The following is a 288,358-nucleotide window of genomic DNA, read 5'->3' as shown; positions in this document are numbered from 1 at the left end:
GGATAGGACAAGACACAGATGTAAACGGCTTGTCCAGTACCACACAGCAGGACAGGGACTGAGAGACAGCTCAGTTCAGAGAGAACCCCAAGACACGGCTACGTACTAAATCACTGAATCATCTTCTTTCTTGGCTTGCTCTGGCTCACATCCTTGCCTGGTCAGAGTTAACCATTTCCATGCTCGACTGCCAACATCTTGCTGACAGCGCAGACTTGTGCATCTGCACTTGCCACTGATTTCTGCCCAATAAATACCTGTTCTGACTTTTTTTTAAAGTCATTTAAAGTCCATTTTATGTCCGGCATCTTTTTCATAATACCTGGACTTTTCTTCAAGACCCTGCTTCGCTCAGCTTCTTTCCTGGATATGTGCCTTCCTTCTCATCTCCTCTACTTTGGTTATCCTGGCTACACCATCAGCCTCACATACAGACTTCCATTTCCCCACCGGTAATTTTAGGCGTTCTTTCAAGATGTCTAAGATATTTGAAAATCCTTTCAATATTCATACCTCTCTAATGATACCTGTGAGCATATACCAGATCTTCAGTCTGGATCAATTTTGATTTCCAAAACCTCTGAGTAACAGACCTGTAGTGAGAACTTAACATCTCTTGCACAGCAGCCAATGCCTTTTCTCTAAATTCGCAGCTATTGAGCAATGTGGCCTTCTCAATGGGCTGCTAATTTCTTACTGGAGTCTTGGAATGGACTTTGCACAACGGTGGTTTCTTTCAGAAATATTTGCAGATCCATGAGACCCAACAGACAGGCTTCAGGATCCATAGGACATTTCCAACCAGGCCTAGTACTTCTTATCTAATACAAAATTGCTGCTTGAACACCAGTACATCTGCCTGCTTCAGCGCTCCTGTCCCATCTTCCTGAAAGCCTTCAGGCCCTAAAACACTGAGAGGAAGAATTCCAGCAATTCTCAGAGCTATTGCTTTTTCTGGGAAGGAAAGGAGGGCATGGTAGTGCACTCCCAACATGGCATCTTTCGCTGTTTGTTGGGAAGAGAGGAGGAAGTGGTTTCTCCACAAAGCTACCAGAGGTGTTGAACTATGGAGACAGGACGAGATGGCCTGGCCAGCACAGCCCTGAATGTACAGGAAGGTGCAGAAGGGAAGACACTAACTTCATGGACAAGAGTGAGACACAGCCCTGAGCTGCCAGGGCAACCCAAGAACAGCAACATCACAAAACTGAGGCTGCAGAACGCGTTCGTGTACAAACAGCTGCCGACTTACATTCGGTACCTCTTGGGATCAGACTATTTATGTCATGAAATGTTTAGATTAATGGAAAATGATCAGACCTAACCATTCTAATACCATTTTGGATCTTAAGTTTCATCACATGCATCTTTTTTAAAGTTGTTTCTCCTAGATTTTTAATAATGTCTGCAGTTTGACTTACAGACCTGATACCATGAAATACTCATAATTTCTAAAGAGATAACACGCAGTCAAACAAATTGTGTTTTTTTCTTGTAGGCTGGCTAAAAATTTAGAGAGATATGCGCAATTTGTATCACTCATTGACTTTGTAGCAGAAAACCTGAAACTATAATTCACACTGAATCTACTTGTTCCTCAGTTTCACATATCCGCTGCTGCTGCTAGCATGGCAGCCACCTTCGCCTTTCGGCTGTTTTCAGTGGAGGGAGAAGGAAGGAAGGGACATGCATCCACTGTCACCGGTGGCATTTTTCAACATCCTGACAGGTTCTCACTCGCACGGTGGCAGCCGCACTGACAAGAGGTTGTTTTACACCTGGTGTTTTCTTGAGGGAGAATAACCCAGTGACACTGGGCAGCGCGCAGGTCGCCGCAGGGGAGGTGGCTGCCCAGCCCTCTCCACAGTTGCACCTGGTGAACTGGAAGAACCTGCCTGCAGAGCCCATAAGGCTCTGACCCTTGAGAGCTGCAGCGGCCAATTAATTCTTGTGATTTTTATTGTTTTTTTTTTTTTCCAACATTTTTTCAAAGCTAAGCTTCAATGCAAGCGAACTGCTTAGGGGAATGACAAAACAAGATTTGTCTTACCTGATCTATCATATAAATATATAGGCCAACTGTAGGCCAACCCTTATTGGTTCTGCACGTCAGTGTGTAGGCAATAAAGCAAAGACACCTCCCAGTCTCTGGGGAATTCATACCTTGAACTCTGTTGCTGGGGTTCATCTCCAACTTGTGAAAGTAATGTGAAAGGACAACACTTCCCAAATAAGCAGAGACGTTTCTTTTTCATCTACAAACAATGTAACAGGCTAAATGATGAATCTTACTGTTCTATTGAAAACCAAATAACTTGTCATGCTCGGCCAACCAATGCGTTGAAACACGCATGTGGTAACAGGTCCACTGTTACCATCACGTGGTCAGATGCACATGCTGTTTGAACCCCAGCACACTGTGTTCCAGGGATTTCAGCTTTCTCTGAAGGCTTCTGCAGTTTATTTCTTTGGCTCTCCATCACATTTTGTAGTTTAAGCACAGCTTAATTCCTTAGGTTTACAGTTATCCTATCCAAGGATATATAGTCTAAATGTAGAACTCTCAGACTTTATCAAGGTTTCTAACATGACTTTTTTTGCACAAGGAATATACAGAGGTAGAGAAATCCAGTACAACATCAATATATTCTCTCTCCGAATAGCACACTCGGGCATTTTGTTCAGTATCCTCTCAGGACCCTCCAGGACTGCCTCCCTGAACACCCCTCTTACGGTTCATGCTGCTTTCTTCTAGTTCTTGTGTTCCGTGCAGCCTTATGTCTGCCCATCTCCCCCTCCACATCATACGAGATTTCTCCTCATATACTTTCCATTTCTTTTGCCAAGATTTGATAAGAAACAGTTGGCATTCCTTAGCAGATAACTTATTTTTTTAGGAACCACCTCGCCAATTCTTTGCTATTTACATTTACAGGTTGTTGCCATGTAAACAGTCACGGTTTGTCTTTGATTTTTGGCCCAAGGCAAAAAGACAAAAGAAAGTAAATAGATGTGCAATCAAAATAGAGATTGACGCTTAACACCAAGCATAGTTCATAAGTTGTTCATATAAACACTGACAATTGTCACTGCATGCAGTGCAGCTCTACACTTTGGGTACCTTAAAGGTTGCAACTAGGTAATACATTTATATGTCACATTATGCTGTGTTTGCAGGTGAGGATCAGACAGCAAGAGAAGAATACTTCCAAGCAGCGTGCAACAGGAAAAACACAGCATTGCGCCTTTGCACAATGGAGAGCTTAGCTGGAGACAGCAAAGGGATTTTTTTCTGTGGTATTTGCTGCTAATATTATCCTGTTTCTACTTCCCTCCTCCTCGCTTTTCCAGCTCCACTCTGTTATGAACTCCTCAAGCTCAGCTTTGGGTTCAGGGATATGGCAGGGGTCCTCTCGGACCGTCGCACTTCTCCCGCTGGTGACGCGAGCTACCACGAAGGCTCGGTACTCTGTGGCACTCTCCTCTTTCTCAGGAAAGAGAAGCTACTAGTGGACACTGGCACGCGTATTCCTGCTTTCACAAACCTAGGGCCCTTTGTAAAGAACCTGGGACGCTCACAGACACATTTGGAAACAAGGTAATTATGCCAAGATAAGCAGCCACAATTCCATAGGATACCAGGTCTCCCTCTAATGCTCCCTGTGCTCCGAACTTCTCTGGCACCTTTTGCTGCTCTTGCTTCCTTCTAATTAATTCTTTGAGCGAGCATTGGGGTTTGATCAATACAAAATCTGTGATTTTTCTAATTGTAATTCGTTACAGCTTCTCTAAATTGGTTACTCTAAGAATAAAGACTAACCTTTTCAAACCCCCTCAGCCAGAAATGTTATGATAATGAGCAATGCTGGGGCTTCACAAAGGCTGCCTGCAGTAGCGCGGTGCTACCAAACAGATAGATCACTTACTTATTAGAGGAAAATGGCTGCTCCCAGAAAGGCGTCTTTATGGAAATGTTTAGCCCTGTCTAAATCTACAATTTGGGCTTATTTCTTCTTTTATGAATTTACCAGAAGACCACCTAGATAGTAACATTTGTGTTAGAAAAGACACCTTGTTATTTAACAGAGATCCTTATCTCTACTCCAACAAATGCAACATTTTTATAGGAATATTCTTTATAAAAAAGTAAGCTTCCCATAATGAAATATTCTTGTCTATGTGTGAGGAGACAGAACACTGCAAACTAAAGCCTATTTAATCCAGTGTAATTTATATGGATGATCTCATAGCCGCAAAATAAGTTCATGCTGAAACATTTCAGTGTTAGGTATCCAACAAATAATCAGATGGCATTTGCGCAATGCACATGGATGTTGATGTTACAGAACAACAGACATTATGCTTGAATTTTTTTGGAAAAGAGAATTTACAAACATTTATTCTAGGAGGTCAACACTGCATTCTCTCTTTTGGCCAAGCTGCTTGTGGTGCTATTAGGAAGGGTTACTTGCATACAGCTATGCTTATTAAGAATTTTAAAAAGCAAACAATAGTTTAAATTTTAACCCAACGCAAAACAGAATTTTTGTTCTTTGCAAAATGTAGTCTTCCAGTCAGCTATGCCATAATGTCTGTGCAGTGTCATTTTATGGCACTAATGTTCCCATACACTAAAGCTCTTAAATGGCGTTGTTGACTCCAGTGCAACAATTTGCATAGTTAAAGTTAAGTACATACTTTTTGGGATCTGGGCCTAATACTTCCTTTCGTTGTTTGTATGTATTGCAAGTGGTTTCTGTTTCCTTCTAGATATGGGATAGCTAATTATGTTTTAGTCCCTGGGCATACAGCACATGTAATATAAAACCACAAGCTTATGGCTGCTTCTTACTGCAGTTTTGTCCCAGTGCAGATGAACTAAAGGTGCAGTTACAGCCTCCCATTCCTGAGCAGCTTCATCCCAATACCCCAGAAAAGTAATCTCCTGGCTATGCTAACAGCCATCCAAAAACCTACCATATAATCTAATTGAACTATCGATTCCCAAGCTCGGGCTTCTATTTAACATTCTAGAGAGAAAGAAAAGCAAGAGAGAAACCTTTCCCAGTAACACACAGTGCTGCACAGAGCTACGTCAACTTCTGTTGCTTTACTTCCATTTATCATAAAGATTATGCAAAATAATATAGTTGCAGGGATCACGACAGTATCCACCCTCTTGGAAATTCATCCTCCTTTTTATTTCAGACTACAAATTCTTAAAAAGGGAATATAATTTTTCCTTAATAAGAAGGAGTCTCACTGCAAGGAGGACAAGAAGAATGGAAGAGTGTTCTGGCTCAGCATCACCTCACATTACTTACGTGTCTAGACAGCTGGTAGCACTATCGGCATGACAGTCTTTCTCAGCTTTTTTTTTGTTTGTTTGGTTGGTTTGTTTTTTAATTTATGAGAAAAAAAGAAGTATGCAGCTTGCATTTAAAAATTCTAGCCGAAACCTACTTTCTGTTTCATTCCAATTGCAAGATCAACGAAGTCCCTTGACAATTATTTCCTATGAATATTAATTATACTGCTGCTACCACTGTGCGTTTATTAATCTTTCAGAAATAATGTGAGTGTTATGGGGACAAGATGTGAGCAGGATGGAATGAGGAAAATATTTTGAACATTTGACCCAAAGTAGAGGTTGCATTTGGTAATTCTGGAAGTGCAAATCGAATAGTTATTTTATGGAAAGCTATACATGATGATAGCAACGTGTGTCACTCCCCAGTGTTTTTTTAAAGCAAGTCAGGATTACTCATACCAATATCAAAGGTACTTACAAAAGTATATTGTACTATTATCTGATCTCAGAAAATCTAGTTCATATAACTGGAATACCTTAAATGAGAAAGTATTCTTCATGTATCTAAATTTGTTCTTCCTGGTCAAAATATTCCCTTATATCATTATGCATTTGAAGTAGGGGGTAAAGAAAACAAAAAGTCCTTCTGAGTTGTATTTCCAGTAGGTTTTTATATTTGGAGATCTTTTAAATATTGAAATAAGCAATTCTAGGAAGGTAAGGACTTCACGAAATAATTTAAAACCATCTCCAAGGGATTTTTTTTTACCCTAATTTTTAAAATGTAGCTGTTGGAAAATAATTCCATTTCCTGGATTTAATTTGGCCTGCCTATGAGTTATAACCAACCACTTCCTATCAGAAAACCCTTCATATTTCAAATAAAGTCTAAAAATCAAGCTGTGGATAGGAGAGTGCCATGGTTGGTACTTGAGAACTACAGTTTAAACTAGCCTTGTACTCTTGATTTTGGGCAATGATGCTGAAAATCATAGATCCCACAGCTACGTAAACCTATATGGTTCCTACCTCTTTTCCACCAGGATTGTAAGAGTAGAAATTTTTATTTTATCTAGTTCACCAACACAGCTACAAGGGAAGAATTTCTTTCTCTCCATAGAAAGGAGGACCATTTGCGCATAAAGAGAAGAGAGTGACATAAAATTCCGAGAGGAGATTTTCCTGCAGAAGGAATTACTTCCTTAGGATAACCTGCAAGCTGTGCTGAGGCAGGTGAGCGCAGAGAGCCCAGCAGGGCTGACTGGAGAAGCATCACACCAGGCCGTGCGCCGCTGGTTAGGCAGCCCAGGGAGGCTGCTGTGTCCAGAAGAGCCTTGGTGACCCCAGATTTTGCAGGAATCACTTCCAGAGCAACGTAGTGAGGGGGAATGAAGGAAGAAAAATAAACCCCCTGGCTCCACGTCCTGCTGGGGGTGTGGTGAGAGCTCCGGGCACCTCATTGGCGAGGAGGGGCAGCAGCCCCTGCGCGGTGAAGCCCTGGTTCGCCCAGCAGAGCAGCGCCGGGGCAGCAGGAAGGAGCCCAAGGGCTCCTTCTAGACCGTCACTTCTGGACTGGTGCAATATCTAAGTAACTTACTCGGGTCTGGCTATCCTTCCATCATAATTTCTAGCTATTCACATGTAAACTCTATTGCAGTTATTCATTTTATGACAGCAACAATGTGGCCTAATGTGACTAATATGTCTTTTCCATGAAAATTGTCCACAACATGCGAAGTGAAGAGCACTGCATGCAGCCCTATTACCATGTGCTCATTACTAAAAGTCAAAACTCAAGATTACTGAAGCCCAGGCACATACCTAATTTTCCCCTTACTTACCCTTGTTGCCCAACATCTATGGGTATTAGAGGAGAATTCAGAAAAAGATGCAAGAGAGCCCAGCAAAAGTCTACCTTAGCTTTCCTTTTCTGCACTAGTTAGCAAAAAAAGATCATTCTCACTATTTTTCCCCTTATTAAGGAATAGCTAAGAGTGACTAACTCCAGATAAACTATGCCATGAAGCTACTAAAAGACATAAAATTCTGTAATGCCCTCCTGACCTCAGATTTTGAGGACATAAGTAACCATCAGTGTTACTCTGACTGATAGTCAAAAAATACTATAATACGTAAATACTGAATAGTTCAACACTGCTTTGCCCTACCAGCACCAAGACCAGGAGCTTTCCCTTGGGAGTTCAGTTGACGTGATCCTGCATCCTGCCCAGTGAGGTACTGTGCAATTGTCTCTAACATGTTTCCCATGTTTCAGTAATACAGAAATTTCCTGGCCTAGACCTTCTTCTGCAGCCCGTTTTACAATGGCCTGACATGAATATGAATCTACTGATTGGGAAAGGCATTTGTGGCATCCATCCACAATGGATGTGGATGTGGATCCTTGCAGTGTCTCCTCTCCTGGGAGGCTGCCAGGCTCTGTTCTGGTGTTCAACTGTGCAAAACAGCTCGCCCTCCCAAGAAGGAGTCCTGCTACCTGCCTTGTACCTGCACTGACATGTAACTCAGTGCTCAGCTGAACTCTCCTCCCTCAAACAGCCCACACTTACGCTTCTGTTTTATCTTTTTTCCAAGGTTTCATAAAATTGAAGAGAGAAACCATGTGCCTGCAGGGTGTTTTGAAAGGAACAGTGCACAAAAAGGGTTAATATGACAATATGCTATTAAATGCTCATTTCCAAAATTGACAAAGGCCACAGACTGTGTGCTAACAACACCTCTAATCAGACAGGCGAATTCTTTTAAAGCAGTCCTTGGAATGGGAAGTAGAGAAATTCTGGGTTTTCAGAAAGTCTTGCATTATCACATTTGTTTCTTTCATTTTTTTTTTCCGAAAAGCTGGAGAGTCCAGCTGAGCTGCCTAACGTAATAAAATCAATCAACAAGAACAAAAAATAAGATTTTGACTGTATTTCCTATTACAATGGCTAGAATTCAGTCCTTTACTGTTTATTTTTCTTTCCCATTCCAAAACTGCTTTGTGATACCCTGAGCACTTAAACACCTGAATAAAACATGCCTGTTCTTTGAGTCCTCTGAAACTACCTGAATCATAGTGAAAGGGGATGGTAAAACTTCACGGGTTCATTACATTACGCTCACTCTCTACAAGTGCTGTTTTACTTGTTTCTATTAATTTTGCTTTACAGTATGTAGAGGCTGCCTTGCAGTGATAACCTGGCCTCTGCAAAATCACTAAAATCACTTAATCGCTAAAATGATCCTTTGGTCACCCATCCAGTAAGTAGATGAATCATTAGATACTTAGTTAGATAAGTTACCCTTAGATTTGAAGAGCTGGCAAAGAAGGGACCAGCTTCTTTGCTGGTAGCAACAGGACTTTGTTGTCTACATTTCAACCTCAAATTTTGTTTGCAAACAGAGCAAAATGCATTTTGTCCTCCAGATTTCTGAGTAGTAAATGTTATTTCCCTTTCTAACACCTAGTTTTTCTGAAGTGATGTGCTTCCACACGCAGAGAGAATTCACTGCCCCTGAATGCTGCCTGCAGAGCTACAGAGTCACTTCATGTGATTTCTCTGGGAATTCATCTCGGAGGGAAACAGGCAGCACTTGCCATGTAAATACAGAAGAACTAATGAGAGTGAGGAAGCCACAAGGCCTTTTCATCTATCAATCAAGATGTCACTACCAGTTCAAAACAGATGAAGAAATATCAAATGATATTTACAGGAGGTTAAGCATCCCTGTAAGTGTCAGTAGGAGCTTATGGGCTCTGGATACCTGTTCTGGCATTTTTTTCCTGAGTGATAATAATTTTAGCAGAAACTGCAGTCACAGAGCTTGGGTGCCTCTTTTCCCTTGAGGTTAGTAGTTTCCAGCAGGAAGAGCGGAGGAGTATTAAGTATTATGGGACCCTGGATAGGCAACAGGGCCTAACACAAATAAGCGCAGGGTTGTCAGTGAAGACAGTAATGCTGGTCCATGAAATAATAGCAGTAAATGATTGAGGCAAAGGGAAGGAGAGTCTCCCACGAGACTGTGAGAGACACTGGTTTACAGAAACAAACGTTATCCAACCATCACTTCCCAGGTGTCATTCTCAACATCTAAAACCAAAATGAATCAGGCAACACCTTGCCCAGCATCACTTTACCTTGGTGATCTGCACACGCGTGTTCCCACTAACTCAAAGCGAAGCTGCTGGGCATGTGGGGGCGACTGCAAGGATTTTTAACCCGAATGCCCAACCTGAGCTAAAGCCCAGACTCAAGAAGGGCAAGTTACTGTTTGCTTCTGGTGTTTATACTCCTTAGCTTACAGGTTTAAAATTAAACCACTTTTTTAAAATCGCACCCATGTGCTACACCCGTCCGAGCTCTTCTCCATGGCAGGGGGTCCAGGTGCAGGGCAGTGCTCAGCATTTTCCTCAAGCGTTTCATTCTCAGCAACGTGTCACTGCACTGTACACAGGGTGTCACCTTTCTGGCACCTCAAACCCAGCTCTATCTAGGAGAGGAGAGTTGCACAGGTGCTGGGGCAGAGACCCTTCCTAAGAGGAGGAAAAGACAGGAGCTTCCTAACAGGAGCAAAATTCTGCTCGCCAGGGAAAACCTCCAAGGGAAGCGACCAGGGAGACTTCAGTGGGGATGCACTTAATAGGCAGTTTTGAAATAGAAAAATAAATGGACCAGCTAGCACAGAAACATGGCTGAGGAAAAATAAATATTCGGACAGGTTTTGGCTGCTTCATTATTTCCCTCGATGCTTTTCAGACATCTTCTCTCCAGCCCTTAAACACATACCAAAAATATTTGCTACTCCTTTAAGCCATTTTTAGCCTACCTGCCTATGCACACATACAGTTCCCTTGTAATTACCTGTTGCCATATTGTGTTAATAATTTTCCCCCAGTTCCACTGAGATACCACGAGAAACTTGAAAGGAAAATCAAAAACTGAAAGGGCAAAAGGATCTTTTAATATCTACTGTCAAGCAGCTGGAGACCTTAATCCAAGATGCCTTTTTTCTTCCTTCCCTAACGCCTACTCAAGATTTTTCTGTTCAGCAAGGAAAACGAGACGCTTAACCAGAAAACGCAGTTTTACAACATGTTTTTCTTAAAACAATGATTTGCATGAAAGTTCTTTCACTGACTTCTCGGCTGTGCCCAGAGATCCTGCATCACTTTGCTTTGATGAGGACGGGGCTTTGGGCCTGTTATCACCTCATTCCCTGCCCTCATTTCCTTGCTGTTGGACATTTGTGCACAAAGCGCCACTTGGAAGCGGCTGCCAACAGATGGTTCAGGGTGGCTGCATTTTCACTTAATCACCGTGGGCCAAGCTGGAGGGCCTTTGGAGCCAGAAACTCACCGTTTAGGTCAGTAAAAGCTGTATGTGCTCATGTATGTGCTCTGTGCAGGCTGCACGCCGAGGATCCCACGTCATTCCACGCTAAAAGCTGAGGCTGCGGACAGAAAACGCGCTCCGTTTCGCCGCACGTGGCTGGCGAGCGAGGGCGGCCGGTGGCCGTTCCTCACGCGAGCCGCGAGCAGAGCGCGGGCCCCGCGGCTCCCCCGGGCCGCCCGGAGCGGGCGCTGGGGGCATCTTCCTGCCTACAGCAGGGACCCAGCAGGACAGCTTCCCGCCTCGCATTTCCGCTTGCTCTCCAGGTTAGTTTGGCTTTAGCTCCCTGCCTATCGGTACTGGGACACCTACAGAAATTAAGCCAAATTAATATCTAATAGGATTAATTAAGCTACATTTAAGCTGTTTATGTGAAAATCATATTTTAGAATGAAATAATGTTTTCATTTAAAAAATAAGCCTATTTAATATTAAATTTGAAATTATGGTAATCGATGTGAAAGGCCCAAGGGCAGGGTTAAAGTGTCTCATTAAAACTTTAATATTACATTTCGGTTTTCAATCAGACTTTTACTACATCAGGCTCTGCAGACCAGCAGAGAGGGGCTATTTTCTTCACTTCTACTTATTCAACTACAGGCTCAGTGACTAGATGATGAAAAACAGAGCAACCACCTGTAACCTGAGAAAATATAAATTTTGTTTCCCCCTTCCACTCTAAAGGCTAGCATGAGGCAGGAATGAATCAGATCTGCTAATTCTAAAGCCCTGGCAGACTCAGCCACAGCAACTCCTTAGATGCAGAAGACAGTTATTTTATAACATAATTGTATTTTATGAGTGAAACACATTTGGATAAACTTACTTTTCTTTTATGTTCAGCATGTTAAATTAACTGATTTTCACATTTACAATACAGTTTGATATCTATTAACTGAATTCTAATTTCCCCCCCAAAGGTGCCTAAAATACAGATCACTAGAATAATAGGACATTCAGTGCTTGAAATTACTTCAGTCAATAATGAGAAAATATGCTTTTTATTTATGAATAAAATAAACAATGTCTATAGGGCTATCAGGCTAGTGTCTCTTTTACTGGAAAGGCAACATTTTGTGGCAAAGCAACATGGAATTGCAACTTCAACTCTCAAAATACAAATGACTCGACCATGAACAGACTGACTGTTCTGTGGGAAAGAAGCTGAGAAGTGGCAGAGGAAAAGAAAGATCCTTAAAAATCTATTACTTAAATTTTCCTGCTTGAGGTTTTAAATCTGTAATAAAAATGGCTATTTAAATTACCTTCATGTCAATCCATCCACCACGATATGGAGAGAGTCACTTAAGAAGACAAAGAGACAGGGTAAAGAATATCTTCACTTGGGTTACTGTCAAAGCTGGTAAGGCTCATATTTATCAAGCTATACTAATATTTCTTTAAAACTCATATTTTTGCTATGGTGAGTACTTCAATGAAAAAAAATATATGGACTATTATAAACACAAATGACTGTTTATTTTCCAGAATAAAGGCAAAAAATATGCATTTGAAAAGCACCTTGAGGAGCTCACCTAGGACTAAAGCTTCCATCGTTACAACGAAATGTAGCAGTGGCAATTGCCCACTGTGCAGGTGGCAAATATGCAGCTGCCACTGATTTCTCCAAAACAGACAGCGAGAGAAAAGAAAATAAAAGTAACAGTGTGTTGAGTAGATCCATTTCTAAAAAGGCTGTATCACATGGCTAATATTGTGTAAGAGTCAAGGAAACAGAACTGCAGAAGAGTGTCTGTGGGAAAGGCTTCAAGGGAGCTGGGAAGCTTCCAGCAAACACCTCAGGTGCCTCCCTGCCTGCCCAAGCACAAGATGGGCCGGGTGCTGCCTCCTGCCTGTCTCCTCCGGCCTGGAACAGCCTCTAGGCCCGCGGGGCCGGCCAGGGCCTCCGGGACACCTCGAAGGTAACCACGAGCCGGCGTAACCAGGACCGAACCCCGGCACCCGCTGCGGGCGCCTGCGTGGGCCGCACCGGGCCGCAGCAACCAGGGAACCCGACAGACTCCGAGCCCCTCTGGCACCAGGCCGCGCCGACGGGCACGGAGCACGGCGGCACGAACTGGCATCCCCAGTGCACGGAGAGGACAGACCACATTCGGGTAGCTGTGCTGGGTTGTTCCTAGTGGAAAACACCAACACAGAAACACACCGTAGCTAGGATGGTAGAGGTAGTTTGCTCCACAGCGCTTCCTGGTTGTATATCTGTTTATATGAGTTGGTCCCATGTCATAACCAAGGATTTTCTCTATTTTAAGCAATGGTAACAACAGCACGTGCGTGGAGGATGCCTGCAGTTTTGCACTGCATCACACAACGAGCTTCCCAACCCCTTCCGTGCACTGCCTGTTCTTTAATTTGGTCTAATAATCATGTCTTTCCACATGCACTAGCCCACCTGGATGGCCCATGTCCACCTCCAGGTTTTTGTTTTTAAATCAAATTATATAATCCCGAACATATGTTTCAGAGAATAAAGGAAGAGTATAATTTATCACATCAGAGTACCTAAATAGGTGGTTTGACCATGAATCTGTACATCTGGCTAAGCTTGTCATTTCACATATCACATGTCACATTCAGAAACAAAGGAATGTCAAGAGAATTCTTAAAATTGACATGTCTGAAAACAAAACAATGAATTCTGTGTGAAGCTTTGATACTAAATTCCAGAGGAATGGGTGAAAATTAGGGGCTGAAGGGGGGAGTCCTTTGTGACCAGGGCAATAATGACCTCCCTTGTTGAGGCCCTGAGGTCTGAGTTACTCTCCCAGGAAGCAAGGCAGAAAATTCCAAACAAATCTCCATGCCTAAAAATCCCTGCAAGGCCGCCCAGCACCTCCACCCCACACTAGGACACGGGCATGAAGGCAAGGGGTTGGCAAGAGCAGGTGTGTTGAACCCTCTGCTTTTTGACTCAAAATAAAACCCAGTTCCACTTCAGAGAAGCAAGCTCTTCTAAACCAATACATAAAATCTGCTGCTAAGATAGGGAATCTCGATAATCAAATTAGATATGAATAGGGGGAGGGATACTTCCTTCTGCTATACTCACATTTGCCAAATTTAGGTACATTTGTGACATTTTAGACAGTTAGAGCCATCCATCAGCATCTCTGTCACTAGCTTTGGGTTTACAAAAATGGAAACAAGATGTTGCCTTCATCTTTGTGAAATTCTGCAGATTAAAAAATATCTCACTGCAAGTCCAAGTTTCCATAAGCAACTGTAAGCTACCAGCGTAATACAACAAGCAAGATATGTGCTACATTAAATGACCATATGAGTGGTCATTTAATAAAATGTAAATATTAGGACAGCAAACTTACTCAGATTAACTTTCCTGTTATTTACCTAGAACATCATTAGATTATCAAAACATACCCCAGTGTAGCCCAGAAAACAGGCAGTGTGTGTGGGGGGAAGCGAATCAGCATTCTGCAACAGTAATAAAGGTTTCTCTCTCCAATGATAATCAACTCTGCATAATTAAAATAGCTCAGACTGCTGAACTAATTTTCAGACTGGAGGTTCTTCCTGTAGCAACACTTACACACAAAGTTTCTACTGCGACTGAATTTAATCGTGAGTCTAATTACAATTTTAATGAATATCTTCAGCACTGCATGTAAACTTGCACTTCACAGTCTTTCTATCAGAGCATTTTAGAAGCTCTCTGCATTTAAAATAAATGATTGTTCTGAGAGGCGCTCACAGTAAAGCAGTATTTTTTAAAGGAAAGCTTAAACTGTATTTGGCACAATTGAAATAATGTTTCAGCTAGGTTTAATGTAAGTTCTAAAATGCATATTGCTGAATATTTGTACCAAATTTTTAATTTAGAATGAGTATTTGGCTATTTCTAATGAAGCTCTAATTTCAATGTGGCCAAAATTGAATCTGTTCAGTTCCCCTTCCTCCTTTTCACTTTTTTTCTGTAAATACATTCTTGCAATTCCCTCACTGGAGGGCAAAAAGCAACCCAGGCAATTCTCTGCTTGCTCGCAGGAGACAAGTCAGATTTAATAGCCAGGGCCTAAAACACATACCAATCAAATAGAAATTCTATGGAAAGTGCCTGAATTTTTATGCAATTCTGGTAGAGTCAACTAATAATTCTGTAGCCTTCCATAAATCATATTTTTTAAACATGAAAATTAATGATTTCCCATACATTTTTTTTAATCAGCAGTAGATGTTATTTTACAGTTCCCTCAAATTTGCAGTGCCCAGTCTGCTCTACCATTTTACATTACAGCAATGCAGGGAACTGGTAAACTAAAACTGGCCACATAATCAGGTGGCTAGCAGATAAAACAGGTGTAGTAGAAGGTTTCAGATAACAGGATGCAATATCCTGTAGCAGTTATTGACGTATCTATCAGTAACAAAGTTGTCAATGCAGAGCAAGCATTAATTATGTTCCAGAGTTAACCTTTGGCTGAGCCTGTAAGGAAGCCTGCTCAGGGCTGGAGAAAGCTTCTGCTTCTGAGTTTCTTCACCCTATTCCATCTGCAGATTCCAATTGGAAAAAGTTATTTTTTATTTGCTTTAGCATTAAAGGAACATGTTTGATCACTAAATCCCATCCCCTGCTACTATGTAATAATGGTGTATAATCACTTTCATACATTTATAAAAATGGATGTTGAAACAAATGAGGTTTCTTGTCCCACTAGTCCTGCTAGGAGATTGCTCTAAAGTCCCACTTAATGACTGGAAATACACTTTGAATGTCCCCTGCTTAGTTTTAGTCTGTCCCATCTAAGCCCCGTCTCCTTTTCCCCCGTGGTGATGCTGGCAGCTTCTGCACTCACAGCTCCACACGGAGACATCTCTAAAGCTCCAGAACCCCCTAGGCCACAGAGTTCTTCTCAGGCCTCCAGCCAGCCGTGTCCCACGTGTGGCTCCAGAAATAGGAGCTGGGATCTCCAGAATAGGAGAAATAGACGGGCTGCTGTGTTCAAAGCAGCTTCATGAGAGCTGCTGCTTTCCCCAGCTGCAACCACAAATCCTGCTGTCCTGCTCCAACGTCACCGAAGTTGAGATCTGCTACTTACGAGTAACAAGGAAAGGGCTTTAGAGCACCAGGAAGGGGTACATTTCACACAAGATTTTAAAAGTGTTCTGAACAAAAATACTTTTCATGTTTCATTCTGTTTTTCCTAGCTCCAGTGTGAATAATATCTACACACCAGGTTCATTTTTATTTTTTCTACATCTTGCACTTCGTTTCATGAGAAGAATAGTAAGAACTTGATTTAAAATTTTAGAATTGTATTCAGCTGTGAAGTAATTCTTTAACATGTGCTTTTCATGGATAAATTAGGCAAGGTTTCAGAAAAAAAAATGTGAATGCTAGAAGGAACGTTCTTTCATTTAATTTTCTTTACCCTGGAGAATAAACATCACCTCAGCATTGGTTCATGCACCTCTTCAGCTCTGCCATGAGGTTAAGGAGCAACAACAAAAAATCTTGTTTTTCCAAGTGTGTGGGTTTTTTTGTTTGTTTTGATTTTTTTTTCTTACAAATATGCCCTATCAGAAAAGTATTTCCAATAGAAGAGGTAATAAGAGATAATACAGGTAATAATGGTTCAGCCCTATTCTCTATATGGAGGCTACTTTCCTACTTGGTCAAGTCCAGAAACACTGTCAAGGGTTTAGAAAAAGGAAAAAACAACAGGAAAAAAAAAGTTCCTCAGCAAGAAAGCCAAAGCTGCTCAAACATGTGCCGACATTAACTGTATAAAGCCCTTTTTGAAGCCCTTTAAGCTTGCAGCAGTCCGGAGCTCCTCAACGAAGAGGCGATACTGCATGGGAGGCACCAGTTTGTGAGGAAGCATTTTGTGCCCCGCGATCTCGTGGTGTGCGACACGGAGCAGCTGGAACGGAGGCTCTGAGTAACCCGGGTCTGCGGGTGCGATTCCAGCCAACCCCACTGCAAGCGGCAGCCGAAAGGCGCTGCAAAGCCCCTCGCTCCAGCGCTGGGGCAGGTTCCTGCCTCTGCTGCCCAGCTGACAGCCTCACTGACCTCACAGAAAAGGCTTCTGTCATTTCTGCACTGGGACCAGAGCGCCTGATTTCTGGATGGCAACAAAATAAAAGATTTTTTTTTTAATTACATCACAATGGAAGAATGAAGTGATTAAAGCATCATGAGACCTGTAATTATCTACAAAAATGAAAAAAAAAAAAACGAAATTCACTCTGCACTCTGTTAGGAACTTGTACACAAAGAAGTAGAAGGAATATAGTGTATTCCCAATACTGTATACACAAAATAAAAAGATAAACAAAACACGGCTTGATTTTTCACATGGCATCGGCAATGTCTGAGCAATTTAATGAGTGTTTAATAGTTTTCAGCTATCAGAGACCCAGAAGTCTAACTATGAAACCGTAACAGAAATTTGAGCAGCGCTGCATTCCTTGCAAAAATGAAACACATGAAGTATGTGCTTTTAATCAGGGCACAGAAGAATGTGAAATTACAGAGGGGGTTCTGATCAATCTAAGCCAGTTTAGTAAGTCTAACTAAGACCAGATATGAGATAAGACTGTAATTGAGACCTGGAAGAAAAAAAGTGTTCACTGGAAAACCCAGAATGACCCATGAACAAGGCAATTAGAATTTGCAGTGCACCCATAGGTGTCTAATATATAGTGACGTTTTTGAGACTGTGAAAGATAAGCAGCTCTCTGACACTGCAGATACAGAAGAAAGACTTTGCCCAAGAAGCTACGGGACTTCGCCATCAGGTCAATATCAAACAGACTATAGCCCGAGTTTAATCAAGTGGGACATCCCTTACTTGTACATCATACCAGCCCATGCACCAGCGAGTAGGTAGGAATAGGTAAGAAAAGTAAATGGGAAAAAAAATGCAACTTGCAGGAACGAGTATGTTCCCTCTGGGGGTTTATGTGCACTAAGCACATGGGTGGGAGAGAAACTGCAATAACACCAGTGAAAAAAAGTTATCGTTATTGTGTTAGAAAATCACAACTGCACTCAGTTTCATCAAGCATATACACAGACTGGACTAGCAGAAGACCAAAATGATTAAGGAATTTAACCTTCTGAAGACAAAGTTCTCCCCAGAAAAGACAGCTACTTGCATTACCTGTAGAAATGCTGCTCTCACCATAAGACAGAGGCCAGAAGAGGAGCCAAAGCGTTCAGGTCATCCAGCAGTGAATAAAGCAGTAGAAGAGGAGGAACACAGTGTATTCCAGATAATTTTCATGCATGACGCGACAGGTTGTCCTAACAAGTATTCTTGGAAAACAAAGTTCATATCCACGTACAATCACAGTCCTCCCTGCATGCTCATATGTGGATTCCAGTCAACATCCGAACAGTCATATCTGAACACACAAAAGTTTGGACAATACAGAAAATACTTAAGTTTATTTAGATTATGTTTTAAACTGGACAAAACCAGTAGAAGAGAATGACTGGAAACCCTATGCAATTCCAGGCAGAAAAAGAGCTCCTAAGACAAAGCAAAATGGCAAAAATACAAACCCTTACGAACAGAAGCAACAAGTAGGAAAGAAAGGCACTAACCTAGCAGAGCATGTGAGCAAATTGTATATTACTGTTGAACGTAGAGGTAGAAGTCTGATACTTCTCTTGCTTCTTGCAAGAGCCCTTGATCGAGTTTGCTGGAAGCGTTGCAGAATTCGGCTTGTTCTGGCTCAGGTTGGTGGGACAGATCACCAAAGTCTTTCTAAACTTGTCTTCAGTAGATTTTGCCAACACTTCCCTAGCTTTCTCCATGGTGCAGTGCAAGCTGGATCACATTTCATGTTTAAATTAACATGGAATTGCTTCTTCCAAAAGTGACTAGAGTTTGCAAGTTTCCCTGCTTTCCTTTGCTGGAAATGAAATCCTGTGCTTTGACACTGTTATTTTCAGTATAAGAAATCTCCAGCATCTAAGCTTGCCTACGTGACTGGATTCTTCTTGCCTTCTCTTTCAGCAGGAAATCCCACATTTGTGTCTCTTTCTAAATTTCTCTTAACCAAATACAGCTCCATTCCTGTCAGATTCAGCCAGTACTGAGATCCCACATGCTTTGCTATATATCTTTAACAGATTCTGTTTGCTATATGCTTACCTAGATCAAAGTTTCTTCTGCTCCCTGACTATTCTGTCCTCCACTGTTTCCTATGTTTATATCATTAGAAAACTGTACAGCTTTGCAGCTAAGTTCTCCACCTAGGGCACTTATAGATTAGAAACAGCACAAATTCAAGTATTGATCCCTGGGACCCCATTTAATATTTTACGTAAATTGAAACAGCTCCACTCACAATCACTTTTTATTCCATATATGCAACCACTGAGCTTTTCATCCAATTTCACATGACGACATCTCTTGAATCCTTGAAGATTCTTACTGTGAGCAAGCTTGTGACTATTCTTGCTGCTTATATACACCACACTATACCCGGGCAAAATACTTCTGAAGCATACTGGGTGTGCAGGTCTCACATATACAATGGGACCCCTAGTCACTTCTCTCTTGCAAATATTCATTTTGTTGAGCAGTAAAGGAAATGATTCTGCTTTTGCAACCATTTTGCAAAGATTCCGTGATCGAAAGTGACTGCCCTTTAAGGGCTCTTCCCCCTAACATGCAGGGTTCGTTGTGCCAGCTAGTACTTAAATCAAGTATCATCATCACAAAGTGTCTCACAGACACACCTTATCTCCACCCCAGCTGCAGCTCCACTTAGATGGCTCTTCCATTCCTGTGCAACAGAGATGTTTTATTGGGCTGTTAATATGTTAACTAAGATCACAGTGAGCAGGCAGACCTTAAAAGGCTCCAAAATTATATAACTCCCATGTTCCTGTGCAAGTTAGGTAACCTCAGGTAGAGATCAGCTAACTGGGCAATGAGAAGAAAAGCTCCAAACCGCTACAAAACCTGACTGGAGCGGGGGGAATCTCGTTATGACACCTTTTCTTTATACCTGCCCACTTGCTGGAGCCAAGCAGAGCAGCAGATGCAGAAGGTCGCCATAGGTTCCCCCTCTCCACGGAGCTCTGGGAGGCTGCCACTGTTCTCATGGGAGGGGAGACTGTACCAGACAGCAGAAAATGACCATAGATTTAAGGCTTGCTTTATCTGATTTTTGTTGAGAGAAAAAAAAAAAAGGTTTGTTCTCCAGACTAGGATTTAAGAAGAAAGGGATCATAATCACTTCTTTAAGGCCTTTCAAGGAATTGGGGGAGCCCACAACCTGAAGGAAGAACAATGATGTGACTCAGAGAGGCAGTGCTAGGAGAGATAAATTAATATGCTGGGAAAAGGAATAAAACTAACATAAGATCTTGTGGTTGCAGACACAGGAGAGAGAACTATATGGGAGCTACACAGTCTGTTAATAGTGGGAGAACTGCAGTCCTCTCAGAACGGGCATGGGGTTGAGGACAGGCAGATGTCAATTCTGCTGCAGCGATTTGTACATTGGGAGAGACACAGAATTCATTACAAACTTGGAAGCTTCAGAACATGAGGCAGATGACAACAGCTGGTAACCTTGATATACTGGAGGTAGGAGGGGGATTCAGACCCAAAAGGCACACCAAAATAGACTGATACATCTAAACATCTGAAACACACACTAATTCATATATTCATATATAAAAAAATGTATGCATGTATGCAGCTCCCCATTTAGAAGCACAGTTAGAGCCCATTTCACAGCTCTTTGGAGGTCTGCCTCAAGATTTAATTCCTGGATTTGACTATCCTGCACTTCTGATGAGTTTTTTTTCTTGCATTTCCCTACAGCAAAGTGTGGCAGGGACTCACATGACTGGCAGTGGCTATTCATGGTAATCTAGAAGGAATGTTTCAAGATTTAAGCAATGCCTTTTTATGCCCCGCCACACCTGGACTCTTTTAGTTTGTCCTCACTTTTTATTCTATCCTCCCCATTTATCCTCTCTTTGCAAGCAGAATTGGAACCTCTGAAACTATCATCATCATCATCATCATCACTATCCAGACAGCTGCTCAAATGCAACAGCAACATCAACCCATGCTGGAAAGACAGAGCAATGGAACAGGAAGAGACCAACAGGTCAAAGGGCAAAACAGGGCAAAATAAAACATGTTTAAAATATAAATGACTATTTATCGACTACCAGTTACAAATCCTTCTGTTCACTGCTGAGAAGGCGACTGGGCTTTATCCATTATAACAGCCTACACTGGCCATTTGTTAAGTTTTCAAATAAACACCTTTGCATTATATTCAATGCTCACACTTGGAGGAGTTCCCCAAGGCATCTGCAAAATTACCTCGCTATCCTCCCTTGAACTTGCTTTGCAGCAAATTCTGCAGCGGGGTGGAGTGTGGACAGAGGACGAGCGAAGGCAAGAGCAGGTCCAACCCATGTCACCTCCTGCAGAGCTGCATGCAGGAACTCGAGGTTTCAAGTACAGAATTCTGCTGTTGTTCAGCAAGTGGCAGAAGGATTATTTTTCTTTTTCTTTTTTTTTTCCTCAGTATCCATGAAATAATTCTGCATTAAGTTTCGCTATAAAGCCATGACCCTGGAGAAAGGACTTGGCTCTAAGCCAAGTGTTTTTCATACTCAGTTTCGCTTTTCTGGTATATAAAATATTTAAGAAAACATAATCCTGCTTAAAAAAAAAAACACAAAAAAGTCACCACATTTTGGGGTTTTTTTATATGTATCAGAGTGAGACATTTCAAAATGATTTCATCCAACATAAGACCTCAACCTCCCTCATATGCTGTAAGTTCTTGTGAAAGCCTAGAGAATTTAGACTGCAAGGCAAGCTAATAATAATTTAAAAAATCATAATACATTAAAAACCTTCTTCCTCTGATCTGAGTGTTTGTACTGTCACCAGCCATTGGAAAATGTACTTGTTTCTACATAAAACAGATTAGTGCTAATGAAGTCTCTGGTAAACCATGTGGAATTTCTGGCCCTTCTGTCTGTTGAGGCTGTGGAAGAGCTCTGCTCATGTTCAGATTTTCGAAAATTATGATTATTTAAGAGCTGTGAGTGGTTGGTGTTGAGAGTGACACTCGAGCTTTGATGGGAAAACCTTATCAGATGGAGAGGTTTTAGAGCCTTCCCTGAAGATGGTCGGTTTCTGTTCATCCCTTCCCCTGTGGAGGCTCATTCCACACCCAAGACCTTCATCCCTGGTCCTTACTTGTGCTTCTGCATGAGGTTTTGGATATATTTAAAATATAAAGACACGATTTGAAAGTCTGTAAAGTCAAAAATGGTTTAAAAATGCAATTTTTGTAGTTCAGGCAACTGTCTTTGCTATGTGCAATTTACTTCATTTATTGAACTATTTCATCTGACTTTTTAAAAAATGTTTTTATATAATCTTCCTGCAGGCAAGTTTTGACAGAAATAGGTTTCATAATGAATGCACCCTAAATAGCTAGGCTATCCTTCTTTTCATTACCGTATTTTTTCAGATGTATAAGATACATATGGGAAGCAACACACCATGTTCACATTTAAAAAGATCTTTAATGCTGCTGGCTGGAGTGTGCAGCTGTGGAGGATGCCCCCAAAGAGGAAGTTTTTCCTTCAGTAGCAGCCACAATGCTTGGCTCTTTCCCAAAAGTGGTACTACATATTCTGCCATATGGCTGCCCAGCTGGGCAAAGCCTGTGAAACTCCAAGTAAGTCAAAGGGTGTTTTTTGTTTTTTGGATTTTTTTCTTTTTGTGTGTGTGTTTTTCCTTTTTTTCTTTTTCTTTTTCTGCTGCATCACCAAGGAGGCTCATTGATTTTCCACAGGCTGGCAGCAGCAGAGGCTGTTTTCTTTTGCTCAATCTATTTCAGGGCGGTCAGTGAAACCACCTGATGTCTGATTTAAACAGGGAACGAGAAAGAAATTTTAAAAGGCTGCAAGGCCCAATAATTCGCTCTTTAATAGTGTGCACAGGAGCCCAAAGAATCCAGAGGCCACTTGTCTCCTGAAGTCACCGAGCTCCAGTAATGCCTCCTTTTATGAAGTGAATGAAGGAGTCAGTACAGTTAGGGGCTAAACTTATCCATATTAGAACTAGAGTCTCCTATTGGTTCCAATGGGAAAAAAAAATTGCCTAAACCTTTCCCTCTTTTGTATGAACCCCCAAAATTTCATAGAGAAATTACATTGGTCCCATGGTGGGTCCTGAAAAATCAAGTACATGGGACAAAGGCAGGGAAGCAGATCAGTGTGGGCAAGCGAGTAATTTCCTGACACGAGGGCTCTGCTGGAGACCCTCCTCCTCCTCGTCTTCCTCCTCCACCTCTCTAAACCAGCCAGGCTTTAAGTGCTGCCGCTGCAGAGCTTCCCGCACAGCCACCCCGCACAGCGCGTGGCTCCCACAGCGCTGCACATGGCTCCATCTCACTGCACCCTTCTGCATCACACTTCTCATTTTTAGAACTATTAGAAAACAAATAAACCAACAAAAAACCCTCCATTCTTTAAAAGTAATTAACCTTTTAGAGAACAGTCATGCTGTGTTTCAGTTAAAGCATGAGTGCTTTGGCTTCAGCTCACAGGATGACATATATTCCCTTTGAGACCACATTACTTTGAGGCAGGTCTTGGTAAGTTTTAGTGTTTCCCAAACACTGTTCACTGTAGCATGTCATTTTCCTAGAGTACTGTATGTCCAGGTTACATTGCTGGGACTAGCACAAGAATGTATTTGTATCTGCCGAGGGACTCTGGGACACCAGCATTTGCTAGGATCCTCATTCTCATTTCTTATTTGGTCTAAAAGACAAACCACCAAGAATCCTATTTATCCCAAGTATGTATATGGATGCCTAAGCTACAGTTGGGAATATGTAGCTCATATCATCACATTATGAGCTGGCTTTGACTTTAAGATAAAAACTAAAAATGTGTGTCTGTGCTGGAATTTTATACAGAGTTATTACTCATAAATATTTTCCTGTTTTAGGAGTTTTTAGCTCCAGTTCTTTTAAGACAAATGCACCAGCATTACCAAATGCTACGAGATTCCAGGTCCACTGATACCTTTGCCTTTTTATTTTATGTTCTCTAGCTTTTCTTTTTAGACAAACCGAATGACTAACTTTCCTACTTTGATCTTTTTAGGATGCCTTTCTCTGCTGTCCTTTAAAGATACCACAACCACAACAACCACTCACTGAATCTGCTCCTCACATTTCATAGCCACCAGCTGTGTCTCCTGCCCTGCTGAGTTTCTTTAACGGGTACACTGGGCTTCCCTTAGTAAACGAAGCTTCACCCCTCCAGATCAATCATGTGGCGGATTTTTTTCCAACCTGGTTGACTATCACTTCCAGCCAAGGTCTACTTGCTCATTTCCTGAAAGGAGACAGCCCCTTTTCTCACCATAACCACTGTAACGTCAAGACCTAGATTTATTCATTTGAATTCTGGGTAAAAGCCTCTTGTTCTTGACCAGGTTCCCTTATCTTTCCTGAATCTCACTGGTTTCAATGACAAGAGTACAAGGTAGCTACAAGGGATTTGCAAGCTGGTGACTTAGCAGTAATGTTATTAGCATCCCTAGCACCCACAGTTCTTTTTTGGGCAGTACTTTGGATTGCCATGATTTTCCTTCCTCATTTTAGGCCTTTAATCATTTTCTTCTTTTGAGGTTTCCTCAATAGAGTACCTTTGGAAGAAGACTATTTATTAGACTTTCACAGCAATTTTGTTTTATCTTTAGGTTATGGTTCAGTATAAATTAATCCTTGGTTAAAGCACAGTGCAGCTCCTTGGGCATTTTGACGTGGCCAACATATTAATGGTTCAAAGTTACAAACCAGTTCCCTTTTCTCTCCTTTAGTTTGTCTCTCTGCATCCTGCTTAATAAGATTGCAGGCTCTTTCAGGACAAACCTCTTCTCTCTGAGCATCTGTGCTGTGCCTAGAAGAGCTGGGTCCTAGGCACCCAAAGCATTTAAAAGTGTTATATTCCAGGCAGTTCTTGGCTGGAGCTTTTTGAAATTATCACGTTACATTTTATTACTCTTTGATGAATACTCTTGGTTTTTTGCAGCAAATTATTTAGCAGAAATATGTTTATGTGCATCATTTGTTATTTAGCAGGACTCAGCAGCAAAATATGATTCATACCTTTAAAATTTCAAACTGCATAATAAGGATTCAAAATAAAAGTTCTTCAAAAGTAACTAGTGACTCTGACTTACTTACATTAACTGTATAAGCAACCACCTCAGTCAGAGTACCACATGCAAGCTTCTCTTCATCTTGAGGGTTATTTTAATGACAGAAGAAAAGAATACAGCCTGAGAGTCAGATTTTCAAATTTCCCAAGTTTTCTTATAGTTTCTGGAGGTACATAAAATTAGAGTTGTACTTTATCTGATTTTCTTTCCTAGTTTGAACAAGACAAGATATTTTTCTTTCTTTTCATTCACAAGAAAAAAGTAGCTGTACATTGCAACTTTATTGGTTTTTACTTGACCATTTTCCACTCTCTGGGGGAATGAGTTTATTTTTATATTTCTACAATAATAGTCAAATGAGGTCACAGCAGAGCTCCATCTAGTCCTGTCGGCATCCTGACAGTAGCCAACAGTGTGAAAACCCGGAGCGCTGCTTCCCCAGGATACACTCCTGACCTCCAAGGACTTGCTACTGAGGGACAGGGGTATTGATAGGGCAGAACGGATGGTGGATTTGGGATTTTTTTGCCATTAATTTCTCCAGTCATTTTTTGGACCCATTAAGTATAAATATTTTCTGCACACACACACGTATTCAGTGTAGATAAATGACCTTGGGGCAAGATACTCCACAGATGTGTCACTTTGTCTTTTTTAGTTTTAATGCGCTCCATGAGAGGACCTAATGAAAGCCTGTTGGCTAGTTTAGGGTTGATCTGGATTTCTCAAAAGTCAAGTGTCAGTTTGAATTGTTTGTAAGCTCCCTTTATAAAAATATTTTTCAAGTAAATTGTTATTGCTCTAATAAAATGGCAATCAACAAGAAGGCTGAGAAGTCATACAGGGTGACTACTCAGTCATTTTGTAATAAATTTGTTTAGCTAAGTTACCCTTATGGAGAAAATAAGCACCTCAGCTCTACACAATATCATCCCTATTGGCAAGATCTTCGCATCTCAAATGGTATCAACAACGCCTGTAGACATTTTCATGTCACATTGAAGATTTCCTCTTGTGAAAGGCCTAGTTACAATCATGAAACGATAGCATAGCAGTAAAACTTGATAAATGAATGCATGGGATGTTTCACCAATAAGTAGGTTTCATCCCAAAGTGTGAAAGCAACATCTGAGAGCCCCTTCCTATAAATGATTGGGCAGAAGAAGGAAAAATCATTTAAAATGATCTTGCCTTTGAACTATGTTGACACCTCGATCAATAACTATCATTAGGAGAGGTCTCTCAAAGGAAGCTGCTGTCACCGTGCTGACATTTACCCCGTGTCAGGTGGCACCATGGGCACTTGCACAGAACTGCAAGTTCAAAATAGAAAGAACAGAAATCTGAAAGGAGATTTCTAGGCTAAGTAGTAACTGGTAACCACAACTGTGTCTAGTTGACCAGTTTCAGACCAAAATAACTACTTATTGCAACAAATCAGCAAAGTTGGAGCAAATCTTAACACTGTATTTTAGGAGTTGCAGCTAGTTAATGCACACTTGGTGCCACTGGAACAGAGAAGACACTGCAATTCTGCATGAACTCTGTTATCAGTTGCGGGCAGGTCATACTCATTTGATTCACTCCAAATTGCCATTGAATCTCTTTTGATTCCAAACAGGTTGTCTTCTCAGCAAGTTTAACTTGAAAACTTCTTCCCTTCTGAATGATGCACTTAGCAATATGAGTCTTGGCAAAGCACTCACAGCTTGGGTGGTTTGTGTAGCCTGCCTGAATCAACACCTCTCTGTGCAACAGTCCCTATTTTAATACTGCAGCATGATCACAAAGCACTGAACAGACAGGGAGCATAGGCAATCCACTGAATCTATAATGAGGCTCAGAAAAATACTTCAAGACTATTATCTGCATATAGATGTGCACTGCTTTTGTCTCTAAAGGTGCTGAGGAAGTAAAACCAGACTGTATCTGAATGCGGGAAGACTTCATGTGTAACAATACTGCCAATGAACCCTCTGAAGAACTGGTTTTCTGATGGCTTCAGCACTGTGCAATCATCATAGTAATGGATTATCCTTAGTCCCCAAAATTTATAGGCCAAACAGGCAAGACAAAAGAGGAAGAATAAAAACAGTCACAAAATCAAAGTGAGCAGAGTCTTTCAAATTCTTTTCTAATACTTCAGTCATCAGATACTCAGACACTCAGATAACACTGTATATAAATACGTTAACACATTTTGTTTCTGATTCTTTTTTAAGCACTATACAGGAAACACAAGACAGATCAGTTGTAAGCAGCTTTCCGCTCTGTGATACCTACCAACAGGAAGGAGGGGACAAATAAATTTTATTATATATTTTGTAGTTTTCTGATTAAAAGTTAGCCAAGAATTCTTTGTCATAAGAAATGAAGACAAATTTCTTTATATATGAGCAAAGTCTGTTATCTTCTAAAATCGTCTTTGCATCATGCTGTGTGTGTGTGTGTGTCTGTTCTTCATTTGTACCACTCACTGACAACCCCAATCCCTTTTCCATCAGTGTCTCAGAGTGTTGCAGAAATAGGCCCAAAGATGTTTAGTAATGATGGTAAATAAGTTAGCAAGGCCCAAAACCAATACAAGGACAGTTTTACTTTGTCCTGACCTGGGGCACAGTAAGGTTTTTGTGAGAGTGACAGCGACAGAGATGACTGTGATGTCTTCTTGTCCATAGAGCTCCTGAAATACTCCTTTTTAGAAGTATATCATAAAAGAAACCTGTCATTTATTACTGCATTTTTCATGCTCTCATCCACATCAGAATTTGTTCACGGTGTAAGTTTTCACTTTTGGTGACTGCTAAACAGTTAGGATAAAGAAAAGCTTACCATGCGAGAAATAATTGCACCCAAGGAGTGATCTCTTTGACACAGTCTCCTCCCCCATAATTCCCATTTTCTTCCCTATGACCGTGTCCTTCTCCCAAGGGGTGACTGCTGACTAACAAACCACATTCCTGAGTTCCCACCTGTGCTCAGACCTAGGAGGATACCCACTGGGAAAGCAGGAACTCATCACACTTTGAGGGCTCTTTCATGGAGCATCTCTGCCATTTCATCATCACAAAATCTTCTTTGTTTGCCAGGCCCCCTTCTTACTCCCCAGGTCACTGCCATGAATCTGCCTCCCGAGAGCCCGCGGGAGCTGCCACAGTCCCTGGGTGCCTGGAGAGAAAGGGCCAAGAGCTGACCTAGAGCTACAACCAGCCAAAGATGGAGTTGGTACAGAGGGTACCAGGCCTGAGGAAGCAACACTGCTGTTTAGGGAGAAAAAACATAATTTAGATGAACTAGCTATATATTCATTTAGATCAGAAGTTATGCCCCAGTCCCTAAATGGTTTTAAACTTTTTGATTTTGATTCTTTTGATTCTGGTTACTGAAACCTTAGAGTACATTTGAGCCAACAGTTCAACGCCAATAACAAGAAAGCAGCTAAATGTGCTAAATGCCATCATCCAGAACCTGAAATAAACACAGCAGGTCGAGGGAGGGGATCCTGCCCCTCTACTCAGCCCTGGTGAGGCCACATCTGGAGTATTGTGTCCAGTTCTGGGCTCCACAGTACAAGAGGGATGTGGAGCTGCTGGAGAGAGTCCAGCGCAGGGCTACGAGGATGATCAGGGGCCTGGAACATCTGCCCTATGAGGAGAGGCTGAGGGAGCTGGGCCTGTTCAGCCTGGAGAAGAGAAGGCTGAGAGGAGACCTGATCAGTGTCTGCAAGTACCTCAAGGGAGGCAGTGAGAAGGATGGTGCTGGCCTCTTTTCACTGGTGGCCACCGACAGAACTAGAGGAAACAGCCAGAAACTGAAGCACCAAAAGTTCCACAGGAACTTAAGGAAAAAATTCTTAACAGTGAGGGTGACAGAGCCCTGGAACAGGCTGCCCAGAGAGGTTGTGGAGTCTCCTTCTCTGGAGATCTTCCACACCCACTTGGACGCAGTCCTGTGCCACGTGCTCTAGGTGACCCTGCGTGTGCAGGGGGGTTGGACTAGATGATCTCTAGAGGTCCCTTCCAACCCTAAGCATTCTATGATTCTACGAACTGCTGTGGCTTTAATGTTCTAAGAATGCAAGAAATAAATATTTTTGCTTTTCTAAATAAACCCAAGTAAGATAGTAAAGATTAATTTTCTACTTCACCATTTTTATTTATAAATGCTAATAACCTTCTGGTTGCAGGCTACAAATGGAATGTATTTGATTAGCAAGCTTACGGGAGGTACAAATGAGCATCATCTTTCTAACACAGTCCTCCCCCCATCACTTTTTTTTTTTTTTTTTTAATACTTTGTTTGGAAACATAGAAGAAATTTATATTAAAAAGAAAGAAAGAAACCATCAAAATGGAAAAATTAAATTTTACTAGAAAGCTAATGACTGTGCCATAACCCAGATTTTCTAGGGCTGTTGCATTAGGGAGAAAGAATTCTGAAACTTCATGCTTTTCTACGTTTTGTCGAGCTTGCAATCCTGCTGAAGGAGAGCAAATTCTCAGGTGCTGAACATGAACCTGCTTATTGGAAGAGCGGCCGCAGAGCTGAGTAAGCAGGAGCTGCAGGAGGGGCTCTCCAGGCTGCTCACTGACCAGCTTCAGTGCCAGCACAGAGTCGAAAGGAGCACCTTACGATTAGAATATTGTTATTGCTATTTCCCTTCCACTAAATATACATACATAGGAGCTCCTTCTGCCTCTCTGGCCCTTGGTTTCATGCTTTGTCTCACACTGGTCAGCCTCTGCAGCATGTAATTTATACAATGTCATATTCTCTGAACTGTAAACCATCACCACCACCACCCCTTTTTTTCCCTCTCCTTTAATTGGGATTATTTAACAAATATTACTTAAAATTGGGGGGCTGGAAAGCACAGCCCTTTTTCCTTTTGAGGGCCACTCATTCCAGATGCATTTGCCCCTCACGTGAAACGCACTGTGCATTGCAGAGTACAGCTAATGTCAGGAGACTGAATAGCTTTTGTTCTTCCTTCCAAAAGGAAAAGAAAAAAAATAAAAATAATCTTACATTGGCATTAGCTCAGAATACCCTCCAACGTACAGATTTTCTTCCCTGAATACATTACAAAGAAAAATATTCAACCATACTTGGGGGTAAAATATCGCAAAATAATCCTGGTTGGAATATAGATTACTCAAGATTCACTCCCCACCCTAATCTCCCAGGTGCAGGTTTGGATTTCTTCTGCTGATTTAGAGGGTATATTGAAGGAGCTGCTTAGGAGCCCAATGACCTCTCAGGTACTCCGTGCTGAAAACCAGACGAGTCCGTTGTGGCTGGCAGCGCAGGAGCAAGGACCCCTGCAGCACCTTCCCTGCGGCTACCCCGCCACCAGGCCCTGCGAGCGGATCGGAGAGTCTGAGGCACAGAAATGGGATGCTGCAGAACAGGCTCCATCAGACCCGGAACTAACATCTCTCCTCACCCCCCTTCTCACTTTCCAGCTTTATCTCCTTAACCTTTTATTTTATTTTTAGTGTTTCTGCATTTGCCTTTTGCTCTAGTGAAGCCGGGGCTCAGCTCCTGCTGAGGAATAAAAGGTGCCACTCCTGAAATCTCCTGCTCACTTTGAACTGCAACTTACCCAGAAATTCTGCTTCTGTTTCCAGCAGGTTCTAATTCATGTTAGAAGCCTGCAGGAAATGGGCACATTGCAGCATCTGATTAAAGTCTTTCATTGCTCAGATTAATGCAGGGTCAGCTGGTGAAAAATCTTTCTTTAATACAAAGCAAACCTGAAACAAAACTAAAAAGTCTCTCTACCTAAAACTCAGGCATGAAAACAAATATTCAAACCTTGGCAGAAAGAAAAGAAAGAAAGAAAGAAAGAAAGAGAAAGGACCACATGTCTATGAATCATTTTAAAACTCTCCCAAAATATACTTTCCCCCAAAGCAAAAGACTGTCTAACCACAAACCTTCATAATTCAATAATTAGCAGGAGATAATTATCTGGAGATCAAAGAGCAGCTTCAAAACTTTTTCAGCCCAATTAACAATGAGCAAGTAGAACAACATTAGTAGCTTGATTCTGGAAAGACCAGAAATGTTCTAGTACTTCCAGGACACAGGCAGGCCTCCCTTCTTCCTCAGCAGAGCTAGAATTTTCACCTTCTCTAAATCACCACCTACCACTAATTTCCATCTCATGCCTCTGTTCAAGGAAGAAATTCTCCATTCAGTAGCTTGATTCATAATTCTGATGATTCATATAGTCTCCATATATCAACAGTCTCCTACCATCAAACTTCTCAAGTTCTCAAATTTCTTGCCCTTTTAACAACCCTCTCTGAGATTTAATCTTCCAGGTGCTTCCTGTTTGCAGCCTGTGGAGCAATAAACAGCCACATCAGTGCAGTAGGAGAGCCAGCTCCATCCTGCCAGCTGGGAGCTTAGGGTTAGAGACCAGCTCTGATAAAAGGAGAATGATATTTATGCACGTTGTTCTGAAAATTTAAAAAAGAGCTATCATTATATTTAGTTCTAGGGGGAAAAATGTCAGAATTCAGAGCTTAATAAATTCTCCTGAGTTCACCAAAAACATTCAATAATCCCATTGACCACTACAAAAGTTACCCTTGGGCCATTTAACTACTAAATGAACTTGAGAAGGAAATACAGGAAAGGCTGATTAATGTTTTCTGAGCACACTGTTTTAAGGCAGCCCCATGCCAAACTTATACATACCCTTTAAATATGTCTCTTGTCAAAATATGTGCACAGTTATTTTCTGTACAGTTAGTTTAGTAAATCAGTTTTGCCTTGGTGTCTATTTTGCATCTGAAAAATACTAAAGCATCTCTGCCTGTTGCTTTAGCAATTGCTAACTGCAATGGTCAGAACCTCTGAGGTGAAAAGAAACCAAGGGTTTTTTTGTGTATTTGTTTTTTAAGCTCATACCAGCAACCTGCTTGCTTATAATCTTTAAAAGGCCTAACTGAAGTGTCTCCAAATGAGTATGTTCTCTCAACTGGACTCTCTGCTGCTTGCTGTGTTTTTTAATGAAATAATCTTGCAAGCCTTGACTGGACATGCTGGAGGTCCTCAGAGCCTCTCACTGCTGCTCTGTTTTGGTGCCACATCCATTAGAGGTAACATCCCAAAGCTGGGCTGGAGGAGCAGGTGGCCACCCTGGCTTCTTTCCCAGGATCCTACGTTAGTCCCCTGTGCTTAGCTCTTTTTTTTTCTAGTTTTTTACTTTCCAAGGTTAGATTACCCATCTTTGTCTCTACTGCTAATTTTTACTTTAAAAAGTACATGAAACTGAAGTACACAGTGTTAAAATCCACATGGGTCAAAATGAGGCCACAGTGCAATTCCCTACACTATGCATCTATCTTTTCAAAAATGCCACCCACCAGTGACCGTTAGGTATACAGAGACTTAAAGCATTCCACTTCCCTGGATGTCCTCTTGCAAGAGCAAACCAAACAAACAAAACACACCATATTGAAATATATGAAAAGAAAGTGTCTTCCTACATCTTCCTGCAAGCTGCCGTGACCACGACATGCTGCTGTTTCTCAGCATATTCCTCATGCAATGGAGGTCTGAATTTCAAAACTCATTAAAGTCTTTGGTATCAAAAGGCCAAAGAGGACAGCTAAGAAGCCAGCCAGGAGTCTTCCCATCCTAACTAACCTCAGAGCTACCTGCTGTACTATAGACGTGCCCTCGGCTTAAACGGAAGAGGGAGGAATTAGTTGCAAAGATCCAACTCTATCATATAAAAAAGCATCAAGTTTAGAATTGTTCAAGCATTATCAGTCACTTAGGATACTTCATTGCTACACGTCATTTCATTTTTCATTATCAATGCCCAGGGCATAAATTTAAAAGGTCTGCAAGATCACTCCTCTCAATTTGTTTGCTGATGTAGTTCAGCAATATTCAACACCAATGTGTGTTGGCCCTTTAGCACTTTTCTTCACCTTTAACATAATTTATCAAAGAAGTTAGCAAAAGACAAGTTGATCAGTCTCTCTGGTTTAATTTAACAAGGCAGGTCAGGAAGGCTTTGTTCCTTGACCAGCCATGGCAAAGAGCTGCTTTCACATATTAATGTGACATGACTTGAACAGTCATAATTACTATGACAAGATAAAAGGAATTAGTTAAAACTTAATTAAAACCACATGCCTTGCCACTGAGGCACTGTACATATTTAGTAACTTTACTTTGCTGTTTCTGGTTTATCAAAAAGGGGAAGGGGTCCACAGGAATTTTCGTGGTACTGCAAGTGCATCAATTAAGGAAGAAAATTAAACACTGATCATAAATAATCAGATAAGAAGCAAAACTGAAAGAAGACAACTCCTCTGATTCCTGGCCAGTAATGAGTTTCCTCGCTGATGCCTGTGAACTAAAGCAGCAGTAAAGGAGAGACGGCAGCTCCTCGTCCAAGAGCCTGGGAAGAATCGATCTGCGCAGGCGCAGGGCAAAGCAACGGAAACCGGCAGCGACTCCGTGTTCCTTGGGGCCCTCTCAAAACAGGCATTCCTGAACCGGCGCCACCAAGAACAGGAATAAGGCTCGTCCTTTCCCGTCACAAACAGGAGCAACCAAAAGGAAACATCAGCTTTCTCTAGAATATCATTACAATGGACATCTCCACGGAAAATAGAGAGGAAAAGCAGGTAGTCTTGTGTAGTATTATTTAGTAGTTTAACCCTGCATGGTGTACTCTAATAATTCAGCAAAATCTAGTTATTTGTTCTGCTTAGTTTTAGTAAGCTACAATGTTTTCCTCTGAAGAATTCATCCAGAATTCAGTTCAGATGTTTTGTTGTCATCCCAGTGTCTCTTTTCTCAGTTGTACTCTCAGCACTGGGCAAGGCCATATTATTTATCGTGCCTATGACCACTCAACAGCATCAGAGCAGAACATTGTTCTTCCATATGTTGACCCTTTGATGGATTATTTAATCCATCTATTCTATAGTAGAAGTCACCTACTGTTTGTTATGCAGATGTTCTCAGCATGGTCTGGGGATCCCTGGTTTCAGGCTCTCATTACTTGGATTTGACTATTTTGATCAGTTTTGGGGAATTCTCATTTTTTGACATCTCAGTAAACTTTGTGTGTCCCAAGATGCTTCTTAGCCTTCATTAAGAAGAAGAAATAATGGGGACTAACATGAAAGAGAAGAAAATGTGACTTACTGCCACAGTGGGATCCTGGGCTCCTTCTTGATTAAGGTAAAGAGGTGAAGTATCTCCCACCCTACCCTCAGTAGCAGTATCAGCTGAGCTGCAGCTCTCAATAAGTTTTGCAGCTGTTTACAGTCCTGCTTTAACCTCTTGTGGTGAGCAGGGAAACAGGTAACAACGCTGACATTTACAGTATAACTAGGCATCAGCATTAATAGTGTTGAAATGAATGGGCCCGTCATGTCTGCCAGAGCTGTTGCTTCAGGCCCTGCATGCAGTGCCTGTTTCAAGGCCAACAGCTCGGGCTGCACTTTTCTATTAACACTGAAAACCCGGAGCGTGCAGAAGAGGGTGGCCGCACCGCAGAAGCAGCTCCGTGCCGATGCAGCACACGGCAGCACGATCAGGGCATCGCTACTGCATCCTGAGACCTGAAGGATGCGTGCCTAGGAGCAGTGCCAGACCTTCCAAAAATCTTGGAATTTAGGAACATTCATGGGCAAAATTTATGCAAATGCCTTTCTGGTTTCCTTCATAAAGGAATGCTATGGAGGCAGTTCAGACAACTTCAGACCTGTCTCTTAGCCTGATTCAAGGTCTGCCTACCCTGTAGTGATTGTAGCTCTTAGAAGCAGCCATAAGGTAGATTAAAACTAGCTAGTTCAGATGTCACTCATAATGCAGCTGCTGCAACACAGAATGTGGCACTGACTACCTATTTATTTAGCCAGGATCTCAAGGCTGAGCCTTTTAGCTTGCTCTGAGCTGCCATGACGATACACAATCTGGGAAAAAACATCCAATCTTTACTACAGAAAGCTAACATAGGCATGTAACCCTTTGAAGGAGGAGACATCACATCAAAATAGCAGTTTGATTCTCCTGTTCATGTTACATGCTACTAAAAGGCCTCACTGTAGTTAGGAAAAAAAGACGCAGCAAGGTACTGCTTCTACCCAATATTGTGGTGTTTTCTCCAAGACTTTTTGTTGTATAAATCTACTTCGTTAACCTCTATGTAAGGATGTTCCAGCTTTTCTGGCTGCTGTGGGAAGGGAAACCATGTGAAATCCTATTCTGAGATTTGCATGTAGAATTAGCAGCTTGGAACTCATAACAGTAAGAATAATGAAAAGTGAGAAATAATCAAATCAACAGCATAATCCCTGCTCTCCCATCCCACAGCTATTTCAATCAGACCATATCTATACATTTTAATTAGACCATATCCCTATTAGTATCACTTTACTGTCATATGAACACCAGTGTTTTATACCTGCATGCTCCACAGTGTACTCCCAGGTGCTAGATTGACAAACCAAAGCTTTATGCTTATCTAGAGCATCCTCCACCAGGCTCACAGGGGTTAAACAAGTCCAAGTAGCATGCAGTAGTCAAATACGGTGCCCAGAGGTAACAGCCTGACCGTCAGGCAAAGAAAACTGCTGTGGGGTCACTGAGACCTTCCTGCCTGCAGCTGCCCACCTAACCAGCCTGCCTCATGGTTGCTCAGGCCTCTCTTCACCGCGTGTTCAAGCACAAATACAAGATTGTGAACCAGAACGCTCGGCCCTGGGTGCCTGCTCCCCTTGTGCTGTCCCTGCCCCTCTGCAATAGGGGCAGTGCAAACAGTTGAGGGCAGTAACTTCTTGGCTTATTTCAGATAAATCCTTCCCCATGCTGCCGAATGGGAGTAGCCAGCAGGGCAGAGCCGCGCTGGGTTGGTGAGAGCCGGCGCTCAGAGCACCAGCTCACAGAGCTATCCCTAGCCAAAGTTGGTCTGATAAGTCTGTCTCAAGCGCATGGCAAATTTAGAATATTTCTTAGGCAGTTACGATGCAAATAATGCTGCAGTTGATATGCTGAAAGTTGCACATAAACAGACTCAAAAAAACCTGAAGCATATTCTACTTCAGCTTTCATGGTAGACACCTCTTAGTGACTAACAAAATCATCAATGTCTCAAGGTAAATGTGAATGTTTATAAACTAAAGTACACGCTTTTAGGCAACCTACGGCAACCCCTGGGATCTGTACATTTGTAAAATAGTGGAATGCTTTTGGCACCACGTCATCTGCAACCTTGAAAGATCCCAAATTATCTTTTTTTATTTTTTTTCTTTAGCAGTAATACGTCAAGTGTAGCATTAAAGAGAACATTTCAGACAGCAAAAGCAGCTATTTGAAAGGCATAAATGCCAAGAAGAGAAAGGAATGTTTAGGACTTTATCAGGGCATGACAACTTGGAAGAGTGGGATGAATTAAGAATAAAATCCAAATTAAATTTTATACTTTAAATTTATAAAACTTCCTTATTTGGATTACTAATTATTTATTTTGATTACATTATCTAATGATAATGGTATTTATTTACTGAGAGCTACAATAACAATAGACACAACAACAAAATCCAGACCTGAAAAAAAAAATCCATGCGAACAAGTATGTTTAAGCAGCAAAACCACAAGCAACACTAAACACTTAATGAGCATACACAAAAATGGTGTTTCAGTGGGTATGTCAGAAACAGAAATATATATGTGAAGAGTGGTTTTGGTTCAAAGGCTTGAAGGAGCCTCTCAGGTTCAAAGGACTCACTGGAAAGACGTCCTTGTCAATTGGTAACTAAAATCACCCTGTCCCTGGAATTCCTTAAGGTTCCTTTTGCCTCTGTTGCTCAGTGCCCATGCAAGTGTTACCTGCATTGTAACTGGAGCAAAACCACACAGACCGGCCCTCTTTATGCACAAGGAGCCAGGGAAGGGCCACCAAGGCCCATGGAGCCACCGGCACCACGGCTGAGGCTCCAAGCGAGGGAGGGCGCCGCGGCACAGCCATCGCGGGGCCATTTTGGAAGGCCCTTTTGGAATTCCTTCCCCTCAACACCGCACTTGACCAGCTGAAAGAGCACAGAGTTGTCCATAAACTTGGAGGTGTCACTGCACATTCATGCCTCCTGGTCACTGATGAAGATGCAGAATAAAGATGGTTCTAGCACCATTCTCTGGGAACCTCCACAATCTACTCTTTTTCTTTCCCAAGCGAACTTACAGCCCAAGCCTTTGCTTCCTAACCTTTAACAGACTCCAATCCGCAAAAAGACCTTTCCTCCAATCCTGTTTCTTCAATAACCCAAATTATTTTTCCCTCCAGGCTTTTAACACCTGTACTAACAAAATGGCACGTAGAAATAGTCTCCACCGAGCAATAACACCAAGGGTCCTTTCCTCAACTCCTTTGTGGTCTAGAAAAGGCTTTTTTGGATTTCCTTTAGCTTTAAGGGTCTCCTATCACAGTTCCGATCATCTCCCCAGGCCTTCCTTTCAACGCTACATATTAATTTTAAATATTCCCCTTTTAAACATCTCCACATTTACCATGCATTCCTTGTACCAATTTTCATATTTCCACAACAAATACTAATTTTATTTATTGCACTGTATCAGTTGCTTTACTGAGTTCCAGTCAATTAGAGAAAGTGCATTTCCCTTGTTTAAAAGGTGAATCATTTTCTCAAGGAAAAAATATTAGGTTAGCTTGATGCAGTCTTCCATTAGTTTGCCTTTTTAAAAAATGTTTGTATCAACATTTTAAAGAGTATTTAGCAAAAGGGAAAGCTGGGTAGTAATTTCATAAGAAATGTAAGTGTCTTCTTAGAAATTTTCTGCCAATTTGTGACTTAGTTACATTTTCTTTACATAAATGATTTACAGATGAAGTACTAAACAGACCCCATTAAAGGCTTTTTTTCATCTAGCTAGCAACTTGCTGCTAACTAATCTGGTACAGCAGGAACCATGTCAGAGGCGAATGATCAAAGTATTGAACTGAAAAATAAAGTATAAAGGATTGGGTGACAACAGCTTGATGTCTCATTGAGGACAGAGTAAGGCTTGGAAACAACTTTTTCACATTTGGTCATACATTCAAAAGTCAGCTCCTGTTCCTGTGCAGCACATACCAATTAAGAGAGGAAGGGATATCTGCTAATACTATTTAAACTATTGGTGTTTTTCTGGTACTTATTAACACCTACTTGTCTACAAGGAGAAATGAACATTTTGGATAAATGGAGTCTTTGTTAAATAGTCAGCACTTCATTTCTGGCTCCATGCCTCATGAGAAAGAGAGGCCAAGCAGTTGAGACATGTAAGACATCTAGCTCTCCCCAGACTCAGTCTACCCAACTGTGAAAACGTATTTCATAGTTTGGACTAGGCTTCAGAAGTTGCCATCCGATGGCTGGAGATGCTCTAAGATTGTTCCCTTGTGTGTTGCTGGCTCCAGGAATTGGTACCTTGACCAAGCTGCCCTCAGGATATTTCAAGGGTCACATTAGCCAGCCTCCCTATAGATATGATCTGTAAACCCAGGGAAGGGCAAGCACTTTTAACGTGAAAAACACATCTCTCTCCCGTAAGTGATCAAAGGCTGAAATGGGTGAAAAGTCTATTTTAAGCCAAAAGGAAGAAAAAAAGCACGAGAGATTTCAGAATCTGCTTTGCAAACATATGTGGTCAGGGGACAAATGGACATAAAAGAGATTAGACTGGCACAAAGTCATCAAATAACTAATTCCCACTAAGATAGTATCCTTTTCTACAGTGAAATATCTATTACGTTCTTTTTAGTGTCTTTGTGTTCCCAGTAATTTAATTCTGTAGACTGCCATATAGAGGCAGGATTGAGTCTGTGGTTATACTTTCTTTTAACAAAATAAAATACTGATAGCAAGGCAACTTTTTCCTTCATTGCAATTCTGATATATTTAGGCTGAGGTAAGGTGAAAACAACAAGCACTAACTACTCGACTTCTTTCATTTGGGTGGCTTCTGTATTCCAATTTCTGTGTCAACATGACAAGAATCACAACGGGGCTAACTAGCAATGATGAACTAAAGCAGGTTAGCTGTGGATACACAAGTATTGAATCGGGTCACTTTCCTGCTTCACATTGATTTCAAGTTAAATGATTTTTTTTTTTTCATCTGTGACAATTTGGGGATATTTTTAATACCCAGAACAAACATGGAAGTGAGGAGATCCTGCTTATGTCCTGTGGTGTTTAGGCAATGATTTGGGGGTTAATTTTAAAATTATTTTTAAATAGACCTGAGCAACGTAAAATCCTGTCACTGCCTAAAACTCAGCAGCCAAAGTAGATTCTGATCTTGGACTTCTTAGTCCCCTGGCAACAGGAACTATCAAGAATCATTTCAACTTTTTCTTAAATATAAAAACAAAAAACAGTGAAAGCACTAAAATTGTAAAGAATTAACTTATGTTTTCATTTTAACTGTCCCTTATTCCTTTGCCCTTTGTGTGCAGAAAGATTTTAAAAGGAAACAGCCCTGATAATCTTTCACATGCTATAAAAGCTGGCAAGGGCTGCAGCAGTTAGTATGGGTGGGAAGTGCCATTAAATTCAGTGTTGCTTCCTTGAAAACAAAACAATAGAAGCAGCACAAGAACCTGAGGGAAAAGAACTGCAAACAGCAAAGGTTGGAAAAGCAGTTTCTGCTGAGAATGTCACTGGTGAGGAAGTCGGACACTGCACAAGGTTTTATCTGCTACTGTGAGACTTGGGGACCATGTACCAAGACAGAAGGTTTTCAGTTGCCTTCCAGATTATGACTTCATGCAAGTGTAACAAAAGTGGGCACTTGGGGCCAGGTTAATAGGATTCTCCATAAAGAGAAGGCAAAGAAGAAAAAAACAGAAGGTGGAAAAGGTCACAACATGGAGAGGTGACAGGAGAACCAAACACCACAACAATGTGGTTCCTCTGGTCAGGATCTGTATAACCAGGTGTAAGGTGTCTTGGTGATAAGCAGTCTTAGAAGTGAAATGCAGGTATGTTGCCTGAGCTCCCTCTGGCCATTCCGGCTGTCCCAGGAGCCCTGGCTGGTGCTGAGAGGTCACAGGGAGGTTTTCACCTGCTTCTCTACACCCACTTCTGTGGACAAAAGCACACACTGGGCAGAGGAATACTGAGGAAGTAGTTCTGCCTACCAGAAATTCATGCATTATATTTTGTAGGTTATGGCAGTAGAACTTTCGAGTTGAAAAAGCTCATGCTGTGGTTCAATGAGACAATAAATGTAACTTAAGTGTTCCTAAGTAAGCAGATCAAAAATGCTGTGTCTACAGGACTGATAAACGTGCTTAAACTCACTTTGACAGTTCATTCTTGATCAGAAACATTTATATTGCCTAGCTTTATTATAGATCAGATACCACCTGTCCTTCTACAAGCAGCATAAAATCAGTATAAAAGTAAAAAAGGCAGCACAAACTTCCTATCATGTTCTGACTAACCTGACAGAAATGCATTTGTTTGCCTGTGCCTGAGCTGAATCCAGTTAGTCCCACTAGGTGATTTTCCAGAGGTCAGATCTGTTATTAATGATCACAGAACTGTGGCCCCAGTCCCTTTTTGTCATCTTGGCCTTTGCAAGCAATTCTGTGTAAGCGCTAGACTGGACTTCCATTACCTTGGACAACTTCAAGTCTAACCTTCTGCTCAGAGAAGAAACAGGTTCAAATTCTGCCTGCTTTGGCACAGGGGTTTCCATGAAAATCTCTGAGCAGGCTGTGCAATATGGTACTTCACTGCTCTTAGACTAGCATCCTTGCAAAGTCCTGTTTTGCAGTATGTTGCAAAAAGGCAGTCACTTCTCCATGTCATGTTTTACTTCATTATTCTTGCTTCTCTTTTAGTCCTGGGCAAAGCTTATTTACCTGGCAATTAGTGGGAGAAACTTGATCTTGTTTCTGTTGCCTGCCCTAGGTACTACAAAACAATCCATGGCACCCTCAGGCCTAGGATTTAGGACTCCATGGGAAGATCTTCCAAGTAATCTGCTCAGTGGGAGTAAAATACTCCTGACCTTTTATCACTGCGTGGGCTCCAAAGGCTGCTGCAGACCATCCTTGCTTGTCTTCCATACTCCCTGTCCTCCAAATTGCAAACCTTCTGGAGCAGCCTTTGGCAGAAGGGCTGTTGCAAGAGCTCTTTGCGGCTGCTGTAACCTTTCCTCCTGGCAGAAATTCTAGTGCCAGGCATTTTTGCCAGGATTTATGCCAAAGGAAGCTGGCACCCCTCCAAGTAGAACTTCAACCCCTGCTTTAAGTAAGAGTGTCGGAGCCAATCAAGAGAGTTTGTTTTTCACAGGCCATCGCTTGTTAGGGCAGCACAATGTTTCTGACCCCAGACAGGCCCAAAAGTCACCTTCCCTGAGGTAAGATACATTATACCAAGTTCTTCACATCTGGAAATATATCTGTGTAACTGGTTGAGACTGAATTACCTTAACATTCCCTTGTTCCAGCCTCTTCTCTGAATCCCTGACCTTGCCCAGATGTATGTTAAGATTTAAACCTAGCACCATGCCTGCCCATGTCACTTCATGATGCTGCTGCACCCACACAGCTGCAGTGTAGAAGAATGTTGGTTCTTCTAAGGACTCAAGACAGCACAGACCAAGAGACATTGATGATCCGTGTGATTTTAGTACCAATCACAATACTGAGATGCCTGTTTATTTTTAATACTTCAGTTCCCTAAGGCCTAAGAAAATTTGGACTTTCCTTAAAAACAAAAAAGGGGAGGATTGACTTTTAGGCAGGGAAAAGCTTGCACCGTGCTCTGAGGATATACTGAAGGCTCCAAACCAAGGATAACTACAAGGCTCTCACCACTGTTAACCTGACCAGCTTGCGGTAGAAGGGTCTTCTTTAGCCAGGAAAGGCAGGAGGGGCCCTTCTGCAGACTCACCGTATGACCATGTTTCTTAGCTGAGCTCTAGCTAATCTGCAGCTTATTTCTTCCAGCAGGAATGCCTAGCTAGGAGACAGAGGCATACAGAAGTTTATTTCCTCCAAAAAAATCTCTCTGGAGACATTCCCTTCTGCTCTTGGAAGCAGAAGAGGACTCAGCCTAAATAACCCTGGAACTCAGAGCAAACAGGATGCTGTGGATGCCAGAAATATGGATGGAATCTAATAGTGACCAGACAAATTAGCAAAATAAATCTTATAACAGATGCTAAATATAAATAATTAGATATAGCTTAAGATTCAGAAAGTTCCTAAGCTGCAAGTTAACAAAAATGGAGAAGGCATGGAAAAAAAAACAGTGTAGTATAGTATTCTTGTTCTCTTTTCTTAGGCATCCATTACTGACTATTTTGAGGATGTTGGATAACCAAATGGATCTGTGGTCTCATGCACTATAATTTTTTGATAATCCTACATTGCGTTGTTGAAGTAGGGGATAGAGAGAAAGGCTCTATAGCTCATGAGCAATGTCTTGTGATATAAGCACTAACTTTAAGCTGAAAAAGATCTTACATTCTGAAAAGGCATTTAAATATTAAAAATAAAACATTTTTGGCCTGTACAAAACCCAAACAATGCAAGATAGTCTATGCTGTGATTGCACTGACAAGACTTTATCTCCAGCAACCAAAGCAGAATAGAACCCACTAAGTCTGCAGCATCCAGACTGTGGGTATTTAAAACCGATCACTCCTGGTTTCAGGAGCAAATTGTGGTACAGCGTTTACAGATGCCAGAAATTAGAAGTTCTTGTGTTTGGAACATAGCAGAAGACAGAACTTGGGACGTCTGGCTCTCGAAAGCATCCTGTAACCCAGGCAGAGCTGCTCCTGCCATCCCAGCAGCTGAATCTGAAAGCCCAGGGCATTGGCTGCTGTGGAGAGACAGGGGCGCAGAAGGCAACAGTGGGTTACACAAGTGCTGCGCTCAGGCCATTCTTTCTGTTCAAGTCTTTATTATGGCAAACTAGATAAAACATAATTAAGCTTAGTGGAAAGTTGTGCTCTGCCTCTGGCCTGGCCAGCCTTTCTCAATTTTCAGTTGCTGCTTCTAATAAACTATTAAACAATGTTACAAGCTTCCAGGTATAGAACACACAAGGATGATAAGCTTCAGACTTTCCTAACTCTGCTTAATGGGAGACCTGGCACTAGGCACTCTCACTCTAATTTAACATATGCTCCATGTTACAAGGCACTGTAGGTAAAGATGTAGGATGAAACTGACTTCTCTCCTGTCACATCAAGGCTGCTGGCTTTCACATCGTATTAGAGAGCCTGCAAGAGGGACAAAACAACATATGGGAGAGTAAAACACATCTTGAAGAGGTGACCTGCTGGATATACCAACTTTGCCGCATGCAAGTATCCTGAGGCACACATATGGAAACTGAGCTGCAGCCATGCACTTCCACGGCATCTCGAGTGCATTACACCTCTCTTCATACAAATAGCAATTATTTTGCCTACAGGAATCTTGATCTTGAGCCTAACTGAAGAATGGAAGTGCAGCATGGAGGGAAAATCTAAGCAAAGGAAACTACATAGCCATTTAAACAACAGCCCCTTAAAAAGAGCTTTACATTGCTTTCATACCACTGCTTTTTCCCCTCTCTTAAAAAACACGTTTAATTATTTTCCCAATAGTGGGATTATTTTATGGAAACATTTGCAATAATTAAGTTTAAAATGCTGCAACGAGTACTTCAATTACTATTATCTGCGTCCTCCTCTTCGGTGCTCAGGGACTGATGGCAATCAGGGCGCCCAGATGCCAGCCTGTGTGTTACAGCCTCAGCCAGGGTGTTTGGCTCCTTGGCACATCCACAGGCAGCTATTCTGGCCGCTCTCGAGCTGTCCCTGCCTAGCAAATGATTAAGGCTGTTGACTGACTGCTCAGGCTACCCCGTTCTGGACATCTGGGTTTTCCTGCCCTCCCCTTACTTGCAGCAGAGCAGCTGTTCTGTGTCTGTGCTGCATTTGGGCAAGTGTGCATCCCTTCATTTATTAACAAGCAACCAAGAAAATTACGTTTATACAGGTCCCTTTTAAGTCACAAAACACATGGCCATCCCTTTTGTTAGTATGATTTTGCCTAAGCAGAAGAGAAAGTCTCCAAACCAGCAGGTACAGAAACACACATTAAAGGCCATACGTCTGTGGGAGGAGGACTCTCGTGCATGCAGGGGCGACGCACATTGCCGGGAATCTGAAGAACATGCGTTTTTAACATGTGCCTAAGAAAGTTGCCAGAGACACTGCAAGCCCCAACTCTGAGCTTAGCCACCCCTCTGACTTCCTGCACACTATTTCCTCTGCTTCAAATGTCCCAGAAACACTCCATATATGCTAAATCCCTCAATACTATTAGCCTAAAATTATTTATTATGTCTTGAGTGCCACCAAGGTGCGTGAGCCTGCGAGATACAGCAGGAAATATGTGGTCCCTATCTCCTGAGACTTGATCTCAATGAGACAGAATAGGTAGTGCAGACATTCAAATACTCACAGTGTGAACAGATGAAGGGCCAGCCTCAAAATTTCCTCGCTCAGTGTTATCATCTCACACTGTTACAGAACATGTCTGCTTTCAGGAAGACCAGGTGTGTACCTAAAGCTTCTCTTAGGTTACCTACATCAAGACGGAAAGTGTTAAAAATCAGACCTATTTGACATAAACATTCTGGCCAAAACCTTAGTGAAGACCAAAGTCTTTATTTTAAATGATTTAGCTTATTTTTTGATGAACAAGGGTAGGCTGTAGCCAAAGAACTGTTTTGTTGGTATAACTTGTGTCTCCACTAGAAGGTTTTGCTGCCACAGCAACATTGCAAATCCTTCTTAATGTACATAGAGCCCAAAACTGCACTTAACACCAGATACAGAACTGAACATGGATAAATGTTTTGAAGAAAGCCTTCCACTGAGTATACATGGAAGTTAGGATAAGGTTACTTAGAATGTGATAACTATGCCACAATAACTACTTATATGCCCAGTCACACTCAATAGTGCATGAACGCAAAATGGTAAGAGATTGGGAGAAAATGACTTATATTTACAGCCAGGTAGCTGGATGCAGTGTGGCAGTTCTGTTGACACACTGTAGGTTTCCAGCATAAGTTACTGATCACAATTTGGTTGTGATAGCCCCACGCACTAACAAGCAACATTAGCCCAGCAGAGGCAAGATGATGATACGAGAACTGAGATGAATTCCAGGCCGAGCTGGAATAGCTCAAAATTACAACCACAAGGAGGTTGGAGTTGAACACAGCAGCTATGGAAAAGACATTTAAAAGGATTCAAAAGTAAAAATAATGTTGCCTAAAGAGTCACGGGGCAAATGGATTGGATTGGTTGGACAGAATGAATTGAAAAAGATGGATATAGTGATGAGTGAAGTGTTTGTGGTTAAGGTTAGGGCTAGGGATAGGTTTGCCCAAAAACAAAAAGTTGCCCTGGAATCAGCCACCATATCCTGCTACATTTCCCTTGGCATGCCTTTTCCAACGGCAGCCTCGCTAGGTCTCTATGCTGTCTCTCTTTCTTAACCCTAACCCTAGTCCTAACCCTGACCACAACCACTAAGTTTCAGCTCATCAGGCCTAGTGCTGCCTAAAAAACAAAAGTTACCCTAGAAACAGTCAGCATATCCTGCTACATTTCCTTTGGCATGACCATTCCGACTGTAGTCTCCTTAGGTCTCTATGCTGTCTCTCTTTCTTAACCCTAACCCTAGCCCTAACCCTAACCAGAAACACTAAGGATGGGCTCATCAGGCCTAGTGCTGCCCAAAAACCAAATGTTGCCCTGGAATGAGCCACCATATCCTCCTACATTTCCCTTGGCATGCCCATTCCATCCACAGTCTCTCTAGGTCTCTATGCTGTCTCCCTTTCTTAACCCTAACCCTAGCCGTAATAGTAACAACAGCCACTAAGCATGGGCCCAGCATGTCTACTGTTGCCCAAAAACCAAACGCTGCCCTAGAACCAGCCAGCATATCCTGCTACATTTCCTTTGGCAAGCCCATTCCATCCGTAGTCTCCTTAGGTATCTATGCTGTCTCTATTTCTTAACCCTAAACCTAGCCCTAATCCTAACCACAGCCATTAAGAATAGAGTCATCAGGTCTAGTGCTGCCAAAAAACAAAAAGTTGCCCTGGAACAAGCCAGCATATCCTGATACATTTCCTTTGCCAAGCCCATTCCAACCGTATTGTCCTTAGGTCTCTATGCTATCTCTCTTTCTTAACCGTAACCCTAGCCCTAACCCTAACCAGAAACACTAAGGATGGGCTCATCAGGCCTAGTGCTGCCCAAAAACCAAATGTTGCCCTGGAATGAGCCACCATATCCTGCTACATTTCCCTTGGCATGCCCATTTCAACCGCAGCCTCCCTAGGTCTCTCTGCTGTCTCTCTTTCTTAACCCTAACCCTAGCCCTACCCCTAACAAAAACCACTAAGCATGGGTCCATCAGGCCTAGTGCTGCCTAAAAACCAAAAGTTGCCCTAGAACCATTAAGTATATCCTGCTACATTTCCCTTGGCAAGACCATTCCAACCATAATCTCCTTGGGCCTCTATGCTGTCCCTCTTTCTTAACCCTAACCCTACTCCTAACCCTAACCAGAAACACTAAGCATGGGCTCATCATGTCTACTGCTGCCCAAAAAGACTGCACTAAAACCAGCCAGCATATCCTGCTACATTTCCTTTGAAAAGCCCATTCCAACTGTAGTCTCCTTAGGTCTCTATGGTGTCTCTCTTTCTTAATCCTAACCGTAGCACTAACCCTAACCAGAAACACTAAGCATGGGCTCATCAGGCCTAGTGCTGCCCAAAAACCAAATGTTGCCCTGGAATGAGCCACCATATCCTGCTACATTTCCCTTGGCATGCCCATTCCAACCACAGTCTCTCTAGGTCTCTATGCTGTCCCTCTTTCTTAAGCCTAACCCTAGCCCTAACCCTAACAACAACCACTAAGCATGGGCGCAGCATGTCTAGTGCTGCCCAAAATCCAAAGGCTCTACTAGAGCCAGCCAGCATATCCTGCTACATTTACTTTGGCAAGCCCATTCCAACCGTATTGTACTTAGGTCTCTATGCTGTCTCTCTTTCTTAGCCCTAACCCTAGCCCTAACCCTTAGCAGAAACACTAAGCATGGGCTCACTAGGCCTAGTGCTGCCCAAAAACCAAATGCTGCCCTGGAATGAGCCACCATATCCTGCTACATTTCCCTTAGCATGTCCATTCCAACTGCACTCTCCCTAGCTCTATATGCTGTCTCTCTTTCTTAAACATAACCCTAGCCCTACCCCTAACAACAACCACTAAGCGTAGGCCCATCAGACCTAGTGCTGCCCAAAAACCAAAAGTTGCCCTAGAAACAGTCTGCATATCCGGCTACATTTCCCTCGGCAAGACCATTCCAGCCATAGTCTCCTTTAGGTCTCTATGCTGTCTCTCATCCTTAACTCTAAGCCTAGACCTACCCCTAACACCAACCACTAAGCATAGGCCCATCATGTCTAGTGCTGCTCCAAAAACAAATGTTGCCCTGGAATGAGCCACCATATCCTGCTACACTTCCCTTGGCATGCCCATTCCAAATGCAGTCTCCCTAGGTCTCTCTGCTGTCTCTCTTTCTTAACCCTAACCCTAGTCCTAACTCTAACCAGAGTCACTAAGTGTGGGCTCATCAGGCCTAGGGCTGCCCAAAAACTAAAGGTTGTCCCAGAATAAATCACTATATCCTGCTGCATTTCCCTTACCATGCCCATTGCAAATGCAGTCTCCCTAGGTCTCTCTGCTGTCTCTCTTTCTTAAACCTAACCCTAGCCCTACTCCTAACAACAGCCAATAAGCAAGGGCCCATCACGTCTAGCGCTGCCCAAAAACCAAAGACTGCACTAGAACCAGCCAGAATATCCTGCTACATTTCCTTTGGCAAGCCCATTCCAACCATAGTCTCCTTAGGTCTCTATGCTGTCTCTCTTTCTTAACCCTAACCCTAGCCCTAACCCTAACCAGAAACACTAAACATGGGCTCACCAGGTCTAGTGCTGCCCAAAAACCAAATGTTGCCCTGGAATGAGCCACCATATCCTGCTACATTACCCTTGGCATGCCCATTTCAACCTCAGTCTCCCTAGGTCTCTCTGCAGTCTCTATTTCTAAACCGTAACCCTAGCCCAAACCCTTAGCAGAAACACTAAGCAGGGCTCATCAGGCCTAGTGCTGCCAAAAACCAAATGCTGCCCTGGAATGAGCCACCATATCCTGCTACATTACCCTTGGCATGCCCATTCCAACCACAGTCTCCCTAGGTCTCTATGCTGTCTCTCTTTCTTAACCCTAACCCTAGCCCTAACCCTAACCAGAAACACTAAGCATGGGCTCATCAGGCCTAGTGCTGCCCAAAAACCAAATGTTGTCCTGCAATGATCCACCATATCCTGATACATTTCCCTTGGCATGCCCATTCCAACCGCAGTCTCCCTAGCTCTCTATGCTGTCTCTCTTTCTTAACCCTAACCCTAGCCCTACCCCTAACAACAACCACTAAGCATGGGCCAATCAGGCCAAGTGCTGCCCAAAAACCAAATGTTGCCCTGGAATGAGCCACCATATCCTGCTGCATTTCCCTTAGCATGTCCATTCCAACCGCAGTCTCCCTAGGTCTCTATGCTGTCTCTCTTTCTTAACCCTAACCCTAGCCCTACCCCTAACAACAGCCACTAAGCATGGGCCCATCATGTCTAGTGCTGCCCAAAAACCAAAGGATGCCCTAGAACCAGCCAGAATATCCTGCTACATTTCCTTTGGCAAGCCCATTCCAACCTTAGTCTCCTTAGGTCTCTATGCTGTCTCTCTTTCTTAACCCTAAACCTAGCCCTAACCCTTAGCAGAAACACTAAGCATGGGCTCATCAGGCCTACTGATGCCCAAAAAACAAATGCTGCCCTGGAATGAGCTACCATATCCTGCTACATTTCCTTTGGCAAGCCCATTCCAACCATAGTCTCCTTAGGTCTCTATGCTATCTCTCCTTCTTAACCCTAACCCTAGCCCTAACCCTAACCAGAAACACTAAGCATGGGCTCACCAGGTCTAGTGATGCCCAAAAACCAAATGTTGCCCTGGAATGAGCCACCATATCCTGCTACATTTCCCTTAGCATGCCCATTCCAACCGCAGTCTCCCTAGGTCTCTCTGCTGTCTCTCTTTCTTAACCCTAACCCTAGCCCTAACCTTAACAAGAGCCACTAAGCATGGGCCCATTATGGCTTGTGCTGCCCAAAAACCAAAGGCTGCCCTAGACCCAGCCAGCATATCCTGCTACATTTTCTTTGAAAAGAACATTCCAAATGTAGTCTCCTTAGGTCTCTATGCTGTCTCTCTTTCTTAACCCTAACCCTAGCCCTACCCCTAACAACAACCACTAAGCATGGGCCCATCAGGCCAAGTGCTGCCCAAAAACCAAATGTTGCCCTGGAATGAGCCACCATATCCTGCTACATTTCCCTTGGCATGCCCATTCCAACCACAGTCTCCCTAGGTCTCTCTGCTGTCTCTCTTTCTTAACCCTAACCCTAGCCCTACCCCTAACAACAGCCACTAAGCATGGGCCCATCATGTCTAGTGCTGCCCAAAAACCAAAGGATGCCCTAGAACCAGCCAGAATATCCTGCTACATTTCCTTTGGCAAGCCCATTCCAACCATAGTCTCCTTAGGTCTCTATGCTGTCTCTCCTTCTTAACCCTAACCCTAGCCCTAACCCTAACCAGAAACACTAAGCATGGGCTCACCAGGTCTAGTGCTGCCCAAAAACCAAATGTTGCCCTGGAATGAGCAACCATATCCTGCTACATTTCCCTTGGCATGCCCATTCCAACCGCAGTCTCCCTAGGTCTCTCTGCTGTCTCTCTTTCTTAACCCTAACCCTAGCCCTACCCCTAACAACAGCCACTAAGCATGGGCCCATCATGTCTAGTGCTGCCCAATAACCAAAGGATGCCCTAGAACCAGCCAGAATATCCTGCTACATTTCCTTTGGCAAGCCCATTCCAACCATAGTCTCCTTAGGTCTCTATGCTGTCTCTATTTCTTAACCCTAGTCCTAACCCTAACCCTAACCAGAAACACTAAGGATGGGCTCACCAGGTCTAGTGCTGCCCAAAAACCAAATGTTGCCCTGGAATGAGCCACCATATCCTGCTACATTACCCTTGGCATGCCCATTTCAACCTCAGTCTCCCTAGGTCTCTCTGCAGTCTCTATTTCTAAACCGTAACCCTAGCCCAAACCTTTAGCAGAAACACTAAGCATGGGCTCATCAGGCCTAGTGCTGCCAAAAACCAAATGTTGCCCGGGAATGAGCAACCATATCCTGCTACATTACCCTTGGCATGCCCATTCCAACCACAGTCTCTTTAGGTATCTATGCTGTCTCTCTTTCTTAACCCTAACCCTAGCCCTAACCCTAACCAGAAACACTAAGCATGGGCTCATCAGGCCTAGTGCTGCCCAAAAACCAAATGTTGTCCTGCAATGATCCACCATATCCTGATACATTTCCCTTGGCATGCCCATTCCAACCGCAGTCTCCCTAGCTCTCTCTGCTGTCTGTCTTTCTTAACCCTAACCCTAGCCCAAACCCTAACAACAGCCACTAAGCATGGGCCCAGCATGTCTAGCGTTGCCCAAAAACCAAAGGCTGCCCTAGACCCAGCCAGCATATCCTGCTACATTTCCTTTGGCAAGCCCATTACAATCGTAGTCTCCTTAGGTCTCTACGCTGACTATCTTTCTTAACCCTAACCCTAGTCCTAACCCTAACCGGAAACACTAAGCATGGGCTCATCAGGCCTAGTGATGCCCAAAAGACAAATGCTGCCCTGGAATGATCCACCATATCCTGCTACATTTCCTTTGGCAAGCCCATTCCAACCATAGTCTCCTTAGGTCTCTATGCTGTCTCTCCTTCTTAACCCTAACCCTAGCCCTAACCCTAACCAGAAACACTAAGCATGGGCTCATCAGGGCTAGTGCTGCCCAAAAACAAAAAGTTGCCCCAGAAACAGTCAGCATATCTTGCTGCATTTTCCTTGGCAAACCCATTCCATTTGCAGTCTCCTTAGGTCTCTATGCTGTCTCTCTTTCTTAAACCTAACACTGGGAAGTTTTCTGTCCCAGACTAGCTAACTGACAGCCCCCTCCTCCACAGCAGGGCAACTGGTCAAGCTGCCTAGCATGCAAACCTGAGGATGCCTTACTCAAGGCTTTTCCTTTCTCTGCTTCATGGTATTTTAAATCCTGGTCTAAGTTCCCATAAATGAAGAACAAACATGACTACTGACTGCCTACACATGCCCATCTGTTCAGATGGCAGCGCGCCCACTAACAATTTAGTTGGGCAGTTTTGCTGGAATCTAGGTGCCAGCCCAGCACACGTTTCACAAGGAGAGCCTGAATGACACCACAGGCACCATTTCCTTCTCAAGGTTCCCCTGTCTGGGACAGGTTTGAAGAGTAGCCATCTAATGCCTCTCTTAGCACTGTTTCATAGGAAACAGGATTATGCAGTCGCAATGTGACTCCTTATCTGTCAGTTTGCCCTCTTTTTTGTTACAAAAGTTTGGCAAATCTCAACCAGATCTGACAGAAGGGCAATGGTTTATAAGTTACCATTTCTCCTATGCATTTAAATAAAATAAACAGCTGGTTAGAGAAGAGATCTTATCAGTGGACTTACTGATGGAAGGCCAACAATGCGAACAACAAATCTTTACTGGACAACAGAAAAGCTACATGGGGAAATGCTCCCTTACTCATGGGAAGAGTTATTGTCAGAACTGCACTGACGCTGGAGAGCAGGGAATCCAACCATCATACACAAACCCATAATAACGAGGGCAGCTGCTCACAGAACAACTTGGTTTTGATCACACTTCTTGTCAAAGTACATCACCAACCAGGTACCTGGAGACAAATGCTGAAGAACCTCAACGGAGTTTATGGACATTTCTGGCCGCAGCTCAAACACTCCACGTGTGCAGCAGAGTAAAGCGGTGCCACACGTTGCGCTCCAGCACGGTGCAGGGGCAGTGCCAGCTGCCTACACGCAGCAGGAGAGCACGGGAATATCCGCTGGGTTTGGAGATTTCACAAGTCCCTAGTCATTTCCTGGTGAATGTTACGGTACCTGAAGACTCCTGTTAGCTCTGTCACACATGCCTGAATGTTCAGTGATGTCCATCAAACAGAAACCAGGACCCAAATTGCACTTCCCCTTAGGAGGGATGCAATTCAGTGAGCAAGTCATCCATGGACCTGTACGGTGCAAAAGAAAAGCCTGCACCAAATAGCTTCTCCTTGCTGGCACAGTCCAGTCCGATTACCTCAAGTCACTGCACTGATAAGGCTACTTACAAAGTTACACACTGAAAAACTCTAGGCCAGAGACACACCATACAGCAAACTGAGTGTTTTTTCTCCTTCAACAAATGGCAGTGCAGAATGGGAAAAGGAAAAACAGGCTGGTTTCCAAACAGAATGAGAACAAGTTAGAGGTGAGTGGTCTTGAGAGAGGTCTTTTTATCTTTCTAACTTCAAAATGAAAACCAAAACCAAACAAACGTACAAAACTAGGGGCATATACACATTAGCTCTGCAAATGCTGCTAGGAGTGGAGAGGACTACTACACTTGTGTTCAAGGTGTGGATGTAACCGCATAAAACCATTCCCACGTGTCCTGGATAAGACCAAGACAGTAAAGGAAATGAAGAGAAGCTATCAACAGTATTGAGACGGGCAGCATCTGCAGCTTGCAATTAATGCCCTCCTGCAGGAAGCAGGAACATCATCCCATTTTCCTTCAGACGCGCTGTGCTCCCTGGTGCTCCACCCCTACCAACAAACTGAATCTAGACATTGAACCATATCAGTACAAACAGTACCAGGGGGACCCCAATCAGACCTGGCCCAGCTTTAATGCTGGAACCCTCCCAAACCAGGATGTTACTTCCAGAAAAGGCAGAGCATCCTTGAAATTCAGAATTCATTTACAGAAGTCATTCTTACTGAAACCCTTATTCTAATTTGTTGTCTTGTTAAGTGTTACAATTTACAGTAACACTTTGATTTCATTCTTTCTTTTTTTTTTAAGTTAAGAAGAACTGTTTTCTTTGGCAAAGCTTTTTTTAAGATTAGCTTTTCTCTTACTGATATTCTATCTGGGAAGTGCACTCCCACTAGCAACTGTGATTTTAGAGGTGTGTTAATTGGCCATGTTACTACCTTTTTGTATTAAATATGGCCCAATTTATATTTACAGATGCTTGATATCCTATGGAATAGCTTTGCTGGATTTCTGAGTGCATAACAGTACCATTGACAATAGGAAAGACACAAATAAATCAGAAAAACGATTTTTCATTTTGATTTTTTTCTGATTATAATTTAGGACCAAACAAAAACATTCCATGCATGGTTTTCAGAATCTTTTAATCTACTGAATCAAAAGTGGAAGACTTTTCAAGGACTCAGTTGTGCTGGCAGTTATTCTACAAACTAAATCAATAACTCTAACCATTTTTAATAGCCAAGCACTTTCCATCCAGGTAGCTGCAATATATGTGCATAAGCTGCACTGATGTTTATTGTGTATCAGAATGGAAAAGCTAGACTTTAAATGGTGTAACTTTCCACATCAGTTTTCCTGAGGCTGTTCAGCTCAGAGGGCAGCCAAGGGAAAGGGAGGGTGAATGCGGCAGATCTGCTCCTTTCCTGCCTGAGATGCAGATGAAGCCCCACCCAGCAAACCAAACCCTTGGCATCCGTCCATACGATCCTCCAGGCTAAGGAATGAGGAACCATGGAAAAACAGAGCAATACAAGCCCTCCTCACCCTGCTCATGCTGACACTTTCTCACAGAAATAAACTGCCCTGAACAGCAAACAAGTCTGTCTTCTGCAACTGTAAAACAGCCATATAAAACTTGCTACATTTGCTAGCATTTGTCCAGTTGCAGTATGTTAGAAGCTGTAGATTTTTTTTCCCATTCCTTACAGTCCGAGGCACATACAAGATAGTATCTTCATCATAGACACAGACACAGTCTTTTTCCAAGCATAATTACCAGTGAAGCAACAGGAAGACTCTCTCATCTCAATTTTAAGAAGTATTCAGAAATCCCTCAAAATACAAGATTTTTACTGCAAGATCAGTGTGCAAATAATTTGGTAGAACATCACCATCTGGTGGATACACCCATTGACAATTTGGTTTTAAATTTCTCCTTTTTCCTAGATTAGTTCTTCAGCTCACTGAAGAAAATGAGATCATAAGGTCACAAAAAAACACTCCATCCATTCAGAAGTAATCTACAGCTTCTCTCGGAAAGATGTACAAACCTGCCAAAACAAAGAAAAACCTCTCATCTGCATACACCATCAGAGGGGGCAGACCTGCTAAATGGGGAATTTATTCACCTGGCTGGAATCCATCGACAGCCACAGACGTGATGCTTGGTAGAGCTCTCATCCTCTGTGGAAAAACACAGAGCGGCCGCATGGGAACAAAATCAGGGAGCAAACGCTGCCCTGGACAAGTCCTCGCTGGAGCTGGGGGTCTTTTCTTCGTGTCACTCCTAGACCTGAGCAATTGGTCTCACTACTGAAGGAAATCCTTGCATCTCCTGCCCTTGAAACAAGTTACTAAGGTAATTTTGGCTGCTTTCCTGATTTTTTTTTTTAAGCCAAGAAGTTTCTGTCCACAGAAGTCAGATATATGGCAGGCCTGATTGTGTTCTTGCAGATACTAAAACCATTTTTTTTCAGTTTCTTTCCCATTCCTAGGAACCTAAGGTTTCCATAAGGCCCGAGGCCATGGACCTCATCTGATCTTACTCAGTATGCACATCTACACCTGCCTGAGCATCCAGCTGCTCATTTCAGCTCAAACCTGAGGCCAGTGTGGTGGGCTCGGCGTCCAATGGGTTGCTGCCAGCTCCATGTAACTTGGCTCATACGTCAGGAACGGGAGGGAACCTGCAGAGCTGAGAAGATCTCATATCCCACCACAGCACAGGGATGGCAGTGTGCGGAACCCAGGTGTGCCTTGGCAAATGCCACATCACTGACAAAATCTGCCACAAGATCGTGAGAAACAATTTAGGCTTCTTTGAAGCCAGTGCTCCCAAACTACCTGCTTCTAAAAACATACCTGACCACTACAGCCTATCCCAGCTCCTTTGCACTTTTTGTGACTTGCTGCCTTACTTCACAACCCCCCGAGCCCTGTGCACTTCAGCACCCTATTGCACTGACAGCACTAGATGTTTGGCAGCAAAAATCACGACATCAAATTGATTGCAATGCAGCTGTGTCTCATGAGATTTATATCGTAATATTTCACCAACATGAAAACAAGGGTAAAAGGAGAGATAAGCCAAGTCTTTTTGATGTGATTTTGCATAATAAAACAAAATCAAACACACCCGCTCTAGCTACTGCCTATTTTGCTTCGTAGGAGTTTGTACCACAAAGTTGCTGGGAAAGCCTGTGAGGAGCTGTGAACTGTGAGCAAGGCTCTGCAGCCACTCTGGTCTATCCTATTCAGTACAGCTTGACAACGACAAAAACAGTGTTTAAAACAGTAATTTTTAGATGCTACAATAAAAAAAAAAGGATTTTAACACATTAGCAAAAGAGATAAATCAGTAAAAAGAAATGCATACAAACTACCGCTAGCATGGAAATTCAGGAGTTAAAAGCAAAACATTATCCTTGAGGCGTGAGCGTGGGACAGGTCCCAGGGCAGTAAATGATCTGCCAGAGAACACAGTGTTTCAGAAGACCATGCAGCCTCCGGTAGAATCAAACCACCTGAATGCTGCTTCAGTTATCTCCAGCTTTTGTAATTTATTTAAAACAAAAGATCTGTTAAAGGCAGCTAAAATATATACTCAGAGACAACGGAAAAACAGAATAAATAGCAAATCAGAGACAAACCTATGCTTGAGACACTGTCAATAAAAAGAAGTAGAATTTGCATTCACTGTTGTGTCAAAAGCTACTTTGGAAAAAAAAATGTTTAAAAGCAATTAAGCAATTTCATAGAAATAGCCTGGGATTTTGTGGAAAGGGAGGGAGACTCTCGGCTTGCCTCATCTCCTCGAAGCATCCCATATTCTTAGATGTGACGTTGCCATGACAACCACAACTTGGTGACCTCGTTATTTCAACCTAATCCTGCTTTGAAATTATAGTTGCTCCACCCTTTTGCCTGGCTAGCCTGATAACATAATCATTGTAAATGAGGATGGAAAAACACAGCAGGATACCATTCCCCCAGTGACATGGGACCAGTCTCACCTTATCATGGAAATAGACCAACAATTAAACTGCACAAATCTAAAAGCCTGAAAGTAGATTTTTTGTTTGTCATTCTGTTTAGTGAAAAATCTAATAGCTTGTCAGTGTAGGGATTGGGTTTGGAATGGGGGCTTTTGGGGGAAATTCCTTTTAATTTAATTTAATGTCTTTATCAGGAAATGAAATAGTAATAAGGGGTAGTTCTCGTTAATTATGCATTTGTTTTGCCTAACAGCTGGAGAAAGATTTAGGATATACACAAAGAGCCAGGATAGAACTTGTTTAGCAAATCAGATTGGGGTATTTAGGTTCAGGCTTGTCTTGCTTTATTTAAACTGGTTAAAGCAGTGCGCATTACAAAACCCCAGCTGTAGCCATTGTGGAAATACTTACTATATTTGCTCTCATGTTAAAGGAACATTACTGTAATTTTGCTGTTATTAAGCATACAGAGAGCAGTACTGTGGCTGTCGCAGATTTAAAGGAAACAGGTTCTTGGCTCTGGGGGGAGGGCGTTCAGAGTGCTCTGCTTACACAGGAGGACATAGGGAGGCTCCGGGAGGAAACAGTGGAGCACACACCTTTAAAAGAACATAAATGTGGAGCTATTGGCATGCTATCCAACTGAAGTTCCACCAACTCTAATTTGCAAACTCGTTTGCGACTGTTGCTACACGTTTCCGTGCCCCTCCGCTTGCTGGCAACGCAGCCGGATTTCACTCTGCCTCAGTATTCACACGTTTTAGGGCATGGGGGCAGACTTCACCCTGCGCAAGACTCCTTGTGTGGCAAACAAGCGCGGGGAGGCAGCCAAACCTGGAAATGACGGAGAAGATGAAGCAGAAGGCAGAGAAGAGGATGAAAGGAGAGAGGTGTGAGGAAGAAGGCCAGAGGATGTTTAGCTTTCTCAGTATGGTCCCAGCACCTCTGTCCTTATGGTTATTCCAGAGGACTAACACTAAGAACTTCTTAATTCTTGGCTTTTGTGCCTTTGCCAGCTAAGGGGCTGAGCCAGCCTGCTGGGACACAGACCTGTGATCCTAGAAGGAAGCTCTGCACTGTAACGTTTAGCAAGGCACAGTGCTATGTCACCCTTTCCAGCTTCCACGTCCCAGCAGGGAAGTTGGGCCATGCCCTCAGGAATAAATCAGGACGGATTCCACATGGATGCAAAGGCACAACCCAGCACCCACGGGCTTTCACAGTGACAAGCCAGGCCCCTTTACCCAGAAACTGTTTTCTAATGTAATATAATCACGAGTGTGTTAGCAGTCCTCAGCTCTGAGAGAATTCATACAGCAATATGGAATAAAGTGTTTCTCTTCTGGTACATCTGTACGCCAAAAAAATCCACTGCTGCTCCAGCTGAACGCTGCTCCGGCAGTGGTGGGGGTACTTTCCTGAATACCCCCCAAAATACATATACACACACAACTGCCCAGGAAAGGAGCAGTGGTAGACAGAAACTTAGCTCTTTCCTGAGTCCCATAGAAACCTCTTTATATTCAAAAACATCTGCAACAGGCAGGAGTAACCCACCACTATATTGTCTGTTTAAAAACTTGCCACTCCTTGGAAGGAAAAACGAAGCTGCTGACTGTCAGAAGTCACCCTGGATGAAGAGCACCAGAGGCATCTCAGGCACATAAAATTTAGCTTTTGCCTCAAAAAAAAATAGGAAAAGAATGACAAAACATATAACTGGTCATTCCCTCCTTGTTGGGATCACTTTTAACCCTCCTCCATCTCCCCTCTGAGTGGGGCACTTCACTGTCAATGGCAGATCTTTAAATGATTAGAAAAGTGAACTGTAATCATTGGTCATTTGTTTTTAAGGTGTTCAGCAGGGGTTAGAAATCAACCTCCATTAAAATATTTTGCTTAAGCTCTGCCGAATCCCAAGAGCGGAGCATAGACACGAGTAGGAGATGTTTACACAGCACTGCAGCAAAGGAAGCAGGTTTTCCTTCGCTGAAAGGGGAAAGTTCAGCTTCTCAGAATAGCAGCACACATTCCAAAATGGTGCCTCACATTTACCAAGAGTTATCAGTCAACGAGACGTTAAGATTTACATCCAGATTCAAATTTAGTTCTACTACATGCAACAGTAAAATGCCAGAACATTCAATACATGCTCCGGTTTTGAGTCTTATTTTTCCAGCCTCGCTTGAGATCGCCATATATTGTGTGTAGGCTGATTAATCCCTCTAGCTACAGCTCTTAGCACACAAAGAGGAATCCAGAAACCCCAAATTAAATTCCAAGCAGGAGGCTTACTTTCACAATTGATTTTTTTGCATTTATAACCTGGCTTCTTGTTCTGTAACAACCTAGTTTTTTACACACACAACAGCAAAAGGAGACCACTGTGCCTTTTACAGCAATGGTGCTTGCTCTGAGCAGCAGCAGGAATCGGTGTGTGCTAAGAGCAGCTGCAGGGACCGCAAAGGAAAAGAACCCAACCCGTGTGGGTGGCTCACGGCGGATCAGAGCACAGGCTCTGGGGTGCAGCTGGGGCACACGACGCCTCCGCGCACGCCGTACTAACCACGCTGCAGAGTTTGGCGTATGAGTTTTTACAGCAAATAGGAAAGTTTTTGCATGCAAGTGTTTTTCTGCTTTGTACGATTTTACAGCAGAAGGGGGAAACAAAGCTCTGCTTTTCCCCTAGATCAGCAGCGACACCCAGCGACCACGTGCTAAAGAAGCAGTGGTGGCAGCGGACACGGCTCTGTAACACAGGGCTGGGTTACTCGGCTAAAACTAGCACTGGCCCTTGGCAAAACCAGCACCGAAACTCCGGGCCGTGGCAGGAGGGAAAGCAAGCACCGAGACTGGCCTTGGGGTGATTTAGCTGTTCACAGAAATGACATCTGTGCTTTGAATAACGTTGTGCTGCAGTTCAGAAAGGGAGAGATGCTTTTCATGAAGGGAGATTAAGTGGCCTGAACAGGCAAAGTGCCATTTCCCAATGAAATCCGCCCCGGCTGCACAGGAACCATGTCCACGGGGCATTTTTTTTCAGACTGATCTGTTTTTGTGTTCTAGAATGAAAATTATTTGGTTGCAGGTAATTCCCTGGGGGCTGTGGATGCAGGAAGGCTGAAAAGGCTGCAGCTTCTCGTTAGCCCTGTCCTGCGGGAGTCTTACTGTGCTGCACGCTGTGAGACTAGGAGGGAGCTGTGCAGCTCCATGTATTCCCCAAGCAGGCGGCTGGCTCACCTCTCAAAATCACCTTTACTTTGGAACAGACTTTGCTTTGTAACATGGTCATTCATTTCCAAAGTATCTGTCCTACAGAAGCTCGGCTTGCTGCAGTTGTGCTGATGGACACACTGCTGTGTGACCAGGCTTTGCTTCAGGGGAGAAGGTGCCACCTTCTTCCCGAGAAACACCCTTCCCCTCTGGCTGTGCCCTGGTTTTGAGTTGTGCAAAATGCTATGAGGCAAGATAAACAGTTAAAGAGATGCCCAGGAATAAAGTTAGCAGAGTTCCCAGAGGAAGAGATTAGTCAAATTAGGGGAGAAAAAAAAAAAAAGAAAGAAAGTTTAAGGAAGAAAAACCTTGGCAAATTCCTTATTATAAGAGATGATCAGAAGATGCATATTCTAGATCAAAAGACAAATACACTTTTCAAAATCAGAGCCAAAAATTCCCTCTGCATTATACCTCAGATCATATTTATGGTAGAAGAAATTGATTTTTATAGCATCATCAGAACAAGAGCACAGCGAAACCTTCATCAGTCATTTTCATTTTACATTCAGTTTTCTTTAGAGAAAGTGATTCAAAGTCTCAAGAAAGGAGAGAATCGGGCTTGAAAACTCCAAACTGGAGAAACACTAGTGTGAAAGGAAGCTTGGACAAAACAGTTAAGAAATGCAGATGGATGAAGTAGCCGAGAAAGAGCCGAGAGCTTGCCTTGAGTGAAAGGAATGAGACAACCACGAGCAGCAGCAGAGACACCGCTAACCACAGAGCCAGGAGAGCTTCTCATATTGCTGGGAGTTTGCAAGACAGGTGAAAGAAGTGCTCAGAAATACAAAAGGAATCTATTTTCTCTTTGAATTTGTGTAGTAAGGAATATTGGCCGGCAATGGTAAAGAAAGGTCGAGAGTTTTGTCTTCCTGAAAGATGAGAGCTGCTGCTCTGACTGAGAGTAAAGCATCCAGCACAGTGACTGGCAATGTCAGAAACGTGGGACTTCCTACGCACACACACAGAGCCAGCTGTGATACTTTTGTTCACTACAAGCAATTAGCTCCGCAACGACCGCGTTAGGCTTTACCTGTGTGCCTACTTGTTCCTCATATGAGGTCCCCTCAAAGAAATAGGAGGAAAAAATTCCAACAGAGACCGTTTGATTGCCTTAGTGCTGGAGAAGTTGTTGAAACAGGCTGCACTGCAACAAGGTGAGAGGCAGAGAGGGTTCCCACACTCCCCCCGTTGAGCCTTTTCCTCACTGCGAGCATTCCAGCTAATGCAGATAGAGCCGGTTACCTGGACGTGCTTCCCACGGCAGGGACGGACATGCAGGTGAGTCTGAGCAGAAACACACGTGTCTGTGGACTCACTCTACAGGGCAGACAGTGACTGCTTGCAAGTAGAGCAGTAGCACAGGGGCTTGACCGCCGGAAAATCACCTGCAAGGGGCCTCTGGGCAGCACCTCTCAGCCTCGGAAATCCATGGCCCTGGTCGGTGCAGTACTGCCCATGGATCTGTGGGCAGTTCAGTATAGCCATTATTTGACATCTGTCAATTTCTAAGGCTCTGACTCACTTCTGGAAAAAACTTTATGGATCCAAATAATGAAAAACAATGAAAACCTTTGCCTTAAACTGGCAGGTCCTGGGTTTTATTCCTATCTTCACTTTGGATTGGCTGTGACCTTGGAGGAAGTTCAGCAGAATGTGTTTGACAATGAAATAATCAGTCATTTATTGAAACACCTTATTTATACTTTATCTTATACTAAGTATCTTATACTATATACTAAGATATGCAGACTTCTTTGTGTAGTATCTGGTTTTTTTTATAAACAGCAAAACAAAAGATCAGTATCTATTCACAGCATAATTTATATACTTGCTAATTATTACAGATAACATAGGTGATCACAAAGTTGTTAGTATGAATTACAACTGAAAAAATCATTAATTGTATTTTTATAATACAGCATAACTACAGTAGGTAATAAATAGAGGTATTAAATAGATATTTAGCTTATTGCTGTACAAATTCAGTGGCATCAGTGCCCACACTCTAAATATTCTGAGGTTATAAAAAATCTGGAATATCTCCTGTAGTTTGCAGAGTTGTGATCTGAAGAGCTGAAGTGCCAGAGAAGTTAGGGCCACCTGCACTGCAGTGGGGAAGGAGGGACAATCTCCTAACATTTTGTAACATAAAATGTCAGAAATTTATAAGAATGCTCCTACTTCCATGTAAAATTTTTAACTACAATTTGCTTGGGGAAGAAACACTAAGACTCAAGAATATAACTTTCTAAATATAGCCATTATTTCTTTGCATCATCCCTTGGATACGCTTGCAAGTGGTTTTGCCTAATGACCCTTATTGCTACATTCAACAAAGTGAATTGGAATGTGCTGAAAATATCCTAAACTAACACTGAATTTGTTGATCAGTTAAAACAGACAAATTCTCTTATTTGTATCTTATTTTACTGCTCTTTTGGTTCAACGTATGGCTCTGCGAGCATAGAGATTTTATTCCTTGCTGCTTGTAGGGAATGGTGATGATCAGGCATACATTTTATTAGCCCTTTCATTAACTCTGGTTCAGGCTCTTTTGCCAGTTATCCTTCTTGGTGCAAATTTCAATTTTTTTATGGAAACTAGATCCAAAGGTAAAAATAAAAGTCTTTCAAGAGCTTCTGCAGAATACCACTGGCCAGCTAAAGTCAAAACTCTTTTATTTCTGTGAGGGTTTTTATCATAAAAACATTTATTAGGAGATACAGTGATGGCAGAGATGTCAGTATAAAAAGTCATGCTTTGTTTTGGATGATGTAAGCATTCCTGCATCTCCTACTTTGTGAGCTAAATGCAGAGACTGCTGCCTAGATATTTTTGTTGAAAAGCTACTAGAAGATGTGGGTCACACCATGACTTCCAAAGAGCTGCACTGGCAGCTGGAGTAATGGGGCAGAGGGTAAATGTGCTGCCCTGTGAAGAAGGACTCGAGGAAAATGATGGTGTGTGGCCTAAATCCAAGTTTCCATGACCATATTCTTTCCCAGCATCACATCAGCTGCTTGTGGGGCTACCCTGAAAACCACATCAATTCAAAACGAGGTTTGCTTCAGCAAGCAGGGCTGCGCAGGACTGCAGGGACACCCCTGCGGGGTAGGAAAGGGGGCAGAGAGGAGGGGGAACTGCTGAAACCAGTCTAACAGCTCGCAGAACTGCTCAGGGGATTTGGCCCTCACTGATGCTTTGCATGGTTCTAGGATTGTTTCAAGTCCATTTCAAGGAAACTCAGAAACACTCCAAAAGTATTTCATATATTCAGAAAATGTTAAATATTAATAATGCAATAAATTTCTTCAATGCAACGTATTACATATAAAAGTACAATATAACTAATACATGAATTTCTATCTCTATATATTAATTTGGGCTCTAAGTGTAAAATACCGAGAGCTCTCCAACTTAATATTTTGTACCACACAAGTCAGAGGCGTACTTTAAATCTCATAAAGTCAGGAACCCAGGATTAGAAAATCTGCTCTGTAAATCTGGATTATGATAACAACACTAATTCCACGCTCATGTATTCCCGCTTACACCTGACCCTTCCCTCATTCAACTAGTGGAATGGTACCCGCGTGCTGAAATAGCCAGTTCACCACTCTGGGATGTCAGTGTTTCAGAAACATGACTGGATTTATGCTCATAGTAAGTCCTTTAAAAGAGAGGCAGCACCTTGGTTTTAGCCTCTGGGATTGGCGCACGAGGGTTAAAACCAAAATGAACCCTGGAGACCTGATCTGACACGGGTGCTGGTTCTTCCAAACCGTACAGGATGTGCTACCCTGTGTCTGAGGCGTTCATTGCACTTCAGCAACTGTGGTCAGGGCTCTGCAGCATTTGCTGGGTTCCTAGGGAAATGATGGACAAAAGCCAGTGCCATTGTACAAAATTTGACTCTTCTACATCCCATAGGAACCCCCTGAGAAGAACTAATAGCAACAGTAAACTGACATCCTGTGTATGGACTAGTACTAGAGCAGATTGGTACACTTTCCTAAGAGTTTCCTGATAGTTTCTCACAACATGGGAATTGACCTAAGATTTTCTCTGCAGTGTGTGGAAGGGAGTCTTTTTGGAGGCTGTACACTCTGCATACAGGATTTGATCCGAAGATGACTGCTCCTGCTGTATTCTTTCCCGTGTCTGCGGATCTCAGTCCTAATTCTCCTATTTTCCAAATCCCAGACACCAATCTTCATACTTCTCATCCAAGATTTATCACCTAGAAATCATAGTCTTATCACTTCAGACTATGACAGTGGAACATTCTCTGAATCCTGGGAAGAGGCAACTGTTAAACAGTTCCTATTCAGCACATACAAACACTTATTTCATGTGCTTAGATCTGGATGAGTTTTCATACAGATGGCAAAATCCTTTCAATAGAGGGTTCAAAAGAAATTCCCTCAAACTTTTCTAAGAAAACAGATATGTTTTTTACTTACTGAAACAAAACCCCATGGCATCCCCTTTAAAGCCTCACTCCAATCACAGTTCCAGGCTTTGTCTTCCTCCCAACCTTCACCTTCACCTAGTTAAGGACTGAAACCTCTTCCACCCTAGGCACAAGCCATGGCACAAGTTGTCAGGGGAGGAACTTTGCAGCCCACCCCTTTCTTTGGCAGCATTTTTGCTGTCCCACTCAACCAGAGCCCTATCGTTTGTCTCCTTCTTTGTCCCCTGAAGTCAGTGCGCAGCAAAGGCCATGCCCTCTCCAAACACAAGAGCTACGCATAATCTTTACCTTAACGATAGGTATAAGCTGACACTTTGCTCAAGACACCCAGCCATTGCCCAGGGGAGAAGCTCCTGAGGTTCAAACCTGCCTTCCACAGCCCTCTTCCAGCCCCACTCAAACCACGGCTCAGGGCTTAGTCTCTCTCCCAACCCTAGTCCTAAGCCTAAGGCTTTGCCTAGGTTGACCCATGACCTAAGACCTTCACCCAAGGACCAACGCAAAAGTCTTACTGTTATGTACCCTTTCCTCGACATCTTCTTTGTATCCACACCGCAAATACAGTTTTGCCTCCTCCCAAGCCTAACCCCAATACTAACCAATTCCCTAATAATGACTGTGGGCTCATCTTTCATTCAGTGCTGGCAGACACAGCCCTGATGAAACACAGTCAGGGAAACATCTTTCTGCAGCCCACACCTTCCACGGGGCTTCCTTTGGTAGCTCCTCCGACGGGCTGCTCAGGACATGATCCCTTCTCCCTCTTGTGCATGTTTTGATTCTCACAAGATGCAACTCCCAAGTGGCACCTTGGGATACCAAGGTGGGTTGGAGCAGATGATCTTCAGTGGTCCCTTCTAACCTCAGCTATTCTGAGAAAAAAACAGAGCTAGGAAAAATTTGAGAGAGATTCCAGCTTTGCTAATTGAGACTTAAGGAGAAGTACTTTTTGTCCTTGAATGACTGCCTGAACATGGCACAAAGTTCTCCAAATCCTGAATTTCATGCCTCTCACGCTTTTGTAGAGCTGACTCCAATTCTCTCAGCATTCATTTAGAAACACTTGTATGTTTTTAATTTTTCCTTTGAATATAGAGTTACCGGTTTGTTGGGTTTTAATCAGAAACAGAAAGAACAGTTTAAAAATGAAATCTAGATATGTCTAGTGTGCTAAAATCAACTTCTGTGTTCATTTATTCCTCCTTTTTTCTGTTTCTACGACAGCATATTTCAGCACACAGCTTTCTCCATGACTGATAACTTGAAGCAAAAACAAATAATAAGAGCACCAAGGATAGTCAAGCTACGCATTAGTGTTGTCCAGAAATCTTAAGTAGGACAAAAGCTTCAATTGGGGCTTATTGTCTGTTGGAAAAGATTAGATAAAACAGAAAATGAGTCAAAGATAAGTGGGAGATGAATAAAACATCAACGATATCAAGAACAGAAATTTGGTTGCTCCAGCATTATGAATACATTTCAGGTTTTAAAATACCCTGATCTGTCCTTTAATCTTCGCTAGTAGGAGGCAAGACGGATTTATTACAACAGCATTAACTTTAGATGTTCAGTTTATCAGAAGTAAGCAAAAGTTGTTTGCCAGGAAAAAAAAAAAAAAAAAGGGGGGGGAGAGATGTAGGTGCAGAGAAAATCCTTGAAGTCTACAGATTTGATTCTGGCTAAATCTCCTAGTTCCTATAATTTTAGGATCTGATAGTAAAAGTAGAAATCAGCCTGCGATGTAAATGGCTTCTGAACTCACTCACCTCAGTGCAGAGCTCAATCACATGCAGAAGTAGGCACTTCTGTTTAAGGTCAGCTGGGAATACATGCTCATTTGTCACTAAACAAGCACATAAAACTCTTCCTTACTGGGGGCCCCTACATAAATATATCCATGCCTAAAACTGGTCATTAATTGCCTTAGAAGTGAAGGGCAAATTCCTAACTCCACCAATCTCAATGGGTGCTCTGCTGTTGACTCTGTTCAAATGAGGATTTCAGTTCTCCAGGAGCCAAAGACATCGGTTACACAACACCGAGTTGTCAGATCCTTCTCATTCTGTAACAATGTCTACAGTGCAGTTCTGTGTTACCAAAACGCAACAGAAAATCTAGGGCATAGCAGAGAAAAACAGATAAGAATACAGGAAATAACTACAGAATATGTTAAAGATGCCGTGGCCAAAAACTTGCTTATATTTCTCTTCTTGTCAAAGAAAAGCAGAAGCAACAAACTTTGCTTATGTTACTCAGTATTAAACAGAAATTTTCCTTTTCTTTTCTCTTTTCTTTTCTCTTTTCTCTTTTTCTTTTCTCTTTTTCTTTTCTTTTCTTTTTTCTTTTTTTCTCTTCTTTTCTTTTCTCCATCCAAATACGCTCATGGCAGAGGGGCTGTAGAAACTGAGTAACTGCAATCAGCATGCTACATGCACTGTTCCCAAAACTAGAGAGGTGGGAATCAAAGCAGAGCCGGAGAATCCAAATTTCTCTAAAGAAATTGTAGCTCCATTACTGAATGCAACAGTGTTTCTGGGAAATGACCACACAGATATCAGCTAATGCAATTAATTACCATGTTTCAGGTAACCGTTCTGTAATTTCCATGCACCAGAGGAAGCAGTGGGAGGGCAGCATGTGATTCGTGGGTAGCAGACAGTGCCCCTGACTTCCTCTGTCTCAGGAGCAACATACAGCAAAATGGTATGAGGGATATGCTATGAAAAGAGAATAATTTGGCTAAATTTGGTGTCGTACAGGATCAGGTATATTACTGTTACCACAGAAATAATCACATCCAGTACTTTTCTCTTTTTTAAGTTTGTTCTCAGAAACTTACTGCATGATTTATGTTTTAAATGGAAGATTATCCTAGAATTTCCTAGTCCTCTCCTATAAGTAACTTGAGATTAGCACTGGTGGCCAAGTCTCACTTTACATTGGCACAGGCTAAAATACGAACACTTTACAGTCCACATACAGATTAGTATTTTACTGAACCATCTGTTTCCTCGGAAGCACAAAAGAGATCACAAAAATTGAACTCTTATCCCAACTCTCCTTCTGAATAGGTAGACGAACAGCTGAGTTCCCAGAGAGATGAGAGTCTGCTATTTCCCAGTGTTCTGGAATGGCTGGCAGTCTTTACAGACGACTCAGAAAACAAGGCCCCAGCTCTCGAGAGCTGAGAATCTTAGTAAGATAATCATGAACAAATGATGATTGATGACAAGGTAAGCGAAGATGCTGGCTGCTTTGGAAGGACAGGCTGCCCAGAGAGGTTGTGGAGTCTCCTTCTCTGGAGATCTTCAAAACCCACCTGCATGTGACCCTGTGCCATGTGCTTTGGGTATTCCTGCTGGAGCAGAGGGGTTGGACTAGATGATCTCTAGGGGTCACTTCCAACTTCAACCGTTATGTGATTTGGTGACTTTTTTTTTTTAGTAGGTTCTAAGGTTTTCAGGGTTCTCTTTTTTTTTTTTTTTTCTTTATAGTCATTAAGTGTTTGGGTCTTTTGCTTTTTCACAGTCACAAGCTAGAACTGGATTGCACCAGAGCAGGGGCAGTGAGGGAAGGTAAGTTGAAAGAAAGAATGAGAGATTTGAAGAGGGAGTGGGTGGACAATGCAAAAATAAAACATAGCCTATTCTCAAATGTAGGGAAGAGCCAGCCCATAGAATCAGGTTTCAAAGGAGCTGTCAGGTAAGAGGCTGGGGGAGCATGCTGGGGGAGCATGGCATGGGCATGATAAAGGTTAAAGATATATGCGCATAGTATGCAATACACGGACAAGAAAGGAACTTAGTTTGGGAAGGCCATGAAGAGGTGTTAGGTTTTGAGTAAATGTCAGGAAAGGGACGGAAACATAAGAGTGCAAAGCCTGTGGTGGAATCTGAACAAGTTCCAGTCCATGGTGCAGCTGGAGGACTGCAGGAGAGGGCAGAGGGGGAAGAGCACTGCTGGAGTGCTAGCAGAGTGCCGCTCCTCTGGAGCACCGAGAAGCTGCCTGCACACAGTGCTTACTCATTTCCCTGCCTCCTGACCACCCATTTGCATGAAAAGTTGTCCCTTTATTTGCTTCCTGATGCCTGCAGCTATTTGAGGCTGTTCTACACTGTGGTCCTCAAAACCAAGTGTTTTAAAATGTCTAAAACCTAAAAAATAAGCAGGTGTAAATGGTTTAGGGGGATGACTTCTAAAATGAATGAATGTGTAGATTCAAACCCTGAAGAAGACAAAAATAATGTCTTGAGATGAAAAGGTTCACTATAACCATTCACACTAGCCATTTATATTCACATATAACTAAATTTCCACACACTAGGCCAGCTCTCAATATATGTCTCAGTTGGTCATGACTGTGTACTACTCCTATGTTGCAGCAGATACAGGTACACCGTAATACTTGACTGCAGGTTGAAAACTTACCATTTTATACCCCCTAAAATTAAATACCTCTGCATCTATAAGGTGTGGAGGTTCAAGTCACCAAGCCAGTGAAATTCATGGCCTAAGTCCTATGGTCAGGCTTTAAACTAGAATCATACTTGAGGAGTAAAAGTCAGACTTGGAATAGACAAATAACAGGCCTTTGCTTCTTATTTTGCATTTAAGAAAATCAATGCCAATTTTTTGCACCCAGGGTTTCCGGGAAAGTATTCATACCTTCAGGCTCCACATGTGGATATCTATGCTGTATGGCAGCCCACCTGATCTCCCTGTGTATTAGCTGGAAGCACTCACTCAATTAGCAGAATTCCTGTTTTAAAAAGGGGGGAAATCTGCCTGAAACTATACAAATAACTTCTCAAAGTCCAGAAAACTATCATTATGAAAGAATAAATGCATGAAATATTCTGACTAGAAAACCAAAGGGATAGCATTTTATACCATACTAAAGTGCCTATTCACCTATAGAAATAACCTCTGTATATTACTTTTAAAAATGTTTTAAAGAACTTGATAAACACAAGAGTTTGGGAGGTAAGAGTGAGAGTCACAGCTGACAGTTATAGTGATGATTTGTAAATTCATTAAAGTTTCTTACACATTCATTTAAGAAAATCTAAAAAGCCACCCTATCTAAGAATTACAAAAAAAATCACATTGAGAGATATCCGAACCAGTTCTAGCCAAGCTAGTTCAGACAGTGAGAACAGTTCAGTGTTGCTGGTATGGAATAAATTTGCTAAAGCTGATTTGTCTTGTACTGAGCAAACAACTGTAACATAGGAAGAAAACTTAATTAGCCAAAGAGGTGCTTTGCCAAATACACTCCTGCTGCTGCTTCTACCAGCACCCTTAGATGTAGCTTATGAGTCTGTGCACTGCACTGTGCACTACAGAAAAACACAGATAGCCAAGATAAAAGAAGGGGGGTTTGAATACCCTGAGACTTCTATTCATTCATATTCAAATTGCTTGCGGGTGAGCTTTTTTATCTGACCCACACTTTTTTTTTTTTTTTTTTTTAAAAAAAAAGGTTCTTCCTCTGGTACATGGGGAACCTTCAGCTTTCTGTCACGCCGGCCTGTGTCGGAAGGGCACAGTGAGCAGGGCTGTCCTGAGCATGCCTGTGCCTGCTGAGGCAGAGCATCCAGGCCAGGGCAAGTTCAGTTCCTCCTAGCTAATATTAAGGGGAAATGGCAACACTTCTCCATGGTGCTTTTATTAGGCTGTGTTACTTAAAAACCCAGTTTCTCCTCCTGATGCCTTGCCTATGGAATAATAATGCTCCCCCACATATCCTAACCAAAAAAAACAGGCACTCTTTCATAGAAGAAGAGATACATCTATAGCTCTTCTTAATGTGCACTGATCTTGATACAGTCTGTGGCAGCTGATCTCATGGCATAAAAAAAATCTCTACGAGGCTGTGCCTCAGATGCATATCCCTGCTGCTTCTCTTACTTCTGTATTCACCCCTCATCACACATACACGGTCCCTATACGTTGTTCAGTGGGAGTTTACACATGGACTTTCAAATACACTCCTTTTTTTTTAGAAACGCTGGTTCAATGAGCACCATTTTGTCTTTAGTTAACCCTATTCAAAGTAATGCCTCTCTCCCTGCTAACTTTGATTTGATATATAACTACTTCAGATCCCTTCCTGCTGATGTGCTTGATGTATTCCGTCCCGTTCTCTCTCTACCTGGATATAATCACTCGGCTTAATGCTGCTGCTGTGTTCAGCACAGTGACAACATTTTAGAGCACTGTTTTGTTGTCCACAATCAGCTCACTCTTGTGCCTCTGGTGCTCTGTAATTAGACTCCTTCAGACACACAGTTTCATTACTATGGTTCATCAACTTATAGTGCATTGTTGTCAATGACTGCATTTTCATTCCCTTTTTGGGAGGCGAGGGTTACTGTTAAATTAAAAAAACAACCAAACAAACAAATAATGGAGGTTAAAAAGCATTACTCACCCTTCACCTCGATCTAACATACTGCTTGGACTAGACAGAGAGATGGGCAGCGGATACAGCAGGAAGATGTTCTCGCGAAGAGAGGGACTTGAGTGGCTTTGTAAGACAGCAACCTAGGAAGAAATGACAAGCCAGTACCCACGTTTACTGTTTGTAAATGTGAGCATTGATTCTGCTTTCACAAGTGGCTTTCATCAAATGCAAATCAGAAGCCTGGCATCTGCCTGAGTAACCAGGCAGCCCTGTCCCCCTTTCAGGGGAACAAAAGCCATACAATCAAAGGGTTTTAAAAGGATGGCAAACTTATTGTGAGCTAGAAAAGGTTAAAAGTCTGCCAAGGCTTAAATATACCTCTCAGAGCTCCCAAGTATGAAAGCACTTGTGACATTTATGGTTTTTTTTCCTAGGAAATGTTTCTGTATGCTTGAAATATGATAGAAAGTGACCAAAATGGAGAAAAACAGACTCGTTACATGTCTTATTTCCCAACTGATTTTGAAAGCTCCAGAAAAGAAACACATATGATAGATCATATTATTTCTTCTTCCATTTTAAAAAAATCTGCTCTTAACTACAGCACCCAGGTTATCATCAAAGGGCCAAACTGTGCTCCCCTTCCCAGTGTCAAATCTCCTTATGCAAAGATAAGTAACAACTGGCATTCATCCTGAATGTGGCGTTGTTTTTTTTTTCTGATCTCACAAATCTTCACCAAGACTGGCACACCTTGGAAAATCATGACATTTTCTTAGAAAATTGAAATGAAAGAAAATGAAAAGAAAGGAAAGGAAAACAAATTTTCAAATGTGCTGAAAATTCATTACTACAACTTACACCCTTTAGTTACAAGTATACATTCCCAGCACCACTGAAAGCCAGATACATAGTTCTACTGAAAATCTTACAGGAAAATATTTAATGCTAATTCATATGTGTATTTATTGTGAAAATAAAGCCTTTTGCTATCTGCTAGCAGAACAAAATAGATATTTAAGCAAGAAAATGTTAAGAAAAAACTCAATGAGCTCACCCAATGGCTTGTATTTCTAATAATTTTATTTCTCATTCATTTGGGAATAATCACAAAGCTTATTCCAAAGATTATAAGGTTGGACACCAAAATTCAAAGATCCAAAATGATCCTGCAGTGACAATATGATCAAATTTTCTGCTTTTTGTTTAATGATTGATTCCAGATTCCAAACTACAGAAAGGAATACCACTTCACACACCAGTTTTAGCTTCATAAGAGAGCTAATTGTCAGTGCTGTTACTGAGGAGTTGGAAAATAATTCAGTCAGAGAACTGTCTAGAGGACCCCGCTCCTGTAAGGAAACCACTCTTTATGATTACAAACCGAATTTAATTTAAAACGGGTCCTTGTTCTAATGGTTTTGAACACAGTCACTGACTGACAGAAAAACCTGTGATTTCTGCTGAAGTAATCATAATCATCCCTGGTGTTTAGAGACAAGTGCCAAGGAAAAGCTGTCAATTCTTTAATTAAGGCCAATTCAGAATAAAGGATTCAAAGCAACAGGAAGGATTTTTTCACTCCATGAAATGTATAAATCAAATTATGAAAATCAGTGTCACAAGAAATCATGGAGTCTAAAAATATAAATAGATCTGAAATAAAATTCTGTGAAATTGATAGGCCTCAGACATGATAGTCTACATACCCCCTCCACCTCAGAAGGACTGACTGGAATGTATCAGGCTTGACCTATACTTTCTGTCACTTAATTATTTACTTTCAGCATCTCTCTTTGGTAGAGGGTTTTACTGGAATACTCCAAGAAAAAGTTAGCCTGAAACAAACATACAGTCCCCTTCCTGAGGCACAGAAGGGGTTCAAACGACGCAGGGGCAACTAGTGAAGGAAAACAAAAATGATTATTTAAAATGAAGGATCCAGAAGAAGATACTAATTACAAAAAGGTTTTATCATTGTAAACATAGGAGGTAAAAGTCTACTCTAAGGACATTCTGGTCACTGTGACAGGAAACCGAGCTGGACACAGCGCGTCCATCTCATCTGCTAAGAAAGTTTTTAGGGCACAATGATAAGGAAAGTGGAAAAAAATCATTCTGTTCTGTTGTCCTTCTGGAGAGCATCTTGTGTGGATCAGCATCCCTTTTGTCCCTCAAAGTTTAAACAATATGAAAATGATTAGGGAATGTTTAGTTGCCAGTAAATGCACAGCTAATAAGATTTTACGCTACCTTTTTCTATACTGTAATTAGGATCAGTGTTTATCTGAAGATGCTCAGAAGTAATTTTTATACTTCGAGGGACAAAGTATGCATCTGATTGAACTCCCAGCATGAGGTTCCTTATCTTGGCAGTGCTACAGGCTGCTATGGCTGGAGATTACAGTGGTACGCGGGGTTTCCTTTAGATAACTATTCTGGTGTGTCTGCAGCACTGCATATTGCACAACAGGGACGATAAATTTTCCTAAGGTAATCCAAAATGCTGATAGCCTAATGCTGAGTACAATATCACTGCTTATTGTGTTTGCATGAGATAGCTCTGTGTAATAGGAGTATGATACATCATGATAACATTTTGTATTAATACAGACATTGAGCTAGTATATTATTGCTTTCCACAGAGTTCTCTGATTGTAACTATATCTCACTTAAAGCTTTGAAATATTATCAATTAATACATATTGATTACCACTTCAAGTATGGGCCAGATTTTTTTTTGTAAGTGCTAATTCCTGAATTCCATTAAAACCATGAGAATTACTGTGTGAAAACTTCAGGCTCCCTCTACTAGCTCAGTACCTAGGACAGCACAGATTAAAGGTTAAAATCTGCCTGGTCTCTTTAATATTTTTAATCTCATCTCACACTTACTCTACTATCACATCACCAACAACCCCAACGCTTTTTCAAATACTTTTCAAAAGAAAACACATATTCAATCGGCATTAACTTCTCACCTGTCTTTCCCCCACTCTTTCACTTCTTTCCCTCTCCATAAACAGAGCCAGATACCAGTGTGTTCACATACACCAAAGAAGATGCTGGAGATTAGCAAGCTTCTGCATTTTTTAGTGTGAAAGTGGAGAAGCACATTACCATAAATGCGAGGCCTCCATTTATTAATGTCTAAATATCCAACACATCATTTGGAACTTTAATCAGCACATCCCGTTTTGCTCATGGGGGCTGCCTGGATGCTGAGCGCTAACGAGCGGCCCTGGATGCCAACGGCTCTGGGAAGCGCACTGGCCTCTGCACATCACGTGGATTATCTACAGTTTATTTGCATCTCTCCTTCCCACCACCATTCAGCTTCACCTCGCTTTGACCCTGACATTTATAAACCAGGGAGAGCAGCCATGGGACAAAAGAAAGGCCAAAACTAAACTAAAAAGGCAGGCAAAGACGTTTCCATCTACAAGTACGTTGCAACAAGCTGCTGAGCTGAATATTCCCCATTACAGCAGGATCATTTTTATATATTGCACATCTTGTCTCCTCATTCTTTTAAGTTTCACAAATGCTTACAGAACATATGTTTAGAAAGTGTTGTTTTAGCCAAGTTATTTTAAGGATCTTAGCAAGACAAGGACTGTGGGGAGAGATAATACTTTTTATAACTGACAGATTTGCAAGCTATAAAAGGTATTAAATATATTACAGATTGCTGCATATATTACTAAAAGGTAATATAACAATCCATGTATTATAAATTCAATAGAGCTGGAAAAACAGACAAGCTTTAAGGCACACAAGCCCTTTTTCAGATCCTATCGCATATATCAAAAGAATGTAATCCTCTTTCCCCATGATATAACATTTAGTTAATCATTGTCAGATCTGTTCTTCAACTTCATAAAGCCTCTAACTTCACCAAAAGGAAAATCATCCTTCCTAGAGCTGTTCCACAGCTAGAGCTGTTGCACAGATGCTATAATGCCTGTCTTTAAGGGGAATCCTACACCCAAGGTATTATTTGTATATCTGTGAGTGACAGTGTTTGTTATGTAAACTGAGAAATACTTTCTCTGAAAGCCTTTATTTTCTTTTCCATTTATTTTCTGGCTTTTTTATGAAGAAGTGTGTGTATACATATATATTTGCACATGCACACAAAAATATATATATATATTTAAATATTTTCAGGAAAAGAAAATCTCTTTCTTCCCTGCCAAGAAAGATTAGAAAAATCATATGGGAAAAATAATGCAAAATATTTTAAAATAAAAGGCCTTACCTCCCATTATTAGCCTCAGAATAAGCTGATGTATAGAATTTAGCCAGACCTATTTCCCACCCTTAAATACAGTGGAAAGGGTTGATTTCATTGTTGAAGTTAAACTTGGGAGAGGCCCTTGGATCACCTGGTTTGGCCTTCTGCAAAGAACAGGCTATTGCATTTTACCATCAGCTGTAATACAGAAACCAATAACTTGTGCTTAACTCCAGCACACCTCCCAGGAAGGCATACAATTTTGATTTGAAAACTTCAAGGTATGGCATAACCACGCAAAAATAAATGGTCAAAAATAAAGATTCCCCTATCTCCTTTTCCATATATATAAACACTACAGTTGGTTGCATCACTCAACTTTTTCTTTTTAATATTAACATTTGGTCTCTTCCACTCTTACAACTTTTCTCTTGCACTGCAAGATTTATTAAAAATTACCAGTGTACCAGACGTCTTTCCTTCTAGCTCTTTAAAGATGGTTTGGTATAGATCATCTGCAACCCTCAAAATAAAAGTGTTTATCCTTTAGTATTATCTGTGCCCTGAAAAGGACTTTCTCATCCTGGTTTAATGCAAACATACAACTTTATAACTACAGAACAGGAGCTCACTGAGCTGTTCTGAGTGTTTCTCTATCTTCTGTATTAATAACAATTTAATTATTTCAAGTGAGTGAAGGACTTGCATCATGGCAAGGAATTCTTTGACTCCTCCTCCTTATCATTGTCTTCAGGTTTTCCCTGTTGTTCTTGGCTTATGATTTTTCTAGATTTCATATCTTCCAAATAACATACATTGATATTTATTTACCAAGAATACATTTCTATATTTAAAATTACATGTTCTTCAGGAAGAGAGGTGACTTCATGGAAGTGGTCTCTACAGACACTTTAAAAAAATCAGGTTTGAGTAAGCCTGAAGACAAGTTCCTCCAGCGTGGAGCAAAAGATCATGGATTCTTCAGGGAGATCTCAAGCCCAAGTTTGAAACAAACTTCATATCTTCACAGGGAAGAAATGTAATTATTCTGAGGCTCTCCAGACAATGTCACAGGACAATCAGGAAACATGAATCCCTCATATTAAAAAGGTTACAATCAAAACCTTCATAAAATACAACCGTTAGCAACAAAAAATTGGTGAAACAATTAGATTTAATATAGTAAGGAATACTCGAATACTCACAGCACATCTTAAACTAAGGTTAAGACAGCTCTGCCTCTGGGGTTATAACCAAAGTTTATGCAGGTTTGAATTTTGCATAAATCCAGTAAGAACATTTTTGAAAACACTGGATAACATAAACCAGTTACTGTTCCAGGGAAAAGTAACAAAGAAAAGAACATGTATGTATATTTGTAAGATTTGAGGATGTATAAAATATAATTCATTCATTTTCCACTTTGAATGAGAAAACTATTTTGGAGTCTTAAGTAAATATATATTTTTTATTTAGTGCTATACAAGCTTATATTGTTTCAGGTAACCTTCCAAACAGCCTTCCCTCAGCTTCCTGAAAGGTTAAGAAAGTTGATTTGAAACCCCTGCAGATCTTCAGAAGCCTACTCAGAATCTTCAAGCAGTTACGAGCAGAACATTAGGCCAGTTACAGTAAATGACAATTTCTCGACTGACCTGAGGAGGACCAGGGCATCACTGCACGCACCCTTTCCAGAGGTTATCTTCTCCACTGCTCTTTCTGCAAAGCCTGGAACCCTTTCGGAGGGGCACTTCACTCAGAGTCTATCAACTCTCATGGCCATTTCCCCTTGCAGTGCTGGATCCATGCCAGATTGAAAGGCGGAGCGAGCACACATGTGCCCGTGCATGTGCATGTGCAGAGCAAACTCATGCATAACTCTGGTAGGCTATGTGTTGTGCCCAGAAAGAAAGGAAGAACTACAAGACATTGCTACTGCACTGCTAGACTTGCATTTCTTACACAGATCACGCCCTTTAATGTTTGTTACAGATGCACTTTGACATACGTGGCAGGTGCTACAAGCTGCTAGAATCAGGGCCAAGATTAAGGAAAAACGGTCATAAAAAAACAGTGTAATAGGTGCTTAAGTGGTAGCAAAGTTAAAGCGATGTGTGTAACTTTAATCAAGAAATCAAATGTTAAAGTTCTGGGAACACTTGTAACACTTTGCATATGGTTTTCAAACCAAATAGAGTTGCATCACTAGACAACAAATGAATAAATAAATTGCACTGCAGAAAGACAACATCATAATCTACAAGTCCTTTGTATCAGAAATAAATGAGTATAACAGCTTCTTTCACTGATACATGAGATTTATGCACAAGTTTCTCAATAGTACTAATGGCATCTATTATTATAAAGCTTTCAACCAGCAATAGGAAAATAGTATTTTATAATGAACTACATTAGGCTATGTAATTTAATATGAAATTCTAAAATGGTTTTTTCAATGTCTTTCAAAAAGGTTAAGGTACTGATAATAGTTTACTTTAAAAATATAAACTTTCATGAACTTTATATCTTCCAAATAATTTATTACTGTCTTAATACGACATATAAAAACCTACTTGAAAACAGCATTAGTGGAGATCTAAATAACTTCGTCAAAATTTAATTAGCTTGACAATTATAGCAGCATCTCAGCTAATACCATAGTATATTCTTCATTATTTTCCACTTCCTTGTAAGTCATCTGGAGTTCACTGACATCAGACAAACTGTGGCTGGGATTTTGCAACAGATCCTAAACACAAATCAGTTACTAAAAGTATTTGAAACAACCCAACATGAGGTTATTCCAAAACTGGATAGGAAAGAGAAGATGGAGGTGGGGGAAATATCAGGCAGCAGTTTCACAGAGCAGAACAAGACGAATGGTTTGAAATATCCTTGTCCTGCACCACATTTTGCCCATCTCATTTCAACCAGCAGCATCTTCTGTGGACCCTGCTTGGAAGTAAATCAGAAAAGTGATCCCAACTTGGAAGAAATGGAACTGAGAAACAAATAGGACTTCATTATTTTTTAAAAGCTAGATCAGGTTTACAAACTTGCTTCCCCATATCTATGGCAAAGACACATATGGCACAGCAGCAAGTTGAATAGAAATGTCTTATGTTAGTATTCCTGCCAAATTTTTGTAACATGAAATCATGGCCTCTATGGTCTGTACAAACCAGATTATTTCAGTTCTTATTAAATCTTTCTGTGCAGAACACAACCTAAATGTAAGTTTGTACCCATTCAAGATTGATGGGGTTTATTTCAAGAGTTAAGAACTTTTTTAAATATTTATCTTATTTGGAAGATTGAGAAAGCAGTTGTAAATAACCACATTATGTGAAAATACCTGTAAAAAGGTTTCATGGTATCAGAGCTACCTATAATAACTCTCCATAAAGGCATATTTTGCTTAGTTTTCCCATGTTCCTTAAATTATAAAAACACATTCCACATTTTTTATGGGACAAGGGTATATTAGATGTTTGATTTTCTTTAAATATTTTCCCCTTTTTTCTAAAAATATTCTTCCAATAAAAACATCCCATGCACATGACCAAGTTCACACACCTTCTGAATTTACTTCTGCAGCCATGAGGTACCTCTTGAGCTCTGCTAAGGTATATTGACTGCTTATTACCATAGACATCTAAATACCTCTTGTTTTACAGTCTCCTGAAATATTTGTCTAGTACCTATGAAAACAGGTAAGATTGAGTTTAACCTTGTGCCTCTGAGTAAATTAAATTTAGTGTTTTATTATTAATTCCATTATTTCTAACAATGTTTCTAGAAGCGAGTGTAAAAATATCTTAATATAACTCCATGCAGCGCACTCTAATCCTGGTTTAATACAGCCTTTCACTAACGAAAAGAAATTCTATTAATGGTTCTGATAATTCTGGGTTACACAGAAGTAGGTTTTACCTTCAGCCAAATCTTTCTCCATTTCTACTTGAGAGTTACACCAAAATGAAGAACCATCTCCAATGCACCCATCTCGTGCCACACCAAACGCACACGCAGCACATGCGACACCCACCATGGTGGTTTTCCTTCCCTGTGTTAAGTTATCATAGTATTTCTGAGCATTCATGTCACGTTTTCATCCCAAATGCGAATGCATTCCAGGCATACCACAGCTGAAACAATTCCCTTGCCTATCCAGCCTGGAAAGTACACAGGTAAGATATACAGCCAAACTCTTTAACTCTGTGCTCATGCATTTTATAGATGATATCCTTAAAACTTAACAAAGTCCCTGAGATACTTGGCCTGAGATTTGAGCTTTTTAGTGTTCTTATTGAAACTACAGGAAAGTTACTGAGAAATATCTGTATTTTAAGTGCTAAATTTTATTCTTTATCATTTACAGAAATTATAAGTTTCCATACATTTACCTAAAGTATAAAAATCTTAATATGCAATCCCTTTTTCACTAAATCTAAAAAAAAAAGTTCCAGATTTCTCTATTTAAAGTCTTACAGATAACAAGTAATTTTCCTCTTTTTTTTGCACTTTTTTTTTCCCCTACCTCCCTCCCATGACACAGGCAGCTCATTAATTCTACAGTCAGCAGCTAAAGGGAATTACTCTCTTTGATGTCAGACATTACTGATCACATCCCTTACTGATCACTAAACCCAGACTGCAAAACACATCTCCTTTCCTTTCTTACTAGAAGTTAACAAATCAGCTCTATAAAGGCTCTATAAAGGATAAAAAACAGAGCATATAAGCAGTAAGGAAAGCTATGTACTACTTTAACCTGCATGACTTTGTGCATTCAACCTACAGTGACACAGAGTTAGTCAAACGTTTCTCACAGCATCACAGAATTACCAAACAAGTCCACTGTGGTCTAAATCTTAAAAATGAATGAAAATCATATTTAGGAAATGTCTGTTCTCATGATCAAGGTCAGGACAACTATTCAGAAAAGAGAAAGTGTCTTGCTTTTCTGAAACAGTTTAACTGCTAATCTATAGGTTTAATAGCGACCTGAGAGAAGGATGTGCAGCACCAGCTATTCAAACTGCAGCCAGGGGCGTCAGATGGCCAATTCTGACAACAGGCAAAAAACCAGGAAAGAGAAAAACTGCAAGAAAGTCTTTAATAACCAATTTTCAGAAAGATTTGATTAGGTAGCGCATTGCCTTCACAAATCAAACTCATCGATCACATGGGCACTCTGCAGCTTTCTGTAAAGCTGCATCCCCTGATTTCCAGTGTGTTTAAGCCACTCGCCTTCCTTGGCCGCACGCTTGACATTGATTTCTCAGCTGTCTGTTGGATACAGAAAGCCACTTCAGCTACAATATCAGAAAATGATTTTTTGTCATACAATGCTCTATGAAAGTCTCAAGCAAGAATGTGTGAGAGCTCTTTAAAATGCAAGATTGACCAAGGGGGAAGCAGAGGTTGGTTCTGCAAAGAAGAAACTGTCATGTGGCTGAACACATCCCCTCATGATTCCCAGAAGCAAAGAAGGAGCTAGAGGCAGAAAACTGACAATTATTATATTGCCTGCAAACTGACAGCATACATACATCTAGAGCATTAAGCCTTTACTCCTGGATTCACTTTCCAAAGCTCATTTCAGCATTAGCCCAGTAACACTGTGCAAGACATTACTCTTCAGTTTAAGGAAAACCTGGGCACCTTTTTCTTCCATGTACTGTGACAATTAAAGATTCGTATGGCTGCTCTCTCTATCCTGTGGCAACATGAGTTGACGTGATTTTTGTCTGCAATTTTCCTCCGTAGTAAATTGTCAGTAATACATGAAACAGAAAGCAAGTGTGCTTAGAAGAAGAGTAATTCTGCCTTTTTCCAACTGCTGTCTGCACAGCAGAAGCCTGCAGTGATGGCAGGACAGCTATGCAGGCTGGAGCGTCTGCTTGTATCAAATCACAAGAACAGAGCTCAAACAATCTAAATCCAGGAGGTGAACTAATTTTGATATAATACTGAAAAAATATGAATCAGAAATGTATCTAAGAGGGAAAAAATTAAGATTGGCGATACTATAGAAAAATTGCTACCGTTAGTCACAGAAGACTCCTGACACTGTTAGAAACCATATGATGAAGGAAACTATTCAGAAGTGATAAAGCATTTGGTGACATGATATTACTCGGTAACTAATCTTCTGTATATCCATTTTGGCAGTTCAGGAATAAGAGCATCAAGTGACAGGGTGCCAGTGAACCCCCAGAGCAGAAACCCAGCACACTGCTAGGACTTGCTCACATTTCCAATTTTTGGATCAGATACACGAATCAGACACATGATTTACTCTAGGGTTCTTAAACTGTGGTTTGGAGGCAACCTAGTTCAACTGGCAGTCAGAAGAAAAAAAAAAAAAAGTTTAAATCTTCCCACACTTATTTAATCACAATTGCTATTTTGTGGCCACTTATTGCTCAGAAGTGTCTGGCAATCATATTCACTTGGGAAAATATTATGCCTTTGGTATAAAAAGGCAATTAAAGTTTGGAACGATGTTCTAGCAGATTAAGATGTCTGATGATCCTTTCTTTCTCAATCCTTTTGTATGTTTGCACGCATGCACTTTATTTTGGGATGTCTAAATATTAATGTGGTATAATGTCATTTCATGACATTTCAAAACTAGAAACAGTATAAAGAATTCTAACATTTCTGTGGCTATATCTACTAGACACTGCATATTAACAAGTAAAGTGTATTACCTTTTGGAGGGACAAGATAAATGTTTTATTAATTATTTTCTGTGCTATAAATTGCAAGAAACAGAGTCTTCTTGAATTGATGTTATAAGGCCTGCAGATCGCACAGCTTTTCCAGGGGCATTTGGCCTCACAGCCAAACTGAAGAAAGCAAATAGGTAGCTTTAATATTACACATTTTCAAAATTTCTAGAACGTAAAATGAAATAACACATAGTGGACTTTTTTAATGGGGAACATAGTGATAAAAATCAAACTTGGGGAACACAAAGTCTTTCATAATCTGCACTCTCCCATGTCTCCTGAACGTGGTTCCTCTTCAGTAGCACAGGAATATGACCTAAAGGGTCTGCTTTTTTTCCACCCTATCAGTCTCTGCAAATTACTTGGTCTGGACTCCTTTATGCAGGAGGTGAAGGACTGTGTGGTTGCACCTCTTGAGCGAAACCTTCAGTTAAGTGCCAAAATGAACAGTGATCTTGGAGCCAACCCTCTCCCGCACCCATCCCAGGAATTCATAACTGTGTTCAGGGCACACTTTGGACGGAGGGAAGCAAATAATGTGCTGTCTAGTCTCAGTTCCTTTTCTTAATTGTTGTGGAATTTAAACAAAAATCTCTACAAATTATTTTTAATGCGTAAATTGTTAGGTAGGGCTAATGCCTGGCTGTCCTTGCTTCAGATTTGCTAGAGAGAATCTTGAGCACTGGTCTCCCCAGCCCAGGAAGAATGAGCATTACGGGCAAGAAAGAGGGGTCCTCTTCAAGAATTACTTTTAAAATTTAAATTAAATGTGTTATTTTATCATTTTGTCTGAAACAGTTTGCCAAGTCAAATCCAAATTCGCAGTTTCAGGCCTCCTGAAATCTCGGTGCTCAGTAAAATAAATAATAGACCAAGAAAAAAACAGAAAAGGGCCCTTTCCCTTGTAATAACTATTTCACGTTTCTAAGAGATCTCAACACAGATTAAGAAATGCTGGAACATACATTCCAATATTTCTTAATTTCCTTTATTTCTTAAAGGAGTGATACACTCCTTTAGGTTTCCTTTGTAACTATACAAGCTCTGGAGACCTTTTCAGCCAGGTTTCAGGCATCCCAACCCCCTAAAAACAACACAAAAAAAAAACACCACCAACCACAACGAACCAAACAAGAAAGAAGGAACAAACTGGCAGTTTTGACACAGCCTATGCTCTGTATTTTAATGAATCTTAATTTTCTTCTTCTCCCAAATTCTCAAAAGGAGTCAGTGATTGATTCACCTAAAACTCCAAATATGATCATCTCAAATCATGAGCCAAGCACTTACTGGGAAGGGAAAAGGATGACACTATTTAATAGCAAGGATGATGTTGGCTTGACAAGAGATTCACAACAAAGTATTCTCTCTCGTAAGCTTCAGTCCACCCTATTAAACCTGTAGAAAATCCCTGCTGTGAAACCAGTTAAAGCCCTCATTATTGTGCTCTACTGTTTCATTTTAATATATAATATGCTAGTAATTGAATATGCTGTGGTGCATTACTTGCACATTGCCTGTGGGTTGTGAGGAAAAAGAAAATATTTTCACTTTTATATTTATATTTATATTCACTTTTATATTTATATTTATATTTATATTTAATTCACTTTTATATTTATATTTATATTTAAAGAAAATATTTTCACTTTTATAAAAATACAACTTTGTGATTAAATATTTTCAGGGAATTATATTCTCTCTATGCTATATGGAGGATTATTTTAAATTAAATGGGACAAGATTATTTTGGACTGTATAAGGCAAAATGTGCAGCAGACCAGCAAAACTGTTTTAAATCCTGCTTTCTAATCCCATAAAATTTAGCGTCTCCATATGGTCCTTAGCAACTTACACCTCTCACCCTTTAAGTACAGGAATATTTTTATACTAAGTGAAACATTATGAAAGATGATGGCTCGGTAACAAAACAGGACTCCCTCGTGCCCCTCACATTCTGCAGCAATGGGATAGATAGGCACAACCTGCAAGGAATTTGTGTTCAAATTCTACCTGCCCCATCCTATTGCTGCCTCATGCTTCCTATTAAGCCTCGCTAAAATCTCTGCCTTCTTATTTCTTTTTTTTTTTTTTTTTTTTTGGAAATCTAGCATGAAACAATGGTGTCTCTATATAAGCTTCCATCTATCTACCATGAAAAAGACAAAAAAAAATCCTTTTGTTACATAAGCCTGGAGAAAAAAAATATCTTGCAGCATAATGTGAATAAATCCTTTTTGTCTAGGAAGATTCTACATGAAGTTTTACTTTATTTATCCCACTTACTAGAAAAAGCTACCCCCAATATCTAAGCTGCTACTCTTGCCCTTCTTTCTCCCCTTCTCTTAGCCTTAACTCCATGGATAATCAAAAAGAAATACAAGTCAACTAGTTTGTGCTCTGGGAAAGACAAGACCTCCCTCATAAGGCTCTGCAACAAGGATGTTACTGGCCCACTAATTCAGTGAACCCAAGGAACTCTATCATCAACACTGCTCATCTGGCTACCACTTGTACAATTTCACCAGCACTGGCAACAGTGAAAGAGATTAATAAAAGCACTGTCAGAAGTGTAAAGTATAATTTGAAAAGCAGAGCTGCAATGCAACATTATAGATGTTCAAGATAAAGTGGGATCCTGTAGCATTTTGTTGCTGTAAGAAAAACAGTAGTTTTATCTACTGTGCCTAAAAGACATATTAGCTGCAATTTTGCACAATATTTTTATTATGCAAATAAAACATTCAATATTTTTGTTCTCAGGTCTTTTACGAAGGGCAGACTGTAAATAGGTTGTTTTAATATTTTAATCTATGGGCCTTTTATGTTCTGCAAAAGCGTATTTCTAAAAAAAGAAAAAAAAAGAAAAAAAGACTTGGAGAACATTTAGATTATGTGTAAATACATTAATTGTTGTCACAATCTTCCTCCTATCCCAGGAAGGAGTGGAACTGCATCCTAACAATGAACAATTTTTGAAACAAAGAAAAGTCTGCATATAAACTTGATCTCAGTTATTCTAGGATCAACAATTTATCTCAAAAAATAATCATTTCTTGGTAAAACAGGCGAAAATTTTTCTATCTATGTTTCTTATTATATATATATATGTGTGTGTGTGTGGCCGGGGCAGGGAGAGGTTGCTGGCCTGACTCTCAGGCTGCTGATAAAAGCAGTGAGAGTTAAAAGATTTACTAACAAAGTACAAGAGCAGTTTCTCACTCTAAGGACTAGGTGAAGAAACTGCACACACGTTGCCTGCAATAGAAATATCTGATGTAAACATGCTCTTTTTCAAGACTGCCACGAGCCATTGTGGAACACACAAACCGCTTACAAACAGCTTCCCCATTAAAGCATATCATTTTGGTCTTCTGCTGCATTTTCCAAATTTTCTTTTTAATAGAAAGGAAGATAAAGGTGTGCAACAGACTTTACTCACAAGTTATTTGACAGAGCTTAATATAATTTACAGAAGAGTTTCCATTCATTTTGTCCAATTTATCAAAATAAAGTCCTAATATATTTACCTCTTTCAATTAGCTTGATTTTCTGTATCACAATTCAAGCTATAAGAAAAAAAAATTACACTAGTGCAAAAACAAGTTTCCACTTAATATCTACTCAGCACCTCTTTCCCTGCTCTGTTTACCTGCTCACGTATTTTTATTGCAATATACAAATTCACGTCTTCTTTAAGTAGTAAATGCATGCCCCCAGGGTGGCATGTAGGTGGATCTCATCATGAGCGGGCTAGATCTGCAGCTTTCTTAGGGGGTTGCAGATCATAACAACAAATAAGGGCTGTAGCTTAAGTCATTGGTAATTACACAAGCAAGAATAGAATGAAAATATTATGTTTCCTTCAAAGCAGATGTATCCAAAATAGGATTCAACTTTTTCTTTGCCTTATTTCTAAAAGTACTAGAATCAAAACTGTCTCCATGCAAACACTAGAGAAGCTGCCTAGAAAACACAGTATGGATAGAGACACATTGTACTTCTCTGTTCCATAAAACGAAACCTAAGATGAAGATCTGTCACTCCCGGATTCCCAGTCCCACCTGTCAGCTGTAGAAAGGTTCAGTCTGAAGCAAAGTACGGACGCCCAGTTTCTGCTATGAAAAGAAACTGTGTGTCTAGTCAGTCAATAAACTGCAGACCTGTTGGTGATGTCTCCTGCACTCCTCTAACTCTTTGCATCCTCTGGCTCATCCTGCCTCCACATTACCACTAGATCTAGTCACCTGCAGAAATGATGAGCAAGATTTTCAGACTATAAAGTAAACATAGAGGCCATTTAGAAATGTAGTTTTGTCACTTTGGCCATTTAATTTCCATTCATATCCTTCAGGGATTTCAGTCTGAGGAGAAAGAAAGGCCATAGGGTTGTGCTAGAGGGCAATTTCAGTCTCACAGAACAGGCTATAATTTACATTTATCTGTGTCTGACAAGGCTGTGCGTGGCCAGGGCAGGGAGAGGTTGCTGGCCTGACTCTCAGGCTGCTGATAAAAGGAGTGAGAGTTAAAAGATTTACTAACAAAGTACAAGAGCAGTTTCTCACTCTAAGGACTAGGTGAAGAAACTGCACACACGTTGCCTGCAATAGAAATATCTGATGTAAACACGCTCTTTTTCAAGACTGCCATGAGCCACTGTGGAATACATGATAAACAAGGAATGGGCTGTATTTGGAGGAGCTGTGACAATACATGTATGTTGAGTCACCATATGTGACTCAAATAGATCAAAGACTCAAAAAAGTGTAAAAACGCCAACCCAGATGAAAACCCTAGTCTGGTTTTTCAAGTCTCAGGGCTACTTCATAGGGCCTGAGTCCTAATTCAGCTCACAGTCAGTCTCTGCCTGTTTCAGCTGATACTCTACAGACAGGATATCTATTGTGTCCCCCTTTAATTGGCCAATACTTTGAGCTTGCATTTCATACCCATTTTTTCCCCTCCAGAGGAAGCAGGGGAAAAAAGAAACCTCACAAATAGTTCACAAGTTGAAGAAATGGGCAATGGTTGTTGGACATCACCATTTTCAAGTTACAATTTAAATAAAATCTTTTTTTAAGTGCTGACATTTTCTTCATTTTTTCGCACTCTATATAAGCCTAAATTACGGCATGTTAATGAAAATACTGTCTTTTTAGGTCTCACTCCATCCAGCTACAAATCACATGGCTGACAGCTAAATGGCCAATCTGAAGATGCTGGCTGACGTGGCTCTGGCTCTCATATGCCCCAGGATGTAGGTCACCGTCAGCGCAGACCCTTTTTCGGATCCTTTGCTCCCATGATGCATTTAGATGACGGTGCATCAATGTGACACTCTTTCAGAATAGAAGTCAAAAGATGTAAATCCCATTTCCTACATAAATGATTTTTAATCTGTAATTTCCATGACTCTTGACATCTGCCATCAAATGAATACATCTTCCTGTTTTATCCTCAAGAGAGAGGCAGATTGCAGCTATCTCCACTGCCAGCACTCATCTCATCATGTTTAAACAGTTTCATTCCTGTTCCAGAGGTGCAAAAAGTACTTCTAAAGAGCAAACTGTAGAGTTCTTTTTGTTTGTTTTTGTTGGTTGTTTGTTGTTTTCCATGAGAAACATTGGAAAGAAGAAAGCTCCTAGGACAAGAAGGACTTGCCCCACATGTCAAAGACTGTCACATCATGCAATACTGTTCAGAAATTTAACAAGCTTCATCTTGAAGATAGCCCTTCTTTAAGACCACTGGAGAAGTTGTTCCAAAACTTCACTGATGTAATGGCTGGATTCTAGACTTTATTCTAATTTCCAGGTTCAATCTATGCAAGTTGAGTGGCCAGATGTAAAATGCCAAAATAAGTAAGAATTGCCATGCCGCACCAAAACCGAAGTCCATTTGTCTTGGCATCTTGTTTCCAATAGCGAGCAGTATGGAACATTCTGGGAATGAGTTTAAGAGGAGGTTAATACAGCATGACAGTTGTGACACCAGCACTGCCAGAATCTGTTTGGAAGCCTGTAAAATCAACTTTATCCACCTTACATACTTCATCTGACAATCAGAAATGCCTTCTTAGATGAAAATTTATAGGTTAGGTGAAGTGTTTAGTTTTCCAACACTAATTTTTCAATGTATATGAGACAACTTGCCTTTCAAACAATGATTTCAAATAGCTACATAGACAGGACTGTTGATATGAAAAGACTAATGGTTGTCAAGAGCAGTAAAATTGACATTTTGTAGTTTAATTTTCACTGCACTTGCCATGAAACCTTCCATAACAGCAGGTTTTAAGCCAGTGGCAGTGGAAAATATTTCTCTCAGGACACCAAGAACTCAAAATGCAGTTTCGTCACCACTATAAGTGAGATTCTCCTCCTTTTCCTACAATACTTAAGTCTTCATAGCTGCATTCAGAGTCTCTACATGTTCTACTTCACATGGGTGATGACAAGTTATCTAATAGTCTTCTGAATGGTAGGAAGAACTAAAAGGAGGAAGCTGAAATTCAACGCTTACACTCCTTAAAATAAAAGAGGGAGGCAGAGAACCTGAGATAACTGGGCAACCGAGCAGGAGAAAAAATGGAGAAGCTGCTGCTATTAAAATAGACCTGCAAATAACAGCTACATTCTGGCCGCAACTGCAGCATAAGGGGGTTTGTACCTTCTCTATGAAAAACTGGGCTCGCTCAGGCTGGGCTAGACATGTGAAGAGCTGGAAAGTAATGGAAAAAAGGAGAATCTCACAGAGATTTCATGGAAGTGGGTAAGGGTCATAATACTGAAAGATTTTAGAGAACAAAAGGGAAAAAAAACACTTATCCTTCAAGGCCATAGTCATTGGTGGGCAAGAGAGTAATTTATTTTCAAAACCTGTTACCTCACTGCCTTCCTTCTACGAAATCTGAGTTCCCTCTGCTTTAAAAGTTACTGATGTAAGTACCAATTTAAGATCTTGGTTTAATCAAATGTAATTAAGGCCTCCTACCCTGCTGCTTTTAGGATCCCAGCTTGCAACACTGAAGCCTGTCTTCTAAAAGCTGTAGCTGCCTCAGCTACAGCTTCTCAGCTGTAGACCTCACACAAACGGCAACTTAACACAGCCAACAAGCACCACTTGACAGCACTATCTTGTAACACTAATTTCCCATCAAAATGATGCATTTTGTGCTCACATATGAAAAACAGGTGCATTTGGGTGTTCTGCATCACTACAAAGGGGTTCCATTTATAAAACTGTTTGTTTTGTCGTTTTTCCCATTTCTGCATAAAGAATGAACAGTCTTGATTTCTTTAACATGGAAAGAATCAGACATGAATCCCAGAGCTGCACTTTTACCCAGAACTTCTATCTTTCTGTATGATGCTGATATTCTCACACCAAAAAGCTGCCATTTGCTATTAGTACAACCACAAGTTTGCTCTGTCCCTCACCAGGGAAACACAGGGCTCACTCTTTTGCTATATGCCTGCGCCTTAGGCTTGTATTTTCACCCTCTGTTTAAACAGTAGCCCCTCTTCATCCCATCTGTGTTTGTCCCTCTCATTTCGCTCACCTGTTCTGTTCCAGTCTTCAGTGTCACCATCATCCTCTTATGCTGTTCCCACTTGTTCACCGTCAGGATAAACCGTGCTCTAAAGCTCTAACATTAGTTAACCCACCCCAGAAACCCTCTCTCATTAGCAGTTCCACTTTGCCCAGCCGTTCAAAGAAACCCATAATCACAGTGATTGGAATCATGCCTTATTCACCCTCGCATAAAGTGTTTTTGATTGAGATCTCAAAAAATTAATGGGACAAATAATGTTTAACAATGAGTAAGTGGAACAAAACTACTTAAGATCGATACCTTTTTTTTTTCTGCTGAATTCAGAATTACCTTGTAAACACTACCCTTGGTGGAAGCCATTATAGGAAAAACCTTTAAGTATTTTCCTAATCATGACATGCTCAGCTGCATTCAGAGTCTCCGCGTGCAATCCACAGAAAGCAGCTGTGTACAAAGCAATTGCTCTGTTTTAGTCTGTTCCCCGTTGACTGCACTTGAAGTGAAATTAATGTATTATATGATGGAATGTAACTCAAAACTGCTGTGGCTTTTAGAAAGTTGTTCCCCCTGCCCCCACCCCGAAGCTGCTAGGCAAGTCATTTTGTTGTAGCAGGTACACCTAATAGCTCTCTGAAGAGAAGGCACTGATCAAAACCATTTTTCCACTCCAGAACTAGAAGGTATATAATAAATAAATAAATAAATAAAACAGGGGTAGTATCCCTTATCTGAGATCCAGGATATTTGGCAAGTTACTAACACAAAGTGCTAAGGTTAAGAAAAAAAGCATTAATTTAAAAATTTTGTCGACACTGGAAATGATTAGTTGGCAAGTTGGGTGGCAATTCCTGTTTTGCTACGATTTAAAACAGTATTCAGAAAAAAAGGAGCGGGCATTAACAATGGGTTTAATTATTACCTTGTCTGAAAACTCAACTCTCACTCCCTTAAAGGTGCCTCCATCCATCTTGGTGGCTCTGGACTTGCATTCTGGGGTGACCAGCCGTGAGCGCAGCTGTCACAGTGGCGCTGGTGCTGGGGTGTGGGTAGGATGCAGGAGGGGACACATTTCAGCAGTTCGGCACAGCTCCAGGCACGTGGCCACCAAGGAGCTAGCCAGCCACCCACCTTCCTTCATACTGCATCTTGTCCCACCACGTTGCTCTCAGGGCAAAAACGCTTTGCACTTTACTAATGCTAAGAAGTATTGCGGGAAAAAAAAAAAAAAAAAAAAGCTTTAAATAAGTATGTGATTGCATGCCAGCATGCCAGTTCTCGCATAGTTAATAACAAATGTTTTTCTACATGTATCTTGCGCATGGTCTTCAAGCTTCTTCTAGAACATTCAAAATGTCTCCTCGTTAACTGTGACTTATGCTCCTTTTCTGTTCCAGCACGATGAAGACAGAAAGGCCTTCAGAGCTGTAATTTGTTGCGTGGGTGCTGAGTCACGTCAGGCAAATCTTTCAACACGCTCCATGAGAAGGTGGCAAAGGCTTCATGCAATGCTTATCTGTGTATATATATATATATGTAGATGTATTTTTATATATGTGTGTGTGGTGTGTATATTTTTTCTCCCCCCTTGCAGAGCTCTAGATTTGTCCTCCTGTGACTCTTGACAGGGACCCTGCGTGGCCTCACAAGCAGCACAAGTGCCAAGGAGGGAGCAGCAGCACAGACCATGTGGCCATCATGGAGAGGCCCGGGCCAGCACCGCCCTGTGCCAGTCAGAACCGGTTCCAGCCGGTTCCAGCGGTTCCAGCCAGGGGGAGCTGGTGGGCGCAGGGCTGGTCTGGCTCAAACACAGTTAGGGAAGACACTGGTGGCAGCCCAGGGTTGGGGACACCCCCCAGGGAGCCACCGCGCTGGGGCACAGAGGAGCAGGGCTGTAGGAAACCCGCAGGAAGCAAAGAGCACCTGGAAGACCAGCAAGCAGTTCACAGAGGGCTGCAGTGCGGGGCTGTCTGCAGCGCCTCACAGACCCCTGGATGAGCGGACTGCAGCCAACAGCAAAAATAAGGGAAGCTGAGGCTGGGGAGGAGGGAGAATAAAGTTCTTATTTCTTTGTTGATTGTCTTTCTGCTAGTACCCAGTTGGTGATCTGAGGTTTGTGTTGGTTGTAATAAATTAAGTAAAATTCTCCCAACTGTTCCCCGCACTGTTCTGCCTCCTGCAACCTCAGTCAGAGAAAAAGACTCTGCTTCCTACAAAACCTAATAAAGAGAGTCTTGGAAAGTGTTTGGAAGGGAAAAACAAATGATCTTCTAAAGATAAGAGAGTTTCAGAGCAAGTACTGAAGCCAAAGGATAGGAAACCTGTTTTAATCTGAAACCTTCCAAGTTCTCCTCAGATCTCCTTGTAAGGAATATCAGCTGATAAAAATAAAAGAAAAATTATACACAAGGGAATTGTGTTTTTTCCTCCCACGCCGAGTTTGTGAAAAGAAAATGACGTTTATTCATGAGCATAAAGCAGAACAAGGAGGTGAAGCGGCACAGCTGGCGCTGTTACACCGGAGTTCTGCCGTGGCAATCAAAATAACTTCCCAAGCCCACGCACAGTGTCCCGGGCTTTTCTCCTGCATCCATGACAGCTCCACGGAGTAACACTGCTTGCTGATATTTGTTATTGTTCTAATGCCTAAAGCTTCTTAACTTGCTAGAAACACTGTGTGATAGTACAAGGGGATTCAAGCTGAACACACAGTATAGCTTCAAATATATGAACGGCAAGGTATAGCCTCATTTTGCTAGTAGTGTGATTTTTCCTACATACTAACTGTATGGAAACTGTAAAGGTTTAAAGGAGTAACATACTGGAAGACATTGGCCCTACATGTGCAAACAGGAAGCATTTTATCTTTGTAAAGAGAAACAAAATCTGTTATTCACAAAGATGATTGAAGTTAAAGCGCTTTATCAGATAATATGAGGGAAATAGGTCCTTAGTGCCTTCTGGTGGATGGACTGCTTCCTTTGATGCCTGCAGTATTGTACTGTATTGCAAAGGGCATATGCCCAGGGTGGCACTTGAGATGTACGCAGCTGTTCCCTACTCTCTGGGACAGCACATGTTGATTTTGATAACCAGCAGGTGGCATTTAAGAAGTCCTTTAATTCCTCACATGGAGAATGAAGAAAATGCAGAGAGGCTGAGCATGCAAGAAAGTTCTCAATAATCTGGAAGAGGGTCTTAGGGGTCAGAGAGGTTCTTCTCATATGTGTGATGTTTGTGTACGGTCTTACATAAAAGAGTGTAGTTTCACACTAACTCACATGCATCCAGGATCTAACAGAGACCTTATTTGTACTGCTTAGCCCTGTCTCACTAGGCTGTAGTGATGCACCAGTAGAAGGAGTAATTGGTTCCTTCAAAATAAAAAACAACACTGAGGTTTTAAATTCCAACTGTGGCAGTCACAAAAAAATGAATGCCTGCTGTGCCAGACAGATGCCACTGCTGCCTGCTACTACTGAATACACCTTTTTCTCTCATTTTAGATGAAGAAGAAACAGTATCACCCAAACTACCTGGCTGAGGTAATCTTTGGCATAGAACTTTGCAAATCACTGAGTTTGACTTACCACAAAGTGATACGATTTTGGCTTCTGCTTGCAATTCTACAATTAATTTCTCTTCCCATGATGAAACCAATGGCAAAGAGGGTATTTTGAGCTTTTATTAATGCATTCATGGAGAGATAATTGTATTTCACTCATTTATACTGATTTTCATCAGTGGATCTTAAAGCATTTTAAAATGGTCTCTGCTATGTTTGGGAGTTGAGGAAATGGAGGCACAGAGGCCAGACTGGGTTCAGCAGGCCAGTAGCCAAGGCAGAATAGAGAGCAGCGCTTCCACTCCAAAGGTTTTCCCTACCTTCCATTTGCAGGTATTTCTTCATATTTCCTTAATAACACTAGTTAAGATGAAAAATTTAAAAAGCAAGTAGTGTGAGTAGCAGTGTAGTTCGTATCTCCAGGAAGCCCCAGGTAATGAATATTGAACTATACAATTGGCAGTCATATGGCTTGCCACTTTGTGTTGCCTCCTCAATAACACTGCTTTGATGTAATTGTTCCTTCATAACACAGGCAAAGGAGTTAAATCTTTCACATTTAAAACCTCCTTCGTAAGTAATTCTTTTGTCACCAGTTTCCACCAGTGTATTAGTACAAGACCGGTCAGAAAAAGTAACTTGTTCGTCTGCTTGGGCTAGGAAATCCTGTAGCTTCTTACATGTCTTACGTGCAGCACAGGAGTTAAGCACTCCCCTTGCAGTTCAGCTGTGTTTAGGCCCTGTGTGACAGAATAGCAATTGAGGAGGCAGGGGGTTCTAACATGTCAACAGTGATGTTACACCCTGCTGTGGGACTCTCCTCAGAGCCTTGGCTCCCTGTCCATCCTTCGGCTTGCGGTCACTTCTTTGTTTTAATTGAATATACGGAGGGGATTCTGAAAGTGCCATATATAACAGATTATAGGCACTCCAAGTAAGGCGCACAAAAGGCCAGGCAGCTTGGATTATGGGGAATAAAGCAAGAGAGGAGGGTGAGCTCTCACTCGGGACTGGCACAGTTAAAATCCTTGCTGCCAAGAGGGGTGGTTGCCAGTTGGGCGCTCCGAGCGGCAGACCCGCTCCGTGTGTGGGGCGCTCCTGCCCTCTGCCGGCCTCGTGAGCATCAGCCGCGGGCTCTGCCTGCGCCCCCAGAGCACCGCACACAGGGCCCGAGGGGCTGCCCGTGTTCATAGAGCAAATCCGTCAGAACATGAGTTTTCAGGAAGTGCAGAGATGGCAGCGCCTGACAGGGATCTAAATCTCAAGTGACATTTTCTATTGACTTCTAAATGCTTGTCAGATGTCTGTCTACTTCTCACCTTGTTCAACACCACAAGGATTAGTATGAGGCATCTCCGCATACTATTACACTTCCCATCTGTTTTCTTGCAGAGAACAAATACAAGGAAGGAGAAACAAGATAATAAAGTTATTTTTGTTGTGGTGGTGATTTTCATTCGACTATAAAAGTTTTGCGCTTGCTTAGCATAATGATTTATTTCGACAGTGCAACTTTGGTTAATTTAGAAGAGCAACTGCTACGTGACTTAGATACCATTGTACTTGGCAACCACTCCATGATGAAACTGTGTTTATTTTCTTTGGGTGCAAAACATCACTTTAAACTTTCATTTGGTGGCCACTTTCTGTTAACTAATTACTAGAAAGCTAATTTTCTAGTAAAAATGTAACTTCAAAAAAGTCATTTAACCTGTTGGTAAAATAGACAAACTCCTAACATTCTTTGTCACCAGAACCACTGTAGAGTGAGATGTGAAACAGCTCACTGGGTCCTGCAGTGCTTGGTCATGCACAGGAGCACGTTTTAACCAAAGGTTCTGCAAAGCCACAGGACTGTTCCCTGTGGATGAAGCTCTGTGGGATACAACTTGAACAGCAGCTCACGTTTCCACCTTCTTACACTAAAAATGACAGTCTTCTCTATTTTATATTTACTTGTGCTTTAAAATTCATGTTTTATAAATTAGCAGAGGGAAAAAACTATTCATAAAGACTGGTCTTTTGGTATTTTGGCCAAGTCATCATATTTTGTCACTGCACGTTGCTGTTTGATGCTACTCTACAGCAGGCTACTGCAGTTTGGGGTTATTTTATCTATTCCTGCTCAGGAGTTCTGTCTAATTAGTCTTTTCAAAAGCACCTTGGTTTGAATTTAGAAACATCCCTTTTCTGTAAGTGTAGACTCTTACACTTATTGAAGCCAGAATGCTCAGCACAAATGAATTAGAACAGAAGATCAAGGCCTGATCTGCTTGGTATAGTTTATATATTGCTTTTCCCCCAGAGTTCATCGATCTCTTTATTGCACAGTAATATGCACCTTCAAAAGAGGACGGTATGGGAAAGCGTCTTACTCAATTAGCTGTGTGCATGCAGATGTTTTAATGACTGCAGTTGCAGAATGGTAAGACATTGGCAAATTCATCTGTTTGATACTCAGCTTGACATGGATGTGTTCCATCTCGGGAATTTATCTGGCTAAACTCTTCTCACCTTAACCATAATCTTTCATTTAAGCAGCTAGACGGGAGAGCAGCAGCCCCGATCCGCCCAGCAGCCCCATGTCAGGCTTCGAATCAGCACAGGTAGCTAGAGCTGCCCATGCACCACACGTGCAGCAGGACAGCGTGGCAGCTAACACGGGTGTGTGTTCAACACCGAGTTCTGCTTCTAGCCTGTCTCCTCTTTAGGCCCTATCAGTAGTTGCTGGCCAAGCACACCTAAGGCACCTAGGCCACAGCAACAGATTTCTCTCGTTTGTTTTCCCCCTCTTCCATCAGGGCTATTAGGTCTCTATAAAGGAAAGAAAAGAATTAATCTAGTTTCTGATGTGCACAGATTCATCTAATTTTCTTTCTGACCTTTTGTTCTTTTTACTAAAATTTAAATATTTCTTCCCCTCTCCTGCTCTATAATCTCATGGTTAGTTATAGCCTTCAACTAAATTCTATGTGACCACAGCCTCTTCGAGAGGTTATTACGAGTAAGGCACACATACACAAGTTACAGAGATACTTAAAAGAGCCCAGAAGCCCTTAGCAAATAAAAGATTCTCTGGACATGTCCTACTGTCTTTTACTGTGCTATCTGCTTCTGCCACCATAGTTTCTACCAATATATACCCCTTCTGAGCCACAGAACCTGCTAGTCCCTGGGTTTTTTTTAAAAACACATTTGTATAATTGCACATCTGGAACCCTACCTGCACTCCCCACCCCCTTCAAAAGGTTCATCTGCTCTTCAGAGAGCTTCTGAGAGCTGATTCAGTAGATGAACAAGATGACAACATGAGCACTTTTGAGTGTGCTTGCGATGTGGAAGCTTGGTGAAGGGAAGACTTAAGCACATGGAAGTGCACTGTATGAGGCCCCTTCCCTTCCCCCGCTTCAGTCCTTACTGTCCTTGCAGCTTTTGTCTGTCACACAGACACCTTATGATCCTGTTAAACTGACAGCAGCAGACAGGCCCCTACCTTCTGCTGGAAGGGGGGAAGGTCTCCTGCCCCATATCAGCAAATTCACACCAAACACTACCCCAAAATTAATGTTTGTGATGAGAAGCAACAACATGTTCATTCTGCCACCAAACTCTCACTGCACTTGCCAGAGGAATGAAAGGCAACACTGCAGCCAGAGGCCAGCCTTGGCCTATAGCTAGCAGCTCTTCCACATCTCTGCTGAAAAAGAATATTTTCCACAACACCATGAGAAGGAAATAAATACAAGATCATGACAAGTCCCTTGTCTGCATTAAGCATAAATCACAGAATTGCTTGTGTTTTTGAAAGTACTAAACAAATCTAACTAAGCTATTCTTCAAACATGTCTGGATTACAATAAAGCTGCTAGCCCAACATTTAAAATATATATTTATTTAGCACAAAAAAGCCCTCCAGATTAAAACAGACATATGTGGTTTTTGGCATAGTTCTTTAGGGCACTTTGCTTTTTTTAAAAAAAATAAAGAATAGTCATGAGTAATACAAAGACATACCTAAGCATTTGGCAAAACTACTGTTATCCTCCAACTCTAGATCTGACAGCAGTTTATAAACATTAAGGCAAATTAGGAACTCAACTAATTACTACACAGTTCCACTAACTCCAGTGGAATGTTCACATGGAAAAGTTTACAGGACTAGTACAGTGATTGCAGCCATTCCTGTAGTTCCAGACAGTAACTGCAGTGATTCCTGTAGCTACAGCCAACATAACAGGGATGTGGTTATATTCCCACACAAAAGGACCATCAAGACATTCACAGAAAGGTGCCAGAAAGACTTACTGACAGATGAAAGAGTCTGACCATTATATATGTGATTACATGACATAATAAAGCATAATTCCCATTTCAGAAAAAGAGGTAAGTCATTATATAATGCTCAGGATTAGCACATTTAGACTTTAAAGTCTGTAACTTCCATTTAGAAACAAATACTTGGTAAATACACTGATAGCAACTGACATCACAGAAATACCACTTGCAACCTGGTGCTGTAACTGACATAGTTAACAATCACTGGATACAAAAACACATCCAAAATACTAGCAGGTATCTTCCACAGGAGAAGATTCTCAGTCTCCTTTGCTGAAGGTTCACAGTCACAAGTGACTGACATCACAGATGTGCTGCCACTAGTTCAGTCTTCCCTCCTGTAGTTATCACCTGGATTAGACTCCCCGAGGTTGGCCTGTTCTTTCCAGTTATCCAGTCATAAAAAGTTCTGTTTCAAAATAAATTAACAGAAAGGGATGATAAGGAGAGGGGAAAAATGCAGTTATTAGATATATCAACAGGAGACATAAAATGAAAGCCTACTGCTTTTCCTACTTCCTACTGCAGAGGGGTGCATGTCCCACACCTGCAATGTGATAAGAGGATTCAGACCCTTTATTGCTAGATGGAGGCCTAGAGAAACCAAGAGGACTTTACAGCACATGCAGACACCAGGACTTGCAGAACACCTCAGAGGAAAACAACAACAACTTAAAATGTCTAGCTGGTAGCTATTTAAGCCATCTTTATTGTATACATCAGGAATGAAAAATTATAGCTACAACAGTTTTCAAACATTATAAGTTGAATAATTTTTCTTTGTTCTCTATTCCCATTCTTTTTCCCCTCTACTGCTGCCTGTGAGCCTAGCCAAGCTTTCTCCTTTCTTTCCATGTCATTCCTTCTTGACGCATTTTTTTCTTAATTTTTTTTTCCAATACTTCCACCTGTGCTTTGTCAACAGATACTAAATAACTAGCTGTGAATGTAGTCTCAGTAGAAGCACAGGAAGCCTTAAGTCATCCTATGCAGTATCACGTGGTCCAACTCCCCTGCCTCACATGGCCAGGTGGAACCACGTCTAGGAGGGTTTCAGGTATCTCCAAGGATAAAGACTCCACAGCCTCCCTTGGGGAACCTCTTCCAGTGTTCAATCACCCTCACAGGGATGAAGTTTTTATATTCCAGTGGAGTTTCCCATGGTCCAGTTTGTGCCCATTGCCTCTTGTCCTGTCACTAGGGACCAAAATGCAGTATGTCTTGGGTCCATCAACCCTTCCAGTATAGCATATATTACAACTGCCATTTTAAAAGGTAAAAGAATCCTTTATATAATGATTCCATTTAATCCATAATGAAATATAATGATTTTCAGGGCACAGTAGAAAGCAAGCACAGTCAGAAGGCAAGAATGAAATTACAACAGAGTTCCTGCATCCTTCCAAAAAGGAAGGAAATAATGTTAGCAACTCTAACAGCATTAGTGAGAATTTCTGCTGTCAAAATTGGATTTTAAGTTCAGAGAATTAGAAATCAAGGCACAAAAGAATTAACCTAACTCTCCCATAAAGAAAAGACGTAAAGTTTATTTGTAATTTTAAAGTAAAACCACAACATCTGGCTGAGCTGTCTCTGGAGCACAATAAGAATTTTTCTGAGCATTTTTTAGGTCAACTAAATTAAATTGATGGAGCCTTTTAAAGGACCACATCAAGCAGCTGCATGGGCTTCTCACAGAGAGGAGAGAAAAAAAAAAAAAAAAAAAACACACACACATTTCTCAATCTGACATCCAACTTAAGAAAAGCCACAGAGCAAGCAATTCAGATGTCAAAACTAGACTCTTCTCATAACAATAGTAAAAATGCAATTTCAGCATCAGTTCTAAAAGCCCTTAATTTTTTTTTTAAATGTTTATACCCTTTACAGTATCCATTTTTGCTTCTAAAACAAACAAACAAAAAAATCACAACATTGTTGGACACAGTGGTGTTTTTCTTTCTGGCAGCTCACCATCAGTAGGATCATTCAAAGATCTGTTTTCCAGGACATCACAGAAGACAGTGTTATGCTTCGCTTTTTCTACCTTTACTTGAGAGGAATTATAAATAATAAGCCTTTAAATCCAAGTCTGTTGCTAAATAAGCTACAGCTCAAGTTTCAGCATTTTGCGACATCATTCAGGACCGACATTTCTGGATATGGGATGAAAATTCTGGACTGAAATTTTTAATGACAGAAATGAATTAATTCACCATAAACTGAGCAGTAAAGGAAGTAAAGAAATCAAGAAAAAAAGCCACATGGCTCTCTGCAGTTTATATTTAAACCACATTGCTGATGCCTACATCTGCTCTCTGCAACTTCATTTGTCTACAGGCTTTATGAGACCTTCTCCTTTACAGGAATAACTGGTGTGGAGATGTTAAAATTGATGGAGTTGTTCCAATATTCACCAGTTAAGGAGCTTGTGCAATAAGTTTAATCAGATTTAAAGGCACACAGAATGAGAGAATGATTTAAAAAAAAAAAAAAAACAAATCTAAGACAGACATTTAGAAAGGACAGGCAGGAAGATGCAACAGCAAAAGGGACAGTGAGGGAGTGCTTAGTCATCTCACACACACATATATACACATACACACTCACTCTGCAACGAATTCTAAGGGTGTCCAGGAGCTGAAATCTGCGTCAGGCATCGATTTCCTGTTGGCTGGTGTATCCAAGGTAACCCTGTGATTGAGAAAGATAAACCTGTTATCATGTTTTCAGTGAAAGTCACCTGCTTCTATTCACTCCTCTAACAGTTGCTTAACTTCTATACCATGTGGCATGGATTTCCTTTGCATCCCCTACACATTTAACAGTACACCACATCACTTTCGGTGCGTATCAAAGGCTATGACCCCTGCTGACAACATCCAGCACTTTAGGACAAGCCACCAGGCTCACACCTTCCAGCCAGCCTCTAACAGCCTCTCAGAAGCAGTAGTCATGAGACAGCAGTAACGCCTGTTCACACGGACTGCACATGCCTTCTGGTAGCCTCAGACCAGCTGCAAAGGCAGAGATTTCCCTGCACAAGCAGACAGTGTTCACTTGAGTAGAATATTTATACTACTATACTATGGAGAAAAACAAACTGAACTTTCTTCTCATGGTCCTCGAAGTGACCTAATACTCCAACTGCTCAAGCAAATTGCTTCTAAGTGCTGTGCATCATTTTCAGCTAAGTATAATCTAGCAAGTAATCCTTTGCTTTACTATTATCACACAGCTAAACCTGAATAGCGGTCCTGATGGCTCAGCTCACTGCTTTGCTTTCTTCTACACTGAAAACTGCATGTTAATACATGGTTACAGTTAAACTGATTGAAAGCGAATCAAGTTTTAATCCTAACATCCAATACTGCTCTGCAAAATAAAGAAAAAAAATGATTTTTTTTCATTTTAGGGTAACTTGCACATCACTGCATTCATACACCCCAGAGAGATCCTTTTTCTGTGAAACGATAATTAGCTCTAATAAGCTGACTGTTCAGCAAGGATGGAACATCAAACACATCCAAGCGACTCTAGGTTACAGCATAATAAAAATCAAACACTGTGGCAGGAAGGTAACCACACGAGCACTTACGGCAGGACAGCAACAGCAGCAGAGCCGGGTGGCAAACCGCTCCCAGCACCAGCCAGGCTCCGGCAGAGCTGGTGCACGGCTCCTTTGGCCATGCCATAGCCAATCATCCCTGGCAATTAAAAACAGGCAAAGCAGAGCACCATACAGACAGCTCAACTTCATTAGTATCAGGATAGAAACTCACGTTATTTGATGAAAAGGAGGTTTAACACCATGGCCTGGTAACAGAATCTTATTTTTAAAATATAGCAAGACATATGTATTGAAAGAAGAAGAAAAAAATATAAATAAAAAAAATGAAGAAAGCAAGCTTACTAGACACCCAGATATGGCAGTACTCAGTTTACTTAGTATACAGAAATAAGCAGCTTAACAAGTTATATGTTTATGCTTCAAGACATACCCTGAGGGATTAGACTGATAGGGGTGACCTTTCCAAACTAATGCAGTAAGTGTGAGGAGGCTCATGAACTTTACTAAGGAAATTATCTTAGTTTTAAATATATGACTTAAATATTTGCCAGTTTGGACCTAAACAGATACAGCTTATGCCCCACAACTGTAACTCCAACAGAAGCACTTTGCAGAAAAGTAGCCTCATGGTAGAAAATTCCTAAGTAATCTGCATATAAAGCAACTTTTTCTTAATTACTACTGTTTACTCACAGCCAGTGTTCAATAGCATAAGTTCCACAGAAATAAGAGCATAAGGGGGCCATGGTACACTGGCAAGGTACAAGACCCAGATGGACACTTATGGGTACTATACGTCCAAGCTGCTGCATGGTAAATACGTGCCAAGCCATTAGGCTCAGATTGACCACATAAGACAAATGTGTTTCTTCTACTATAACTGGATGCATTTCCACTCGTCTATATATCTAAAGTAGACCTCTTTAAATAAACTTGAAGAAATACTTCCTAGCAAAGAAAAAAGGTATTTTTTCTTGGTAGAACTGTTTCCATTATAATCAAACATACTGTATAACATCCCTTTGTATTAGACAAAAATGTCCCTTTGTATCAGAAAGAGGCAAATAATTTATTTTCTTGTTACTATAAATTATTTCCACCTTTCTGATGCTCCCCCTCTTATCTCTTCTCTTCAGTATAAATCTTCTTAAACTTTTTCATGCTTCTGCATTTCTTTGCCATCACTGTCAGACTGCCTCCGTACGTATCCTAGCATTTGCATTTTTCTACAATTCACATTAGGCAAGTCTCCCTTGATCAATGTTTTCACATGGGAAAATAAAATTCACAGTAATGGCAGAAAACAAAAAGACAATTCCTTCCATGAAAACAAGCCTAAGGATTCAAATTAGTAGAAGTTGAGTAACAATTCTTTCTCAGTTCTTCCTTCCTGTTAATAAGCTCCATGTGTTAGCCTAAAGCACTATGGTGTTTTTAAAGAAAATCCAGAATTACTGAAACCAGCTAGTTCAAAACATGAAAGTAAATCACTGATTCCTGTGTTGTCCCTATTTCCTCCCGCTGCAAAAACATCATGAGAGTTTGCTAGAGGTTCACATATTTTCATCTTTGTATGGTCAGTTAGTAGTACACAATAAATTATTCATCTGCTTATTTTCATAAATAAGCCTTTTATCTTCAGACTATGCCAGATGCAGTTGTAAACATGTCAGTATAGAAGATAAATCATTAACTAGAGAATACCACATATGTCCCTAAACATGGCAGAAAGCTTTAAGTACTGAAAGGTTTTAGACATGGCTGCTATAAAATAAATTTGGGAATATTCCTATCTCATCAAAAAAATGGCAGTCACATTAATACAAAATATCAGAAAGATGAGTATTTGTCTTAGAGACCTTCTCCTTCACTACTAATGCCTGTGGATTTAATTGCTCTCAGATTTCTTCACCTATTCAGAGCAACACAGGGAGTAAGACAGAAAAATCTGTATGAAGATGGTACTGGAGCTAATGAAGGGCAAAGCTGAAGGTCACTAAGTCTGAAGCAAAAGCAGCCTGGAATCAGAACACGAACAGGACAAACACATTAAATAGAATCAGCTGAGTCAACGCTTATGGAAAATTGGGCAATTAAGGACTCTGCCCCTCACAAAAGCAAACTGAAGATTTTACTTCATCAAAGCACTGCACTTAGAGCTTTCAGAATATTTCAATTCTTCTGTATTTTCCAAACAGTGTATCATGTATTAGCCAATTACATTTCACCAATAAATATCAACTGGAATTCAAACACTCATCTTTTGCTTGTTTCTTTGCACTCTAGCTTCATTAAAGTTAGCAACGCCAAAATGTAAAACTGTAATTTACTTCAGTGCCTTAGCAGCAATTTTCCATTTGAATAGCGTGTCAAGAGACCAAGTTACAACTGTTGCCTCACAGGAAGAGCACTCACAGACCAGCATGTAGCAAGTGCTGCCCAGCCCCCTGGTGCGATACACTGCATTTTACCTGGGGTTCCGGATAGAGCAGCTTGCGCTCCCGTCAAAGTCAAGAGGCCTCCTTCTTTAAGGTGTTTCGTGGCTAGGTGACTGGAAATAGTGGACGTCCAAACACTCTGCTTCCACATCAAATCACAGTTTTTGTATAATGCTAATTAAAGAAGAGAATTAGCAAGAGTAACCATTAGGTAAGAGTTTTACAATGCTTACTCCCTATCATGCCAAGTTCAATGTTACTATGAAAACAGGTTTTCTAGGTTTTTATTTATTTATTTCTGCTTCAGGTAAAGTATCATTTCACATATTTCACATCTTTCGGTTTTAAGACCCTGCTCGACAACATGTATTTTTGACAATTACCTGCCTTCTCACTACCAGAAATTAAAGTAACAATAACACAGTATATTCAAATGAAAGCAGAATTTGAACAGTTGCTTCTCTGAGCAAACATTATTTTCATTATCATTATTCACAGGGGAAAGAAAAGCAATGCTCAGGCACGTCAAAGGCATTCAGTATGAACATTTCCTTAACAAAATAAGGAATACACACAAGTATCTAACTAACGGACAGCAAACAAGCTGACCACCTGATACAATCTCAGATCACTGCACAGCTCCTGTCACTGCTGTGTTGTGCAGTAACAGTTTTCAGAGCTGCAGGATGCAGCTGAGATCCCACGGATAAAGCAATGAATTAGGAAACAAAATGTCAACGTTTGTGACTTGCCTGTCATTGAAGAACTTTGCAAATTTAGTTCATAGACAATAAGCTCCTTTATAAAATACTTCAAGACTCACAAATGCTCTGCAATTTAACAAACTGCTGCAATTCTCAGAAGCACTAACAAGAATTGTGGCTGAGCTGCTTTGCTCACTATTATGCTCGTGTCCTGTCTGTGCTCACAGGATCTTTATTGCCATGATTTTTAAGGATTTTTCTCAGGTTTCATCAATGTGTTCCCTAACATGGGTGTACCAAAGGCTCACATTTAGCTTTGGCGCTGCCTCCAGCCCATCCTCCTGCAACACACAAGATTGCGTCCACCTTGTCTTCACCAAGGATTTTTCCAACCTCTGCTGTCACCTTCAATATAAAGAACAAAAACATTCTAAAATCATTCTGGACCTTTATAAGATTAAATATCAAGGCTTCCTTTGAGTGTTTTTTTTCCCCCCTCTCCATTTATGGAGCTGTGTTAACACAACACATTTAACAAGTTGAACAGCTGCAAAAAATTAACATTTTCGAACTACCAAAACAGTAATGTTGGAAAACAAGGAGAACTGAATGTCTGAGCATGCAGTGCGTGCTAGCAGTGGAAACAACTCATCTGAGCAGGACTGAAAGCCCTGACCGTTACTGTGCCACAAACAGCAACTACAGAAACTCACTTGCGACTTATGTCTCGACGGGTTCCTCTCTGGGTACTGTGCTATTTAAGAACATGCGAGATGAAACTCCAGGTGTGACCAGAACCATTTCTATGACATTCCTGATGATGGTGCAAGAAACAAACAACTGCAGAATAACCTCCTTACTGATGGTGCTTTTATCTAGATGGCAACAGCTGGGGCCCAAGACTTGGACCCAGGATCTTTTCCCTGTTCCAAAGACAGACTGCACAGTACTAAGGAGCTCCGCGTCCCGGTAAAACCGCCCACCCAGGGCCCACACACACCTGCTCGGCCTGCTCGGGGAAGGAGTCCGCCGGCCGCACCACCACGCTCGCGCTCGCCTCCTCGTTGGCCGCCAGGTCGATGCTGGCCACCCACTGCGGGGAGAGCAGGCGCGTGAGCCGCGGGGCCGCCTCCCCGCCCGCCCGCAGCCCCCCGGAGCCGTTACCCAGTTGCGGGCAGCGAAGTAGCGCACGCACTGCGAGCCCAGCGCGCCGCCGCCGCCGTACACCAGCACCCGGCCCGCCGCCATGCCCGCTGCCGCTCCTGCCGCCGCCGCGCCGGCCCGAGCGCCTTGCGGCGCCTGCGCCATGCGCTGTCACGGCGGGGGCGGGAACGCAGCTGCCCTCCTGCCCCCGTTACGGCCGTTACAAGAGTAACGGACATGGCGGATGCGAAACGCCGCCCCCCGGGGCAGCCCGAGGCTGCTGATGGGCGCCTGGGCACGGCGGCAGAGGTTTATGAGCGGCTTCAGCCGCCCTGACAGCGCTGGTATTTAGAGAGCACCGAAGGAAAGCAGGAGGGTTCGGCTGAGGCGGCAGCACGAGCCCCACGAGGCTTAGAGCGTTGTTAATTCCTTGTCCCTTGCGCACAAAACCATCTTTTTAATTATTAAAAAGAAAAAGAAAAAAAGGATTCTGCTCCTAGTTTTCTTCCCACGCGGCTATGATGGAGAAGTGGATGTCATTCGAGCAGGACATTTAACCTGCGATGAAACATTAGTCACGCGTGGCTATAGGGTTACGGCTTCGCTCCGAGGAGCCCGGCCACGCCACAGCGCGAGGCTGCCACTGCTGCAGGAGTCACAGCAACACACAGCTGTGCGCTTCATGTTTGCCTGCTTGGTGTAATTTCAGGAGCTTCAAAATACCATGAGGTGTACTTTGAAAGGCTTGCTCGTCATTTGCGGGTTTTTGAGCAACAGAAAAAATGGGAAATACACTTAATTACTGCAGAGAGGCCTTGGAGATGATTCCTTGAGACCACTAGGATGCCTGGCTGCTTTAAAAAGACTTTATTTTCCCTGGCTTCTATAATAAGTTTTGCATCTTTTATCGTGATTCTTGCTGCCATGGGGACCCAAAGGTGGATGACGGGAAAGATCCTTTGCAAAACAGGAGTCGATTTAGTCAATGCCACTGATCCAGAGCTGGTCAAGTTCATGGGAGACATTTACTACGGACTCTTTCAGGGTGGCAAAACCCGCCAGTGTGGGTTGGGTGGGCGCCGCTCCAAGTTCACAAGTAAGTACAATTTTGGTTGCATCTTCAGTCTAAAGTCTTTAAAAGGACCCTATTCTTGTTTACGGAGCATGTAGTATGCAAGTCATTATTATTAAATTTGTATTTGTGGCTCACGTGGTCTTTATGGTTTGAGATCTGAATGTGAATGTGAAATCTACATCCTTTGGGGGTAGGGTTTTTTTCAGTTACATTCTCAGATGCAATCCTGGAATCAAGATTAAAAAAAAAAACATCCATAAGGCTGGAGACAGGGTTTCCTTTTAGTCTTCTGGACAGAGTGGAGCTCACTGTATCTGTCAGGCAGATCTACAGAAGGAAGGATGACTGGAAATGTCCCTATAACTCATAGTTGCTCCTTACCCAAATCCTTCCCAGGCCAAGTGTTCTCCACAACATCTCCCACCTTGTCTTCTGTGTCAGACTCCTCCCTCTTTCTTTTTTTTTTTTTTTTTCTCTCTAAGAACTAAAGATTTATTTAGCTGATCTCACGTATTTCTCTAGCTGTCGTAATGTCTCAAAAGTACTCAGATGTTGATCTGTACTTCGGATAACTTTGAGGTTTCATTTACCATGTGCATTACTAGAAATAATATTTTGCATTGAAGACCTGTGGCTTGGTGGGGCGATTAAGTGCTATAAACTGATCCTCACCTGAGTGAGGGAGTCTCACCTCTCTGTAGGGTACGCGTGACCATGGCCTGCAGCCACACTGTCCTGCCCCATCCCTTGCAGCAGTGCTGGAATGTGGCTGCGCATTGATGTAGTGCAGGAAGTTAAACTGGTTGAAAATATACCTACAGAAAATGAGCTGGTTTCCCATAAGCCCCTCTCACTATCCAGGCTCACTATTACCCCAGGATGAGTTACTTGAAAGACAGCATCTTGAATTTCTGCATTCTGCATTTTGTACAGTACAAAGCTTCCTGAATAATCTGCTAAAACTCCAATCTGTTTATTTGTTTCTAATATGAGGTATCTTCTTTTTAGTCATACAATTAGGCAGTTGCACCTTCAAAACCTGTATGAGTGTGCAGCGCTTAACTTCCTCATCACTTTTCTCAATCAGCTTACATCTTTCCTGTCAGCTCCAGTTCCCACTCAGGTTTCCCCCAGCTTTGTTACTAAAGAGCTCAGGATAAACTGAGTACTCAGGTGCCACAGCTCCCTGCTGCTGGCTGGTTTGGTTCTCCAACTTTCTGAAAACAGAAACAGAAGAAAGTCACCATTCTTGCTTCTTTGTAGAGGCAGATAAATGAAAGCCTCACGAACTAAGAGGTGTGTAACCAGCTGTAACTGACTGCATCTGTAAAAACTCACCAGGATAACTGGGGCTCATGGCATGAGCACTGTGTGATGTTTACCATTGTCAAGAAAAACTATGTGGTGAGCAAATGATTTTTTTTTCTTCACAGTTTTCCCGCATATGGTGAAAAAGCTGAATACAGGCCTGCATGTGATGATTATAATGTTCCTTTGTGCGGCCCTTTCCTTCTCTCTGGTCAGTTTTGGATTCTGCATCCTTAACGCAATCAAAGTTCCCTACCGGGCTATTAAAGGTCCAGCAGGATTATGCCTTTGGAATTTCCTTGCAGGTAAATCAGTTACAATTATTCTTCCATCAGTCACATCCATATAAAATGTAAACTTGCTTCCCTTGTCTTATGATGTATCTCCTTGATTTAAAAACATATAAACAAAGTGAGGTTAGCAGTAACTTCTCATTTATCAAAACAGAACTGTCAGATGGTGTTTCCCCCTCTTTTGCCTAGTCAACATTTTACAGGAGCTGCAATGTCAGTCTTTAGCCTCCAAATCACTCCAAAAGGACTTTATTATAAGCACTGCTATTAACGTTATATAATAAAGACTAAGCATTTTGCAGGTGTTTAAGCCATGCCTTAAATCTATCCCTATTCTGTGTAATACCTATGCATTTAATAAGCTTTTCCGAAGCACAATCAGCATGTCCAGCTTGTTTTGCCAACAATGCTGAATACTTTCTCATTTTATTCCAGGTGGACTTATAGTACTTGCAGTTACCAGCTTTATAGCTGCTGTAAAACTTCATCGTCTCACAGAAAGAATTGCCAATTTTCGGGAAAATGTCTTTCAGTTTGTAATTCTAGAAGAACAGTTTGAAGACTCTTTTTGGCTCTGTGTGGCAAGTGCCACAGCACATGCAGTAAATTTGTTGGTAATAGCCATAAGTTGGATTAATTTTCCTAAAATTAAGACTAAAACAGAAGAAGCAAATGTTGCACCGGAAGATATCATGTACTGATAAATCTACATAAAAATACTTTTATGAGGTGAACTGTCACAACAGAAACAGCTTATTGGCTCTTCAGCTTTTGATTTGGATGGACAGTTTTGGTGCAGTCATCACTACAGATGCCACTTGCAACCATCTTCAGCATTTTTTAAGCTCAGTCTACATTACCAGCAATTAATGTTGAACGTGGGAAAAAGAAATGCTAGACGTGCTGGAAATATCTTCATGTTCAAAACAGACCAATATATGCAGTGAATATGCTACCCTCTGTAGTTTTTACATAATTTGCACATGAGATATTTTAGAAAACTGTGGTGAAATATGTCTTTTTTGTTTAGAAAGAAATATATGTATCATAAATCTTTGATAATACAGATTTATTTCAAAAAAAAAAGGAAGAATAGACAAAATTATCTGCAAAATCTGAGAGGACAACATGAGGTATGGTTGATGATGTGCTATAGCACTGGAAAAGAGAACTTCAGTATCCGAGAAGCTAAAGTTTAGGAGAAACGCAGAGCTAAATATGTGTGAAATGGTTTTAAAACAGAAAATATCAAACCCTAAAAGTTAAGAAGTGGGAAAAATTAAGTTTATAAAATGCTGATAGATTAAAAAAAAAAGATTACCAGCAAGATGAAGGTTTCACTGCAGCCTACCAAAAGAAAGGAAACAATCCAAGTAACAGTGCTTTCAGATCACCTGAAAAATAATATTATGACAGATTAATAGTATTCAGACCTCTGCCAAATCTTTTTTTTCTCTTTTTGAAATCAAGTGAAAATAATGAATGCTGGAACAGTACTAAAATGAAAACAAAAATTTTAATGGTTAAAGGCATTTAAAAGTTCCTTTGTTATTAAGTACCAGAAATTTCACAAGCATTCAACCAATTTTCAGGTCATAAGTAATGAATATTTCAGTGTAAAGAATATGCAATAAAGCATGTCATTTTTTAGAACATTACTACCATAGGGAACACATACAAATTTTTTAGTGATAGAAATTGCAGATAATGGAACAATATCTCAACATTAATGAAATAAGTTATCATCTAAATTAATGTTTAGAAGTTATTTTGCATTCAATTACTCATAGACAAACCATCAGGTTTGCCAAATCTATTGTTGTGAAAAGCTCTTCAAAGAAACATAACATCTTTTAGGAAAGAGATCTGAAGTGTTAAAAGAACATGTCAAGATATAAGAAAAAATCCTTGATTTTTATTTGAAAATACCTCTTCACAAAGATAGCACTATAAAGACCTACTATTTTCAGAAGTGCCTATAACCACAGTTTATGTATCCAAATAGCTAGCTTTATAACCCATATGTGCGGAACATTCAGTAAAGGCAGTTACCTGAGTAGCAGGTATTCAGTATGTTTGTTGACTAGGCCACTTATTTAGATAATTACATAAGGACTTTTACCTTAAGGCTCTGAGTTTAACAACTTTGGCCCCAATACTTATTTTTCTTGCTCTTTTCACTTTGTTTTTTTTTTTATCTAGAGACCAATGAAAATGGATGTTTTATGACGTAAAGCCTATTTCCATTTGGTATTCTTACAAAATCAGTTTTTTCATTATAATATGCTGCTCAAAGTACTCTTAGTTTACAAAACAGACCCCAACCACAGCATTCACTAAACAACGAGGTGACATAACCTGCACAAATGCGTTCTTGACCACATTTCTCCAGCAGTTTATGATGATGCATTTCATGTACAGCACATGTTCAGCAAGACCTGCACGCTTTTGGCGCTCAGTGCTGCACCTCTCCTGTTTTGGCCTGACAAGGAGGAACAGAAATTGGTGAGACTGCTTTTGGTAACACCCTTCTTCAGGAGCACTAAAATAAATAACCAGACCCCATTAAGATTTAAAAAGCTGTTGGGGTGTTTTGATAGATCTGGAGCACTGTTACAATTTTAGCATGAAGGGGGCTCAGTAACCGGGCAGCAAGCCCAATGGCTAGCCCAGTTCCCGGTATCTTACAGCACAGCACTAGCCACAGGTCTAGCCATGTTGATGTCCTCCGTGACGCCACAACCTTCCTCTTCCAGCAAATTTTAAGGGACTTCAAAATACAATACCTTAAATTACAATATAATTATACAAGTAGTTCAGTATAAAATGAAACACTTGTCATTTGTAATTGTTCTGTAAACATGTAACTCAGTGGTACATTAAAAATATATTGTAACACACAATTTATCTATTACTAAATATAACTCTTTAGGAAGTGAGTAGAAAGCAGATTTGGAGATGCCTCATGTAGAAAGCTTCAGAAATTACTTTCAGTAGTGCTATTTGCATGGATACACAATCCTCATACTGCTGACAAACTGCATAATCCTCCCCCCCCCCAATTAATTATTAAGCAACAGCAGTGGGACTACTCACTGTCAGGTGAGGACCACGGAGGCCACAGGGAAGCCGTAGCCAGTCCTCAAAGAACTAGAAATTGATCCTTGGACCTGGGAGACTCTCCGACTCTCCTAAGTACCTGAAGGAAAATAATCAGTTACCACTTTGATTTTTTAAAAATGTTGTGATTTAATGTTTATAATTCAATTTTACAGAACAAATCCAATTGGATTCAATTTCCTTCAGCCCTTGTCTCTGAATGACACTGTCTTTATGAGACATACGGTGCTTCTACCGACCGGCACAAACCCACCTGTGGCGCCACGATGACTGAGGTTCTTGGGTGATTTTCCTGAGGAAAGGCTGCCACGGTCACAGTCAACTGACTGCCTCCTCTTCCCTCTTTTCCAGTGTCACTTAGAGATAGTTGCTGCTTCCTCTTAAAACCTAACAGGCCCTGCCCTTCCAGGCAGGGTGGCTTCACACTGCTTGCCCTGCATGGCGAACAAGTAATTGTGTTTGACCCGTTAGTGGGCAGATCGTATGCACAGCATGTATATCAAGGGATTGTTTTGCTTATTTACTTTAAATATGGGACATGTTTACAGGACAACATCACACACGAAAAAATATAAATAAATAAATACACAAATAAAACGCCCGAGCACTTGCGGGCGGAGCCGCCTCTGCGCCCGCCTCAGGGGCGCGGCCTGGCCCGCGTGGCGCGGCCGCCATGTTGCTGCGCGCGGCGCGGCGCCTCGCGCGGGGGTTCCCGGCGCGGGGGGTCCCGGCGCGGGGCTGCAGCCGCCGGGCGGGCGCGCAGGTGAGGGGCCCGCGGCGGGGGGACCTGGGGCCGCCCCGGCGGGTGCCCCCACCCCGGAGCGGAGCGGGAGCGAGGTGCGCGCCCGGCCGCAGAGCCAGCGGCGGCGGGTGGCTCTGCTTTGCGCTTGCCGTTTGGAAGGATTTCGCGGCAGCAGGCGCCGTTCAGCGCCCTGGGCCTGCACATACTGCGGTGTTGACTCCCCTCTGCCTTCCCTTCTCCAGGGCCTTGTTCTGGGGGCCTACTCGGGCGGGAAGGATGGAGGCGCGTCCCAGCTCACCAGCGCCGGAGATGCTTTCGACGGGCTCGTGTCCGGGAGGCTGAGGGAGCTGCTGGCGCTGTGAGTGCTTCGCCGGGTGCCCGCAGACACCGTTCCCAAGGAGGCTGAATCCTTGCTTGTTGTCAGTGCCTGTGTCCTTGCTGCTCCATCTGCCAGGCCGAGCAGTTTAGAGGGAAGACTCCTGTTGGAAAAACTGTGCACACAGACAAGGGATGCAAAATATTTTGGGAGAGTGTCATTTTCTGTGAAGCAGCACTGAGCCAAGTGTCCTAGTACCATGTAACTGCATGCTTATGGAATGAACTCCTATAAAACTTATTCCCAAGTGATTTCCACTTGTTGAAAGACCCTTTTTGTGTTCTAGGTCCGGGCCACCTTTGAAGAAGGGCAAAACACGCCTATTTCATGGTTTGCATCAGGTATGAACCTTGAGTTTTTAGGTGATTATCTGTTAATGCAGGAGACTTTTTGTCACATCCTGTTTTATGCTGAGTTCAGAGTTGTGCTAGCATGAGTAAGACAGCTCTGCCCTTCTGCCCAGCCAAAAATGTGGTCTGTAGTGAAATGCTTTCCCTGTGCTCTCCACATTTGCATGGTTTTTTTTTTTTTTTTTTTTTTTTTTTTTGCCCAGCCCAGTGCTCCCTTCACTTTACTGCAAGTTCTTGTACAGAAACATGCTTTACATGGAGAGTGCAGTATTCAATGCTATATCTGGTTTGATTTGAAAAGTAAGGTCTTCATAACCACTCTGCTGCTGTGACAGTGAGGAAAGTGAAGCTGTTTGTGTGTTGGCTTCTGTAGGACTTCCCGAGCGTGGTTGTGGTTGGCTTGGGCAAGAAGAATGCTGGAGTAAATGACCAAGAAAACTGGAATGAAGACAAGGAAAACATCCGTGCAGCTGTGGCAGGTTAACCTTTTTCTTTCATTTTTTTCCAGTTTATGTATTTTGTCTATGCAGCTTGTCAGGATGTGGTATGTTCCTTTTTTGTCCAATGAGTTTGGATATGTTTTATTTTGAAATGCCAAACTCACAGCATGGCCTGGGAAATCCAGTCACTTGCCGCTGACATTCATGAAGCTTTTCCTTAGTGTGGAAAGAGTTATAGGGCACCCATTTTACAAGAATGCATCCTTCATTGAAATCTGTTCTTTATAATTGTGAGGATGCCAGGCCAAATGTAAATCAGTCTACTCAGGTAATTCTGGTTATTTATAACCAGTAGCTTTTTTTAAACAGCGATGTTTGAGACATTTGTTTTGTTAATTAATACTATTTTGAAGGTTGAGAGCATTGGTGTTATGCTCTCACTGTACTTAACTATGCACATATGTTTACTTCTGTGACTCTGGTCTGTAGCTGTTTGTGTTACAAACTGCACTATCTTTCACAATGTAAGTAGTGTGATTCCCTATCAGGAAGACTCAGAAAGGCCTTTCTTTGTGTTACTGAAACTGGGACTCGTGAGCACGAAGATGCAGCTATGGGTGCTCCATAACTTGGTAAATATTTTCAGGCATTTCAATTTGCAAACATATCAGATAAACCCATCTTATTCTCCTTCCAAGCAAGTCAGTTACTTTTAATACTTCACTGTCTGGAAGCTCTCTGTTTTAATCAAGGGTAAGTGCTGCATCACGTCTAAGTTTGCATAAACCAAGAATAGAGAGAGTCCTTGCCATCGAGCTTATAATGTGAGTATGAGACAGGACGGGTCAGTCACACATACATGAAAGCTGTGTGTTTAAGCTGGCTTGCCCCCAAACCTCTGTTAAAACACTTTGGGTGCAAACTAAAATTAATAGAATATTTTATTAATATTGCCTACAGTTTATAAAAGCAGATATAATATAACTTGGAAGAAAAGATAGCAAAAGCTGTATTTCTGCAGACTTTTGATGACTGTAAATACTCATAACCCATCATGCTCTAGAATGGTAGTTTTTTTTTTGTTAGGAGATTATCTTAAGGAATCATAAAAACTGGATTTTTCTTTGCATCCCTGCTGAATGACTTAATGAGTAAAAAGGAAGTGGGTGTCAAAATTTGTCAATATATGGCCATTAGCAGTTTTAACTGTTCTGCTGCATGCTCTTTTTAGTTTTTTTTACTTGTAAACATGGATACCTTGAATAAAACTAGTCCCCCACCGCCATCCCTAAGTGTTAGGTTGGTCACCTCAGAAGCCTGTTTTGCTGTTCTGTGCAGTATTTCTTCCATACAGTAGTTAATTAGTGCCTTACTGTATTTTCCAGTTGGATGTAGACAGATCCAGGATCTGGAGATCCCCCGTGTTGAAGTGGACCCGTGTGGAGATGCTCAGGCAGCTGCAGAAGGGGCTGTACTTGGGTTGCACGAGTACAACGAGCTGAAGCAGAAAAAGAAAACTGTAGTTACTCCTCAGCTGCATGGAAGGTGATGGCAAAAGGAAAGCTTACATTCTTATTTGTAAAACTGTGTGTGTTTGTGTGCATGAGATGGATAAGAGACACTGAAAGAATAGGTGTATCAGCAATGTCTGTCTCTCTCTGTTTCTACTGCTTCCTTGAATATCCTGAAATATTTTGCATGTCAGATTTTCAGTGTTTGCTCTGTGCACCTTGTTAGCATGCCATGTTCTGAGGATAAGGGTAAATAAGTGCCACTTTCTTGAGAAGGCCCAAGATAAAAGTAAGAAATTGCTTGAAATGAGCTGTACTATAGAGTGAACTTACTGATAGTTCACCCTAAGGTTGTGATGGAGAGGTATTTCAAACTCCATAAATCCTTCTGATATAAAGGAAGTGCTACTTGGGACTGGATCATGTAATGATGATATATTTTACATAGTTCACTTCCACTGTATTTTGTAAATTGGAAATATAACAAGAGCAGCACTGGTGCTTGCTTGGGTGCTTCTGGCCTCTAAGGGGTCTTCACTGTTATTCAAGAGCTAAAAGTGATACCAGAGCTCGTGGTTCCAGAACCAAATTTTATTAGCCCCCTTTTTACCGCCTCATCTATTGTGAAGAGCCCAGCCATTTCCCATATGTATGAAATGAAAACCTCTTGATTTAAGTATGTCCTCAAAGTATGTGCAACACTTCTCCCTTTCCTAGCAGGAGCTAATTTGGGAGCTGATCACATTTGTACTAAATAAACATTTTGTCAGGACATGGCTAATCCTCTGACCTAGACGATGGAAGTAATTTCTTCTCTGGACTCTCTCTTTTATCAGTATCCCTCTTGTACTGAGGAACCAAGAACTAGACAAAATTGTATGCGGATACAGCCTCACAAATAGCAAATAGAGGGAATGATTATTTCTGTGCGAGTGCTGGCTGTCTAATGCAGCCCGATGCGTACGTGGTTAGTCTTCATCACTGCACCAGCGTGCTGCTTACTCACATGCAGCTTGTTCTCCAGCACCCCCTTTTCTGCAGAGTTACTTTCCTGCCAGTCAGTGCTCAGGTGGACTATTGCATGGGGTTATTCTGCTCCAGGGCTTTGCATCAGGCATGAATTTCATGCAGTTTTTCTGAGTGCATTCCTGCAACTTGTCACAGTTCCCAAGTGGTGGCTCCGCATTTCAGCTGCTCCCTGCAGTGTGGAAGTGCCCAGGAAGCTGCTGAGGCTGCATTGCATTGTCCAGGTTACTGCTGGAGGTGGTAATTGCAGCTCTACTATCAGCCCCTGAGGAACACCAAGCACAACATCTGACAGACTTTCAGCTGTAGTCTGCTATTGTTTGATAATAGTTCTCCCAGTTTTTCACAGATTTTGTAGTCTGCGCCTTAATCTGTTTTCTCAATTTGTTTGGAGAGTTCTGTGTGAAATTATAAAGAAAGCCTTGCTAAAGCCAAGCTAAAAGACACCCGTGGCTGTCCTCTGCAATAGCTACCTCATGTGACGAGGCAATAAATGGTCAGGTATGACTTGCCTTGGTTAATCTGTAATGACTGTTCCCAGAGATCTTGTCTTGTAGGCCTGGAAAGAGCTTCCAAGATAATTTCTCTGTAACCTTTCTGGGCACTGAATTTAGGGTGACTGGCATGTAGTTCGCTTATCTTCCTCCTTGAAGATGGTTATAGCAGGAGGTCCAGTCATCAGGCAGTTACCATGACCTCTCAGTCAGCTGGAGAGCAGCCTTGCGGTGACGAGAGCCACTGTCCTCGGCACTGTGAGATGCTGAGCAGGCATCGAGAACCTCAGGCTTTTCTGTGTCCTGTATGACTAGGCTTTAGCAATGGGAAAGCATTATCCTGATCTTCCTTTTACTACTGATTGAAGGGCAAGAAGATGCCTTGAACATCCCTTGCAGTTTTAGTACCAGCTCAGATTTGGTTTTCCTAATCCCGTCCCTGAATATCTAGGCAATGTTTCTATGTTCCTCTTGGCTTCCCTCTTCACTCCGCAAAAGAGCGACATAGGGGAATCTAGATTAATTACTCACTTTTAAAAGTGAAAACCTTTAAGGCAAGTAAGCAAGATTTTTGGTTCTGCCTAAGTATAAGGAGAAACTTTCTCCTGCCTGTCTTGCAAAGGAGTTGGAGGCATCCCCATTTCCAATGCAGTCAACTTTATGAATGTTGTTAGTGAAATATCTTGAATGCACTGTGAATTGAGATCCAAATCCACTCTTATCACATAATCATATTTCAGCAAAGTGAAGAACAGAATTGGAGGCTTTACACAATAAATAAGAATGTTAGGGCTGTTATAATTAATGCGATTACAAATTTTGGAAAGGATGTTAAACCTTACGCTGAGGTTTTAAGCCAATCTCTGACTAGGAAGGATTAGAGCAAGACATAATGCAGTGGACAGATAATTTCACATCTGTCTACTCCAGGATTTTTCTAGCTTCCTCTGAAGCATTTGGCACCGCTCAACATCAGAGACGCTGAAAGATGCAGACCTTGGACTTCATCCAACGTGTAATTCCTAATTTCCTTGAAGTAGGGGTAAAATGACATTCTTAATTGCCCTAAATTAATGACATTGCATTTTCAAACGGGAGAGAACGGATGAACGCTGGCAATATTTTACTTTGCAAATGTTCCTGATGGTTATTACCTAATGTTGTTTAGTGCTGAAGGTGAAGCCTGGCAGAGAGGCGTCCTCTATGCTGAGGGTCAGAACCTCGCTCGGTACCTCATGGAGGCTCCAGCCAACTTCATAACGCCCACCAAATTCGCCGAGTGCATTGAGCAGAAGCTGCGTGGTTTCAGCAGCACCGTGAAGGTCCACATAAGGTGAGCTCCATTAAAACGATTCCTCTAGAGGATGAGATACCACGTATGTTAGAAGCCCCTCAAATCTGCAGGGCATTCTGATTTTCTCTCTGCCATTTCAGGACAATAACAGAGGGAGTCTCTGGCAAAAAAAAAAAAAAAAAAGGCATGGGGAGAAGAAGTGCCTTAATTATCCATTAAGCCAGGTGTTGTGACACAGTAAAATTATTAATCACTTAATTGACAAGAGTGCTGTGAAAGAGGAAGCCTGATGAGGAATCAGTGATTTAGACTGTAAACCTTCTCTTTAGTAGCTTCTCTTTTCTTCTGTTCCCAAGCGTTCTTTATACATATTCTTTCTTCTTGTTTGGAGGTGGTAGCTCAGCATCTGCTATTTATGGAAATTGTTGGGATTTTTCATTTTTTTAAATTGTCAAGATGGAATCCGAAAAGCTCCTGCAGCTGAATTTGAGCAGCTAATCCTGCTTTTTTTCTGAATTTCCAGTAACTGCCCTTCAGTGGAATAGAAGATAAGATGCACAAAATCAGCTCTGTATCTTGTTATCCATTTTGCCAACAGAAAACTAGACTCAGCCCACTGCAGTAGTATTACTCCATATACCTTCAAAGACTCCACTTGCCCATCAGGCCATAGGATTAATGGTTTTGGTGCAGAAAGTATAGAGCAATGGATAATAAACAATCCTCCCAAGCAGCAGCTTGGAGATGGTATTTTTGTTTTATGAAGAAGCTATAACAGTGAGACTTCAGTGACAGCTTGCAAAATAATTAAGAAAAACAGGGAAATCTTTAAAAATAGTGATTTGGACATGTGGTTATTAAAATCTAAATATTTTTATTGCAGAACAGAGTCTTGGATAGCAACACAAGAGATGGGAGCATTCCTGAGCGTAGCCAAGGGTTCGGCCGAACCTCCCGTGTTCCTGGAGATTCACTATTCCGGTGCTGCTAATACCAATGACTCTCCATTGGTGTTTGTAGGAAAAGGAGTTACTTTTGACAGGTATGGCTGCTAACTTTAATGACTAAAGGGGGAGAGGGGGCGAAAAAAAACAAAACTATGGTCTAGTTGCTGAGGGATGGAACTCAGATGAGAGACATGCACTTTTAACTTTCATCCCATTAAACACATGCCTTTCTACTACTCATATTCAGCAGGGAGATGCTTTCTCTTTGTTCAGCACATTTTTCAACATCATTCCAGTGAACTATATAGTGGATTGTGCTGCCTTCCCTGGGGATAAGACAAGCTTGAGTGACTGGACAAAGTAGAATTGCTCTACCCTTGGCTTGTAAAAGCCAAGCCATGGAAGACAGACAGAGCTGGGGTTTGGTTTTGTTTTCTTTTTCTCCCCTCTTTAGACAGAGCAAACCTCATGGTGAAGAATTTACATGTTTAGAATTGCAGTTTGTCTTTGAACATCTGGATTATATTTAGGCCAAGTGAAAAGAATTCGTTCTTTGCAGTAATTCCTTATATTTCCTTCTCATCCCCCATATGTAACTACTGAGGAATTTACCAGTCTTTTCCTCGTCTGTGTGCTCATCTGCAGTCTACTACTTTGTTCTTCTTTTGTGCTCTTCTGATATTGTCATGACCACTGAAGAAAAAAAAAGTTTGTTTTGTTAATGTGCTGCAGATGTGTATGTCTTGTGGTATCCTAATTTCAAGGAAGTAACCGAGGGACATATCTTACCTGGTGTGCTTAATAGGGTGTTGCAGGGGCACCAACAGATGCTAGGGTGTTTTCAGCTATATGGAGCTAAAAACATATGGGTGGAGTGAATATTATCAAGTATGTAATGCCTGACTCGTGGATGTTGGATGATGCCTGCTATGCTTATTCCAGCGGGGGCATTTCCCTGAAGCCTTCATCAGGGATGGATGCAATGAGAGCGGATATGGGAGGAGCAGCGACCATATGTTCTGCCATAGTGACAGCAGCAGCCTTAAAGCTACCTCTTAACATAGTTGGTAAGCGTGGCGGGGTGTGAGAATCCAAACACTTGCATTTGACAAAGGCTCTTCCTAGTATCAGTCGTGGTAGCTGTCTTACAGAAACAGCATGGACTCTTGCAGAGCTACATGTCTCACTCCCTTGCTTAACCTCTCTTTCACTTTTACTTTATTATCAACAATTACTGGCTTTGCTTTAATAAAATATTGCAAGACTGAATTCAAAGTTTGAGGGCATGATTCTTTGATTTCAGGAATCTCACGGTTGTTCAGAAACTCCCGTTTTCCACAAGTTTTGCAGGAGTCCTGGCCCTTAATTGCAAGGGGGAATGTGGGTATCTGTAAAAGATTTAGAAATTAAAAGCATTAGCTGAGCTACTTCTCTAAGTGCCTGCCCCAGCTGAGCAGGAAGAGAGATCAGCTCTTGTCTCTAGTTGAAAGTCTCAGCAAAAAATAAAGAAGTTAAGTTTGCTGAAATTACTTTTGAGTATGAGCAGTGCTTTTATATTCTTGTATAAGTGCTGCCATGCTAGAACTGAATGAGTTGACAGAGGAACCGTGGCAAAAGTGGCTGCTGAGGATACGTCGTCTATTCTACAATACGTTTAAAATTGAGAACCCCAACTTAAAGGAAACTATTATTTTCGTGGGCCTTTTATGCTTCAACCAGTAGAGGGCAGTGAAACCTCCACATCCTCAAGAGATTCCTCCCTTGAAAGTATGGGATAATTCCAGTACTAACTAGAAATGGTGCAGCAAAAGTCTCTGTATATAATTAGACTTATTGCTTACCCAGGAGCTGGGCTCCCTGGGAATGGTGGGTTCTCACTTACCTCATTCATAGCTGGAGTTTTGACGTTACCTCTTTCTCATCCTTTTTTGTTCTTTGTGTTACTGGAGTTTTGTGGCAATTCCTGGACTTCTTGACATTGTATAATGTTTATTTACAATGAGAATAACTTGAATGGCTCAGAGGTAATTTGAGAAGTTTGGAATTCAGTAAGAAATATTCTTACATGTGACAAATTATTCATATATGAAAAACTTATGAAGCTACTGTTGACAGAAGACTTGCTAGGTTTTAAAGTGCCTCTGATTTCACTTTCAGAGGCATAAACTACAAGTAAAACTTACTGTTAAAACGATGTGGGTGAGAGAATATAGTGGGGTAACATGCAGTGAAATGTCATTGATTTGAAAACTGGACCATGTATTTCAGGAAAATTTGGGGAAAATCTTTGAGATTTTTTTTCCTAAATATTTTTCTGTATATTTTCTGAGTGATAAACAGTGACAGCAGTAACACAATATTTTGTTTTCTCTCTGAGGTTTGGCACCCCTCTGTGAAAATATGCCCAGTGGTAAGGCAAACAAGCCTGGGGATGTAGTTAGAGCCAAGAATGGAAAAACAATACAGGTATGAATGTGAAACTTGGGTTTTGAGTATTTTTAGCAAATTGTAACCTGACTGACAAAAAACATGACTGCAGTCCGAGTGTATGTTTGAAAAGAGCACTTAAAAAGATACTCAGTGCAAATGTATTCTCCTAAATGTAAGCAGCATGTTATTAAATAGAAATTGCTATCACAGGATTTTTTTCAAATATAAATATACTTTTAAGAGACTAGATGTATCAAAAATTACTAGAAAAGCTGAGAAGTCAGTCTCTTACTGAACATGCTAGAAAATGTTGTGTCAGCACAAGAGGCTATTAAAGTGCTTATTAACGTGCTCTGAGTTGCAGTGAGTAGTGCTTTAATTGCTTCCTGCAGACCTTTCAGGACGCTTACCTGCTATCTGGAGTACGATGAACGAGCATTAGCTTCCTGCTGACACAGCCAGGGTCTCTACCTTGCCAGCTGCTCTGCCAAAAAAGCAGAACTGAGTCGTAGCACCTGGCTGTTCACAAGTAGTTTGCTGAGTCAGTGCCCTAAATGCGTGTTTTGTTTAATCCAAACCACACTGTAAAAAATTCAGGGACTTAAATGGTACCAAAAGCCATTGTGCTGTGGTCTGCTAATTATTTGCAGAAACATATGGCTCAGTCTCTCTGGATTTCTGTGATTCTGCCATCTTTGACCTACTGAACCTTTCAGTTCTTGAAACTCTTCCCCCAATGCAGAGTTCAGTGGCAGTGGATGTTGAAGGAAACTGCTCGGTATATTTTCCTCAGAAAAGAGAAATCTGTAAGAAAGTGATAGTGACTCAGACAAGTTATAACAGTTTATAAACAATTATAACAGTTATAAACAATTTATAACTGTTTCTAAAATGAGTTCCTATTTTGAGAAAACTTTGATTACCTTGCGGCCTGTAGTCACAAGCTAAGAGCTGTTTAAGAGGATGAGTATGACATCCAGTAATGTTTTTATTGTTTTTTGATTTGTGTGCCTGCAGGTTGATAACACAGATGCAGAAGGGAGACTGCTGCTGGCTGATGCTCTCTGTTACGCCCACAGTTTTAATGCAAGGGCTATCGTGAATGCTGCAACCTTGACAGGTAACCAGAGTCCTCATCCTGTGTGTTGTTAGGCCTGTTGCCTGGGCTGTGGGTTGACTTTTCCATGGAAACAAGCCTGTCTGAGCTGAGAGGCAGCTGAGATGCCTTTGCGTTGTTTAGCACCAGGACTAGCACAGTTTATGCTCTAAGAGCCTGCCCAGCTGCAGCTTGTTCCCAGGATTGGGATAGGGGGAGCAGGGTGCAGCCTGGGTGATGCAGATGGATTTGGGCCTGGCCCAGCTGAGCTGGAACTGAAAACTTTAGCAAAACCTAAGGAGACTTGGATTTTTCTGCACAGTTTGTTCCCCAACAGAACAGTTTGCAGGAGGTGTATGAGCTGCTCGCACACAGTTAAGGCACCTGGTATCTGAGCCGAGTGCCCCCAAGTGTCTGTCGCAGTGAAGAGACTGGCGTGGATCTGGACAGATGTCCCAGCTGGAGCCCAAGAGCTTCTCTGCGAGCTGCCACTTGAGTGTCTGAGCTGAGACCTGCCCAGTGCTTCCCCCAGCTGGGCTGTCTCAGGCCGTGTTGGTCTGGGTAACAGACACAGCAGGCAAATCATCATCATCCTCCTCCTCCTCCAGGAGGCCATTTGACTGAAATCTCTCTCATGGGCTGTTTGCATACTTTGCCTCAAAGTAAAATGTGTTTTAATTGTTTCATATCTACAGATACATTTAAATAAGGCTGTAATTTTAAATTTAAAATCTGCAAGAGTAACATTGTATACACAGCTCTTGTGAACTGCAGTAACAAGCTGTCATGGGTGAAGTGACTGCCGCTAAAATGAGAGCAAACACAAAAGAGTATATAGACAGCACTATGCTGACCTTAATTATTTTGGTTAATATTTTCATTATTTTTATATTAAATAATTATTACTATTTTAAATTATGTTGCTTCAGCTGCTATTTGTCTCATCAGGGCTACTTGTAGTTATCCCCCATAGAGGGGAAATCTGTCAGTTTGTGAAAGTCTCAGATTTTGTTACTAATGCCCTGCAGATCGTGAGAAGGACATGGTTTATGTGCCCATGCCTGCTACATATTTATTCACATAAAATACCAGCTTTTTTAAAAAATAAACTTAATAAATGCAGGTGTACTAAAACCTTTAATTTGGGGGTACTTCAGAATTTACGGGTATTAGTAATTGAGATGTTAAAAACACTGTGGCAGGTTAGGATGCAGGAATAGATCAAGTCAACTTAGCTCAAGTCGACTTTGTCCTTCCTCGTGTAACCTTGAAGGTGCCTTTCTAGGTGCCATGGACGTAGCTCTAGGGTCTGCTGCGACCGGCGTGTTCACAAACTCGACCTGGCTTTGGACTCACCTGTACGAGGTAGGACACGTGTGGTGTTCAGTAGGGATGGGTCAGTAATAGCTGGTGTTGCTGAAAACCTAGTGCATTCCTGAAAGCCTTACTGGGTGCAAGTCTGAAAGGTGTATTAATAAATCTTGTGGGAATATTTATATTTTATTTTTAGTTGAAAATACAGACTGTTCACTGCTGACCCTTTGTTATTATGGGTTAGTATCATATAAGAGATAGGCAGCAGGCAGCGTTTTCTCCAGGATATGTGTCCTGTGTGAGCTTGCTGTGATGCACGTAAGCTCTGTCCTGCTGCCAGTAAGTAGTTTTTGTTAGGAGCAAGGGGTCTTCCATGACGGTACCGCATTCAGAGAAGCCGTGTGAATGGCTGAGCTGTGGTGACTGATGGGAGGAGGGATCTGTGCAACTCGGTATTAGCAGGAAAAAAGAGTATTGCAGGTAACTAGCATTTTTCAGTGGCAGTCTAGAGGCAAAACCTAATGAATGCTAAAAGTAAGATGAAGTGTCTTGTCTTGCAGTATATTTCTAAATACCTAATATTATCTTGGGCAGCAGCTTTTTTTAGATAGACTGACTGCAGCCAAATGAAAATAAGCAGGACTATGGCGGTGCTTATGAGTGCAAGTAAAAATAAAAACCGCAGTGAGCTTTGCTGAAACCACTGCTGTTTTTTTCAGGCCAGCATTTTGACGGGAGACCGAGTTTGGAGAATGCCGCTGTTTGAGCATTACACGAAGCAGGTCACAGACTGTGCGCTGGCAGACCTGAGCAACGTCGGCAAGTACAGCAGGTAAGGCAGCGCGCTCCCCCGCCGCCTTTCCCGCAGCGCGGAGCCGCGGGCCGTGCCGGACGCGTTCCTGTGCTCGCTTCCCGCAGGGCCGGAGGCGCCTGCACAGCCGCTGCCTTCCTCAAGGAGTTCGTGAGGGCGCCGCACTGGGCGCACCTGGACATCGCCGGCGTCATGGCCAACAAGGACGAGGTGCCCTACCTGCGCAAGGGCATGGCCGGCCGCCCCACGCGCACCCTCGTGGAGCTCGCCGCCCGCCTGGCGCGCGACGCTGCCTGAGCCGCCCTCCCCGAGCTGCCGGGGACAGGAACGCTGCTGCGGGGCGCTACGCGCGTGCCCGGGCGTGTGGCTGCTGTGGTTGGGGTGCGACGCTGGTAAAGCAGCGCGAGGCGAGAGCGTCCCTCACGGGGTCTGCTGGCGCTGAAGCTTGGCTCCTCCTCTTGAACGACTGGAGGTGCTTGGTACTGAAACACGATCGCTGAAACCTCTGGAACTGCTGATGTACGTGCGCGGAAAGCGCGCTTACCGCAGCCAATAAAGCCCGCGGCGCTCCGTGCGCGCGGCCGGTCCCTTCCTGCGTGTTTTTTCCCTGCGGGAGGCGGGTGGGCGGGAGGTGCCGGGGCGGGGCCGGGGCGCCTTCCCGCGGGCGCGCACTGGGCCTGCGCCGCCCGAGCCGCGCCGCATGGCGCATGCGCCGTGGCGGCCGCGCGGCGCCATGGCGGGCGCGCTGAGCGGCATGTTCGCGAGCCAGGGCCCGGGGCCGCCGCCGGGGCCGCCCGGGGCGCCGGGGCCCGCCGGCCTCATCGCGCCGCCGCCGGGGCCGCGCAACCCCAACACCACCCTCGTGGACGAGCTCGAGGCGGCCTTCGAGGTGCGCGGGGGCGGCGCGGGCGGCGGCGGGGGGGCCGCGTGCCGTGTCCCCGCGTGCCCATGTGCCCTCTCTCCCGCCCCTAGGCGTGTTTCGCCTCGCTCGTGAGCCAGGACTACGTGAACGGCACGGACCAGGAGGAGATCCGCACCGGTGAGCGGGCGGCCCGGGGCGGGCGGGCGGCGCCGGGGACGGGAAAACGCGGAAAAACCCTTCCGGGAAGGGTGCCGCTCTCCTGGAAAACTTCCCTGGCCGGACTGCTACGTTTGCTCTCGAAACCAGTGTAAATGTGCGTGAAAGCTGCTCTGGTTTTTGTACTGTGTGCATATGGGCTGGAATGGGGCCCTTTTGTAATATATACGCATATATATGTATGGTTACATATGTATGTTTGGTTACTTATCAAAGCAGTAACACGTAATCTCTAAAAGGAGAATCTTCTTCTAAATGTATCTGCAATTGAGACCCGTGCAATAAGCGTGTTGCTCCGGCAAGTGGTGAATTTTGCTTTCTTGATTTAGCCAAGTTCCACAGATGACTGTTTTGGTCCTAACCATTGTAGAAGATGTAAGAGAACTTGTACAGGGGAAAAAAAGAATGCTTTCTTGCACCTTTAAAAGATGTTCAGAAAGGCTGCAGAGCAATGTTTTATACAGGGACTGAGTATGCATTATTTTTTTTTTAATAAACATATACTGTTAAAGTATGTTTTAGTAAGCCTTAAGATTTTTCTTTCTAGAAAAAAGGTATTTTTAGTATCATGCCCAAAACTACTTAAAACAACCAATAATTCCTTTTTTTTTCTTTTTTTTGGAATTTGTTCTTTCAATTTCACTGCTGTGTGCTTAGGTGTTGATCAGTGTATCCAGAAATTTCTGGATGTTGCAAGACAAACAGAATGTTTTTTCCTACAAAAAAGACTGCAGCTCTCTGTCCAGAAACCGGAGCAAGTAATTAAAGAGGTAAGTTTAAATTAATGTGTCTGCACTGTATTAGATAAGCTGCTGTGCCAGGACAGTTAGACCCCCTCATTTACATTAATTTTGGATTACTTAGTGTGATGCTGTATCTTAAGTTGGTAGAACTCAGGCTGTGAACACAGGTCTCACCAGCAACCTGAAGAAACAAAGTAGTTTGACCGATTTTACCAGAAATAGGATTTCTCTGAAATATGTGACCTGCAGGAGCAGAACTAGTGCACACGTAGTGCTTCTCTCTGTTTTACTAAATGCTTTTTCGCTGGTAGAATCCCCATCAGATTAGTTTGAGAACTTAACCTAAAAAAATTATAAGGCTTTTCTGCGTTTTTTGTGAGTGCTGCCTATTTACTAATTATATACTTTTTTTCATCCATAGGATGTGTCTGAGCTAAGAAATGAATTGCAGAGAAAAGAAGCATTAATTCAGAAGCACTTGGCTAAACTGCGACACTGGCAGCAGGTCCTGGAGGATATCAGTGTACAGCACAAGAAACCTGCAGAAATGCCTCAGGGCCCCTTAGCTTACCTGGAACAGGCATCTGCTAATATTCCTGCTCCAATGAAGCAAACGTGAGCTTTATGCCCTGAAGAATGTTTGGAACGGAGCAAAGTAGCATGGCTCTTCCTACTCTAGCTGGTTTTTGTATGATGTAACTTATACTGCACAGAGAAATAGTAAAGACAGAGAATTGAGACAACTAAATGATCTTTTTCTTTCTTCTTCCTTTTTGCAAAAATAGGGATTGATTTTATGTTTACAAGAGGGTATGCAAGGCCCTAGTAGAAAGTTTTCCAGAAATGCATCCTCTCTGTCCTTGAAAGGGTTGACCCTACCTTTTTCCTCTGACTGCATCTCGCCAGGAGGCTGCAGTTACTACACTCACAAAGATGACCACGTTCTGTGGTCTTGCAGAAATACTGCAAATTATCCTGAAATAACAGTGCGGGAGCAGCCTTTGCTTTGTCTGCATTCTGTTCAGATGGAGAGTGCTTTTTTGACGTGAATCCGCTGTGTCTCCTGGGTGCTCACATTGTGCAGGCAGCTTGGGCTATGGAAGCTTGATCCCTTTGGGATGAAATGAAACTGCCGGGAGCACCCTGGTGGGTCTGTCATGTCCTGCCCTCCCCGTGCCAGCAGCGCTCTACTGATGTCCAGCTAGTGTAGAGCTGGCGCCAAATTCAGCTCTTCCCTCCTCCTCCAGGGGTTCCCGGGTGGATCTTGGCTCAGGAGCACTGTTTCAGTCCACAGAATCCACTTCTATTCCAGAGCATTCTGGAGGTCTTCTGGAGACCAGGTTTGTTAACAAGCTACCTAAACTAAGGATTAAGTCCTTCACCCACTTTGTTCTTATGTTTACCTAAATATTGCCATTAAATGCCCAAATACATGGTTTCCATGAATCTGCAACTCTGAAAGTACTAGTCTGACTCAGACTTCAGCATAACAGCGCTATTCTGCAAAACAAAGGGATAGTTTGCAAGCAAGTTTTAATATTTACATATTACTTTGATTTATCAGGATGAATTTTACACGTAGTGCAGCAGGAATTTTATTTTGCAGTACTAACTATACAAAACGAGGAATTAGGATTTACTAATCTAATAAAAACTACTTCTTAAACAGCCTGTTATAAACATGCTGTTCTTGGAGGTATTTCACATGCTGTGCAGCATAAAATAAGTTTAACATAAGCTATACAAGCTTATAAACTTACTGAAATGATTTTACGCAACAATGAAACAAATGTGTAAATTTACAGAAATCACCTACAGAGGTAAGGAGTTCCCTTGGCTGAGGCCAGACTGAAAGGAGACATCTGAGAAGAAATCATGTATTTCATGTAATTGTGGAGAGAAATGCTCTTTTGTTTAGAAAGTCTCTTCACATAGCAATATTTTGCTCTTCATTTTTTTTTTAGGAAAAAAAATAGTAAAAGAAAAAAAATGTTTTTCCAAAATCCATGCCTGTAACGAGATTACATAAATATATGTATTTTTTTTTTCTAGGTAAATCATACATTGCACAATCATTTCCCAAGAGAAAATGGAAACATCTTTCCTAGTAATTCTGAGTAGGGAAACAGTTTGTTTTAGAAGGAGAAGTATTTCATAAACCATTCCTGATGCTGATGGCTTCGTTTTTGGTCATCTTTGTTCTGCAGTGCTCCATTGCCGTGTGCCCTGTGCAAACAAATAAGAATTATCACATACAGTCTCGCTAGTATTTAATGCATTTCCCACCCCACCCCTGGAAAGCTCCCGATGAAGCTCTTGTGAGCTGGGTGATCCCGGAAGGCACCAGCGCCAGCTCCTAGCGGGATCGGTGCCAGCCGGATAAGCGGCCTCGCAGCGCTGGCAGCGGCACCGAGGGAGGAGGAGAGCAGGGCCAAGCAGCTGCGAGGGAGCCTTTGGGCATCCTTCTCCAGCTGGTCTCTCACAAAACAGAAAATGCACCCTTCGAGAAGGGGAAGCCTTGAAAATCCCCCCAAGCCCAACTGCAATTCAATCCCAAAGAAAATGAAGTACATAGGGCGTGAAGTGTGCAGGAGAAAAAATGGATAAAACAGCTTTAATTGAAACTGTCAATATCTACCTAATTATTTATCTGAAACTGTTCATATTTATCTAAATATTAACTAGTTTTATAATTGATCCTCTAAAATATTCCCTGATTTTAAGCTCTCTGATCCTTTCCTATTAATTTTAATTTTGGTTATAGTGGCCACTCCCAGTTCCATTTATCATTTATTTAAAAGCATAAGTAAGTAGCAGCCAGGCTACACACTGCCCTGCATGCTGCCCTTCCCTACGTACCCTATACAGAATATGTATCCCATATGTAGGATGCCCAGCCCGGGCATCCTGCAAACCATTAAACATGGTTTATGTAAGCTCATGAATTTGAAAAAGCTGCGTAAGCTTTTCTGGGGAAAAAAGTCCCACCTAAGTTGTTGGAACTTAACAGCAAAAAAAAAAAAAAAAAAAAAAAAAAGTGTGACACCACAGGACCATTAAGTATCTGTTAATCGGTCGCTAAACACCCAATCATTAGCCTAGAATCATTCAGAAGTCTTCTAAAATAAGAATATGCCATCTACACTTACCAAAGGAGACAAAGGTAGGAAAAAAAGATACATCTTTAATAGAACCACTGAGCTGTGCCCAAGGTTTTAAATAGCCACGCTATTAATTATTTAAATATCCAGCTATTAGTGACATTTCTATTCACCTGCTAGTAGCCCCTCTCTCCTTCCTTTCTACAGGGGAGGATTTCAACTGTAAGTTCTGCTGGGCAGTGATTAAAGCCTCCCTCTGAGCAAGAGTGGACTCTCTTTGCAGGGAACTGCATACATGGAGTTCATTGCAGGCCAGGAATTTATATTATTGTTTATCTCCAAATGCTGAACATATTAGGTTGCCTAAAGCATTCTGAGTGCTAATGAAGTTAACGTCTTCAAGTCACTGCAGAATGGACAAATACCTTGTGGCAGCTCTGCTTCCCGAGGCCTTGGCTGCTGGGGAGCCCATTCTGAGGCAGCTCTGCTCCAGGCTTGTAGATTTGGGAATTTGGGGAGCACTTCCTCTTGATCCCAAGTCACAGCTCAAGAAGCTCTTTGCATAGGAGGCTAAATTCGGAACACTGATGACACGGCTGGGCCCCCCATCCAGTTTCTTCTGCTGCATTTTATCATAACAGAAAACTGCATTACATGTGCCTTTTCTCAAACTTAATACCATAAAAAGTCAACAATATCTAATTCCTAGACATCTTGTGAGGAACACCCAAAAATGAAGGATGACATTTTTTTCTGCAGGCATTTAAAATAAATTCCCCTCTTAGGGTAGGCTGAGAGGATCCACACGTGAGGTGGGTCCAGTTCAGACAAGTTTGTGCTGATGTTTTGGATAGGTCAAAGCTGGCAGCTTTGCAGTGGTCCAAGAGCCAAGCTTGCAGCAGGCTGCCCTCTGCTTTCTCCTTGCTCCTCACACACAGTGTAATCCAGGGGGCTGCAATGGCAAGGGGCAAGTCCCAGGCAGCCCAAATCTCATTCATAGTTTTGTTTGATACAGCAATATCCCAAATAGCAGCGTCCAGGTATCTGCAAGCAATGGCTGTGCTTACCCCAGTGAGGGATCAAGCTCTTCTTGGAGAGCTATAATGTGTGTTAACTGCTTCCATGTTGCTGAGTATCTGCTTACATATTTCCACTGAATTTACATTATGTTCAGCACCTGATCGTGGGTTTGTTTACAGTAAAGAAATCTACTGAATAACATCACCACATAAAACGAAGAGGACCTTTACTGTCACGAGAATATCTGTATGATTCAAATAGCAATAGAATACCACAATCTGCAATTTTAATTGAATCACCTGCTACCTGCTACTCTACCTACTCTTACCTTCATGGAAGGAGTCAAACATCCCAGGTTAGGGTTGAAAGAAAAGGATCGATTCCTGTAGGATTCAGTGTTGGCCAAAAGTGAATGCTGAAACTTCCTTCCTTCCTGAGGGGAGATAAAACTATGTGTGTCTCCCTGCTGTGGAAATACACATTTGTTAGAACATTCCAAAGCAGAAAAAGTACCCATCAGAAACAGTGAATGAAGCCTTCCAGCAAAATCCAAAATATGCATTATATATATATATATATAAACCTCACCACAAGTTGCTTGATAATCTCTTCTCTCTCGCTTATTTGATCTTGCAAGCAGCTTATAAGGTGTTTATCTTCTGCTCTGGACTCCAGCTTTCTTGACTTTTCTTCTAATCCTTTAAGTCTGTGCCAAAGAAAGAAGGCAAACTAGAAAAGTCTTCCTCAGAACCAGGTTCAGGAGATACCTAAGCTTCATTCTACCATAAATGCTAAATTACTATAATTTTTAAAATGTAGGGATGTAGTCACGCCCTTATGATAAAACAATATAGAGATATTCTTAAATGGACATCTCTCTATATATATAAAACACAGAAGTGTAGACTGTTGCAGAATTTCAAAATAAATTGCCGGCCTCGTGTAAAGTCCTGTCCCTGGTCTAAACTAATACCAGGCTTGCACACATATTGCTAGGAATATGGAAAAAAGACTTATGTCACACTACTAATACATGTCTGATATCCACCTGTTTGTTCTCTTTTCTGACTCAGTAAGTTCAGAAGCCACAGACTAATCTAAAATACTCTGGATTCTGTGGTAGGGGCTGCCCCTGTAGCGTCTGAAGCACCCCAGAATGGCTTCATTTCAACAAACACTTCAAAGTGCATCTGTGTCCTTGAGACAGTGGAGCTTGCAGTTGGGGAATATCCTGGGATATTTGCAAGGGACTGAGAATAAGCAAGAGCTTAACCTCAAAGATGCTGCTCAGCTGAACAAAACTAACTGCAAAATCATGGATTAAGGTCTCCGATATCACCAATGGCAGAGATGATTACACACTATATATAAATCTACACACTATAAATCCATCAAATATAGTAAGCACAATAATTACAAACAATACTCATTGCCAACATGAACCACAGCTTATTTAAATGACTTAGTCTCTAAGGAGGAAATTTTTGCTTGGAGATGTGCCCGAGTGCTCCTGAAATCAGATAACATGTTTGCGATTTCCTTCTGGTGATTCTGTTTCAGTGAGTCGAGTTCTTTATTATGCTTCACTTGGAGGTCTTCTATCAGTAACCTTTCAGATTGGTATTAAAATAAAGCTGAATTCTCAAGCTTGAAAACTAGTTTATTATCATTGATCAAAGCATGCACTTTGGAAGCCCTTTATTCACATCAAAGGTGGTTAGTGGGGCTAAGCTCCTGGCACCTCCTTGCTGGTTTGACTTTGACACTTGAGTTGGAGTCTGAAGCAGAACCACTAGCAGAGAGGAAGGGGGAAGTTACATGGACAAGAAATGCTTGGGCTTTAACCTTTCAGAAACGGAGGGTCTGTTTTATAGGATGTCATTGTCTAGTGAGTGCATTCATCTTGAAGGTCAAATGTGACAATAATGTATTGTGGGAAGTCACTTAGGCAGCATTATTTTGAAACATCTGGATTTTGAGATGAGTTCTATATTACATGACTAGTTGCAAGTTTATTCCTCACATCATTTCAATTAATATTTCCTTCTCAAATGCTTACTGTAGTAGAGCTACACCATCTATCTGCTGTGAACACTATCTCCCAACCTAGAACAACAGCTTTTTTTTTCTTTTTTTTTTTTTCTTTCAGGCCTTTTAGACATCAACTCTGACATGAATATTTTTTTCCTTTTTGAAAAAAGATTTTTTTTTTCTTATTCTTTCTATTCTCATTCTGCCACTGACTGGCAGACAGCAACAGAATTACTGCGGCCACTTCCAGTCTGCAGAGAGAAACTGTGTCCTTCCAGTGCTTTTCTGAAGGCTAACTTTAAGAGTATTCCCTTAAAGATGTTCTTTTCAGAAATCCTTTTATATGCACTCATTGAGTAGCTAGGATGATGTATTCTGAGCATTACTCAGTGCAGAAGTAAACTGAAAGGTTCCTGGGTGCCTCAGGACTTCCATGTTACAATCTACAAATTTCAAAGCATCCCAAGGCTGTACAGATGGTTTGAACAGCGAACCCCAAATTTGTCTCTCATGTAAAAGGTAAGGCCTGCCCTTTTTCTGTAGGGATGTGGGAAAACTGCTCTACTGTGACACAACCCACGTGCTGCTAGATTGGGGCTGCAGTCACGGGGATGTGAGCTGCCTTCTACTAAGATGGCCACAATTAAAAATGTAAAACCTGATATCTATTCTCAGAGACTTCTTTTTTTTTTAATAGATCAGATATAAAAAATAGGTATTTCAATATAATTCAATGTTCTTGGGGTTTGTTTCCCAATCCCTTTCAAATAAAGGGCAATTAAGCAGCTTTTTTTTTTTTCCAGGTGATTCCTGTGGGGCTTATTTCACTGGACATATTTGTGTGTCATGTGTAACTTAACAGCTTACTTCAAACATCATTATGGCTGGAGAAAAAAATGTGATACTGCTGCTTTTGCAAAGCTCTCAGGCTCTAAATGAGTATCTGTAGAAAGAACAGATTCTGACACTCATCACATTTATAACACCTCTGATGCCAACATTATTATTACCTCTCTAGACAGTAAGTACAATTCAAGCACGAATTTAAGACAAACCTTCTGTGCTGTTTCTCCCTGTCCTGAAGCTGTGCAGCTTCTTGCTTCTGCGACCCCAGTTCTGCACTGAGTAGCTCCATTGTGTCCTTCAGAAGTAAATTCTCTTCCCTGAGACCAGAAACTTCATGCTGGCTTTTTTCCAGTTCATTGTGAAGAGATCTGATCTGGCTCTGGCTACTTCCTTCCTAAGAAAAAGGCCAAATTTCATTATTCATAGCCTCTTATTTAACCAGAAGAGTGCACTGGACTTCTGTGCATAACTGTTCAATTGTGTGTGCAAGCCAAAATCTGTGACCAAAACTTCCTCACCACTTTATATTCTCCATAAAATTTATTTTATTGTAACAATTGCGCTGTAGATTATGATTCTTAAATGGAAAAAAAAAAAACCCTGCCCACACGGAGAAGCTGATAAACACCACTAACATTCTGAAGTGTGACACGAGGGACAGAAACCCCTTCGGTTTCTGCAAGGGAGTGTGTACCCCGGCACGCGTGGCTGACTTGCCTGCTGCTTCCCCAGCGCTCTCGCGGCGCGCAGCTCCTCCTGCAGGCCTTGGATCTGCTGTCTGAGCCTCGTGCACACTGTCTGCTGCTCACAAAGCTCCAGCCTTGCACGTCCTGGCAACAGGAAGAAGGACTAGCATTAAGGAAGCCACAGCCAGGCGGATGGGAGGGTAGGTGTTGGCAAAGTAGATGAAGACACTGGTACATTAGATTTTGCTTTGACCCTCAATTCTTTTGCCATTGAATATCATAAATTTAATTGTGGAAAAAAAATTTTAAAAAGACACACAAGATATCTGGTAAAACTTGGGCCTTCTGTTACTACTTAAATAACTCATTTGAGCAACAGTATACAGATATTGGGCTATAACAACAAAGGCTCAATATAGGAATCGGGGAAATTTTGTCATTATTTTTGCAGACTAGAAGATTTTAACTGCTTTTTCTAATCTCGACCCACCTCATTCCTTGTTAAGACACTGGTGCTTCACGTAAAGCCACCACGCAGGCTCAGCAGAGCTCTGCTCATGCCAGAGAAGCACAGCACTTGGGCAAGCAGCTGTCAGAAACTGCCACTGCTCAATGGGCAACGTTTGGAGATGGATCAGGCAGAAGGTGAAACAAGGCTTTCTCTCTGATTCTTTTCCATAATTTATCTATGGAATATAAAATCTGTAGGTAGCAACCATTTTTTCTAGCAAGTGTAATTACTGAGGAAAAGCACAGTTGCATCACTAAGCAGATTCAGGGTTTATACTTAAAGTACTTCTACATTATTCTTTTTTTAATTAAAAATATTATAAATGAGTTCTAATAACCTGAGTTCAAGCCTAGAGATATTACAGGTCCTAGTAATGGAATGTTCTATTTAGAGCTGAAGAGCTTAGGGAACTTTATTCTTTTAAACCAAATAAACAATGCATAGGGAGTCACTATTCCCTACTGCAGGAGCCAGAAGAATAAATTTGATCCACATATAGTAATTCTTCACGCAGAACAAAATAAAAGACACATATTCTGACTACAGTATTCCAATTTAATATATCTGTAAGTGCATACCTGTGTGCTGTGTACCTGACTACTCTTCCAGCAGCTCTCTGCTGCTGACAGCTGACCTAGGTTAACAAAGAATGACAAGTGTGTGCTGCTGAAATGGTGGAGTGTGAGAAAGGAGGCTCACACAGACCTGAGTTCCCAGAAGCTGGGGAAGAAAATGAATGGGATAAAAGTCAGTCCTTCTCAGCAGGTAACCAAGCAGTAGGAGCGGGGTATGACATGAGACATTATACCTAGTAACAGAGTTTGCTGCTTCTGCATCTGCTCCAGTTCATCATGCAATTCTTTTTTTGCTCTCTCCTCCAAGGTTTGTATTTCCAGCTTGGGAGACTGATGTTGGGTCTTGAAAGTCTCATTAAATTCCTTTTTCAAACGCTCTTCTGCCTCCTGTAAGCAAACCTCCCCCCAGGAAACAAAGGAGTCATTTTGGTATTTTACTTTATGTCAGGATTAATCTGGCTTTTTATTGCAGAATTTTGATTATTTTCATCATCACTTTAAATTACCCTTCATCAACACAAAAACAAGTACTGAACTGAAATAAAAAAAAGGAGAAATTCTCCCAAATACACTAGATTAGCTGTGTATCATGAAATAATAATGGTGAAATTTATGCACTATTTGGTATTAGAGAGATGTTTTATTATTCAGCACACAAAGCCTCCTATTTGTAACGAGCCTCTGCATGTTATTAATTATCACTTGGTGCCAGACAGATGCTTTCATCTTTCTCGCCTGTGTCTTCCACTGTCCGCAGAAATGCAGCATGAAGTACAGGGCAACTCTGTGGCTGCTCTGTAAGTAAACTCTCATCCTCTCTTTCATTGCTACCAGCTTACTGCCTTCAGCTTGGTTTTATGAGCTGAAACTCAGAAATGTCTTCTGAATATAAAAACAAAAGAAAACATTCTTCTCAGGGTGGTTTTACTACATACATTTTAAAAGGAGATTTTCCCTAGGCTGGATGATTTCAACATGGACATCTGAACTTCATGTCAAAATCATATATAGATTTTTTTTTTTCCTCAAAAAAAACCCCTTTTAGAAGACATACAGTAAGAACCTTAATATATTAACATTTTGTCATTGAAGTACATTTGTACTTTTAAAAACTTTAGTTATCCACTTACAGAAATGATTTCTTGAAGATATTTTTAAATCAATACACATCATTATGCGAGTATATTATACTTAATGTAAACTATTCCATATATAAGCTAATAAAGTATGAAAAAGAAAAAAAATAAGAGTCCTGTTAATGGCACACTTAGTATCATCTCAGCCTAAATGTACCAGGTGGACTATATTATCCTATGCAACTGTTCCAGACACACTGTGGTATAAGTTCAAATATTAAGATAAAATTTTTAAAAAAGAAAGATGATGAGCTCTCAAAACCATGGGATATTTCACTATAAGCAACAATGGCAACTCTTCAGTAAGATAACTTGAAATAACTGAGTTTTGATAATTAGCTCTTAGCAAAGATGATTTATCCCACAACAAAGACTTTTTTTCTAAAAAAAAAAGTAGCTTGTAAACTGACCTTGAGCTCCCGATTTTTGCTTTTCTCTAACATTTTTAAGATTTTTTGATGTGATGCCTCCAGCTGCAGCTTAACATTCTGATTTTCTTTAATGGTGTTTTGAAGATCCTGCAAAAGTTTCTCTTTTTCTTTGATGGACTGTAGGTCATGTTTCTTCAGTGACTCTTTGAAATTGCTTGCTTGTTGGTCTAACATTTGCTTCAGCTGAGCCACCTTCCAGAAAAAAAGAAGTCAGCAGGACAGGATTAATGGTTGCACTCACAGCGAAGTGGAATGATGCACACTGGAACACATTATGAACCTGCGTTACTATGTAACATGCAAAGATCCGTGTTTCAAACAAACTCCTTTGTTTCAATGAAGAATAAAGTGGGATTTTTTTTTGCGGGGAGGGAGAAGGATAGCTCATGTGTATACTCGGAATAGTTTTAGTCAACAGAAACAATAAACAAATTTTTAAAGCTGAAATTATTCATGTTGATCTTTTAAAGTAAAAATCTTTGAATTCTTGCTTTAAAACATTTCATTTAGAGATTTAAATTGGATTAATTTTGAAAATTACAAAAGGACCTGAAATTAAATATTGGTTAGAATTTATCATTTAAAAGTTCTCTTGAAGGTTCTTTCTCAGTCTCTTTGATTTGATTATTGAACAACAACAAAAAAGTCAATTATTTGTACATGTTCAATTAGAAGAACAGCTGCTACTGCAGAACATTTTGAAGTTAGAGGCAAGAAAAATACAGCAATTTCTACAGCTCTTTTAGGATGCAAACATCCTTCCAGGAGAACCTGGGGAAACAATGACATCCCTTTTGTAAATACTGCCTGCTGTCCACCAGGTTATTTGCTTAAAATATTTCTTTTCCAATCATCTCCATCTCCTATGCACGGGGCGTAGTTCAGCCTGCACACACAGACCAGGAGGCAGAGCTAAGACTGGAGCTCTAAACTGCAGAGTACATTTGTAAAGCTGTAAACTGCAACTACTGAAAACAGGAGCTCTGCCCATCACTGATGTTTTATTCTTCCATCTCTTAGCTTAACTGCTAAACACAGTAGATACTTTTCTGACAGCTAGTAGAGAAGTAACCTCAGGTATCTGTTTAGAAGAACTAAATTCTGAATTCTGTTTTGGGAGGCTTTTTGGTGTGAGTCTGTTTCCTGGGTTTGGTGTGCTAGGTTTTCTACATTTTCAGCACAAACTTAAAATTGCCGCTCTGCTTAAATTTGCCATTCCAAGCACCCGCACTGCTGAGAAGCCGCCTCTGCCTCACAGGCCCCGCAGGCTTCACAAGGCCAAGCAGGGCCGTGGCTGCTGCGCCTGGGCTGCTAGGCCTGCCTGTGGGCTGTGCCACTGCTCTTGCAAAGTCTTTTGTCCCTTGCCTTTTATTTTTGTGAGCACGTGAGAGAGGATGGTATGTCTTTCATTTCTGATTCATTTGTACCCAGTTAGTCACTGGTGGACCCTGCTCATCACCACTGAGCATCTATTTCAGCTCCCCTCTGAGCTCTCTGGCAGGGCTGCTCACAGAGGGCGATGCCAGTGCTATAATTAACGTGGCTTTCTTTCCCCAGATGGGGTAATGGGCTTTGGTTTGAACTTGCCAAATTCGTCAGCTATAATATTAGCATTTCACATGTTCAGTGATCTGCAACAACATCTGTAATCTAGACACAGCAGAACTCTGCAAGCAGATGCAAATCTTGCTAAAATGCTCTTTACCAGAGCTGCCAACTTGCCCAGCTAACTGTTTACTATTTGGTGACCAAATCAAGCAATCCATAAAACTTTTATTTAAGTCAACCCAAAAGAAACATTCCTGAGCATATATGTCAAAATGAAAAATTAAAATGTGTTTCTTTCAAACTGCATTCAGTGTTTTGGAAACTTAATTTATTTCATTTTTTTTTTAGAAGAGAAATCATTTTATTCACAGAACACACTTAATACACAAGTGAAGTAGCAGCAACCAGAGACAGACACTCTGCAACACCCTGTAGCCCAGTGACAGGATAAATCCTTGAAAGGTGAGAAAGTTGGCAGCAGGAAAAAAATCAAGTGCAGGCCTCCCACACATCATGGGAATTCTAGGTAGGTAACTAAAAATTAAATAAACATTCCTTCATCCAGTGTTTTGTGAATCAATTTCTTTATCTTGTTCTCTAAGTGCCAGAAAATGAAACATTTAGTAACTTATGAAACACTAAAATAATATTTTTTTCACTTTCACTTAAGTTACCCAATAAAATTGATTTGAATTAACACATTTTGAAATAGCAACCAGCTTCAGCTCCCTCAAGCTGCAAATTTAAACTAACAAATGATGCACTAAGAACCATTCTCAGCTCTGTTAGCAAAGAAAGCATTACCGATCAGAGTCTCATACAAGCAGGAAAGCTGCATTCACTTTGCTTGAAATCTCTCTATATGTACATCATACTTTCTACTTAAGCATTTATTAAATACATTGAAAAATGTGGAAATAAATTCAGACTTCTGTCTTGTCACCTTCAAAGATCCCTCCTGATCTAAATCATATTATAATAGCCTGAGCTCCAATAGCTTTTTTTTTTTTAAGATTCATTTCATCCAATTAAATACAAGTAAAATTATCTGTTTGCATAGTGAAGAAGGGAAGAATAATTGCTAACTATTATTATCAGTAAAAAGCATATTATTTAATATTTTTGTGGGATAGGCTCTATCTGTAGCCTGGATGCACTCCCAGAAAAGGCAGATGCCGGAAAACCTTCCTCCTGCTGCTTGCCAACCATTCATTGGTTTCCAGAGCTCCTGCCATTTTTATGATTTTCTGAAAAATAAATGGCTAACTGGTCTGATCAAAAATGACTACTTTGGCCTTTACCTTCCTTTTTTTGGGCATTTACTTTGTCTTAATCCCTATTGAAGAGCAAGCCAATGCTTTCCCATACAAACAAAAAGAAAAGCTGATTTTTTCAGGCACTACAGCTCCTCAAGTTCCTCATAAAACTAACATTTAATGTGAAACAGTTAATGCTGCATGGTCCCCTCTATCAGCATATGGGACATAGACTGCTATTATACTGTATTTCTGCCTGGTCTTTCTGAAAGAAACTGGGTGAATAGTCTTTAAAAAGAAAGTACCAAAATGATAGCTTGTATTTTTTTTTCCAATAAGAAAGACTGGAATAGGGAAAAAATGCTCAGAATATTTTTTTTTTGAAATTTAAATACTCACCTAGGCAGGGAAAAACGAAAAGTGTATATAAACTTCAGCTGTGGTCACAACGCTATTAACCTTCCAAATGCTCTTCTTTTTCCATGCTGTAAGAAGAAAGACTTCATAAAGTCTTTCTTTTCACAGTATTAGGCATACACACATTCTTCATCATTAATACTACTATTTCTAATACATGAGAAGTTAAGAAACAACATTTTAAATCTCCTTAAGTTCCTTCCTCCTGCCTTTCAATCAGAAAGGCTTTCCCATCCACCACTGTAAAACTTTTTTTGGAACATTTTGCAATATCCAGGGATTTTATTGTGGTAAATTATTTCATGTGAAGTCACATTACTTGAAAATTTAACTTAGCTCATTTTACTATTAATAGCCTGTAGAAACTGCAATATCATATGATCTTGTGTTTTAAACACTCTTCCTGCTACAAAACAAAACATCTTGAAAACAATATTCTCCATAAGTCCAATGCTATTATTTATTCGAATATACCCACTAGAATTGTATGAAGAGGTCTTAAATATTTAGCTAATACCTATCCAGTGCATAAACTCTAAGCAACAATATATTTGGAGGCTGTACTGAATTCTTTGCAAATTTATGTTATGTTTATGGGTTATGTTTGCACTTCCCTTTCCTTAAGGTGGCTGATTGTTTCCCATTGTCTTACAACTAATGGAAAAATGAACAACCATTACTAAAAGCTAACAGATAAGATTTTAAATACTTTTTTAAAAAAAAAGATTTTAAATATTTTTTTTCTAACCATAATTACTATCCTTCTCTTGGGAAGGATATTTTGATTTTTTGAAGCAGCAACTTCCAACCTCTGATAGTCCATGGGCAAAAAAACTGGGCAAATATCATGCTATGCATGCCTCCACATTTGGCTCTCCCTTTTGATTTCTGCTTTGATTATTTTAATTCACTGTGACAGCAAGTGCTGTGAATACTTTAAGCCTAGCTTATGTCTGTTCTCTCCATAAGTGTGAAATCTCAAAGGCAAGACCTAGAGATGGAATCAGAATATTTTGACTTGTATCTTTTAGGCAGAAAGTTCTGAGTTTCTGAATGCGCTGTCAGGTTGCTAGGGGCTGAATTCACATAAAAGACTTAAAACAGCCTTTTGATGTATTACAGAAGAGTCACCATATTTGAGAGTGTGTTCAGAGTCAAAACAAGGCACCCACATGTTACAGGGTTTTCCTCATACTACGATCAGTAACATGTTACAAGAAGTAGGAACAACAAAAAAAATGTGTTTTACAGTTGTCTCTAGCCTTATTTCACAGTTTTTTCAATTAAATTCCCAGTTAAGTACCTTCCTAAGCCTAAGGCAATTCCTGACAGATATAGTCCCAATAGATGTACCTGTGCTGCTCCTATGATTATTAGGTGTCCAGTGGTGCCTATGGACCTTCCTCGAGGTTCTGCAACTGCTGCACTAGTGCTGCATTTCAAAGATACAACATGAGAAGGCAGTATCTGTCCTTCCATGCTATGGACCTTGAAATTCCAGAATGTCCTCTTCAACATATGTGAAAGAGATCCCATAGTGCAAATGCAAGATACTGGAGGGCTCTAATAAACTAGAATTCAACCCGCACAGGTCTCACATTCTTCCTTCCAGGGGACCAGATAGGTGAGAATTCGTTTTATTTATCCAGAAGTCTCAATAATATGGAAATACTGCTGTTCTGAAATGCATCCCACAGAGATCAAATTACAATGATCTGTCTGCTCTGCACAGTGCTCTTGCTATGTTGACCGAACTTAAAACGTGCCTTATGCAGCCAAGGAGGCTATTTTTAGATCTCAAATAGTGTTCTTGCTCTGTTAACCCAACCAAAAATGTGCTTTACGCAGCCAAGGAAGCTATTTTTAGATCTGAATTTTATCCGGATTGGAACTTGATTAGTGACAGCACACTGCCTAACCCTTGAGGCGGAAGCTCCAGGCTGGGAATCACACCGTGAGCAAAATGTGATGTTGTACAGTAAATGGTGGCTTGCTGGCTGTCAACACTCACATATTTATGGAAGGAAAGTATTAAAATGTCAAATGATCTCACTTTCCTGGCAATAGTGCCATGTAACAGCTTCAGAAAGTATCCTACGAAGCACCAAGAAGAATGCAAGCACCACCACCCGTGCAGCAGAGAACATCTCCTCCCCTCCAGCAAACTCGGAGACTCTGGCACATCAAGATGTTTCTTAGAGCCATCTGTTCATCCTTATGATGGTGCTATGAATATAACATATAACACGATACATACTATTTTATATATACCCAGGTGTCAAATACGGTTTCCCAGCACCCCTTGCATTTGTACATGTGTGATATACAGGCATGCATACCCTGAGCTCATCGTACTGGATTGGGAGTTAGGAAACAGTTTTGTTTGTTTGTTTGTTGTTTGTTTTCTCTCTCTCTGCCTTAGTTCTTCCAGTTGTAAAACCTGAACAACAAGGCTTCAAATCATATATTTTTATTTTTGAGCTCTTTTAATAGGATATGCTGTGTGCATGCATATATGCAAGATTAGGACATCAGAGTGTGCCAGTATCCCTTCTTTCAACCTCCTCCTCTCACTCCACCCCCCCCACCCTAGTGTTATTTTTAGGCATTACTTAGGGATACCAGTACAGCATGGTATATTTTCAGCTTTAAGTGCACTAAGATGATTTTGTGGAAATATGCATTTTAGGGGACTTTGGAATGGAGTAAAGATGACTGATTTCTGAGTACTCATGTGTGAAGAATTCCCACTGGATAGGTCAGCACAACTTAGGTTGAGAAGAAAAAAAGTGCAGCATGCAGAATGTGTAGCAAAGACCAAATAATAATTAAAAACAAACGAACAAAAAACAGGACATACCCAGAACTTTAAGAATATTAAACAAACAAAATAAATTCTGGATTTCTAACCAGGAAATGGATAGAATGTGAGAATGCAGTTGTTTGATACAAAGCCTGCTCTACAAGAAAGTGGAAAGAGGAAGCCAGCAGGTGAGGTGGGACAAATCTTTACTTAGCGCCCAAAAAGTATTCATCAGTCCTTTTCCTGTTTTTGAACAGTCAAAAAGAGTTTATTATGGCCACTCGGAGTCCATAGATCCCAGCTGAAAAGATCTAGAATTTCTTCTTTTGTTGCAATGAAAACTCCTACTGACCATCCAGCTTGCTAGAAACAAAGTGGATTAGAAGTAGTGAAGATAGAAAGTAACTGAAATTTTAGCCTGACCCTTAATACAAGGGCTCCCCATAATCCAGTAGTCCCAGGATGACCTACCTAATTCCTGTTGCAGTTCATCACTTTCTTGAAGTAGACTGAAGATATGTTGCATATTTGGGAATAACCTGATTTTGCTTGATAAACCCTTGGAGCCTCCAACCCTTGGTTGGCAGGAAAAAAAACTGAATGACAAATTCTTATGCTGCAACCGTATTCATTTACCCATAACTTCTCAGCACTGACAATCACAAATCATTTCACCCTGCTTCTGGAAAGGAAAGGATCTTTCCTTTCTTCTGGAAGGAAAAATAAACACAACACTCAGCATCATCAGAACTTTTCACCATGAGTGCCCTGTCTTCAGTGCTTTAAAGCAGTTACTTTAGAGATTATCCATGAAGTAAAAGCGTTTAAATGATCAGAGGCAAAACCTTCACATGAGCACACTAAAGAAGAGGAAATATCCTGTACAGAAGATTTTTAAACAGACAACATTTGCTTACAAGATCTGAAAAACAAATGGTCTGAAGAACAAACGTTCTCCTGAGAGAGAAAATGTCAGCAGTTGTCAGCAATCTTAAAAGGTACATTGTTTACCTAGGTAGATAATTGCCTTGTAGAGGTTCTGCTTTTTGTTCTGACACACAAACATTTACCCACCATGCAGCCTGTGCTGCGCTGATACCTCAGTGAGTGCTATTCCTCCTCTGCTCTCCACACAGCAGCGCTTACAGGTGGATAATCTGATACCAACACATCTCCCCCCCGAAGAATCCATAGGCATGTAAACACTAAAACGAAGGATCAGATTTGCATTGAAACTTAGGTGTAACCTTAGCAAGGAATAGCATAGTATAAAGGCTATTTTGCCCTCAAAGTAGCTTTGGGGCCAGAATACTTCCTTTATTTCACTCTTGATCTTAGGAACATACAGGGAGGACAACTAAAACTAGTAACGGTATATACTAAATTACTGGACCTGCTGCAGGTGGCCTGCCATCACACAAAGCAGTTATATATCCTTTCTTTTTCCCTTCAATCCTGCTCACAGGAGGGGTTGGACTAGATGAACTCCAGTTCTCCCTTCCAATCTACATTATTGATTATTCTGTTCACTCTTCTGTCATTGCTGGGGAAGTAGCCTGGGCAGCCTGTTCCTGTAGCCTGTGCCTGTTCTCTTCAGGTCTTTTTTATGTGGATATGTATGTATAAAATATATAAAATGTATAAAATAAGCAAGATCAAAATAAAAATGCATTATACTTGGCTCAGAGATAATAAGGGTTGTTCACAGACAAGCACCTGGCAAAGCTCTGCCTCTTGCAAAGGGAAGATTCATCCCTACTGAAGACAGTGCTCCTGTGCCAGAGGAAATACATGAAGGTACCACAATTCCCACCTAGTAGCTCTACGCAGGCTATTAGAAATCCTAAATGTAAGCCCTGGAGCACTCCGGGGGCAAGGATCTTGGATTCAACATGAAATACCAAGGACAGGGATTTACAGAGCAGAACATGGGGCTGAGGAGCTGACAGGACTGAGCAGACACGCTGCGTGCTCACGTAATGTATACCCAGTTATTTAAAAGATACCTATATCCCTGTACACTGAGAATAACCATCCCGGCATACAGGCATCCAGACAAAAAACGTGCTGAGTTCTTTACTGTAGAAAGACTTAAATGAACAATTTCTAAAAAGTGATTTGTGTTACAAGCTCATTAGTGCGCTTGTTCCTCCTGCTTGTGTCTGTTTGCTGAAAAACAAAACAAAACAAAAAACTAGTACATTTTCAGACACTACAAATGGAAAAAAAAGGGGAAAAATACCCATATGAATGTTATACTTTATATAGCACAATGACTCAAGAAGAATTGAAACTAACAGAAAAAGAACCTAAAAGTCTACTGAAGGCAAAAGAGCTTTCTGAAAGGTTGGCATGATACTAGTAATGAGTGCTGCAGACAACAGGGACGTGTATTCTTTGCAACTCATAGAAAAACAAAGGAAAATATATGAGCAGGTCATAGTTTAGAATCAGGGTAATGGTTGGGTAGCAGTAAAAGGATGGAATCAAACAGAGAAGCATGAATGTTGCAAGGGAGAAATTAGCTTTAATTTCTCCTGTAAGAAAATGAGAGGATATAATGGTAGCTGCAATTAAAACCAGAAAATCACATACTTGCAGCATTACCACTGCATCTCTAGCAATTGAATCTCCATAGCTCAATTTTTCAATATGGAAAATAGATATAATAATTCTCAAACATCTGCCATGGGATTTAATTATATCAAATGATATAAATAGCACTAGTTATGAAAAATACTGTTGTTTTAAGTTAGGAAATTTCTTATTTACTTGAATATTCATCTGTGACTCTCCAAGAAAAGATGGCAATAAATAATATTTATTTCCTAAAAGCAGTAAATGCCTTAAAAATACCTTTAAAAGTGACTGATTCAAGTTTGATCTGATTCACATGAAGATGACCTTCAATTGGCATCATTTTAAGAAAACCTGTTCACATAAACACAACCCCATGTAAAAGGGAAGCCTTTTCATGAGGCTTATATTTGACAGTGGAACTGTGTGCCTTCAAGCACCGCATCGTAACATAGCGACCAGGCACAAGCACTTTCATGATCAGGTAGAACAGATTAGCTCTGAGAAACGGGATCGTATATATGCATAAACTCCAGTAGTTTCACAGAGGAAAATGAATGATTCTGAAGAACACTTAACACAAGTCCTAGTCTCCAAAATCCAGAGGGTGCCACAAAAATCATCATTCAGTGATAGGAGCTGCTTGCTTGTTCTCACTTCTCAACTGATCAGCAACAGACTTTATTCTTGAAATGATGGGGAACTCCTATACCTACAGCATTCAACTGGGAAACAACACAGAGCTGAAGAAACCTTGACTGACTGACTGCCACACTAACTGCTCTGATCGAGCATGTTTGTCCTGAAGATGTCCGACAAACACACAAGTGCTTCAGGAGACAGAAGACTAAGTTCCTCCTTAGTTTATGCCCCAGTTTGGCAAACTGCTTAGACACGCACTGAGGTGCGAGTTTCACTAACTATTGAAGTATGCACTTAAAACCAAACAAGTGCTTCAAGGTTTTCCTTGAATGGATTTCAGCTCACATGTGGATTCTCTACTGCACAGAGACATTATAGACTGCCTTGAAGCCTAAGCATTCATGCCACTTGGCATGAGAAACAAAAGCACCAGAGAGAGCTGTTTTCACACAAGTTAAGTTCTTTAAAGAATCTCCTTAGCCAACTGATGCCACTGCTGCAGTGGCACCGCAACAACAAAAATTGAAGCTCAGACATTTAAGGGTGGATATTGCACAGGCAACCCATCTTAATCCACAAGACAAGCACCCTTTGCAACTGAACCTAAATATAGACATACACACCTGTATGTATTTATAGTTTATAACAAGTGCTCATCTAATTGAAATGCAGTCCACATCAATCACATCAACACCTTGCAGAATTGGCTCCTCAGCCTAAATAACACAAAATGTTGCTTAATCTTCACATCATAGATCCATGGAAATTTAACACAGAAATTGGAGTACAGAATACATTATGCTTGAGGAAGAACCTTATATTAATCATTCTAAATGTTACATCCAAGGCTTGCAAGCGTAAGTGTTGCTAAGAAGGTAGTTTATCACATCAAGGGTAAATTCACCTTCCTGCCTGAGAAGCTTTTCATGGAAATAAATCAGCTTTGATTTTGCCCTCCCCCGCACACACACTTTTTTTTTTTTTTATAAGAAAAATCCTTGCATTTTATGGTAATTCGAAGTGCCTCCAGTGAGGATAATTCAAATGATGTCACTACGACCAATAAGATTAAAAACAGATGAATTAGAGCATCTATTAATAGAAGCACATTCCTACCTTCTGTATTTTTTTTCTTTCAACTTCCACAAAAGTTTACACTGACTTGACTTCCTTGGAATGTTTCATTACAAGGTCTTCCAACATGTTTAACAGTTGTCCTTTCAGGTGTATTTTCTCCTCCTGGGACTAATGCTTGCTTTTTCAAATCCCTTATGTCTTTTATTCATGTTGTGTTTTCAGTAGCTACAGCTTCAGCAGGCTGTAAAACACTGTCTATTTATTTATGACAAAACCACAGTAGAATTCAGGGCTCCTAGTAATCTGTTTTGCAGGGAATATACCATTTAGGAGGATATGCTCCACTGAAAAATACTGCCTTTATTTCAGTTGCCAATGTGAACTGTAACGAGCCAGGGTTGTTTGCCTCTTCTGCAGACGAGTTTTTTTGTTTTACTGTTTCAGTTTAGTTGTGGGTAGTGACTCACTCCCAACCATGGAGGCTTCCTTTAAGGAAAACCTCACTTCTGTGAAAAAGTGCAGGACAAATCTGGGTTTTATTAGGTCACTAATGCCAGGTCTAATTTTCCAGAATGCTAGCATAAGAATCTTCTAGGAGAACAATACAGCAAATAGTCTGGGCTTGAAAATTGATTAAGAGGAGATGCGGAAGGACCACTCGGAACATTCCTCACTGTATCAAGTTTATTCTTGGTATTATTTCTGTTATGTCTTTCAAGAGAATAGAACTATCTTCCATATTTAGAAATAAATAAATAAATAAATAAATCATGTCAGCTTGTTCCCAAGAGCAAAAGCTGGTGTTGGACCTTCTTCTCTAAAAGGGCTTGGTGATAGAAGAATTTAAACAGCTTGCCCTAAGCTACCACAACTGTATTGTGAGCATGTTTGCAGTTTTCTTGCTGTCATTGCAGTAACTCATGTATTGAATTTATGAGTGAGAATCAAACCGGGTGAGGCGTGTGGTCTGTGAATCTTACAAGACTGACTTCTATAGAATGACCCAAAGGCAGAATAAAATGACACTGATATAGGACTCTGGCATGTCTTCCCTATGGATGTTTGAGAGCAAAATATCTGTTTAAGCCCCTACATGTCTCTACAGTGTCTCTTGCTTTGGATCTGTTCGATAGAAGTCTTTTGCTGCAGCTCTATTATTTGACTCTTCAGTTCATCTACCTCATTAATGGCTTTGTTCTGGGAATTCAATATAGCTCCCATCCCTTCCATAATAGCAAAATTTGCATTTAAAAGAGCATAAATAACTTGTGGAATTTCTAGTATGAATGACATGGGAAATACTTCAGAATGACATTAATGAGCATCTTACCTGCCTTTTGCAGGACTTTCTTCTTCAGTCTTTGGCTACATTTAGCTCTTCCTCCATTTCTTTTTTTTCATTATACATTTTGATCTGAGAATTAAGCTATATTTCCAAATCTCAAAATATGCATGGCATTACTCTTCTGTATATTACTTATGTTCTTTTTCTTGTCTTCTGCAGTAAATGGTCATTTTCTTTCTCAGTGCAATTCAATGATATGAATCTGTTGCCTACAGAGCTAATTTAAAAGACTCTTTTTCTCTTCTGTGTTAAATTATCCCTGGCCATAATTACTGTTCTATTTCAGGGGCTAAGGTCTCAGTCTCCAAGAGCACTGCAACACCGACCTGGACAAAATTTCTATTTGTTCTTATATTAATGTTATCCGGATAAAGCCTTGTGGGTCAAACCCAACTCCTATCTGACGTTGTCTATAACTGAAAACTTCAAGGTAAGCTTGCTTGACTTTTACTTCTGCCATATTCCAAAATTCTTCTAAAGCTAGAATGCATGGATCAGACTTTTTGAAAATGGCTTGTCATCCTTTACATGCTCTATTTCATAGTAATACATATAGTAATAACAAATGTACTCATCTAAAGGTGAAATGTTTCATCTAAGGGTCTCTAACCACTTGGCAAACACCAAGGAAAAAAGAAAATTAATCTTGCTTAAATACCAGCCCTTTTATCTCTCATGCATATTAATAGCTTTTCTTGATAGTGTTACTAATGATCAGAGCTATTAATGATTAAAGAAATGTTTATCCTTTCCTGTTGGTCATTGTCCATGGAATTATGAAAAAAAATGTAATATTTAATGATGGCATCAAACGAAGAAGCTTTTTGCTTTTTAATTAGAAAAGCATAGAAAAATACCTGAATTCTTATTTCCTCCAGATTTAATCCAGTCTGAGAGCATCTCTTTAAAGAGTCAAGGTAATATTTTCAGCTGGAGTGTAAACCAGCATCATTCCACTGATTCTGAGGATCTAAATTTTATAATAGTTGAACATATGTCCCTCAGAAAACAATTTTAATTTTAATCTATCTGACACTGAATTCAGAAACTATATTTCTAAAGAGACAACATTGTTATTTCCACTTTCTATTTTCTTTTAAACTGTATAATCCCCAAAACACTGCATTTCTCACATGATAAAGTAGAAACAGTAAATTAACCTGCAGGAATTTCCATGCACCCATCCTTCATTTCTCCTGAATCCAAGACAAAGAACCCACAAGAAATCAGGTTTTACTTTTCCCTCTCCCCATCACCTCCATACAGCCGGGACACTTTTCCTTATAGAAACATATTTTACAGACTTCCCCCAGGCAGAGAAGAGGGGGCTTATCTGCATCTCTGCCATGGAGTCCGCAGGCTACAGACCAATGCAGGGAGAGAGCAGTGCCTGGGTGGTGCTGGGGACAACATGTTCAATTCTGGGGCCAGATCTAAGGTGAGCTTATGTGATAGGAAGGAGCTACGGTGTCATATGGACATATAGGGACACGGAACTCGGCTGAGTGTGGAGCATGGCTGGGTGCTTCAGCTTCAGCACAGCTCCCCAGTGTCTCCCCATTGATGACCTTATGTCATGTCCTTATGTACCACATGCACCCGGTTGGCAGGTTGCCCGTGACCTGCCAGCGCTGACAGCAGTGCCTGGCACATGATGTACTGCAAATGTATGAGCTAAAGCACCAAGTAAGGCCTGACTGATTCAGCGCACCCCCACGATTTGGCACACAAAGCTTCACGTTTACAGGACACTGCTGAATGGCACTTGCTATGAGCTACTGCTCTCAGAATCATGCAAGATAAAGCACTTGATTTCTAACCCTCCAGCTCACTGCCTGGCCTCTTACCTGACCCTGATTTCATCAGTGCACGGAGAGGTGAGATCCACAGCGCAGAAAGACACCTACCCTGTGCACATCCTCTGCTACCATTAGTGCCTGCTTACTGTTCTCTTTAGTTCCGTGCAGAAAAAGCTTTACCTCCTTCAGGGAATAGGAAGTCTACTGTTCAAAGAGTTCTCCTAATGAGTTACTAATCAGCTTAACTCAGTCTTTAAAAACTCCCCAGTGCTATATTCTTCCTTTTTCTCTTCTAAGCCTCTTAAACTGTTTTAGTTCTTACAAAGCATTTGACTTGAGCAATTAAAAGACCTTCCCCCCTGAATTTTATAGAAGTGATAATTTGTACTTTACTAGGCACAGATAGGGATCACAATTTCATACCCTACCTGTACTCTTTCTTTCATCTTCTGAGAGTGTTTCTTCCTCTCATTTACCTTCCAGGCTTTCTCCTCCATGTCTACCTCCAGTTTCTTTACCTGCTGCAGCAAAAAAACTTCCTGAGCCTCTAAGCTCTTCCTTTGCTCCAATTCTCTTTGTTGACAATTCTTCTGCTGCTCTGCCATGGATTGCTGCATAGCTTTTTGTAAAGTCTCTTTTTCTGTCTCATAGGAGCCTTGCAGTTGGCTGGTTTTCTGTGTACACTCTTCTGTGACTCTCTGGTTCTCACTCTTCAGGCTTTCCATCTCGTTAATCAGAGCTTGTCCTTCCACACTGTGTTTTTCATCTAAAATCTCTCGTGTATCCGAGTTCTCCCTGGTTGCTTTGCATTCATCTAACAGGCCCTCATGCTGCTGATATAAATGTAAGAGTTTATTTTCAAAGTCTGCATTGGTATCCACTGTGTCTGTGGAAAGGATCATCTCTGCTTGTTTTACATCCATTCTCAGCTCTTTTTCTTTCAGCTGCTTCTTGAACAGGGTTAACTCTGCTAGGGCTTCTTCTTTTAGTCTCTTGTGTTGGTCTACTGCATCTTCAAGGACTTGGATACGCTTTCTAAGCAACTGTTCTTCTTCAGCTTTGCATTTATACTGCAGGATTGTTTTCCTTGTCTCAGCACGAATGTGCTGAATTTCTTCTTCATGTGCATCTTTCAGAGCCTGTATATTAGCCTCATGTTCATCATTCTTAGTGTTCAGAGCATATATCACCTATAATTCAAGAAAAAGAATGGGAAATTATAGTGTCTGATAACTGGTGGCATTAAGAATTTAGGAATTTATCAAGGTCTTAAATGCTTTATTAGGAGAATTATTACAGTTAAATTTTGTTGCCTTTTTTTTTCTCCAATAGCAACATATGGGACAATTATAAATTGCAAAACCTTACAGAGAAAGAGGACACTGTGAGAAGCATATTCTTTTCAGATTTTCTCAGCAATTTCTGTTTTTACTTCTGGCAAATCATCACTTCATACACCTAGTCTGACCTCTGAATACCAGGAACAAAATGCTACCTTTTGTAGCTGCCAGACTCCCTCTGTATTTAGGCTTCAGTGCAGCAGCACCATCTGCCACTTGGCCTTTAGCAAGGGATGAGCAGAGGTAAATCTGTAGAACGAAACCTGAGATCCTGAGGACCTGACACCACGCTCACATGGACCAAAATCACTCTGATTGGTGATGTGAATGAAAGCAAAGTTCATAAGAAGGGTAAAACTGTGCACTCCTGACTGGAGCTAAAACACCACTGAGGAGGCACCATTAGGTGCACCCCAACTGCAGGGCAGGTGAGTCAGGTTTTGGTCAGTATTTCGTGATAGCTGCTGCTCCAGTGAAAGCCCCTTTTGAGTGGGTTCAAATAAAGCTTTCTAATGCACTTCTGTAATGCCTATTTATCTTCGAGATTCAGCTTTAGTGGATTCGGGGAGAGCCTCTGTGACAACAAGCAACTTTTTAAAACAATGAGCCTGAACTTTTTGAAATTTAATAAAATGCGTAATAATAATAATTCTCATGACTTTCATAGAAATTATAACCCCAAGAAGCCTTCAGCTAGTACTGATGCCCTCTCACAGAAGCTGCTGTACAAGCACACATTACTATCATCAAGAAAGCTCACTGTAGCCCACAATGAAGGACTCATGGTCTAAACCAGTACAGGTCCATGCTGAACTACAAGGTAGTTATATAGAACTCCAAAAATAGAACTTGCCTTGATATGGTGCCTAATCCAGTTTCTATTAAGGTCAGTGGGTATGGAAGCAGGATTAGTTTGTAACTACTTTTTATATAAAATATATCTTTATTTTTATTTCATATTATTACATATGTTCAAGCCATTCATACCATCAACCCTAGTAAGTCTTAAGCAGTAATTTTTGTGCATTCAAAATCTCCTGTGATGTTTTAAGCTATCTATCCGTGTATATATGGACAGATTTATTGGTGTAACTAGATACCAGAAAGGGCCAAGCAAGATGAATTTGCTAGCGGGTAATCTTTTTCACAGATAGCTCAAAATTAACACTGAACTGTGCATCTGCCAACACACATAAGAGAAACTGATATATAGATATTTTCCATCCATTTTCTCTAAAAGATAGGGCTATCCTTTATGATACAAGACATCTTTTCAGACCAGGTCACTTAGGGTATTACCGAATCCCCGACAGACTTTCCACTAATCACATTCATACGAAATTGTAGTATGAAAGGACATAGGTATCTAATTCAAGAACAATAATACTCCGATCATTAACTTATACATGGAGGTTTTCCTCCACTCCCCCCCCTATATAGCTTATCCTTCTACAAAAGCAGGTCTGGAAATTACATAAAACCTACAACAGCTATTATGAGCAGGGCCTGAGTCCAGAGAGGTTAATGGAAACATTCTTAGACATTATTTGAGAAAACAATAGTCTTAAATATATAAACCTAGAAAGGAGATTACAGCCAATGTTTTGATTTTACTAGAATTCAGTCCTTCCTCAGGGAAGGTCTCAATTAAGAGACCAACAAGCCTAAAACCACACTTAAATGTCACAAGTCTGCAGCCTGCTACTCCCTCAGGATGTCTTCAGAGTCCTTGAGTTTGCTCAGCTACATCTACGCTATTTATGTACTGAGCAACATATTGAATTTCAGTCATCCATAAATAAAAGCAAACACAGAAATACATCTTGCATAAACTCCACTCCAGTCCTGGTAGTAATGAAACAGATATAGAAGCCTTGAAGAGCTCACAAATGCGGAACAGTCTGGGTAGGCTCGTGGATTAATACATGAAAGAGAATAACATCATCATGTTCCAGAAGACACAAAGTGTACATTTAGATTTGTATATACTTTGGACTCAGATTACATCCTGATAACTATCCTCTGTTATTTTTAACTATTTTTCTTTTGAACAGAGATAGTTTCAGGATACTAAGTGGATTCCCTCTCTCCAAAAATTCTAACTCAGATCATTCTGTGATCCCCCTTTAAATATTCACGCCATAAAAATAGTCATAAAAACTACAAGGAGAAGGATTAATTTTCCCTATAGGCTTGGAATGGGCAATCATTAGTTTAGGCAACACTTCAGTTCGCTGGGTCCAATGATACCGACAAAATCTCTTTGTTTCGTACCATTAACAAGATGCAAATACATTAGTAGAACTTAGCAGAACTAGTAGGCTTTCATGATTCAAAAATTTCCACTCTTGATGAATTTATCTAGTGTATCAGCACTGCCTGTCTTGCGTTATGTTGTACCCAGTCTGCCAGTGGAAACTGCGAGTGTCTCAACTCTGACTTCACTATAGATAGGAACTTCCCAAATTGCACTGATCATTAGACTGCACTGCAGAGCCTCTACGTTAATAGTTATCACCAAAATCTTAGGTGAGTTATCTACAGTACTTGCAGAAACTCACTTCCCTGCTCTGCCAATTATTCCTGTGCTTTCATTCAACAGTAGGTAGAACCACAATGAAGAATTTTGACTTGAAAATGCAAGTTCTTAATCTTCAGAGTTGACTGCTGAATTTGATTCCTCAGTAAAAGTCTCAAGAGATTTACTTTTCAAAGGATTTCTGCTCACTGCCCCTAAAATTTAGGTCCCTCATGCATTCCTTATATAATATAAACCTCCAGGGCTACAATATTCCTATCCCAAGTACTTCATTTAAAAGACTTAAGTCATGTGAAATTAGTCTGGGACTTTACCTGCTTTCTGCTGGAAGGAAAAACACTGAAAAGCAATTTCAGGCCCTGTACCTTGTGGAGTATATATTTTGCTGGATAACATGGTATAAACCTCTCCCCTGTTGTGCTCATAAAAGGCTTTTTAAAAGCAGCTCTAAAACTGCTTTTTAGCAACTTGCAAACTCAAAACAGTTGAACAGCACAGAGAGCTGCCTTAATATAAAGGAAGTGATATCACTGCTTGAGTTATTCAGCACAACACGCTGGTTACTGCCTCCTTAGAGCTCTCCTGAGCTCTATGTGCATTTGGGAACACACTGATTTTCCAGCAGCTGAACTGTATGGCAGGTCGGCAGAAACACTGTTGCACAGCACGCACTGGGGAATTAGCAGTGCTGTGAATATGAATACATTGTCTCAGTCCTGTTTTATCTTCTCAGTGCCCTAAATCTAAATGGTATCTTATTTCCTTCCAGCTTTTTCATGGTGATGCAAAATAACAAAACAAACAAGCAAACAAAAATCAATTGAACCTGGTCAATGAAGACAAACCTAAAGGATTCACCCTGAAAAAGACTGATCTGCTTTCTAGCAGCGGATTTAACCAACTCTGTTCTTGCCATTATGAACAAACTGCTCTAGCAAGTTGCTTCATTGGCTGAATAAGAACTGAGGCTACGGAGCCTCAGTACAGAGAGGAATGTTGCTGATAAAAAGAATCGGAAAAAAGCAAAAAACTTCTTCTTCCAGGCCCGGGCTAGTGGGCAGATGTAATGAATCAAATCCTTCCTGATGAAGAAAGGGCTAAAAGAAACACCATGAGAACAGGCCCTCATTCCATGGGATAACTAACAGGAAAAAGAAGGGAGTGATAGTGCAGACTTCAGACTAAGCCAAAAGGCTCTGGAGGGGGGCGCTGAGCAGGGTACACCCGAGAGCACCCTAAGCAAAGCAGGGGAGGTGACGGGTCCCCCTTGCTAACTACTTGCTACAGGTGACAGAGACCAGGGGGCCACTCACCGCTGTTTACCTGGTAGCAGTAGTATCTCACCCTCGGGAGCAGCCGAGTTTGTTTCTAGGAACTTTATACACTTCCAAAGGAAGCACGAGAAATTGTCTGCCTTGAAATGGTCTCTTTTAAGAGAAATGACAACAAAATTACGAGGAGAAAACTCACTTTGTGACAGAAATGGCTGTGTATACACTACTCTCCTCTGTTACCATAACTATACACACTAGAAAATAAAACCGGCTCGCACAATTGTCAAATTAATACTCTAGTAAGAACTCACAGGGATACCTTGTCCGTTCTAACTCTGAAGAAGGGACAGACTGTCTAGGCAATGGTTAGCTATGGTGCCAAGTCAGATTTACAACAGGGCCCCTATGCTTCATTTAACTGAATGATAATATATGAACTGTAATATATGGTTAGCGACCTTAAGAAAAGCCTCAAATCTTCCCTTGGGTCTTCTAGGGCTTCCTGAAAGCACAAGAAAAAAAAAAAATGCACTCAGGTAGTTCCAATGACTACTCATGCTACCCATTTACGTGCTTGTATGACAGAATATCGTCACCCAAGTATTCAGAAATGTTTCAGAACCTAAAATTAAAACTAAAGAATATCTTTAACATCACAAAAAGTTCTGTATTTTATGTATTATTAAATAGCTTTTTTATTTGGCTTATGTTTTTAGTCTTCTAAAATAGAAGGTTGCAGCACCTCACAAAAGCACCAACTAAAGAAACTTATTTTCCTTTGAAGTAAAAGTTCAGCTCTGGTTTGAACAGCTTTGTTTTCAAAAGCTGGAGTTGTAAAGAAGAACATCCAAAATTCATTCTGTGAGTCTTCAGACTGCATATGTTATTACCATATCACTAAAGATAAAAATGCTATAAAACACAATTCTTTTGGTAAGAAATACCAAGTTCAGGGCTCACTCATCCCTGTGCACTAAAGATACCTTGAATCAACACAAATCATAATGATATTGCCTTTCACTTATAAAACAAAACAAACACAATTTGTCTCAAACAGTCAGCAAGTTATTAAGGGTATTTTGAGAAAATTTCTTGACCTCAAACTTCTGTGTATCCATGCAGAAGGTGAACGGATAAGAGGTCAAAGTCAGAGACACAGAGAGTTCAGGGCTACCTTACACTCAGCGGAGTTTGCAAGCTCAGAGGTGGGGACTCAGCTGTAGCTCTCAGTGGTGGCCTCTCTCCAAAACCTATGTGTGCTTTTAAATTTAGAAGCTATAATTGGGACGCAGTGAGCTCCGCGGATGCGAGCTCGTCGGAGAGCCAGCTCGGGTGACCCAGCATCATGTAGCAAACAGGCTCCAGAGGGCACGGGCGCCAGCAGCTCCCAGCCGCGCGCCCAGACGCCGAGCTGGCGGCCCTGGACGCTCTTCCCTGCCCTTGGCAGCTCCTGGGCTGCAGGAGGGCTGCAGCGCGTGTGGGCCGCGCCAGAACGCATCCTACCCTGCGCGCCAAGCAGGGCTTCTGCGTCTGGGTATTCTCCTTCCATGCACAGTCAACCTAAATCCTTTCATCTACAGCTTCAACAAAGTTAAAACGCCCTTTTGGATGAGAGGACAGCACAGGAAGAGCCAACGGCCCCGCAGGAAAACTGCCTGTGTCTAGACTGCGAGGGTGCCTCTGGGTCAGGAGCTCACCGCGCAGCGTCGCTCCCTCCTCAACGCCCCAGCTTGTCCATGTTATTTGTATTTTTCATTAGCTGAGGAATGAGGATGAAAGACCTCTTGTCTACATGTGCCATGAATTATATTTTAGTATTGTGACGTATTTTATGATTTAATGTATCCAGAAAGAATAAGCATAAAATGTCCAGATTACTATTCTCTTTCTTCTCTTTCGGCATGTCTCTTGCTTCCTTTTACCCCTCCCTTGTTTTTTGCCTCTTAATTTAAACTTTATACAAGTAAGTGAGATACCTTTGTTCTTTTTTTTCTATGTTTTACTTCCCCCCCCCCTTTTTTTTTTTTTAAATCTAGCATGGTGAATGAATACTGAACATAAAAAAAAATAAAACCTTAGCATACTGGATATAGATATTGCACATGATCTATTTGCAACCAAATACAAAATTAGCCCTGGTTTATATTTCACTAAAGAGATATTCATCTGTCCCTTATTTGTATTTGTAGTCTCTAAGTGGACAGGTCTCTGTAAAAGTTCACTCTCTAAAGCAAAAATATATTTGCAAGAATGTTTACACAACCAGAAAAAGTGGTAAAAAATGCACCAACGCAGTATCTCAAAATTTTTAAAAAAGCAGAATTAGACTGTAGAATCACAGAAGTTAAATCTAGAGCAGGATTCTTCTGCTGGGAAGCTCACATGCAGCCCACAGCCCGTGTGTGCGTTGCTGAAGGCAGATGTCATCTGCGACTACTCCATAAAGTCTACTCAGTTTAAGTCCTTTTATCCCCTCTTTGGCCTCCTCAGGCCAGAAATCCTTCTGCTATTACTCTGGGTACATGCAGTGCATCTTTGGCATCTCAGGAAATAGATTTTCTGATATTTCCAGACCATGGAAATATTAAAGACTCCTCTGATTTTGACAAGGAAACTCCATGACTGTTCTGAAACATAAGTACTAGAGAAGGAGGTCAGACGAGACTAGTAGTAATTACCACAAAGAAACAATGAGGAAAACCCTATGTATTTCTTCATCCTCAGGAGCATCTTTTCTATGCATCCATCTCACTGACCACCAGGCATTTCATCATACATGTCTCATCTAGATTAGTCATCCGAATGCCTCCAAAGAGCATTTTTCTCCCTTCCCAACACAAGTTTCTAATACAATGGGTGTAATTAATTATTCCAGATATTTAATGGATGGGTTGGTGGTTGATATTTCTTCTACATATATAATTTTCCAGCTGTGCTTTCCTACACAGATCTGGGGAAAAGTGCCATACTTTGACGAGAAGAAACAGGTTTGAATTCTCACAGGAAAGGACTCATTTGTATTCTGTCTTCTTCACTTCCTATTGCCTTAATTTCAGTATAGCCACTTAGTGTTGTCTTAGAAACATTTTAAAAAACAAAACAAATATTGGGCATTAAGCTATTATGATTATCTACTTTAATGAAGGATTTCCTCATTAACTATTGAAGAGTAATTTGTTTTGATCCTCTGGATTTTAATCAAGACTAACAGTTTTCTATGCTTGTCCCCATGATTCATTTTCAGGGTATTTTTTCTCTCTGTTCTTATATTTTTGGAAAAAGCCAGTCTTTCTTCAAACGGACAGTCCTTTCCCCTCTCCTCCCTGCCATCTATATTCATTTTTTCCTCCTTTCCGAGGAGGTGTTTAGGTGCTTATGATTCCCTTTGAATTAGTATCATCTATGAATTTTAATGTTGTTCATTTTTCCTTCCACATCATTAATTAATATGTGAAATAAGGCGAGCTCTAACCCAGATCTTTGTAGCATCTGCCTCCCTACAATCTGACGGGTTACGAACCTTTTGTTTACAGTTTTTGAATTGCGTTACATCTTAGCAGTCCAAACTCTTAACTAAATTTTGAAATCATTTTGCAAAAGCTAAATTGCAAAGGCTTTTTTTTTTTTGTATATTTTGTGCATAATTGCAAAATGGAATAAATATCAGTTAGTAGGCCATTTAAATGAGATATGCTTTTATTTCTTTGTTACAGTTGTGTGATTCAAATTGAACCAGAGTGTATTTAATAAGATTAATTTGTATTCAAATGCTGTCACAGAGGATCAAATTATTTTTCAGTAAAATTGAAATTAGCTAAAAATTTCTATCTATTAAAAATTACACAGGACTATATGAAAACACTGAAAAGGTTATGCTTATTCATGGATAAAGAGAATGCTTATTCATTGATAAAGAAAATGCACTTTGTGTATTTATGTGTGTATGTGGGCATGCAGAATTAAGACCAAGTAATCAGATTTTCTATTCACCCTATATAATATCTTGAACTTGGGGAAGTTCTTGCTGAGGTCTAAGATTTCTAACTTCTTTCTAAATGTCTGACTTTTACATTCTTTGATGAGTTCAGCTCCATCTTATAAAACTGTTTCAGATAGCTAATATGCAGGAAATCAAAGATTTCTTGAAGAAAAGTCACACTTGTATCGATATCTTCTGTCTGTTTTAAGTCATTGTAGTGTAGGTGAGTTTTAGTAGAGAAGTGAAAGCAACAACTCTGTCAGTAGAAAAAACTGAAAGGCCTTATTTCCATGTATTCCACTGAAAATTCAGCCATATGTTTGGTTCATATTTAACAAATTGTTGGGGGAGGAGGACAGGGGGGCAATTTGGACTTGCGCAGTCTATATGTAAAAACAAGCAGTGGTGAGACAATATTGGAGTCTGAACAGAAGACACTCATTTACTTCTAAAACTTTTAGCTGAAAGTAAAGATTTAGCAACATGTCCTGTAGATGTCTAGTTGCTGAGTTCTTGTAGTATGTTGCCTGTATTGCCCAGATAAGTTATTGGAACTGTTACAAGCAGAAACAAGTATGAATGATATAGCTGGATGTGGTCATGCTTGTGTATGCAGTGCTGCAAACCTGCACAGCTGCTAAAATGCAGCAAGAAGGACTGCATGCCAGCCTGTAACCTGCATGGCACGTACACCCAAAAACAACAGCGAAAGAAAAAAATCACTCTGCCTAAAAGAACAAACAGACATACAGCACTCAATGTCTCAAACCCTGAGCTTGAAAAACAGCCAGGCGTAAGAGTGTACTGAAACATAAGAACCGACTCAGTGATACACTGGAACTACATGTATGCTCTAAGTTAAAACTGTGTTTAAATGTCTGAAGGTAAAAGTCATACAAATTCTGAGTGACAACTACATCAAAAAGGTGTGATCTTCCTTAAAAAAAAAGGGTAAAGTTTCCTGAAAAATAAGGTTATGTGATGTCTCCTAAAGGCTCAGGTGGTAGCAGAACAAGTGAATGTACAGAAAGTAAAACACCAAGTTTGAATCACCAAAGCCAAGCCTGATTAACATGCACTGCTGAGGGGCAGGATAAATTATCTCAGCCTTGGCACAGGTCTAAAAATATTCACATCCTGGTTCCTAATGGCTTTCAGCACAAGCAGGGGGAAGAAAAAAATAAATAAATAAATAAAAAATCACATTCCTACCTGTTGCTATGAAAAGTACAGGCCAAGGGCTGAGGACCCACCACTCCCTAAGTGTCCTTCAGCACCCTATAGAAGCAGCCTGTTTGGTTGTATGTGCCTAAGTAAAAGCGCATTTTATAGCAAGACTGCTAACATGATAAAGATCTCGCTACACTCATGGAAACTTGTACTTCTACTTCGGTGCAACAGTTCTATTAATAAAATGTAAACACCTAATGAAGACATAACTTCATCATGAAATAGGGAAAAGGAACAAAATGCTGCACCGATATAAATATTTCGTGCACCATATATAACACAACAGCATGTTTAGAAATCTAAATTCACGGCTCTGGAATATTTAAGAGACTAAGAATATCTTAAGCTAACTGAGCTAATTTCTGAGTACTGACTTCTAATTAATTGGGGTATTTTCTCCATTGTAAAATGTTGCCATCGTTACATCACTTAAGAAATTGTTAGCAGGGAGGTATACAGTCTATAAAGTCACTTAAAACCATACTTTTGTAGAGTAGTGATGAAAAACTAGAATATTGAAAGGCTAAAATCAAGCAATTTTCTTCTGTGCAACTAATACATCACTGTTTAATTAAATTTTCCCTGTAATACACATATTGATAAAAATGACCTTTTATATAAAAACAGTAAGTAAAAGTACCTTGAAAGAGTGCTTTGAATTTGGTCCATAATTCCCATTACTAAAGTAGCTTTTAGTTGTCGATTATTACAGCAGTCTGATTTCTGTAGAGTCAGTGAAGTTGCTGTAAAAATCTGTATAGCAAAAAGGTAATTCTAATACATAAAAATCCCAAGAACACCCACAGGAAAAGCAATATATTTTGAATATTCATCACTATTTGTAACTTTGAAGAGAGCAGCTTAAAGCTAAAATTATATAGAAAGTGTTTAGACTGCAGACCTGGGAAAAGCTGAGATTCTTTGCCATTACGCACTCACCTACGGTGTGACACTGGAGTATGCAAGTATTACAGCAACATTTTTGAATGTGAATCCCGAACAGTAGATACAACATACAAACATGGCAAACTTGATCTTCAGTGTGCTTGGGGCAAAAAGATTTCTAACCATAAAAACCAAAGACTGCCAAACATCCTGGCTTAACTCTTCAAAATATTTAAATACTTTCAAATGTTGAAGAGTCACATAATTCAAAGGTGTTATTTCAGTGCTTCCTCATTTTCAGTCTTGCCCAAAGATCTTTGCTAGCTGTCTGGAATCCATGTTAGTGTATGATTCTTGCAATGAGGACCAAGGAAGATGAGTTCATATTAGAAGAGGTGCAAGGAATGAATACTCAGAATTCTTATGAGACAAAATCGGAGATTTTGCTTGCTTAGCTTTGTACAGCAAAGGCTAAGAGAGGATATGATTATTACCTAAATGCATCAAAATAACAACTGATGGGGGGGGGTAGGAGGAAGTCAGTAAATTAATTCGAGGTACAAGAAAATTAAAATGGGTAGTGCAAGATCTATAGATTTAAAAAAATATACTTTTAGCCATCTAGATAATGAGATTCTGGAATGCTTTCTAATAGGAACAGTGGTTTTAATGGTGTTTTTGACCAGTTTAATAACATAATGTTAATAACATGATACAACACATTGACATAAAGATCCAGGAGAAGACAGTTATGACAATAAGGTTGAGAGACCTCACCTTAATTTGCATTTTTTTTGTCAACTGATAGGCAAAAACCATGCTAGTTTTCATATCCAGAAGATAATTGTAAATAAAAATTATAAAACCAAGTAAAATACATGGGGTTGATTTGGTTAGTCTTCTTAGGACATAGTGTAAGCACCTTTATAAAAAGATCTCTTCCTTTGTAAATATGGAAATCAGTATATTTCTTGCTCAGGGAAAAACACTGCTGTTCCAAAAGCATAATCCTAGTTTTTATGCTGTTACAGTTCATTTCTGTAGAATACTGAATACCTCTCTGGAGAACTGAGATCAAAAAAGCCTTGAAGCAGAGCAACAACTAACTGCACTTCAGCTGAGGCACCGTAAGAACTGATTATCGAGCACTGTTAAGGCATCACAATAAATAAGATCAAGGAACTTAGCTTAAATTTTATGAAAAGGCAACATATTTCATCTATAAAGATGGGTGGATGTTCGAGGTGCTCAAACAGTTGCACAGTTGACAGGCACTTCCAGAGCAAACCACTGTATTTTAAACACATTAAATCCTAGTACTGCCAAACTTTTTTTTTTTTTTTTTCCCTCTGGGCACTAAAATACAAAGAGTTAAAAGATTTGGCACAGAACGATACTGCAAAACACTGGAGTGGACTAAATAGTCTACACTCTGATATACATCCCAGGCCCCTTGTTAAATCTTCTATAAGATTCCATCTGTAAAGGTGAGCTAATGGAACTAAATATGAGAGTATATCTTATACACTTGCATAAAGATATCTTTCTTCAAATAACTAATGAGAGCAACTTTTTTGCTTATCTGCCAGATTTCCCATTGAAGCTTATTTGATAATGTTCATATTTTTCTATACTGCTGACTGAGCTGGTGACTAGGGGGATTAGGCAGCTGGAGTATACAACATTTTCAGGTACTCCAACCGGTGATTAAAGAATACCTGCTTGTGTTTCTTGTTCTAGAAGAGGAGCATACATGTGCCTATGAGACATTCAGTTCTCATGAAAAAGAAAATAAAAATAAACAACAAATAAAATCTTACAGTGTTTTATCAGCAATTGGCTTTTCCCTGTGTCAGCACTCTTGACAGTTCCTCTCTTCAGACCCATAGTTTTCAACAAACAAACAAAATTTGTTCCAGGCCGCTTGTATGACTAACATAATCTACTTAACCAGAAATAGCGTAATTAAAAATCAGCTTCTTGCAACAAAGCTCCCAAATAACCAGATGGATCCCTAAGGAAAGTGAGTTTCAGGGTAACAATCTACCCTCATTAATACTCTGTGGGTCTCCAAGAATTTCTCCCAAGGAAGGAAAGTATGAAAGGGCTATCTTGTGACTTAGACAGCTCTCTGATCACTTGCAAATATCACCATTCTCCCTGCTACTCTAGTTATTCCAATTAGGCTCCTTCCAGAGACTCAAGTCCAGAGCAGCAGGTTGGGTTTGAGTCCCACAGGCAGATGTTCAAAAAGATGCCTGAATATCATGAATGCCTGCAGTATATCTGGTTGTTGCCAGCCTGCCAAAAATGCCTCTTAAATGAAAGCTGATTCACTCTGTGCAACACTGAGTTCATTTGCATTTCTCATCCTATCTCAAGTGAAAAGGACTGTCCCGAGAATCAATAAGCACATGAAAATCATGCAATACCCAGTGGGGGTTAAAAACTGCATAACACAAGACAGCAGTGAGCCCTAAGTTTCTAAGTAAAAATCCCATGCATTTAAAACAGGAAAAGAAATAGATCAGAAATATGAAGAATTTGCAAGCACAAAGTCTCGTGCATCAAAGCTGAAATTTCTGATGGAGAAGACTAAATTATGAGTAAAAAAGTCATGCATTCTGATACCACCAGGAAAATGCACTAACTTTAAGTCCCTATTGAGCTGAACACACTAGGGTTGCAGAAAAATATCATCTGAGCTGTATTATTTGTACCTGGGAGTTACAGCTAGAGATGGACATTTCTATTCGCAAGCTGAATGTTTCTGATTCATTTTCTGTAAGTTTATAAATCTTACAAATTTTGTTCTGAAAACTCAAAGCATAGTTCATCTGAAGAGAGATGCAATGTTATCTGAAGAAAGCAGGACTGTGAAACTACAAATATGTGGTATGCAATACATAAGTTATCCAGCCCATGTCTTATCATGTTACCAGCACTTCATGCAAAGATGCTACTGCCTGATCAGCTGGGTTCTTCTGTTGGTGCCTTTGCAAACTGCTCAACTTTGAGGGTAGGAAGTGGAGGTCACTACTGATTATGTAGTAGAGAGCCAGGATACAATTCCCTGTATCCTATATCTAATTTAAACATTTTACATTCATTTCTCCTTCTGGCATAATACCAAGTTGATAAAGTCATTAGATCATTCACAAAATATTATTTCCCCACCACTGAAAAATTTGAGCAGGAAGTAGCTAGAGAACAGAGAGCAGTGTTAGATTCCAGTCAGGAAAGACTAGTGCTACAGGCAACTTAAAGTTAAGGGAATGTTTACCATAATCACCTCAACTCCAACATGGCCAAGGAAAGAGATGTTTCAAAAGAACTTCTGAAAGTTCCCAGGACAAAACTGGTATCAGATTTTGCTTTTTCAATTTTGGGATGGATGTCTGTTTCTAGTATAGCACTATCCTACCCAGAGTTTAAAAGGAAAAGCATGTGATTAAAATTCTAAGACTGCCCTGAGTACTCTATAAGCATGGTTTTATTCTAAAGAAAATTGATTCTTATAAATCATTTTCTGCAACACGATGATTGTTTTAAGAAGCATTTTTTTGAGCTTCAGGTATAAAAATTCTTTATTTTAGATGACTTAGCAGTATCAAGAGGATGAATTATATTTAAAATAAGTAAATTATTCCTCCAACTTTTTATAAGCAGAAATTTATCATAAGGTTAAGGGGGAAAAATATGTAACTTCATTAAGGCCTTAATAAAATTTCACCAGGATATTTTGCATTGGAGTAATTTTTTCCTCTTTTTGTTGATAAAATAGTTTTCAGAATTTTTTCCCCAATGCAAAGAGAAGCTTTATAAATTGAGATAATGTTTTCAGAAGAGAATGATACTTTTTCCCAAAATTAAGTTGCATAGAGAGGCCTTAAAAATAATCTTCACTTTATATATAAAGGAAAGCACAATAATCTTTATAGAAAATGAATTCACAGAGCTGAGAAGCTGAACACAAGCTTCCCTGCACAGATCCCGTTAGCAGGCTAAGACTGCTCTTGAGAAATTGGGTCATCCATCAGCAAGAGAGAGAGGGGGATCCTCCAGTTCCTGTTACCGGGAAGTGCAATCTGCTATCAAAAAATAGAAGCACAGCTATTGCTTTTCTAATAAAAAGAGAAAAAAATGAAGTGATACTAAAGGATCAACTCACATTCACTCAGCAAACTTTCTATGCTATGAAACAAATAATTTCAGTATGAGAAAATGACTTGGAGGGTGAAGGTAAAGAGAGACAGTGAACAGACAGAAAGCAAAGGGACTGTTCAGGAAATCTTACTCTAATTTGCTGTTATCCTTCACGTGTATTTCACTGTGGGTGAAAGGAACTGGGAATGGTATCAACAAATAAGCAGCACCTCTCTCTAAGAATTTGTACGGAACTCAATGCTAAAACATAGTCCTTTTTGAAATAATAAAAAATTGACGTGCATTTGGACAGTTTACAATTATTACAGAATCACAGTGTATGTTAAAGTGTAATACACACATTCATGGGAAAAAAAGTATTAGATTGCATACAAGTATTATTATATAAAAATACAGTCTAAGCATCTACATATATAAGTGTAAATATATGCATATATAAGTATATATAAGTAACCCCTGTATAAATATTCCTCTCTATATATGTTACCAGATCCACACTCTCCTTACATGAGAATAACAGCACCTAGAACCAGTAAGCCACCCTACGTTCCCATCACGTTACCTTCATTCCACACGTACAGTTGGTGCTTTTTCAATTCTAATGAAGAGGGAGAGGTTATATACCTTTATGAATTGTGGGGAAGCTTGCAGAACATGTAAACGCTGGTATTTTACAGGAGTAGCAGGGCTAGGAAATAGCCTTTTTTCCCCTCAGTGACTAAAGGGCAGCATAAGAATAGTATAGGAGATACCTGCTACCCATTTTCTCTTGCTTCTGATCACGATGTTGAAGATCCTCATGATATTTATCAGTATCACCCAGAACTCACTAAAAGTTTCAATGCAACCTGCTACATCCTTCAGTTCTACCTCTTCTCCAGCTCCTGTCTTTCACTGAGGCAATTTAACACAGCTCTATTTGCACATATCCTAAGCACATGGTAACAAGCAGCATTATACTTTAGCACCAAAATTTAGCAGCACGCTTGCAACAAAATTGCTTGAAAGCCTCTAAAAAGACAAATAAATAACCTCCAACCCGAGCACTTGGGGCTGGATATCACCACCGCCCACCGCGGCGGAGCTGGGCGCTCTAATGAGGGCTGCTAATTGCGAACACCCCTTCCCTGCTGGCAGGGGGGAGTCCCCCAAAGGCGGGGGGGCCCTACCTTGGTGAGCTGCGCGATCTTCTTGCACATCCTCACGTGGAGCGCGGGCTGCGGGGGGCGGCCCGCGCCGGAGGCCATGGGGCCGCTGCGGGGCCGCCTCCTCTCCAACCTGCGGCCGATGTCCCGGCGGCAGCAGCGGCGGCGCCACCACGGGGCTCGCCCGCAGGTTAAATCCCGGTGCGCTGCGCGGAGGCGCTTTCTGCGCGCTCCGCCTCGGGGCAGGTCCCCCTTGCGGCCCCGGACGGGCCAGCAAAGGGACGAGGACAATCTGGTTGCGCGGCCGCGGCGCTGCCCAAAGCGGAGCAGGGCGGCCCTTCCCGGCAAGGGACACGGCGCGACGCGGAGCGCGGCGGCTGCTCCGTCCCCGCCGGACACGTTGGAAACGTGGGCTGGAAGGACACGGACTACACCTTACCGGGCGTCTTCCTTCTTTATTTGCAGCCCGCCCCTTTACTCCAAGGGATAAGGCTTCTAAATCTGCCGGAGAGAGGGGGGAGGAGAAAAAAAAGTCAGAAGTTTGTTTTAGATCACAGAATCACAGAGTGGTTGAGGTTGGAAGGGACCCTGGAGATCATCTAATCCAACCCCCTGCTCAAGCAGGGATGCGGAGAGCACGTGGCACAAAACCCAAGCTCTTAAGATGAAATGATTTTAAAAGAAGAAAAAAACAGTAAGGGGTCAAGCAAGCCGCAAACGGTTAGCAGGCGCGTTTAAACAAGAGCAGAAGAAACGGGAAGGAAAAGAAGCAAGGTGGGAAGACAGAGAAGGCAGGGAAGGGGGGATGCGCAGGGAAGGCGGCAGCTGCCCCAGCGAGCGGCTCCGCAGCCTTCGCTGCTGACCGGGGCGCGGGGGGGGCGGGGAGCCCGGGATGCCCAGAACGGGGGACATCCGACCTTAGGATTAAAAAAAGAAAAAAAAAAAGAAAAAAAAAAAGTCCTGAATTTCTGGAAGACAGAGGCTCTCCAAAGCTCCGAAGGTAGAAAGAAGCTTCGGTGCAGGAAGCTTTTCCCATGATTAGGGACCAAGGATGCCCCGCTGTCTGTTACTGGTGAGATGCGTTACTCACACGGGAGTTCAACACAGTTAATGCAGTCACGGCATCTTCTCCCCTTGGTCACCAGTCTGAGGAGGAAGAGGTGTAGGCTTTATTATCCGTCAAATTTTGATAAGGTTCATGAGTTTACTAGGACCACCAAGAGAGCACTCAAAAAAGGGATAGGACAGTTATATAAGCTTTTATTTTCCAATGAGAATTGGGAAAATTGAGTGAAAATACAAATCAAGTTAAGAAAAATGCAATGCACTTCAGAGGTACTTAAGAGAAGTTACCTGTGTTATCACTCAGATACATAGATAAGACAAGCAATTTCATGTTTCCTCTGCTGAGTGTCAGAGGACATTCCTGGGCCTGAAGGCGTGGATGGATGGAGGCTGGATAAGAAGCAAAGAGGAGCTCAGATCTTCAGATACACCAGGAAAATGACAAGAGTTTTTTTTTTTTTTTTTTAAGCTGGCAGTTCATGTATTGGGGAGGGGGTGGGAGGAAAGGCAAGACTTGAGCCTTTGGTGTGTGGTGGTGTGATGATTCTAGCAAAGCACCATTTCATTTTTTAACCAGTTGACCTGTTCAGTCCTGACAGAGAGGAGGAAAACTTAAGGATAATCCAGTTTCTATTTTGAAATTAGGTAACGGGTAGAGGATGAAGTTCCCATGCAAATAGTCCCCTTGGCAAAGGCTGCAGTACGAGATCAAGTCTTTGCTAGACCCGCAAAGGAAATGACATGGAAGAACTGTCAGCAAAACTTCAAATACTGGGAAAGCTTCAGTCAAAGTTCATGCACCAGAAAACGCAAACACAGAGCATAAATTCATAAGAGACTCAATGTTTTGTTAGTTCCTCTACTCAACAAAATACTTGCTTTCAGTGACAGAATTTCAGTAGATAATGCCAGAGCTTTTCAAGGAGAAAAGGAGAATCTGACTCACTTTTTTTTTTTTTTCCCCTTTCTTTCCTTACTGATCTAGAGATCACTCATGGATTAGTAAAAAGGACAAAGTAAAGATATCACAAGTGTAGTTTAAGTGTGCGCACTGTAAATGCAGATTTTGAGAGCCATGTCAAACACACAGGTAGATTACAAAAGCATTTTTGAAACTGAAGCAGTTTTTGTAAAGATACAGTTTAAAATACAACTTAAACAGTCTAAATAGAAAACGTGCACACACACTTCGGTTTGAATTATTATTGCTGCATTGGTTTTAAGAAGATTATAGAAGAAACTCATTCTATCCCCACTGGCTTTTTAACTAGATAAGCAACTTTGTAGGGGTCTATAGCTTTACTGCTTAGGCAGATTAAGCAATTTACTTTTTTATTAGCAGAAATAAGTCATACATGAATAAACACGCCTTTCATTTTCACTACCTGCTACCTGTTGAATATGCAGACTCTATAGTTTCTGAAAAATTCACATCCTTCTTTGCAGTCCTTCCAATCAGGCCACGTGGTATGCATACTACAGTTCTGAGACCTTGTTCTACGAACTTTAGCCTTCTCAGCCTTTGAACCTTTGAAAATCATAGCACAAAGAACATCTTCATGTGACAGGATGTTCTGTTTCTTACTTTGATGGAGGGTTATGCTATCATTGTACAATAGAAACAGTTATTGTTTAACACACTAGAGGTTTAGGTTTGTTTTTTAATAATGTATTTGGGGGAATATTCACTGAGATCAGTTAGCGAAGAAATGAATACCACTTCTTATGAGCTTTGACACATGGATTCCAAAAAAAACCCAAAAAACTCACAAATGAGCATTCCCCTTCTGTAACACTTTTATGGTGCCTTGGTGCTTTTCTCCCTCTATCAAAGGAGAGAAACAACTCAGCCCACAACCTGCATACAAAGTAAATAACTTTTTAGTTCCTATGATTATACTACAGCACCAAAGCAATTTGTCATTGCTGAGTTAATTAAATAATATTTTGTCCTGTCACACATTTAAGTCTAGAAGTCTGACTCCAAGTTAAGAAACACTCTTGGATAGTTGATCAGTCAATGTCAATAAATCTTTAAAAGATCCTCTAAATCAACATCATCAGGGATGGCAAATTGGAAAACACTCGATCCAAGATACAGTTACTATAAAATCTCTTGCTATGAAACAAATCAGCCCTCTGCTTAAATGACTGAAACAAATTTTGATAAGCTTTCATAATACATATATCATGTATATGTATTAAACATCAGTGTAACTTGAGTAATGTCTTGATCCACCTAGATCAAACTCATCCAGTTTATCTCACTATCTTAGCTGAAAGGTAAGTCCATCAATCCACCATTATTATCCACCATTATATCTAAACATAATTTTTGTTTGTGCCACATACAGGATAAGATTAGCTACCATTATAAGATTCTCACATCCCATATTCCAAGATATAAAGAAGATATTTTTGTTGTAAATGTGTTTTTGCTTCCTTGTTAATATATGTATTTCACACAGTTTTCCAAAAAGACAATTAATGCAGAGCCCAATTCTCCCATTATTTATCTGAAAGACAGTATCACCTAAGTCAATGCATTTTTTTAAAATAAGTCTGAGGGCAAAGTTAAACTGATCCCCCAGATTTGACTCTACTGCTGTTTTCCAGCCCAATTGCTTTAGCATTTAAAAACTGTAGATAGTATCATTAGCCATTAACTGTCTTTAAATATTTCAAATTAAAATGCTTTATCAGGAAAATGAATTTTAAAGTCTGCAAGGTAGTGTCTCGCAGAAGCAGATGTCTTCCTAAGTATTATTCTAATTTAATTCATAAATCATGATTACCATTATCACCCTATTTAAATTCATTTTGATTCCAGAGAAGCTTTTTAATACCAGAATAGAGAATCAAGGGACTGTTATTTCTTTCATACAGGAAAATCTGGAAAGTAAGAGGAAGCAATCAGAAGGCTCATAAGAACTGCCACACCGTTCATCCAGTTCAGTATCCTACTTCCAACAAAGCCAGTTTATAGTTGAATGTAAGAAAGATGGCAAATGGTTCTACCACTGGTACATCTTGGGTCATTATGATGATGGGTTCACCATTTTCACCTTTTTCACCTTATAAAAAAAAAAAAAAACAGGAGTTGGGAGTTCAATTCAAAGCCCACAGAAATGCTACTGATTGACTGAAAATATTGTTTTTTTCAAAAATGTAGATACACTTTTATAGCTGCCTTTTATAAAGACAAGTGTTGGAGGAATGTGATGAACAGAACCTCTGATTACAATTGTATAATGATAACCTAATTTGGATGTAATATTATGAGCTAATATTTTAAATATGGGCACTGCAAGAGGAGCCCACTAGATGCATCAGTTAGAGAAGCCTTGGAATACATACTAAATAGGATTACGACGACTTTCCATTTTCAAACTGATTTTTACTCAGTGACCTATATTTGAAGTTCACACTTAGAAAATAGTATTGCTGCAAGTTTAGCTTGGTCTGCAGTAGTTTGTTTGCACAAACAACTGGATTCCAAAAGGAAAGAGAATGAATCTAGAAGGTCAGAGGTAAGATAAGATGCATCTAGAAAGAGAACATTTGCAGATGAGTCATTGTTAAGAAGAAGAGGAGAAAATCTTGTGTTACCAGAGCACACTTCCTTCTAGAGCCTGGAACAGCCCCCAGGCTTTGATTTCTATCATTCCTCCTCTTCTCCATTAGAGCTGCGAAACGCGCTGGCCACAATCTCTGAGTCTGTCCTGCTCACCCTACTCAGGCCACCACTGCACTGGGTAGGACAGGGCTGAAGAGCTGCTGGAACTGCACGGGACTCCTGAGCCCAAGTGTAAAGGTTTTGGGTGGAAGTCCCAGGCGAGACATCTCACAGCAAACCACTCCAGCAGGTAAACAGAGCAAGCAGCTGATACTCCAAGGAGGCTGCTATACCTTATGTTCACCATTTAGGCCCTGTTTGTGACCTCAATTCAGTGCGTTATAAACCTAGGATATTGGGAATTGAGAATCCTGTGACATATTTATCCTGAAAGCCAGCCTATCTAACAAGGTTAGATTTCAATTAACCACAACAGAAACCTGACTTATATTTCTACCTAGAAATGCAAAGTCTAGTAGAACTATTTAAAGCAGACTGGAAGAAATAAATCTGAAAGTCTGGATGAAATCCATCAGAGGTCCTGCAAGGTATTCACCAGGGAAAAACCTGGTCTACACATGTGAGATGCAGGCAGGAACAACTGGACTGTCAAACATAAGAAGGCTAAAAGTAATTGAGTGTGTATTAATTTCACTTACAGGAAAAGTCTTGGGTTTGTGAAGACATGTTTACCTGTTCTCTTCTGTTTCCATCCTTGTCTCCATAAGCAAACTTCTGTTGTAGAAAAAAAAAGTAATGAAGTTAATTTTCTTGTACAAATACATTAAATATAAAGATGGCTACATATTATATTCTTGAAAAAAAGGTATTTCCAGTTTTCAAGGATTGTTATTTACAGGTCCCAGTGAATTCCTTAAAAAGTATGATCTTGAAAAAAAAACAAGGATTTGCTGTTAATGATGGTATTTTGTGAATCTTTAACACAAGATCAATTTCACCCTTCATTTAGGGAAGAAAAAAGGTGTTTAGCATATACAGTGTGAGGTTACTACTGTATCTGAGCATCTAGAAGCCACTCCCTGTATTATTGGAGAAGCAGCACAGTATGAGGCCAAATCCATAATTTTGGCAATAAAAAAAAATATGACTCTTCTTTAAGAAGTAGGTATCTGTTTTAATCATACACAAATGTATGGTAGGACAATATGCATTTGCCAGATGAATAAACATGAATTTTTAAATTTAACCTAAAAAATAAGATTATCTTTTCCTACAAGGCTGCTATCCTCCATTCTTCACATATAGATCATCTACCCCATAATCCTTGACATAATGTCAAAGGAAAAAAAAAGTTTATTTTGTGGATAAAATTCTTTAACTTGAATCGGGGTTTGATCCAGATCTGAAACAAGACTGACCCCTAGTGCTTACCTATTTTGTTAGATGTTTTCTGTTTTAAAGACCAATACTTCTTTAGGAAGTGTTTGATGTATTCGACCTATTTTAACTTGATTGTACGTCCCTTGTCCTTCATAACTACCATTGCTTGAGGTAATTAGACACTTAGAAAAAAACCCCTAGCACATATATGTGTTAAATACCTTATGTTCCTAGAGTGCACAGTTTAGTATTTTGGCCCACATTTTTTGAATTTTGCTAGTACGGGCATAATTAATATGTGCTCAAAATGTTTCCATTCAACTAACCACCCATGGCTCAGTTTCACCGTGGTCATTCCTACCTGCAAGGTCAAGCTTACTTGAGAATTTATTATTCCCAAGTTAATGTATTTCCGGGAAAACAGTAGGTTCATAATAAATGCTTGAAAAAATAGGAGAAAAATATGCAAATAAAAACTTCGAATTTAAAAAAAAAAGGAAAAAAAAGTGCATTCAGACAACCACCAGTTGCAGTCCCTTGTAGCTGCTATGAAGCATGAAGATGTTTTGATAAGAAACACACAGTCTGCAACTTGGATCCAGCTTCCTCAGTTCACTCAGACAACCAAGTAACACTAGTTAACTTCATTTCCTTTGATACTTAAATTCTCCTACTTGTCAACTTTAAACAGGTAAAAAGCACCGCTCCAGGTACAGTAGCTGTGTATTCTTGGTGACTCTCCACAAACGGATCACCTTCCAAAGGGCTGTGGTGTTCTGGGACAGAGGTTGTGCTCCGTTCGCCTGTCACCCCAGAGTTACGTTTCTGTAAGGTGCACAAAACGCAACTGTGATTTTTTTCCTTCCGGATGGGCGGAGCTTCACGAAAGCGTCTGGCGGTGATTCCAACCGGGCAGACTTACTAAACTATTTTGCGCACATTCCACCGCCTTTTTTTTTTTTTTTTTTTTTTAATAGGCTTGCAGCTGGTGTGTTGCCACTATGAGGCGACTGAGCTCAGCAGAGAGGCAGGAGCGGGAGGACGGCGCTCCCCCCCTCCCCTCGCTAGCGCCTCCACAGCGGCCGCCATTTCCTCGCCCCGCCGGCGGCGCGCGCCTCCCCTCCCCGCTCCGCCCCCGCTGCTCTCGCGAGACTTGGCGCGGCGCTCGCGCCCCGTTTGAAGCTGCGGGCGCGGGAGCTGCGGCCGTTGCTGGGTCCCGAGTGGTGGCCTCGGGGCCGGGTATCCCCGTTCTCCTCCTCCTCCTGCGGCAGCGGCCCCGCTCGCGGTGCGAGCCGTGCCCGCCGTAGGGCTCCGTGTGGGAAGAGCGGCTGTGGGGCCCGGCTGCCCCGGGGCCGCCATGGGCGCGGGCAAGGAGACTCTGCACATCCAGGAAGCCTTTCAGCTGGCCCAGAAGCCGCACCAGAATCACGCGAAGCTGGTGGTGGCTCTGAAGAGAACCTACAGCCAGGTGAGGCCGGCCTCGGGACAGCAGCACCGCGAGGCGACGAGCGCAGCGTGTCCTGGAGCGGCTCTGTCCGCGCTGCCCCATTCAGCACTTTAAAAACTTAAAGAGTGTCTGTCAGTTTATCTCGTGTTACTGCTGTGGAAAGGAGAACCCAACAGTTATCGCTTGCTATGATCTCCTGCATTGTTTTTTCAGTTGGAAGATAAGCAAGATTTTCATGAAAAATTCATCCATTTCCTCAAGTACGCTATGGTCATCTACAAGCGGGAGCCAGCGGTGGAGCAGCTGACTAACTTTGTGGCTAAATTTGTTACTTCGTTTTACCAAGCGGAGGAGAGTGGTAGCGAGGAAGGAGAGGAAGATAATGCACTTCTGAATTACGTGTTCAATTTTCTGCTGGAGGTATTTTAATAATTGTTATAATGTCTTTAACATGATAAGTGAAAACTTGAAAACGTACAGATATTTGGAAACAAAAGCCTACAAAATGAAAGCAAATCAAGGCTAGCATTTTACCATGCTTTCTATATTTTACTTATGCTTATGAAAAAAGAAAGTTTTCTTATTTGACGGTCACAGGTGTCAGATGCATTTTGAGAAGTAAAATTATTGCAAGATCTTTCATACAACTGTGGTTGGTAGGTGTATTGCTCATTTTCTGATTACTGCATGCATTATATACATAAAGAAGACTGACAGTTCCAATAGTACAAAAACATTAGTTGAGTGATGTTTTCTTAGACTGGAATTTCAAAATGTAAACAAAAATTTATTTAGGCTAATGTCAGTAGTCACTGATGCTAACCTCTCTTTTGAATGTTTATGAATGCAGAGGAGTAAGTTGGCTAATGCTGTACAGTTTGCACTGAGCGGTAAACATCCTTTTTCTTGTGCATGTGTGTATGGATGTGAAAAATAGCGATGTAACTAATAGACTATGTTTCTTCAGGTTTTTAATCTTTTTAATCTTATCAAAACAAAAAAAACTTGGGAAGGGGGAGAGCTTTTGAAGTGTGGAAGGACACATTTCACGCACTGTATAGAATGTTAACTACTTGTATGTGCACATTGATATTATATTGAAAAAACAAATGGCTGTAATAAAGCCTTTTGTTCTTTTTTTTTTCTTCTTTCTAACCTTCTCCCCTGCCCCAGTCTCATGATGCAGCCAGCCACGCAGTTAGATTTCGAGCATGCCAGCTTGTTAACAAGCTTCTGGGAAACATGCCAGAGAATGCCCAGATTGATGATGATTTATTTGATAAAATTAATGAAGTTATGCTGATTAGACTTAAAGATAAATTTCCAAATGTGAGAATTCAAGCTGTCCTAGCCTTGTCAAGACTTCAAGATCCTAACGATGAAAATTGCCCTGTGGTTAATGGTAAGTGGTAATACCTTTTTTTTTTCCCCATTTGTTTATGATTTGTTGACTCTTATAATTTGAAATTTGTTTTAAAACATTGAGTGACTAAATCTTAGAGGAGATTCATCCTGCAATAGGTAATCAACCTGTGGGGCTTCTTGCCATGGATATTATAAATGCAAAAGTTGTTTATGTTCAAGTGGAGAAGACAGAACTGCTTGGAGGGGGGATCTTTTGGGCACTGCATAAGGAACAAATCTTACTGCACTCAGTGCGTTATTTGAACTGAGCATAGCTGAAGGATGGTGAAAATATTGGGAGGTGAAGTGGAGATATGATACATGCTTGTTGCCTGTTTGTCAGAGGCAAGCTTATTACATTTAGCCTATGCTTTTATCTTGACTCCTTTCTCTTTCTTTGCAAATCTCATGTGGCTCATGGAAAAGCTGCTTTAAAGGAGAACACCTCTGAAATCCAGGTTTCTGTGCTGTTTATGGGTGTAGTTATGGGTGACAGGAAACTGAATTATGGTAGACGGACTGTAGGCCTGTACCAACACAGCTGTTCTTACTGTGCCCTGACTAAATTTTACCTACCCTCTCTTGTGGAAAGAGTAAACTGATTTATTATTATTATTAAGATACACTATTTGAAATTTATGTTTTCTAAATGCTTGTTAATATGCTTATAGAGGAGCATATAAATGTCACAGTGAATTAAGATATTCACACAGAAAGAAGGATAAGTATTAATTATATTATCTTTTTGTTGCATTTACTATTCAAGAAGGGGCAAGAGTGTAAGAAGCTTTACTACTACAAAAAATATTTTGGTAGGCTTAATGCAGATTTCAGTTTTCCGATTATAGGAAAATTTGAGAATCTTTCTCAAAGGTGGTGAAGATAAATTGCCAGGGAATAGAGAGATCATAAGGAACCAACTTCTGGAAGCTCTATTCATCCAGTAAATGACAAAATGGTTGTTTGTAGGTAGGATTTGCCTCCCTAGAGTGGCAATTTTCAGATTTATGAACTGATGATCGCACTTAACATTGCAAATCTTATTTCTGCAATTGAATTTCTTTTGAGATACAGTTTTGGCATGTAACTGCCATAAACTTCGGGTAGTGACCCTAAACCGTACCATAGATTTGGATGAGCATGCAAGCAGGGATTTTTGTAGTAATATCTGTTGACTTTTTTTTTTTTTTTTTTTCTGTTTTCTTGTAATGTTTTAAGAGCTTGAAGGTCACATGATTATGTTTTTAAATTTCAGTTTACAGCACGCTGCTTGAAAATGATTCAAATTCAGGAGTGAGGCGTGCAGTGTTGTCATGTATTGCTCCATCGGCAAGCACTTTGTCAAAAATTGTAGGTCGTACTATGGATGTAAAGGAGGCTGTCAGGAAGCTGGCATATGAGGTAAGTTGTATCACTTAATTTCAAAAATTGACTTATAAAAGCATTAGGGAATTTTTTTTTTCATCATTTGAGTGATAGGTCAGTTAAACCATCTTATTTTCCCTTACCGGATTTTTTTCATGAGTCATTTAATGATTTTTTTCAAGTTATATCCCCTGAATTCTGCTGTAGAACTCTCTAAAAAGTCAAAAGAGAAAATTTTCATGTGATAGAACTTAAGTTATTAGCATTGGAAAGTAAGGATTTTTTTTTTTTCAATCTGTTAATTTCTATCTACAAATAAGGCAATGTTTATGAAATGTTTTTTCTTCTCTGTTATTTTCTGATAGAGAATTATATAAATCTAGGTAAAACAGTTTAGGGTTCTAAGGTCACAGTAGTACAAATATAAAATATTGTATGTTTTTGTTTGTTGAAAGTACATTTCTTGTGCAAGCTGCTTAGTAAATGAAGGATAAGATCAACTTTCAGACAGTATGTTTAGTCTTCTGTATTCAGAGAATCATCTTCTGTTTTTTGAACTGAAGCTCTGTGTTAGTAGTCTTTAAGGGATGTATGTACCTTCACTGCTGGTATGCAGAGCTCTTGGAACTTTTAAGGAGAGAATATTACATGTAACAGCAGGATATGGAAACAAATCTAGCAGCCAAATTTCTACCTTAATTTTACCTCTTTTTTTTTCTGCACAAGAATCTGCTGTTAACTTACAGGACCGAGGGTAGAGATTTTGCAGGATTTTATTGACTTACAGTTTCTGTTTATGGATAACTCTGAGAATTCAGAGCCACAAATAGTTTGCAAAATCAATTGTTCTAATTTTTAGAAACATTTTACCATCCCTTTTTTTTAAGGTTTTGGCAGAAAAAGTTCACATGAGAGCTCTGTCAATAGCACAAAGAATAAAGTTGCTCCAACAAGGGCTTAATGACAGATCAGGTAAGAGATCATATTTTTTTTTTAAAAATAAGTGAATTTTTAAGAAATAATATTTTTTAATATTGTAGGGATAACACATGGAGAATCTGTTACTGCAGGATCAGAAAGGGAGTCAAAAGTTATCAAGAATAAAGTTATCAGGATAAACCAGAAAAGGAAGAAGATTTCAAGAAAATTGAAAGCCTGAAAATTTGGCCTCTGAAAAAAGGCCAAATACTATTAAAATTAGAAAACAAGAATGTTATTTAGCACATAAGTGGAAAAAGTGCAAATATTTAATCTTGTCTTTTTTTGAAGCAAAAATACTTTTTTTAATGTTAACTGTTTTGAAGAATTGAAATCTAACACTAATATAACTTTGAAAATTATTTGAAATAATATTTCTCATGTTTATTCTGAGAGAAATCTTAATGGGTGATTTATTTTTCATTTAATTAGCTGAAGTCTTTTCTATCTAACTTTTTTTTTTTTTTTGGTTGTCCTGCATTCATTTCTTCATGAGGCAGCTTTATTCTTTTTGAAGTCTTTTGTGCTATCATAAATGAGTATCATCACAAATGAAGAATTTGTAGTTTGTTCAGTTTTCTGTAGCTGGTAGTCCGGAAGCAGCCAGCTGATTAGCCTTTTAAGTCTGCATGGAGAAATACTAAAAGAAAAATATTTTTTCTTTCTCTCTTTAATATATATTCACCTAAGTGAAATTTTATCTTTGGGATTCTGAATGAGTGAGGTGGTTTTTTTTTTTTTTTTTTTTTTAAAGACTGAGTCAATTTTGCATTTCTAGTGACGACTTTTGGGAGATTGAATACAGATTGTTAGCTCTTTGCTGCTCGGAAGATTCCAGTTGTGACTTACACACACCACATGTATATGCAAATTCCACACAAGCAAAAATGTTAAGAAGCCCAACATTTATTTACAGTTACTGTAAGATCAGCAACTGTTTACTTTTACAGTAATGCTTCGTAGATTGTTCTTGTTTAAGGAAATATAAACTTGACTATATAATTTCATTAAAAATGATATGCAAAACAAATGATTTGTGATATCATGTTGAAAACTTAGTATGTTTTGTCCTTCTTAACATTTTGAACTACTTAAACTCCTGTTTCATTAGAGGCTGTTAAGGAGGTAATGAAGAAGAAACTGCTTCAAGCCTGGTTAAATTTGACGGAGGGGGATGTTTTAGAACTTCTTCATCGACTGGATGTGGAAAACTGTATTGACGTGGCCATCCCAGTACTAAATGCAATATTTTCACTATCTCCAGTCAGTGACTCTGTTAAGAACTTTAAAAACCTTGACAGTAGGTATGCAGATCAGTTTTCATTTCTAAAAGATGTATATTTTGTATCATAAGACTATTAAATTAAAAGCTGTATCCAAAGGGATAGCTATAGGATAACTATTACTTGTGATTAGAAGACAGATGTTGTTGCATAAGGCATAATGCCTCCCTGGTGTTTGTGTTCTGATTTTTTTTTTTTTTTAAGCTCTGTGTTTATCAGCTTAAAATGACTGTGCCAAATCAAGCAAGAAGAAAAAATGTAAAATGTCTTTGACTTTGTTTACACACACATCCCCAAAATAATTTTCTTAAGAGTTCAAGGTGGGGAGTAAATTTATCCACTAAGCAAGCATTTCTTTATGAGAAGTAAAACTTGCACAGTGTAATTTCTTTTACTTCCTTGTGCTGTTTCTATGGCTTGCAATAAAGGCAGTGCTCTGGCTTACCCCTGCAATTTTCTCTATTAATCTTTGGTACTGAAAAGTGTTGTTGTTTTTTTGGTCTGATTTTTTTTTTTTCCTCTTGCCCTTCCTCTTCCACTTCTTAGTAATAATTCTGGTCTTTTTCGTATATTTCACTGTTTTCCTTGGCTCTTTTGTGTATCTTTCCTTGGCAGCTTAGGGATTGTTCAGTTATCTTTGTATTGTTTTGAGAGTTGGTACAATCAATCAGAAGAAAATTAGTGAGCTTGAGTCTTCTGGGAATGTATCCAACCTGTGCTAACAGAGCTTGAAGGAACTGAGTATCTTTGAGGCTTCTTTTCTTGGATTAATATTTGGTGGAAATTGACCACGTGAGTTCCTAAGCTATGAGGAGATGACATGATCAGTATAAAGATACATAAAGCAAAACTTAAGAGAGCAGAGTATAATGAAAACAGTCAAAAATCTGAAAATATAGGCAGTTGTATGGGAGACAAAAAGTTGCAAAAAGAAGCAGTATTGAAGTAGCTGAAGAAACAAAAATTAAATGATGATTAACAGTAGCAGCAGTGTAAAGTCAGATAATAAATAATAAATTTAAAAGGAAAATTGTGGCTGATATATATAATTGATCACTTTTTATCCTTTTTGGAAAAAAAAGTGTCATGTAATCCTGTGATGTACTAGTAGCTTATGATGGATTGTAAATTAGTAGATGCATTGTATTCAAAAGAGACCTATAAGGGATGGTCTGGTTTTTAAAAAGTAATATTAATGGGGAAACAACTTCCTTACAGTCCCTGGAAATGTGCCAATATTTTAAGAGGTTCACAGGAGTAATATTCATAGTTATGGACTTGTGAGTCTGTTCTGATGCTTTCTGTTTCATTATAAAAGGGTTGGATTAACTGAGGATTGAAAAATATATATTTTTAAATAGATCTGTCGGCTATTAACATTTTCAGGAGAATTTACTGAAACTATTTACCGTGTGATTCTTAGATTTATGGAAAAGACTTGTTATGATGTTTTTGACTATAGCCTGAGTGATGCAGTGTCCATATGTTGAATGCTTAGCTTTTGAAGTCTATTATTTATATTTAATGAATTGGCTTTTAAATAAGAACTCATCAGATTAATGAGAAACTATCTAAAGATAGTTTTTGTCTACAAGTTTCTGTTCTTGAGTTTTTTGTTTTTAAATATCTTAGAGATCTGGAAGTCTGATTAGAATCTTCCTGCAAATTGGTAATAGACAGCTTCAATTTGCAATATAAAAAAATCATTTATGAAGAGTAAGTTATTTTTTCCACTGTTAGCTCTGCAGAGAGTATTTTAAACTTTTTTTTTTTATCATGGCAAATAACCTATTTCTGTGTGTTTGTTGACTTTGTCACTTTTTATTTATCTGTATATATATATATATATATTTTTATTATTTACCTTTTTTTACGCTAAGGAAACTGATTCCACTGCCAGACTTAACAGCTGAGAATGTGTTGTACTGGAGATCTCTTTGTGAATATCTAAAATCAAATGGTGAAGAAGGTGAAGATTTACTAGAACAGATGTTGCCAGAACCTGCTATATACGCAGATTATTTGTTAAGGTACATTGCATTTAAAAATAAGCCACTTAACTGTTTTTGAAATCAATTTTAGTGGTATTTAATATTTCACTTCAGTTTTTTTTTTCTTGTTTTGTTTTGTTTCTTTTTTTTTTTTTTTTAAGAATATCAGGATTAGAGTCAAATACTCGTATGTTTAGGAAAGTCAGGAATAAATAAAACAGGAGACAGTGCAGTTGTGGATGTACTAAATGTGAATGATTAAGAATTATTTTATTCTTGCACACTAATTTTAAAAATGTCTGTAAGAACATTTTACCCTTCACTATAGTCTCATTAAAATTTTTTACCTTTTACTCTAGTTACTTGACGTGATGACAGCATGTGGATGCTGCTGGTGTATAGCATAGGTGTAATTAAGTGATTCAGTGAGGTAAATGCAAGGTAACTTCTTGTAAGTCCTATAATTCTGTTAAATTAAGAACATTCACACACTTACAAATTATCAGTTAAATTACAGTATTTTGATAGTGAATGTGAACTGCAGTGCCTCCAGAATGAAGAAATACAAGTATAGGTAGTTTTAGTTCTCGCAGTTTCTAGCATTTGAACTTCTCACCCTATTTTTTCCCTTTTAAAGAAGTGTGAGAAGACTTACCACTTAAAAATTGAAAAGAATAAAGTTATAGCGTGAAAGCTACTCTAAAATCTTTATTCTCATGGATCATCAGAAAGACAGATTTCTAGATTGATAACATATAATTCTGTTATTTAAAATAATAGAAAATTGTTCTGTAGTCTACAACGGTTCTTTGTCCATCTATGAGTTTATAGATTGTAGTGTGTTTAGTAAAGAACTTGCAGATAGGTTTTTTTTTTTTTTTTTTTTTTTTTTTTTTTTTTTTTTAATAGTACTTTTTTGTTGTTCATGGGCAAAAAGCAGCAAATGTTTTATTAAGTCAGGCTTTTTACCAGAATGAAGAAAGGTGATTTTTTTTTTCTTTATTATTTCTTTTCCTTCCTTTTGGCCTAGTTGGATATTCATCCCAAAAAGTTTGAATCTTAACTTAAAGGGTTAATAAGAATCAACAGCAGTGTCCATTTTAATGGTGTTGCTGCTAAATAAGAATTACAACAGAAGTATTGCTCAATTAAGCAATGAAATGTGGAGTGATGCTTCCTGAAATAATTATAAATCAGATCTGGAGGAAAAAAGCTTTGTTTTGGTAGGTGCTTACAGTTAAAAATTATGTGTATATCTTCAATGGGCAGATTACAAATTTCATGTTTTATATGAAATGTGCTAATATGTTTCATAAACACTTCATTTATTTCACATCCATGCTGTTTTAATGTAGAAATGTGGATCCAGTATGACAGCTATAAATTTATTTGTTCATAATCATCTGAGTCCATAAAATACATTTTTTTTTTTTTTTTTTTTTAAGAAAACAACACCCTTTTTGTTTCTTTCCTCCAATCTTGCTTCAAATGCCTTCACTTATCTTCCCCTGTGGGAAGATGCTGGTTAACATTAGATTTGTTGGTACTTGGTTGTAGTGTGAGCTCTTAAACTATTTATTGGTGAGCTGCTCCACTGTTCAGGTAAGATTTGGAATGGTACGATCAACGTTTTGGATTTATTGCACTGTAAGGCTGCTATTTAGAAAGAGCAGCAAACAACAAGCTGTTGAGTCTTAAGAGTGAATGCAGCCCTGTGCACTGTATTTCGATACTTCACTGTTAGCTACTGTAGAATGCTAGTGTAAAAGGATCAGCCGCTGCTGCCTATTTTATAATTGCAGGCAGTCCTAAGCTGTAGATGCATACAAAGCACTTTTCCTATTTTTAAAGAATTTCATAAAATTTCCTAAATTTAATGAGCTGTTGCTGAAATGTAACTGCAAAGCTTTAGTGAAATAAGGAATCTAAAAACAGCTCATAAGTATTTGAATTTTATACAGGTTGTGCATCACACCAGGACACAGAACCAGAATGTGCAAAAAACTAGTGAAATGAGATACTCATGTATACACATATGTATATATGCTTGTGTCTATATGAAAAATGGTGCACGCGCATACATACGATAAATGGTACACATATACATTTATTTTTAAGGTAATGCCTAGATGTGGGGTACAGAATTAATTGCACATAGCAGCATAACTTTCGTTTTCTGTTTCTTAGTGTTTTGCCTTCTGAAACAAGGAATATTTTTAAAGCAGCACATTATTTTTAAATCTTAATTTATTTGTCAGAAATACTTTTCCAGAGCTATTTGCCTACCAAAAGGAGAAAACAAAAGTGAATCTAAAGGTTTGTAATTTTATATCCCATATGGTTACCATAATGTTTTGTTTTGTTTGACATTCCAGCAGTGATCTTGAATGTAATTACCTTTGTTCTATTTGGATTCAGTTATCTTCAAAGTATGCCAGCTCTTAGTGAAGAGCAAAGAGAAGACTTTTCCTGTTTTGAAAACCTGATGACAAAAGAATTTATAGGTCAGCAACTGATCCATATTATAGGCTGCATGGATACCAGTGAAGAGGGAGGAAGGTAAACTGAAAAACCTATCTGTGGTATTACTGCTATAGTCACTTAATAGGTGCGAACAAGCAGTTTCTACTGAGAAACTAACGTGATCAAATGGGCTGAATATGCTAGTTGAAAGAATGGCAGCATCTTCCTGACAGAGTTGTTCCCAGTAATGTGCCAGATGCCGTCTGCTTAGTTTTATAGAGAGAGAAAAAAAAAAAAAAAAAAAAAAGGAATTTTAATGCAGACTTGCACAGTTGCTTGCGAAGGACAAGTTCAGTTCTTTTCCTAAAGAACTACTGATATTGGAATGCTACAAGACTGTTCCTTTGGAACTCAGTGTTTCAACATTAAAGGAGCTAAATGGCTGATTTTTACTGACTTATGCTAAATAGCCTGTGGGGGTTTTGTGCTTGAAGCCCAGTGTTCCAAGACTTAAAGATGATCAGATGTTTTAGATACCGAGCTGAATTGGACTGGGTTAACTGAGTTATTCAAGTGATCTTACAATGTGAACAGCCTTTGATGTGAGTTAATTGTGTTAAAACAAATTTGGAACTTTAAGTCATCATAGGCATTTTCAGAAAAATCACAGTTATGATGGTACAAATTTCAATGGCAGTAATTTCAAACCCTCAGTGTAATACATCACATGTAATTCTACACTGTCAGGATAATTAAGCTTGTACCCTTTGTTTTTTAGTTCCTAGCCAAATGATTTATATGAAGGCGTTCTACCTGGTTGATAGCTGACTGTTTTCTGCTGAAAATAACTTTCTTTATACTGTAGTTGCATTTGATTAAAACAAAAAAATGTCGGCATTTTCTAATTGGGAGAAATTGGGTAAAATCAGGAAAAGACAAACATTGCTAGATAAGAAAATACATTCGTCACTTAACTAGTTAAAACCAAGATTGGTTTTATAAGGTATTTGTCAAGCTAGGCCAAAATGGATAAATTATTAGCTCTTAAGTGTCTCCTCCCGGCCTTTTAAATGTATTGTACAATACAATGTAAATGTATTGTTTTCTTTTTTAATAAAGGAAGCATCTGATAGCTGTTTTACAAAAGATTCTCATTCTACCTACCACTTCAACAGCCTTTATAGCTCTACTTGTAGAAAGATTACTCAATATTATCAAAAATGATGATGGAAGGATTCAAACTGTAAGTAATTTTAAAGACTGGTTGGTTTTTTTTTTTGTCCCCCACCCCTTCCCTTCTGTGACACACAGTCTTTGAAAGTATTGTAAATGTCAGGAATTAAAATATTTTAGGTCTAGAAGTGCATTTATATTTTTCTCCCGCTCCTGCCTTCCCTCCAGAATGGCCTCATTTTGATTACCTGAAGAGATATATTCAATTTTAGAGTGATTGTCTGATGCTGCAAATGTAAACCTAAAAATAGAAAAATATTAGACTTTAGCAAGTGATTTCAAACTCCTTTGCCCTGTTAAAGTGAAAGTTTTGACTGGTGCATTCCAAGCAAGTGTCACATACATTTCCAAATTTCCAAGTTCTTCCTATTCATTTTAATTAAGAAAGATACTAGAAACCCTTACAGGAAAATTATTTTAATAGATTTTTTTTTTTTTAACATAAAGTATAATTTTTTAAATTTAACGTAAAAAATGAGCTACTAGCTTTACTCAAATATTTTAAGCATATTCTAAACTTACAGATGGAGGCACCTTCTGGAAAGCTCAATCCAGTTCATAAGATAAGAGTTTGTAAGAGGATTATGATGGAAGAGCTATGGTGATGTCAGTATGTATATTATTAGTATTATAGTGCTCTTATAGTACTATAGTGCTAATAATAATTGTACACATTTCTATTGGAATCCTAGCAAAATACACTGACTCAGCAGGTTTTGCTGATTGAGTAGAGCTTGAGAGGAAGTTAACGTTTAGATGAGGTAATCCGGCATAAGAGCAATCAGATTGTCTATGTAATCTCCATTCTGTCTTCTGTTTTCCTTGCATTTCATTTAATTTTTCTTTTAGCGTAAAGGGCCAGACTTCAGAGAACTCCTAACTAACTGGCATACCAAATCCTTAGCCTAATTCTCTTTCTGGTTTTATGCATGTGTTTGTGCTTGAAATTAAACTACTAGTCACACGGTTCGTTGTACTACACGTGGTGATTAATAGGCCTTTAATGTTATTAATAATTAATGTTAATTAAAGTAGTAAAAGATGAAAAGCTGTACTCCTCTTACCAATCTTTTTTTCTAAAGCATGTGTTTAGGCACAGAAGAGAAAGAGTTCACCACTTTGTGAACTGACAAGTTGCACTTCTGCATGGAAGTTGCTTGACTTACTCATGGATATTTTGTCTTTAATTTTTTTGGCTTACCTTGCTATAGACTAGAAGACACTAGACTTTTATAGGCTGGAAGACACTAGATTTTCATAGTTAGACTGTATATTGACAAAGAGCAGTGAGGATTTATTGAAGTGACTTAAATGCTGAGTATACAGATGCTCAGTATTTCAGAGGGAAGGTATTTAAAAGTTTGAATGTTGTTTAAGATCTGATTTTTTTTTTTTAACTAAAATCAATGTAACATTCTGATTGTAATAATAGATTGCAGAAATTATCTCAGAAGTTCGTGAGCCAATTGTTCCTGTTGACCAGCCTGTTGATGCTGCTGAAATAAGAAAGCGACAACTTAAGGTGAGCAAATTTTAGTTAACTAAAGAAAAATAGTTGTCACATGTTTTTGTTTGTTAGACTTTTTTTTTTTTTTTGAGTAGTAGTAGCAGTTTATTATTGTCTAGTGTCAATATTCTATTGTTAGCTATTGCCAGGTAGGTTACAATGTTGCGATTTTCAATTTCTTTATACTTTATATTTTAGTTGGCTGAAATTAAAGTGAAGATCTTTGAAGCAAAGGCAGCTTTGGAAGAATGCATTACTCAACAGGATTTTAATCAAGCATCAATACTAAAAGAGAAAATAACTGAACTGGAACAAACAAAAAATGATCTGATAAAAGAAGGAGAGCAACCTGAAATTAAAGAAATGCGTGTTGAGAAGGTCTCTTTTTCCTTTGCCTCTGAAAATACTTTGTCAAGTGTTTTGTCTTGATATTTCTTCATTCTTTTAAAAGAAAGCATAATTTGGTATCACATAATCTACATTTTTTAAAGTTAAAAATGGTATTTATGGTGTTAGTGTTTTTCTTCTGCATATAGAGAAGGTGCTCCTGTGCTCTAGCAAAAAATGCATTGCTCTTAAGTTGTGTTTTTGTCCCTCAATAGCTAAGGAATTATAAAAAGGTTTTGCTCTTTTCGCTTTCAAGCTTGGCTAACTGAAAAAAATGAAACTGAATCCCTCTTCATCATTGCTCTTGTTTAATATTCATATATAGCTAATGCATAATGGGCAGATGAATATTTTGGGTAGGTTAATGTAATAATGACCTTTTTCTTTTCCCTGACTTTCCTTGAAGAATGATCCTGAAACACTGTTGAAGTGTCTGATGATGTGTTATGAGCTTCTCAAGGTGATGTCCCTTTCTAAAGGAATTGGTCCAACCATGAGAGAAATAACTGAATCTCTGGTATGTAATAGTAAACACTATTTTGCATATGATGCAGATGAGTATGGCAGAGCTGGTGGGGCAGTCTGATTATTTCAGAATAATTTCTTTTCTTCTTCTGCTCTGTTTTTCCATCACTTTTGAAGAACAAAATGTTTTTTGGATTGTAAAGTTTAGTAGACTATAGAAGGTCTATATTGCCACTGCTTATTACACTTGCTTTTAGCATTAAGTAGTATGCAATTTCAAGATGAATGTTTCCAACTGTTGCAGGCTCTTATCTCTTATTGCTTTAAGACAGCTTAAACTCTCTCCTGGTTAGGTACAGAAAAAAAGCAGCATGCCACTGTGTGACTGCATGGTGCACACACTGTGCAGATGTGTGTGCAATTCCTATCCCACCTATCTAGAAAGAATATACTAGAACTGGAAGTGGTTTAGGGGAGAGCAGCAAGGATTGTAACGGTGTGGAACAGCTGCTGGGTGAAGTAAATGGGTACATCTTAGTAACCTGGAAATAAGAGGGCTTGAGGGTATATAGAGACCTATCAAACACTTGTCACTTAGGACATGAGGGGCTTGGAGAAAGTGATTAAGCGGAACAACTCCTGATCTCATCCTTGTTTATAATACTATTCTAAGAAATCACAGTTAGTATTAATATGCTTCTTTAATTAAAGAGGTTTAAAAGATTAAAAAACCTTCTTAATTTAATTGGGGGTTTCATTAATTTTTTACATTTCTCCCCTCACCACCATTATTTTTTTTAACTCTCTTTCCATGTTAATTTTCCTGAAGGGCTTTCACTTGTTTTGGAGCATCTTATTGAGCATCTTACTGAGTTGGATTGACTTTCACATTTACAAGAGGGTTCTAGTATAACCTGAGCTTGGCATGGCATTCATGTGCTCTCTGGCCTGGCTGGCCTTTGTGTGCATTTATAGAGTTGTCTTTTTCAAAACCATTCCAAGTGCATGAGTTAAGGGACTTCTGTATTTTGCAGCTTGGAAATGGATATTATTTATTTGCAAGAATGATAATATTTTTATAAAGAAATGTGCAAGTTTTGGGTTTTAGTTCATAATGAGCTTTCAACTTAATTTTGTTTGAAAACAAATATTCTACTCAATCTATTTATGTCTATAGAAGCAGAATATATAGTGGTTACCAGCATATAATCCTATATCTATCTAAATTATTTTTAGTTTCAGGGTAAGCACATTTTACACAGTGGACAGTGTTTTATTTTAAGTTTATGTATTTCATCTAAAAAGTCTAAAATTATTTTCAGATACTTCCTGGAGTAACTAATGTCCATCCAGCTGTGAGAAACAAGGCAGTTCTATGTTTGGGTTGCTGTGCCCTTCATAACAAAGACTTTGCCCAACAACACCTTGCCCTACTGCTACAGGTAAAAATGACTGTAAAATGAATTGTGGTCCCTGTTACCTCGCAAATAAAACTAGCCTTGTGTCTCTAGGAAGTTATCCTGTATAGTTAGCTGAGGACCTCATGTGCATGCTTCATGCCTCATGTGCATCTAGATCTGGAGGGTGTAGTCTCATATAGGTTTTGTCTGATTTCTAATAATTAACATTATGTGGCATTCTGGTGGTAGCTTGCCTTTCCTTTATAAGATTGCAGATTTTCTTTTAAATAAAAGGATTTTTTTACTCTTAAGATCTCTCTTCCTCTTTGACATTTGACTGAAATCAGTCAAACATTTAAGAGTTTGAGTTAATCTCTGTGTTGGTAATTTTGCATGAATTAATTAACAATTGTTAATTGGAGGATTATAAGTATCCAAACTAGCAAAAGAAATCTGGCTAATAGAATAGAATGGTCAAACACTCTTTTTCTCCCAAAGCTCATGTACCTGTATTATGAGTTTCATACTTGCAATATTGTCTACTGAATATTGCGTGTCTGGTTATGCTGGGGCCCAGTTATTGTAATATTTTTTCCCTCTTCTATTATGTCTGTTTATAGGTTCACACAATAAGACTGCATATGTATATGCACACACACATGTGCATGCTCACGCACACACACACTCGCGCGCACACACACTCTCACACTTAGCCCCCCACTCCACTTTCCACTTTCCTTCCCTTGTACAGCAGCACAGGCAGATGGATGAAGGTGCTGATGCCACCAGAAGTTAACTTTTTAAATTCTTTCTTATTTTTAAAACCTGTTAGCAAGACAAGGAAATTAGGAATGTAAGAGAGCTGCTTTAAATTTACATAATATCTTCTGCATCTATTTTCCTTATTTAACCTAGGTTTTACAGATAGATGATATCAGGGTTAAGCTAAGTGCTTTAAAAGCAGTCTTTGATCAACTAATGTTATTTGGGATTGAACTACTCAAACCCAGAAGAGGCAATGAGTCTAAGAGTGAAGATGTACAGATTGCAATTGAAGGCTGTGAGGAAGAAAATAAAACCATAGAGAAAGAAGAAGAGAATGCTACGATTCACAATCTCCTACAGCTGCTTTCTGGTTTCTTGGACAGTGAGGTAAGAAATACTATTTTCCTTAAGGTTTTCTGTTGGATTACGTTGCAATTCAGCATTACAGGATGTGTGAGATGAATGAACTAATACTAAAATAACTGATCTAGAAAATGACCACAACTTTGTCTTTGATACTTGCGAACATTATTCTTAGGTCACCTCTGAAACTGCACAAGTGCAAATACGTGAATGTACTCGTGACTGGCAGAACAGGGTGTATATGATTTCAGTGTATTGGTGCTTAAATGCTATGGTGTTTGTGTATTTTTATGATCAACTCTTCTTCTTTTTAGTTTTCAGAACTTAGGACAACTGCTGCAGAGGGCATAGCCAAGCTGATGTTCTCTGGGAGGCTGATTAGCGCCAAGCTGCTTTCTCGTCTTGTTTTGTTGTGGTATAATCCTGTGACCGAAGAGGATACTCGGCTCAGACACTGTCTGGGAGTTTTCTTCCCTTTATTTGCTTATGCAAATAGGTATGGCCTTTGTAAAATGCTATGTAGAAACATACATTGGACTGGCACTTTTAGGAAACTTTTTTGGTCTTGCACAAAGTGGAATTGGTTTTTATTGCTGTACAGTAGCGAAAGAAATTCTGGAATTTTTAGAGTTGGGTGTACCAGAGCTGGGCACTAGACTAGTAGTCATTTGACTTATTCTCTGGGGTTCAACAGCTACAATTCACTTGCCTTTTATTTAGCTGCTAACCATTTATTTACCTCTTAAACCTGTTTGATTTTCAGATTCATTTGTTTTAGATTTAAAGGTCTAATTCAGTCTTCTATACTTATCACTTTTGAGTGTAACTCAACCTATGAGCCTCAACAAAGAAGAGCAATCAGTAATGCTTCCAAAGGAAGTAGTCTCAAGCAGATATAAATGAAGCAGGCTGCATTTAAAACAAACAAACAAAAGCAAAACAAAAACCCTAAATTCACATCAGATTCAAAATCACCTCTTTGTTCTGGGAGAGGACAGAGGAAGTTACGTAAACAGGCAGGAGCATAAATATCAATTCTCCTTTCACTTGCTTGAAAAAAGGTTTGGTTTGTCTTGGCGCTGATGCTAGTCGTGTTGGCCAGTTTTGAACTTGCTGTTTGTTTTCTGCTCTTTCTGGTTAAATAGCCAAGGTTGTATGACCTATAAGCTGTCACAGTGAAAGCAGTAGTTCAAAGAGGAGTTGGTTCAAAAATACTGTTGTCAAAGTAGTAGTAGGAAAAATGCCAAGCCTCTTCTAGAGGATTTTCTTACCGATTTAAGTTTTGTTGAAAATTAGTAAAAAACAAACAAAAAACCCAAGAATCCCACTAATTTAATATATGAATTTCATTGCAGCAGAGAAAATCTGGGGGGGACTTAAAGTTTAATTTTGTTTCTTTGTGCTGCTAATCTGTGACTCAATTGAAACAGGTCTAACCAGAAATTCTTTGAGGAGGCTTATCTTCCCACCCTGCGAATGCTGTTCAATGCTCCTGCCACTTCCCCTTTGGCTGAAGTAGATACCAGTAACGTTTCTGAGCTCTTAGTGGACCTCACCAGACCAAGCGCGCTCAAACCTCAGGCCCAAAAGTCTCCGGAGTGTCAGGTGTGTAGCAATGGGTTGAACTGGAGGAAGGCACTTCTTTGTGTCTGGAGATGGAGGCCCTTCACTTCCCGCTAGCCAGTTGTCTTGGCCTCTCTCTCAGCCTGCATGTGTGCCTTTTTTTTTTTTTTTTTTTTTCTCCTTTTTTTTCTCTCCAAATTTCCCGTTCCTTGTTACAGGAACTTGCACCAGCCTTAGTTACTTTTACTGGAGGAAAATACTTAAAAAGGTCACATGTATCAGGTGTATGTACTCAAAATACTCTGTTTTAAGAAAGTATTTACTATGTAAAATTATTAATTATCTGCCTAAATCAGAATGATTCTGTTATCCTTTGTAAATAACTTTCAACTGCATTTCAGAAATACCTGATCTCTTTCCTTTATAGGACTTAACAGTGCATGATAATTTGGCAATGAAAATTTGCAATGAAATTTTGATGGATCCAACTGCACCAGATGTTCGTATTTATGCAAGAGCTTTAAATTCATTAGAACTCAGTGGTTCTTCCACAGAGAATCTTCTGCATCTGCTGGATGAGATTCTAGAGGTAGTTCATAAATAACATGGTTGTTACTATTTTAATCACTAGCAGACTAATAATCTGATATGCTAAAAACCATATGCTTTTTCCTTACTGTGATAATATGACCAGAATATGCCTTTTAGCAACAGTCTTCATGGAAAATTCCTTTTTGATAAGGTATTTACAAAAATCTGAGTTCACTGTATAACTTAAATATTTAGGCTATCAGATAATAAAAATAGCTTGCAGCTGTGTGAGCAGCTGGATATGATTGAAAACAATAGATTACACCACAGCTACTGAGATAGGTTTGTTTGTTTGTTTGTTTGTTTTTTTACATTCATTGTTAGTCCTTCACAGTCTTCACGGCTTATCTTTCATAAATAATTAAGAGCCAAAATTTTTTACATGTAAACTTACCTTCAGGATCACTGGGCAGCAGGAAAAGATTGCTTTGTTTGAGATGAACCGGGAAGGGACTACAAGGCTGATGGAAAGTGTTGTGTTTTGTTTGTTTTATTGCTGCTGCTTTTATTAATGTGGAAGTTACAGTAAAATTTGGGAGTGAGGCAAAGGAAGACGGTGCCATGTAGAAATGTCAAGAAGAATTCCAATCATCTCAAAGTGGGAATGTTACACCACTCACTGGAGTGACTGGAAAGGTTCAGTCACTTTGTTTTTAATGAATAAAAGAAATAGATTTTAAAAATAACAATTTAACAATTGTTAAACAATTAAATTTGTCTTCCCCAGAAAGTGAAAGACAAATTGTGCCAAAGAGCTATTGAGAAGATCAAGATAAACTTAAGCAAAGGTGCAAATAGGGGCAAAGATGACTCTGAAAGGACAGAGGAAACGGGCTTCTCGGAAAGGATACAGGAAACTGGCATCACGTTACGTGAAAATAATGGTCAAAATGAAGAAGGTAATTCAGCAGAACTCTTGTTTAGTAGGAGGTTTGCAAGCGGGCAACTTGTGCACATCTGCGTGAAGAGGAATCGTGGTTTCTTTCTAGTAAACAAATCCGCTTTTTGAAAACAGAAACCATACATTCGGGATCCTTGAAAGAAAGGAATATTTACTGCTTGGGTTGGGTAGCAAAAAGGGAAACAGCCATTACTTTTTGTCCTTCAGTTGCATCAGGGAAGATCTAGATCAGATGCTAGGGGAAAAAAAAAAAAAAAAAAAGCTCCCTATGAATAATATAGATTGTGTAAGAAAGAAACTTCCTAGAGTTCTGAGAATTTAGTCTGAATGACGTTTTAGGCTTGCTTCTAGCCTTATCTGATTTACAGAAAATATGAGTTTAAGATTGTATAGCCTTTTATATAATAGTAAAAATTTTAAGAACCAGTATTTTGGGTCAAATTGATCATCTGTGGCATTTTTATTCCCCCTTGTGTTTGACAGAAAATGAGGAAGAATCTGATCGTGCTTCAGTCAGTGAACTTAAAAGTGAAGCATCTGCAAAATCGAAATCCACAAGGCGCAAAGCTGGCAGAGGTATGTGCTGCCTTTCTAGCTATAGTAATTACTGTGAAAATTCAGTCTTCATACTGTGTTTTTTAAAATTATTTATTTGTTTAAAAAATAATGTCTCTTGTTGAAGATTTTGGAGTGATATAAATCACACGATGGTTGAGTTTGGAAGGGACCTTGAGGGACTTAGCACAAGCCCTCTGCTCAAGCAGGGTCACCTGCAGCAGATGGCTCTGGACTACAGATGCTTTTGAGTATCTCCAAGGTTAGGGACTCCACAACAAAAATAGGGGAAAAAAGCCTCTGGTTAGAAGTTTTCAGAATAATTTAAATACATTACAGTAATGTACAGCTGTTTATGTGAATACAGTTCCCAAGATTGTGGACGTTAGTGTTTTTAACAAACAAAAAATCCAATGGGTGACTACATACTGTATGTCTAAATGAAACATCAGAAAAAAATAACACAAATTTGCATATTTCTTCAATAAAGTTTTAAGAATGCAAAACTGTTTCAACAAAGGACATAATTCGATGATTTAAAAGTGGCTTTCACTTACACTTAGGAGAGCGAAAAGGAGCAGCAGAAACTAGGTCTGTGAGCAGAAGGAAAACTCGTGCAACATCTGCCAGTGAAAGGTAAATCTCTCCTTCACCCTTGCTGTGATGTCAGTTCTAGCAAGAGAATTCAATTCAAATGCTTTTCCTCTCCAAACTTGCATCTTTATCCCCTAAACTGTTGTGTGTAAGAATCTGATATTTTTCACACTTGGCTGCTGTCTTATCACTTATTCTCCAAGCCTTAACTGATAAGCTTCTAGGAATGAGCCATAAATACATAAGTGCAATACATTCCTTCCTCTCAGATCACAGAGACCATAAGTGTTAAAAAGCTTTTGAAATATCTTTGAAATATTCAGTTGTGCTCACCCTCTCGTGCAAGAAACCTGTGGATCTTAGGCTGATCATGGGCAACCTTTCCCGTTTGCTTGTTCAGTGTATTCACTTTGATCCACTCTTCACCTGACCGGATTTTGTGCAACTGCAAACACCGATCTTTTCTGATACTGCTAGATCACTTACATACTTCATACTTGCAGAGAATAATATACTTAAAAGCACTAGAATGTTTTTTTTTACCTTATAAGACGCTGTTTTAATTATGCACGGTTTCAAATTTGTTAATATAAGTACTTTTCAATTTTCCAAAAGTATTTTTGGCCTTAATTTAAGGTATTTTTATTTCAGTGGTGATGAAATGCCAGAACCAGTCCCAATGTCAAGTGCAAGGCCTTCAAGACGAGCAAAAACAGCAGCACTTGAAAAAACAAGAATGAATCTTAGCTACCTTCTGGATAGAGAAGCAGACGACTGAAGACAAAAGTAGATAACTACTGGCATTAAGATGCTTTTAGTAGCAGACTTAAAAAATAAGCTTTGTTTCATTGTTAGTGAGTTAACTTCTATAACTGACCATTTAAAATTGCAGGTTTTTTTTAGGAACTCTTATTTGTTTAATAGACTTTCTGATATTTTTCACCGATCTACTGTATCATTCTTGTAATAAAAAATCTTATTCTTAAAATACAACCTGAACAAAACGTCAAAGTTTTTATTTATCTTCAAATGAATATTGTTTGATGGCAAGTATTTAATAGTTCTTTTTGAGAGCTACATTCTTAAAGTGGTATTTTTTAACATTAGTCAAACATAATACTTGTGAGTACGTGGCGAGTGAGTGCCCTTCCTTGCAACACTTTGAACACACCTGCCTTTGATGCAGCTATGAACCTTTAATGAACCTCTTCTATTTCTCAGCCTGTGTCAAGGGAGGTTTTAGGGTTCATGTTAATGTAAAGCAGAATTGGTCTGAAGTGCACATTGTGCTTCCTGCAGATAACGGGTCTGTTATCAAAAAAGTCAAAATAGTGAAGCTATGAGTTGCTGACTCTGTAAATCTAAGATGGGAGGTCAGCCACTGACCCTGGCCTTGTTATAAGAAATCATTATTGTGCTTTCAGAAGAGAGTAAAATTACTTGGGGTACAAAAAAAATCCAAAGTATTGAGGGCCACAAAGAGCAGAAATAAAATACTTTGAAAGCCTGTGTAGTGCTGTTATAAAAGGGCATACACTTGTGATTTAGCTTTGAACTCACTTTTTTTTTAATATTATATTCAAAATAGTCATGAATTTTACATAGACAATAGAAGGTTAAAGTGAACCGGTGTTCACTGTTGGTAGAGCAGAGCCACTGTAGGAAATCAGAGACAGTTCTTGGTTTGGAAACCCTTCTATCCATTATGTCCTTCTTGTTCCCATTCAAATAAGGTAGTCAGAGGATGATCATGTTGTTCACGTGATGTGGACGTGTTACCTACTCATGTTGAAGGCAGCTTCCTCGGGAGTTTTCAATTTAAAACTTAATATATTGCGAGTGATCTTCACTACATCTCAGAGATGCTAGTGAATAAGTAGTGTTCCCAAGGGGCTGTGCCTGCTGTACTATGCTGTTTTCAAAACTGCATAAAGAAAATGGAGAGAGGGTCATTTTGCTTTCATCCTTTAAATTTTTGCTGAAATCTTTCAGACTACAAATTGCCATGATGCATTCTTTGTTAATGCTTGCTATTTAGAAGCTTATGTAACTTTGTGACCCAGTGTTTTTATTCATGATTTTGAACCGAGTTTTGAAGCTTTGAGATCCCCCTTTTGTTAAATTTTCTCCTTCACATCCTTACTCCAATTTGTATTCCTAATGGAAATTTGTGTATGTGGAACCACATTGCTCATCCCCTTGAATGCTGCCTGAGCATCATTAAAAAGGTGAAGTGTATCCTTCATTTTTTCCCAAGTTGTCCATCAATCGGACCCTCCCCTGTGCTTTAAAAAGGGGATATATAAAGTTGAAAGATAACTTTTGAGGTGAGACCTGCCCCTCTGTAATGAACAAGCCATGCTATGAACTCAGTCTTGTTTGACATGGAGAAAAAAACTCATGGTGCCTCTTCCTTGAGACATGCGAACGAGGGCACACGTCTCATCGGGTTTGTTGTTTATGAGCCTCTTTCAATGTCTCTTTTGGCTAGCCCAGACAGTGGCTGCTTACCGTGCTTCGATGGTGCTCCAGTTAATCATAGAATCATAGAATGCTTAGGGTTGGAAGGGACCTCTAGAGATCATCTAGTCCAACCCCCTGCACACGCAGGGTCACCTAGAGCACGTGGCACAGGACTGCGTCCAAGCGGGTTTTGAAGATCTCCAGAGAAGGAGACTCCACAACCTCTCTGGGCAGCCTGTTCCAGCGCTCTGTCACCCTCACTGTCAAGAAATTTTCCCTTAAGTTCCTGTGGAACTTTTGGTGTTTCAGTTTGTGGCCATTGCCTCTAGTTCTGTCGGGGGCCACCAGTGAAAAGAGGCCAGCACCATCCTCTGCACTCCCTCCCTTGAGGTACTTATAGACACTGATTAGATCCCCTCTCAGCCTTCTCTTCTCTAGGCTCAACAGGCCCAGCTCCCTCAGCCTCTCCTCATCGGGCAGATGTTCCAGGCCCCTGATCATCCTCGTAGCCCTGCGCTGGACTCTCTCCAGCAGCTCCACATCCCTCTTGTACTGTGGAGCCCAGAACTGGACACAATACTCCAGATGTGGCCTCACCAGGGCTGAGTAGAGGGGCAGGATCACCTCCCTCGGCCTGCTGGAGACGCTCTTCTTGCACTTCAGTGACTATGCGCCAAGAAATTTAATTGTTTGGCCTGCTTTCCCCCAAAATCCAATCTATGAAATAGGTGAGATACATAAAGACCATCTAGACAATGTGGCTTGATGATGAATGTTTATTAATACATGTGCAGTGCAGTAATTTTGTTCTGCACTGTCCAACATTTCAGTGACTTAATATCCTTATGGGAAGCTGTCAGACTTACCTGACCACACAGGAATCTTTAATTACTGGATTGTGTCTGCAACTAACTTAGAGAGAGAGAAGAATTGCAACTTCATTTTATTAAATAAGACAATTCTAAGTGAATACTCAAACCCCTTGTTATATAGAATACAATGTCTTCCAAGGAAATTTTCTGCTGGAAAATTGTCTCTTGGGAAGTAAAGAATATATGATTTAGTGAATTAAGGAATTCACTACAAGCTACACTAGCTGTTGAATGTATGACTCCAGAAAAGAGAAATATATAGTACAGTTTTATTCTAATGTTGTTATAGCTATCATAAAGTTTTGATGAAGTACATTAACCTTGCTAAAGCTGATTTAGACTTGAAATGTCTACAATGTAGTCAACTACAACCATTTTTTTTCCAAGTAGATTTTATAATTTTGATGTTTACATTAAATTGCCAAAGTACAAGAAAAAAATGAAATAGGAAGCGCATTTACATCCATTTTAATTGGTGGCAGGCATAAATTTATAAAAACAAAAGGGGAAAAAGACCATTTAGCAGAAACCTCAAAAAGTGCAGATACAGACCTGCTGCTTAACAATCTTTCAAGAGATTGTCCCGTAGAGCTGGCTCTTCATTTAGGCAGGATAGTCGTTCAACACCGGCACACAACTTATCTCAAGATAAATGAGGATGGCAACATACTGCAGAAATAAATGGTTGTTCAGTATGCTTCAAACCATCCATCCTTGAAGATCTCCTTAGGTAATTTACCTCTTCTTTTTACTGCTTTCTTTCGAGGTAGTCTATCTCCACCTGTTATTGTTGTGTTTGAATTGTTATTATCAGAAAACTTTACATGGTGACTTACGTCACAAATCACATAATATATTAATCTTCGTGCACAAAAATAAAACTGGGAAGTAATAAACTGAAAGAGCATAGAAAAATCACAATACTAGTAAATGGGAACATCTGATTCTTATATAAATTTGTACTGCAAAAATTTCATGATGGTCAGATGTGAAACGGCATGTTTAAAAAAAAAAAAGAAAAAGTACATCAAAATGAATAATGCTAGTAGTAATATAAAGCCAAATTACACAAGATCAATATAATAAATGCTTATTATTCAGCAGAAAAAAAAATCAAGAACAATATACAAAATAATAGTGCAAGAACAGCTGTGATCTATTTGTTCTCATCGGTTTTGAGATTTTGGTTAAAAACTTTACAGCTGGTAAGGGATGCTGCTGCAAAACTCAGATTCCACTCAGGGGGCTGTTTAAGGCACATCTTTATGGACTTCAATCGTTCGTTTTCTGTGTTCATGTCTACAGAATTCTGCGGCTCCGAGACCTTCACTTGTAGCGCGCTGTAAGAAAAGAAGTGGGGTTGGGAAGGGGAGAAGAAGGGGAAGAGTTTTAGCACTGTTTCTTTTTCCTCTCCTTCCTCCTCCCCCAAGCGAACAGCTAAAGGGCAGGGTGAGGTGGTTGTGGGGCCTGTGTGTTGATGCGCTGCAGGAGCAGCGGCTGAGCCCCGGCCAGCCGCAGCGCAGAGGCCGAGGGCTCGGGCAGGGGCAGCTCTTGGAGCCCTGTTATGGGTGACTCCTGGTGCCGCCGCGGAGGCCGAGGGCTCGGGCCCGGGCGGGCGGCTCTGAGCCCTGTTACGGGGCGACTCTTGGCGCCCTCAGGCCGGGGCTTTGGTGCAGGAACCACCAGGGCGGTTCTGCCTCAGTGCGGCCCAGGTGACAGGAACCCATGGCAGCAACTCCCAGAGCAGGGGCCGAGGAAGAGAGTCTTCCTCCTCCTCCCCTCCCCAAGTCATTGTAAAATTAATACAGCCCTAACGAAGACTAAGCTATAGACTGTTGTGACTTTGTTTCATGTCTAGAAAAGTAAGTAATGCAGGAAGGGAAAGAAGTCATCTGGCTTGGAGATCACTGGGCAAATGTGGATTGATTCACAGATTGTTGCCAAATAAAGCATGTAATTTTATGCACTTAAGACAAAAAGGAGGAGTTAAGAATACTATCTCATCAATTAAATATTTCAAACTTATTTTTCTATAATATTTTTCTCATATGACCTAAGCACAAATCATCAAGGATCAAATCTGCTCAAGTGTGTTTAATCATTTAACCATATGCAATGAATTAATCTTGTTTGTGTGAGGAAGTGCTAGGTTATATGCAAAAGTGCTTATAACATGGGTGAACAGTCTAGTAGAGCACATGCAGTTACTTAAAGGACGTTAAAAGACTATGACCTAGGATTGCTTTGTATTGCTCAAATACTAGTGACCAATTTTCATTACGATTTTTCCTACTTCACAGCAAGAGGGAATGACAACTTGTGTAGCAGGTAAGTGGCAGTTCATCGATATCTTTCCCACTTTCTTAGGCTTTAAAATTTTTATGCAAGATACTGAGAATGACAAGTGCCCTTTTAACATATTACTGAAAACAGGCTGGATGTTTCTCCCTTGCTAACTGTTGTTAACAGTTAATCTTAAACCTCAATAATTAGGGTCCCCAATTCCTTCCTCTAAGCTATATTTCTGATATTTTCCTCATTCTTTTGCTTCTGCCCTTTGTACCCTTTTCCTCTATTGCTTCTTCTGCTTTTTTCAGTCTGTTTGTGGTGCTCTGGTCTTTTCCTTGTTGAGGGAAACGTGACTACGCTGCGTGCAGATGTAGGTGGCACAGAGAGGAGACTCTAGTGAGCAAGGTTAAATTCCTCCTTACATTTGTAACCTCTTCAGCTCTGAACCTGGGATCTCGACTGCTGTGAGGAAAGTTGAAATCTTCTGCAAGGGGTTTGTTCCTCTCCTGGGGATGGGGTTAAATGTATGTATGTGAGCTGGTACTGGGCTGAAGGCTGAAGTGTTGCAGCCTTCCTCATCCCTATTGCTAACCCTACTACTTCCCATGTTTTCCTGGATAGAAAATTTGAACCTGTGAGGTGTTGATTGTTTCTATTTATCACTAAGTGAAGTGGTAGTAGTGTCTGGGGCAACCACACTATGGCCCATTCTGTCCCTCAAGCAAATCACACGTTCTGTTCCGAATGTATGTGTATGTTACCTAATAAATATTGTTTGGAAGCAGTTGAGCTTTTCTGTGGTTTTGGGAGTGTTTTCAAGTTCTGTTGCCTGAGAAGTGGCCAAGCTGACCCCATTCCTGCGAACTAACTGCTGGCATTCCTGTGGAAGCTGTGACTCGCCCACACAGAGGAGGGCTCCCGTGTGAGTGCGTAGCCCAACCCTGAGAGCTGCGGTGCCCGGCGGCTGCTCCTCCTAGTGAGTGGCTGGAGGCACCGATTTGAAAGCGTTAGACAAACTGATCAGGCTGACAGTGTGTTCTGGGATTATTGTATATTTTAATTTTAGTTTTTGTACAAATTCTTGTAAAGGTGTAAGAAACAATGACTTTGCAAAAACTAAAGCCAAAGTATATGAGTATATGCTGATAATTGGTATGTAAGCAACCCTCCCCTGTCCTTCCCACACCATCCAAAAAAAAAAAAAAAAAGAAGGTAGAAGTTAAAGTTAGCATCATTTTCACTTCACCAGTACAGGTAACCTCAACCTAAGAAGTTTAGGATTTTAGTCACTTTACCATGATAAAATGTAGTAAGAAATCAGATTAGAGATCTAGCCTCTGTTCTGTGTGAGGTGCGAAGGATGGGAACATGCCAAGGTTTTGTGTAGTGACAAATTGACCCCAGCTATCTTCTCAATACACTATTCCAGTACCTCACATTTTGCTGGCTTTTTCTGGTGGCTGCTGCGCGTGAAACCAATGATTCTAGAAAACCCTCAGTGATGCCTCAAAAGGCTATTTCTTCAAGTGTGAGCCTCAGTTCCCAAATCAGTATTACTGACTCATCTATGAATTCACTGTCTCTCACCAGTTTCAGGAAAAGAGCAGCGGCCTACGTTGTTCAAACAAATGCTAGCAACCACAGGAGAATAATCCTGATGCAGTCTATGTGTGACTCAATCTCCAAGCTGCTGGAAGCTATAAGGATTCTTGCCCCCTACCAAAAGCCACTTGCTAAATTAAAGCAAAAAGAATGAAATAGAAAGTTCTTTGAATCCAATTTTCTGCTAAAATAGGCAACAAGGGACCTTTCCATACTCCTAAGGCTTAAAATCATTGTTCTTGTCCATATTTCCACCTAAAACTACTTAAATCCAAGTAGTTTTAATATGCAGGCTGATAGTGTACAGAGCCCAGCAGTCTCTCCCCAGCAGTGAACAAATAGAGCTTTAGGTTAGAAAGATACATGTGCCTAAAAGCAGAGGCTGGAAGGATCACCTATTACAAGGAGGGGATGCTGAGCGGGTAAAGTGGCACAAATGCTTGTGGAACTACTGTCTAAATGTAATAATTTGTGGTAAGGACTACAAAGCTAGGACTCCGCTGGGAGCAAGCAGAAATCAGGTGAATTTAACTATTGAAATAACATTGCAAAAGGTACAATAATCTGTCAGAATGACAAAAACAAACAAAAATCATAAGAATGTAGAAAAAAAGTCTAAGGCTCCATAAAATATCAAGTTTTTCCTTAAGGGTTTATTTATATTCTTTTAGACTTAACAATAGGTATCTATTCCCATTATTTGAACCTCAAAGGCCATTGAAAAATAATCTAGGTAGCCTTTACTGGTGTCTAGAAAATGAGAAATTAGCATAAGAAAAAGGTCCTTTTCCTTCATCTATGAAAAATGAAAATATAAATATAAATTGCTCTACCAGTTCAACTAGAAAAGACTCTAATGTTTTATGAGAAAGGGATCAAAAACTGTATTTTTTTCTGTATTTTTTTTCTAAAAATTTTAAGATTCCAGGGCTGTTGACTTGAAAGCAAGGAACTAACAATAAAAAATCCATTTACACATCTGGCTTTTGGAAAATATCTGCATCTGGGTATCTTATGAAAAACATAAAGGTTAAATGTTTTCCCTAAGTAAAAGTGGTTTAAAAAGTGTGCGTGAGTGTTTAGAAAAGCTTTTTCATAGTCAGATTTGAGAAAAATCTTTGAAGCAGGTTAGCTGGTATCTTGCTCATATAGCATAATAAAACTCTTGCAAGAGAAGAGGGAGAAGATTTAGGCAATGAATAAATATGGAGGTTTTTTTTTTTAAAGTGCATGAAAGTGCACTGGTTCTGAAAGCTGTTCAGACAGCTAAACTAAAAGCTTTAGCTCATGATAACCTAAGGAACTAAGGAATTTCCAAATGGGCCCCATTCAAAACAACAGAGCATGCAAAATTTACACACCTTATCTTTTCACTGCTGCACTAGGTTACACTATGGGAGCGGAAATACAAGGGGAGGAGAGGCTGCACCACTGCATGTGGCGCCTGGAATTCCAGAGTGTTGGAGAAAACGGAGTATTTGACTGTAGCAGAGTTGCAGCAGTTGTGTTACGGGAAATGAGGCGGAGACCACTGAGTTCCTTAAATGAGCCTGGATTTGTTATGTCTATTTAGTCAACTGTTTATCAAGTTTACATTCCCGCTTTTATGCTTCTGCATTAGAAAGGCCCAATTATTGAGAATGCCAGTATTTTCCCGTTTTCTATTAATTTGCTTAGTTTCTTTTATGACATCAAGAAAAGTAACTAACTTCCTTGCCGGCAATGAGTTATAAGACCACCCATCTGCTTATTCTGCATCACAGGCGAAGCTTATTCTGAAGGCAAGTAATGTTTCTGCTGGAAAGCCTTTGAGAAAGGGGGTAAGATGTGGCTGTTGAAGAGGTTTTCTCAAAACCAGCAGATTTCAGTATGTATTTTAGTATTTCAGGCTGTTTCAGTATGTCTCAGCATTTTAACTGATCTAGCATTTTTAATCTGTCCCACAGCAGGAGGGTGTAACGTGATCCTTCAAGAACCAGAAAGCTGGAGACACTTGCTAGAAACTTGGTTTTGTCACTAGGTCATTAGTGTGGGGCTAATGTCTTCTTTCACTCTAGCTGGAAAGTGCCTCACATTGTAGAAGCTACTCTCAACTGAACTGCAATTGAGCAAGTAAGCAACAGCACTGGAGTATTAGTACCATACAGCAGTGTGTGTACAAAAGGTGCGTGCAAGGTTTCCTTTCAAATTGAGATTATTTCAGATATAGCCTGTAAAGTTTTGATTGTTGACATATTAATATATTAAAATATGTAAAATCAGGAGTTGTTGAGTACATAAAAATACAGTGCCTAGTTTTGAGCTAGATTCCTTAATCTTGTATTCAACTTTGAAATGGTTACGTAGATTAGCAAATGTTCATTCCAAGCACTGAGCTAACATCATCTCATTAAGACACCATTTAAAAATAGCATACAAATATTATGGAAGAAATTGATAATTTAAATATTCTTCCAACAACTAGAATAGATTTTTTTTTCTGAAACTCTTGACTACTTGCCTAAGAACCACATTATAACAGAGAAAATGAACATTCTTATTAAATGAAAAAATATTCCATTTTCAAGTAATCAAAATTGTCTTTTTAATTTTTTTTTTTTCATGCGAGCTCCCACCCTGATCTGAAGGGGCAGGATACAGTGGGCTGTGTGACCACAGCCTGTGGTATTGCTTGCTGCTGTGGAAGGTCCACAGCTCCCTTCGTGGTTCTGATAAACCCACCCCTTCTCCTGAAGGAAATCATAAAATATTTGTTATATGTTAAGTTCCTAATATGGAGTCTTTTATGCTGTCCCATTCTATCACTGGATAACAGCTTCTCTTATTTTAGCTCAGCTCTCTTTTTGTGTCTTTTTTTCTTTCTGTCTGCTTTGGCCAAATCCAAAGCATCTGAATGTGGTCTTCAACAGTATTTAGGGAAACACTCCTCATGGAGTAACGAAACTTGCTTAAACACTTGCCTAAAAGGAGGCTTACATGATTTTCTTTGCTTCCGTAGGCAGTAAATAATGTTTCAATATTCCCAAAGAAAATAATTAACCTGGTGAGAACATAAAATTCCAGTGGAACTATCCTAAGCAAATCATGCCAAATAGTGTCCAAAAGATGCACCAATGCATCTGACATCCACCTTACCTTGAAAAAAAAATTAAAATGCACTCAGATCTCTTCTGTTGCTAGACTGAATGTTTGACTTGTTCTAACTGCTTGGTACTATCCTAATCTCAAGATTTCAATTGACCTTATTCTGCTTGTACAGTTTTAACTGAAATTCGGTAAGCAGAGCAAGTGGAGAATATTCTGCTTAGTTGCCTCAGTGCTTCACAATAAAACAGCATCACAACACATTTCAATAATATTCAGTAAGACATCCAGATCAATAAAACTTGAAGAAAAACTTTAAATATTTATCATAAATGTGTGTATAATAGCATTTCAAATATGGTAACAGAACAATGATATAAATTATCATCATCAAACATCAACAAAAATGCAATCCAAAGAACATATGAATGGATAATGATGTTTTCATGTGCATAAAATTTCCAGATGCAGGAGATATGTTTGGAAATGCATGCATACACAAGTAGAAATCATATTTCTTCTTTTTAGCCAGTAACTGTATGCTTGACTAAAAATGTTTATATGATTTCCTTGGCCAGTGCAGACAGTACACAGAGCTGAATCAACATGCCAAGAGAAGACATCATTTTCTGTATCAGACAATCCCCAGATACTGCAACCATGCCCCAAAAAAGTTTTGGGGTCACAAGCTTGGATAAAGCTTCAGAATCACAATTCTTTGTCTCTAGGTTTAACATTCCTTTCACCAGTAAACTTTCTGTTGTATCTTTTCTCAAGACAACAATTGATATGAGAAACTATGAGTAAAAAGGGGAAATAACAAAAATTGAAAATGAAATAATGTAAAATCTTAAAATAGTTATCAGATTTCCTAAAGAGTCAAAACTGAAGGAGGAAGTTTATCAGGTAAATAAAATTGAGTCCCAATTAGAACCTACATGAAACCATATTACAGTAGTAGATCTTACGCTGTTATAGCAAGAAAAAGATTTAGATAAATATAATTTGAAAGCAAAATTATCTTGACTATGTCAACATTACAAAATAAGAAGTATGAGAGAGCTCTTTCTTCATTTGCAAAAAACGAATGGGTATGTGTTACTCTTTCCCTTTCTAGTTCTGGCTTTTTTATAGTAATCCTGTGTCACAGTTTGAACCTCTTAAAAACAAGCTTTTTATGTTGCATTTGGCCCCGAATCAGTGAATTAAAATACAATACAATACCATAAATATGCATTTTGTAAGAACTGTACTTTTGGAAAAGAAGGATTATACTCAATGAACGTAATACAGAGGATTTCATACATTACATAAAGCACAAAAGACATGAAGGATACTATATAGTATATTGTAGTAGCCATAATATTGCATACATTACAACTTAAATTAATCATTCAGTTCTTCATCATAGTTTTCTTCGGTATAGAATACAAAGAGGAACATCAGATTTTGCTACGATGCTTGGAATATTTTTTTAATTCTCTGTGCAATATAATCAGATTAATACAGTATTATTTCTATAAATTAGTACTTCTGCAGTAATACAATTCCTATTGCAGAACCTTTGTTACTTTGATGAGTATTTAATACCTTATTTATCTTATTATAATGAGCTGAATCTTCTGTTTGACTTTTCTTCATTTGAAAGAAAAAATGGTTTCACAAGCGGCCCACTTTTAAATGGCCTTTCTGAGATCAGTTGTACATCAATGTGCTAAAAATATCCAGCTTTAACAAAGGGTTCTAATTTCAGACTAGTGTAAAAATATTCCAAACCAATGCACTGAGCGTGGTCATTTTATGTTGTTCTTGACTAAAATAAATTTGTATTTGAAAATGTTCTGTAAGAAGTCAATACAACAAAGCCCTTAGAGTCAAGGGATTTCATCTTTCATTGAACTGACCCTTGAAAGAGACTGAATGAATACTTCTCAGAAGTACACAGTACTATTTGTTACTTTAACTATAAATCCATAACAGATTTACACTAGAAATCATTAAATGACCAAAAAAAAAGTTTATTGTTTTACAATTATGTGTTAATACACTGAGTTTCTGCTTCATTTTGTAATTAAATCTTTCTCATAATGCCAGAAACTACACAGTGGAATGCAATTCTATTCTTTTTGAAATCAATAACCAGCTGTCCCTGACTTCAGAACTTAATTTGTTGTCTAAATTATATTAGTTAGCATTTTTTCTTCCACCTTGATATTCTATTAATAGCCATCATAGAAAGTAATAAATCTATTGTAGTTAAAAGACTACAATGTAAATTATTATATATATTTTAATTGCACTTTCTGTACTACTATGATTCGATAAAATGATAATTTTATTACCTTTCTGGAATTAAAATGAATATCATGCAATAAAAATATCCAAAGGCCCTAGTTATTTGATTTATCCAATTCTTTAAGTTTACAGTGTTAGGGTGAAGGGGGGAACAAGAACTTACCTAGTTGGTACTTTGGGTAATAAGTTGTCATTTGTCCACTATTGCATGATTGTCTCTTATGCCTTTTCCTTATATTTGTATCTGTTGTCTCCCATTGTGGACTCTTTCTTTTGTTTATTCTGATAAGAACATCAGAATTACCAGCAGGATTATCATCATGGATTACCCCACAACTTAGTTTTCTGCTGTTAAACTGGTCATCCAACCTTTCAGTCACTTTGGAAGAGTTAGGTCCTTTAGATGTTTCCATTTCATTTTCTTGTTTCTTTAATGCATTTTGCTTAGTGGAATGAGACCTTAAGAGAGGAAACCTTTTTTCTTCCATATAGGCCTGATTGCTCTTACTTTCAACAACTTCAGGAGAATAAATGATATTATTTAAATTAAATGAATTGTGCTGCTCAATATGGTTGATTTTTCTGAGAAATATTCTACAATCTCTAAAGGTTTTGGCTTTCCATGCACTTTGAAACAGTTTATCTTGGCTTTGTTCTTTTCTAATATTTTGTTGGCTACAAATTGTTCCATTTGTCTCTGCATGTGGTTTAAGTATATTTGCTAAACCAGGATGTGGGCTAAAGTCAGAAGGTCCCATCATCTGTTGGACAAATGCACCTCTGGCTTCACTTCCAGTTGGCAAGAGACTACTCTGAGATTCCACCAAAGTTCCAGTGGTCTGGATTTCTACTGTATTTTTTTCCTGGAGCTTGGACATTTCATCACTGGTTTCCTCACTTGTACTTTTAAACAACTGGGTTTGGCAAAAGAACTGTAAATTTTTCTTTTTTGATTTCCAGCCTCCTGGAGCCTGATTATATAGTTTTTTTGTTTGTCCCCACCTATTGTGTTGTAACTTCTTAAATTCACTTCTTTTTAATCTGGCTAACGTGAAATTACTTTTCATGTTCAGGACTGGAGAGCTGACCATGTTATGTAGTATTTGTAATTTCCCTGCTGGTTTTGAAGGAGAAGATAGTGCAAACTTTTTAAAGTGCTTTCTGAAAGGGCAAGTACTAAGATCAGATTGTTTAGTTTCCATCTTTATCTCTCTGGTATTAACTACTTCTAGAGGATTGCGAGCATTTGCCTTTCTCACTAAAGAGAGAGACTGTGTTTCTGTAGTTTGCATAAACCAGGCACACAGTTCATTCATATTACACTTTTTCTGAAAAAGCATTTTTATAGGTGATGTTTCAAGTTCTACTAGGCACGAGTCTAAAGGGCTTGATGTTTCAGCATTACAGTCTTGGTCAATGGGATCCCTTTTTTCACATACACATTTATCAAACTCATTTCCCCCCACTCGCAACCAGCTATTAGTGATCTGTTCAAATCTATTATTTAGTTCTTCCAGCAAAGTGTCACTTGAAGTGGAAGTAGCCCACCACCTGAGAGAAGGATTTGATGAAAAAATGGGGTCTGATGATACTTCATTAATGGGCCTGAATTCACCCTCCTCAGGACCCTTTTTTGCATTCCCTGAATGTCTCACTTCTGAGGTATCTTTGGGTGCTACGCTCTGATTTGATTGCCTGTGTTTATCCTTTTGCTCTTTTGCTTTTCTCAAATGGAGTTTATAAGACTTATGTAGCAAGGCACTTCTACAAGTAAACGCACTAGAAGACGCTAATGAATGCAAAAAGTGAAGTGAGGGTTTTCTGTCTCTGACAGAGTGTCTCATTGGAGATTCACGTTTTCTTGATGCTGTTGTAAGAACACGGTCTGACCCATCCTTTCTAGACTCTTTCTGGATGCTCTTTACTTGACCCATTTTATTGCACAGTGGAATGCCTTTCTCCTGCGGTATGTTTCTTTCTAACATGGCGTGTTGTTGCAAAGGAGGCAAACAGTTGCTAATACTCACTTTTCTTTCCTGTGGTGAAAATCTATTAACAGTCACTGATATGCCAGAGATTTTTACTTTTGCTGGTCTACCAGGTTTTCGAATGGTGGTTAAAGGTTTCTTAACTGGTCGTATAATATTGCTGCAAGGATGTGGTGATGCTGGGTTACTCTTGATAGGTCTAATATAGTCATAACCAGAGACCTCCTTCTCAGTAGAATTCTGTAAGGCTGTTACTATTTCAGTCAAAGCATTTTCATTTTCTGCATTTTGCCTTGCTTTACTACAATCGCCAGCAAAACTGGAATCAACATGTTGTGCAGGCAGAGCGCTGATTACATTTAGATTACCTTCAGAAACATGTCTTTTAGTTCTTCTCGACCTTCCAAAAACAACAGTCACAATAATATTTTTGTTACTGTTAACTTCTTCCATTAGCGCTGCATCAGATTTGGTACTTTTCCCAGCACCGCTAAGTTCAGTTCTACGTTCTGTACTTTCAGTTAAGCCTGTTTTTGGTTTTGGAGGTCGTCCAATAGGTCTCTTAATCTGCTTAACAACTTGAGGACCTATTTTCTTTGGTCTACCAGGTTTTCTTTTCAACACCAATTCACCGCTGCTGCTTGAGTTCTCCGCAGTTTCTTCATTCTGCTTAGAATTATTTGAGTTAGTTTGACTAACAGCACAAGAGTCTGTATTTGCTTCTGCATAAATGCAACTTGATTCCTCCTTAGTGTCATTTTCACTGTGATTACAATCCTTGATGCAGATTGGATGAGAAAGATCTTCTGTGGTCTGTTCTTCCAACACAGCGTTTGTGTGTCTCTGCAACAAACAACTATCTGTATTTGCTTTAGAAGTTGCAGCTGCAGATGTCAAAGTATATTTGACTCCTTCGCTACTATTAATCTCTGAAACAAACATTAGCTTAATAGGGCTAGAGTAGTTTGAGGGGGATGCTATCTCTCCAGCTTCGGAAGTTGTATGCAAGTCCCCATTACTGGCAGTTGAACTGAATGAACCAAAGCAGGAAGATTTCAAAAGGCTGCCATCAATTTCTTGATCTATACCCACTGTTTGCTTATTTGTTGTCACACACAGAGTGGTGGTTTCACTAGTGCTCGGCACATGCAAACGTGGAAGGAAACTTTCTTCTATGCACGTTGTTTCGCTCACGCTGAATGGTAAGCCAGTCCTTGCTGCTGGGGTCATCACATGCTCATAAGCACAATCTTTCAATTTTTGACTTATTTTATAAGTTTCCAACAATGGGTTGTTGGTCTTTTGGGTTAAGTGTATTGTATCTTCTAAACGCTCAACAACAACCTGTAGATTTGTATTTCTCACAATTTTGCTTGTATTTCTATCACTACATCTTTCAGCATGAACATCTTTCTTTATTCTCATTGTTTCCAAACTTTGCAGAGAGTTTTTTACTTTGGATGGTTTTCCAAATACAATATTGTTTGTTACATACACAGAGTACCATCCAGGCTGCACAAGGTCACGTTTATTTCTGCCCCAAATTCTCTTGGCTTCCTCCTTCAGAGACATCCGTTTTATAGTTGCAAAATCTCTTTGTGCTTTTGCAAAATTAATTGGATTTGTTGCGATAGCACTGTTTTCTGAAAGAGCTAGAAAGCCAGAGCTGCTTTGAAAGTCAGCAAGAGGTAGTTGGAAAGAATCTGGTTGGTGTACTGGAAAGCACACTGGTTTGTTTTGGCAACTCATACATGGATTACTTTCAAGATCTTGCAAAGTTTTACCTTCTATCACAGTAAATTTATGTGTTTTGTTTGGATATAGCTTATCAAAGTTTTTTGTAGATTTCTTTACATTTCTCTCAGAACTGGACTTTTTTCTTATAAGAGTTTCCTCAAGACTCGCAAGTTCCCTCTTGATTTGCAAAGACTGTCGTCGAATAAATGGTGAATCAGGAGAATTATACATCGCAAATAAAGTTTCTTGACGCTTGCGATATCTTGTTTGGATAATTTTATTTTCCATTTGTTTATCGTGTTGGCTAAGTAATTCCATAAAACTGTAATCACTTGCCTTAGCATTATGCAAGAGAGAGGTTATGAAGTCTCTCAACTTCACATCATTTTCAGGTGCCCTGTCACTGCTAGCAAATTTTACAAGATTTGTTGCTATATCTGTAGTTTCTATTGATTTCAATTTTTCGTTAATGCGGTCCATTAAATCTTGAAAAATGGCAGAATGCTCACCTTTCTCAGACTTCTCATAATTTATATAATAATTGCTGCTTTTCTGATCTGTTGATAGCAAAGTTCCATCTGAATATTCAGCCACTTTTCCTCTGCATATTTTACTTCCATATTCAAATTTTCCATTGCTTTCTTCAGCTGGCAAGAGAGATGGAGGCTGTTTGATGGATATTTCAAGCTTGCTGTCTAGTGTTGGAAAATCTGCAACCGATTCTTCCAGTGTTTCAAATTCTTCACTCTGCACAGGTGAGAGCGGAGGTGGTGATGGGCTGCGAGATCTACTTGAATTTCTAATGCTGTTCAGCACATCATAGTCCGTAGCAGATGTACATGCTGCTGCTTTCACAGAATGCCTGTAGTTACCATTTTGCAGTTGTTCAGCACAGTACCTATGAGAACTACATGCTTTGTTCGCCACTGTCTTAATACATCCGATTGCTACAGTTTGGCACGACAGACAATGGAAATCTTTAATACAGACAGACAGAGGTGGTAAACAAGTGTTTGGCCCTTGATTTTGTAAACAGCACCTTTTTGGCAGCATATGCCCACTGCAATTGCAAAATGAAATGTGAAAATCCTCTTCAGGGAGGGAACGGGTTGTTTCAGAGTGGACAAAATGTGTTGGCTTGCAATTGCAAACTATAGACACATTTTCATCTTGCATTAAAAATTTTAACATGGCCAAAGTCTGTTGCCAGTGATACGAACAAAAAGTCTCCAAAACTTTGTTTAATGTTGACTTTCCTTTTTCCAAATTAGTTGTTTCCTCTGATTTTGCATCAGCTGTTGAACTTGAACTGAAAATGAAAACAAATCAAAACAAAACATAAATTACAGTAAAGTACCGTATATAATGTCCATTATAATGGTTAAACTCAAGACTAAAACTCTGAAGTCTGCAAAACAGTTTCTATTCAATTTGTACAATTCATTCATCTTTGCAAGTTTCAGCTGAAAGGATGCGTATCTTATACATAGTCCTACCATGGTGAGAAGTAGATTAATAAGAAAGAAATTAATGGGCAAAACTAACACTTTGAAACAGAGCTTCTCATGAAAGTTATTTCAATGTTACCAGGCTCCTGATGTTTCAAACTATCCTAGCTATTTACAGCAATAAAGCCTCACCAATAAGCCTGAGAGTTTATTACTACTCCCATTTCATAAACTTAGTAGTTGAGGCACAAACAGGTGAAGGGGCTTCATACGGTCACGTGAAGCTTATGTTAGAGGCAGTAATAGATCCACCTCTCCTGCATTCCAGGCATGAGCTTCGACACGACCATCTATAACCCTAATATAGAGAGGATTGAATGCTCTTTATCATACTATTTAAAAGTCCTTTTTAGAATTTAGTTTTGAAAGGACACTGAGTCTTAAACAGCTGATGGAAAGGTATTTAAAATGGCCATTTACTATGTTACTGTTCATTTTAGATACAAGCCTCCCTTTTTCATTTTTAAATACATTGCAGAAGTCTGTCCCAGGCTTTTCATTGCAATACATTATACGTGCGCACACACGCACAACACATGTGGATCCTTAATAATACAGAAACAAAGATAACCACCGCTGAAGTAAGTAAATTCTGTGTCAAAGATTAAAATCCTTTAAACCTCAAATCCAGGGCAGGTGTGTATCTAAACAAGACCTCTAAGCAGTTGTTCTGAAAGATATTCACTCAGAATAAAATCACTTGTGAAATATTACCTTAACTATTTAATTCATTTCTTGTCAATTATTAAAACTAACATGACTACTTACCTAATCAATCATTTATACTGAAAAGCTGAAAATTTTCCATAGTAGAAATTTATACAGATCTCTCTTCAACTAAATACAAAATCCAAATCTTGGGTAGCAACTACTATCAGATAGTTAACATCTAATGCAAAAGTTTTACTGAAACCAATTGCATGAGCAAAAAATATTAAGAATTCTGTTTTAGAAAAGTATATATTGTTTAAACATATCACCAAACTCTGAACATGACACTAACTTTTCAACCTAATATAATCTCATGTATTTTTTTCATTGAAGACTATACTTTAATTTTTTTTTCATTTGGATCCATTTTATAACTGTAACGATCAAGGAACAAATATTTTAAAAAATTAACATATTTGGAGTTGCCTATTAATTAGTTCATATTCAGTATAATTAGCATCAACAATATTTTTTTTGCTTTCAATTTATCACTAAAAGTTATACATACATAGTTTTGTATTTTTCTTGGCCCCCATGAATTTTAAAAATAAAAGCCTAAAATAATCTTGATGCTATTGGTCAAAATTGTAGTCATATTTAAACTGAAATAACTGGTAGTCTAAGATGAAAAATCCTTTGCATTTGCAAACTAAAATAAAAAGAAAATTATTCAAGGCATATCTTGCAAGATTTAACTGGTTTTGAAACAGCACTACATGGAAAAGAATTTGAACATTACTTCTCTAACTTAACTTGGATCTATTTTGTTACAGATTGTCCTACAAATTCAGAAGTCTTGGTATGTCAAAAAAATAACACTCAAAAAAAGAAACTTTATTCTAATAATTTGTGAATAAAAATTAGTTGTCCTCCTCACCACGATGACTTCAATGAAATAATATTTTGTAAAGTTATATAGAAAAAAAATGAACAAAGCACAAGATCTTCAAAATTTTGTAAATCACAGTAGATTCATTAAATACTAATGTGCTGAAGTGATGTCTATGGTACTTCCTTCTCTCGACCAAAGTCTCTAAGCAGACACGTTTGTCTTCCTAGGCTTATAAGCTACGTCTAATGGAGTTTCACTGGGCAGCTTTAATGGGAGACCATGTATGCAAAATATGAGTAATTTTTACTTAACATAGGCTCACTAGTGGAAGAAGTTTTCCCTTGAGGTGTTAGTTTTTAGCTTTTTAGGCTGACAGGCATCTCCAGCTATTGTTAATGGCATCACTCTAAATGATTCCCCCTGCTCCACATCTAAGAAACACCCCAACTCCTGACTAAGTTGCGATTCAGGGGTGGGGGAACTTAATCCACAAACAAACTAAAGTTTTAATATTCTCTGCAATTCTTTCCTATAAACCTCTTAAGACTGTGTAGTCCCACTCTTATTTAGACTCTCCGGCAGGACAGAAGGCTCTAACATGAGTGCGAAGCAGAGAAGGAAGGGTTATCGCTTGCAGAATTGCATGCTTCCTTCACAGCACTCCTTGCACCTCCTACAAATCACGCAAGAGATGGTCAGAGCGAGCGGGTAGGAAATGGAAGGGTTCAGAGCATCGATAGATGCTGCTTCCCTAGTTCCCGCTGCACGTGGTGTCTCTGAAGGCAAGAGGGAAACCTGCAATTGCGTCATTTCCCTGATGGGAATGGCTTGGCAGCCAGCCCAAGGAGCAGGGATTGCCTGGAATCCAAAACAGGCACTTAGGCTGAGATGTCTAAAATTTTAAGAACTATCTTTTCAGCATATTATTATTTTTTTTTTAAAAAAAAAGGCAAATCTTTGCCATCTCTCAAACTCAGAAAACTGTCAGGAAAGGACTCTAATAGAAGACGACTGCCAAAAGATTTACCTCCCTAGAGCTCTATCCAGTCTCCTCAGCCACAGACAACTGAGATCAACAGAGCAACTTCACTGAAGACTTAGTGTAAGTTGTTCACATAACTGTGAACAAAACATACTGTCAAATACTCACATGAAAAGAACAGAACTAAGAGAAATACAATTTTGTGCTTAGTGAAATGTTCATTTTCTGGCTTTACTAGGTAAACAAATCTCCACGAAAAAGCTAACATAATTAAGACATATAGATAATTGCATTAGGAAAATGGGCATTCAGTTCCATTTTAGTTACTGTTTTTGCTGATTTTCAGCTGCAAGAATTTTACAATACATCATTTAGTTTTCTAAACTGATTTTCCTCTCATTTCAGTAATGAATTCTGAGAAAAAAATCCTTCTTTAAACACACCTATTTCTGCTTTATATGTTCTCATAGCAGAACAGCCACTAAGTACTTAATTTGTACAGGTTTTGATCTTATGTCACTGCTATTAACCTTGTGCCTCAGGAGTAAGTCAAATGAGTCAGTGTACAGCTTTTTCTTTTCTTATTTTTTTTTTTTTACTGAATGAGCAAATCAATCACACATCAGTGTTGTAAATTTATGTGCAAAAGCATTGAAGTGCTTTACTACAAATTACAACGTAGAAACACGTTAACTAAACAATTAAATTCATACAATCAGATTTAGGAATATAACAACACAAAGAAGAAACAGAATTACAGTACATTTACAACACAAGACAAATACATGGAATTCATTAGAAAATATTGTAATAAATAATTCATGAATTATAGTGCAATTGATTTATGCATAAATATAACTAATTGCCTAGAAATCAGTTGTTAACAAAATCTGTCAAAAAATCAAGGCAGCCACAGAGTTTTACTAAATTACTGCGACAATGGAAATACTGCAATTAAAAAACAAATACAAGTATTTGTACTGTAAACAACTAAAAAATCAGTCTCACTAAAGTTAATATACAATTTAATATAAAATTGTCATTAGCTACCAGAAAATGGTTTAAACAGCTTTACTGAGCAGTAGTTCTAAAAACAGAGGCACTGTTTTTTAATATAAAATACTTGAGAAACATTCAAATAAGTAGAAAGCATGTAGGGCTTGCTTTCGCCTTCATTTAAAATTCTGCTGAAACAAGAATTTTCAGAAATTGTCAATTACTAAGTAGTGACTGGTAACTGAATTTATAAAACAGTTCAAAATGTATAATTTAAATGACATTTAATGGAATACACAGGGGTTGGGGAAGGAGAATCTACACATTTCCCTGCCTTTCCTTAATTGTGTAATCAAAGGTTAGCCTAATAATTAGAAACAAACAATTCTGTTCCTTTTAAACACTTACAGGTTGAATATCATCTATAAACTATCAAAAAATATTTTAATATACTATTTCTGACCAAAAAATAAATACAAATACTAAAATGTTGAAAATTAATTATAATATTACATACAAAACTACTGAGCACTGTTAAGTCAATAGTAAAATGATCCCTGATTTTATGAATCCTGTCATTTTTTTGGTCAGGTCATCTTTTAAATGATATAAAAGGGTGCTGTAACTTGTCTTCAATATAAACTTTTAACTGAAGTTTATAGCATTGTCTGAGGAGTATAAAATTTCAGTACGGTACAAATATTAGGCAGTGTATTGAAGTCCCAACTTTTTGCTAGTAAAATTGTATAAAGATAGCTCTTGAAACGCTTAGCTTTTTTCCAGTGGGGGTAAATTAACAAATTAATCCTTCTGGCCCTCACAAAATATGGCTTAATTCTTTTATAATGAAAGATGACCCTGACATCTGCTGTTTTGTGACCTGCTTGTCATTAAGTACAGCTCTGTCTAAAAAAGGATTCATTTTGTAATATGCAAGTAAACCTTAATCACTGAAGAATATTCAGTATAGATCTGAGAGACCAAAGAAATGATACACTGGCTGTGCAGTTTCGCTTAATTTCTTAAGGATTTATTCTCTTTAAAAATGTAAGCTGTAGTCTTTTAGTAAGGTTAATAAATATGGGCTGGATTTTACCATCAGTACTGCAAATATGTTCTCCACTGAGCTTAGTGGCAAATTTATCTAAAAATCAAATTACATGGTGAGGCCCGTATGTATCTAGTATCCTATTTCATGTAACATATGCACATGCACATTTAAGTGAAAAAAACACATCTGACTGTGTGCATGTGCTCAAAATATATGCTGGAAAAGATTTTTTTTTTCTCCAAGCCAAATTAGATGTTTATGGAAATTGATGTTCAATATTGAATGTATGAAGCAAGTCTTCATTCTTCATATGCAGACATATGCTTTGAGATACAAACACAATTTATAAAGTTCAATGTGAATTTTTTGAAATTCTTTTAAAAACTGTATTATGAAGGTAATTGGTCTCTCTTAGAGTCTATTAAAAGTTACATATTTAAAGTGAACTGTCTACCTTCTGCTTACCAAATTTATAAAAGAATTTATATTACTGAAAGTTCAAAACAGTTTCACTGTTTAATATTTGTTTTTCTATCAAGACCCTGAACTGCAAATTTGGTTATTAGCAAAATGATAATGTAAGTTGTTTTTCATTTTGACAAACTGAAAATGTTTTGAAATGTCAGCAGCAAATACATTACAGTTACAGTGAGGTTTTTCAATAGGAGTGTGACACAATCCTTAAATAAATTTTAAGTAGTCATAACATCAACTAACCAGCACGTTTAAACCAAAAAACCATTCTCAAGCTCATTCTGTGCACATTATGAACATGCTCTAAGTTGCATTCCAACTTTCTTCTTAAACCTTACAAATTACCTTATTTTTCAAACTAAAAAGGAAAATTATGTTAATAAAGTTTAAATTATTTTATGCTCTTAGTATTCCATCTTTTTCATATTTGATAATTCTATAACTACAGTAATTTCTCAGGTTTCATAAGTGTACATTTTGTAAACACCAATTTCTTGCTAAAACAACAACAAAATTCTCTTAAAATTATTAAAAATGCAGTTTATGCCTGCTAACATACATTTTTATTAATGAAATCTTTATTTCTTACTTGTATTGGATATTTAAGTAACGATGAATTTTTTTTTCTTTCACAGATGTACTATATCCTACTAATACTTCACAAATCCACTTCCTTTTAAGGAACTAGCTCTTTAAAAAAATCCCTTGATTTGTATAATCTGAGTTACTTACAATTTATTGCAAGTATTCTGTGAAGTATCAAAGTTTGCAAACCCTTAATTGTGTATTTCCATAAGAAGATGGTTTATTGAATGGGTAGAGTGGTTCTTTACCAATTAAAAATTATGTTTCACATGACAAATACTTGTTTTCCCAAAACATCTTTATGCTATTGACTACTAAATAAAACCTGAATCTTTTCACCTATTTATACAAGGATTATATTAAATACACGCTATCAGAATTAAGTGAGCAACTCTATAATTCTGTCCACAGTGAAAACCCTGAATAAAACTATTTTTAAAAGGCATGTATGTGGTTTTTGAACTGTATAATTTCATGTCTTCTGTCAGAGTGAGCATATGTATTTCTCACACAGTGTGTGTATACAGACATACATACACACACACACGCACACAAAACAATTTGCTAACAATTATTCTACACAGGCTTGCTGCTATTTTTGCAACTGCCAGTCCCTGAATCTGTCATATTAAATAAGCCAGTATCTGGTAATCGGAGTTTCTTCTTCGGCGGAGTCTTCAATGTTCCAGATCTTTCTTTTACTTTATATTCTAAAGTGCTGTGAGGTACCCCATAAATTCCTTGTGCTTTGGAAACACTCATTTTCCCACTCATTACCATTGCAATTGCTTCTTCCATTATTTCATGATCATACTGCCGATAGCGGCCACGTTTTTTCCTTGGCTGCTTATTATCTTTACGATCCAAACTATCTTCTGTATTTTCTGAGGTTCCATCTACTGTTCCATTCTTAGCATTAAGACACAAAGGAGAGAGGTCCCCATGCAGAAAGTAGGAATCAACACTTGAGTGAGTTACAGCTCCAGAACATTCAATTTTGTTCTGTTTAGGGAGTATATTTTTCAATTTCTGAAGAGCTGATCCTTCTAAGACTGAGGAGGTTTTAGAAACGTGGTACATAACATCCAGAAGACCAGCAGTATCAGACTGTGGTTTGGATACAGAACTTATTCTTAGCTGAGGAATTTTTAATTGTACAGTAGGACTTGAAGTTTCATATTGAAGATTTTCATTTTTTTCTTTAAATTGAGTGACCATTCTCTGTAGAGTTAATTGGTGGAGGTAACTGGAAGCTGTTGGGAATTTTAATTCTGAGGTTTCAAGTAGACTGAGTTTACTTTTTTCTGTGCGCTCTGCTTGAGCTCTTGCCCACAAGGCTACCTTTTGTAGGACTGCACAAGTTTCTTTACTGTCTTTAAAGGAATAACTATCATTGAAATCTCGAGTTTTGTTTTTAAAAGGTGCAGGCTTTCCTGCTGGTAAGGCTTCTAAGTGGAGAAGTAAAGTTTTTTGAGGTATGCCATAAAGTATGCCTGCTTTATTTATGTCCAGTGCTCCAGACTGAATGTCTTTCAAAGCTTTTGAGAGCAAACCATCTGCAAACTCAGCACTTCTTTCCACATAGTCCTCTCTGTGTCTGTGTAGTCTCCTGGATGGATGGAATGAAACGATGGTAAACTGATGTATGAGAGACTCTCACACAGCTATGGAAGGGAAGGGTCCACTCCTTTATTATACTCCTTGCTTCGGTAACATCACTGCTTCTGATACTTTTAAGCCTTTGAGATGTGGTAGTTAAATGATTATCCTAGCAAAATGTTACAGTTCTGGTAGGACAATGTGTCAAAATCGTACGGTGGCTTCTACAGCAGCCCTTCCAAGAACTTTATATCCTAGCTCAGTATTTGGTAATATTCTCAAGTGCTTGCTATACTTCCTTGTTCACATGCTTGCAGAGCAACACTGTTATAATTTTAATTATACAATTAACGGTCCATTAAATACCCAAATCCTGAAGGAGTTTTTGTTAGTAGAAACGTGACGTTACCGCTAAACAAGTAATAAAAGAGTCAACCCCCTCATAGAAAATTTGCAGTATTAAGTACAAAACTACACACAAACATCCCACACTTGCACAAAACTAGGCTTCTACAACAATAAAGTGCTGTAATTAACAATCAAGTCCATTTTGGCAGTATAAACACAGTTTTAAGAACTTCTGGCCACTATTTATAGCTTTCTATTACAAAGTCATATTTAACTTCTTTGTATCAGCAAATAAATAAAATGCAGTTTTACATCGTTCAGCAAATACTGTGTTTGTAGCCCTATTTGCAGTAAATAATTCTGTAACACGTACAGGTGACAAAAAGAGTCCTGCTACAGCTAGCAGATGAGAGGATGCTGAAATCATAACAAAATAAAAAACAAAAAAAAATAAAACTGTTTCACTAGTTTTGTGGTAGCTTTCAGCAGATGCAATACCATTCCTATTGCTGAATGAACAAATTTAACAACTTGCCACCACACACCATAGCCAGAACCATGATGCAAGTATGATGATTAAGAGCTCTCTCTCTCTCTCTTTCTCCCTCTCTTATTAAGGAATGTTATGGAGAATAGCCATTTAACTTGTTCATGGTGGTTGAAGAGTATTTTAGAGCTAAATATCAACATTGCAATTTTTGTCCAAAATCAAGGTTTCCTAAATAGACTCTTGGAGAATACATTCACATTTCCTTTACCATCCTACCGCTTTTATCGTGTTATTCAATTTCAGTTTCAGTTCATTTTTAGTAACATGAACTAAAGTTTGGTGATTGTTCTGATAACTTTTCTTTAAACAGAAAAAAAGGAAAAAAGACAAATGAAACATATGATATATACACAGACACACACTTATGAGGACAGAAATTTCTTTCAAAAGCAAAATATAAAACCGCACATGTGTGTCAGTATATACATTACAAATATGTTATGAACATAAAACCTGGCTTCAGAGAAGACACTTAGATTATTTCCTTTATATAAAGAGAGGCCTAAATGGTGCTTACCCAGACACTGAGTTTTCAGAACACGATGGATCATATTTTGATTCTTCCAACCTTGCGCTTCTCTTGGTAGAGAGATCTAGCACTCCATCCCCTGCAAAAAATGAGTAGTCAGGACAGCTGTTGTTTAAGGATAGTCTAAGAAATGTTGTTAGCAAATATTCATACCTATGGCACAGTTTTTAAGCACTTTTCTTATAAAATTAGATTTTAAGCCATGGTCTTCCAAAAGGAAAAGCTAACTAAATCGATATGGAAATATTCTGCAGGGATTGTTCAGTCTACCCAGCTGCTGAAAAAAGGGAATTACCAATGTCCCTGACTTGTGCAACAAAAAACAGATTTCATCTGTTGTGGAGTAAGTCCCCCTTTTTGTGCCTTTCACAACAGTTTCTCCATCTTTAGTTGATGCTCACAGGCGCCATGATATATAACAACAACAACAAAAAGTTCTCAAAGTTCTATAATAAAATCTAAAAAACAGAGATCAACCAAAGTGAAAAAGAACTTTTCCATTTTCAGTATTTCACAATTGGCTTTGAAAATAGAAGACCACCAGCAAGCTTAAAAAATCCTAAAAAGAGAACAGTACTGAAAATACAAGCTCCCAAGACAAAAAAAGAAGACATATTTTGGGCCTCTAAAGGGTCAGAACTAAAAAAAAAAAAAAAACACACATACAAGGCCAAGGATAGTTGATTCCTCCAATACTGCATATGCATTCATTAGATATATTTGATTTTCTAACAGCAATGCTTTATCTAAAGATGATCTAATGAAGTTCTTCAGCAAATCAGATTACTTTGAACTTCAAAGAAATGGATCTACCTCTGATCTTGGCTTCCAGCATGACAACATTAGCAGCAACAATACTAAAGTACAAATAAGATTGACCAAAAGTCATCTGCAACATTGCCTGGGACATGTAGGGGCAAAAAGTAGAACAAACAACACAGGCAGTACTGGATATCCTTGACATTTCTGGGTTAGTTCTGGCAAACAGATCCCTCTGACTACCCTATTTTTGAAGTAAACCACGCTTGTTGTCATGAACTACCCTTTTGGGTGAGACCATCTTGGACAACTCTCTGTCTCCAGCTGCAGCAGACTCTACTCCTAGAGTGGGAGGGTGCACATCAGCCCAGCCATAACCTGAAGCTCAGTGCTCTTTCACTCTCCCAGTAACTACTATCATTGGGTCAAGGATGTGACAAGGGACACTCCTGCCCGCTTTGTCCTCACTATCAGCCGGGGTCCTGCTCGTGGAAAGTTGTCCAGGCTCTTTTTGAATCCACTGACACTACTTCCATAATGTCCTAGGACAACAGTTACCTGCTGTATAAAGAAAGCCACTTATTTGTTTTTAATCTCATACTAGTTTCAATGAGCACAACCTCATTCTAGTGTCGGAGATAAGGTAAAAATGAATGATTCTCCATTCACGTACATAACAACGTCTCACTGTGGGCCCATAAGCCTCAATGAGATTCAGGAAGTAACAAAATGATGCTCTCTTGGTCTTATTCCCAAATCTTTCCTGGAGATGTCTCATATTTTGTTGGCTTTTTCTGGGCTGTAGCACATAAAAATAAAAATAATGATTTCAAGGAACTGTCAAGGTAACAACTCCAAAATCTACTACAAGCTCTCCAATATCATTTTGATTTGCCCTTTTCTGCTGATCTGGGATGGCATTTCATCAAAAGCAAGACTGCCAGATCAAGTATACCACAGGAAAGGGAGGAAAACATCTACTCCTCTTAGAAATGGACCTTTTTTCTTTTTTTGTCAAAGGCTAGGATCACCTTTTCATGCTGAACTATTAAAGAAAATCAGTTTCTCGGACAAGTTGTATATGCAGTAAATATATCCATGGGAACACAGAACATGCATATTGGATGCTAAGTATATTTAATAAAAAAGGAAAAATAATCAAAAGGTTATTGTTTTTAATAAGTATTTGGAAATCTTTGGTATGGTTGAATGTAGCAATCAAAAACTCATATACACTGTGATCCCACTTGTTATGCTGAATGGAAGGTGATTTTTAAGGAGGTATGAAACCATTTATTCTCTGGCTGTTAAGGGCTTAGGTTTCTAAAATCTGGGTTGTTACACTGAAATCTTTATTTTCTTGGTAGTTTTGGTGATTTCATATATGTATTTCATATGTGTGGTAAACTGTATGAGAAAAAAAAAGTTATTTTATTCAAAGGAGTCAAAGATATTTTAAATCTTTTAAATAGAATTTTGACTGAGGCTATCCTTATTTCTTCTATTGATTCAAGAAAAGCCAGTAGCAATGATACATCTACTGGATAGAACAAGATAAAATTACAGCAAGATAAAACTAAAATTATTGCAGCAAAATACCATAAGCTCCTGGCTTCTTTCAGCAATCTTCCATTTACTAATTGTTCCAATTTATGATGGATCAATGAGATACCAAGAAATCTCTCTAAATTCTCTTGCGTTCTCTTTGCTGCTAACAGATGAGCACTGTTCCTAGAAGACATGGCAACCAGAATACATTTGTATAGCTAAGGAAGCAGTCTTAGATGAAAATTATGCATTGTATAGCATATAGCTGTGCCTCTTAGTTACTTTGCTTGGCAGCTCTTCCATATCTATCAGAGAAAAGAATCTCCTGCATCCAAGTTGCTACTGCTGGGATACACTCTCCAAAGAGCTCAGTGCCAAGGCTGCAAAATGAAACTCCCACTTGCTCCAGGATATTCTAAGACTTTTCCTCCCATGTGTTTTAGTGCTTTATTTTGTAAGGATGTTTCAATTGCTCTTTCATTGACTTAGTTTGGAGGACAAAGAATATTCCAAAAATAAGCAACAATTCCCCCCCCCCTTTTTTTTTTCTTCTCTCTTCAAAGGCACTGCAAGAAAAATAAAATTCTAACCTTGCCATGAAGATTATTATTTTGAATCTTGGACATGGATTAGGAATGAGGAGCAAGATAGAAATATGTGTCTCCAGAAACATCTGTAACTGAAAGTTGTAAGTAACATAACTCTGACCAAACACCAGCAAGCTGCACTGGAATTAAGTATGTTGAACTACCGCACTTCTGCATGTGAAAAAGCAGAGTATAATTCTGTAACTCCACTGGTAACATCAGGTGCCAGTAAGGGGTACCTGGATGACAGTGCCTAGGTGTTCAGGAGTGAATGATTTGGGTACCAGGAGGTTTTGAGAGCAGCACCTCAATATTCAGCAAGCGACTGAGTCAGGGATGGCCCACAAACACCAGAGGAAAGTAAGAAACTTCTTGAAGTGAAGATGAGATCATCTAGTCATCTCCAGAGGCAGAATCTGTATCTTGTGCTACCATTTAGCCTACAACTTATTGAAGAAAATGCTTCTATTGATCTGGAAAATAAAGCTTATTTCTTCCTGTCTTCTTAAAAGACATCCAGGAGTAGCAGAGTAAAGATACAAGATTAACAGTAGTTATTATTTAGATAAGCCATTTAAAGGACCTGTCTAGTTAAAAAAAAAAAGGAACCTAAATCATCTATATTGAGTCTCTTACCTGTTTTACAGGAGGGGCAAAATTTGAGTTCAAGAGATTTGAACACTGATGATTTATCGACAGAGCAAATCCTGAGCTTCCTACTGTGCTTTTGCCATTTCATTTGGAAATAGTTAGAACAACAATTACAGATAAAAATAATAGATCAAAAAATTGTCAGAAAGTTAAAAGTTTTTGCTAGGAAGGAAACAATTCCCTAGTTTTTGAAAGTCTGCATACAAAGAAGAAAAAAGTACTTTAGAAAAAGAACAGCATCTTTTTATATTTCAATGTAAGATTGAAAACATTAAGAAATATCATAACGCTTTGCCTAAAAGTTAGGTTTAAGTTAATTCTAAAGACTAACTCATTCTAGTGTACCATTTAACAGTTGTTCTGACACTATAAAATAAACGCCTGTAAGATTTGAGCAACCCCCAAAAATACCACAATTGAATTGTTGTTGCTAGAGCAATGCACGGGCTCTTATAGTAGATACTTAGAACTACTTTTCATGAATCATCACACCAAAAACAGCACACAGATTAAAAACTCTGTGTTCAGCTGGCCAATTGTACATCTCTAAAATCTGTAATTTGTGCATAGCTGGGACATATCAAAGCACAGTGGATAAATTCTCTCTGATTTGAATTGCACAAGGTAGTCCCTAAACCAAGACATGTCTCCACTGATCACACAAAATAGAAGTAGGAATTTCACACTTTCTTAGCACTTCTGCTGTCAAAAAGAAAGAGGATTTAAGCTTCATTTACAATAACCATTTTAAGCAAGGTACATCCACATCAAAAATGTTTTTTAAAATATGTGTCGTCTAATTACAGACGGCATCATTATGAACACACACGTGAAAGACATTTTAATTGACAAATATATAACTTATTTAACATTTCATTCTGGATTGACATGAAACCTTGCATATATCAAAGACAGAAGCTGCTTTTGTGAGTGCTCTAGGTCGCACACAACAGCCATTATCCTTCCTCAAAACTCCTGCTTATCCAAATTAAACTCCAAGTCCAAATCATTCTTGTGATTATACTGTTACCAGTTTTAGATAGTCATGTTCATGAAGGCAAGGAAATATATTTCCTTTTTTTATTTCCCTAAATGACAATGGTTGTTTCCTTGTTTGATCAATCTATAATCATTAAGGCACTGAAGGCACCAAGTAAGAAAGTTTTATTTTCTCTTTCTAAAACTCTGAACAGTCTAGATTTAAAGAATCATGAAGGGCCTGAGGTATGACACAGCCCAAATGAACTTTAATCTTGAAACATTCAGCATCTTCTATCCCACAAGGCTTCTTAAAAGCTGTATCTTCAACAAAATCTTCAGCCAGCCTTTTCCTCTGTCCCTGCTGGCAACATTTTTTCCTCTAATTAGAATACTGGTATTCATCAGGAGGGAAACGCCTCTTTTACCCATGGTACAAAAATCGAATGAATTAAGAGACACTATAGCAGGCCTTTGTCAGCCACAGCTGAGCTGATTTAGATTCAGTATTCTAAAGTTGAAAAATTTTCATGCCAAAAATTGAAGCCGTGCATTCAGAAATGAGTTTATCTTTTAAAACACACTTTTTTTGGGTCAGAAAGAATGTTTTCACAGTTCTCATTTAACTTTTTTTTTTATTTTTATTAGTGCTTAAAGGAAAATGTATTAATTTTTTACAGTGTTAAGCTGACTCAATAACAATTTCCCCCTCAACCTTCATTATAATCACATAGGATAATACTTTTCCTTCTATGTACTAATCATTATTTTGAGCAGAAAGAATTTACAGATATTTGGTAATATAGAGATACAGATTATTTTAAGATAATTAAAAACAAAATATGATAATAAGGGATAAGGTAATAAATAGCAACAGTATCATTTTGCATTGAATGAGTAGATATAGAAATTTACCTTGCTGAGTATTCTGTTCTTGAGTTCGATTCACAGTGAGGTCTAGAGGACTATCCTGTTCTTCCTGAAGGGAGTTTTCCGTTTGGTTCATTTGGATACTTTTACATATCAGACTTGGTTCAAATGATGAACCATTTCTATTCTCTTGGATTTTGCTACTTTTTGAAATGTACTCAATCGCAAACTGACGGATCATCTTTTTCATTAATTCCTGAGCAACTAGGGGAATGTTAGGATCACAGTTCTGAGGAAGATCTAGGAATAAAAAAAACAAACAACAAACAGAGGCAACAGATGTGTTAAGAAAACAATATGTAATTGCTTTTCTTTAAGCATTTTTTTTGGTAAGTACAATGAATCAAACACATTAATTTAGGTGCCATTAATGTTTTTGCCTATGAGTATTTCTAAGTAGAGAGCACTTGGAAGAGCACACTTCATACATCTCAGTAGCTTTTGCATGTTATGACTGTGGAATAAGGTAAGTAAATTAAACTATGTGGGAGGGAATAAATAATAAGTAAGTCTGCCAGAATCCAAATAAGTTGAATTTTCACTTGAAGACTCATTTTTAGTTTGCACGACAAAAAAGAATAAAAATAATGCAAGCTAAATAAAGTTAACAGTTAATAAAGTTGTTTTTGATGAAAATTATAACACAAATAAATTGAAAGCTCCTAAAAAGGGAAAGGGAAACCTCACTGGAAGCCTAACTAAAACTTCATTTAAGAATCACTGAAGTAAAATTACTCTAAGTAGAAATTCCCAAATATCAAAACAAAAACCAGTATGTAGCTTAGCAATGACAATTAAGCAACCTACTTAAACTCATTTATCAATGCAATCAGAAAACTGTAATATGTTATTTCTCAAGGCAGGCAAAATTTCCCTATACTCAAAGATATGTAGTAGTATTTCACTATCCCATCCATGCTATCTTATCCTTTTCTTCAACTCTGTGCCCTCACAGAACATTAACCTCCTTTCCAACACTTTATTTAACACCTGCTACTTCTTAAGTCCATATGTGATGAGCAGCTGAAAACACATTTCAACAAAAAGGTATAAGTATAAAAGGAAACGAAAGCTTAAAAAAAAAAGTGATGCAGAAGAGTCAACTTTTAGCTGTGTCTTGATTGCCTGAAAGAAATGCCAAGGGACATGATAACAGCTACTAGGTTGCTTAACTCAGTCTGAAACAGAAGATGCAATCAATTGAGTTTTGTTTTCTTGGAGACAGAGAAACCAAAAGACCTGGATCTTGGCAATATTTATATCAGCCAGACATTTGCATGAATAATCGCAAATTTAAAATAGTTTAGAGTATGTTAAGATCATATAGCATATTTGTTGAAACACTTTATGGCAATAAAGCTTTATGAATCTATCAGCAAGAAAGTAACAGCTAAAAGAGACCAAGAAATGCTGCTCAAGATGAGTTGGCTTTTTTGAGGCTTATTCAAAACATATTCCATTTGGAGAACTCATTTTCGCCAGGAAGTTACCGCAAGGAACTGCAAATATAGTTACGCAGTACGAACAGAACGTCTTGCTAAGAGTATGACGAAGGGCAGCTGACTAGACATTTCTTGTCAATGCTTTTGTTTGGCTTTTTAGTAAGACTTTATCAGAGAAGCTGAAGCACCAGCATTTTCAAAGAGTTCAGGCTACATATTCTCACTTCAAGAGACATTTGTACGACACCACAGAATAAGAGGGCTCATGTTTGAAAGTCTATCCTCTGAAACTCTTTCAACCAGATCTCCACCTCAGTTTCTAATACTTGTAAGAGGTTCTGGAAAAAGGCTTCAAGGTGAAATTATGAATGCTGGAGGATATATGCAGAAAAAAAAAGAAAAACACCCTCGTTAGATAACATCCAGCCATAGATACTCTTCTTTGTTTATTAATATTTCCCAATTCTTCTAAATCATGAATCCAATAAACGCTCAACAGGCACTTGATCATCTTTAGCTTCTTAAAAAAAAAAAAAAAAAAAAAAAAAAAAAAGAGAGAGAAACGTCAAAAGAAAAAAGACTTTAGAGGAGTAAGGCAACTAAGGGCTCAAAATGATAACATAACATACACAAATGACAAAAGGAGAAGAAAAATTAAGAGGTTAAAAAAAAACACAAGTTATCGAGAGAGGGGAAAAAAAAACACAACAGAAACAAGAGCTGCTAATGGAGGAAGAAATCCTGGGATTTCCATAGCAAGTAAAGAAATGACTGATCTTATTTTAGAAGCAAACAAACAAAAACAACTGACTACATGTAATCAAGGAACTCAAAACATGTATAAAATATTCTTAACATTGTACAGTCTACTGGATATCTGGTTTGGAATGACCCTACTTATACGAGAAGTTATCTTTTTGCATGCAGCCAAGGGATAAAAAAAAAAAAAAAAAAAAAAAGAACATACATATACATATATACATATATATATACGCATATATATATGTTAGAAGAGTTCAGGACAACAGGTAACCATCAGTGCAGGTGAGAAACACGGTTATTTCACATCCTGGTATGGTCTGTGCCTTTAAAAAAGGAAAGGATCACAGAACATGAGGTGTGTCTGTCATTAGGCAGAAAACACAAAAGTCAGGAATAAATTACTGCTCATCATTAATAACCAACATCAATTATTATAACATTGCAAGAAAAAAATCCTTTCTATTCCCTTGCTGTTGCAGATTCCTCAGATTGGTAATATCTAAGCATGACTTACTTTAGACATTCTCAGAAAAAGCAAAACAAAAAACATTTGACCTAGTTGAAATAACAAATATTTCTTTTGTCTTTTAATATATTTTTTAGAACTAAGTACTTTAACTTAATCATTTTCAAATACTTTCCCATAGAAAAATAAATACAATAACATTTCTTACATTTTCAATTGCTGCAATTATTGTTCATTTATGGATTTAGTTAATTTACTACAGAAGACAATTTTATGAGAAATGTGTATTTGAGTACAACAAACATATTCATTTCAGACTACATAATCTGAAAGCCATGGGGACAAATACATCTGCTAAAATTTTATCCTCTAATGAATATCAATCCACAAAACTTAGACTGTGGTCTAATTCATCTGCCAAAAATGCAAATAGCAGGGCTATCCCATCTCCAGCTCCAACTGTTTCTTTTTCTAAGTCATTCAGTCATCACTCATTTTGTAAGGGACTGCAGGAGGTCTCTAGTCCTCCTGCTCATAGTGCCAACTACGGGATCAGACCAGGTTGCTTTATTCAGTTGGATCTTGAAAACTTCCACAGAGATAGACTGCAGAGCCTCTCGGGGCAGCCAATTCCACTGCTTGACTCTCCTCGTGATTCAAGTTTTCCCTTCTATCCAGTCAGAACATCTTGTGTTTCCATTTTTATCTTGTCTCCCATTTTCCACCATTGTAAAGAGCTTGACCCAGACCTCAAGAGAACTTCCTCAATGGTACTGGAAGGATGCTACTAATCCACTCTTATGCGTTCTGCATTATTTCCTAACCAGACAAAGCTGTAGATACATATCTTATATTATGAGCAAGAAAAAATGATTTTGAGTATTTTGAAATTGGGATCAATTTCCCACATATCTCCAAATGGTAAAGGACAGAAATGTGAGAGATGCTATACAGTGAATGGAAAGAAGAAAAGGTGATAGTTTAGGAAACACATCCTCAATTTTTGAAAAGAAAAAGAAATAGTCTTTTTAGAGGTAGTAGAACTTTTATATAATATCATATCATTTCAATAGAAGATTTCTGGGGAGTCAGAATAGGATATACACACTTTGTTGTGCTATATGGCTTTTAAGTACATATTATTATATAATTATGAGATCAAAACACAGAGAACAGTAATTTAAAGTTTACTGTGGCAGTCTTTCATTGCACAGAGCAAATATTAAATAAGTAGTACAAAATTTGTAAATGCAATTTAATGTACATAAGGGGAAGAAAACTATTAGGTCTCTGAGTTTGCAAATCAGTATCACTAGCAAATATTTCTTTATTATCAGTAGATGGCACCAGTTACACTTTGTATGAACTAGAAGTTTTGATTCTAAGATGTCAGGGGTCATGAGTAGAGCTGTTACAATCTTTGAAATCTATATCCCTATATCTGTTTGAACTTCTATTTTTCACATAGTGAATTGACACCACAAGACAGCTAAATTTAGTCCTGCGATCATGTATATAAATTTATACTATTACATTCTGTCTAGAATAGTCTTTAAGGCATTGGAGTAAAGATAGCTCCACTCTCCTCTACATCCTCTCAGAATAATGTAGAACTCCTGTTTCTGTTAGAATCAGAAAAGGCTAAATGAAGCATTTGCATGCTATGACCTGATAGCTCTGCTTGGAATTTTGTGAAGATTCCAGTCAGAACACAAGATGATAATAAAGTTGCTCTGCAATTATTATGATTAATAGTAATGATTAAGTTTCAGGATTCATGTTTAAGACCAAGTCTTCCTCAGTCTACATACTACAATATAACTAATCAAATGCTTGTTTACTGTACATGAACAATGTATGCGATCATTACACTTCAGTCTTGTTTGCCAGACTAGATATTCACAGTCTTGCCAAACTGGATATACAGCCCAGGAAGCAAAACCACCTCAATCTCCCTCGCTTTCTGCAACTCAGCTCCTTAAAACAGGAAAAGCTTTTTTTAGAAATATTTTCTTGATTGAGCATGTCCTGAAGATGTAAACTGATTAGCAAATGTGAAATGATTTTTTTAGGTTCAAGAGATCACATTAACGATGCATGGAAAAACAATTTCCAAGAATACACACTATACATCATTGGAAACCCAGAAAATTAAAATTCAATTGCCAAAATATCTGATAAAGCTCTTAAAACAACTATAGCTCTGATATGTAAGGATCATCATGACTAGTCTTTCATAGTCATAAGATAGCTTGCACACATTGGATGCATTCAGATCCAATGATGTCTCTTCAGAGTTTGTTACCCTTGCCTGTCAAGAGTATCGCCTGTCTTAGCAATAATTTTATCACGCCCTCCAAAGGAAAGAGCAATTATTTCTGTCTGGGATTCTACAGACAATCCTCATTTACAAAGGCCTGAAGATTGCATTCAGTAGACAACTATTTACAATGCTGCTGCATGTCTGGAAATCATCTGCACTAATTTTATGATGCCAGAAAAATCCATCTGCAAATAAAAATAATAATAATAAAAAAAAGAACAACAACAAAACAAAACAACAAAAAAAATCCATCAATATACTAACTTGTTCTCAAAATAAAAGGATAATTAAAATGAGACCAATAAATGCAACTCACAAATTTGCTCATAATGTTAGAAGCTGTTTTTAGAGACCCTGAAAGAAACTGTGCTGGTTATCACAGCAGGAAATTGTAGGATCCTGAAGAATTTATAGTCAAAATAAGTGACTTTACTTCAATTTTAAAGATGACAAAGCAAGAACTCACACACTTTTTTTTTTTTTTTTTTAAGTTTTTAAATGGTCTCTATTACAAAGCTGAGTACAATAATAGTTCCTTAGCTAAACAATTATTGCAGTTTTTGTTTTGATTTTGATTTTTTTTGTCCTAAGGATCTCATCTCTAAAGTCTTAATAAAATTCAGAAAGCACAAAGAACATAGAGAGTTGACCCTCTCTAACTAATGAAGCTCTTCAGTTTCCTCCTGCAAAGCCAAGACAATTACTTAATACCTCATAAATTGGCTTTACATGCCCTTTGCTGATACAACAATTTTCTCCTCTTCACCTTCCAATATTTGAACAACTTACAAGACTTTGCCAGAACCTAACCTGGAGCAATAACCCTAGAAAACTCTTCAGAAAAACATCAGCTACCCAAGAATTCACAAGTTCTTCAGAAAACAACAACAATCTGAAAAGACTTTCCCTGTTTTTTAAATAGACAAAACTTTTCTGACCAAACACACAAACATTAAGTAAAAAATGTTTTCTTTCCTGAAAAATTTCACATAAATAACTCAACGGGTGAGGTTATAACAACTTTCACTTCTCCCATAATAAAAGCTCTTCTTAAGAAGAATCAAAAAAGAGTAAATGTTTTTATACATTTTAACAGAATCTTCATTTGAAACATGAATCAGGCCAATCGAGAAAAACTCCTACATTAAAAAAAAAAAAAAAAAGTTGAGAAAGTAGAAAATTGAACTATTAAAATACCTCCCTAGGGACATGCCATACCACAGGATCTTTGATTAATAACAGCTCAAGTACTACTGAGGTAGCAAGTTAACTGAACATAGTATTTCAAATGAGCACTAACTGGGCTTGGAAAAAAAAAAAAAAAAAAGAAAGAAAAAACAAGGAAAGAAGATAAACTCAAAATGCCCCAATTCAAAGATTTTTTCAGTCCTGAACAAATTCTAGGCTCAAGGGTATCATGTCCTACACAGAAGAAAAAAAAAATCCACCTTCTCTGTCTTCAAGAAAGAGTACACTTCATACTACAGCTAGGCAAAGGGAAAAAAATATCATTTCTCCCACTTATGAGGAGAAAGAGACTATAATTGATTCTCTCTACTTGAAGTTAGAGTGAGGGAGAATTGTCACGCTTAGTCCTTCTCATCTATTCTGACATGCAAGTACACTTACTAGATCCAAAAACACTTGTGAAAATTGAATTTACTGAGCAGAGCCACATTCACATTCCTGACATGGAAATTTATGGTAGATATTTTACCCTCTGTTGACAGTGACTATTTTATTGCCAAGTGACCTAAATGAACCATGCAGACTTGTCAGCCACTCTCATGTACTGCAATAACTTTACAGAGCATCAAGAAGGAGCATAGCATTTCATAACTCTACATTTTCCTCGACTGTTTTGGAAAGACGTTGCAGTCACTGACTTGCATGCATACGAAATAGGAACTTGGATGTGAAAGGATCCAAAATTCCTTTTTAAGATCTGCAAGATGTTTCATCTATTTTTTTTTTTAATCTAGATGCGAAACCTGGATGCCACTCTGTGCCATGTGCTCTAGGTGTTCCTGCTTGAGCAGGAGAGTTGGACTAGATCATCTGCAGAGGTCCCTTCCAACCTTAACAATTCTATGATTCTGTGAAAGCAGTTTTGAAACAGAAAATATTTACATGCTTAAGAATTGCAGAGAAAGGCACCTGAAGCTGACAAGAAGAGAAAAGAGTAGCTCATGGGAAAAATAACCAAATAGCAAGTCAAGAGAAATATAAATAGCACTAAGAGAACTAACAGGAATTACAAGAAGGAAGAAGTGAATAATACTTCATTTGCTGAGGTTAAGAAAGAAACCACATTCAGCAGATTAGGAAGAACTAGTTCAAAATGAAAATCAGCCCTAAAGAACTGAATTCTTCTACATCTGTGTTAGGTAACAACGTAAAAGACATGATTTATTACCTTTCTTTCGAAAGAGTGCATTTAGATAATTTTCTGCTTGGCATTCAATCTTATCAGTGTTGGACTGGCCCTGAGATGACAGTTCCTCCGTAGGTGTTGACTGTGAAGAACCGATAACTGATGCACGATCCTAGAAGACATGAAGATTATAATCTATTTCAGAAGTTATTGTAATGATAGTAAAATATACAATTACTGAGATATTGAGTAAAAAAGACCCCCCTAAAAAGGTTTTACTATAAAACCAAACCACTTCTCTCATAATCAAACTATCTCGAGTCAAAATTCAAAATCAACCTATTTGCAAAACGTAGTTCTCTAATTCTTACTTTCATAACAAAAACTAAGTGATGTTTGAGTCATGCTTGATATCATGTTCATACTTACACTGACTGTTTCTTTGTGTAAATTACAAAAGGAACATTTCTCATCCATAGACCAGTCAGTTAGCTCTTCTGGCTCACAGTCTTAAAAAAAAAAAGAACAAAAAAACTAAATGTTTTTAAAAAGCAAAAATAGATTTTGAGAACAAAATATACATCCCATAATTCTCAACTAAATTAAAATGTAATCTGACATGCATGACTGATAAACCACAAAATTCTTCAGGTATTTCCAACTTTTATTTTGTTTCATATGGTCCTTCTTTCAAACAGCAGAAGACATCTGTCTTGGAATGAAAGTAGACACATGCTTTTTGACTGATCAGAATCAGACTGGATGAAGTTTCTTTATCTGCAGTTTTTTTATATATATATATATATGTATATGTATCTCTGAATCCAGTCATTACTGCTTCTAACAAGCAATAGGTTTGCAATCTTAGAATTAGTATACAGTCCATTTTAGCTTATTCTTATGTGCTGTGTTTTATTTATGCCGCTTTCATTTATTTTGTACCATCACTATAAATAAGTAAATCACTTTTATTTACGTGTAACACTCAATTAATTCAGGTAACTTTAAATTACATTATACGCTGCATCAAATGGCAGAACACAGGACTTAAAAGACAGTGCCCAAGTCAAGTGCAGTCTCCTCCTATTGAAAGGAGCCATGTGATATATTTTATTAAAGTTATCAAGTTTCCTAAAAAACAAAAGTGGTTTCTACCATGTAAGCCAGTCTTCCCCAAACCAACAATCACTGTAAATCTGTTCCTAAACTAACTGTGCTAATTGTTAAAATTCATCTTCTGATTTCTTGTGTAAAACTTACTCAAGACAAATTATTCCAGGTTGTTCTTGTGACAAAATTGTTCTTACACCTAAAGAGCTATCATTCATAAGTATTTAGCACCTTGAGGTATTTAAAGAGAATACTATTATCCCTCCTTTAACCTTCATTTTGTTAGGCCAGTCTAGTTGGCATGGTTTTCTCCTTTGAGATTCAAACCTCCCTGTCTTCATCTTCTCTGTGTTCTTCCCATTTGAATTCCTTTTTCGTCAACACAACCAGCCAGGTCTCAAGATTATGTCTTATATATTCACAGCTTTTACTTTTACAGTGACGTAAATTCTTTCCTTAACCTTAGGCAATACCTTTCCTACAGTATCTATCTGTGCATGACTGCAATATATGAAGTGAATATGAACCTGATTAACTAAAACATCAAGGCTTAACTCCATCCCAGTCATTTCTATTTCATAAGGTTATACTTATTCTCAGCGTGAAACTAATGACCAAATGAATTTAATAGCCCCAGATAACTACAGCATGCTTTATTTCAAGTGCAAGTAAAGTTATGAGGTCATTTCCTGACAGAATGAGTTCTGCCACATTAACAGTAATATGTTTTTAACCTAAAACTGGCCACACAGCACATGGAGGTGGGGTAACTCACCAACCTCTGAATAATCCAAATCTTCTGATATGTGTTTTTTTCCAAATTCACATTACCCTAGATATTCATACATGGCATTCAATTAGTTTTTATGTATACCTCTGCTTTGAACAGATGCTAGTTAAGTTGTCCATCTTGTTTAGGTGCAGTAAAATGTGTGTGACATATTATATCATTACGATGCCTTCCAAACTAAACTTCCTAAGGGAAGAATATGCATGTTGTAAATCTTTTATGAAAGATGAATTCCCTCCCATATGAGTGAAGTAATTACACAAAAATATCTTCTGCAATTTCAAAAGAGGTAGCATTTAAGGGAATGTTGTTTAGTCATATCAGCATCCATATCAGCCAGCAGCACATTAATAAGGTCACAGATTTCCATATGCAAAGTATAAAGACAAAAATCTACCATAACACAAATGAAGTTACGAGTGCCCAAACAGGCACATTGACAAGGAGAATCAAGACAAAGCAAAACTTCATCTAACTTCACATTCCACATTAAATAAAATGAAAAAAGTTTCTAAGTCAAATATGAACCTAACCCCATTCTAGCTTACTCAGCTCTAAAAATATTAATTTACAACAGAATTCTTTATTAACAATCCCAGAGAAAAAACTGAAGGTTTTGACAGGTTGGACAGTTGATGATCAAGAAAAACAGACACTAGGTTTTCTTGACTGTACAATAAGAACAACAATGAATTATTTTTTGTTGAATTAATCTAACTGTCCCTGACTGTCAGAGCTATTGTTTCAGGATGTCTGCAAAAAACCTCATATCACACTCTTTCACAAGCAGTTCATGTTTTCATGATTTTCTTTGCAACCATAACATAAATCCATTTACGAATGTTGGGATTCTGAGCCTAACTCCAAGATAGGTTTTAGGCTTTGTGAGAAATTCTTTTGCCTTCAAATTCTGAAGCACACTCATTTCTATTATTAAGAATCTAATGAAGAGCAATCCTTCTGTGTCACCATACAAGCAACACTTGAGATATGTCAATTCTGTGTGGAAATAAATTTATTCAAAGAAATAACATACAACATATATTAAGAATTCCAGGGGTTTAGGCAAGATTGACAGAATAAAAATGCAAAATATAAAGGTTATGGATCATATCCAAAGAATATTTAGAAGAGGGGGAAAGAGAGAGAAAGAATAATTGCTGTAACCTGTAAAAAGAACAGGTATATCACTCCTCCAGTTGTTGTTTTAATACTTTGATTAAAAGAGAAAGCCTAAATACTGTCAGAGCCTCTCCTCTAGCAGCCAAGATTCTACAGAGAAAGAGTTACACTTAAAACAAAAAGGAAAGAAAGGCTTATCTGTTTGCCCTAACAAGATTATTTCAATTTTCCCTCTCAAACATAGCACACATCTTCCTTCACATCTGCAGAGCTTCCACAGCAGCGCAGGGAAGTCAAATAAGCCTGTGTGCACTAGTGTTGTTTCTTCTGGCTCGTTGACACAACAAAGAAAGAACAAACTACCCGCGTTAGCCTCTATATGCACTACTGAGCTAGCTTTACATCAGCTTTAGACCTAGATTCACTCCAAAGGATTTTAGGGGCAATAAATCCCTTTTTGAAAGAGTACCCTCAGAAAACCTTCTCCCTCGCTTCATAACCAGTGCTCATCCAAGGAGGAAAGCAAAATCTTATAAGAGAGCTGCCAGGATTATTACTTGATATATCAGATATATCAAACTACTAGCACCCAACAGTCTCGAGTCAGCATCACAGGAAACACATGGCAGAGGCCAGCATATCAGCCCTACTGCCGACTGACAAACATCCCCTCAAAGAACCCGGGAGCAGAGATGGCTTCTTAAGAACATTCTTTCTGTTGGCTGCATTCAATTTAGGAGCACAGCGATTCCCCTCCCCCTGCCTTTTTACCTTGCATTGGAGGTAGTTGATAAAAGTTTTTACTAAAATCCTCAAAGAATATTCGGTCCATGAGAAGAAGTTAGACTGTACAATGAGCACTTAATATTAAGCATAGTTTGAATTACTTGAAACCAACTTATTTTAATATAAAGCTGTTAAAACCACTTGTTTTTAAAAATTGAAAGAAAGTTTGACAAGATTGCTATTCTGTGGTCATTTCTTAAGCCCTTCAATCTTTTGTTTCCGCAGCCCATTTTTTTCCCCAAGCAGTCATGTCAAACTGCACAAATTAATAGAGACAGCTATAGGACTGAAGAGCTTCCACGTTTACCTTTTAAAATGTGAAATGGTTGTCTTATAAATCTAAAAATCTAAAAAATCCTACCCTCACTTTCCAATACTTCCTACATTATTACAAAATAAGCTCCTCAATTTCCCATCTACCTGACAAAATTCCAAACAAAGTATTCCCTTCTTTTTATATGGCACTATTGATTCCTAATAAGCACATTAAAATTCCTGAGGTGCTTATTACTTTCCTTCATCTTTTTAGTTTCATAAAAACTTGAATAATATCAAAGACATGCTCCTAATACAAATTTTCACCCCATTACCTTATATATTACTAATAATAACAAAAACCAGCCCGCCCCAAAACAAAATAAGCCTTTTATCCTATCTAAAGATTTTTTTTTTTTTCCTGGCAGAGGGAATACGGTAAAAGAGCTCTGAATTTCTTCACACTGTTTTTTTCCTTCTCTCTGTAAGAGAGTCCAGAGTATCTCCCCTCAGCAAACCTCACGCAAAATGTCAGTACACAAGTTCAAAAGAAAACCATGCCAGATGACTAGAGAAAAATCTTCCTGACAATTTAGCTAATTGTCCAGAAGTAGAATGTAAATAGTAACAATTTACAAGTGTATCTGCTTAGCTGAAAATGGATATAAACAAAGAATAAGATGCCTCGAGCCGGTTCAGAGCATGACCAAGGATCATGCCAGGATATAGAATTTGACACCGTTGCAACCAGAAGCTACACAGACAAAACAGTCAGGAAGAAACCAATACTGAATAATGCAGATGGCAAGAATGAAAAAAATGGTGCTGTCTTTAGGTAACTAGTAACTGTCATAGCTGGCTGAGTCCCTGATGAAATTCGTTTGCCTTCTCAGTAAAATAGGCTTCACATTTTTTTTTTTATTCAAAAGGAAAACAAACAACAAAACCCAACCTAGTAAAACTGAAGCATACCTTTCATCATTTGGATTTGTCATTCTACTTTATTTTCTCTCAAACATCATTAAGTACAATATTTTCATTTATAGATCAAAATATTTCAGGCCAGAACTAAAGAGGAAACAGCAACCAATACTCAGACATGTTAAATTTCCCTTTTTTTTTTTCTTCTTCTTCTTCTGGCTATGTTATGAACACCAAATAAGATCAGAAATATAATAGGAGAAATGCTAGTGTAACTGAGCGGTGAGTATTTCAGTCAATTTCCCATTCTTGCAAGCGATGCATAATAAAAATATACAATTTGCCATAGGTTTATTTAATGAAACAGATATTTTTGCTTAAGAGGCATAACATTGCATATTGACAATACTGGTTCAGTGGTTATGATAAGCAAAACTGAGACCTTACCAGCTGTACATCAGTATGGGGCATGATGCTAAGAGTCTATAGTTCTAGTTTGGATTCTACCAACCGTGTATTTTGTTAACTGAGGCACATCATTTGTTTTGTCTCTTAGTTTGACCATCTGTAAAACTGAAAGATGGCAGTTAAATTACACTGGGAAGATTCATTACCAATTTTACCTCACAGTTTTGCACAAGCCTTTATAACACACTTCAGAACCTATCTAGAAATAGCCTTATACTACAAGTACTATCTCTATCAATCTCTTTCAAATTGTTTTTCTGAATACTCTATTTACAAACATGAATCAAAAGCAGTAAGGTAAGGAGGGCATCCCAACCTAACGCTCTTCCTTCCTCTTTTCTCAAGTCCTTCCAGAAGCAAAATGAATGCAACAGATGTGTCAAACATATGGGCATAGGCTTCAGCTGTTCAGAAATGCAGGCACATTACTGGCATTCTTGCAAACAAGAGAAAAAAAAATAGTTTTAACACTTTACATTTTAGATTAACAAAAATTTTTACTTGCAGGATAAAAAGTCAATACGGCAGTCCAAAGTCACTTGGACAGCAAATACCAGAAAATGGAGATGATGAATCTCAAACAGAAGGACACAAAAATTCTTCAACACCACATGCTGGTAAATAAACTAAGGTTTTCCCAGAAGACAGCTCAAATATATACATGCAACAACTACAAAGAAGCAATATAACACAGTATTGTGGACTATGAGGCTTTAACTGTAACATTTGTTTTTTTGGTCAGTAGTTGAATAGTATGCATAACTGCCAAAGACAGAAAATGCCCTTAATTTTCTTTCAAACCTTTTCCTATAAAACAAAAACAAACACACATACACACACACCCCACCTTGTAATCAGTAATTGATTTAAAGCCTAACACTTTGCAACCCACTGGACTTACTAAGTGGAAGAAAAAAGATAGTGTACACTACTGCAAGATTAAGAATGCTCCATTCTCTTTCCAAAGCAAAACGATGCTTGTTTCAATCACAGCAGATGGGAGCGTGATTCATGAAAATAAACTTCAACCCAATTTTACACACATCTCTGCTGCTTTAAAAGTTTCTATTGGCATGCTTAGCTTTATACCTGGCAGAAATAGCTTCTTAAAATACCAGTAAAATAGCATTTCAAAATTCCCCTTTCCCTTGAAAACATTGTGTTAAGCGTACAATAGAGGCCAAGAAACTTGCGTAATCTGAAGAGGACAAAACTATAATCAAGTTGAAGAAACGACTCCAAAGTTATTCCAAGTAAACATATACTGTGTATGCTATTGTTCACGTACTGACAGCAAACAAGTTAAAAAAGCTCTATAAACTATATGATCCAAAAAATAAACCATGAAGAAATGAAAAGGTAGGCAAAGCAACGCACTGCTAGCAGAAAAATTAATTTTGTAACCAAGAAAAGGAACTTGACAGTACGCTTCCTTTTAACACTTCAAAGCTGTTTTTTTCTTTTTTAATGACTTGTTAGTCATTTCATATTTAATTTAATTAACTAAAAGCTCAGGTGCTACTAACAGTTATTTCAGCATAACCTACAACATATGGGATAAAGATAGATGTACATGGGTGGCAGAAAATGCAACAAGAAACTCTATTTTCTCTAGGCAACTACAAAAATAAGCTATCATTCATAATTTTCCTTTTTCCAATTAATATTGATAAGAAACTGAATTTCTTGTCCTTCCTTTCTCAGAGTTGTCCAGGAAAAACTGTTAGTAGGGGATGTAACACTGTCGAAAAGTAAATCTTTCTCATGCAGCTACTCAGGCAGGCTTAGTTAATTCAAAATTTCCTTGCACAAGAATAAGACCTAGTTATGATTTCATCTTGTTTTGCATATGCATAGTACAGACAAGAACAATATTTAGTCATATATGAAAAACAGCTAAGAAAGAAAACAATAGAAAATTTCCTTTTCAGAATTCAGTATATACTTTAAACAACCTTTAACTTAAAGAAGTTCACAGCACTAAAAGCTGGCTCATTTACCTTCAAATAAGCTGAGGTCTCTTCGTAGCCTTGGTCCATAAAGCCCTTCTAAAATACTTTCAAAACCTGAAAACAAAAGAAACATTTAAAATAGTAAACCAAAAGTTTCTTAAAAGGAAGCAAATTAGAGAACACTGTCACCAAACATTTTGAAATTCTGCAGCAACTTAGGAAACTGTTGCATTTATCACACAAATATTTATTCCTTATTCTAAAGTACCATTCAACGGAATCAGAAGATAAACATAAGACAAGGCAATTACCATCTGCACAGAATCAGCCTATTAAGCCATGCCCCAACAACCTCATTAGACTTAAAATAACTGCCACAGAATCTTAAAGGTGGGAGGATTAACCTCATAGCTTTACTCAAGTGAAGTAGCCTTTCCTACATTGAGAAGAAAAACTATACATGACAAAATAAAAAACAAAGCAAACCAAACTTCAAAATCAGAAACACCAAATTTTGGATCACCAGCATAATCCGAGTACTCTAATAGTTCTATAAACATAAAAAAGAAAGCTTTTTTTTTTTTTTTTTTTGGTCATAACAGTTTTCTTTCGAGCCCTGAAACAAAAAACGTTTCAAAATTGAGGATTAGATAAATCCAATTATTTTCCAGATTTACCAGCTAGTCTGTGTTAGATGCTTGGGAAAATCAATGCCGTCGGACAGAAGACAAAGCAGAACAACAGGAAAATAAAGTAGAAGCAGAGATCCAGGATATTTGATGAAATGTAGTGAGAATTTATAATCTCCTCAATATAATAAAAATGAAGCTTAGTTCAGTAAAGAAACATTTTCCAACTGTCCTTTCTTCTCTCCTACAGACTTCCAAATAATAAGCCTATTTTCAACTAAGAGGATAATTCAAAGCAGCATTTGGATGTTCTCATTCTTTATACTCAAGATATTAAAGATGTACCTAGTTTACAGTACTTTGTGAGACTACTTTATCATTCTACTATTTAAAATAGACAGATATTTTCAGGAAACATTTACCCTCAGTAGAAAACCCTTGGAATTATAAATTTGTTCATAACTGCAATGCACTCTAACAACAAAATATATTGCCATTGAATCACAAAATAATATTTAATTTATTGTTTTTGATTTTGATTATATACTGGCATGAGGAGGAATAAATACCGACCACACCCTAATTAGCATCTTAAATAACATTAGAATCCTAAAGCAGATAAGACAAGTTACTTTAAGACAGAAGAACTGTTTAGCTTGATTAATCACACTGCCTTAAAAATTTGCCTTTCAATTTTGCATACATGTAATTAGCAATTTGTATATATTAATTTGATATTTAGATAATCATATTCAATTTATAATTGTAATTACCATAAATTTATGATTTGTACTATAAATATACACACTACTACTAAATTTTCTCTTTTTCTTTGTATTAAATGCAAGAATAGGAACGCATTAATAGACAGAACTACCATTCTCTCGCAGCTTTTTCTTTTTAAAAGAAAAACAACTTACAAAAACTAGAAAGCAAAAATCCAAGACCCAAGCACACACTAAAAGTTATCTTAAAGCATTAACTACTAATGCTACATTAACAGTAATACATGTTCGCATATTAGCGATAAGTGTAATTAATAATAGTGAACAGCTATCCAATAGATAGGTGCTTGCAAGTTATTATCACTAGGTAAAAACCCCATTGGTTTGAAGCATCTCTTGGAGACAGTTTATTCCAAAAGAACATATATAACAACTCTCACTATTCTACACTTTTCAAAACAAACAGAGAATTTGTTTAAAATTCCTATCAGCACCCTACAAAACTGACAGCTTTTTTCCTTCCTCCCTGGACAAAGGGGTCTCCTCCACATATACCTCCTCTTTCTGCCTTTGCAAACATCGGTGCACAAACCCCAGCTCTGTGAACTCTTCCTTGACACAACTGTAATTTATGGATCTCCAGGCAGCAGGTATTTAGGATGGTGATTAGCATCCCCTTCCCCTTGACCAAAGATTCACCAACTCATTCACTACTAATTCACCAAATTTACTTTTGTCCCATCCAACATTAAAAATCTCTTACAAATCCTCCCAGAAATTATTTAGACTTGTTCAAGATGTTTTTTTGTCCTTGAATAGAATCCTAGATCCTTTATTTCAAAAATTTGCTCATACAATTTTACAACACAAAGCCATTTTTCCCCAGTGCTTACTCTAAAGCCTTCCCAGCAGAAGTGTATACTTTTTCCACTTTGTACACTTTTCTACAAGATCTAAGTTCTTCTGTTCCTTTTCGGTGGAACTCATTACATTTTTAGTTCAGTCTAAACAAGAAGAACACATTTTAGCTTCTAATAGAGCTACAGATGAATATTGGCTTTAATTCATAAAGTGTAATCACCTGAATAGAGGAATTAAAAAAAAAAATCATGGGATAGTACATCTAAGAAAATAGTAGAAGGTTTTGGAACTCTTCAGAATCTGACAAGCTCCCAAACACAATCAGAATACAGAGGTTCTTTGCTTACTCCTCTATAATTCACCAAGCAAACAAAAAAATATGCTGAGTCCACTTAACAAAACTTTTCACATCAGACTTCCAGTTGCGGATCACCTGTTCGATTCCCAGCTGGCTAAACTAACATTAGGATTTGTTCCCTCTCCAGCCAGGGATAATGTGGCTGCAAACTCAACAAGAAAGAGATTGCTCTATTATTTTGCATGTCAACTTAATCCCTTTGGCCTCTACTAATATTCTTCTCTTACTTGTTTTACTTCTTGTATCTTTGTAAACTTTATCAGCTCTGACACTTTCCTGACACCGCTTTGATCCAAGTTATCTATTATTTCACACCTTGCAGCTCTCTTCACAAGGAATGTGTCAATGTCCATAACTGACCTCATGGAAATTACAAGGTGCCGTGAGATAGTTGGCACAACTGGAATATGGCAATGGATGGATGAATGGATACAGGTTCTTTAGAGAAAAAAAAGAAAAGAAAAAAGAGGAATGCAAGGGGGCACGTACAATTTACACAATGGACTTGAACTATGGAATGGAGTTTTTCTACGTACTAGGCAGTGAAACAGTAGAGAATTTATTGGTCAGGATCGGTGTGGGAGTAAAAACGGCAAAGAGCATGAAGGAAGAACTGATCAGGAACATGGGAGCTGAGAGCAGCATCGCTTGCAAAATGACAGGCAGTAGAGTGTAAGACTGCAAAAAGCGAGGAAGGAAAGTAAGCACTTGTGCTTCAGCAGAGCAGACTTCAGTTGTTCAGGAAATTAGTAGGTCAGCAAGGGAGCAGCAGAGAAAGTAAGTAATTCTGGGGCTGAGAAGAGCTGATTCGTCACCAGAAACAGCCTCCTCTGAGGAAAAAAGTACGCTGTGGTGTACATGCAATAAGCAGCAAGTCAGTCTGCCTGAATAGTCAACTGACTCAATAAGTTGCTGTACAGAAGCAGGAACAGAAACATCACCTGGACACCCAGGAATGAAACTAGGAAACTTGAGGATCATCTGGAATTGAAACTGATAAAGGACACAGAGGGTAAAGAGACAGAATTCTGGAGGTAGGGCAGAAGCAAAAAGACAACTAAGCAGTGTCCCACTGTTGAATACAGTAAAAACATGTGAAAAAGGACATAACAAAGGTTGAAGTACTTTGTGCTTTCTTTTCTAATGATTTATATTGGCAAAGGTCCGCTCAGGCCTCCCATGGCCCTGTAAATAGTGGCATACTAGGGGACATGAAGCACTACCCATGCTAGAAGTCAAGGTATGGACCACTTAAGCAAATTCTATGTAGAAATCCATGGAACAAGATAGGATGGCATCAGCTAATGTCACTGTAGAGCTATTAATATACCATCTTTAAATAGCTGTCAGAACAGGGAGAAACTCCTCCCCCCTCCCTCCCAGCTTAAACTCAAAAATCTCTTGTGCTGCTTCTGTGGGCATTGATCAGTGCACTCTTCTGTCTAACAAGTTCAGAAAGACTAAAAGGCCGGGGCGGGGGGCAGCAGGAGCAGCGGTATTAAAAGTAGATAGTCCTGTGTCACACAAAACACAGCACCCCATCTTATCCCTGAACTAATAACTAATCTAAGCTTACCCCTGAGCACAGAGCCAGCTGCAAAACCCACTGTTCACATAGCCTTATAAAAAAGAGCAAAGGAGAAATAGCATCTTGGAGTAAAATTCTACTATTACTACTACTGCCAGAAAAAACACTATTATGATCTGTGTGGAATATGCTCCAGGCTGCTAGTACATCTATTAGTCAGCAGTTATGTTTGACCAACTGTCCTCACAGTTGCTACTGACCCAGATTAGCAGGTGCTGATTTTGGCTCCCTCCTTTATTTTGATTACTTCTAATCCCCACACAGGATAGAAAGACAAAGTATAATAAAACTAGGAGGAGGACAGTTTTACTATCTTGCCTAAATCAGAAGTCTTAAATTGGGACAGGGTCTATGACAAGGTTTGTTTTCAGTCACTACAGTACTAGCTCTTTACTGAAGAATTCAGCAGTGATCATTCTCTGAATTAGTTCCAACATGTTACTTAATCTAGTCATTAGACTATGTTTTTATTTAAGATCTTAATGAGAAACTAGCTTCCAAGTGCTCAGAGCTATACAATCTATTTCAGCTTTCCAGAACAGCTCTTAATGTCAACTACCTAGTGCTTTGCCACATCTTAAAAATTCTACCCTTAATAAGGAGTGTATAAGAAATATGAAGGGTGGTAAAATCCTTTGTAATAACAAACAGAACTATGCTTGAACTGATGCATTTGTGCAAGTTTGCCAGGTGGTGCATGTTATCCTGAGCTATTCAAGGAACACAGAGACTCTCCCCCATGACCGAGTTGCAACCATCTTTCACCTGTTCTTTACACAGTGTAGCTATTACTGTGAAGGCCACTCCTCCTGTTTAATCCAGAGGCTAGTAGATAGCCGAGCTCTACTTGTCCCACAGCAAGTTATCCACCTGTAGATTTTTTTTCTCTATCCAAAAACTACTTTGTGCCAAGTCTAGAGAGAAATAATCACACACCTGTAGGCTTAATATTTTTAATACGATTGATCTAGGTTAACTTTGAAACATTGTAATTAAACAATTTTACAATACAAATTAAGGTCAGACATAAGAAGTGTAAAAGTTCAGCTGTGCATTAGTGACTGTTTTTCTACAAGTTGAATTTCCATGATGGTATTTCAGGGAGAAAATAGAGTTACTTTAACTTCTTGGTTAAACCCAAATCAATTTCATGTCAAACTGCATTCTCTTCCTTTCCTCTTCTTACTGTGCTGGTGATCACAACTGAGACTGTACATGTTTTCAACAAATTTCCTCAAACAATTCAGATCACATGTTACAACCAAAAAGAACAAGTGTCACATATTAAAACGGAAGCTGACATCTGTGTATTGCTTTCAAATGGATCAGTTGGCAGATAAGAAAAATCGCTGAAGTGATTACTATGCTTGGAAAGAAGACAGTAGTATGTGTGCTGTTAAAACTAAAATGCTCAATGCAGACCTTCTTGATCCAATTAGTTTTTAGATTCATCTAGCATTGTTTATGACCATATTAATTCATATGTTTATATCATTTTTTCCCAAGTAAATGTCCATTTAATAAAAGCAGATATATTTCTATCCACCCTCCACTCGGTCCTTTGCAAGTCTTTTTTCATGTTTGTTTCAAAAGTAATGCAATTGCAGTGCTTTAGCTAGAGTTTAAGAATATGAAGTACTTTAGCAAAATTTAATCCTATTTTGTTGGAAAACAAACAAACAACAAAAAGGAGGCAAAAATCCATAAAAATGCATGCCTATTTCTTGGCTCTTTTACTCTGTGCCAGAATATCATAATACTAAATAATTTCAAAGAGGAGCCTCACGAGATCAGGTAAACAATAATAGTTACAATTGATACAGGCATACATTGAAGTACTTGTCTACAGTCACTTGAAACATGATTTGAAGAGCAAACTTGAAAGAGGAATTTGAAGTCTATGAAACCACCTACCACACTGTGGCCACAGAGAAAAGCAGAAATACCACCAAAGGAAAACCTACATTCCAACTTTGGTTAGTACAAATCAGATCCCAATAAGCTAAGGAGGAAAAGCCTTCATTCATACTTGCCATAGTCTGCTGCAGCTTCTTACACTTTAACAAGATTTAAAAAATCCTGATAAAAATGTTTTCAATCAAAATATTTAATAAAAAGTTCACTTTTTGGTTTGATATTTATCCAGGTCACAGACCATGTTTTATTCATCTCCAAGGATGCACAACAGAAATGGTAGATAAGTTTCATCTATGTAGACACAGAAAATTCAATCAGAAGATACACATATTAATAACACTGCTATTTCAATTCATATTTTTCATCTTGATGGTGAAAGGTTCCCATTAGAAGAGATCACGTGTGTGCTACATGTTGCAAAACTAGGATCGTAGCAGGAACTTGCCAATCAAATGCTAGTTTTCCCCTTCCACTATAATGCTGCTATACACTGGTGGATTCAGGCATGAGTATTTTTATTTACTACATTAAAACAAGACTATATTAAAAGACTGCAGCCTCTTGAGGCACGCACAAAAAAGATCTTGGGGCTCCTTAAGACAGATCTGTTAGCCCACTGAATAATGTCAGTGTTGTTATCCTCATAACTTGCTGATGTCTAAAAATTAATAAGAACTTCCATCTCCCTCTACTTTGTGGCTTACTATACCATGAAACATTTGAATTATAATTGCTTTCCATATACAGGGTTTTTTTTTTTTTTTTTTTTTTTTTTTTTAAGCTAAACAACTTAATTGGAGTTAAAAAAAAAAAAAAAAACACACACACATATCATTGCTCCCCCAACTTTAGAAAAAAAAAAACTTTAAAACCCAGCACTAGATATAGATCTTCCTTGATGATGCAAGTTATTCAAGATTTGTTCAATATTCTAAACCAAGTAAATGGAACAAAGTTACAGGAGAAAAATTCTGCACATTGTCGGCAGTGTGGAACACAGTAATGCTGCTTTCTAAATCAAAGTTGAAATGTTAAAATAGGTTCATAATTGCTGATTTCAATTCTTAGAGGATTGTGAAATTTAACAAGTGGTCTTTAAAATGTAATCAGGAAAATCCAGAGAATAGGATTAACCTTAATGAGATTGTGCACACTACTGCCAGACACAGCATTAAAATGAAACTTCCCCCCCTCCCACCCCCACCTAGTGCTCTGCAACTATTGTTACTTGCTTGTTAAAAAAATTGGAGTACAGCTAAGAGTTTAATCCACGGTTCTGGATTTTCCTTTGACCATGGAAACATCACTATGTACTCTTCAAATAAATTCTGTTCCCATTCTGAAGCCACACATCACAGCCTATAAACAGCATTTCCTGATCTGTAAGTAATGTTACACAAATAGTAGAAAAAGGCTCAGAAACTCAAGTCACATAGCAAAGGAATTACGGACAAGCAAGGACAGAGATACAGGCCCTACATGTGCCAGTCTAATGTCCAGACAGCAGGCTAACCTGCTCCCTAAGTGCTAGCCTCTTTTGCCCCACATGCTTTTATTCAAGCAGCAACAACTTCATAGCCAGGTATAATATCAGCTGAAACCTTCATCAATAGCAGTAACCTGGAATTGTTCCTGTGCCCATCAATACTGATGTTACTCAAAGAAATTAACACCAATACAGAAGCTGCATTCTCCCTGTGTACAGAAATATTTAAGCTTTTAAAATTATTTTTAAATAGTTCTTCCATAGCAGATTAGTAGAAGAGAACAAATTATAAAACCTTCTACGTCACTGAAAGTGACCCCTTCTAATAGCTGTGCAATTAGAGAAAAATAAATAGAAGTCATAGAAAAACCTCCAGCAATATTTACCCTCATTCTGCATAATTTCAAGACTTCATTATTTAGAATTCTGTACTGACTCAAACCATCTGAATAAGTTTTTATGGCTTGCATTGCTCAGCAAGTCAGCTACCTTGAATTCAACTAAATAATTCCACAGACAATCCAAATTCATTAGTTCTGTCAAGTATTAGAATTATCCTTTATTAAACATGTAACCAAAGCACACAGACAAAAGATTTCTTAAAATTCAACTTTCCCCCTCTTCAGCAAATTCTCTCAACAATGCTTCAGCATTTATCTTTAAGTACAGGCACAAAAATAGGGAGCTGTATTTTGTTTGGCCTTCTAGGAAAGCAGATAACTTCTCCATATCTTTCTTATAGATTACCCCTTTCATGAGAATTGGACTTGGAACCCATGTTTTATTATTCTTTCATTTCTAGTTATGTCAAGTTAAAACTTTCCAAACTATAACACTCCCCAGCCATTTTACAGGTGTTTCTTGTATTCTGTGTTCCATTGTATTTGACACTACAGAGGAATACTTGTTCCCCTCTAAGCGGCAATAGTTAGCTTTATTTTTTTTTTTTAATGAAGTGGTCTCCTTAAGAATATATACATTTCTTATTCATTCCTCACCAGGTTACTCTGGTGTGTCAGACTGCTCTCATATTTTAAGGTTTTTCCTTAATTTTGTGAGCTTTCTGTAGCACTAACTTTTTGAAAGTGTCCAACAGTTACATCAATCTTCCACTCATACCTATTTGCTTCAGAATTAACAAATATGGGAGCTACTATTTGTAGAGTACTTTTTATATTTATAAAATACAAAAATAACTCTTGTAAAGAGTAAAGTGTCTGACAATTTTTTCTACTTCTCTCTTCTAGAAAGGATTCTCAGGTTAGAGAAGGCTTCCCTTGCCCACCATACACACACAAGGAAGAAGATGCATTCATATCTGGAGTCTAGTTTTATTTGCATATTCACATAAATATCCAACTCCACAATTGATCTTTTTAAGAAGAAATCTACTATGATAATAATTGGGAAGAATTTAACAGGTTATGAAACCACTGAGTGGTTGAATTCAAAAACAAAACTGAGCAATTCTTGTCATTTATACAAACAGTAACAACAATAACAAAGCAAGCCACACACCAACATGCTAACTTGCTGCACAGAATATTCAAGATCTAGAGCATGACAACAAGAAATAAAGGCTATTTATTAAAAAGGGGAAAAATATTTCAATGTTACTATAGAACATCTTTGTAGTAAAATGTATTATTTGAAAAAGAACTGAAAATATTCTCATTAAAAGTAGCAGCCCATATCCCTTTCAGAAACATACATAATTTCAGACAGCTTTTGCACAAGGCATAAGATGGAAAAGTAATCTTATACAAATCTCTTCCTAAGTTGCATCTACTTTTTGCCCAGAAGACAGAAGAAAGTTTTCACAGAATAGCAAGTTTCAAGACATTTACCTCAATATACTCTCATTTTCTTTACTGTATTGATTCAGATCCCTGAGCAAACGGGTACCAACATACCAGAGATTCCAATGTGAAAGGGAGGAAATCCTCTATTTAGATTCCAGCACAAATTCAGAACCATAGCTAAAAAAGATATTTGTCATCCTCTAATGCAAATCTCAACTCCAAAAATTAAAGTAGGTGAGGACACCACTGCTGTTGTCAGCAGGGACAGATTAGATGAGCAGAATTTGCACCTCTTGCCAAGGAGATAGGAAATGCATCTACAGAACAATTTCAGTTCTAGCAGGCTACTGAAAAAATTAGGAAAATCATTTTTTCTTTCAATCCTCCACATTGTGCTATCTTCAAGAGCTGCAGATAGTAGAAGAAAATAACTTTCAAGGAGACAAATGAACAAGTTAGACCACTAAGTAGTTCCACGGAATGAAGAGGGAATAACACCCCTGTGTCAGGAGACTGAGAGCAGCCATACCTCAAAGGCAAAACAAAAAGAGGAAATGTCCTTCTCCCTCCCCCTTCAGCTGTTCACCTATTTTAAGAGGAGTACAACAGCTGACAAATATTAAGATTTGTAAGCTAAAGACCAAAATTAGCATTAAATCAGAGAGTATGTCAGCTTCTCAGATACTTTGTTTTTTGTCTATTTATATTGAATCTTATCTTTGTGCTGTGATTTACAAGTATCTCCACACTAAGGCAATCTTCTGGACAAAAAATATTGAGTGTCCTCATGGCCCTGTAAATAGAGGATACATATGACACCCTTTATTGTAGTTTCTAGCTAAAATTAATGTTAATTTAATATGTATAATGGCAGCAAGGTATTTGGCAAGATCAGTGCATTAATTATAATTTGAGAAACATAAGCAAAACACTTCAGATAGAGTTTGCTGCGAGCAAGGGAAAAGGAAATTGCTTCTTAAGTGATAATTAGCAGAAATTATTTATTTATTTTTAAACACAGGGAAAAAGGCAAACAATGCACAATTACACCTTCCTTTGAACAATGGTATAACCACAACTATCACACAGGGAATGTTAACTTCATACAGAGTTTGTACTGGTCGTACATACGTGAATTAAGATTACCCTATCTTTACATATCTGCAAGTCAGCGAAGGGAGCATGGCTTTTCTCAACTGCTTGTGGTGGCCAGACTGAAACAGCAAACATTCTTGTTTGTTGTTTAATGAGCAGGATTATTTCACAAATTATGGTTTCAATGCTTGATAAGAGAACTCAGGGACAAAGCTGATTAAATTCAAGTTCAAGCAAATCAGTGCAGGTGCCTCAGGACCCTAAAGTGATCTCAAGTCATGTTCTTACAGGAACTGTCTATTGTTGCCTCTATCTCCATGTTCACTGTAGGTTGGTCTTGTTAAACTGGCCAGCCCAGCAGCAAAAACAGAATTGACCACAGGCTGCTGTTGACTCCAAGAGACCTTAAGTGTGTTTCATGCGAGTGCTGGTTCGAAATTTTTCAGTCATTGAAGTTCATCCTACTGCCTTTCTTCGTTCAAAGCACTACACCAAAATTGTATTGAGACACCATGTGTCACTCTCAAATACCCTGGTGACTATTCAAGCTTGTTAGGGGTACAGGTTAAAAACTTGTAAAGAAGTCAGTGTTAATAAAATATCATCCATTTGGAGTGAGGAAAAAAAACAAGTTTGATATACCCTTATACAGCATGAGGAAAGTTATTCCTAAGAAATAAAGCAGAAGCTGCTGCCTTTTTTGAAGGCTTTCCTAACCATGATTTTAGGTCAGAGGTGAACTTTACAGTCCTCTTCTATTTTACCTGAAAAGCTAGGATTGCTAGGTTTCTTTTCTTTATGGAGGCCTAATTACATGTTCATTTTTCACCCCCCCCCAAAAAAAAAAAAAGAAATCCACAAGCAATCAGTAACAGTAAATAAGTCACAACACTTTACTACTATGCAACACCATGCATCTCACCAGCATTTGGGAAGAAGTCTAGCAGTTAGCTAATGAATAAATAGATCTGGCAGGCTTCCTGGATTATCAGAATTAAAGAATATGAAGCTTTCTGCTAAGGAAGGGGAGCTGGCTGAAAGCTGTTGGAGAAAATACAGTTATCAGAAAATGTCAGTTCACTGAGCCAAGAAAATAATTTAATTCAAAACATTCCAAGCCTGATGAGCTTTTGAGAAACTGAAACTTAGGAGGCTGCAACCTTTCAGAAGTGCATCATGCAACTGATGCCTGACAAATTTAACAAGAAAGGGGACTTTCTGAAGCAACCGAACTTCTACTTCATGAAAGTTTTCATGAAATTTAACCTACCATTTCAGCTCTATTCAGGGGGGTTTGTCTTTTTCTCCAGATTTCAAGTAGTTTCAGAATAAAGGCAAGATAAAAAATTCTTATCTCCCACCAGACCAAACTCCCCCAGAGAGATTATTTTATTTCCCACTCCCCCCCATCCCCACATTATAAAACAATAGTTGCAGGATTTCAATCTTGCACCCATATGGCAACCCACTGAAATCAATACTTATTCCACATCCACCAATCAATCCTGTAGCTTTGGCATCTGGATCCCAAAGCATCACCTAGTAAGCAAACTACCAATCCTATAAGCAATCTGCAACTGTTATATCCCAGTCACCTTGTCTTTATACGGCTATCCTTTATTAATTCTGGTCTTTTAAAGTATTTATTTTCAATAGATTATTAATATATACAAACTCTTAAAACAGTTTGTCAACAGGTATTTGTCATGAGCTTGGCCATACCACGACTTTATCAGAAGGTAGATATAGTGAAGCTTCCAAACTGGCTAGTTTGAAAGATTTTATTTTTCAGTCTTTTATGATACTTAAACCATCCATTTCCACTTTTTAACTTAAAGCATTTTAAGACAGTCATTCACAAAATAAGTCAGATGTGCTAGTAGCATTTGGTTCATCGAGTGAGGCACAAATCAAAGCTGGCACTGCCAACTAGGTCAGCAAGAATGAATCGTTCAAACTCATGCAATAGCTTTCCTTAAAGAAAATATAACCATTCTTCCTTTTCTGTAAACTTTCTTTACTAGAATTCCAAATTTATATATGAATTGCTTTAAATACTTCAGTTTGACTGAAGGAATTCTAAATACAGGTAAATTGATTTCACAATTGTTTTTAAACACGCCCAATCCATATCAGAAAAAAACTACATTATTCAAGGTAAGTAGGTACTGTATCTCAATTACATATCATGCAAGTTGTAGATTGATAGTCCATCTTATGCAAGTTCAACAAAAAATAGCTGCCATTGTAATATGGTTGAGGGACATGTACTCAAAAAAATAAAAAAAACTTCAGCAAAGTTTAGCTTCACCTTAGGCATTTTAATCAAAGATATCCGATTCATCTTTCCCTCTTCTTCTCTGCTTATTTCTTGTTTCTACTTTTAACATTGAACACACTTCAACAAGTCACTTTAATACACATCTGTACAAACTTTTGATCAGCTTCTTCCCAAGCATTAACCGGCACAAGACAAGACACAAAATGGCCAGATTTGAAGTGTGAGGTTCAGCCTTACATCTGGTGTAGAACAGAATTCATGCAGTTCCAAAATGAAGCCATATACCACTTTTGAGAATTTACTGAAAGAATCCATAGTCTAATTATTAACTAATAATGATTTTAACTCAAATTTATTTCTGATTACATTCTATAAACCTCACTATATTAGTAAGTTTCAAACCAAAGTTGGGGGAGGGAGGGAGGAAGGAAGGAAAAGGGCACAGAGGAAAATCAGACATATTTCAAGTAGTTCTGTGCCTCCACATGTTTAGAGTACTTAGAGTCCTGCCAATGGCTCCTGCACAAGACTGATATACTTAAACCTATCAGGCCATCCTGATTTAAGAACAATCCCGTACTCCTGCATTCCAACAGAACTGCTTCCAGCACCACCTCTTCCTTTGCTTTGTTTAAAAAAAAAAAACAAAAAACCCCACACTTTTCTAGCCAGAGACATTAATCCCATTAATCCTAAACTGAGCCCTCAATTTAGAGGTCTTCTAAACATGAAGTATATAACTCCTTTTCTAAACAGTACAAAAGTGAAAGGCAAGCACCTATTTTGTTCCTTGTAACTGCTTTATTACAAATCCTACCCTCAGTTTAAGATGCTCCTCCCACCTCAAAAAGGTCTGGAAGACTATGAATTGTAAGAGAATTAAGAAATGCATAATCTTTGAAAGTCATTATTCCATTTATAATTGAGTGTGCTTCTTTGATTCAAGACAGCCATATCCTATTGCTTACAACAAGTCTCAAACAAGATGAAACAGAAAACATCACTACCTTGAGCACATCTGCAAGTAGGATTCTTTTCGACTCTCCCACCATGAAACAGTTTGAAAAGACAATAGCAAGAACTCTTTAAAGGAAGATGTAAATATGATTTTTATTTTGAGTAAGAAGAAAAGTCCTGCAGGACTCGGATAAATCTTCACTACAGATTTCTGCCAATGCCATATGAAGGGACTTACGAGTACCAAACTTCTTTATCGGTCTTGTATATCAAAGTTACACCCCATGCAAAGGACAATGCAGTTTAGTCCCAAACTGCAAAAATGGGAAGGAGGAGAAAACAGTGTACCATACAGATGTACTATAAGGTAGTTCTCATTTCCAGGTGAGAACTGCCATCATCCCACACAATCAGATCAGCTGCTTGTTAAAGAGACTTCCCTTTTATTGGGGAGAAAAGCAGTGCCACACAGAAGGGAAAGACTAGTTTACAGCTCTCCAAGTAAATCTTCCAGCCTCTGCAGGGTGCTGCAGGCATCAATAGAAGATGCTGCTCCGGCTCTTCCAAGTTTGTGACAGAAATAATCTGCCATATTGGTCGACTAAAGCAGACAAGGTGAGCAGAAGGCAAATAATCCACTGTTCCTGCCTAGGATACAGATAAAACAAGTAGTAGCTCTAGTCTAAGATCTCACAAATACCAGTTTTCTCAAAATGATGAAAAACCCTCTCACTAAGCCCATAGACAAGCATTCTTAAAGTTGAAACACACACTCAGCAAGTAAGACCATACATTTTAGTAAATAATGTAAGAAATATCAGACACCAAATCAACAAATTCCCTCAAGGCACACCAAGGTTAAGGTTTCTCCCCCAGTATCCCTACAGAAAGTGTTGCCAGCTTACTCCCCTGAAAACACTGCAGAAAGTGTCAGTTAGTTAAACAAGAAATTAATGTATTTATAGATTCACAGATAAATACTTTTGAGGAAGCACTTCACAATGATAAAAAGCTGCTGTAGTGGTTGACTCCTGATACAAGGCACTCTAGAAATTCCTACAAAAATTCTCTCAATGTGAGGAAATACAAAGAAGGCAGAGGAACACAGGGGGAAGATAACACAACTTGAACTGTTTAAATAATTGAATGGATGATAGAAAGAAGATGGCGCCAGATTCTCAGTGCTGCTCAGTGACAAGACAAGCAGCAACAGGAACATACTGAAACAGAAACATCCTAACTGAACATAAGAAAAGTTTTTTCACCGTCAGGGTGACTGAACACTGGAATAGTGTGCCCAGAATTCTGCAAGTTCTGTATAGCTTGATCTACAGAAACTTATTTCCAACCCCTCAGCTTAAGTCCCTTGCTGTGACTATCCACTACATCCTGTAGTCTCTCTTACTCAAGCTGAAAATTCAGCTGATAGCTGGATGGAAGCAGCCTCTCTTGCTCGTCAGAGGACCCAGTAACAATTTCCTCAGTTTGCCTCTTATCTCTAAAAAGACGTTAACAAGACATTTTTTATTAATTTCACAGCCTCATGTAGGCAGGAACAAAACAAACAAACAAAAAGCTAAAAACAATCAAGGATGATATAGCAGAATTATTACTTGTGGAAGAATAATCTAGGAAATTAGTTATCAGAAACAAGAAAGCTATTTTCTCCAAAATATGAAAAGAAGGCTGGAAATATTTCCAAAATACTATGCATCATTTTTTTCTCTTTTTTCTCTCTTCTCCCTAAATTTTCACCACTGACTGTTGACAAGGGGTCCTGAACTAGACAGATGTTTGCTCTGATCCTATAAAGCTCTTCAGTTTATGTTTCCTATTGAATATAATCCTGAGTATGTTTGAAAGAGTATTCAGAATGATACTATAGAATCCATCCAAACTGGAATAGGAGTAAAGAAAAGGCTCCTCAGGGTAGCCCACGCAGCTGGAATTGTACCATAATGTGTACACTTAATATGGGACTAGCAGGTACTAACAGCCTGCACTAGCCTGTATTTTTATAGCAACTTTTTTTCAGCTCGTCTTCAGACGAATTCAAATCCACTCATTTGTATTGGAGTTGTTACTACTCATGCAATGCTGGATTTTTGCATTGTTAAATAGCGGAGATCATCTAAATAAGAATAAGTAATAGGAAATAAAACAAGAAAAAAAAAAGAGTGACATGTTGCAACTACATATAACTTGGGAATTACTCTAGGCTAGAAACTCAAATAATTATAACTGGAGTAAGTCAGGGAAACATTCACAAAACAGAAAATTTAAAATAAAAATAAAAATAAAGGCCTTTAAAATGGCTACAGACTAGTGATGTGGAAGCCTGTGGGGAAGGCAGACTTGTTGACCTGAGAAGACTGCAAGAGAATGAACTTCCAGAACATGGTGCTATAAAGGATCATACTCCTTTCCCTCAAGCACCAGAGAAGGGATATTTAGCAGGAATACATAACAAAGAAACAGCGGGATTAGACACTCAGGAGAAGATAACAACACAGAAGCCTCTTGGATTGAGAGGTGGAGGTTCACCAATTTGCTTTGGTGAACACTGTTTCAGTGGTCTTTGAGACAGAAGCATGCAAAAAAAAAAACTGAGAAAAAAATCAATTTTAAGTGTGAATTTGGCATAGGAGACAGTACAGCTTTTTCACAGAACACTAAGGCAGTAAAAGCTGTTTTGGTTTGTTTGTTGTGTTTTCTTTTATTATTCCTGACCTGCAATCAATCTACAGGACAAAGCAATAGCCATCTGATAACCTCTCGCTTAAGATTAGGGGGTTTAATGGCTACACATAGATGAAGTCAAATTTTCACATTTTGCTGACTCCTGCTGTCATGGACATGTCCTCCGCTTTTGTCAGCAAACCTGACAGCTAAAAATCACAAATTGGAGTGCTTTAAAGTAGCTTTCCACAATCAACATTATATATGGCAGCAATATTAGTTACTCATTAACCATAAAGTATTTAGAACATTACTGATCAAAAAAATATGAAATTGCTCAGTGAATTTTTAAATTTTAAGTTTTACAACTTAAGCGTCATCTGCAAAGCTTTTTAACAGGCATTAAAAACGTGACAGCATATTCAACCTTGGTCTAATTACTGCCTTCTGACATTTGTGGTTCGCAAACTAGAAATGCGCCCAGTTTATAAAGTGGTAGAATTATGGTGGTGAAAACTATTATTCATATAAAGGATTTTAACTAACCTTTAGTTAAGATAATTTAAATGAGCTAGAAATTGTGGGTTTCCTCCTAACACCTTAAAAAGCTACATATATATTTTTCCACATCTAGAATCATTTGCTCAGCTCTCCTTGGAACAAAAACTATGTGGTCCTATGATGACACACACCTGGATGCATGTTTAGAAGCCAATACAATTATAAAAGCAGTAGCTTACAAGTCAGCAGAATAAAACATCTGAGACTAATACAGCTTTCTGAGATGCTACACAGGTAATCTGTGCCAAAAATGGAAATGGCAACAAAAGAGACAGCCTGAAGCACAGGTCTTTGATCCACAAATTTTGTTTGCCTAATAAAGGGACATTGCACCTCTACTTCTGAATCTGCAGAAATGCATTAAAAGTCACCTACTCTCTGCACCACCTACTCTTTGCAACACATCTGTGCCCCTTATGGTCTCAGTTAGATGAATGATTGCTGTGAAGTCTTCGCTAGCCTCTTCTACCTTCTTTCTGGCTTTTCCATACCTTCAGCAGATAGAAAGATGAAGTAGCAGATTAATAATGTCAAAAAGATAGACCACATAATAGCTTCGCCCCCCCCCCCAAAAAAAAGTTACAATTCTTTCAGTCCCTTCCAAAATATATATATATATATAGTAGCAAAACCTACAACTCCCTCCTCTTTCAGGAGTTTGATACCAGAGATGTTAACCACAAAAATTGTTCTTCTCCTCTATCAATGTTTCAGCCTATCTTGTCAAAGTTTCTGACAAATACAAAGAAGATAACAAGGTTCAAGACTAACAGGAAAGACAGTGATCCTCATTAGCATAAAGAATTTTAAGTTATTGAATTTAGAGCTGACCTCTATACTTTACATAAATACACCAAGTTCTGAAGGTTAGAATAACCTTGTTCAAAGCCCTCATATTTCAGTCATACTTCAAGGGATAGACTGTAACTACTCAGAACACTCATTTTACATGAATAATAAAAAACGGGGGGAAGGAAGGGGAAGAGGTCCTAATTTCTGATGTTCTAGCTGTAGGTAGTACCAGCCTCGGGAAAAAAAAACCCTCAATAGCACAAACTCATCCAAAAAATTGATCAGCATGATATACTTATTTCCCTTATACAACTATTACCACTTACCACCATAGTAAGCCAGTTCAGGAGGTTCAGCTAATAAAATCCAGGCCACAATAAATAAATAAAACACACACAACAAACACACCACAGTAGTCCCCCTCCCAAAAGACAGAAAACCAGTTCCCCACTAGATCATTGCAAGTTTCCCTGGAAGAAAAAAAAAAAGTGAAAACATTTACTGCTGACAAGATTACAGTAACATGTAATCTTGTTGACCAGGATCTTGTTCAGCTAACTAGTTTTCAGATGACTTAACTGATAAAGAACTGCTGCTAAAAGAGGCAGAGTTGCTAAAAGCAGCAGCCTTGTTTAGCAAAACTGCTTATACCTCACTTGTCAGGAGAAAAAGCTAGTGGATAGTAAATCTGATTAGGAAAATGATCCAAGTTTCCTGTTCTTGTTCCTGCTATGTCCCCCTCCCGTTTCCAGGTTAGTTTTAAACTAATTAGTTTTACAATCCACTTTGTTTTGAGAAGCTTCATGAATGAATGTTCACGCTGCTCTACAGAGATCACAGATGTACAGCAAGTTCAGAAAGAAAAACTGAACAGAATTGTGTTGTGTAAGGCCACCCATTTCAATGGTTAGTATAGAGTTACTTGGTGCCAACCCAAGGGAATAACGGAGAGCAAGTTACAACAAACATCAGCTCTGCTTCCTTTGGTTGGCAGAAGTTCCAGTATAAGGAGCCCCTTAAGTGCCTACAATGAAGACTGCTTCTCAGATCGCTGTCACTCACATAAAAAGTAAACAGCTATCACATAAGAAGGTACAATAAGAAAGTTCAATCTACATCTAACATTGACAGAAGTTACAATGCTTCGTGAAACATTAAGATTTGAACATCTTCCGCCACGTACTAATATTCAGACTTATGGAGCACTGAAAAGACAAATCAGTTTCACCCACACTACTGAAAAGTACCCATTTGTTACTCTGCAACAAAAATCCTTTTTCAAGTGCAAAGAACTCTCACAAAACTTTCCTTGTATTCTGCATAGAGCATGTAGCAGTTTTTCCTTTTGTAGAATTATGTTCTATACATCTTTACAATTGCAGATTCTCAAGAGATCAGTGAACTTAGAACTGCTACACATACAGAACTTTGTTTTCTTTTTTAAAATCAAGTCTGTTTTTTCCTGTGCGATTTTCTCTGTAAAGAACAAAAAAAAAAAAAAAAAAAGGGAAAAATCTTTTCAAGATTCAAATACAGATATAAACATAAGATAACCTTTTAAAAAACATCTTGAGAGCAGTAGGCCATTGCTACTGAGAGAGGAGGTGGCAAGACAAAGAGAACACTACAAAGAAGTTGTTTTAACACTACATATTTGAAGTGAAGATAATATCAAAACAAACAAATCCTATGAATTTTCTCTTTTGACCTTAAGACAGTCAAAGTGCTCAGCTGCAGCACTTCCAGCACAGCAAACACACACACGCACCAGCCTAACCAATTTTTTTCCTATTTTGTTTACCAAGCCAATTTGGGAGAAACAGGAATTGTACATTTCAGATAGCATCTCACTTGTGTGAGCTAACAATGCCATAGGCAGCTAAAGCAGTTTAGTTTAAAGGTTTATATTCCTGCTACCATTTATCATGCTCCCGCCACACATCTCATTCCTTTCCTTGCACTAGGATCCATCAGATTATTTTGCAAGCCACTAACTCCTCAAAAAGAAAGAGCCAACTGATCAGTTACTGAGTTGAAGAAGCGCAGAGTCTGACGAGTGCAGATAATGCATACAAACAGAAGACACAGACTGCCAAATTTATGATTTCTCTATTCTGATAACAGCTGTATTAGACTTGATGATGTGACAAAACACATTCCTCAAACTGGTTTCATTACACTTGCCCAGCAATAATGCTACCTTGAATACCATCTTAAGCTACCCTCCACACACACAATGCCATTTTCCCCATGGCATCAAGAAGGGCTTGTGAACCTGTGAATCCAGATTTAATTCTCATTCCTCTACCCAACAGTGATATACTTGTGGTAACACTCAGGTTACTCCCAAGATGTGTTTCACACTGGACTCTCACCAAGAGTTTCATATCGCTAATCAAAGCATAGCAGCAGCACAGGAATAACATAAACAAATATTACTACCCACTCTCTTGGATGACAATACTATGGCCAGAGTAAGCTTGCTTGCTGCTCTAAGCAGCTAAAGGGCCAGGGAAACAGAGTTCAAAATAAACATAATTTTCAGATCATTCTTAGATATTAGTTACTAGCTACAGTTACTAGCTTGAAAGGTAATAAAGCACTGAGCCATCAAAGCAATCACTGGAAGACAGACAAGAGTATTACAGATTTAAAGTGAAATAACTAGCTCTGTTAACTAGCACTACAGGACACTTGCTGCAATTGCAGCCACATCGAAAAAAAATAAATAAAGCTACAGTAACCTGCTGCAGTGCAGCCACAATGAAAGTGCAAATACCTGTGCATATTGTAGGAATAGGATATGAAGCAATAAGCACAGTAGCGCTGCAAGTGTGGAGGGGATATCAAATGCAATAGATATAAATCTTTTGTTTGGTGTGCAGTTTTGTTCCTGGCAAGCAAACTTGAGGGATAACTTGTTCAAGAACAGTAAGCTGAAGCAGAAGAAAAAGTATTTTCAAAGACAGCTCACAGTCTTAGAGCAATCCTCTACAAAAACAGGGTCAAAACAGACTCCCCTTACACAGAAGGCCAAAGACTAGATTCACCAAAGAACTGGATATACCTGTTTAGTCTAATTTAAAGGAAAACAGCCATAAAAAAACACATCGGGCGTAAAGGAAATGGCAAGATTCCACAAGTATATGAATGAAAAACAAATTTTAATTTTCATCAAATTTTGGTTTTCACCATAAAGTAATACAATGGCCAATTCCTGATGAATGGAAGCTTTCTTGAATTGAAAGAAACACCTAAATAAGACACCCCACAAAAGAAACCTCTATTATCCACCAATAAACACTGATGCATTTACTTTTTTAAAAGTAACCAAGATGTTATTTAAACTTTCATTTCTGAAAATACTTCAACCAAATGAAACCTTTTTTGCTTAGGGCTCTGCAACTCAGGTAACTGGATTTACCCACACCTTCCCTTGAAAAGCCGTAAGTTGCTGCCCTGGTCTTTACTCATAAGACACAGTGAAGACTTCCCTTTTGCCCCAGCATTTACTACTACTCTCCCCTGTATCCATTTCATGAAAGATACAGGGACTCTATTTACTTCACTTTACAGGTAAAGTTCAGGCAAAATGGTGATGTTGGTAGAATACAGCCAGACCACAAAACACTAATATTATGTTTGAAGAGAATATGAAACTAGACTAGACTCTTACAGCTCCATATCTCCAAAGCTTCTAAATGCAAAGGAACACATTTAACAAATTATGTTGTAAACTTTTAATCAAAAAGCACCACAAATAGTGGTGAAAATATCAGTTATTCTGATATTCATCTCTAAAATATCTTGCAATGCAATACATTGCACAACTTGGTTGCTGGAAAGCAACCCTGAGCTTTTAGAAATCAGCTCATAAACAGAGTCTAGAACTAGGGTACTTTGCTGCTGTTAGTGAAGTAACAAAGATATTACTTAGGACAAAACTTACCAGCAAGCACTGCTGTAAGCTATACTTGCTGGCACATATCATTCACACTGCAAGAACACCTATAGAATCAAGCCCTTCAGATGACTTCAAAGAGCATCTAGTTTTTAAACTCTGCTCAGGATCATGAGAAAGCTGGGTCCTCGGGATTAAAGCACATCCATAAGCTGGACCCTAGGCACTTTAGGAATGTTAGTACTCAACATAATACACACAAAGATTACAATCTTAACAGCTATTTTGTATTGAATGGAATATATTTACAAAAATCCTAAATACAGCATGAGCCTTCAAATGTTTAGGTACCAAGTAACAACCAAGTGTTTCCAGCAATTTCAATGAAATTTCATCACTATTTCTCTCCCAAACTCATTTAAAGGGTGAACATGTGACTTTTGACTCATTTTGCAAGCTACTAATTAACACAATAGGTTGATTAAAAAAAAAAAAGACTTAATTCTTAAATCCACAAAGACAAGAGTCTGCAAATAGGTTCTGACAAAAATAAATAAATAAACAAAAGAAACCACACATACTCCCCTCAACATGCCAACAGAAGTCAACCCCCTAGAGCAGAGGTCCCTCACCTTCACTGATCCTCAAACATATGTACTATGCATATGTATACATGCATAGAAGACACCTGAGCATTATTTTATCTCAGTGTTGTAGGTATGAACAATCTGCAACTTACAAGCCTCGCACGAGGTCATCGGTCTTAGAGGGATTCTCTCTGGCTTGGTTTGCCATTTCTATGAAGTAAGGCGATGAGGAAGTCATGCAAGTATCAAGCTTAGTATCAATATGATAAGACATCAAAACACAATTCTTCTAGTCAAAGGGTCTGCAGAAACAATATAACACATCCTGACTTTTCTTTGGTTCATTCTTTTAACACAAAGCTTGACAAGTTACAGATAACAGAGTCCACTTGAAAAAAAAAAATTTAGAAGTTTTCCAGACATAGAATGATGAGGGTTTTTTTTTTTTTAAATACTTTTAAGGACTACTAAGTTTTGACACTACTGCTTTAACACATCATTTCCTCACTTTGCTCCAGAATCATGACACCAGAGAAGGATGGAGAATCAAGAAGTTACACCAAACCCCCATATTCCCCGCTCTCCCCCCACTACTGTTGCTCCAGCCATCAACTGATCTTTTTTTTAAAGACTCTCCAGTTAAGACTTTGACTTTTTCAAATCTCCTAAGAACACTTTGCTGACTGAAAGTAGTTAACAGTTTTCACATCGGGAGTTATTTCAGTTAACAGATGATTTTATGTTACAAAAGTTTTTACTAGAGAGTTTCAAAGTAGCAGAGAACAAATCTGTAAGCACACTATTTCCATTCTCCCGACTACTCGCTCTCTTGCCACTTTGTTTACACTTTCTCTCAGATAAAGGCTGCTCAACAGGCACACTAAATACCAGTCCTCAATCGAGATAGGTCTCAACTACTATTTAACCATAACCAATATTCTTCCCCCTCAGCAGATTCTAACCACATACACAGGGTTCCTTTATATTAATTACATTTTGCATAATATAGCTTTTATTCCAAGATAAGAATATACTCTAGGAAGTGGAGCATACAGTAACAACAGAGTGGAACCAACTTAAAACATAAAGCCAGTCCCCTGCTGTCAAGTAGACAGTCAGGATTGTTACTTAAGCCAGAAATTGAAATGTCATGAAGTAGAAGGAAGCCAGCACTATAAGAGGAATGGCTATATTATTATTTGTGAGACATTATCAGATTTAACAGGTTATCACAGCTTATATATCAATAAATTAGCTCTCCCCATGGATTCTAGTTAAATTGCATTCTTTCCACATTCCACCCAAACACACAGGAGAACACTTTCTTCTTAATCAGTATCACAACTTTAAAAAGACAGTGTAAGCATACAAATGCATCATATATACAGGTGTTATAACAGGTGCCTTAAAACATCACTGGAGCAACACAGCAATAACAGAGAGCACACACGGGCACGAAGCAGCTACCAAGTTACTGAAGATGCTCAAAAAGGCCATAAGTGTGATCAAAGTTCCCTTTACAGAATCCCTGTAATTATAAGTGTGCCTAGTTGTTAGATATTCTATTCTTTAACCTTTCTCAAGCCCACATGGGAACACTGAGTGAACTGCTGCTTATCCTCTCAGTTACATCTGGATATGTTTTCAGAGCTCAGCCATCAGGGAAGATCAGCACGGAGACTAGGCTACTGTTTGAGGAGTGAGTTTTTCCTTTTTTTAAAAAAAATAAATAATAATAAAACACTCCGTTTCCCCAAGAAGGCAAATCAGTGCAGAAACGACGAAAACAAGCAGTTCTACGTAGTTAAAAGTTCTCAAAAATAACATAGAAAAAGACCAAAGCAACAACGGATTTCTCCGGGCTGGCCACGGCGCGGCCGGGCCCGTCCCGCGCCGCCAGCGCGCCGGAGGAAGGGGCGGAAAAGCGCGGGCAGAGCCGCCGCGGGGCGCGCTGCGCCCGCCCCTCCCGCGCGGGCCCGCGGCGGGGCAGGTACCGCGGCGCGGGGCAGACGCTCCCGCCGCCGGACCCCCCCGCGCGGTCACGTGACGCGGGAGCCTCACGGCACGAGACCCTCCGGGGCACCCCCCCTCCCGCGGGGCGGGGGGTGAGAACTGCTGTCGCCATGACAACTTGCAGGCGGGGGGAGGGAAAACTTCAAATCCCAACCGTCAGTGCAGGAGCGGCTCCCTCTTAAAGGCGCACGCACCGCGCTCACACACGGCTTCCCTTCCCCCCGTCCCCGTCCCCCAGGCGCTGCCAGGGAGGAGGGAGGAGAAGGGGGCAGCCACCGGCACTCGCCGCGCAAGAGACGAGGAGCCGAGACAAAAGGGCCCGAGCCCAGGGCGGCTCCGGGTCGGCGGCGACCGTTGGGATGGAGGGGCCGCCACCGCAGCCCCGCTTCGCGCGGCGGGGGTGGCAGGGGACCCTCGCTCTGCCCGCAGGGCCGCTCCCCGCTCCGGGATTGCCGGGGGGCGCCGCCGCTCCATCCCCGCACCGCCCTCCGCCGCCCCTAGCGCCGCGGTGCCTCGTCCCTCCTCGCGGAGCCTCCGCGTCTCCCCAGGGCCCCGCTCCGGCACCCGCTGCTCCCCGCTCCGCCGCCGCCTCCCTGCTCTTACCCACACAGTGCATGAGCCGGTGCCGCCAGGAGTCGAGTTCGCGGCGGACTCCCCTGCGCTCCGCCGTGCAGCGGGGGCTCCGGCACTGCGAGGCTGCAGGAGGAGCGGGCGCCGCGGCGGCCATTCTGTCTGTTCCCTTTTCCATCTGCCTCTGACCTCACGCCCGCTCATTTACATACGGGCGCGCGCGCCACCCCGCACCGCGCGCGCCCGCCCGTCCGCCATCGCTCCCTCCTCCTGCTCCTCCTCTCCCCCGCCCCGCCGCGCCGCGCGCGTGCACGAGTCGCCCCCTTTTTCTCCCCCCCAGCATCCGGGGCGGGGAGCGCGCGCCGCCTCGCGGGGCTCCGGACACGTGTCCCCCGCGGCGGCGGCCCGCGCGCTGCCTCCCTCCCCTCGCGCTGCGGCGCCTCCCGCGTTAAAAACTTCTCTCGGAGCTGCTCCATAAGCGGGCGGGAAGCACCGCCCTCCTCCCCCGATTCCCGAGCCTACAAGTCCCGTCGGGCAGCGCGGCGCCCGCCGCCCCGCGCCCAGGGCCGACCGCAGCGGGGCATGCTGGGAGTTGTAGTCCACTCCTCTGGGGGTGGGGGCGCTCCTCTGCCTCAGCCGCCCCGCGCGCGCCCCTGGGTCGCCCGGGCCTCGCTTCGTCTCCTGCTGCCCTCCCGAGCCTCTTCCTCGTCACCCTCACGGTGCTCCCGTGTCCCTCGTTCCACCCACGCTGTACCGTGGCAGTGAGGACGCTCACCCGTGGTGATGTCTGCATGGGCACCAGTGCTACAAATTTACACTTAAAAAATAGAAAACAAAACAAAGCAGCTTTTCCTCCCTTGGTTATTCAAGAACTTGTCACTGGGCTTCAGGAAACAATACTTCACCTCTCCAGTAGCCAGCTCTTAACTGGCTACAGCTGAGCAGAGCCACTCCACCGCGGGTACCACAGAGACTGCTGCTCCAGCTGCTCCAAAGTTGTCTCCACCACCACTTAGTTCACCAGATCAGTTTTTACAGCTGTGCCATTAGCCTGGTTTTTGTGAGGATCACCTCGAGTCAAAGATGGAGGGAAAGAGAGGAAGGGTGTCATGTGGAACGGGGATATTCCCACCCTTATTTGGAAAGGATTAATGTGAAACCTAGAGGTTTCATGTCCTAGAAATCCTACACCTGCACACGTGCATGAGAAAGCTTGCTGTCAACCCAGGCATTTCTTCAGAAATAAAGTCACATTCAGATAACTGTGAGAAAGTTAACGCGCAAGTGTCCACTTGGATTACCCTGAATGCTTGACAGCCCTTTGGGCAGTTGGTTTCGCCACTCTGTGCACATAGTCATCCTCAGTGTTACCTCCAGCCTCCTGCACAAGACACCGATCGGTACCACACTAACATGACAACTGCTACCCATGCCGTGCAAGAGAGCAATTAGCAGCCTTGAATTCCCCAGACAGAAAATCAAGATCTTGCTGTTTTCTCTCTGATCCTGGTGCATCTTTGAGTGCCGCCTCCTCCTCCCCCGCACCTCCTTCCTCAGGATTCACCTCGTGTTTCAGCAAGGAACCGCTTATCTGTGCTTATTTGCAGATTGTGGTATAAACCAGGGTTTAGTAAGGCCATAGAAAACAGGAGACGCCCGTTTCCCTCCTTCCGCCCAGAATGTCGACCCTATCCAGACACACTTTTCTTGTGCTAGAGGGTAGGCCAGCAGGGCCGTGATGATGCTGCATCACAAACACAACTGGATTTCAACTTGGAACAAAGAACTGGAAGTAATTCCCCACTTATCCAGCCCTCCGCATAGCTCCATAGAAAGGAGGTGAAAGCAGAAGTAGAGCTATTGGGGAATGAAGCCCTTACAACTTTTTAATGGAGCGTTTCAGGAGAACGACAAGATTAGAAGTGCAGGCAGAACGACAGCGTATTGCTTCTTCCAGCTTTTCTTGAGGGCAGCCAGCAATAAATAGCAAGCAGCAGCTTGGCAGTTGCCTTCTTTCCACTTTCTTCACCCCAGATCTGCTGTGAATACCTTGGCTCCCTTATTTGCACTGAATTTCAAAACAGCAACACAGCCCCCGGCCTCTCCTCAAAGAGAGGCAGCAAAACCCTGGAAAACTCTTAGTAGGGCATGGTAAAAACCCACACGAAATAAAATGTAACCTTATAGTTTCAAACCAACATTGTTCCCTAAAGGAAAAGTCATAAAAATACATATATTTTTTGATCACAAGATGTGCTTAAGGAATTACAGTGCACTTGCTTCCCATGCAAACCTTTGTGGATACTTTGTCCAGATTTCTTAAAGGTGATGTTGTGTGTGAAGGGCATATTCAGGGGCTCTCTGTAGAGCACAGCCATGAAGATCGATTCTGCTTCCACTGGAATTAAAAAAAAAAAAAAAAGTTTTGTAACAGATGTTAGGTCACATATCTTTCGTAAAGATTTTTCACTAAGATAAACACTATTGCTTCTTTAAAACAAATAGTTTATTGAAATCAAAACACAATATAATTTTAAATAGTATCCATCTAACTGAATCCCTTACATTGCAGTTTCTTACATTACATGAATCAGTTTCATAAGGGCACAAAAGGGCACATAAGGGCACAAAAATGTTCTTTTTTTAATGAGTTTTACTTGGTTGAATAAAGAAAATAAAAATCTTTTCTTGTTTTTCACTTGGCACGCTTTTTGTTGTAGGGTTCCTAACATTTGTGAGACTTTCTCTGTGCATTGGAAAACAAATAAATAAATATGATTAACCAAGCTGGGCACATTCAAGGGAAGAGAAGAAAGGGAGATGAGTCTCAAATTGAGTTTAGCTGAGCAGATTTTGAATTCCTGGGCTTCTGTAAAAAACTCCCAAATCTCAGACATGCAGTAGAGACTAGGTTTGAAGAACTCTGTCATTTCAGGACTTTTTACTTTTCCTAACTCAGACAAATCCAGGCAAACCAAGGATTGTGCTCGGTCAAATGATTAGGGGAATAATTTCTAAATTATCGTGTGGCTTTCCTTCTTCTCTGTTAAAATGATTACCCACCTCAGTACTTGATTGTATGTGGTTGGTACGTGTTTTTATAGAGTGATTGCATTTACCTGAACAAAAGTCAGATCAGGGCTCCAAGACTGATCTATGGGAGAAGCTCGAGCAGTGGGAGGTTATTTTGATATAGTCCATTTGAGCTGCCTGTCCTGGCTAGCTTGTATGTGATCAGAGTGGCAGTTACTTAGAAATGGTTCTGAGGGCAGAGTCTAGTGTAATTTTGTTTGAAGCCTCAGGAATTATTACTAGTGGTCTTTATAGTATGTTTCTTCTCTCGTATTTTAATTTGGGGGTAAAGAGAAAATAAAATACTCGCAGAGGCTTATGGCTTGGTACCACAACCCCATCAAATTTTGACATTTTGAATTAATTTTTTTAACATGCACATTGGGGAGATTTAACTATCTTATTGAAACATTGCAAAACTGTTCATCACCAAAACCTCTTTATAATTAATCCCCAAAGGTGAAATTCACTCCTGTACAGACAGCTTTGCGTGGCTCTTTGTCACATAAGTACTGCTTTGTGGGAACTGGGAGTGGGGATGAAGTGTAATTAAAACAGTCTAACTTGAACAGTCAAAGCCCTGTCGTAAGCCTTTTGCAGGCTGCTATCTTGAAGGGAAACGATGAGCTTGCCCTCTCAAATGAAAGCAATCTGTACATGTAGAAACCCTTAGTGTTCTGGTAAAATAAAAAGGGTTAAATGGTGAGCCATTGGATAGTTTGATCACTCAGTATTGCAGATGATGGCACATACTTGGCAGCTACTCCACTGCAGAGAAAAAAAAAAAAAGGTAAAAAAAAATATTACTAGAAGAGGCCTCAGCATAGTCACTAATGTGCTCATTTAGACACTGGATCTAGCCAGACCAAACAAGGGTTATTTAACAATCACTGTGAGTATTAGGTTTCCAATATGTGACTACTTAAACCTATTTGCAATATCCATTTTCCAGTGACTTAGTACATTATGAAGAATTCAGAGATACTCATGAGATATGCCGCTTTCTTTAGTAAGGTCAAATGGAGAAAAAAGTGCCATTTTTAAGTAATCAATCAGTCTGTTTTTTATTTTTTCTAAAACTGTCATTTTTTTCCCTCATTGCTCATTGAGGCCTTAAGGGACTTAATTCACAGCTTCCACAGAAGGGGCTCCGAGGAGCAAACCCTCCAACTTTGTTCAGAGATCTAAATATGTTTATTCATACTTTGAAGGCATATTTTGAATTCTCTCGGTCATTTCTATAGTCAGATGCATATTGGTATCTTTCTTTAGCATTTGTATTCATATTTCAGTTGCTCTAGATCTGCTTGTGCAAAAGAAGTTGGAATTCAGGTGTTAAAAAGGCAGACCTATTCAAAAGCAACAGGATTTTTCAGACACCATCTCATTCCTAGATTCAGACTAGGATGAATGGACAACCAGCGCTGAGAGCAGCTTTGTGGGAGTCTGGCAAGATGCAGAAAAGCACAGACTCAAAGCAAAAATGCCACGAACAGACCCTTCGACTGGTACACCACATTGTGAAATGCTGTGACTAAACAGCCCCACAAGTTCTCTTCTGGAGGCAAGGGGAGACATCGAGGAATGATAAATCTTTGATGCTGCAGCTGGATTTGTGTAGTTTCAGGCATTACAACTCCACCTACTATTTCACCTGCTGCCAGCAGATACCTCCTCTATTCCAAGTCTGATATACAGTCTGTTCTTTTTTCCCTCAATGAAGGTGTAAAGTAACCTCCAGCAAAAGAGAATAAAGCAGCAGCTGAAAAGCAATGCAACTGAAAAGTTCCATTAGAGGGGCTATCTGCTCACCTGCCTGTGGAAGGCTCCCATTTCTGCTGCTGTAAAATTCAAAATAATTTACAAACAATGATGTCCACATAGGCTGTAACTTAACATTGCTTATCTTATGGGCAAAGATAAAAATGGTGCTAGTTTATATCAGAAATCACTCAGTTACAGGGAACAGCTTTTAGGAATCTCTTCAGTGCTATTTGATTTTGGTGTCTTTCAGCACGCATGCCCTCCTGTTTCCCTGCTCAGATTAAAAGAAATAAAGCCAAGGTGAGTATATAAGTACACATTAATATTTTTAGCCAAAAATATCCACTGGAATCTGTAACTAGAGAGAAGTAACAGGAAATTCATGATGTTTCCCCCAAGCAGAACAGCAGCATGAATCCAAGCAAGTCAGTGCTCTGCATGAGCCCACATTATTGACCTGAGTGCAGGAAACCTCATTATTGCAGGCAGCTGACTGGCTTCCCCAAACATCTTTAGCCCTTATTAAGGGAAGATAAAAAAGAGAGGATGAAATGCTTCTCACCATATATTCTCAAAATAGTGCTCTTAAAGCAATGAGGATCTAAATAGGCAAAACAAAGTTTGCATGCAAGCAGGTGTCTTTTTATCAGGCCATCTAATTAACCTGGTAAAGAGCAGCCACGTTTTCAAAAGTACCAATATTCTTTATGTTCTGTCTACTTCAACTGTACTAGTTCATTTAATAGAGATATCACCCTCATGCATCCAACCAGCTTTGCTTATAACAAGCAAGCATTATAAAAATACCTCTGTGGCAAATAGCTGTAAAATAGGCACACTCTGTTTTGCATGATTCACTATACATAGAGCTTTCAGTTTATAGGATTTTAAAGTACACAGTGAAATTTTCATAGTTTATTTTCAGACCTTAGTTTACCACTATTATTTACAGGCTAAGTGTCTCGTGACACTGTGCTCTGCCAAGGAACTGTATAGAAAATTAATCTGTTTTTAATTCTAGCATGATAGTGGCAAGTTCATCTAGAGAGTTGAAAGAAAGAGGATTTTGCCTCTAAAAGAAGCCCCTGAACCAGTGTGTATGAGTTGACTTGAACATCAAAATGTAAAAGTATTAGTTGCTCTGGGGAGACAGGGTGTTACTTTACTTTTTTATTCTATCCTTAAAATACTTAAATCCTCTAGGTATAGCTGCAGTTCCTCTTTTCTTATAGTTAAGCAGCCAATGAGTAGTGTTTAAACATGCACATTCTTCTGCTAAACTTATACACTCAAGCCAAGTTTTCAGAAATGTTGATCTATTAACTATCAAGAAGTGAATGTTCTTTAAAAAAATATCAAATAGACCAAATGAAGTGCAATTTTGATAATAAAACACAAGCTAGCGAATTGTATGCGACAGAGCAACCCTTCTTGGCTCTGCGTCTCCTTTTGTTTTCCTTTCCACAATGGTACATCGGCGTGCTGCGTGAGAAGGCAGGGTTTGTCCTTCTTTCCCCTGCAGATTTTATTTTTTATTTTATTTTTTTTTTTTAATTTTCCAAGGCCCAGGGACCAGCCACCCATTCTGCCTTCGATCTGCTGCATGGAACTCTGAGGTGACAGGGACTTGTGGAATACTTTTGCTGCATTTTATACCTTTCCATGCCCATGTAAGAACTGGGGCTGCACAGAGCTTTTTGGTGTCATTTTGAGCATATTCTAAGCATTTCCTACTATCCTTTTGCTTTCCAAGTTTCTCCATTTTCATTTCTTCTCTGTTTGTATTTTATAACTCACTTTTTATCTATATGATTATATTGTGTGTGCTTTATTCTTTCTTTCATTCAGGAATAGATTTTTTGGGATAGATTCATGCTCTGACCCCCCTTGTGATAGATTATTCTTCAGAGGTAGAAATGCTTGCAAAGGAAGAAGAAATACCTCACATTATTTCTGCATGACAAAGATACAGTTGGCATTTTGGTATTCTGCTTCTTTTTTTCCCTAGGTCTGAGGATACCATGGCAAGTTCTCTGTTTCCCAAGTCCCTTCCCCCCAACACATTTAAAATAAATAACTCCTTAGGCAGTTAGCCAAGCTTGGACCAGAATTGTTTGCAGAACATTGCGGGAGGCTCCGGGTTTCATAACAAAGCCTCTTATCACCCAGTTCCACGGTTTGCTTTTTATAGGAGCGGGAAGCACGTTGTGGGCTCCTGACCAGAAAAAGAAGGAGCGTTCTTATCCAGTGGCAGCACTCCCTTCTTTTATGAATCTGACAACATGCCACCGAGGCACTCGCAAGCTCAAGCCAGAGCAGGGTATGGCAAAGCATTATATAAGATATGTCCTACATCTCCCTTCCCATTCAACATCCTTGGGGAGTGAGCTGCATGAATTTGGCCTTAGCAGAGCAGTCTAGGACCTCGGTCTCCTCACTTGCATGTTCAGCTGAGCAAGGGGACCAGTGCATGAAGGCTGCGATACCCACAGCTCCTTAGAGCTGGGAAGAAAATAACGACTTCCATGGTGAGCTGAGCACTGTGATGAGAATGGAATCTGGAAGGGTGCTTTACCAAATTGCTTTGCAGAACAGAGATGTGCTTTAGCGAAGAGTAAGTTTGGAAAAATAAACTTAAACAACACAAGCGTTTGTGCTTAAACAACACAATATGGACTAATAAGGTAAAATTAAAAGCTAACATGTAAACTTCATGCAACATTCTGTGGATCTATTTTATAAAACCCACTAAAATAGTACTCTGCAGCTAGAAATATAATTTTTTGTTCCTTGCTAGTTTAAAACACTTACAATTCTTAAAGTGTTATTCTGAATATGATATATCGTATGTTTCAATACTAGCCTGGCAGAAAAAGGCGTGCAAATCAGGGCAGCCAGCTCAAAATGCCAAAAAAAAAAAAAAAAGAAATTAGTCTCCTATAGATTGGACTGCTGTTTTAACATGTCATTATTTCACTATTAAAATTAAATTTAGAGAGAAGGTAAAATCATATATGCAGTCCTAAGTGATGTCTCCATAGTGCTATATATCAAATATGGCTGGTTTTTCCTATCATTTAAACCGCTGCCCTGTGTTCCACATAGCTGAGTAATGTCACTCACTCACTCTAAAGTTTCCCAAGTGGCTAAGTAATTTAAGTATGCCATCACCAGAGCAACTCTGCAGCTGAAAATATACTGCCATTAAACCCCCAGAGAATAGATCACTAATTGCAGCTTAATATTAGAGATAGACATGAAACACCGAGCCAGGCGTCAGAGCATGCGCTGGTAATCCAAACTTATGCTGTAATTAAAGAGACAAAGAACTGTTTGCTGTCATCACGAATGACACGTGCAATTGCGCTAAGCACCAGCTCAAGCCAAGTACTACGACGGCTGCTGGATCTGCTGCTGCAGAGCAGAGATCAATTAGCATCTAAGGAGGGCGAGGGGAGAGGAAGGGGTGCTGCCGTCACAGGCTTTTGTGTCCTCTGCCCTGCAAATTGGAGAGGTGGAGGCCTCCGCACCTGTTTCCAGCTGCACTCTGGCATATGCTGCTCTTTTATAGTCCTCCAAGGCAGCCTCCAGCAGAGGAAGTGACAGGAAATTAGACTGAAAGGCTCATTGGTCACTTGAGTAAAGCGGTTTTTCTCCTGCAACATCCCTTGCAGAGAAATTACCTCTGAAAGAAGAGCTCTGCATGGTTTGATTTAGGAAAAATATATTTTTTTTGATAAGCTTCATCTTATTATTTTTATGTATTACCTGTTTTTTGATAAGCTTCATCTTATTATTTTTATGTATTACCTGTTTTTTAGCCAAATTATCCATGTTTCAGGTGATGTCTTCTGAATCCCCGCTTAGCTCTCTTCTGCCTCCTTTACCACCAATTCCTTCTCTGCTATTTTCAAGTTATGCATCTCAAACTGAAAAAGGCAGAAGAAAAGGAAAGGGGGAATATTGTGGGTGAAATTCACTTCCTATATAGCAAATTTTAGGAGAAAGCAATAAGATTCTCAGACCCAAAATATTTTGAAAATAATAACTTGTTTGCTCTTAAGCTAGTTCATTCACTATGTCATAATGAAATTGAGTTTGCTTTGCTATGGCCTTGTGCTTCTTTTGTTTTCACTCATTCTCAGTAAGTATCTTCTCACGTGATTTTCATCAGGCTCAGTAGTGCTGAGAAAGGACTAAAAATAATAGATTTTCTGCTAATAGATTCATTGTAACTGAGATTTTCTTGTTGTACCTGTCTTTCACACTTTCAAATCGAATCAAATATATGGATTGACTTTTTAAACTTATTTCTCAAGCAGAATTTTTAAAACTTGATTTTGTGATTTAAATTGTCTGACCACACAGTTTCCCATCTTCACTTTTAAAGACTGCTTTTGAATTAGGCAATTCAAGCAATTACAGAACAATTATAGATTCACATTAAGTATTCCTTTTTGGACCTACAAGAAATAATTCTCTCAGCTAATAAAAAAGCAAGTCACAGTAGGCTGACTATGATAGACCGAACAGCTCCTCGTTGGATCCTGCTGACACAGCAGACGGCAGAGTAGATCTACTGGCGATCACTGTAAGAAAAGTGTAGAGCTGCTGTCGTCCTTGCTGGTAACTGGATCATCTCTGGATGGCCTTTTTTCTCTGCACTATTCATTTGTTCAGATGCTCGTTGAATTAATATTTCCTTTCTCTTATGCAAGTCCATTTCCTCAGAAAGAGCAAACATTTGTTTCCTTCCCTTTCCTTCTTGTGTTTAAATTTGAATTGTTTATGTTTCCACCATTTGCCCTGAGAGACTGCTTCACAGCTTAATACATATATGCCTGGCATTTGAACACATTAAAGAAGATTTAATTAAAAATTAAACTAAAATCCAAGAAATAGTGTAATATTTGTAAATGTAATAATAGCAATAAACAAATTAAAGAAGATATAATTCAAAAGTAAACTTTGATTCAGAAATGACTGTAGTATTTGTAATTTGTAATAATACCAATATTTGCTTACTAGCCTTAAAGTTTTTTCTGCAGACTGAAGCCTGCAGAAACCACCCTGTAAGTAGCCTCACCTATAGGGCCATTGTAACATCTCATTTGCCCATAGTCAGTCCTTAGGGCTCTAATCCAAGTCTAAGACAACTGTAGAGTGATTTGGTGGACTTTCAGATTTAAGCAGCTGTGCTCCCCCAATAAATATTTCCAGGAAACCCACTACATCTAGTATGGTTTGAAGGAAGAAAGCTTAAATAAGTTGTGAACCATTTTGCCTATTGTGTTGTTTTTCTTGCTTTTCAGTTTAGGATCAAACCCCAGTACATTTGCAAGCTTTTCTGCACTGTTATGGCTAGAGTTTCTTTCAAAGCTGAGTCTCGTGTCTTCACTTGCTTCCACAATCTTTAGCTTAAAGAAGTAATGCAATTTGTAACCTCACTCTAAAAGCTGGCAATGCTTTGGTCTTTAAGGCAAAGACTGCATCTTAACTGTAGCATTGCACTATTAAAAAAAAAATCCCTTAAGCTAGCCATAGACATTACACAAATAAACATTGCAAAAGTTCTGGGTGTTTGGGTGTTTTCTTTTTTGTGTATTTGTTCGGGTTTGTTTTGTTTTGAAGACGAGCCAAGCTCTACCACCACTTCATCGGATTTGGTTGGCAAGTTTTCAAAATACTGAGTATTTTCATACCAGTGCGAGAGTCCCTCCTCCTTGCCATCACACAGCTCAGTTCCCTTATTCTTAGGCATTCTTGTCATCGGCTTCCTCGAACATTTTTCAGCTGGTGTTAAAGCTGTAAAGCATATCCAGTGTGATATGATTATTCAAAAGGAGATGCTGGTCATACCTTTAATCAGTGGCAAAATGCAAGTCACATATTTTGGGCTGGTATAGCTAATGTCATTTGGTTAAAATTGGCTCTGTGACCTTTTTTCATTATATTTACAAGAGTATCAGCCTGGGGTAGAGTTAGTTACAAATAATAAATTCACTTTATAAGTTTGATTTCAGAAATCCTGCAAGCTTGTAAAATGCAAAGTAACTCTGATCTTGATTTTGATCTTGATTAACTTAATTTATTTTCAAGATAGCACCATTGATGATTTTCTCTCTCCAGCCATCAGGCTCCAAGGAGGTTATATGAGAGATTTTACACTTCCTCTACTAATTCAGCTCTTTGAATTGGGAATTCTGTTAGAACTCACGGGACTACTCAAATCTTGGTGATTTTTTCCACAGCGTTTATTTGGTCAATTTGTTTTCATAGACACTTAAATTTCAAGTAGCTTCTCTGACAAGTGCCCTCCTCCCAGAAATAAAGGGTCCTGGCATAAGGACGCTCTAACTGCTCCTGCCTTGAACACTGGTACCAAAAGCTCATTCTGATCTTGTTTCTTTTTGTCTGCAGACAGATGTGCACCCACAGCAGTCTGTTTCCTCCACACTCCTGTTATTCTCAGTTGCACAAAGCTTTTGGTTAAAACAGCCATACTTTCTTTTGTTAAAGATACCTAAGAGCACTGTGCTTAATGTTTAAACAGCTCCATGTGTACCCAATTATGAAAGCTATTAATTTAGTCAAAGACTATATTAACTTACATCTGTGGCCCGATTGTTAAATTTGAGTACCTGAGTATGCTTCTGATTAAAATTACCACAAACAAAGGCTTACATATGTGACTCAGTGGCAAATCAACGTTGCCCAAGGACATCTTGATATGAAAAGAGTTCAAGATTAAATGTTAAATATTATATCACTTATATCAGTTTGTGCTGAATATGTGGTTTGAGGTGCTTTTTATTTGTTTCACAAAAATGAAATGAAATCCCACTTTGTTAATCAAATAATATTGATGTAAGTGATGCAGTAGATACAATATAAAAACAAGACCAAGATAAGGTGATAATGTGTTCTGGCTCTCCCAAGACCTCGATGAACACCCGAGACTATTTGGTAAGGAAAACAGTCCCAGCTGGCAGAGCCCTCCCAACCGCACACTCCAGCCCTTGTTACAAGGGCATAAAGGTCTCATTTCAGGGACATCATGCTCAATCCAAAAATATCTGGTGATTATAATCAAAATTTGTGAGGATTTTCAGCTGTTCTTTGGAACTGTACTTTTTAAAAACAGATATACAATGGCAACTTTTTTTTTAAGAAATAAGATTCAGCATGAAGTACATTTATTAAATGGATGAGATAAAAAATCATGTTGGATACAGTTCCTCAAAAATATTTGGGGTATAATACTTATCTTCAGATAACTAGGAGAGAGAGTATATACTGAAATCAAAAATTAAGCAGTTCCTCAGCTTGAGGTTTTGATTGGTTGGTTGCTTGATTTTGGTGTTTCTTCCTAGCCCATTTCAATGCCTCTCAAAACTTCTCATTTCCCCCAGGAGAATAATTAGGAAGAATAAGAGAAGTAGCCGAATTAAAAAAATATATATCTCAATGGTGAAATAATGAAAGTAAAGTTATTCTGGTTAAAAGGTGCTTATTACTTTCCTGCTTGAATATAACTATGTTTGGATTGCATTAGCCTTCCCACAGATGCGTGTTTGTTCTGTGCTCTTGTCCATAGCTTTTTTGACCATTATTGCCTAGGGCAGAGTTTCCCATTCTATAGGAAATGTCTGCATTTCTCTTTCCTTCTAAAAGCTTAGTTTTCCGCTTTGTATACCGAGACCCACATTTTATTTATTAATCTGAGTACCACAAAATAAGCCTGTCCTCTCCATTATTTACAACCGCTACAATATTTGGGCTTTTCTATTTAGTATCAGATCACTAGCAAAATGATCAATTTAGCAACCCATTTCTGAAAACTTCAAGTACTGTTGCGCCTTCTGCTAACTCTTACTGAGGCTCACTAAAAATCCTTATTCAATGGTGACTCCCTATTAATCACTGCATTTGTCAACTGCTTCACATCTTCACATGATGATTACAAATGTTGTGCTATATTTTTTATAAAATATAAATAAAATATCTTACAAGACTCTAAAGTGACATAGTTTCTAATTCATTCCCTCACTGTTTCAACTTGTTGCAACAACCCAATGAATATACATAACGTGCGAAAAGCGGTAAGTAAATAGAGCATTAAATTTGTTTCCAAAAGGGAAAAGGTAAGTCGAAAATGCTTCATAATTTTACTCACTGTTGAAAGCCTGAGCTTCTGAATTTATTAGTATTATTGATTAAACTTAACTCTCAAAACTTATGACATACTTGTAATGTTTGAGACATCATATCTGATATCAACCTGATTTTGTTTTCTCATATGATTCACAGTCAGCCTTCATACATCACCTGAAGCAACAGTTTTAGCCAACATGGGAATCTATTATACTATCTACTGCTAATTTTTTCTGTTGAGGACATAGCTATACTCCCACAGAAGCGAAAAAGAAGATCTAATGGGCTTATATAAAAAGATAAGTTTAAGTGACAGTAGTGGCTTTAGACATATGAAAACAGATGTTTTCTTTCATTTTGGTTATCTGCAAAGATATTTTCTCTTAGTTAGAAGTATTTAATCAAGCAATAACATGCCTTAGGGCACAGAAGTGCATTTAAAACAAGTCTTCCAAGCTAATATGTTTCTTTAAAATCCTGTTTATATAACTCTAAAAAGAAAAGCCTTAGAGGTGCAGAAGCAATTCACCTCCGTGCAGAACACAGATAACCTAAAATATGTTTTTATCTCTCAGAAACAAAGCAGTATGTATATATATAAGATATATATACACATATACGTACACACACATATATACACAAACTAGTAGCAAACAATACCTGAACTAGTAGCAAGCTAGTAGCTTTTACCATGCAAGTGAAGATCAGTGTGAAAATGAAAGCCAAAAAAAAGAAAGAAACATTGAAACATGTTATTAAACACCTTTTTTTCCCTTAACCATAACTTCTTCTTACAGCAATGAAAGAATTAGAGAGGCAGGTGAGTGTAGTTTTTACCACTCCAACAAAAGTATGTAAAATAAGGGTCATAGAATCATAGAATCATAGAATGCTTAGGGTTGGAAGGGACCTCTAGAGATCATCTAGTCCAACCCCCCTGCACACGCAGGGTCACCTAGAGCACGTGGCACAGGACTGCGTCCAAACGGGTTTTGAAGATCTCCAGAGAAGGAGACTCCACAACCTCTCTGGGCAGCCTGTTCCAGTGCTCTGTCACCCTCACTGTTAAGAAATTTTTCCTTAAGTTCCTATGGAATTTTTGATGTTTCAGTTTCCGGCCATTTCCTCTAGTCCTATCAGTGGCCACCACTGAAAAGAGACCATCCCCGTCCTCTGCACTCCCTCCCTTGAGGTATTTATATACACTGATTAGATCCCCTCTCAGCCTTCTCTTCTCCAGGCTGAACAGGCCCAGCTCCCTCAGCCTCTCCTCATAGGGCAGATGTTCCAGGCCCCTGATCATCCTTGTAGCCCTGCGCTGGACTCTCTCCAGCAGCTCCACATCCCTCTTGTACTGTGGAGCCCAGAACTGGACACAGTACTCCAGATGCGGCCTCACCAGGGCTGAGTAGAGGGGCAGGATCACCTCCCTCGACCTGCTAGAGATGCTCTTCTTAATGCACCCCAGGATCCCATTGGCCTTCTTGGCCACGAGGGCACACTGCTGCCTCATGGTCAACTTGTCGTCCACCATGACACCCAGGTCCCTCTCTGCAGAGCTGCTCTCCACAAGCTCGGTCCCCAGCCTGTACTGGTGTCTGGGGTTATTCCTCCCCAGGTGCAGGACCTTGCACTTGGCCTTGTTGAACTGCATGAGGTTTTTCACCGCCCAGTTGTCCAGTCTGTCCAGGTCCCTCTGGATGGCAGCACAGCCCTCTGGGGTATCGGCTACTCCTCCCAGTTTGGTATCATCAGCAAACTTGCTGAGGGAGCACTCTGTGCCTTCATCCAGGTCATTGATGAATAAATTGAACAGGACTGGACCAAGGACTGACCCCTGGGGGACCCCACTAGCCACAGGCCTCCAACTAGACTCTGCACCGCTGATCACCACTCTCTGGGCCCTGCCATCCAGCCAGTTCCTAATCCATCTCACTGTCCACTCATCTATCCCACACTGCCGGAGCTTGCCCAGGAGGATGTTGTGAGGGACGGTGTCAAAAGCCTTGGTGAAGTCGAGATAGACGACATCCACCGCTCTCCCCTCGTCTATCCAGCCGGTCATTTCATCATAGAAGGCTATCAGGTTAGTCAGGCAAGATTTTCCCTTGGTGAATCCATGCTGACTACTCTTGAGCACCTTCTTGTCCTCCATGTGCCTGGAGACAACGGCCAGTATGAGCCGTTCCATCACTTTTCCGGGGACGGAGGTGAGGCTGACTGGCCTGTAGTTGCCTGGGTCCTCCTTCTTGCCTTTTTTGAAGACTGGCGTGACATTGGCCTTCTTCCAGTCTTCCGGCACCTCCCCCGTTCTCCAGGATCTTTCAAAGATGATGGAGAGCGGCTTAGCTATGGCATCTGCCAGCTCCCGCAGCACTCTGGGGTGCATCCCATCAGGGCCCATGGATTTGTGGGTATCGAGGTTCCTTAGGTGCTCTCTGACCCAATCTTCCTCTACCCAGGGCAAGTCTTCCTCTCCACCAGCTTCTTCTCTTGCCTCTAGGGCCTGGGGCTCTAAAGGGCTGCCCTTGGTAAACACCGAAGCAAAGAAGGCATTGAGCAACTCTGCTTTTTCTGTGTTATTTGTAACCAAGGTGCCCATCCCGTCCTCCAGCGGACCTACGTTTTCCCTGATCTTCCTTTTGCTGTTAATGTATTTGAAGAACTTTTTTTTATTATTTTTAACGTCCCTTGCCAGCTTGCCTTCCAGACGTGCCTTAGCTTTCCTTGTCGCATCTCTGCACTCCCTGACTACGTTCCTGTATTTCTCCCAGGGGGCCTGTCCTTTTTTCCACATTCTGTATACCGCTGCCTTCTGCTTGAGCATTGCCACAAGCTCCCGGCTCATCCACGCAGGTCGCCTGCCCCCTCTGCCTCCCTTCCTACACACAGGGATGCACTGTTGCTGGACGTGGAGAAAGTGCCGCTTGAAAACTAACCAGCTCTCTTGGGCCCCCCTGCCTTCTAGAGCACTAGCCCACGGGATTCTACCGAGGAGGTCTCTGAAGAGGCTAAAGTTGGCCCTCCTGAAGTCCATCGTCGCAAGGCTACTTACAGCCCTGCCTCCTCCTCGTTGAATCCTGAACTCCACCAACTCATGGTCACTGCAGCCAAGGCTACCCCCCACCTTCACATCTCCTACTAGGCCCTCCCTATTTGATAGCACGAGGTCCAGTAGCCCACCTCTCCTCGTCGGCTCCTCCACAACCTGCGTCAAAAAGTTATCGTCGACGCTCTGCAGGAACCTCCAGGACTGCTTATGCCTGGCTGTGTTGTCCTCCCAGTTGATGTCGGGGTAGTTGAAGTCCCCCATGAGAACCAGGGCCTGTGACCGTGAGGCAACATCCAGCTGCCTATAGAAGGCCTCATCAACCTCCTCGTCCTGGTCAGGTGGCCGGTAGCAGACACCCACCACAGTGTCTCCCACATTAGCCTGCCCTCTAATCCTTACCCACAAGCTCTCAACTCGCTCATCCTCGACTCCCAGGTTGAGCTCCATGCATTCCAGTTGCTCTCTCACATAAAGAGCAACTCCACCACCTCGCCTTCCCAGCCTGTCCTTCCTAAAGAGCACATAGCCTTCCATGGCAGCGCTCCAGTCGTGCGAGTTATCCCACCACGTCTCTGTGATTCCGATGAGATCATGACGCTGGGACCGCACACAGATCTCCAGTTCATCCTGCTTATTCCCCATGCTTCGCGCATTGGTATACAGGCATTTCAGGGAAGCAACAGAGGCCCCAGGTTTCCCAGGAGGGGTGAAAGAGGACCCTCTGTGATCATTTCCTATCCTCACTTCCCCACTACCATTACAACAAGGTATTTTGCTCCAAATTGAAAACTACTTTTCCTTCTCTGTGGAATTGGCAGGAGGAAGAGGCCATGAGGAGATCCTTTGGCACAAGCTACACAAACTCCCAAGTTACCAAAGCTCCTAAAGGTTTCGTTTCGTTTCGTTTCATTTCATTTCATTTCATTTCATTTCATTTCATTTCATCATAAATTGCTTGAGAAGTGATGACTAGAAGTCACCTTTCCTCAAGCAGGAGGTGTTCTGGGAGGCCTCTTGCTTCTCTCTGAAGAGGAACACGTGTTCTGGAGTTTATCAGGAGGTGCCTATGGAAAGGTTGCTTGCATTGCTGCTAGCTTCCCTCTAACAGAGCCAATCTCCCATCTCCAGCACTTCTCACAGGCTTTGGAGGCAGCATCTTTGCTAAGAAAAAGTACAGACTCACATACTGTTAACATATCATAATGGGAAAGAAACAGAGAAAGGGAGAATATATTCAATTACTTGCCAAGTAAAAGCAATGAATAATGTGAAACACTCCCCAAATGAGTGCTATAAAGAAGCACTTCCTTCTTCTAAAAGATACACATAGGAGCATAGGAGATAGGACACAAATCAGGAAAACAAACCAATCTTGGAGTTTGACCTAGCCTGATAACCCAAGTTTAGTTTTATAATCAATCCCACAATGATAGGCAATAAAGCCTTTTGTTCAAAGCTTATCCTAAATTATGTTTTACTAATAAGGCTCCAGGTGAGGACAGACATGATAGCTGCCTATTTATCCTGTTCTGGCTGGTGTCCTTTGGTCAGAAAGCCTCTAGGGACTTAGCTTTCAGGGAAAAGGTTTGTTCTCAAACCATTTTTTATAAATATGTCTTAATATTTCGGAATGTGAGCATTTCTGTATTTCTAGCTACAGAATTAGTTTGCTCTACTTTATTATTTTTCATGTAATGAAACCAATTTCTAGGGATTATAAACCTATAGCAGATGGGATGTGCTTATGTCTACAGAAGCTGAAACTAATCTGACCTCAAGGTTCTGGATGAATTTAGGTTCTTTATTGAGTAAGCTTAGACCTTGATTCTGCAGGACAATTATATGGACAAGCACTTACTCTTTCTAGTGATATGCTAAAAATTCCATCCTAGGTTGCCTATTGCAAATAAGTTCATATAACTGCACCTAAAAAGTAAAATATTTGTGTCCTTGTATCGTTTCCCTGATCTACACCTACAAAATAATTGTCTAAGCTGTAATCCTGTAACCATTTGTGGGGATTCTTTTACAAGTGAATTTTCAGTAAAGCTTGGTTTAAAATATGCAAGACTGAAGCACTCTATGGTGTCTTTTGTCCTGATAGGAAGAAAAACACTACATGCAGTCCGATGGGTAGTCCACACAGGGATGGTTTTGCTACCTGTGTCACTAAATGCAGCAAGGATTTAACAGCCTGAAAAAATTTCAGAAGGTGAAGCTCCAACTTTGAAGTAGCAGTTGTTCTTGCAACTGCGTCTGGCTTGATTGAAGATTTCGGAGATCTCCTGTGGGCAGTAAAATGTTTATTTACTAAACCCAGGGATTGTTCACAAAGGTTAACAAATTCTATCTTTTATGAGGTATGTTGGGCACTGTTTAATAATGCAAAAGTATAGACTTTTTTTTTTTTGGTGAATTCAATAAACATAAGATGTTCTGTGTTAAACCATATTTTTGAAGAATAAATGTTCCATTGTTTATAATGATGGATAGGGTTGTAATGATTCTGACTTGTCTTTTTTTTATTATTTGATTTAATTGTTTTATCCCAATATAGTTCTCATTCTTAAAAATGAGCATTTTAATTAAGCTGTGCTTTTATTTCTCTATAAAAACATACTGAGAACACTTCTTCACTGGGGTGAGGGGCAGGAGCAAACTCTGTTGCATACACTGAACAGTTACGATTGGAATTGGATTGCAAATCTACTGTTATACTGTCGAGGGGGGAGGGAAAAGGACAAAATGCTTTTCTCTCAAAAATAGTTTAAAGCTCAGAAATGCATCAATCTCAAATGGAAAAATGAAACAGATTTCTAAATAAAGGTCAAGCTGGTATGACAGCATTCAGAAAGCCTACAACATTAGCATGGATAGAATTTAGTCAGCTTCATCCCCCTTCCTTTAATCTCAACACTTTCCTGCCCTGTTTCTGTACAGAATTTCAAAATGGATTCTAAATAAAGATATAGTCATCTACTACACCAGTGTGGGGCTGTAATTCAGGCAAGCACTTAAGCAGGTGATTAACTTTGAGCATCCACTTACCCACTTTCCTAATTAGAAATGAACTTAAGCGCATCCCTAAAGTTCTTTGCTGGGCTGGCTTTACATTACGCCTACTGACCGAGGCCCTGGAGCTGATTCCAAACCCGCCTGCCCGGGGCAGGGAGGCAGCCTGCAAGGGCAGCCGCCCGCGCGCGCTCCCGGGATTTCACCGTCTCGCTGCCAGGGCCCGAGCTGCCTCGCTCGAAGCTGGTTTCGTTATGCCACTGCAGCAGGCACCTCCTTTCTGCGTGGCGCTGGCCTCTGGTTATCTCCCCAAGGCCCTACTACTTCTTTAATAATGTGCTAAGGTACTCCAAAAGCAGAAGACATAGATACTAGCCCAAATAAAGGGCTGAGCCCTAAAATAAAATTCAAAAAGACCTTGCTCAGTAGCCACTTCACTGTAGATGTCCTTTATTTTCTTCAAATTGCCTTTGAATTTTCTGTAATTGCCTTTAAAGTTCCAGCTGCAGCCAGACCTTTGCTTTTGTTGCTGCCCAGGACTGCTCAGAGCTTACCTGTGTTTGCCTCACTCTGGCAGCGAGCTGGGGACTGTTCCTCTACCAAATCCTCTAAGCAGCTTGATTGGGAGGCATTTTTTGGGAGGCACTAATATTTACTACAAGATTACTGGAAAAATGCTTTTTTTTTTTTTTTTTTTTGAAACCAGAACTAGGTATCACTACCTACTCATGGACTGTCACCAAGTATTCCTTTCTTTAACAGAAATGTCCTGACCAATAATGTAGAGCCGAGTTCTCTTTCCTATCCAATATATCATAAATTCCTTTCTGCATGGTGTCACAGCATCAGCAGGGGGTTGGAGAGCACCATTATCTCTTCTTTCCAAGATTACTCATTCTCATGTTGTAGGTATTGAGATGGAGAGGGTTAAACCCCTACAGCTGGAGGTAGGAGTGCAGTCTGGATCACCTGGTTCATTTGGTTATTTAAGAAGTGAGGATGCATTGGAAAGAAGCAGGAAGGATTTGTCAGAGATAACACAGAAGCTTAAATCCCATGAATGGCTTATCAATGGATATTTTGGGAAACCCACAGAATTAGGAGGTGAACCATTAGCAAAGGAGTAAAGGAACCTCCCCTAAAGGCTTACATACTATGCAAGAGGAAAACTTGCTGCTATCAATTTCAGTCACTATAATACTTCCAGTTTCTCTTAGAAGTTTATTATTATTTTTCCTAGAGATTTATACATTTAAATATCAAAACATGTGTGGCCTTTTTTATTTTCTGGACAGAATGCCTATGTCCATATCAGCAAGTACAACCTGACTCATTGGACTAGTAGAGTTATACAGTTGGTGGTCTGGTCTGATGTCTGTCCCGCCTTTTTTTTTTTTTTTTTTTTTTTTTTGAGGTTTTATTTTGATTTGCTGGCTTCATGGACTGAGCATTTATGCCTGGCCTGACCACATTAGGAATGCTTCTGAGACTTATCTCTTAGCTCATTTGTATCTGAAAATATACCCCACTCTTTTCCACTCTAAACAGCTCTAATGTGAAACGAAGCCTGGTACATGGGGTGAGTGGGAGATTTGCTTGAAAATACTGTTTTTTGATTGAAAGATTGAAATAAATGCTAATGTAGGTGCTCCCAGTGTCATAATAACCCAATTCCAGTTTATTAATAGTGAAGTACTGTATCTGAAAATGTTGAACTGTGAGAGAGATTTGACTTGTAACCTCAGATATCACTTCAATATATCTGAAAGTACCATGTAAGTAAGGATATCCTAAGGATATCCTTAAATCCTTACTATTTCAGAACAAGTCATGAGTGAAATTACCAGTACACTTGACTTTCTATTAGGTAGGGGTTCATTTTCTAATAAAGGAAAGACATTGTCTTTCAGCATCTTTCTCAGATAAACAAGGTCAAAAAGTAATTTTTAAAATATATATTTTTGCAAAATAGATGTCCTAACAGTTATGGAAAGCCTTCCTAAAGAGTTTTGTTCGTGGTATTAACAGCTTTTTGGTTTATCCTTTATTTTTCAATACTACATCGCAGCAAAGTGCAATGTCAGCTGACCATATTTCAAATTCAAAACCTCAATCCCCTCATATTTTGTGATGAAAAATACAGAGTTGAATGAGAAGCTCTGGATAATCTTCTGTCCTTTCTTTTTTTCTTTTTTTTTTTTTTTTCACAGTGACCAGTCACCATCCTAAAGCTCAGCAAGAGTTGCAAGCAGATGGGAAAGCAAAGTCCGGGCAGCACATTAGCATAATGCTCACTGCAAGTGAATGCTTAAGATGGCACTGGATTCAGCCACATGAAACTACTGAAGTGTTGTGTTGAATAAGAGTACTTTTAGTTCAGTCAGTTTGGAAGTCTGGCCAAACAGGAGCTAAAATGAAGCAGGTGGGCTTTGACAGGATCAAAAATTGACTCAGGACTGAGGTAAATTTAGTCCAGTGTAGATCTGCTCCTGACTAAGTGCAGACAGTAATTATGTGAGTTTAACATTAGCAGGTTTATTTGTAATATTTTATTTCTTGGCTCCGTGTATGAGCTGTTCTGTGAGAAAACTAGTTTCACTTAAGTTAAGAGGGTATTTACTATTAGTCCAAATCCTATGTCTGTTAAAACCTGCGTTTACTATTTGCAACTGTAATTAAATCATTTAAAATCCTTTTAAGACATATGAAGTGTGTAGACTTAATTTCAACAACAAAAAATGTTACTTCCTTCTTCTCTCAGGTCTGCACAGAGGCTCATCATGAGGACAGAGCATCAGCACTAAATGTCAGCTGGATTATTGAAGATTTTGATTATATCACTGGGATTATTTTGGTCCCTTTTATTGCAGTAAATACACTAAGGCGTGCTAAAGTCAATATGAATCATTTGTTTACAATCCGGAAGATATAAAGTAAATAAGTACTTATGTAAGTAAAGTTATAACTCACAGAGGAGACAGGTAATCGTACACGTAAAAATAACATCCTTGCTACACAGTCGTCCCATCACCATAACTCCATTATCTCCCCCTCCAGCTTCTGACTGTGGTTATGGTGGACATGAATTTTGCACACACGGCTCTCAGTAAGAACGTCATCTTCATCACTTGTGTCAGATAATGGATTTGATTTAAAAGATATTCCTATGCTGTGATTAAGAAATAGGAAGGGCTTTACTTCTTATGGTCTTACTATCAAATTGATACCAGCAAAATATAGGGCTGTTTACTGTTGTTGCTTCCTTATTTCTGGTTTCAGTTCTGGTAATAGCAAATGCTGGATTTCCACACAAGACACTGTAAGTCTTATTTCTGTCCCTCATCTTGCTCAATCCATATCAATATGGTATCTCATTCACTCAATAGTTTGATGCATTTTTTGCATAAATACATACGATCATGAATAAGATTTGTATAATAATACTTCAAGATTAATGTTGGACCTATTTCTAATTGCCTGAGTGTGCCTGTAATAAAAACTTGTTGAATTTGAATTAGTTAGCATTATAGACTAATGAAATCTGTAGTAAAGACAGAAAAAGACTTATTTAGGCCTAGAAATGTGAGGGCATGACCTTGAGATTTTTAGGGAATAATTGCTAAGGATAATCAAACATTTATTTTATTTTCGATCATGGACCATATCAAGAGCATATTTAATAAGCTGACACTGTTTATGGCCTAGCGGCACCATCTCAGCAGTGATATTTTGGGCTGGGCTCAGGTTAGAAGGTGACCACACCGATGTGCTGCTCTTTAGGGACTGCGTGTTCATTGGAAATTGCCAGAGCGCAGCAATCTCTCCATGGTTCTCCCAGCTCCACTCTGTGCCTGAACAAGATCCATCCTTGAGCTGGTCATGCTGGATGCCATTGTGCTCAAATGGACATGGAGCAGGGCCCATCTGTGGGCTCTGTGTGTCCCAAAAGCTCTTACTACCAAGCTCTCTTAGCCCATACTAGGAAACTCCCAAACCCTTTGCAAAAAGGGGGCTGAAAAGAACAAGGAGGAGACATGGCTGTTTATTACCTGAATTTATCATCTTACTCGTTCTTATGCCTTCTTCAGAGTTAATTCACCACACTTTTGTTTGGCAAGCCTCATTCCTGTTGTTTTACTCACTAAACAATTACTGCTTTAGGGATGGAATTCTAATCTGTAAGTCACAGCATTTCATATTAGATGTCATAAATTATTCTTTTTTGTGAAAAAAAGGATGTTGAAAGATATTAATGCACAATATTTAATAATCATCATTAAAGGGGGATAGGAGCATGTTATTTTAAATAGTTTAAAACAGATGTAGCATATTTTACTATGAGAATTCACCTTTTATTTTCACTTTATTTTTAGTAGCTATCCAAGAGTGTTACCTGTGAAATCCTATCTATGAACTCATGCAGTATTGTGAGCTGTGCGTTTCTACATTATACTTAATAACATAATGTACTTTTAAGAATGAAAACTGATAGAAGCTATAAGTTGTTAAATATTTTAATTTTACCTGTATTTTTTGTGACAAAAATAATTTTAATAATAAAGGACAACTGTAGACTCCTAATGACTTGAATACAGTTTGACTGTTTTTATGAAGTGCTCTGTGGGATGTCAGAATGTTTAATTCAGGATGTTAAAAACATCCCAAAATGTCACAATAATTATATCACAGCAGGCAATTAAAACACTGGAAAATGCCAACTGACTAAGTGTGTTCCCTGTTATTTAGGAAACTAATGAGTGAGTGACACATAAAGCAGAAAATACAAATTATAACCACAGAATCCAATATACATTATAATTAATTTTAATATAAAATGTGTATTAAAATAAAAAACCCTGTCCTAACAAAAGCAAAGAAAATCTTATTTAGAGCTGCCATTTGAGCCCTAGGATCTTTAACTCCCCAGGCATAAGAAATTGCTTTTATGTTTCCTC

General features: G+C 39.5%; 7 protein-coding genes across 11 annotated transcripts; 4 read left to right on the top strand and 3 right to left on the bottom strand.

Annotated features, from left to right (window-relative positions):
* Positions 1-96,678: 96,678 nt before the first annotated feature.
* QDPR (quinoid dihydropteridine reductase) lies at positions 96,679-104,875 on the bottom strand. The gene is made up of 7 exons (XM_088539959.1): positions 104,765-104,875; positions 104,601-104,693; positions 103,909-104,005; positions 102,930-103,070; positions 100,486-100,594; positions 99,498-99,581; positions 96,679-97,296 (listed from the first exon to the last, which is right to left on the bottom strand). Exons 1-7 carry the CDS (start codon positions 104,846-104,848, stop codon positions 97,191-97,193), a joined length of 714 nt encoding a protein of 237 aa, XP_088396085.1. The 5' UTR covers positions 104,849-104,875; the 3' UTR covers positions 96,679-97,190.
* Positions 104,876-105,586: 711 nt separating this feature from the next.
* On the top strand, positions 105,587-108,298 carry CLRN2 (clarin 2). Its single transcript, XM_010220554.2, has 3 exons — positions 105,587-105,839; positions 107,252-107,431; positions 107,855-108,298. The coding sequence occupies exons 1-3, from the start codon at positions 105,587-105,589 to the stop codon at positions 108,118-108,120; spliced, it is 699 nt and encodes a 232-aa protein (XP_010218856.1). The 3' UTR covers positions 108,121-108,298.
* Positions 108,299-111,212: 2,914 nt separating this feature from the next.
* On the top strand, positions 111,213-123,677 carry LAP3 (leucine aminopeptidase 3). The gene is made up of 13 exons (XM_088540059.1): positions 111,213-111,302; positions 111,524-111,639; positions 111,944-111,998; positions 112,381-112,486; positions 113,833-113,992; positions 116,647-116,811; positions 117,656-117,814; positions 118,662-118,786; positions 120,097-120,185; positions 121,167-121,269; positions 122,531-122,610; positions 123,279-123,391; positions 123,478-123,677. Exons 1-13 carry the CDS (start codon positions 111,213-111,215, stop codon positions 123,665-123,667), a joined length of 1,551 nt encoding a protein of 516 aa, XP_088396185.1. The 3' UTR covers positions 123,668-123,677.
* Positions 123,678-124,070: 393 nt separating this feature from the next.
* MED28 (mediator complex subunit 28) lies at positions 124,071-125,933 on the top strand. Its single transcript, XM_088539916.1, has 4 exons — positions 124,071-124,259; positions 124,343-124,409; positions 125,106-125,218; positions 125,613-125,933. Exons 1-4 carry the CDS (start codon positions 124,071-124,073, stop codon positions 125,808-125,810), a joined length of 567 nt encoding a protein of 188 aa, XP_088396042.1. The 3' UTR covers positions 125,811-125,933.
* Positions 125,934-127,326: 1,393 nt separating this feature from the next.
* Positions 127,327-165,679, bottom strand: FAM184B (family with sequence similarity 184 member B). Its single transcript, XM_088539987.1, has 11 exons — positions 165,576-165,679; positions 149,421-150,182; positions 135,508-135,720; positions 134,195-134,348; positions 132,907-133,019; positions 132,399-132,583; positions 130,775-130,921; positions 129,901-130,018; positions 129,641-129,745; positions 128,718-128,914; positions 127,327-127,417 (listed from the first exon to the last, which is right to left on the bottom strand). The coding sequence occupies exons 1-11, from the start codon at positions 165,651-165,653 to the stop codon at positions 127,327-127,329; spliced, it is 2,163 nt and encodes a 720-aa protein (XP_088396113.1). The 5' UTR covers positions 165,654-165,679.
* Positions 165,680-172,930: 7,251 nt separating this feature from the next.
* Positions 172,931-193,616, top strand: NCAPG (non-SMC condensin I complex subunit G). The gene is made up of 21 exons (XM_010220555.2): positions 172,931-173,041; positions 173,234-173,440; positions 174,194-174,422; positions 175,680-175,825; positions 176,677-176,761; positions 177,879-178,071; positions 179,931-180,080; positions 182,460-182,600; positions 183,624-183,747; positions 185,170-185,259; positions 185,443-185,622; positions 186,038-186,148; positions 187,419-187,538; positions 188,412-188,648; positions 188,939-189,120; positions 190,055-190,229; positions 190,615-190,776; positions 191,506-191,677; positions 192,163-192,255; positions 192,798-192,870; positions 193,480-193,616. Exons 1-21 carry the CDS (start codon positions 172,931-172,933, stop codon positions 193,604-193,606), a joined length of 3,108 nt encoding a protein of 1,035 aa, XP_010218857.2. The 3' UTR covers positions 193,607-193,616.
* A 3,616-nt stretch (positions 193,617-197,232) lies between these two features.
* Positions 197,233-264,625, bottom strand: LCORL (ligand dependent nuclear receptor corepressor like). 5 transcript variants are annotated; one of them, XM_088539966.1, is made up of 8 exons: positions 264,383-264,625; positions 239,596-239,661; positions 232,573-232,652; positions 232,186-232,315; positions 224,762-225,016; positions 219,312-219,402; positions 205,597-210,467; positions 197,275-197,503 (listed from the first exon to the last, which is right to left on the bottom strand). In XM_088539966.1, exons 1-8 carry the CDS (start codon positions 264,525-264,527, stop codon positions 197,490-197,492), a joined length of 5,652 nt encoding a protein of 1,883 aa, XP_088396092.1. In that variant the 5' UTR covers positions 264,528-264,625; the 3' UTR covers positions 197,275-197,489. The 5 variants fall into 5 exon arrangements, with proteins under 5 accessions (XP_088396094.1, XP_088396092.1, XP_088396090.1 ...); XM_088539968.1 differs by lacking the exon at positions 205,597-210,467 and having other exon boundaries at positions 197,233-197,503; XM_088539964.1 differs by lacking the exon at positions 197,275-197,503 and having other exon boundaries at positions 205,340-210,467.
* Between the last annotated feature and the right edge of the window lie 23,733 nt (positions 264,626-288,358).

Source organism: Tinamus guttatus, unplaced genomic scaffold (assembly GCF_059628265.1).
Source record: "Tinamus guttatus ecotype Peru unplaced genomic scaffold, ASM5962826v1 Tinamus_guttatus_pri_ptg000052l, whole genome shotgun sequence".
Lineage (NCBI taxonomy): Eukaryota > Metazoa > Chordata > Aves > Tinamiformes > Tinamidae > Tinamus > Tinamus guttatus.
The sequence above is the reverse complement of the archived record's forward strand: the minus strand, read 5'-3'. Positions and strand labels throughout refer to the sequence as shown.

Coding starts and splice junctions, on each gene's coding strand:
- NCAPG (XM_010220555.2), top strand. CDS start 172,931: ATGGGCGCGGGCAAGGAGACTCTGCACATCCAGGAAGCCTTTCAGCTG. Junction 182,601..183,623: donor ACCAGTGAAGAGGGAGGAAG/GTAAACTGAAAA, acceptor TTTTTAATAAAG/GAAGCATCTGATAGCTGTTT. Junction 190,230..190,614: donor AAAAGTCTCCGGAGTGTCAG/GTGTGTAGCAAT, acceptor TTTCCTTTATAG/GACTTAACAGTGCATGATAA.
- LAP3 (XM_088540059.1), top strand. CDS start 111,213: ATGTTGCTGCGCGCGGCGCGGCGCCTCGCGCGGGGGTTCCCGGCGCGG. Junction 111,303..111,523: donor GCCGCCGGGCGGGCGCGCAG/GTGAGGGGCCCG, acceptor TCCCTTCTCCAG/GGCCTTGTTCTGGGGGCCTA. Junction 111,999..112,380: donor TATTTCATGGTTTGCATCAG/GTATGAACCTTG, acceptor TGGCTTCTGTAG/GACTTCCCGAGCGTGGTTGT.
- MED28 (XM_088539916.1), top strand. CDS start 124,071: ATGGCGCATGCGCCGTGGCGGCCGCGCGGCGCCATGGCGGGCGCGCTG. Junction 124,260..124,342: donor AGCTCGAGGCGGCCTTCGAG/GTGCGCGGGGGC, acceptor TCCCGCCCCTAG/GCGTGTTTCGCCTCGCTCGT. Junction 124,410..125,105: donor CCAGGAGGAGATCCGCACCG/GTGAGCGGGCGG, acceptor CTGTGTGCTTAG/GTGTTGATCAGTGTATCCAG.
- CLRN2 (XM_010220554.2), top strand. CDS start 105,587: ATGCCTGGCTGCTTTAAAAAGACTTTATTTTCCCTGGCTTCTATAATA. Junction 105,840..107,251: donor GCGCCGCTCCAAGTTCACAA/GTAAGTACAATT, acceptor TTTTCTTCACAG/TTTTCCCGCATATGGTGAAA. Junction 107,432..107,854: donor CCTTTGGAATTTCCTTGCAG/GTAAATCAGTTA, acceptor ATTTTATTCCAG/GTGGACTTATAGTACTTGCA.
- QDPR (XM_088539959.1), bottom strand. CDS start 104,848: ATGGCGGCGGGCCGGGTGCTGGTGTACGGCGGCGGCGGCGCGCTGGGC. Junction 99,582..100,485: donor GCTGCTGTTGCTGTCCTGCC/GTAAGTGCTCGT, acceptor TCTCAATCACAG/GGTTACCTTGGATACACCAG. Junction 97,297..99,497: donor CCCTTAGAATTCGTTGCAGA/GTGAGTGTGTAT, acceptor ATTTTGAAACAG/AACTTTTTATGACTGGATAA.
- LCORL (XM_088539964.1), bottom strand. CDS start 264,527: ATGGAAAAGGGAACAGACAGAATGGCCGCCGCGGCGCCCGCTCCTCCT. Junction 239,662..264,382: donor CCGGCTCATGCACTGTGTGG/GTAAGAGCAGGG, acceptor TTTTGTTTTCAG/GTTTTGAAAGTATTTTAGAA. Junction 210,468..219,311: donor TCTGAAAACTCAGTGTCTGG/GTAAGCACCATT, acceptor TTTCATTTTCAG/TTCAAGTTCAACAGCTGATG.
- FAM184B (XM_088539987.1), bottom strand. CDS start 165,653: ATGGCCTCCGGCGCGGGCCGCCCCCCGCAGCCCGCGCTCCACGTGAGG. Junction 132,584..132,906: donor GAGCGCTGGGGAAGCAGCAG/GCAAGTCAGCCA, acceptor CCTTTTTCTTAG/GAAGGAAGTAGCCAGAGCCA. Junction 127,418..128,717: donor GGAAGCAGAGCTGCCACAAG/GTATTTGTCCAT, acceptor TTGTTTGCACAG/GGCACACGGCAATGGAGCAC.